At 41.6% G+C, this 265,452-nt stretch overlaps 2 protein-coding genes and 4 long non-coding RNA genes across 10 annotated transcripts; 3 read left to right on the top strand and 3 right to left on the bottom strand.

Moving 5' to 3' along the window:
• The first annotated feature begins 11,585 nt into the window (after positions 1-11,585).
• On the top strand, positions 11,586-15,511 carry LOC106146304. Its single transcript, XR_001233115.1, has 3 exons — positions 11,586-12,241; positions 15,127-15,317; positions 15,414-15,511. It is a non-coding gene; the product is annotated as an uncharacterized LOC106146304 (long non-coding RNA).
• Positions 15,512-16,210: 699 nt separating this feature from the next.
• On the top strand, positions 16,211-21,463 carry LOC102013817. The gene is made up of 3 exons (XR_001233114.1): positions 16,211-16,297; positions 17,152-17,919; positions 18,003-21,463. It is a non-coding gene; the product is annotated as an uncharacterized LOC102013817 (long non-coding RNA).
• Positions 21,464-36,041: 14,578 nt separating this feature from the next.
• Positions 36,042-73,635, bottom strand: LOC106148017. The gene is made up of 2 exons (XR_001233116.1): positions 73,466-73,635; positions 36,042-36,739 (listed from the first exon to the last, which is right to left on the bottom strand). It is a non-coding gene; the product is annotated as an uncharacterized LOC106148017 (long non-coding RNA).
• Positions 50,139-51,444, bottom strand: LOC106148018. Its single transcript, XR_001233117.1, has 2 exons — positions 51,300-51,444; positions 50,139-50,995 (listed from the first exon to the last, which is right to left on the bottom strand). It is a non-coding gene; the product is annotated as an uncharacterized LOC106148018 (long non-coding RNA).
• Positions 73,636-81,212: 7,577 nt separating the features above from the next.
• Positions 81,213-121,763, top strand: Dkk3 (dickkopf WNT signaling pathway inhibitor 3). Of its 2 annotated transcripts, XM_005380293.2 has the most exons (8): positions 81,213-81,403; positions 81,823-82,058; positions 88,158-88,292; positions 92,431-92,514; positions 117,151-117,243; positions 118,297-118,441; positions 119,266-119,422; positions 120,328-121,763. In XM_005380293.2, the coding sequence occupies exons 2-8, from the start codon at positions 81,846-81,848 to the stop codon at positions 120,548-120,550; spliced, it is 1,050 nt and encodes a 349-aa protein (XP_005380350.1). In that variant the 5' UTR covers positions 81,213-81,403; positions 81,823-81,845; the 3' UTR covers positions 120,551-121,763. The 2 variants fall into 2 exon arrangements, with proteins under 2 accessions (XP_005380350.1, XP_013367507.1); XM_013512053.1 differs by lacking the exon at positions 81,213-81,403 and having other exon boundaries at positions 81,763-82,058.
• Positions 121,764-125,917: 4,154 nt separating this feature from the next.
• On the bottom strand, positions 125,918-230,797 carry Usp47 (ubiquitin specific peptidase 47). 4 transcript variants are annotated; one of them, XM_005380290.2, is made up of 29 exons: positions 230,714-230,797; positions 201,318-201,377; positions 194,750-194,953; positions 190,210-190,323; positions 187,640-187,778; positions 184,061-184,157; positions 179,701-179,846; positions 178,914-178,993; positions 176,622-176,771; positions 162,715-162,810; positions 162,478-162,630; positions 160,031-160,198; positions 154,337-154,468; positions 153,996-154,072; positions 153,373-153,428; positions 150,509-150,621; positions 149,512-149,616; positions 148,473-148,680; positions 146,211-146,326; positions 143,499-143,618; positions 141,378-142,146; positions 136,653-136,828; positions 136,223-136,303; positions 134,931-135,046; positions 134,316-134,434; positions 131,700-131,830; positions 130,010-130,057; positions 129,783-129,913; positions 125,918-128,986 (listed from the first exon to the last, which is right to left on the bottom strand). In XM_005380290.2, the coding sequence occupies exons 1-29, from the start codon at positions 230,750-230,752 to the stop codon at positions 128,812-128,814; spliced, it is 4,119 nt and encodes a 1,372-aa protein (XP_005380347.1). In that variant the 5' UTR covers positions 230,753-230,797; the 3' UTR covers positions 125,918-128,811. The 4 variants fall into 4 exon arrangements, with proteins under 4 accessions (XP_005380347.1, XP_005380348.1, XP_005380349.1 ...); XM_005380291.2 differs by lacking the exon at positions 201,318-201,377 and adding an exon at positions 219,540-219,572 and having other exon boundaries at positions 230,714-230,775; XM_005380292.2 differs by lacking the exon at positions 201,318-201,377 and having other exon boundaries at positions 230,714-230,793.
• Between the last annotated feature and the right edge of the window lie 34,655 nt (positions 230,798-265,452).

Here is a 265,452-nt window from a genome sequence, read left to right as displayed (position 1 = left end):
CCCCGCGCAGGCTTAGGCGGCCCGGCGCTCGCCTCTCTGCCGGGTGCGCTGCCCCCCGGGTTGGGAAACGCCCCCACCAGCCGAGCGACCAATAACAAGCCAGCCAGGGGCAAGACACCGCCCCCGGTCCGAGACACACGGCCAATAGCAGTGCGGCGCGGAGCCCACTCCCGCGTCCGCCCCGCCCCGTGGGGCCGGCTGTCAACGCTGCTGCTGCGGGCGCACGTGGGCTGAAGCCCGGCCCCGAGCGCAGGGAGCGGCCGGGGACTCCCACCCTCACCAGTCCGGAGCAGAGACCAACCGAAGGTTTAAGGGGTGCTGGGCGTGGTGGCGCTGAGAGATGGAAACCCTGGTGTTGGTATTCTGGTGTCCAGGGAGGGGCGAGGGCTGGCCCTCCGCTATCTCCTTGGCCTAGGCAGCTGGAAAGCAAGGCTGAGCGTCCCCTTTTGGACATGAGAGAGCAGCAGAGCACTTCCAGGTCTGACTGCGCGTCCTGTGGACCTACTTTCTTGCTTTGCTTCGTGATGACCCGAAGATTGGCACACTGCCCTGCCAGCTACTAATCCTCACTTGGATTAGCCTTGCTTTGAACACAGCTTGTGCGAAGAGCAGCGGTGGTGCAGACCACCCGCTGGGGCAGGTCACCTGCACACCCACGTTTTTGGATGTCGCCTTAGAGCTGCCCACCTTCCCCTATAGCTTCAGAGAGGGCCATGCGTAGAAAACACAGTGTGAATGACGTGGGGCCCCAGGACGGGTGTTGAGGTACTCCATAGACTGTGAGTACCGTGGAACAGTTTGTGCAGATGACCTGGTAACTTTGATCGTGAAACAAGGATCCCAGGGACGGGTGCCATGGCTGACTCACCTCTCCGGACCAGGGCCCATCATCACAGGGCCTGGCCCGATAGGCATCAATAAACGTTCTTGGAACTGAGCTGCTCCAGAGGCAGGAACACAGGCAGGCTTAAGCCGACAGTACAGTGGCCCCAGGCTGCTGGAATTTCCCAGCACCGCAGCACCAGCTGTCTGCAAGACCACCCTCCCTTGACTGGCTGTTAGAAAGCAGCTTGTCGCTTTCAGTTCTGGGACTTGTTTTTTCTCTACTCCTTCCCATGTGAGCCTATGCCCAGCCTTTTGGACTTTCCTGAGGAACTGACCTATCTGGGAGTTCCCGCAGCATTCCCTCAGAATCCAATCACCTTCCTGCAGATGAGCTTTCCCCCAAAGCTGTTCCTTTTCGGTCTGCAGGGACCCAGCACCACCTTTTGAAGGGACAGTGCTGCTTCTGATGGGATCCTGCCTGTGGTGCCATCCTCTTGTCATCCAAGCCTAGATTCTCTGGCAAGCGCCTTTAGTAGCATCTCCTTTTACAGGTGTGGAAACTGAGATCAGTGAGGTAGAACAGCTTGTCAAAGTCCCAGGATTGGTGTCAGAGCCAGGACCTGAGCCCAGATCCACCTAATTCTGTCGTTGGCGTGTCTGGAGCCTCCACAGCTGTGTCTGTGCCTCTGTGCAGTGGGTAAGTCAGATCTGTCCCTGGAAGAATTGCTCCGGGCTTGGCCAGCTGCCAGTCCAAGCAAGCGTTCTGTTGAGCTCAGCTCTGGAAACATAAAGAAGAGAAGATCCCACGGGTCTGGTCCTGACTTATTTCAGAGTGATACAGGAACCTCAAGACTGACAGTCAAGAAGAGTAGGAAACCCCATTAGGTCTGCCTCAACTTGACTTCACTGGACAAGACCTGTTGATCGTCAGCTGAGGCAGGACGATCACAAGTTTGAGGCCATCCTGGGCAATTTAGTGAGATCTTGTCTCAGAATAGGAAAAGGGCTGAGGATGCAGCTCCTTGTAAAAGCCCTGTATTCAGTCCCTAAGCCCCCTACCAAAACAAAAATCAAAACACAAAATCAACACAAAACAAAAAACCTATGCTACTGGCCTGGGCCTGCAGCACCCATATTAGGGATGAGGATGGAAATAGAGGCAAACTCATTCATTCATTTAACAAACTCTACTAACAATTCTATGTGGTTCCTGTATTCATTCACTTACAAAGCAGCAGATCAGTAATCAGAGTACACAATGCTCTGGAAGCTGTATTATTTATTCCTGTTGGCTTTTATAATTCCTATTGCCTTATCTACAGCATAATGTTCTCCCTTCAGATTAAAGCAAATCTGACACTATTTCAGGAACACTGTGGGCCAACCAAGTTGAATAGCGATAGCATTGCTCTGCCTAGAAGTTCTAGCAGCTCAGAAAATGAGAACCTGCCAATGCCTTCCCCAAACCTCTGCTCTCTCCCCTTCCCTACTCCTAACCTTTCTCTTGGGGGACAAAAGTGAGAAACACCCTTGCTAAGTGGGTCTAGGGCTGAGCTTTTCCTTGGATGTCAGGCAAACTTGGACCTACTGGGGTTAACTGGATAGAAAGAACTATGCCTTGGGACTTCTTGCGTCAGAGCCCCTTTGTCACCTCATACAAGCCTCCCCTGCTGGTGATCTTCATGGGGGATGGAGAAGAATGGGTTCAGCATGTCATAACTCAAAGCGACCACCGTGGATTCCCTGCTGGACTGGGACTGCGTCTGGGAGTTTATACAACTTAGGTCTTTAAAGGAAAGGTTATGCAGCGTGATGGTGGAAATGGTATCTATCCCCTTGGATAATACAATGAATGAATGAGTGCGCAAATGAATGAAGACCCAGAAACAGGGGAGTACTTGTGAGAGTCCCCGAGGAAGCAAGTAGGTTTCAAGTCTCTTCTGCCTTTGCTTGCTCTTTCAACCTCGTGATGCAGCAGCTTCATATTCTATATTTAATAATAACGTCTTCCAAGCCCTCTTTTCTAGGCCGCTGCTCGTGGAGGCTGTCTGTTAGATGCAGATGGCTACTTAGCATCAGAGGGAGGGAGAGAAGGAAGGCCCAGATTCATCCCTAAAAATATCTTCATCTCACACTAAAGCAAGCGGTCTCTGTAGCAGCATGCATGCCTGATGCCTCTGAAGCAGCTCCAGCTGGCAGTCCCTGTCACCATCAGCCTCCACCTGACGGTGTTCCCAGAGGGTTGTGGGGGCCTTGGGTCTGGTTCCTTTCATTTTCAGTGCAGTAATGTGCTTGAAGAAAGGTCAGCACAGAACTGAGTGGATTCCCCATGGGGAGACAGACTGTGGAGAGCCCAGGACGCCTCTTGAGGTGTTTGAATGGCAGGGAAGAGAGTTGAGCATCCTCTGGATCCTCCTCCTCACTTGCTTGCATCCAGAAAGCAGTAAAATAGGGACTGTGGTGCTGCCACCAAAGGCATTTGATCTTTCAGAGAGGAGGAAAGCTGGTATCTGCAGGGAGTCCAACGACCTTGTGAAGTGAGGAGAAGAGGCTGCCTTGGGAGCTATCTTTGGAGAAGGACTTTGTAAGCCAGGAAGTGGAAATACTGGGACTTCCTTCTGGCAGATCCAGGAATGTGTGAGAAGATCACTGGGGCCTCATTCTGACCCCTTATCATCCCAGCAGGCCCCACCGGCACCCATTGTTCATGGATACGGCAAGGAAAAGTTCTCAACGTCACTAGGGACTCATCAGGCCTACCCCATTTTCAATGGATTTTCCACAGGCAGTTAGGGAAGGAATGGTAGCTGACTGGGGCCTGACAAAGTCAGTAATGTCCTGGATGGGACAAGGTCAGGAATCTCCTTCTCTGGAGAAGACTTACATTCTTCTGCACATCCATCCATGCATCCAGGTAGCCCTCCACCATACATGTTAATTCACGGACATGTACAGAGCAATATTCCAGGAGGTGTCTTTGCTAAGAACCTAATAGCACAGACTATGAAGTCAAGATGCCTGGGTTTGAATCCCGTGTGACTTTGGGCAAACAACCAGTTTCTCTCTGTGCAACAGGTTCCTTGCCTGTAATACGGGAAAAATCACGAGATACACACTTAAAACAGATCCAGACCACAGTAAGTGATGTATAAGGGGTTTCTGAGTAAACAAGCACAGCCTTTAAGAGATTGATTCTGTAAGCATCTCTAGGTCATGCTTACTAGACTGACTAGTGCCTAGCTTTAGCCCTGTACATATGTTGTATGCCTCAGCCACATTTTAAGACAGGTACCGTCATCATCCACACCTGAGAGGTGAGAGGATGGCCTCTCAGAGAAGTGGAGTCCGGGAGTCCCCTGTCTCCTGGGAGCCAGCACACAGCAGAGGGAATGCAAGGGGCTGAACTGCTGGCCTGTGCTCTGTGCTTCCCAGCGCTGCCTCCTTCATCTACCCAGGCTGTGTGGGGAGAGAGCAGCTCGTTCTCTGGGGACTAAAGAGCGCATGAGAAGACCTCAGCCCAGCTGTGAGGGATGGATGGCAGGCCATGGGGGGAGTGTGGTGAGCACTGGGAACAGGGGACAAAGGAAGCACAGAATCAGGCAGGAGGCATGGAGCCAGGAGCTGCACACGCTTCCTTCCTCCCGCTGAGCAGCTGCTCACTGAGTGCTGTCAGGTCCCTTGCTCTCTACTGGGTGGAGGGGATGCTGGCAGCAGGGAATAAAACAGGAAAACAGCCTAAAATGAAGGGGAAACCATCCAGGGGACAGTGGTAGCTAACGTTTGTGTGGAGAGAGGGTCTTCCATTTGCCTTTATTCTGGTTGCGTCCCCTGGCTAGCCTCCTGGTCACACGACTGGGCACAACTCCTTGGCTGGACCACCTGTAAGACCTCAGTGATGATCTGACCCACAGGCGTGAAATGGCCTGTGGAGAATTCTTTAGGACCAGTGTATAGGTGCATAGCGGGAGAAGCTCTCTCCATGTTCCATGTGCAGCAGTACAGCCCTGTCTGCAATGGGAGAGAAAGAGACTCCTGTCGCCAAGGGGCCCCAAGGTGATAGCTCAGTGACTTTCTTTGCACTCTTTTTGCCTCTGCCCTCCTGTGCATCTATCTGTAGGCTGGTTCTCTTCCCTGCCAACAGTTCTCCTTGCCACAGACTTCCTTATCTAAAAGAGCAGATTCTGCCCCAGCATTCCAAGCTGTAGGCCTGAGAGCCACTCTGATTGGGTGGGGTCGCAGGCCCACTTGAACCCCAGCCATGCCAGAGGAATGGAATGTGCTGATTGTCTCTGCAGCGGGGAGGGGGCCTGGCTGTAGAGCAGGGTGAGCTCAGCTCCCCTTGACGTACAGGCTGTGTGGGAGGGAGGCGAACACCTGAATGAAAGCCAAAGATAGTTAGGAAGAGAAGAAGGATACATGGGCGTATGTCAGACAGGCATAGCAGATGCATTGGTTTCTACATACGCCAGTGGCTTTCAACTGCAAACACCTGTGACTGATTCTGCCTGAAGGTTTCCTCAGGCCTCTACAGCAAGTTCAGCCAATGCCCAGAGCTGGCTGTGAGCACTGGAGATTTAACATGCCAGTAGCAACCTCCAGCCACAGGTAGGTAAAGATTACCGGGCATGCATACCAATATCTTAGAGATGAGTTTAGGATCTCTATCTCTCCTATTCTAGGTCCCCAGCATGGGGCCTCTGGTGCCCATAGCAGTACCCTGCTCACCAAAGCACCCTGAACTGGCTTCCTTCCCATCACTTCTCTGTCTCACTCCCTGATTCCCTTACTGGTGCTTCCTGGACTCACTTCCCAATAGACTGCATTCTCATCCTTAGCTCAGGATCTGCTTGGGAGCCAACCCACCCTGAGCCAGGAGGGGCAGTGTGTCTGAACTTTTGAGAGGAGCAGCTATGGCATTCGACACTATAACCTCAGTGCCTATCACACATGGCAGGTGACTGTAAATGTTTACTGAAGGATGAAAAGAAAAACTATTTAAAAACCAACATGCAAATAAGCAAGTGGTTTATACCACCCAACCGCTGTTTCTCTTGTGGGCCTGGATCCAGGCCATAGACCTGACCATGTGGACTCTCAGAGGGCTTTATGCTTTTTGCCTTTCAGAAAGTTTTGTGCTCCTCGTCCTCTCTGTTATTCACCCCCTACTCCTACCCTGGCCCAGTAAGCTTTACTCTAAGGTGGGTGCACTTTGGAATGGATAGGTACTTTTTAATTAAAATTACGTACTGACCCTTTTGCTCTTACAATCTTTCTCCTAAGTGCAGTTAGCTATCTAGAGATTGCCTAGGGCAGCCCAACCCCAAAGGGCTCAGGAGGGGCTGTCGTCCTCCTCATCAGTCCGATGGGGACATTAAAAACTTTCCCTGATGGAGCAGAAATCCCAGATATGGAGTTGGGGGTGTAGCTTAGTGGCACAGTGCTTATCTAGGCCCATTCTGGTGAAAAGGTACAGGTTTCCACAGCCGGTTCTGGGTTCCAGCTCTGCTTGTTGATGTAGGAGTTGGATCAAGTCCATTAAGAGAGACAAGACTTTTGTTACATCCAAGTGTAGGCCAGATAAGATGACACAGGTAAAGGCCAGTGACTGGGTCCCAATAAACGTTAGTTGCTGCCCTTCCTGTTTCAGTGTGATGGCTTCATGTGATAGTAACTTACTAATCTAGCACTGTTTGTCAGGATTCCCTTGCTGGGTGGTTCTTGGTTAGGACTGGCTGCAGGGACATTTGCATGACACTTGTAGCCACCTTGTACTGAAGGTCAGTACAGCTGAACTCTTGCAGCCCCTGTGTGTTGGTGTGGAGCACAGCCAGACTTCTGGTTCCTCCAACTCTTGCAGATTCTGCTCCTGAGGCCAGGCCAGATGAAAGGTGTAGCTGCTTCTAAGGATAGCTGCATTGTCAAGGTTAGAGGTGCTGAGAAATAACATGAATTCCACCACCTTAGGGGCTCCAGTTTGAGTTCCAGTTTGCTTTCGATTCACCCCACCGCACATTTGGCTTCTACTTGGCTGCCAGTCCTATAGCTCTGGTGCAGCTAATGACTCAGTCGTGGACACGGAGGCAACAGCCTTCTACAGGACTTTTAGCCAGCCCCATAACTGGGTGAACCCTATATTCTGTCAATGATCAGGCTTCCCGAACTGATACAATAAGTGAATAAAATGCCCCTTCTTGTGACCGTACAACAGACCCATGTATTACCTTATTCATCTTCACAACTCCGCCATACGAGGCCATTTCTAACCCCGTCTAACACTGGGGAAACCAAGACTGAAGAGTTAAATGCTGTCGGTAATTGGTGGAACTAGGATACAAAGCCATCCATCCCTCTGCTGAGCCTAAAGTAGTAGTTACTTTATTTCTCTGAAACTAATCACAAGCACATGTCTCACTGACTATAAAAGTACTGCAAATTCAATAATATATAGTCATAGGAAAGACTCTTAAACATATAAGTTTAAGATGACAAAAACAAAAGGAATGACAAAAACAACAAAAAAGTGTAACCCATCTCCCCAAAGAAGGAAAAACACCAAGAAAGGCGGAAAGAACTATGGACCGGCCAGTCCTCAGGCCAGTGGCTTACTGGGGGAACTGGTTTGGGCAATGTCCACAGCGAAGGCGGCTGACACCGGTATACAGGCAAATCTGAAAAGAAACTTTACTTGGAGTGGAGCGAAATGCAATAGTTGTTTCTCTGCAGTCTACCACGCAGCACCCTCTTGCAAGCCAACAATCCTTGACAGTCCAACCGGTGAAAATCAAAGAAGCGATTGAGTGAGAGCTGCCCTGGGTGAGTGCCCGAGAGTCACAAGATCCCAGAACAAAGCGGGAAGGCATGGGCCCCAGCGGCCTTCGAAGAATGCTGAGAGGCCAGCCCTCGAGGTTTTCTGTTTCCCTGAGGACCGAGAGAACCAGCTTGGAACAAGGCTGTGCTGCCCTGTGGACAACGTGGAGCAAAGCAGGTTCATACCGCATGGTTCACTCTGGGCAGAGAAGGAAGAACTGGACCAAGGGAGGATCAGGAAAGGAAGGGCATGAAGCACAGCTGACTGGGTCCGGCCTGTCTCTCCATCCCTCCTGGGCTCAGCCTTCCTGAGTGGTGCTCTCATTCCCAGGAGCCTCCCTCCTCCTCTCCACCCAGTGGTGACCGGCGCTCCCTTCCCGTCTGTGTTACGGGTCACCACAGGGAGAAGGCTTCCTTATTACAGTGGTTCCTGCTCCTTCCACATTTTGCAAACACACTCACCCATGGCCCTGTATATTTTCACATCCTCTCTGCTTGTTTCTTATGTGCCTATAACATCTTCAGAGAACCACCCTATCTCTAAAATCTTTTTCTTCCTTACATTAAAATAAGCTGTAATATTTTTAATCAAAGCTGTGGCCCATTAAAAAGATAAAAAAAGAATAATATAAAAAATACAATCTGGGCAGGGAGGTATATGCTTGTAATCCCAAGAAGGGTATAAGTTTGAGGCCAGCCTGGGAAATGCACTGAAACCCTGTCTTAAAATAAAAAATAAAAAAGGCGGAGGATGTAGCTCAGTGGTAGAGTACACCTGCGTTTGAGTCACAGTACTGAGGAAGAAAGAAAGAAAGACAGGAAGGAAGGAAGGAAGGAAGGAAAAAAAAGAAGAAAGAAAAAAAGAAAGAAAGAAGGAAGGAAGGAAGGAAGGAAGGAAGGAAGGAAAGAAAGAAAGAAAGAAAGAAAGAAAGAAAGAAAGAAAGAAAGAAAGAAAGAAAGAAAGAAAGAAAGAAGAAAGTCCCGTCATCCCGATATTCACTCCATTAACACAGCAAGCAAGCCCTCTTTTGCTTCCTGGTTGCCACGTAGTGAACAGATTCCTCTAGCACACACTGCTGCCGTGATCTGCTAACTTACCACAGACCTAAAAGCAGTGAGGCTGACCAACCTTGGACCAAAATCTTGAAAACTATGAGTCAAAATGAAACTTTTATCTTTTAAAGTTGATTATCTCAAGTATTTTGTTATAAAAACACAATGCTAATATATCGGCAGGTATGATTCAATTCACATTACCAGTGTATATATCTGTAAAATAATGTAGGGATAGAGGCAGGATGAGAGAGTGGTTAAGAGGTTGGGCTTTGTAGTTAAAGCCACATGAGTTGGAATCACAAACTGGGTCCTACAACCTTAGATTAATGATTCTTTCCAAACCTCAGTCTTGTCTTACATAAAATGAAGGTAGTAAAGCTGTTAAAAGTTACCATAAAGTTATGATGGCTAAATTAAGTGAAACATACAAAACTCAAGATAGCATTTAATAAGATCACTATTTGTGTGTGTGTGTTGAAATACATATTTTAAAATGTTTGTCACTTCAGCCATTTCAAAGTATAAAATGTAGTGGTATTCTATAAATTCATGAGGTAGCTCAGCCATCACCATTATCTCGTTCTAGAACATTTTTATCACTCCAAAGGAAACTCCACCTCTATTACATAGTCACTCCCATTCCCTGTCCTGCTGGCCTCTGACAGCTGTTAATCTGCTTTCTGTCTCTATGGAAAATCATTATCGTTTATCTTTCGCCTTTTTCTCTCTTAGGTTTTCCTGGTAGCTTTACTCATGGTCGGATTTCTCTTATCCAACAAACAGAACCCACCTTTTAAAAGGAAACAAAAACAAAGCTAATACAGAAGCTACAAAACAAACATATAGAAATTACTGGACATATCTCCTTGAGCCACTTCTCTGCCTCGTATTTCAGTGATGATCCACCCGCCCTTTCTCTGCACTCTCAGTCCCAACTCATCCAAAGCCCTAGAATCTGGCTCCCAGTGGTCAAATCCATGTTCACTTTCAGCCTCTATCCTCTTCCCTTTCCTTTCACCATGGGACACTGATGACCACAGCCCCTCCTTTGTCTCCCAAGGCCACTTGTCTGCCCCAGCTTCCCACTGTAGAAGCTCTGCTTGCTACTCCTCTCCCTCTCCATCTCTCCTCGGTGGTCACATCCACCCTTCCCGCCGCACTGTCAGATGGACACCAGTGACTTCCTGCTCTCAACCTGAATTCTAGATTCATTTGTATTGGACCTTGCTTCCTACTTGTTTTCAAGACATCGGCTATGGTTAGGATGAGTCCCCTAAGGTGATGTGTTGGAAGTTGAGTATCCAGTGCAATGGTGTTGAGAGTCAGGACATTTGGAGGCGATTAGGTCATAAGGACTCTGCCCCCATGAACAGATGAATGTCAGTATCACAAGAGTGGGTTTGTTATCCTAGAGCAGGTTGTTATACAAGCGCCTTTGGTCCCCTCTTGCTCTCTCCCACCCTTCACCTTCCACCACAAGATCAAGGCAGGAAAGCCCTCGACAGATACCGTCACCTCGACATTGGACTTTGCAGCTTCTGGAACTATGAAAAATAAATTTGTCCTTATAAATTAGCCAGTATTTGATATTCTGTTACAACTTCTATTGTAACCTGACTTAGGTGCCCAGTATCTCTTCTTTGAATAACTACAATCACTTTTCTTTTTATTCACCTATATCTGTTCTAACATGGTCAGAGTTATGTGTTATATCTTAAAATATAAAAGTGGTTGTGTCATTTTCTTATTTAAATACCTCTACCTACAAGAAAACACAGTTAAGCTCCACCACCTAGCCCTGACCATCTCCTTACCCTCGTCACCCAGAACATGGAGGATCTGTCAGAAGTGCGCCACTCGGCACCATGTGGATTATTGGGTAAGCCACCTCTTTCCTGGGCCCAGAGATGAGGCACATGACCTGTGTTAAGCCAACCAGCCTCTGAGCCCAGGAAATGGTCCAGGCCCATGGAAGACCCAGTGCAAGCAGCCCGGGACTGTGGTTTGAGCTTGGAGGATATCGCACTTCTTTGCACTGGATGTGAAGAAATGAGACACAGAATGAACGCCTGCCTCTTGCAAATAAAGGGATCCTGAGACTGGACTTAGGGGAAAAAGCAAATCCTCACTGCATTCAATGCTACGAAGAGTGATATACTCTTTGCCTATTTTTAAATGTAATCTAATACATGGCACCCCTCCCTCAGCTCTGTTTTGCTCTGCTTTACTCTTTGAGTTTGACTTTGTTTTACTTGCAAGTCAACCTCTCGCATATCAGCCTTAAAGCCAGCATTTCCTAAATTTTGCTGAATACTGGAATGACCTGGGGAATTTAAAAAATCTCCAGTGCCAATAGAATCATAACATCTCCAGATGGGTGCAGGCATCAGTAATTTTTAAAAATCGCAGTTGATTCCAGTGCACAGCAAAAGTTGGAATCTATTGCTAGAAGCAAAGTAAACTGTTTCCTCTGGGTGTCCCTAGCTCCGTGCATCCAATTTCCCAGAGCTCTTCCCACACCATATTACTGTTCCATCTCCTCTTTTGGACCCTGAGCATCTTGATGGCAGATTCATGTCTCTTTTTTCTCTACTTTCAACATGATAGAACCTTAGATAGTATGAACATAATGAACAAATAGAACAAGGAAACGTCATCTTTTTGTGTATTTTTTCCTTCAACAAAGATGCTTCAACAAAGATGCTACAAAAGAGAGGAGGAAACAAAAGAATTTTAACAGAGAGCAGTCTTTTCTCAAGTCCTGGTGGTGAAGGGCAAATACTCCACTGCTCAAAGCCTCACTTCCCACCTCTGCAAAAGGTAAATCCACTAGCACTTACATGACAGCCGGGGATAATAATGTAGAATGCTTTGAACACGCTTGGTCCACAGGAAGCACACACTAAGTGTCAGCTTCTATCTTCACCTATTCTCTTACACCTAGAGGAAGAGGAAATGCAGGCTCTCTGGGCGGGCTGAGAGGTGAACAGGAAGTGAGACCAGCAAGGACAGATGGCTGTTTGCAGAATCTCACAAAGGAGACAGGGAGTGTGGGAAGAAGCTGAACACAGAATGCTTTTTGGCATTTTCCTTTCCGGGCTGCTGGCCTCTCTCAGATACTGGAAGAAAGAGCCACGTGAGGGGAGAAGCTGAAGCACAGAGCAGGTCAACCCCCGAAAGAAGTGAATGCCACAGGAGATGGTAGGCGGCGGATCTAGCCCAGGGGCTGGAGGAGCCTTGGACCACAGCGCTTGTGTCTCTCTGGGAGACGAAAGGAAACACAGAGAGGATGGGTGCCAGGATGCTCACACCTGAGTGCGCTCTGGGGGGTGTTTGGCTTTGTGCGCACTTGGTTAGCTTAGGTGAACTGTGTTCGGGTGGCTGCAAGTTTACCACATTAAGGTAGAGGATCATCAAGTTCACAGTGGCGGAACAAAAGACTTGTAAAGTTCCTCAGCTGCAGCTGGCCTTGCCCTGCCCACAGTGCCAACAGCACGAGATCAGATGCTTTCAGAGCTGCCTGGATAGAGCCTGGTGATTGGAGGGAGGCCAGGTAAAGGACATATTGTTTCGTATTATTCATCACATACAGTTCAGCCTCTTAATACAGAAACTCTTTCTGCCTGAGGGGAGAGGAAAGAACTTCCTCATAGAGAGCAATTTTTATGTATTTATTTTTTGGTGGCGGTACTGAGGACTGAACTCAGGGCCTTCACCCAGAGTGATATCCTCAGCCCTTTTTAAATTCTGTACTTTATATTCTGAGACAGGGCCTTGGCAATTGCTCAGGCTGGGCTGGAGCTTGCCATCCTCCTGCCTCAGGCAACCAGAATGCCAGGATTACAGGCGTGAGCCACAAGAACGTAACTTTATAACAGGTTTTCTTATAACTGGACCCTGCACCAGCAAAGTCTTTGCATGAAAAGTGCGTGCGCTTGCAGATTTGTCAGCTGGAGGTTGGAGGACTCTTGGCTGTTTTGGAGAGACAGCAAGCTTCCTGTGAAAGATGTCCTTGACAACATCACTCCCTCTCCCGCTGCTTTCTTATCTGTAAAAAGAGGGGGTGGGACCCTGAGCTGCTTCCTTCCTCCCTCCCAGAAACTTGTGTTTACTGAGCTCCCACTCTAGGCAGGGAACTCCTATGGGTGCTGTAGGGAGATAAATACAACCTGATTAAACAAAACCCAACAGAGATAAACCAGATTTGATTAAGCCATTGGCCCTCCCTCAGGAATGTGTGGTTTTGCAGGAAAACTATAGTTACCCCTCAGAACTGGTGCCAGGGATCTCTCAGAAACCAAAACTGAGGGTGCTCACGTCCCTTACACAAACAGTGTAATGTTTGCATAGAGCCTAGCCACATGTCCCTGAGCATTTTAAATCATCTCCCGATTACTTACAATGCCTAATACAGAGTAACTGCTCTGTAAATCATAGCAATACTGTATTCTTTAGGAAATTGTGGCCTCCAAAGGTGTACATATTCAGTAGGGACATATCTTTCCCCAAATGTTTCTGACCAAAGTTGGATAGCTGCAGGTGCAAACCCGCAGATACAAAAAGCTGACCAGTAATCAAAATCACTCTGCCTTAGTTGAGGTTTTCATCACCTCTCATGCAAACGTATTCTGCAGCTTCCTGATCGGTCTCCTTGCTTGCAACGATCACTTTTTTCTGCCCTGTACACTGCCAGAAGCTTCTCTCCAAAGTCCATGGCAGTCTGCACACTGTCCTCCAGCCCACAACATGCCACATTTTGTTTCTTTCACACATACTCTCTTCATCCTCTGTGCCTTGCAAACTCCTACACACCCTTCAAAGCCCATGCTTTCCCTGCACCCATACTCTTGGCAGAGCAAATGAGCCTTCCAAACACACCTCAGTTTCAGCATTTATCACTGTATGACCTGTCTGCTGTGATGAAGAAGGGTCAGATCTTCACTGTTTTTGTTTCCAGTGCGTGACACTTAGCTGGAGCTGACTGAATGATTGTGAAGTCACTGGTCATCATACATGAGGAGCACACACACACACCTCTGCCCTTTGCCTCTCAGGCCACCCTCATGCCTTGGGGGAATGCTCTGGACCGAGGACATGGAGATTTTCCTCTCTAATATTTCAAACCCAAGGTGATAAAGTATGCACAGCAAACACTCACATACTCATGCCCAGCTTTGACACATCTATCATTTGTCCTGTTTGCCTCAGAGATTTTTCTTCTTTCTTCTAGGACATTAGAGTTAATACACTTCTGTACTGCAAAGGAATCCATTCCCTTTCCTTCTAAACTGAGCGTTCATCACTCTCATGCATGTTTTTATGTGTTTACCACAAGGGCATATATTTCTAAATGATGTTTTTTACTGTTTTGCATGTTAAGCATCTTAACTTGGTATTGTCTCATCCTATAGATATGAAATTACAATGTGTTTTCCCCTCAGCATTATTCAGATCCATGTCGGCTTCTCTCCAGGCTCGCTGTTCTGTTCCAGTGCCTGCTTGTCTATTCCTACACAAACTCCTTAACGTAAGGGTCCTACTGAGAGTTTGTAAGGGCTGGCGGGGTGAGTCTTTCCTTGTTCTTCAAAATCGCTTCAGCCATTTTTTGGCCTTTTTGCTTTCATATGGTTTTTTGGATCAGTCCTTAAAGGTTTGGCACACACTTGCAATCCCATCTACTTGGGAGGCTGAGGCAGGAGAATTCTGAGTTTAAGGCCAGCCTGGAAAACTTAATGAGATCTCATTCCCAAAGGGAAAAAAATTTTTGGAAATTTCTTACTTAAATTGATACATTAATGTGAAAGAAACTTTGTTTTTCTGGTACTGAGTCCCTTTTTTTTTTAGTACCTGTTTGTGATGCATGATGAATAGGTTTATCATGGTGTGGTACCCGCTCTTGCCATCCGTGGGCCTGGTGCAGTTCTGGAGCTGCTCGGCTCTCCTTCCGGGAGGGATGTGGTGATGAACCAGCGCATCTTCCCTCAGGGGTCCTGGTGGCAGAGCAAGAGCATCTGAGAGCTCTTTCTGGGCCAGGGCAGAGCCCAGCCTACAGGAACAGAGGGAGGCAGACAGGCTGCTCAGAGCCCACCAAGGTCGGCTCACCCAGGGAGAGCAGGAGACTGAAAGCTGCACTGCTTCGGCCCGCTAATGCCACCATGGCAGATGTAGCTATCCGCCACCATGCCTTCCTCTCCCAAGCTGATGATTCTCAGCTCCCTCCCCAATCTGTCACCCTAGGGTGCCCCTACCTCACTCAGAGGTGGAGCCCCATGAGACACCACTCTGCCACCCAGCCCAAAGCTCTCACAGGTGTTTGCTAGGACCCTGTGATGAGCCAATGTGGGTAACTCTGAGTGACTTCCCAGGCCTGCAGGGCCAGAGCCTGCCCTGCTCTGCAGACAGAAGGGTGAGTGTGCCAGACCCGTACTTTCCTCCCAGGGTGAAGATCACTTCCTGGAGAGAAACGGAAGGCTTTGGGCAAACCAATGAGCCTGACAGACTGCATGGAGAAGCCCTTGGCTGCAGGACCTAATTGTGGCTGCTCCTTCCAGCCACCAGCTGACTCTGGGACTTATGTGGGCAGGAGTGCTTAAAATCTGGCCCTTGAGTGCTTGGCAGAGGAACTACTTGTAAGTCCTTCCACTGCTTATGGAAATAAATCATTACCATACGTTATGACACAGATTATAAACAAGATCCCTGTCTTGCTCCCCCTGTGCCAGCAGGTCCGAGTCCCTCACAGTCACTGAGAATCTGCCATGTGTCCCGCCCCGGGTGAAGTGCTTAGAAGACATGACCTCACCCGTCTTCACCACAGTGGCAGGAAAGACCCTCAGTCAAGCTCTGGGAGCTGACAGGACTCCTCCAGAGTCCCACAGCTGGTCCATGGCAGGACTGCGAGCCGAGCTCTACTGACCTGTGACTGTTGAGTCCATGTCCAGCCCGTGTAGTGCTGCTGCCTGCTGTGAGGGGTGGGAAGAAAGGTGCGGGGGAAGGAAGGAAGAGGAGTGTGGAGAGACCGTGGCAGGAAGAAATGGGAAGAAGGGAGCTGAGAGAGGGGGAGAAAGAGGGAGGCTGGTGGTGTGGGAGGCAATAGGCCTGTCCAGGAAAGGACTTCCTTTCCCAAGGCCTGCCTCCTGGGTCCTAGGGTCGCCCATTCCAGGGGATCTTGTATTTCCAGAGTGAACTTTTGTGTCCCTTGGGGGAAGGAAAGGAAAGAAAGTGGGGGAGGAGGAGGACAGACTGTCTCAGCTGAGGGTTCTCTCTGAAGGGAAGTCTGGTTCTTCAAGGCCTGGTGGGTATAGGGAAGAAGCCTGAGGTCAATTCCCTCGGGCGCCCTGCCCTTTGTGATGAGAACAGAGAAGCCACAACAGCCCAGTCGCCCCTGGGTCCTGGCAGAGGGACTCTGCTCTAGACAAAAGGAAGAACCAGAGGGATGACGTGAAGAGCATTCACTTGGTAAAACAGGAATAAAAATCAAGCTTTTCTAGAATATAGAACCTGTTGATCTCTAGGGCTGGCTCTCTGGACATTTTTCTGTGTTCCGGTGCTCCCTCACATGGCTGAATCACAGAGGATAGCACTCGCTTCCTGCTACTGGATCTTCACGGTATTGTTCAAAGGTCTCCTCAGTCCCGGCGAATGGAAGGGACAAGAGGAGGGTGACAAGCGGGGAGCGGACTTGGGGAGGTCACTTCGGGTGGGGCTGCCACTCCCGAGCTGCCCTTACAGAGGGCTCACTGCTAGGCATTACCTCAGTCAGGAAGAAGCCACTCCAGACTTTTGACTTCACTTTCCCTCCTCTCATGTCCCCAGCTGCTCAGCACTTCCTCTTTCTGATAACTACTGAAGGGGTTCTGTGAGGCCGGCTCTCCTCCCAAACTCTCTGGGGTATGGACTTAATTTGCCCCTCCATAGGAAACGGGGCAGACAGGATGTTGATGCCAAAGCAAGCCAAAAACCAAGTCAGTATGGAAGGCATTTGCCAGCTTCCTGTCGAAATTCTCTGGGCTCGGCTACAAGGCCTGCCAGGACAGGAATACTGGGCCCAGGGCCCTCGGGGAGTTAACAGATTGGCTTCAGGCCTGGCAAGGGCTCTAGGGCAGGTGGGTGGGGGCTCTGACAGGAAGAATCTTTGACATTTGCCAAGGATACTTGTCCTTAGGTGGGCAGCAGCATCTCACTTCCTTCTGAAATACCATGATTGAAGATTGAGAAACAAGCTCTGGCCCCTAAGGGGAAAAGATAAGAGAAGTTAGCAAACCCCAAGAATTCCAAGCAAATGGAGTCCAGGAGACTCTCACTCATGGAGAATCCCTTGAGAACCAGAGCAGATGCTCAGGCACCAGGTGGGGCTGGGAAAAGGCAGGAGAGCGGAAACAGAACTGAAGGCCCAAGGCAGGGAGGTCGGGCAGGATGCCCGGGTCGTGAACACTGACCCTTGTGCCCTCTCTCACTGCCCAGGCAGGACAGATGAAGAGCCCCAGCCCTAGCAGATGGGCCTGGATGGAGCAGGCAGAGAATGACACCTTTATCCTCACTGTATAGATAATAAAATGTGAGTCTTCACTTGGTCCCGTTATAGCCTGATTTTTCTCCTGGAGGGTTGGCAAATCGCTTGCTTGGCACTGACTGCATCTGTTCGCTTTTGAAATTAAGCAAGTGCATTTCCTCATGCCCATTCTTAGGAGGCCTTAGAGAAGTGGGGAAAAGGAGGAAACTGAGGCACAGAGAGCTAAAGCGTATAAGTGAACACATACCTGGTGGACCGCTTCCTCCTTCCAGGCCCCTGGCAGGCAATGGTCACTATTCAGTCACTGCACTCCTCCCCGTGACGCCAGAGCTGTGAGCAGCACGCAGCAGGGCCTGCAGGTTTTCCCCTCCAGCTGCTCTGTGCCTGCCGGTCCTTCCCTGGGTGCTTGAGCAAGGAGCCCGAGAGGATGGGCCAAGAGCAGGAAAGAAGGGTCCCTGGAAAATATAATGCCTGCTCCAAGCCTTCCTTGGGACAGCTGTATGCTGCTCAGTGTGACCTCTTGTGCCCCAGCAGGCCAACCTAGAACGGTCTGTCCTCAGAGAGATGGAGAGAAGACGCAAAGCTTAAGGCACAGGTGTAACAGAGTCACGTGGCGGAGGGTGTGGATACTGGAGGAGAAGGAGAATTGTGCGCATTTCTGCACTCAGCCCACCAAAGTAGCCAGTGAAGCTACTAAGAAGTTTACAAGGAGTCGTGAGGTATGACTTCCTCTTCTGTTTTGGCTGACATCTCTAGTTAACTCTCCATTACTCAGTTACTTTTCATTGTTATAACTTTCCAGACTCTTGGAGGAAGGTAAAGGAGAAAAGACACCATGCAGAGGAGTCCTGGGATGGTCATCCCCACTCGTTGAGTGCCCTAGAGCTGTGGTCTCCCAGGAGGGTTCTGTGAAGCCCTGGGGCATGGAGTGGTTTCTTGGGACTACGAAGGAAATGGGTGTGTGTAAGTGTGAGGAACTTTGGCTCCCCGCCCTAACTGGGGTAGCTCTGGTCTCTCTCTCTCTCTCTGGAGGTTTCCTTTGGAGAAAGATCATGCAGCTTTGAAAAAAAATCTGAAGTCTATGGGACCACATCAACCTTTTAACCTCCTAGAAGAGGCAACGGTCTACCCAATGTGGCTCAGCAGTGGAGGGTCCTGGCTGATATTGGAACCCATCCGTTGGCCCACCATTCTATCCAAGGGGAATTCTCCTACCTGACTCTTTCCCTGGGTTCAGGATGGTAGAGAATTTCTACAGTATGATGGATGGGGGAAACTGAGGTAAATCAGAAGGGATGTTTCTGACATATTACTGCTTCAGTTCTCAACCTCGCTAACCAAGACCCTTCAGAGTCCATAAGCCCTAAGCCTTAATAACACGTGCTCCATCCTACACATACACACACACACACACACACACACACACACACACACACACACACAAACGTCCTCACAGGATGGTTCCTATAACTATTGGACTCCAGAACCACAGACAATTCAGGGCATGCTATTGGTCATAGGTAGGGGTGATGAATCACCTTGGGGACAGAGCAGGGCGAGACTGGTAGAGCTGATCCTGTGAGGACAGATGGTGCCCTGTCTCAGAAGAAAGCTCACTCAGAAGAAAGAAGGCCTGGTTTGCTTGGAGGCTGTGATCTCCTTGTTCTCCTCCCAGTGTGTTAATTCCATTTCTTCCCAACAAAGATTTTTTTAGGACAGGGGGTATTTATAGCTCCTCCTAAGCCGTTTTCAGTCTGTTTCCTGTTCAAGTACTGCATTAGTCACCAGAGAGTGTCTCAGGCAATCTCCTCTCCCCGCCTGATCCACAGGGAACATGGGGATGCTGGTCAGAATGAGGGCAGATCCCAGTGGAAGTGGTCAGGGGAGACAGGAGACTGGCTGGGGAGATGAAGGAGAGTACCTCTTGGCCCCCAGCCTCTGTGGCATAAAGCCCCGAGTCTTTATGGCTTCCTAGAGTCTTGATGCTTAGTCCTCAGAGACTCAGAAACTGCAGAGGCACCTCTGTTTGCCCGCATATTTTTCCCATTACTTGATGACCTATTTGCATGCAGCTCCTTGCAGAGAATTTCCTCCTGAGCCATATACGGTGATTTCATTGCACCACAAACGGAGGCGTCTACTGCAGCCAGCAATCAAGGCTCCTTCCTGCTCCCTGCTGCTATCCTCACCTCCCTCCACCCCTTTACTATAGATTTCCCAGACTGCTCTGCCCCCTTCAAGCTCAGTTCTCCCCGCACATAGGTGGTCCTAAAACTTGACCAGCTTCCTCTGATGATCTGAGCTGAGTCCTTGTACCCACAGGTCCAAGGAGCAGTGAGGGAGAAGGAACTTCAGGCCAGGGAATGGTAAAGGAGGCAGAAACTAGCCCACTATGGTCTTTTGCCTTCTCCCCATGCCTTTGCTGATTCTGTTTTTGGCCTGGAATTCATCTCTGGACCATGGTGAATGCACCAAGGAATCCATTGCTGGAAATCTCCAGCGAACACCAACATTTCTTAATGGCCCCTGGCCTCCTTGAGCATGTCGATTAACCTTTACTAATAACTAGTGAAGGAGTTGAGTGCTGGGTTTCTGACCCTGAACTGTCTAGGGACGGCAGAGAAAGATGGAGAGAAGTTGGAAGTTCTGTTTGCATAGTGTCACCAGGTGGCCTACATCCCAGAGATGGAGAGCTTTCCAAACAGAGAGTCTGAGAACCTCAGAGGTGACTGATCCTAGGTTGTCCTTGGTGACAATGGCCTTCTCAGTCCCAACCTCAAGGTTTCCCAATTCAGAGCAAAGAGCATGTAACGCCAGCTGGTCAGGGAACACCTCCGTGCCAGGCTGCCTGCTGCGTACTGTGGAAACAAGCACTCAGAAATAGCCTTGGTGAGAAGGTGCACGAACTAATGCCACCTTTGGTCCTGCTCAGAGCTGGCATGCATACCAGCCCTGAGTGGAGGAAGTGGAGGAAATCAGGCATGAGACACGTATACCAGTGCCAGCCAGGCCCAGGCATCACAGGGCTGCTCCTGAGCTGTGATGCACACCTACAATCTGGCCCAACTATTTCTATTTCCATTCAGTTTCAGTCCTATGAAAGTCATTACAGACTGTCTCCCCACAGAGCACACTCAATTACACCCTTGGGAGGGTGAGAGCCCAGAAGACGCCATTGGGGATGGCTGAGTCAGGTTTAGTCAAGGGTGAGCTTGCTTCAGCTAGAGCTAGAGGCCTTGAGACTCATTTCCAGGGCACGGGGGATATCCAGGAGCAGGGTGGGGATGAGAGCACCAAGCAGAGAACTTCTTTCTTTGAAACCACAGTGGTGGCTTGTGAATCTAAGCAATCTAAGCATCTAAGAATAACATGTTCTCCGATCTCCTCATGAAGAGTCCCTCTCCTACTTCTACTTTTTAATTCTGAAGATCAATGCATATATTTTTAAAAAGTACAGAAAGCATACAGATTCTATAAAGAACTGCAAAGCAAACACCCCTGGGCTACTGTCATGAAATGAAATGCTGCCGGCAGTTGCATGTCCCTTACACATCCCCGTCCGGTTATATGCACTTCCTGTCTCTTAGGCATCTGTGGTGTCAACTTCCTTTTTGTATGGTTGTACCACCTCAGTTTGCATCCTGAAAGAAAACACTTTACTTTAACTGCTTTGGGCTTTAAGTGAATAGAATCATGTTATAGAGTTTCTGGGTATGTTGCTTCTTTGCTCAGTTATGTTTAAGAGATTTACCCATGTCACTGTGTACTGTTGTTCTGCATTAATTCCATCTTTATGACTGCATTGCATTTCAAGTGTTCCAGGTGTACTTATTGGTCCTACTGCTGATGAAGACCTGGGCTGTTTTCAGGTTTGGACTGTTACAAGCAATCCCATGGGAGTGTCCTTGACATATGCATCCTGGTACCAATGTGCACATTTTCTCCAGGGTTGATACCTAAGAGTGGAGTTGTTGGGCTAGCTAGATAATACATGGTTTCCCCAGGGCTTGCACTACTTTTGCCCTCTCTCTCTGTTGGTCCTGCAGCTGACACTTGAGAGAGGAAGCCCTGAGGTCAGAGCTGCTGAACCTACACAGAAGCTTTAGGAAGAACAACTCCTGCTGAGAAGCCCATCCGTGTGTGCTTTTGCCCCTTTTCCTGCACCATTGTTCAGGCCTCTGCTATTGCATCTCCCACCACTAAGTTCAGTGTATGCTTTCTCTAGGGCTCAGCTCACTGTGGTTCCCAGGCTCACCTGATCAAGGACATGGTAGGCAGTCATCATCTGAAGGTCAATCCAAAGGCAGTGGGACTCTGGCCCTCAGGCAGGAATTCAGAGATTACTCAGGACGCAGGTTTGATCAGGGCTGATCGCTGGTTTGCATTACTGTCTGGAGCCGGAGGGATAACGGGTCCTCCTGGCTACCTAAGTCAAGCAGGGGGAGGAGATTTTAGGACTACTGCTGGTCTCAGAGGTCTGGAACAGACTGAACAGCTCTGAATAGCACCCAACTTAAATAGTTTTAAACCAAAAAAGAAAAATAATGAACTTGTGACAAATTATAATGGTAGCCCTGGCTCCAGGAGAAACTTCGTCCAGAAGCTCCAACAATAACTTCACGCTCGGGCTTATGGACTCTCTCATTTCTGCTTTAGGAGGTCAGTAGTTGCTAAGAAGGGATAAGAGGAAGCTACATGGAAATGCTCAGATTCTGGAACAGGAATGGAAGCTGGCTGTCCAGGCTGAGGCCATAGTCAGGGACAACTCAGAGAGAGATCCCCTGTGCCTGGACAGTAGGTGCCCCAGAGTGTTCCTAGGATCTAGTGAACCACTGCGTCAAGCTTGGGAATTGGTAGCTTCACAGAGCCCTACAAAGACATGTTTACATCCTCAGATTCCTAAAAACATTAGTCTAGTGTTATTCTAGAAGAGAGCCTCAGAGAGGAAAGGAAAAAAATGCTCTTACTAGACTCAAACTATTTGAATGTGTTTTCTATACTATAAGCTAGGAGCCAGAAGGTCTGATTTAAGGTTGAGCACCACTTCCAGGTAGGTGTTGCTGGAATTCCTGGCACATTTCTGTGATATATGAGACCAGAGGGACAGAACATTTGAATTCAAGGCTACCTTGACAATTCCTACAGCTATAGTAGCTGCAAAGGTTTTAAAGAACACGTATGAGGCATCTTGTGTTGTGCTAGGGATGAACCTGGGCCCCTGCACATGGCGTGCCAGGCAAACATTCTACTACTGACCTACACCCCTGAGGGTTCTGTTTGTGTGTTTGTTCAATGCAGCAAAGACTGAAAAACCCAAGTGGCCCAAAAGTGGTAAATGACCTCCTTGGCATTTTCAAAATCACACCTCTGCATGTTGTTTACACAAAACAGTGTAAAATGGAAGAGCTAATACCTCTCTCTCAGTCACCTTTCCCAGAGCGACCCACTAGTCAGGTTCTTGTGAATTTCCCAGACATGATTCTTCAGCAGCCAGGCCCAGAGCTATGGGAAGGGGAGGTGCTCATACCTGAATGGAAAGAGCCCCAGTGAATGAATGGGGGCACCCCGGGTCCCAGGGACCCCTCCCCAGCAGGTGAGACCTCCCAATTGGCCTGGGCTTCCCCCCAGCCCTGCTGCTGCAGGCTAAAGCTTGCGCTTCAGGAGAGCTCACAGCAGGGGAATGGTTACAGAGTGAGATGCCTCCAGGGAAGGATTTTCGCACTGATTACATGTCTGGTGCTTTAGAACATCTCCACTCTATTCTTTCCAGCAGTGATTCATCCAGGAATCAGCAGAGACAGCCTGATGGGGACTGTGCCTGTGCTCCTCAACCAGCTTTGATCAGGATTATATAACCTGGTGCTGATTTGTGCTTAGAAGCTTTGTTTTCCTTTTGCCATTCATCCCTGAAAGGTTAGGGAGAAGATTAGATAGTGCCAGGGTTTACATTAGTTTGAAATCTTTTTCCTTCATTATCAGTTGCATAGATCCACAAGCATGCATGATATCAGACCTGGAGTAAAAGTGAGAGACTTCCAAAAATTCTCACTCATCATCTACCCACTCATGATGATTCGCTGATGACGTATTTTGAGAACTTACCAACTCCCAGACCCTCTGCTATCCAGCAGCACTTTTGCTTGAGGCTTTAGAAGAGACGCATGGAGAGAGGAAGAGAGATACAGACTCAAGAAACAATGTGTAGAAGTGCAGGTAACTGGGAGCAACTGCAAATGACTCACTGGTCAGGGGCAGAATCAGGCTGTGTGACAAGGGACCTCGCATCCCACAATCCTCAACCTGGACTTTACTTTAAAGGTCAGTGGGAACCACTGAGGGTTTTGAGGAGGAGAACTGAATCCTTGGGGAACCCAGCACAAAAAGAAGCCTCATTCAGATAGGATAACTGGAGGAGTGTTAAATGAGGGACTGTTTCCTAAGGTTAGGCAGCACAACCACTGCGAATAGCACGATGTGCAGAGCAAGTAATGCAAAGACTCTCAGACAGAAAGCCTAAGAAGGTGCAGTTGCTGAATCACGTGAAGGTCACCTTGAGAGGAGCTGTGGCCGTTACTTGTGGTAACTCCACAGTGAGGAAGCCAGGCAGATACCAGACCTCTCTCTCCCCACCCCTGAGCTCCCGCCGGTGCTGCCCATTCGCCAATCCCAGCCAGAGGCCCAGGAGGCCATCGCCACAGCCCACAGGGGCAGGCAGCCTCCTGGCAAGAGCAGGCTAGCGAGCGTGGAACAAGGCCCTGCACAAAAATGGCGCCAGACATCAGCAAGGCCTCTGGGAGGGTGGAGCATGAGCTGGAGACAGAGAAAGCCAGGTGGGAGGAGAGCACACGGGTCAGAAGGGAGTGCTGGCCATGGAGGCGGGAGGAAAAGAAGGTCTCTGCCCACGTTAAGGAAGTAAAATAGGCATGACCCAATGACAGGCATGAAGGACAGGGCGGGTAGACGGTGACACAATGGACTAGGAGAAGGAGCAAGTCCAAGAGAAGGCGCTGCTACTGGACACATACAAATGACTTTGTCCAGCCGGCAAAGCTAACCACGGGTGGAAGGACAGTTGGCTTCCCATGTCCCTGCTCTGGGCAGAGTTACAGAGGTGTCTGGTGTTTCCCTGCTTCCAAGCCTGTGTCATTTCCTCTATGACTTAGCAGCCCCTACAGCCCCCCACTTCAGTGTGAGTCTGCGCTCCCCCCTCAAAGAACCCAGGCTGCAAAATGATTTCTGTTTCTGCTTCTCTCCCCTATTGACTGCTCTTAACACCTGTCCTTAAATATAAAGTGACTGACTGCTAGCTCTCTGTGGAGAGAACTGATCTGCTGGAATGAATCTGCAATTAAGAGACTAAAGAGTTTTTTTTGCTTTTTGTTTTTATTTTTGTTTTTGTTTTGTCTTTTTGAGACAGGGTCTCAGTTCAGGCTGGCCTTGAGCTCACTTTGTGGCCCATCCTGGTCTCAAACTTGCAATGATCCTCCTGCCTCAGCCTCCAAGTGCTGGGATTCTAGGCGTGTGCCACCACGCCTGGCTAAGTGGTTTATTTTTGACTCTGGAGCTTCCCAGGGGGACTCTGAAGCCTCCACTCTACTCCACCCTCCACCTCCTCAAAAGGACTCGGGTGTAGGGCTGGGTATATGGCTCAGTAACAGAGCATTTGCATGCACAAAGCCTGGGTCCCATTCCCAGCACTGCAAAACAAATAAAAACAAAGGGCCTAAGTTAGCAATTTAGTGCCTGCTGTATGGCATGGAGACCTGAATCTGAAAGGACTTTCAGTATTGGTGCAAATTTTAATGCTGGCTGCTAAGAAGAGTGCAGTACATTTAGGGGCAGAGTAAACATAAACAGATTCTGGAACAATAAGACACCAGCACGGTCAGAGAACAGAACCCCATGAGAATTCTCTTCCTCCTCCAAATGAATTCCCATTGTCCCACCTACAGATCTGCCTTGGAGGGGAGTAGGCATTCAAAGGCCCCACAGGTCAGAAGGAAAGAGGACAGTAGGGGAAGCAGGGCCATGTTGCTAGGTAGCCAGTTCTGTCCTGCAGTTGCCAGGGTGATAATGATTTTTGTGTGCCAGCGGGGTACGGTGGCTTCTTGCTGAGTGTCTATCTAAGCAGGCTGGACTTTTTCACCACAGTGCCCTCCCTGCAACCATGTCATAACACAAACCATCAGAATTTCCCAGAGGAACAGCATTTGTTCTCCCTGAGGGGTTGTGTTCCTGACCAAAGACTCAGCTGGAGATAAATCATAACTGTGATCAACAATCTGTCAGAAGCAGAAGGCACAAGTGCCCAAATATTCTCTGTAAGTTCCAGGGCTAAAATTACTCCCCAGCCCCACCGCAGAGCTAGCACTGGGCTCTGTATGAGGCCCATGTACTGTGTTCATTCACTCACGCACCCATCCATCCATCCATCCATCCATCCACCCATCCATGCACCCGTTCATTCATCCGAGGACCGAGGGAAGCAGTATGCCTCTCTCCTCTGCTCCCCTCAGATTAGTGTTCTGAGCAAGGGTTATGTGCTGAATAAAAGATATGTCAACATCCTAACTTCTAGTACTTTGAATCGTCACCTTATTTGGAAATAAGGATTTTAAAAAGGTAATCAAGTTGAAATGAGGTCATTAAGGTGGGATTTAACCTATGGGATGGACGTCCTTATAAAAAGGGGGAAGTTGGGCATAGACAGACAAGCCCACTGGGAAGATGGTGTGAAGACAGAGGGAGGGTGCTGTTTGGTGACAGAGGACTGGAATAATGCACCCAGGAGTCAGGGAGTGCTGGAACAGACGCCATGGAGCCGAGAAGAGGTAAGGAAGGAGTCCCCCCAGAGTTTTGGGAACCATGGCCCTGCAGGCCCTTCACTTTGGGCTTCTAACCTCCTGAGGTGTGAGGAAATACATTTCTGCTTCTTTCAGCTTTCCAGTGGACGGCACTTTATTATAGCAGCCCTAGGAAGTGAATAAGCCAACCACTGTGGCCCCATGCCCTGGCCCATCATAGCCAAGGAGCTGTGAGAGGACGGCTGGGCAGAGAACGGCTTCTGCTTGTCGCTGCATAGGATTCTGGGAACCGCTGCCTTCATCTCATGAGAGCCTAAGAGTGAAGCCCTCATCAAGGATAGCCGAGTAGATGGAAAGAGTCTGGTCCTAGGTGACCTGATTGAGCTACTGTTCTAGCCAAGCTACCCCTGGCTCCTCTTGGTGCATCCTGATATGTGAAATAACACACTTCCCTGTCGTTTAACCAGAAGTTGTGGGAAAGAGCTCTAACTGGCACATGCCCTTCGTGTGTAGGTTGTCTGTCCCATGGGCTTGGTGCTTCCCCTGCCACACTCTCTCCCGCCAACTGAGTCTCCAGCTCCTCCCAACCTCTCTCCCCCATCCCAGTTACTGACCATCAGATTGTTGCAGATGGCTGCATTGCCGGCTGCAATGATCCCTCCTGGCCCTGAATGAATTTTCATCCCCACGACCTGTCTCCTCCTGTCCCTTTCCCCCTCCCACGGATCCTGTTCTCTGTCTCTAAAAGTCTACCTTGCTTCCCGTCATCTTTCCTTTATTTCATCTACTTATTTTTAAATTGCTCGTGTAAGAGAAAATACACAATTTTTAAATTTCTGAGACTGATGTATTTCACTTAACATGATGGCCTCCAGGTCCATCCACTTTCCTACAAATGACCTGATTTCATTCTTTTCAGGTGAATCATAATCCACTGTGTATGCACATTACCTTTTCTTTATTTATTCACTGCTTGCTGGGCATCATTCTAGGCCATTTCCACAGCTTAGCTATTGCGACTTGCACTGCTACAAGTATGGATATGCATGCCAATAATTCTTCCCAGAAGATAGCAAGAAATTGCATAACTGGATCAAATGGTATATCTATTTCTAGTTTGGGGGGAATCTGCATACGGATATACTTAGTGGTTGTTCTAGTTTATATTCTCACCAACAACTTTTTTTTTTTTTTTTTTTGAGGCAGGGTCTTGCTATGTAGTTCAGGCTGGACTTCAACTCACTCTATAGCCTAGGTTGGCCTTGAACTCGCAGCAGTCCTCCTGCCTCTGCCTCCCAAGGGCTGGAATTACAAGTGTGTGCCACCACACCTGGCTCATTCTTACCAACAGTGTAGAAGGGTTTCTTTTTATTCACAGGTTCACCCGCATTCATTGTCTTTGTATTCTTGATAACAGTCATTCTGACTGGAGTAAGATGGAATTTCAATGTAGTGTTGAGTTGCATTTCCCTAATGGCTAAAGATGTTGAACATTTTCCCCACATACTTACAGGCCATTTATACTTCTTGTGAGAATTTTCTGTCCAATTCATTTGCCCATTTATTGATTGAGATAGTTGGGGGGTTGGCGTTAAGTTTTTGGGATATCTATATAACTATATATGTAGATATAGGTATGGATATAGCTATTCTATACATTAATCCTCCATAGGAGAGTAGCTAGCAAAGATTTTCTCCTATGTTGCAGGCTGTCTCTTTACTATGTTGAATATTTCCTTTGCTGTGTAGAAGTTTTAACTTGATGTAGTCCCCTTTGTTGAGTCTTGATATTATTTTCTGTGTTATTTGGGCCCAATTCAGTAAAACTTTCCCTATGAAGTGTCTTAAATGACTGCATTTTGGGATGGTTGTTACATGGCAATAGCTAACTGATACACTGACAATGGTGTGAGGCAAACAAAGCAAGAGTAGACATAGTCTGTCTGCTGTGTAAGGATCATTTATGTTTTCATCATGTGCCAGATGCTAGGCCACAGGTTTCTGAGGCATTAACCCAGATGAGAGAGTTAAAATTATCATATCTACCTGCCTGTGAGGAAACCAGTTTTCAGAGAAAGTAGAGAAATTGTCAGATGTGACAGATCATATTCCCCAAGACGGCTGAGATAGTATCTGCCATCTGATGTGCTCTTCTAGGAGGGAGAATTCAATTTCCTTCTTGACGATGTGGGCTTTGATGGTAAGCTAACAGGATGGAACAGAAGTGATGGGGCATGGCTTCTGAGGTAAATCATATAGGGAGATACAGGTTCTACTTTACCAGCCAGGCACTTTTCTTTGAAGCCCCAACTTCCGTGTGAGATGTCTGAACACCAGAGGTTGCCATGCTGTCGGGTTGCTAGGACACGCAGAGGCCCCATGTGGGTGTTCCCACTGATAACTCCGGCTGAGCGCCTAGCTGACAGCTTGCATGGAATTCCTGATGTGCAGTCACCCCAGACTTCAAGCCTGGTCCCTCAGCCTACATAGCACAGATAAGGGAAACAGTCCCCTCTCTGCCCTGCCCATCCCACAATGCATGAGCATAACATAACAGCTGCTTCCCACCAAGTTTGGATGGCTAGTTACTGCCATAGGCATGGCAGTGGTGCAGCTGGATAACAGGAAGTGGAGTGAGGTCAGACCTTAACCCTGGCATTTTTACTCAGAATCTGAGCCCTTGACCATTTCTCATTTCTCCATCCTTCTCACATCCCCTAGAAGGGAAGCTTCATCTCGCCTAACACCAGCACATCTTCCTTGGAAGCCACTCCATTCCCCATGCACGGGGCTCAGAAAGCCAGAAAGAGAGGAACTAAATGCTTCCAACTCTGCCACCTCCGGGCTGCCACCCTCCCTTGCTCCTCTTTTCTGCAAGCTTACATCTCCTCCCAGCGAAATTAGGATGTATAAATATTTTGGTTTTCACCCATGGTTCCTGGCTCATAACTGCAATAGCCTACCCTTGTTATTTCCTAAATTCCTAGAACAATAAGCCTATCTTTTGTTTAAATATTTGGCTTTTTGTCCTGGGTTCCTGAAGCCACTTCAGAACAACTTCAGAGCCAGGAAAGTGAAAGACACTTCTGTTAGATGGCTGCCCCCCTCCTGGTCTCCCTTCACCCTATCCTTTTTCTCCCCAAGGCAGGTCATACCAAATAAAATTATAGCCTAATCTTCCCCTGCATTTCTGTCTTGGATCTGGCCGTAAAGAAATTCTCAGCCCTACCTGTCTGGTGGTAGATCCTCAGGTCTCCATCTCAGAAGGGCCCAGGCCCATACCTGGGGGAAGGAATGCTGGTGCCAAGACGCCAACAAGGAGGTAAACAGAGGGCCCTGCTGGGTTTCCCCATGCAGTCTGTTAGCACTGCATTGTACCCTTCTACCCACAGACACAAAAGGACAGGGCTCGGGAGCGTCTGGGCAGCTGGACACACAGAGACTGCAGGAAGGTGAACAAGTGCTCATCCATGTGCCAGGAGGGGAGCACCCCAACTCCATGGGGATGAAGATCCTGGACTCAGGAGCCTTCTGGTCCTCACTCTAAGTACCTCTCCATCTGCATGTTTATTTGCATACTTCAAACATCCTTTCCAATAAAAAAGTAAATACTTTCTCTCAGTTCTGTGAGCAGTTCTAGCAGATTTACCAAGCCTAAGGATGGGATCATGGGAACACCACCTTCTAGGATGTAGGTCATAAATTCTAGAGGCCAGACTTGTGACTGGTGTCTGAAGTAGGGATAGACTTAGGTACCAAGTCCTGTACCTGTAGGACTTGACAAAGCTTCCAGGTAGACAATGCCAGAATTTAATTGGTTAGAGGATGCCTAGCTGGAGTCTGCTGCAAAACTGATTGCATGCTTGCTGTTAGGGAGAAATCCCATGTCTTGGCATCACAGAAGCAGTCTGTGTTGTGCATGGCTAATAGGAGAAACTAAGTTTGTTTTCCATTTCCATCATCAGGCTCCCTTACCTTAGCTCTATGACACCCCCCCCAAACATTAGGACACAGCCCGTCCTCCTTGATGGTTCTGGTTCCTGCTTCACTAGAGATTTGCTCCCTGCTGAAGTCCAGGTGAAAACTATGCATACAGTGTGAACTACCTATGGTCAGGCACACAGTAGGTGTATGTTTTGGCCAATTTCTTTGTTGCTGGGACACAATACCCTAAACCCACAACTTAGAGGAGGACATTTTTGGCTCCCAGTTATGGTCCATCAGCGGCTGGCTCCAAGGCAGAAAGGGATGGTGGAAGGGCCTGGGTGGAGGACGGCTCATGCAGTCAGGAAGCAGAGAGTGAAGGGAGGAGCCAGGGAGGGAGATCCACTCTCCCAGGTCACGCCCCCTGTGACCTGCCTCCAACCGGACCCCGCCTCCTAACAGCACATTTGGCTATGGGTTCATCAGTGGATTAATCCATCGACTAGAGTGCCGCTTCCCCCCAGTTCCAATCACCTTCCAAAAGCCCCACGTCTGAACACATGAGTCTTTTGAGAGACATTCCAGATACAAACCATAGCAAGATATAAGGAAGAGTGAGCTCTGTATCAGTTTCTTGCTGCTGCTTAAAAAAAAAAATAAACCACAAACACAGGGACTTAAAACAATATAGATTTATTTCTTATAGACTTTAAAGCCAGAGGTCCAAAATCAAGGTGTCAGCAGCGCTACATTCATTCTGGAGGCCTGGGAAAAGTCATTCCCTTGCTTTTCCACCTTCGAGGGACTTCCTGTTTTCCTTGTCTCATGGCCCCATCCTCTGCCTTTAAAGTTACCAGCACAGCATCTTCAAATCTCACTGCCTCTCCATATTCCCTCATCTGCTCATAAGGACCTGTGTGGTTACCTGTGGCCTGCCCAGAATATCTCAAGAGTCTTCGTCCCATCTGCAGAGTGCCTTTTGCTGTAAGGTAACATTCATGGGTTGTGGGAATTAGGATGTAGATGACCACCAGACAATTCAAACACCCTCATGTGGGCTCTTCAAGGTGCGTGTCATGAGAGCTGGGTGAAGAAGACCCTGAGGACATGGCGGAAGGCAGGCCAGAGTAGAAAAAGCCAGAAATCTTGAATGGCACTGAAACTTTCTCCCTATTGACTCTCATTCTATTTTGACCTGAATGGGAAATAAAGAATTGCAGCCAGCAGGCTACTGGTAACAGAGGTTAGTCTACACCAGTGGTGGCTGTTTGTTATCATTGAAACCTCTAAAAAGTTCACCATCACTGGCCTATACTGACAATGAAATTTTCCCAACTATGAACATGGACTTTAAAAGAACATGTGGAAATGCCTTTCATAAGTTTTATATCGCCTTACATTTTACAAGTAAATTTAGCATTTACTTCCTATAATAGAAGTTGGTCTTTGATCTAACTATGTCAACAAGGTTACCTAATACACACTAAAAACTGAAATCAGAGATTATGCTACTGAGCTGCAACTATCCCTCTACATCTGACCTGCTTCTGAGTTTTCTATTGACTCATTGCACAATACTCAGCGAGTCCTGATAAACACAAATAAGTAACTGCAAATGGTAACTATGGTATTTTAACCTGTTGCGAATTTCAAAAACTCTTCCACAGACGGAGGTCCCCATCCAACCTTGATTCTGAAGTCAACACAAAAGTTAGGAAAGGAGGCAACATAAGTTGATGTTTCAGGAGCTTCTGTATAAATTTGTTTTCTCATCATTAACTTTCAAAAAGATCAAAGATGATTTACCCCAAGACCTGCAGGAAAAATGAAACCAAAACCAGGCAAACAAGAATAACAAGATACAAGCTACCAGTGGCCAGGCACCTGGAGTTAGGAATTTCACTTGCCCAGAAGCGTGTGTGTGTGTGTGTGTGTGTGTGTGTGTGTGTGTGTGTGTCTGTGTGTCTGTGTAGTGGATAAGACTTGGGAGAGGATAGGCCCCTACAGATGCTGTGCTCTTGGAAATATGTGACCTACTTTCTAAAAGGGTCCTTGTAAGCAAATGACCAAAGGACCCTGTATCTAGATGACCATGCACCTGGCTAGGACAGGAGCCAGGAGTTCCTGCAATTGTGCTACAGAGAGCAAAGCCTGGGAGACTCACACTGGTACCTGTGAACACCAAGCGACAGGCTGGGAAGAAAGTAAAATTCCACAGTAGTTACTTCCAGACAGGAATCAGGATTAGGTAGAAGAGCAGTTCTGAGAAGCCCCTATTCCCTCCGGCACCAGAAGTCGTAGAAGACTCTAAAGCCTTGCCAACAAGCAGAGGAATGCCAGTCTAAGCAGGGGCCCCACTGCGGAGCTGAGGACTGCAGGCAAAGCAGCTTCTCCCACCCCTGCCAGGTGTCCGCCTCTCCAGGAAGGAGCTCAGTGCAGCAGGAGAGAAAATGGATTAACCAAGTACCTGTCTTGCACCAAGCTCCGTGCTGTGTGTACTGTGCACACAGTTTAAATAGCAAGCTTGTGGCGGGGGGGGGGGGGTATAGGTACTTTTCTCCCCAATTTTGAGATGGGGGAATTGAGTCTTAGCAACTTTAGGAAAGGGCCCTAAGCGTAGGTGGGCATAAGTGGCGGAGTTGGAGTTTGGGCCCAGGCTTCCCAGACCCAACGTCCCTGTGCTCAGACACCTGCGAGGGCTCTCAGGGCACTCTTGGGGCTGCACATGCACAGCGACAGTCACATCACCTGCTCTCAACTCGGCTCGGACAGAAATAGACCAGAGCAGGGAGGCTCTGTGGTCCTGGGTGCCACAGTTAAAGCTATAAATGTTACCGGGGTAAAAGCACCAGCGTTAGCGAGGAAGGAGTGCAGTGTCTCAGGGAGCTGCAAAGCCAGCGTACAGGGTATGTGCCAGGGTGGCAAAGAACAAGGTGCTCCGTCTTCCTCTGCCCTTTGGTCCTCAGGTTTCATAGGCCAATGACACACAGCTTCTGGAACAGCAGGAGGGCCTTCAGAACACTCTGAACCTCTCATTGTTTACACAACAGTGGCTGTTACGAGCCTCCAGGGTTAATCCTAGTGCAACCACCATGTTAGAAGGGAGGCCAAGGCACCAAGAGGTTGAGCCTAAATGGGGATTCACAGCCTGGCGAGGGCTGGGGAACTAGTGCACTGGGGCCTCCAAGTATGTCCATTCAGTGTCTAATGCTCTGAGTATGACATCCAATTATTATTATTAATAGTAATAGTAGTAAAACTCTATGAATGAAACTTTGACTTCACCTCCATTGGGCCAGTGAACAGAGTTGATGTCTATGGTCAAAGTTCTGGACACCTGTGGTGGATGGGGTAGAGATGGCTGGCATTCACTTCCCAGATCTGGGAGTTCCCCTGGCAGACTAGATACTAGCTGCCTGGCCACACCCATAGGCCAGGTTCCTCTCACCACTAGGACAAGTATAGGCCTCCAGAAACCCCCAACCAGCCTCTTAAAGTTGTTATTTGTCTCATGATGATGTGTGATTCCAAGTGACACTGACAGTTACCTGAATCTTAGACATACCCAGGGTTCCAAGGGGTGAAAAACTTCATTTTTTAAAACTAAAGTTGTCATCTACCTTCTTCTCAACTCTCCATTATAAAATGTGCCAAGCCACGATTATTTTCTGAATGATCCCAAAATACACAGGTGACTTTCAACAAGACATGACTTCGGGGCACTTTATTAGACTAGAAATAAGTGGAAATGTGGACACATCTACCAAAATCTACTTCTGGTACTTTCGCTTTCAAACATGTTTCACAGACACCGAGCAATATCCAAACACGATTGAATTTTCTTAGGCATAGGTCAGATGAGTAAGTGGACAGACACTGGAATGGATGAAATGATTGTCACACAGGGGATCTAAGCGGTCCTTGCTCTTCGCTGCCCTCCCTGTCGTCTGCAAAATAATATTCACAAACTTTATGTTTCCCTCAACATGCACCTGCTCAGGCCCATCTTGAGGAGTTGAAGCTGGCTGGGACCAGGCCAAGGCAGTGGCTGACATGCACCACCTGCCGGTGGCAGAAACCAGCCCACCTCTACCTAGCCACCTGCTGGCCAATCAAACGCCTCCAAGGGGCTCTCTCCCAGCATCCTCAGAGCACGCCTCAAGAAGGCAGGGTAGGGATAAATCACCCCTGTACCTAGAGCTAAAAGAAGCACCACGCCCAGCTGAAGTCGGGGGAGGTCAGGTTCTTCATGTTCAAGTGGACACCAGGTGCTAAGGCCACCTTTAAGTGTAGACTCGAGCAGATGCAGGTCCAGGCAACTACCCAGCCTTTAAAAACTTGTGCACTTCATTTTCTGTCCCCACCAGGCAAGAAAGTTGCGTTGCATTTATAGATCATGAGAATGGCATGCACATGTGCACGTGGTGCACCCTCTTCCTCTCAGTACTGCTATCATGCCGTAGCACCTACATCTTCCTCCTGCCCCAGACAAGCACTGCCCTGGCCTAGGAAGGGCTGGGGCCCTCTCCTCTGTCAGGTGGGACCACCACATAGGGCACTCTGCCTTCTGTTCCATATCCTCCCCCTGCTCTAAGAGGCATAAAGGGACAGAGTGGGGCTATTCAGCACCTAACATCTGGAGACCCATCTTTCAGGCACTGTAGACTAGAAAATTGGGGCAAAGAAGTAGAGCAAGGACTCGTTAAAAGTGTCAGCCCTCAGTCAAATCTACTGACTCCTTTATGAAGGAAAAATATGAGTGTGAAAAGTGACTGAAATGTTTGTTGGGGGGGTGGTGTCTCAAAATCAGCAAACTGCCAAGACTCGCAAGGAGTCTCCAAGACTCAACGAGCTCACTGAGGCACAGTGACTCACTAGAAGCCTTCTGAGGAAGGTGACTAGGATGGGGATGACACATGACTCAGCTAGGAAAACATGTGTGGCACTGCTTCCAATTCTCTGGAGGTTTGGAGGGGAAGAAGAGTGGGCTTAAGCGAGTGGCTTAAGAGTGGCTCCCCTGAGAGGACAAGGAAGGAGGGTCGTGAGGAAGAGTCAAGAGCACGACTATCGGACATAGGCTGCCTGGCTGGTGGGGAAACCAGAAGTGTATAGACCGGAAGTGTGCAAACATCCCTGCATTCATTGAATCGACATATCAAGTGGGACTTCAGCACGGTGAGGCCACCGCTAAGCTTAGGTGACCAGAGCGGGTATAGGGCTTGAATGGTTGACTGACTGAATGAATGTTTAGGTATTCCCAGAAGCAGGAGCTGAGGATCATCTACACTGGGTCAGTCATGGGTGGATATGAAACAGTGACAGGTAGGGGGCTCTTGCTTTTGGGGAACCTACATTCTGGTGGAGGAGATAAACCATAAAAAAATTAAAAATTAAAAAAATATCTGCAGTAGAGATGGGGTTAGGCAAAACAGTTAAATACAGTGCAGAAGAGGAAGAGCTGGCATGTCCTTTGAAGCAGGTGGTGGGGTAATTGTCACGCAGGAGCGGAGAGGCCCTTAGCAAGGGAGTTCCAGTGTTGGAAGCAGGGGAGCCCCCCATTGTGATCCCTCCTTTCTGGGGCCCACCAGATCACAGCCCGCACCCTGCCCACTGGCTCACTACCGCCTGCTGCATGAGCGCCCCCAGAGGTGGACATGGCACAAGGGAGCCTCCCCTGTGGGTGTGGGGATGGGCCTGGGCCCTGGGCGCGGTGGGCAATGGCTTCCCCTCCCTTCACCTGCAGCCCCCTCACGTGCCACCAGCCGCACAGCTTGATTGCATAACTGCTTGGCCTGTGATCACAGCCCAGCTCAGCAAAAAGCTTGTAAATCTTCTCTCACATCATGAAATGCCAGCTATTTCACAGCCAGGGATTCCTGTTCTCATAAAGTCCCCACACCAGCAGACTTGCATCTAAAAGTGGCTTCTGGGCTGACGGATTAATGTCAGAGCTGCCCTCGAGCCAAAGCCTGAGCAGGCAGCCTCAAGGTTGCTCAGAACCGAGGGTTGCACAGCCGCCCCCAGGAGTAAGGCATGGTGGCCAGCCTGGCTGCAGGAGCCCTGCCTAAGGAGACCCCCAAGCCTGGCTCCCTAAAGAGCAGCTGCACCTTGGGGACCTAGGAACTGGGACACATTTATTTTTGATATTATTTGAAGGAAAAAAAAACAAACTTGTAAGCAGTATTTGCAGCTGTCATTCATACAGGGAAATACCCACCTACCTAGTGATTCCTGACACGGCCCGCACTAGGAAGACCCATGGGGTCCCAGAAAGAGAGGAATACACAGAGGTGCACTGCTACCCACAGAGATCCTGACCCAAGGAGATCGAGAACCTGAGAATGGGACCCCTGCATCTGCATCAAGTTTCACAAGTAAAGACTCACCGCCTAATACCTGAGAAAAGCAGCAGATGACCAACTGGAAGGGTACCGTGGCAGCCTTCTGACATGGCCCCAGTGATCTCCGGCCCCTGCTACTCGCACAGCTGTGTGATCTCCTCCCCTTGAAAGTGGGCAGGGTCTTGTGACCAACTCCTTCTAATAAGAACACAAATTGCAGGAATGTCACTGCAAGGCAGGTTACAAAAAGGCTGCAGCTTCTCTTTTTGGCGTCCTCTAGCCTTTGGTCTGCTCTCAGGGAGGCGTGGGATGTGCCGTGGAGAGACCCATGTCGCAAAGAGCTGAGGCGTCCAGCTAGTAGCCGTGTGGTGTGGAGGGGGTGCTGCCGGGGGTGTGAAGCCAGTGGCAGCCTCATACCTCAGCTGGAGGGGATGCGACATGGTGCGACTACTTTGGAACACAGATTCTTCCTGAAAAAGTTAAATATTAACTTACCATTTGACAAAAGAAATTGAGAACATATCCACATGAAGATTTACATGTAAATATAACAGCAGCATTATTCGTAGTTAGGCAAAAACTGGAAATAACCCAAGTTTCCAGCAACAGGTGAGTGACTAAACAAAACCTGGTGTCCATGCAAGAAGATGCTACTCTGCAGGACACACAACAAAGAACCGATTCATCCCACATCATGAATGGGCCACAGACACAATGTGCGAAGTGAAAGGATCCACCCATTAAAAAAATACATAGTGTTTGATTCTGCTGATACAACATGTTCTAAAAAAAGCAAACCTACAGTGACAGAACGTAGATGTGTGTTGCCCAGGATTAGAATCAAGTGAATTCAATTACAAATAACACAAGAGAATATTTAGGGGTCAATAAAAAAAAATTCTAAAAGTGGGTTGTGGGTATGGTTGCATAGGTATACAAACTTATTAAAAGCATTGAATTGTATACTTACATGGGGTGAATCTTATGCTATGCAAATTATACCTCATTAAAGCTATAAAAAGTTATACTTATAACCTTAAACTCAGTAATTTATATTAAGGGCATCATTGGACATGTATACAAAAATTTATATCACTATACTTATAAGAGTGGGTTTTTTTCAGTACAGGGGACTGAGTCTACCTAAGGTCTTGTATGTGCTAAATAACAGTGCTTTTTAAGTGAATAAAAAACTAGAATCTGAATACTTATTAATAGAGTAATAAATGATTAAGGAGTGGTAAGTCTCTTGATAAAATAGTATATATAATTTAAAAATGATTTTTACAAAGAACTTCTAAGGATTGGGTTAATGTTTAGGAGAAAGTACATAATTGTTTTTACGACCAGATTTCTCCAACAGCAAAGTGTGTTTATACACAAATGCTCATTTTTAAACGTAGTTGAATTTGTGGTGCGAGTATATGGGTCTATATATATAGTATCGCTAGATGCTTACGTGAATATAGTGGGTTTTTTTTCTAGATATTTGTAAATAGTAAGCTACTGATGGCTGTATAAGTAATTTGTGTTTGTTCTTTGCCCCTCATCATCCTTTCTGATTTTTTTCAAAAACATGTATGCATTTTTAAATCAGAAAAAAACAATCTGGGGCAGGGAAAGTGATAACAGGTCCCCCTGGCTCAGTGAAATGACCTGCAGGACCTATCAGCAGCTGCAGGGAGCAGCCGTGGAAACAGCTGCCCTAGGCCATTCACCCCAGTGTGGACTCATCAGTCTGTCGGGAATGCAGGGACAGGGCAGGGCCCGAGGCCAGGACATCTCTATTGGCCAAGAGGAAAGGGGGCTCCTGCCATGGGGAGGTCTCCAGAGCTGGCTTCTCTGTCACTGCAGGGTTCCAGGCAGGAAAGCAGCAGTGACTGTGAAAGCAGACACGTGAATAGAGCAGAAACTGCTATAATCCCAGGTCTCGGGTGCAGCTGTGGCCTCCTGGGGAGAGTTACACACTGGGGACAGAAGGACCTGGGTCTGAACTCAGACTCTGTTATGAAGCCACATTCTATGCGGCCTGGGCCAAGCTACCAATCCGCATAAAAATCTCAGTTTTTCCCCAAAGCGGGGGCAATTGCACTGCCTATGTCCCAGGAGGCCGCCTATATCCCTGGCTAACGCGATCTGAGGAATGAGAGGATTGTGTTAGGTGTTAGTTCCTGGGGCTGCAGTCACAAACCACACTCAACTATTGTTGCCGCCGTTCTGGAGGCTGGTTGGCCAAAGCTGTCTTCAGGCCATTCTTCCTCTGCAAGCTGGCGGAAGACACCCTCTTTGCTTCCTCCCAGCCTTTGGAGGTTGCCAACAACTCCTGTTACTCTCGGCTGGTTGAATTCTGCATCTGTCACCACGTGGCCTTCCTCGCTATGTGCAATTGTCTGCTGCCTCTTACACAGACACCAATGTAGGGGAACCAGTCCAGGGTGGCCTCATCCGGACTAATCATATCTGCCAAGACCCTACTTCCAGAGAAGGTTGGAGGCTCTGGGTAGGTTTGAACTCTGGGGGATGTTTAGTCCACCGTGTGCTGCTATAACAGACCACCACAGGCTTGGGTAACACAAACAATAGAAGTTCAGCTCACTTGCAGTTCTGGGGGCTGGGAAGTCTGAGAGGGTGGACCAGTATCTGGCAAGCCAGTGTGCTGTGCTGTGACGTGGACTTGGGCCCTCTTGAGAAAGAGCAAAAGAAAGAGGCCATTTTACAAAATGAAAGCAAATTAGCAATGGTGCATTGGGAATTAAGTTTCCAACACAAGAACTTGTGGGAGACACATTCAACCCATAGCAGGAGATACTACTTAGCCCCACACAGGGTTATTGGGTGGCATAAATAGGGGGAAACCAATTATTGTCGCTGTCCCCTTTGGGTTTCCCAGTGCAGAGCAGGCTGACTAAGGCACTGAGCAGAGAGCTACAGTAGTCCCCAAACTTAAGCAGAGAACCCATCAGTATCTGAAAAAACACTGTATATCCAGCCTGGAAAAAGACCAAAATTCAAAGTACAGTGTCTAGCAAATGCATATCACTTTCACACCATCATAAAGTCAAACAATGTCACCTAAGCCATCACATTGCATTGGGTTACAATTTATGAATTGGGAGGGTGAACATTCATTCCACTGCAGAGGTAGTTTGTTTTTGGTCTAACAATAACCTCATTGCTCCTGAAATAAGCAACACACATCCACTTTATAAAATGCCCAAAGCACACACAAGCACAAGAAACACGGAAATGTGCCGGAATCACATCTTTCACAGATAAACTACTGCTATTTTTGCATACAGTCATCAATATTTATATATTCATGTTTTTAAAAGCAACATCCTGCTGTGACCTGTTTTTGATGTTTATCATCTTATGAATATCTTTCTGAATGATTGAATATTTTTCAGGTCTCTCTCCCTTTTGGTTGCGTAGTGGAATGGAATATACTTAGGGATATCTGTCTCTTCTGAATTTCCTTTTCGTTAGGGCTCAACTCAACCCAGCAGCTGCTGAATGGAGCCATTGCCTTAGGAAAGGAATGACAGAAGGAAAACACAGGTAGCTTTTGAGCTTTGAAGTATTAAAATTTCATTCTGTCCAGTGACCATGATCAAGTAGAGATGACCTTATGCTCTCTGTCCATTAGCAGATGGGGTCTAGTTTGGAGTGGTGGTGCATGCCTGCAATCGCAACTACATGGGAGGCTGAGGCAGGAGAATCTCAAGTTTGAGGCTGGTCTGGGCAACTTAGTAAGACCCTGTCTCAAAATAAAAATTTAAAAGGGCTGAGGGTGTCCCTCAGGGGTAGAGCACTTACCTAGCATGTGTGTGAGATCCTGGGTTAAATGTATAGTACTACAAAAAAAAAAAAAAAGAGAGAAAGAGGTGCAGCCTGTGTTCCATCCTGCTGAAGCCCCATGGGCTGTGTGATAGCTTGAATGATAGAAAAAGGTAGCAGTGATGCTGGCCCCATTACTAGGTCCCAGACTTCAAAGACTGACAGTTTCGATCCCTGCTCCAGAAGGTAGGCTCCCGATCTGCCATGCAGGAAGTCTCAGTACCCTGAAATAGCCACACTATGAGACCCTGGAGGGTGACACTTGATGTAAAAGACAGTGTACATCCACAGAGCACTCAGGCACCACATATGGACTTGAGGAAGCACCTTGGAAGTGGGTCACGTCGCTTGACAGCCCCCAGGTAAAATATCTGCACTATTTTATCTGGCAACCCTAGATGAAAATAAAATAGATGTGTTACAGGAGCTCAGCGTGTTTGCTTAGGCCCATAATTCTAGCTACTTGGAAGGCTGAGACAGGAAGATTTCAAATTTGAGGCTACCTGGGCAACTTAGCAAGACCTTGTCTCAAAACAAAATACACAGGCCTGGGGACATAGCTCAGTGGTAGAGCACTTGCCTAGCATATGTGAGGTCAACCCCTAATACCAAAAAGTAAAATTAAACAAAATGGACATGTTATACCACTAAGATTCAGGATACAGTTAGTCAGGGAATACTATATAGCCAGAGCAGTGGCAACAGAAAGGAATTTAGGATTGATGATAAACCACATTCGGACTTAGGGCTCTGCACTTAATGCCTGTGTATCCTTGAGCAAAGCACTTATCCTCCCTGGGCGTGCATGTGTTTACCTGTAAAACAGCAAGAGCAGTGATGCTCCCTTTCCCCGGAAGTAAGACCTAGCCAAAAAGTAATCAGCCTTGAACCCTAGCGATCAAAAATGCCAGAGCCATAGTCCTTTCCTTGCCATATTGAACATCATTGTCTTCTTGCTCGGTGGCTACTCTGTAAGGCCAGTAAGGCAAGCATAGGCTGATTGGGGCTGGCATGCTTTGATCTCTAGTGTCCAAGGCTGATTATTTTCCAGCCAGGTCTTATTTTCAGGGAAGCACAGTAATACACATCCATAGCCTTGCTGCTAGGATGAAGTAAGCACAGCCTGGAGTGTATATTCGTAATCATAGCCACTGTTGTTTTTCTCTGAGCGCTTATTTGGAGGCTTCATTCAGCACTTGCTATTTTATGCAAATGAATAAAATGGAAATGTGGAAATGTGTGCCTGTGATTGTTAAAGCGTGACTAAAACTGAAGTCATGCAGACTAGAGGTAGAGGATCTTCATCCTCCAATGAATGACGGTCCAGATTCGTCTGCCACCTGCAGGTGCAACAGAGAGGAGAAAAACCAGGATAAGAGAAACATGGAGAGGTCCCCCTCTAACAGCCATCAGCGCCACCCTGTCACCTCTGCTCGGACCACATCCCTGAAGTTCAGCCTCTGGGCTTCCTCTGGGCGCTGGAGTCTGTTCTACAGGACAGACAGGAAGCACTGGGACACCAGTGCCCTCGGGAGCAGCCTGCGATGCTCACAGGTGCTGGAGGTGGGTCAATGCCGCAGCGCCCTCACCCTCAGGCCAGGTAAGTTGGACACCAGATCCCAGAGCTCCCACTGCCCAAGGTGTCACGTCGCCTGACAGTCATCTTCTGTTAGTGCTCCTTCCTCATTTCTCCATCTCTACTTTACTGCAAGGACATTTCTTGGGATCGACCCAAAAGTAAACCTTTAGCATTCAAATTTTTGCCTAAAATGTTAATTTTGAGCAAACATAGATGGAAACATGTATTACTTTATGAAAGACCATCTGAAAGGTTTGGTACGGTTGGTTTATTTCATCTCTTCATCTGCAACAGCATACATAACCTGAAGGACATTATAATAAGTGAACCAAGCCAGGCACAGAAAGACAGACACTACCCGACCTCACTTTCTCTGGAAATCTAGAAAAGTCAGCCTCAGAGAAGCAGAAGATAGCATGATAATTGCCAGGGCCCTGGATGGGGAGGTGGAAATGGCATCAAATGGTACAAGATTTGTTTGGCAGAATGAAGAAGCTCTGGAGCTCTAAGCATGGCAACTACACTTAATAACACTGAATTGAATATCTGATATGTGTTAAGAGAATAGATCTTAAATGTTATCCACATACACACAAAAAACATAACTTATGCAAGCTGATAGATATGTTAATTAGCTTGATTGTAGTAATCATTACACAATGTATCTGAAAGCATCATGCTATACAATTTTATTTATAAAATAAATATGTTTATCTGAGTATATACCATTCTGATTCACTGACTATATGTCAATAAAGGTGGAAGAAAACAATTAGTGTTTTGATAACATTTTTATGCCTGAAGGGGGATGTGGACATCTGATGATGATTTTAAAAGCTATTGTCAGTTTTTAAGAATAAACTACTGTCCAATTTTCCAACACGTGGCTTTGAGGCAGATTTCCAGGAAATCTTTTGTGTGAGAGCAGAAGGCTGCCTGGAACTCAGTCACCCCTCTCTTCTGGGACACACAGCTGACTTTCACCTGTCCCTAGCACAAGAAGTGCTGTGACAAACAGCTTTCTGGCAAAATTGGAGTGCAGGTTCCCTTAGGCTCAAATTTTACAGGGGAAAGTCACTGTGTCAGAGGACGTGCATTGATCTCACCAAACTGCACCCCGGAAAGGCTGTACTTCCCACACTCCTTCTTCCCCTGCAGGGCCCCGAGGACAGGAGGCTGCAGGCAGTTGTCCAGGTCAGAGTGGACACCAGCGGTGGCACAGGTCTGTGTCCAGCCCAGAGGTAAGAGGCTGAGATGAGGAGGGGTCAGGGGTGGATCCAGGCTGGCCCTGGGCAGGCCTCCAGGTATGGAGAATGGAGACATTGCCCAGGGAAATGGAGGAGAGCCTTCCCCACATGAGTGGCAGCTTCCCGGGCTGCATCTTGGTGATGCCTAGCTGCCACAGGGCATTAGTCACTTTCCCATCACTGGAACAAAATACCTGACACCTGCAACTTAAAGGAGAAGACGTTTTTGGATCAGAGGTTCCAGTGAGTTCATTTCCAAGTCAGCTGGCTCCAAGGAAGACACACATGATGGAAAGACGTCGGAGAGGAAAACTGCTCAGGTCATGGCAGTGGGGAGCAGAGAAGGGAGGATCTGGACAGGAACACACCCTCCTGGGATACAGCCCCAGTGACCGCCTCCTCCAGCCAGGCCCCACCTCCTGACAGTGCCTTCAGCTATGAAGTCAAGAGATGGGTCCATGGATAAGTGGAGCTCCCATGAGCCGATCAACTTCCCTACACGTGGGACTTCTGGGGGACATGTTAGATCTGAACCCTAACTGGCACCTTCCTGGAAATTAGGAAAAGATGTCCCTCCTCAAGTTCAACAAGGAGGGTCAAGTTAGTAAAACCAGTCCTGGCCCCACAGACACACACACACACACACACACACACACACACACACACAGCAATGCACACCCATAGGCAGCAGCAGACACTCTCCTAGGACAACCTCCTCTCCTGCCAGCCCTCCAGGCAAGCAACTGTGTCAGGGTCAAAGTCTTACAGGCTTGGGAAGCAAAGGGTATCAGGCAACTGGAGTGCAGGAAGGACACTGTACACACGTGTGTGCCTGAGTTTGTGCACAGCCCTGACCCATTGTGAATTTAGGTCAAGCGAGCCCTGCCAAGCTCTCTGCCCTCCCTCCATGAGAGCCCAGAGTGTCCCTGCCATCCAGTGAGCACTCAATAAATCAGTATGTTTACCATGGAGAAGATGATGCCCCTTGGAGGTCGTGCCCTTGAGCCGGCCACAGCCCAGGTTCCTGAAGTGGGCTGCAAGGCATCGTCCTTTCCACAGGCCCTGTCTGCTGATGCTCTGGGCTCCTGAAGACCTCGCTTGGTGAAGGCCCTGCTCAGCTTCAGCCCGGAAGAGGAGCAGAGACTCCAGTGAGCCCAACAGGGAAGGGCTGGGGAGGCAGAATCTAATCCAGGCCTCAGCGCTTTCCTAAGGCGGCTCCCTGGGCTCAGACCTGCTAATTAAAGGCCTAGAAGATGAAAGAGGGGGCTTCTGGAGCAGCCCAGCAGCCTGGCCAGATGAAAGTCGAGTCCAAGTGCTGTTTAGGGCCTCCCGATGGGAGGATTCAAGGTGTCCTTCGTTATGCCCAATCAAGTGATTGTAAGTACGGTAACCCAGAGCCTCTCAGAGCGCTGCCTCCCGGCCTGCTCAGCAGACCGGCCTTCCCAAATCAGTGTCTCACGTCCCTGCCCACAGGAATCTGGGAACACGCTCACTGCCCCGCTTGGCCGGAGCTTTGCGACACAGCAGCCTGGACTTCAGCCCCGTGGAGACAGCGGGAAAGAGGTGCTGGCCGCACTTGGAGGACACAGGCTCGCAGGGTCCGCCCAGCCTGCCTAACCCTTGACCCCAGCTGCAGGCACCTGTGCTCAGCACACCAGGCCTTTATTTCCTCATTGCCTTTCTCCTTGCAAGCGTGTCAGCGCCATGGGGGAGGCCGTGTGTTAGTTCCCTATGGTTGCTATGACAACTCACCACGATCTTGGTGGCTTTGAACAACACAAATTCGTTATCTTACAGTTCAGAAGGTCAAGTCTCACCAGGCTACCATGAAGGGCAGCTCCAGGGAGGCTCTGTCTCCTTGCCCTCTCCGTGGCCCTCTCAGCCACCAGTCACACCTCCAGAGCCCCGCTCCCTTCCCACCCGGCCAGCTCGGGCTCTCCCGCCCCTCGTTTGTACTTACAAAAACCATAGTGATTATTCCTGGCCTCCTCCCTCTGCCCAGCTGCCTTGCAACTTTCATGCCATCCTCAGGCTCACCTCCCCCACATCCTGCCAGCTCCAGGAATCAGGACTCAGCCTATGTGGGGGTGCTCCCCACCGTCCTCCCTACCACAAAAGTCCTGTTCACTGCCGCACCCCCAGTGCCTCGAATTGTGCCTGCCCTGTGGCAACTCTCAGTAAAGATGTGTGGAACGCTTATGTGAATAAATACATGGCGACACTATCAAGAATAATGTTTAAGGCCGGGCGTGGTGGTGCATGCCTGTAATCCCAGCACTCGGGAGGCTGAAGCAGGAGGATTGTTATGAGTTTGAAGCCAGCCTGGGCTACAAAGTGAGCTCAAGTCCAGCCTGAACTGCATAGCCAGACCCTGCCTCAAAAAGACCAAAAAAAAAAAGAGAGAGAGAGAGAATAATGTTTAACATCAGTTATCAAGTTTATCCAGTGCGGGTGCTGTTTAAAGTACTTTGTGTGAATTAACTCTTTGCATCCACAACAGTGGATGCAAATGAGCTTCAGTGAAGCTCATTTTGTTATGATCTGTTTTGTTCTACAGATGAGGAAATTAAGGAACACCCAGGCTATTCAGCCACTGAGTGGGGAAGCTGGGATTTGCTCTCCAATTTATTAACACTTGCTGCGTGGGCCGCCCCTGGCTGGGCACTTTACATTTCTCATCTCCTTTTGTCCTCGTGAGAGGCCGTGACGGAGGCAGGCGCAGTAGGAGCCCTGGTCTAAACAGGCACTGAATTAAGTCGCTGGCCCAGCCCGGGGATTTTAGGAGCTACTGTGGGTGCGGCTGTCTGAGTCTCCTTGGTCGCCAATGCAGCCAGGACCCTGTGGCCCCCAGGAAAAGGCCTGTGACCTTGCTGCAGAGCAGGGCTCCAGTCTGCCCCACCCCTCGCACCGCATCCCCTGGCTTCCGGTTAGCTCGAAGCAGGCCGAGAACTTCACCAGCATCTGGAGCCAGCAGCTCTGCCTCCTACAGGCTTGTCCTTCAAGAGACAAGTGCCAGCTTCAGACCTCACCCAGGGCTCGTGCCACACTGCCCATCTCCCTGGTGACAAGAGTGGGGATCCTGTAGTTGGGGCTTATCCATGTTTTTCACATCCTGGGGCTTCTCCTGACCTCGTCTGCAGGCCTAGAGACCAGATGTTCCTCCAGAGCCTCCCTGCCTCCAGTCACTCTGACTGCCTCTCCCAACGTGCCCTTCGAGGCTGGGGCACACAGGCTGCGGAGCCCCCACTGGAGCCTCCGCTTCCTGCAGCTCCATGGAGAGGGTACTGCTCCGCCCCTCTCACTTACATCTTAACCTTTGCAGTCAAAGCCAAGAGCAGGGAGACTCGCTTGTGCCAGGAGCACAGTGGGGCAGTGCATTTTCTGTTCCTGCCAGCACATTTTTCTAGGTCGGTGTCAGATCAGGGAAATCCAATACTGCATGTCCCAACGTTTTATTTGAAAACAGAGAAGTGGCTTTCCAAAATAAATAGTGTTTACAAGCAAAGTCTGGAGAAGCCTCTCCCAGATGGACTGAAGGCCCTGGGAGGATGGATGCTTCTTGGCTTGGTTGTTGTGAGCTCAGTGCCAGCCCCAGCTCCAGGAGGAGGAGGGAGGCTGGCTTGAGGGAGAACGTGCGCATATAAATGTGTGTACTTTATTAGGGGGTGTTGAGACACGGTCTCGCTATGCACTTCAGGTTGGCCTTGAACTCACTAATGTAGCCCAGGTTGGCCTCAAACTCATGGCGATCCTCTTGCCTCAGCCTCCTGAGTGCTGAAATACAGGCATGTGCCATCACGCCTGGCTATAAGTATGTACTGATATGTGTTTCCACAAGAGGGTGCACATATCTATGAGGGTCTCAGGATGTGATTGGCATAAGCACATAAACTGGAGAGATTAGGCATGCGCATTTGTATTTGTATGAGTGTGCATGCCTTGTGAATGTGTATGTGATTTGACACCCAGCCTGTCTCTGGACACTCCCCACACCCCCTCTGTCCATCTCAGAGCTCATGCTGTCCTTTGTCTTAACCCACGGAGAGTCAGGAGCGCAGGTCTTGATATACTGGTGCATGCATTTCCTCTTATGCCCACCCTCTACCCCTTCTCAATCCTGCATGGATCTGTCATATGGGCCAATTGAGTGCATTCTGGGTTAGCGTGCTGGGACCAGGAATTAGAGCTCAGGGTGTGTGAACAGCTCTCGGAGTGGTACCATGTGCTGCCCAGGAAAGCCTCTGGGGTGGGTCGATGATAGCCACCTACACCCAAGTGTCTCTCATAGGCCCTCCTACCTTTGCTGCCAGCACAATCTGCCCCAAGCTCGCCTCCTCCAAGCGCCAGCCCCCACGTGCTTGGCAACCACCTCACTCCTCAAACCCCAGCGTCTCAGCCTGCTCTGAGACCTGAGTGATTTCCCAACCAACTTTCCTCTCGGTTTCTGCCTTCCGTGAGTCCTGGGCTGGGCTGCCTCTCCTGCCCCGCCTTGAAATCTTTCACTGACCCCTGCCGCTACTGTTCTCCCATGAGTGCTTTGGCTCAAGCCCTGTGCTGCCTCAGGACATGCTCTGTTCCCACCCTGTGAAACCTTCTCAGATCAACCTTCTTGTAAACCCGGTGCCTGTCCGGGTCACGTGTCTCTGGAGGATACCTTGGCCTGTGCATCACCGAGGAGTGGTTTCAGGTTGCTTGGAGCACTAATCTCACCTTCCCACCTGCACTGTGATCTCCAGCCAGTTAAGAATCCTCCCTGTGCTCCCTTTGAGCGAGCTGTGGAGCCTGAACACAGGTAGATCATTGATCAGAATGACAAGCCAGGGTGGGGAGCAGTAAGGCCATAAAACCAGCCGGCACTGCCTTCCGTGACTCACCTCCCGCGCCTCATTTAATGGCGACTGTGGGAGCTGGGCAACGTTATTCCCGCTCCATATGTGAGAAAGCAGAGGCTGAGTGAAGTTAAGTGACTTGGAGGCCACACATACATTAAACGGCAAAGTCAGGGTTTAATTCTAGCTCTGTCAGAAACTCTCACATCCTTGCCATAACCCTACCCTTGGAAGGGAGGGTACCACAGGGCCAGAACACGGCGAAATCCTAAAGCACACCCCATGCAGAGGCCAACAGAGCCAGCCCTGGATGCAGGCGGCCCAGACCTTTCAGGGCTGGAAATGCTCATTGCTGGGCTGTCTCATGTGGTAGTCATCGGCCACAGGTGACCACTGAGTGTCTGAAATGTGGCTAGTGGAACTAAAGGACTGGGTTTTACATTCTATTTCATCTTAATGAACATATTTACGTAGTCCCAAGGAACCAGTGGCTACCGTATTTGACAGTGCCTCCCTACAGCACTGAGGTTAAGCCAGTGCGGGAAATAGTAGTAACTGCAGAATAATGAGGCCACTTGCTCCCTGTGTCACGGGGAGAGGACTCCCCGCTTGTATGTCAGATGTGCCAGGCTTGTGTCTCCTAAGAATGGACATAAGGACCAAGGAGGTTAAGAGTAGGAGACGTTTATGAGAAGAAAGTTTCTGAAAGACACGAAGGGTCATAAGTGAGCTGTCACTAAGATTCTTTGTCAAGAGCATTTTATACAGCAAATCGCAAGCTGGATAACTATGAGTCAAACCACAACCAACCTATTGGATTACACGTATCAGCTAACACTGATCCAATAGGGAAGCGAGGCACTTGGCAAAGGTCTATGGTATCACCAACTTCAGCTTGTCTGTATGGTCTAACGCAGAAAGAACAAAGGCATTCTTGGACAGAGATGGGAGTATGGGTCAGGGCGTCCTGGTTACCCACCAGGTGCCTGAGGTTTAATCTGGGCTCAGTGGACCAGGTGGTGCTAATTACAGTACAATCTCCAGCTGCTGCCTGTCCCTGCGGAGGCCTTCAGCCACAATCTTGGTGTGTCTCTTCTGCACTGACTCGTTCAAGGGCCTGGTCCTTCTCTGATTGTTCATTTCTATCTAACTTAACTGTCTGCAATACCTGGAGGGCTCCCACCTTCCTGGAGCACCCTCAAGGGGAGAAGATCAACGTCTCCAAGACCTATAATCCATTTCAGGCACACAAGCTCTTAGTGATGGCCAAGTTTCCCACGGCTCCCGGCCTCTGCACCTGGAACATCCACATCTGTGTGATCGTGAGAATCCCAGCTCAGGAAGTGCACGGGGCCCTGCCAGTCCTAGTATAGCATCCTTCTCTCACTCTCCACACAATGCCTGGTGCTGGGCAGGGCTGGGGTCTAAAGGGAGACCCAGAGACCAGCAAAGGAAAACAGTGATGAACAGAGCCTCCCTGACTTTCAACTTCAAGGAGCCTACTACCTGATCTTTGTCAAAGACCCTCGTCAAAGCGGGAGAACCGATGGAAGACCAACATGGCTCTGGCCCTGTGCGAAGAGACCCTCTGCCACAGAGCATCTGATTGACTCCCAGGAAGCTATTCTTCTGGGCAGCACTTTGGCGCCACCGCCTGGTCACCTTGCAGAATGCCGGTGCATGCAAATAGCCAGGAGACAGCGGGACCGGGCACTGCAGACTGCTGGAGCGTACTCCCCGGCCTCGTGGCTAGGCCCACCTGTCACTCCCTCTGCTGCAAAGAAAGGGCATTTTGCCGGAAGAGCTGGGGAAGGGGCAGGGGAGGCAGCTGTACTGATTGCAATGGGAACATCCCCGAGCCCAGGCTCCCTGGCTAGCGGTCCCTCTCACACATACTGTGCCAAGCTCTGCATTCACAGTGGGAAGTCGGGCATGGTCCTTAGTGGCAGCTGCTACAGAGGTGGCTGTGGGGAGCTGGCAGAGGGTGTGGTGTGCAAGCTGGTCTCGTGGCAAGGAGAGCTGGCTGTCTGTGGGGCAGAAGGAAGTCCAGTGCGTGCAGGCAGGAGTCCCTCTCCTGGAGGCGAAGCCCTGGGTGAGCAGCAGAGTGGTGTGCTGGGGTACAGTGCCCAGGGTGGCTGGAGAATGTGTCGGGGGAAAGGGTTGGAGTGAGGCATCTGGGATGAGGCTGGAGAGGTTGCCGAGTCCAGATCAGCAGGGCTTTGCTTTCTGCAAACCCCATACACCTAGCAGCGCCTCAGGGTCAAGCCCACAGAGCTTCTGACCCCAAGTCGTTTGTGCACGGCTGCCTGTGGCAGTGAGAGATCTGGAGCAGCCGACAGACGCAGCAGGTGGGCACGGAAGGGATGTGGCAACGTCCTTTCTCTCCCTGGGCCTTTATTTCCCCATGGTGAAACCGATAGACTGAGGGTCACCATCAACGCAACTTAACCAGCCGGGCCCTGGTGGCCAGGAAGAAAGTGGGGTGTGGGGGCGTTTGTGCTCGGGGAGCGGTCCCCGTGCCCTCCCATGCCCAGGAGGTGTGTGGACGAGTGGCTCCACTGACAGGCTCTCATCAACGGGGCTTCTCAGCGGGTGGAGTCTGGGGTTCATTCCGCTGGAGAGTGGACTGTTTTGAGGTCCTTGTGGGGGTCGGGCCTATGGCTGGACCACAGGGACCACCGCTGGGGTGGGGGCCCCTGGATCCGACTTCGGCTTTGCTCCCTCCATGGCACGGAAGGGAAGTGTGTTCCAAGAGATCTTCACTTCTGCACACGGCGATTTCAGTATCCTATATCTTTCAGGTGTCAAGAAATAGTCTTCTTTTGATTTTTTAAAAATGTAAAGACTGTTCTTAGCTCTTAGATCACAGAGATGCAGATGGCAGGCGGGCTTTGGCTTGAGAGCCAGGCTGACTTACCCACCCCCGTCCTGCTGGCTCCTGTGTGAACGCACCCAGCCTCTTCCACCCGCAACTCCCCTCGTCTCTTCACTTTTCACGTCTCGTGTAACCACCAAGGCCCGCTAGAAATGCCACCCCCCCCCCAGGAAACCTTTCCTGACATGGCCAATCTAAGTCAGTCTCTCCCACCACGGAACTTTGTACCTTTTGTGACGTGTGCGCGCGCGCGCGCGTACGTGCGCGCTCCCTTCCCCGCACCAGACCTGTGCCGTCCTGCACAGCAGCCATTGGTCACACGTGCCAGTCGAGCACTGTCATCACCTATGTCCAATCCACTGAGTAGGAGAGGGAGCGTCAGACACGGGAGCCTCTGAGGACCTGGGGTTCCTGCCTGCACTGTCTCTGACATCTTATTTCATCTTCCCCTCAACCAAGCCTTGCTCTCTCTTTCCGGATCCAGATATGTCCCACTGGTGACGGCCACACAACCCTACAACCGTACACCAAGAGCCTGTGGCCTCCTGGGCCCCAGTAGTATGGTGGTTCTCAGGAAGGCTCCAAGGCAGGTGGCTGAGCCAGCTCGTTCTCAGCGGGTCTCCAGTCCCCTCCCAGCCCCAGAAGCCACCCACACACACGCACCTGGCCTCCCCTTCCAGGAGCGCAGCCACGTAGGGACCCACCCTTAGCTCTGGGCTGGTCCGTCTCTGCTCTGGATAGTGATCCTAGGACCACATGGTGGCGCTGCTCTCACAGCCTTCCACCCTCCACCCCCACCAAACACACCCATCCCACCCAGCTCGAGACCTCAAGCCAGGTCTGGGTCCAACAAAATTTTTTCAGCATTTGGAAGAAGTGCTTGTTGAATTTCTGCCTCAGCCCGCAAATGCCAAAGGTTCAGACAAAAGAATTCTGCTATGAAAAATGGCCATCTGTGTGTGTGCGCGCACCTAGAAGTCAAGCAGGTTAGAGCCTCGTGGCCAAATCCCCCTCTAGACAGTTGTGTGCCTGAGGCCTCCGCAGCCTGGCGCGCACAAGAGGCTGGCGCACGCTCGGAGCAAACGGAACATGGGAGCGCGTGTGCAGACAAAGGAAGGAGCAGGCGGCCCTGCACATTGCTGATCAGCGTTTTGTTTTTCCTTCATGTTTTAGCTGCGGGATTTTTTATTTAAAAAATTTAAATCTAACATAGATGCCAACTACATAAAATGGGGTGGAGGGCATAAAAGATTATGGCTGCTCTGGTTGCAGGCATAGGGACAGAAGGATCTCCTCCCAGCTCATAGAGTTTTCTGCAGCATGGTTTGAAAATTACTGACTGGTAATTGGCTCATTCCAAAGGAGAAAAAAGCAGGATTCAGAGAGGCGAAAGGCCCGTATGCAATGTTTTTATTTCTCTAACATATGTCCGGACTCCCCTTAGACTGTGGCAGTTACACAGGATGCGGGTATCTAGCTCTGTTTGTTCCACACGCTCAGCATCCGCAGGCCCATCGGACCCTCCCAGTACCCCGGAGAGTTTACAGAGTGGGCAGATACTCCAGTTAGAGAAACCAAGGCACAGAGCGAGACCCAGACTCATTTCAGAGCACACACTGTGTGTGTCCCTGATGAGTGAAATAAAAGACCAGCATGAAACCTGTGATAATTCAGTGCAAAGACCCAGAGTTGAGTCCGTGCTAGGCTTCATGGAAGAAAAGACAGGATGCTATTTGGTGCTGGGGCACAAACAACAAAAATGAAATCAGAGACTCCTTGAGAGTAGGACCCTGCCTTCTTCATCTGTATAGCTCTCGGGCCAACCATAATCATGCAAGCCCACGGCAAGCTTCTAAGCATTCCTTGCATGAGTGAACACTGTGACAGAGTAGAAGTATCTTTGGCTCCTGAGACAAGCAATTAAAATGCTGCCCAAGATAACGCCATTTCTATAACCCACACAGACAAGAGTCTTGAGAGACGTCTTGTGGGGAGGAGAGGCTCACAGGGCACAGGGATGTGTTGGTCTTTGCTGCCTGTCTTTCTGAACAATAACCTGCAGGGAAAAGGTGAGCTTTAAATAGTGCTGGCTTCCTGCAGCGTTTTTACTATTTGAATCTTTTATTTAGGTATTCTTTTGCTTCCTGCTAAGGATTACTGTGATTTATGTCATAAGGAACGTACCATGGAAAAGTCAGCATATTTAATAATATAATATTTTAAGATTTAGACTTAAAATTGTAAAGTGGCTGCATGTAGCCAAGCATGGTGGGGCATACCTTTAATCTCAGCACTCTGGGAGCCTGAGGCAGGTGGATCACAAGTGGCTCAAAATAAAAAAATTTTTTAAAGGGCTGGGAATGTAACCCAGGGTGAAGGCCCAGGGTTCAAGCTCCGGTACAATCAATCAATTAATCAGTCAATCAGTAAGTGGCTGCATGAAGTTAACCATGTGCAGTTCAAGTGCAGTGGTAACTAGGTAAGCAATGATCAGCAGTCCGGTGCCGTGACAATATTAAACCCAGCATGGCCAAGAATAAGTGCTGGGTAAGCGAGTGCTGTGGATGAGGTATGGGTTAAAGTGTCTCCTGTGAGTTCACGTGTTGGAAGCTTGTGCCCCAGTGCGGCAGTGTTGAGGTGGCAGGTCCTTCAAGAGGTGGGAAGGAATTGGTCATGGAGACACCACCTTGGAAGGGACAGTGTGGTGTCATGGGGTGAGTTCACTCTCGTGGGAATGGGCTATTATAAAGTGAGGTACCAATGTGCTTGGCCCCTCCTGAACACAGCTTGTTCCCTTTCTAGATCTTTACTGTGTTGTGATACAGCCTAGGTGCCCTTGCAAGACGCCAGTGTCATGCTGTTCAGATCCTCCAGCCACCAACATCATGAGCTGAGTAAACCTCTACTTCATAAAGCACCCAGCCTCAGGTATTTTGTGATAGCAACACAAAGTAGAGCAAAGCAGTGGGGAAGCAAGAATGAATAAGACAATCCCACTGAAGTTTTCCAGGTAGAGAAGCACATAAATAACCACAGTACAAGGTGGTTGGCAATTAAAAAGAAATATTCCACTGAAAACCATTAATGGTTTGGTCTGCCTCTCATCTTTCACTTATGTGGTTACATAATGAAATCCATCCCCTTTATCCATGAGGTGCATCTTTTGCCCCTACAGAAATAGAATTATGAATTCAACACAAGAACACAACATTAAAAGCAGCTAGAAAAAAGAAACAAATCATCTATAAAGGAAAGCCCATCAGAATCACAGCAGACTTCTCAATATAAACCCTCAAATCAAACAGAGCCCGGAGTGAGGTATTTCAAGGCCTAAAAGCAAACAGTCCTCAACCCAAATTGATGTACCCTGCAACACTATCTCTCAACAGTTTTGCCATGCAAAACTATCTTTCAACTTCCATGACAAAGAATCGAATTTCTTCAGTTGAAAAAGTTCATGACCACCAAACCAGCTCTACAAAATGCTCCGAAGGATATATTAGAAAGAGATAACAAAGGCTACAAACACACAAATACCAATAGAAAGAAGCTGCCAAGAGGGCAAGCAATCAAACAGAGGAGAAAGATAGGGAATCAACAACAGAAAAATAACATGAAAAAGAAACCAACACATATGAATTATAACCATCAATGTAAATGGTCTCAACTCACCAGTCAAAAGAAACAGACTGGCAGAATGGATCAAGAAACAAGATCCAACAATATGCTGCATTCAAGAAACACATTTAACCCCAAAAGAAATTTATAGACTGAAAGTCAAAGGATGGAAAACAATTCTCAATGCCACAGAAACCCAGAAAAAAGCAAGGGTCACTGTTCTATTTGCAGACAATGTAAACTTTAAGCCAAAACTGATCAAAAGAGTAAAGGAAGATCACTACCTACTTGGTAAGGGAATACACTAAGAAGAAAAGATAACAAGCACAAATATATATGCACCAAATATTGGTGCACCCAACTACATAAAACAAATATTAACAGACATGGAAAACCAAATAAGCACTAGCACAATTGTAGTGGAGGACCTTAATACCCCACTCTCACAAATAGATTCAAGTAGACAAAAAATCAACAAAGAAATATTAGGATTAAACAAAGCCTATGAACAAATGGACTTAGTAGATGTCTACAGAATGTTCCACCCCAGAACATCAAAATACATATTCTTCTCAGTTGCACATGGGACATTCTTCAAAACAGATCAAATATTAGCACACAAAACATGTTTAAGTAAATATAGATGAATTGAAATCATTCCATGCATACTATCTGACCATAGCACAATGAAACTGGAAATCAACAACTAAAGAAATCACAAAAACTACATAAATACATAGAAATTAAACAACATCCTTCTTAACAACTAGTGGGTCGCAGAGGAAATTAAGCATGAAATTAAACAGTATATACAATTTAATGATAATGCTCATACAGTGTACCGAAACTTATGGGATGCAATGAAAGCAGTCCTAAGAGGGAAATTTGTAGCAATAAACTCCCACATCAGGAAAACAGAATGAGCTCAAATAACCTATTACTAAACATCAAAATTCTAGAAAAAAGATTAAATCAAACCCAAAGCCCAGATGAGGGAGGAAATTATAAAGAGGAGAAATTAATGCAATTGAGACTAAGAAAACAATACAAAGAATCAATGAATTGAAAACTGACTCTTTGAAAGAATTAATAAAATTGATAAACCATTAGCCAACCTTATCAAAAAGAGGAAAGAAAAAATACAAATTCAAACAATTAGGATGAAAGGAGAAATAACAACAGATCCTACAGAAATTCAGATCATCAATACCTACTAGGAGAACCTATATTCTAATAAGATAGAAAACACAGAAGAAATGGATAGATTCCTACACATAATCAAATTGCCAACACTAAATTGAGAAGATATAAAAATTCTAAATAATCCAATATCAGCCACTGAAATTGAAAATGTAATTAAAAATTTACCAGGTCCTGACAGATTCGCTGTTGAATTCTAAAAGGAATTTAGAGAACAACAAATGCCACTAGTACTGAAACTCTTTAATGAAATTTAAAGGGAAGCAACACTTGCAAAATCATCTCTGGAGGCAAGAATTACCCTGATTCCAAAACCAGAGAAAAACCCAACCAAAACCAAAAACTACAGGCCAATCTCCTTATTGAAGATAGGTGCAAAACAAAAAGAATGCAAAAAATCATTAAGAATATTATACATCATGGCCAAGTAGGATTCATCCCAGGCATTTAGGAATGGTTTAACATATGCAAATCAATAAATGTAATATACCGTATTAACAGAACCAAAGACAAAAGTCACATGATCATCTCAATCGATGCAGAAAAAACACTTGACATAGTCCAACACCCATTCTTGATAAAAACCATACAGAAAATTGAAATAAAAGGTCTTTTTCTTAATCTAATGAAAGCTCTATATGGCAAACTAACAACTAACATCATATTAAATGGTAAAAAATTGAAAGCTTTCATTCTAAAATCAAGAACAAGAGAAGGTTGTACACTATTACCTCTCCCACTCAATATAGTTCTGGAAACATTAGCCAGAGCAATAAGACAAGGGAAAAATAAAAGGAATAAGGATAAGAAAGGAAGATATAAAATTATCATTATTTGCAGATGACATGATACTCTACACAGAAGACCCCAAAAGCACCAAGAGAACTGTAGATTTAATAACCAAATTCAGTAGTGTGCTGGATACAAAATCAACACTCAAAAATCAATAACATTCCTGTACACAAGCAACAAACTCACACAGAGAGAAATTAGGGAAACCACACCCTTTACAAGAGCAACCAAATAAAATGAAATACTTGGGAATCAATCTAATAAAAGAAGAAAAAGATCTATACATTGAAAACTACGGTACTCTGGAAAAGGAGATCAAAGAAGATATCAGAAAATGGAAAGATATCACTTGCTCAAGGATAGGAAGAACCAACATAGTGAAAATGGTCATACTTCCAAAACTGCTATACAGATTGAATGCAATCCCAATCAAAATACCATTAGCATACTTCACAGAACTAGAGAAAACATTCCTAAAATTCATTTGGAACCAGAAGAGATCTAGAATAGCAAAAGCAATACTGGGCAACAAAGGCAAGGCACGGGGCATCACAATCTCCGACTTGAAATCATACTACAACGCTACTGTGATAAAATCAACATGGTATAGTCAAAAAAAAGAACAGTGCAGAGGATCAGTGGAACAGAATAGAAGATGCAGACAAAAGTCCAAACACTAAACCGCCTTATATTCAACAAATGAGCCAAACATATTCACTGGAAGAAAGATAGTTTCTTTAACAAATGGTGCTAGAAAAACTGGCTTTCCAATTGCCAGAGACTAAAACTAGACCCATGTCTATCACCATGCAATAAACTAAAGTCAAAATGGATCAAAGATCTAAATATTAAAACAAGCATTAAATATATGAAAATAAGTAGAAATCTTGAAGATATATATTTAGGCAGAGACTTCATGAACAAAATGCAGACTGCACAAGAAATACCACAAAGAATCAAAAAATGGGATCTCACTTTATTAAAATGCTCTGCACAACAAAAGATATCATCAACAAAGTGAAAAGACAATCCACAGAGTTGGAAAAAATTATAGCCACTTTTCCCTCAGACAAAAGACTTATATCTAGGACATATAAAGAACTGAAAAAAAATCAGGTCCCCAAAATTCAAAGGCCCCATCCAAACATGGGCATCTGAGATGATATACACTTCTTAGATGAAGAAATACAAACAGGAAATAAATATATGAAAAAATGTTCAACTTCATTGGTCTTTCAAGAGATGCACATTAAAACAGCACTGAAATTCCATCTCACCCCAGAAAGAACAGCTATCATCAAGAAATCAGCCAATAACAAATGCTGGTGGGACTTTAGGGGAAAAGGAACCCTTTGCCACTGTTGGTGGGAGTTTAGACTGGTATAGCCATTGTGGAAATCAGTGTGGAGATTCCTCGAAAAACTAGGATTGGAGCTCCCATTTGACCCATCTATTCCTCCTCTTGCTGTCTTCCCAAAAGAACTGAGAACACCATACCACAGAGATATATGTGCACCCACCCATGTTTATAGCAGCACAATCTGTAATAGCTAAATCTTGGAGACAATCCAAAGGCCCATCAACTGAGGAATGGATTAAAATATGTGATTTTTAAAAATATAATAGAGTACTACTCAGCCATAGAGAAAAATAAACTTGAGACTTTTATAGGTAAATGGATGCAACTTGGGACCATACTCATAAATGAAATAAATCAGACCCACATGTGTAAACATTGTGTTATCTCAGTGTGAAAACTGAAAGAGTAAAGAAGATCCAAAATGTACAATAGATATTGTGAATAGGGAAGAAACTATTTAAAAGAAAAAAAATTGTGATGGGAGAAAGGGGAAAGGAAGGAAGGGAAAAGAAAATATATATATATATATGCACATACAAGATAGTTAAGGTAGTTATATGGCTAGCTTCTCTTAGTTCATTGAAAAGAAAGTTTTGTGCTAATCTTTTTTTGGACATATTTCATGCCTGTATCTTGTACGCTGAACAACTACTATGAATATAATAATACACTATGTATTAATTATTGTTACTCTCCTACTAGCCTGTTTTGAAACTGTTTTACTGTTATTTTTACTTCTTTCTGTTTAAAATAAAGAAATGGAATTATGCTGCATATATTTTTCTACAATCTTTCCATATTAACACATTGTGAGCAGCTTCATTCATTTGAAAGACTTTCTATACTGTTCATCCTTTAAATACTTCCCAAGTATATAACCAGTACTGTGTGCAGTGCCAGGTGTCATGTAATATGAAACAAAACACAGTCCTTCCTCTCAGGTAGTCTAGCCATCTGAAAGTTCCATAATTCAGGAAATCATTTTCCTATTGAGGGGCATTTCCATGGTGCCCACTCTTCTTCTTTGTGGGTGATGATAATGAGAACTGAGATTTACTGAACATTTACTATAAGCCAGGAACAGTGAGAAGTAGGTCTATTATTTCATTTAGTCTTTGCAAACAGCCCACTGTTGCAGGTCTGCAATAGATAAGGAAATGGAAGATAAGGGTTTAATAATTTGCTCAAGATCATGCAACTATTAAAGTTCCTGAGCTGGGCATCAAACTTGAGCGTTTCAGTTCCTGGCCCAGACTCTTCCACTCGTATGCAGCAGTGCTGCAATGAAAGTAGCACACAATTGTAACCCCAGCTACCTGGAGGTTTAGGCAGAAGGATTGGGAGCTTGAGGCCAACCCGGGCAACTTAGCAATGCCTATCTCCAAAAAACCTTGCAATAAATACATTTGCTCGTATACCTTTTACATTCATGGGACTATTTCTGAAGAATAGCTTCTTGGAATTGGAATTTGTGTGCCAAAGGAGATACAAAGTTTTTAAAAATATTTTGAGACAAAAATGAAAAGATAACACTTTTGCATCATTAAAAAATCATTCTTATGAGTGTTAGGTGCATAGCCACCAGTCCTGCATCAAGCACTTGAAATGTGGAAAGTCCAAATTGAGGTGCGGCATATCTATACAATAGACATTGGATTTTGAAAAGTTACTATGAGAAAGAGAAAGAAAGAGAGGCGAGAAATGGAAAAGGAAAGAAAGAGAGAGAGAGAGAGGGAAGGAAGGAAGAAGAAAGAAAGAGAGAAAGAAAGAGAGAAAGGAAGAAAGAAAAGAAGGAAGGAAATATAGAAAAAAGAAAGAAAAACAAGCAATGCTAGTTTACACTATAGGTGCTGGAATCCGTTGCAGCAGAATTTCTGGGCGTCAGGACCATGAATTGATATTCAAAAGCTTTCAGAGAATTCCAATGTGGGGCTGGGGTATAGCTCATGGGCACATCACCTGCCTGGCAAGTGCAAGGTCCTGAGTTTGATTGCCAGTACAAAAAAAAAAAAAAAAAAAAAAAAAAAGGAAAGAAAAGAAAAGAAAAGAAAATCCCACTGTGCAACCAGTGTTGAGAAATTAACATCAATAACTATGGCCACTACCTATTACCAGAGTTGTTCATACAACCTCTTATAAATAAATATTTTAAAAGGGGTTTCACATGAAAACTCAGTTTCTGTTGCACCCGCGACTTCTTGAGTGCCTAACCTATACCTGTGTAATGAAGATTGAGAAATGAAATTGCCTTTTATTTCTCTTTCTTCAGGAAAAAAAAATGTCCTTTCTCTCTTAGAACTAGTATGTTTCATATTTGTTTCTGATGTATCATTTTGACCTAGAAGATAATTAAAACTATAGTACAGATGAGTTTACATATAGAGAAAGTAGGAAGCCATTCAAAAATAGCATCATATTATGCTCTTGCTCTTTTCAAATTCGTTGCACAAGTGCATCGAGTGTGATTTCAGCTCTATGAACTCTTTGGAATCTACATAAGCTGTATTTGCTGGGTCTGCATTTGCCCCTCTGTGGGGTGGCTATGTGGTCCTTTGACAAGGCCTTTGTGTCCATCAGGGACCAGACAAGACATGGGCAACAAGGAGGTGCCAACCACACACCTTGCTGCTGTCTAACAGTGCTGGCACCTCGAGATGGGAGAGTGAGGAAAGAATCCTGAAATCTAGCCGGTTTGAAGAGTTACAGATGGTTTGTTCACCTGGTGTGAAGGATCGAAGGGAAGAGCACCACACGGTCTTTAGAGGTAGCCAAAAGATGTTCAAACACTTTGGGAACCAGAAAGGCACATTTAAAGGGCCACTTTTCATTGTGGGGGTGGTCCGTGCATTGCAGCATGATCAGCTTCCCCAGCTGATGGCCACTCCCGGTCACCCCCACACCCAAGTCCCATCTCCAGTGCTTAGGGGTAGCATCAGAAGCAGCAAAGACCATCTGCTGCCACCTTCGTGGCAAGCTTCCAGCTTCCATGAGCAGACCCCTGGGAGCCACAGAGCAATAAAACCAGGGAAGCCGTTAAAGAGGCTATATTCTCACTTTGAATGAGACTGGGAAAAGATCAATTGCCTAAGAGCTAGTTTCGGCTTGGGAAAAGGGATTAGGGGATATTAAAGAAAAAATTATTAATGACACCTGAAAAAGGCCAGTGAGGCAGACCTTATGCAGGGACACTATTGGAATAAGTACAGGAATCACTGCAATAGGGTTTTGGACACAATTCTGAATACAGCATGGGCAAGTGGGAATTTATAGCCAAGGAGCAGAGTGGGGATTCACCCCATCTCTAGAGACCTGCAAGGAAGCTGCACAGGGCCTTCTTGGAGATAAAATTCACAAATCATACAATTTACCCATTTAATATATTCAGTTCAATAGTGTTATAGTTTATATCCTCCAAACCTTACACACTCACACGTGGGGCTTTGGGGAGTGCCTCAATCATGGGGGTGTGTCATTGGATTAGTGCAATGATTGGTTGGGCATAGTTCTGGGTGTGGATGATGGATGGACTTACTGATGAGGGAAGGCCCACCCTGGGTGTGGGTGGCAGCAGCCAATAGCCTTGGGGCCTGGATGGATTAAAAAGGAAAAACAGAAGGAGCCTGGCAGCTTCCTGCATGTCATGCCATGGACTGTTTCTCTTCTGGAAAGCCTTTATAATGCTTCTCTGCCTTGGAACCCTGAGCCTCCATAAACTGTGAGTTAAAATAAGTCTTTCCTCCTTTAACTTATGGGTGCTGGGTATTTTGTCTCAGCAATGAGAAAGTAACTAATACAAGTAGCCTTTAGTATGAGCACACATGGAGATATATAACAACCGTAACAATTTAGAACATTTTCATCACCTCAAAAGGAAACCCCATATGCATCAGCAGTCACATCTCATTTCCCGCCAAACCCTGCCCACAGCCCTAGGTGACCACTGGCTTACCTCCTGCTCCCTATGGATGTGGACATTTCATGTGTGGTCCTTTCTTATGGGCTTCTTTCACTAAGTAATGTTTCCCTTAGCACAGATGAAAGCATAATAAAACTTTCTCAGCATAATGTTTATTTACACTGCAACATGTATCATTTCCTTTTCTCATTCAGTGACATCCCATTGTATAGGTGTACCATATTTCCACTTTAATTTAGTGGGGGTGGACATTTGGGTTGTGCCAGATTTTGACTATTATGAGCAACACTAGTTAAAGTCCATCTCCAAGCTTTGGTATTGATGTTTTCATTTCCCTTGGGTAGATAGCTAGGAGTGGAATTGCTGGGTCAGATGGTAATTCTTTGTTTAACTATTTGAATAACTGCCAGAATTTTCCAAAGCACCAGTACCACCTATAACACTTGTCATTAGCTGATATGTAATTGATCCCAGAAGCCTTTTGTTTTTGTTTTTGTTGTTTTTGTTTTTGTTTTTGTTTTTTTCCTCCGGTACCGGGAACAGAACTCATGACCTTGCGCTTGCCAGGCAGGTGCTTTTGCTGCTGAGCTAAATCCCCAGCCCCCCAGAAGCCTTTTGGAGAGAGCTCTGGTCAAGAGATTTTTTTCTCCTGACTTCTATTGGGCTGGACTCAGAAGAGGAGCTGCTAACTATCAGGGAAAGATGTGGCTCCCAAGAGGGAGTACTCAGTGTTAGATTGGTCCTGGATCCTGTGGGCAGGGCTGGGTCTGGGCTGCAGTCCATGGCTGGTCAGAGACTCACCTCATCTGTGAGTTACATGAACCTGAAGTGGGTCTCCTACTATGTGCCTGCAGCATGCTGCCTGCCTATTGCAAGGAACAGATATGCAGTTGATAGAGATCCCAAGAGATGGGAGGAGGCCAGGTTCTAGAATACAACGCCAAGTGTCTTAGTTGCTTTCCCATCACTAGGACAAAATACCTGGCACCTGCAATTTAAAGGAAGAGAAGTTTATTTTGGCTCACAATTTCAGTGGGTTCAGTCAGTGGTCAACTGACTCCAAAGTACAAACAGCACGGCAGAGGAAAATGACCAAAGAAAGATGCTCAACCTATGGCAGCCAGGAAGCAGCAAGAAAAGGAAGGAGGTAGGGACAAGAATGCACTCTTTGTGGTCACACCCCCAGTGACATACCTCCTACAAAGCCCCACCTCCCAACAGCATATTCAGCCACTGAACACGTGAATAGATCAACCCACTGATGTGTATAGCACCCTCATGATACAATGACCTTACACATAACAATTTTGAGGGGCATTTTAGACCTACATCATAACATTCAACATGGAACAATCTGGCATTTATTATGTGTCTGCTGTGTGCCATAGGCATGAGGTTGAATATATCCATTTAATGGTCCCAAAAGACCAAGACAAGGGCACCATGATTGTTCCTGGGGTTGTTGCAGGCAACTAAGTTAGATAAAATATTATAGCCAGTCAGATAGGGCTAGGCCCTTGAAGGAGCCAGTGCAGAAGATGAGACGCCTTGCCACCGTGCGAGAGATAGGCACCACCACTATGAGCCTAAAAAAGATAAACAAAGGCACCCACATACCTCTCCAGGGATGGACATTAGGAATTGATATTCTAAATAGGTATCTATCACCTTGATAAAGCCAGGAAGAGCCACTAACCCAACCCCCTATAGGAAAAGCCCATGTTGTGTATTCATACCCACTTGCCTTGTGACTTGCTTCCCCATTTGATCCTGATTAAATCAATTTTACCTGAGCTATTATACTTGCAATCTTATTGGTTGACCGTAGCTTTCTCCCACTTCATGCCCACCTTGCAATTTCCCATTTTTCCCACCTTGGACCCACTTCATGTCATGGATTTGCCCTATAAAAATCCCTAGAGAAGGCAGCATCTTGGGCAACCTATGTGGGACCTCTTCTGTCTCTCTCAGGCAGAAGCTTTCTTAACCCCAATAAATATATTCTGCTCTTAACCTCCACTGGTCCTAAAATTCATTCTTGAATTTTAGGGAACATGAACTCATACTGGACATCTAGCAGGTTGGGAGTTTCTTTCCCCTATATCGGGGAGAACCTGGTGCTATATCTGTTCCAGTGTGAGGCATCTGTTCTCATGAAGCTCAGGTCCACTGAGGGGACAAAATGAGCCACAAACCAAAGCTAGAAATGCTGGGGACTTCCATGTAAACAGCAGGACGACACTGATTGCAGCAAGAGGCAGCAGGAAATGAGGCAAGTGGATTCAGTGCACCCTTTCTCCTTCCTTCCAGTTCCCCAAAGCTGCTGTGAAGAGAGTTCCACCTTTTCAAGTGACTCCTGGGAACCTGATTTTAGAGCACAGTAGGAAGTGCAGGTGGTGGGGGAGTCATGGGTGCATCTCATGTTGAAGTCGTGGGCTGCTGAGGAGGGAGGATGTGCTTCTGTCCAGAAAACCCTAATCCTAACCTAGTAGAGGCAAACCTACGGCACACATGTTAATGGTTTGCTTGTAAGCAAAAGGTGGTAAGGTATGAGTTGTTCCTTCTGAACTAAAACCATGATATTAGGATGTATGGAGTGTTTGCGCTTTGAGATAAATAAGTGAGTTTTGGGAAGGAATATGGGCACTCATCTCTAAAAGGTTCAACATTGCTGACCTAAACCTAACCCCAGCCCTAACCTATACCCTAGTCTATGCCTTAGCTATAACCATAGCACTAACCCTAACCCTAAAACTAAACCTAACCTTAACCCTAATATTAGACATAGGCCTAGCACTAGCCCTACCCCTAGCCCTAACTAGAACCCTAACACTAACTCTAGCCCTAGCCCTAGCTCTGGACCTACACCAAACTCTAACATTAACCTAACACTAACACTAATCTTTAAATCTAATTCAGCCCTAGCATTAACCCTAAGATTACATCTCGTCTTAGCCCTAGCCCTAAACCTATCTTTAATGTAATCCTAATCCTAACTGTAATCTTCATGTAAAACAGCAGAAAAAACTATCATATCAGTTAGATTTTCAATCTACAGGTCATGTTACTGAGGCATTCTAACCCTAATTTGAATCATGGCCATAATACGATCTGTAGCCTAGCCAAAGACTTAGCTCAAATCCTAGCCCTAGCTGTAACCCTAATAAAAACCTGAACCTAGACCTAGCCTAGCCCTAGCCCTAGCCCTAGCCCTAGCCCTAGCCCTAGCCATAGCCATAGCCATAGCCATAGCCTTAGCCCTAGCCCTAGCCCTAGCCTTAGACCTAGACCTAGACCTAGACCTAGATGTAGACATAGACCTAGACCTAGACCTAACCCTAATCTTAAGGCCAACCCAAACCTAACCCTAACCCTAACCCTAAATTTAAACCTAGCCCTAGTCTTAGCTGTAACACTAGCCCTAGCTCTAAACCTAACCCCTAACCTTAACCCTAACCTCAAGTCCAACCCTAACAACAACCTTCAGCAGAATATATTTGTGATCCCAATTAGACTTCTAATCTAGAGTTCATGCTAGTGAGACATTCAGAACTCTTCTGCCTCCTGCTTTTCAACAGAGCTTTAACAGCACTTTTTATGTCAAACTGCTAATCATTAGAGGCCAGATATACATGAACTCTAGAAATCATTACTGCAGATTGGCAGACACTCCAGAGGATACACTGAAATTCCAATCTTTATATCTAGTCTATTCCAAAACCCTGAAAGGTCTAGCTGTTTGCAGTTACAAATTGCACTTTATGAACCATTCTTTTATTCACTCCCAAGCATTCAGGATTGCCAACAAAATCCAAGTAGGCAACCTTCATTTAAAATAGCAAAACAAATCTGATATCAGTTAGTCTTCTGATCTAGAGTTGAAGCTGGTGAGACATTCAGAACTCTGCCGCCTCCTGCTTTTCAACAGAGCTGAATAGCACTTTTGAGGCTAAATTGCTATTCGCTGTACAGGACTGATATACACGGCCTCTGAAAATCAGCATTGCAGATAGGCAGACCTTCCAGAGAGCACAGCCAGACTCCATTCTCAGTATTTCATCTGTACCCAGACGCTGAGAGCTTTAGCTGTCTGCAGTTACGAACTGCACTTTATGGACTATCTGTCCATTCATTTCTATGGGAGTAAGCATGCCAAGGAAAATCCCAGTCTGCAACTTTCATTTAAAAGAGCAGAGCTGCCAGGCTGGGCAGCAATGAAGGACATGCCCTTTAAACTCTAGTTGATTTTATAGCTACATTGGTGGCCTCTCTTCGTCTCTCCTAAAATTAATTTGGTGTCCACCTGGCTATGTTTGGCCTTTGTCCAGCATATACTGACAGCACAGGGCCAGTGAAGGCCATCTCCATTGGCCTCTGAGTGCATCTTTGGGCATCTCTGAGGCAGGGCCTTGCCTTCACCTTCTGTAAGCAACACCTCAAGGCTTTCCCACCATCACAAGTGAAATAGCATGCTGGATTTAGGGAGCAGGATTTCCATGCTGTTTTTCTTCTCTTCCTTCTTTTTAATCACATGCAACTGTATTTTATTGTATTTTAATTTTACTTTATTTGAAGTGCTAAAATCAAAGCAGGCGTCTTGTGCATGTTAGGCAAGGGCTCTATTCCTGAGTTACACCCTCAATTTTTGCAGAGTGATTTTCTTCATCTTTCTTTTCTCCTTCTTCTTTTAAGGATCTGGCTTATAACAACATGGGGCACTATGGGAAGTATATATTTGGTGTTTGACCCCATTTTCCCTGGCACATGACTCCTGACAGCTTTGGAATAAAGAGCGATAAGAGTTTCATTTGTGTACTTATGAGATTATCACTGACCAGGGCCACAAAAGAACTTCATATCTAGTCACCAAAAAAGCCAAGGATGATTAGAAAACTGGAACTGCCTGCCCCAACTCTGGCTAACATGGGGTTAATCACCATAAGCAGTGGTTAAATTAATCTCATCTATGTAGTAGAACCTTCATCAAGACCCCAAACAATAGAGATTGGAGAGTTTCCAAGTTGGTGTGTTAGTGAGCTTTCTGTTGCTATGATAAAATACCTGAGATGGTCAGTTTATAAGGCAGAAGGTTTAATTCTGACTCATGGTTTCAAAGTCTGTGGCTGGTGGACTCTGTTGCTTTTGGACCTGTGATGAAGCAGCATACCATGGTGGAAGGATGTGGCAGAGTAAGGGGTCAGAGTGTCAGTCTTCTCCTCATGGGCACAATTCCAATGATCTTTCTGCTTTCCAATATACCCTGCCTCTTAAAGGGTCCGCCACCTCCCTACAGGCTGGTGATCAAGCCTTTGATTTAAGATGCAAACCCTAACAGATGGTGAGCACAGTGAGGTTCTGGAAGCCTGGCACACCCAGAGAGAACATACAAGCTCCATACAACTCTCTCCTCTGCATCTTTTTTGTTCTTGAGTTTTATCCTTTAAAGTAAACTGGTAATGGTAAATAAAGTGTTTGCCTGGAGCTATAAGTATAACAAATGGGTAATAGGGAAATGTTTTTTTCCCACATGCTGTTCTGACAAATTATCAAACCAGACAAGCAAATTGTCAAACCAGCTTGATTATAGCTGGTGGGCACAGGTGATATCCTGGGACTTTTCACTGGCTCTGCAGTGGGGGTGATCTTGTGGGACTGAGCCCTGAACATTTGGGGCCTGTATGGATTCTGATAATTAGCAGCAGAATAGAGTTGAACTGTAGGACACCCTGCTGGTGTCAGAAAAGTTAGAAAACTGGGTGTTGCTGTGACAAACCCCACACACTTGTATCAGAACTATTGTGAGTGAAAACTGCTCTCAGAGTTTGCCCAGCGTCCATCAAACCCAAGCCCTGTGCCCTTCACCAGCTCTATCTTGCTGACGGTGTGCCAGCCCTGGAGGACAGGCAAGTTATCACCCCTACCTTCCAGATGTGCAACCCCAGGCAAATAGAAGTGAAGCAGCACCACACCACCAGCCAGAGTGCCCCAGCTGGGATTTCAGCTCCAGATTCACTCTGCAGTATGTGCTGATTCTAAAAAATGATCTATGAACTGACTTCTATGTTTTGCGTAGGTAATGTGTACACATTTTACAAATGTCATCGGGTACAGGAAAGCAAATAAGAGATATTGATATCCAGTCATGTACTAAGCATGTTGTTTTGCACCCTTTTAATTTTTTTTTTTTTTGCTTTTGCAATTTATCTTGGGCAACAGCCTTCATTGTCTCTTTTTTACCCTAATAATTTATGAGATGAAATTTACTCGCCATAAACCAACCACTTTGAAGTGAACAGTTTCATAGCACATAGTCATTTGCAATATTGTAAGCCACCACCTCTATCCAATTCCAAAATATTTCCATCATTTCAAAGTCTATCCCACAGCTATTAATCAGTTCCCCCTCTTTGTCTCTCCTCCCCCAGCCCCTGGCCATCATGATGGGTTTGTAGGTATTTCATATAAATGGAATCATATAATGTGTGTCTTTTTACTTGTGTATGTGGGTCCACCCATGTTGTAGCATATTTCAGTAATTTATTTTTTATGAAAGACTAATATTTCTGTTACCCATTTGGTTACCCATTTGTATGGATATCTGAGCTGTTTCTACCTTTGGCTTTTATGAGTAGAGCCACTATGAGCATGTTGTCCTATATATGTACTCGTTTGAGCACTTATTTTCAATTCTAGGAGAACTACTAGGTCCTTTGGTGATTCTATATTTAACTTTTTGAGGGACTGCCAAACTACTTTCCACAGCGATGGAGCCATATTACACTTCCACCAACACTGTTCAAGGCTTTCAATGCCCCTACATCCTCAACAGTATGTGTTATGAATGCGATCGCTGCTGAATGATGTCAAGTGGTATCGCATGATGGTTGTGGTGAGCATTTTCCCTCCCTAATGCTGTTGAGTATCTCTTCCTGATGAAGCTGAAGATGAACTGTTCGTCACGTGTTTGTATTCTCTGGAGAACGGTCTCTCTGTCCTTTGCCCACTGTCTTGGTTACTTTTCTCTCACTGGGACAAAATACCTGATGCCCAAAATTAAGGAAGGAAAGGTTTATTTCACTTACAGTTTGTGGAGGTTTCAGTCCATACTTGGCAGGTTACAAGGCAGAGTGACGCATGGCAGAGGGCTACAGCTCATGGCGGCAGAACACAGCAAAAGCAACAAACACACGAGGGAGGAATGGCTGCAAGCAGCCTCTTCCTCTCCCTGACATATGCAAACTATCCACCCCAGGGCAGGTGTAGCTCTCACACCCATAATCAATCAAACTCTAAAAGCCTGCCCCATGACCGCTTGAGGGTTTGGGGGGACACACAGACACAAACCATAACACCCACTTTTTAATGGGGCTCTTTGTCTATGTGTTGTTGGTTTGTAGGTGTTTTTTGCCTCTGGCTGTGAGACCCTCATCACATTCCAGCCTGACTTTCTTCCTGACCTTGCTCAAATGTCACCTTATCAGGAAAGCTTCTCCAGTGGGCATCAGCAAAAGAGCAGCTCACTCCATCCTTCTCATGCCCTCTGCTTCGTTTTTGTAGCACTGATGACCGCCTAGAACACTATGCATTTCTCCTGCAGTGTCGCTGTGGGTGTACAGTGAGGACGGTTTGCAGGTCTCTTTTCACCCCACAGAGTGCAAACTCTACAAAAACAGGAACTTTGTTCTTTCATTCATCTGTACTCCAACACCTAGAACAGAACCTAGCACGTATCATCCCCCAATAAATATTTGCAGCATGAATGATTGAGGATAAAATCGCTCCATTCTTTTCAGAGGTGAAAATAATTCCTTGAGGTTTTATAAAATAGGAATCCTAAACCCCAGTTTCTCAAACCTAATTTCTCTGCTCATCGAACTTTTTGTTTTCACGCTGGGAATCGAACCCCGAGCCCTCACACTGAACTATAACTCCAGTCCTTTCATTTTTTTTTTTTTTTCTTAAACAGGATCTTGCTAAGTTGCTAAATTTCCAGGCTGGATTTGAAATTTTAACCCTCCTGCCTCAGCCTCCCAGAGTGCTGGGATTACAGTTAAATTATAGGAGATATTCAGTTCCATTTGAACGCTTGCCCCATCAGCTTACTCTAGGATGTATTTTGCCATCAGCTCACAAAGGCAGCTGCCCCTATCTGTATACCCTTTGCACTCTTGGGTCTGAACTGCTTATTCTACCTGCACAGGAGCCATTACCAAACCAGTCTCTAGTCTACTGGCTTTTCATGGTCTCCTTGTTCCTGACCTCACCTTCCCTTGGATGTGACACTCAGCACCGTTTTTCCAGCTCTGCCCCTCAAATACCCATCATATTCTGTAAACTTTGCTCTTTATCCACTTATTCTTGGAGCCCTGTACATTCATCCATTTTCCTGAGCCAACATTCACCAATTCCTCCTCTGTTGGTCCTGTACTGTGAAACCAATAAAGAATGGTTCATGGTACATTACATATTGTTATCCTCAAAGAAGTTGCTCAGATTACTAGATGTAAGAATACAAGATTGATCAGACAATTAAAGAGAATAAAAATAATTTAAAAAAACATTAGGAATGGTACAGAGTTTCACTAATCAAGATGGTAGGAATTTAACAATGGTTATTATATTGCATACTGTTGTCTTCAAATATCTGGTAATCTGAGCAACTTCATTCATGATAACAATATGTAATATAACAACCCTTGTTAATTTCCTGTCTTGTTTTGAAATTCTATATCATTTTTATTGTCTTTGTGTTATCTTGTTTTTATTTTTGTTGTTGTTTTGTTTTCCTTTCTCTTTGAAATAAAAAAGAATGGTTCATGATAACTGTTGGTTGAAAACAGTTGAAAATGTAAAACTTGGAAAACACTTGAGGATTTTGTTCCATTTTAATAGTCACAGTCTGTTTTTATTTGGGTTGGGCTGCTAACAGCAATGCCATCTCTCTTCTCACTACTAGGTAAGGCTTGTAATCTCCTCAACAATTACTTTTTGGGGGTGCCAGAACTATACCCATGGCCCCTCCTCAACAGTTAAGAACAGAGCCAGACATTGTAGCACATGGTTGTAACCCCAGCACTTGGAAGGCTGAGGCAGGAGGATTTCAAGTTTGAGGCCAACCTGGGGTACTTAGTGAGAAGCTAGAGAGAGAGAGAGAGAGAGAGAATTATCACCTGGGAACATGGCTCTGCCAGGTCTAGGGTCCCATCCAAAAGCCTGTCCAATACCCATTGCCCCCTTGAGTCTGATGCTAGCTGAAGTGTGAGAACCTCTAGCCCAGAACATGATGGATGTTGGGATGTGCTCCTGGCAGTGTCACTCAGCTGCAGGACCAGTGGGTGAATTTTCAAAACAACCCAGCCAGATAAGCAAGGGGCTGTCACTTTGCAGAAGTATAAAGCACATAGACCCACAGTTAGGATCTGCCTCAGATCCAGAAGGAATAGAGAGAGCGAGACCCCTGTGGGGATCGCTTGTTAGTAACAAAAGGATTGAGACTCATCGGCAGAACTCTTCCAGGGCCACAATCCTTCCCAGTGTTTACTGAGTGATCATAAAGCAATATAGTAACATGGACCCAAAACTACCAAAGATGAAAGCAAATCTGCGATGTAAGACCCATTGATTCCTCCCAACGAGTCTAAAAGTTAACATGTAGATCTTCTTGTGTAAAGCAAAAAGTACTTCTGCAAGGCTGGAGGAATGGTCTTGTCAAACTGCAACTTTAAACATACAATTTGAGACACAATGCAGGAGTTCCCAGGAGATCTACAAGGAGGAAGATGATTAAAAAGAGACATTCTTGAGATAACTACACTTGCTGCCTATTTTCTCACATCTTCAAACCCTCATAAAAAGCCCAATCTGTCACCCTGACGGAACAGTTCCTTTCCTGGAACTCATGCACCATAGTCCTCCTTAACAGTGAACCCTGACCTAAATAAATTTACACTGGGGTACATTCTTTTACCATCCGTGTCCCTGACCTTCCGTACGCTGTCTTGCAGGGCAACAATGATAGAGGAATCAAAATGAAAAGATGGGCTAGGGACCTCGAGGCGTCCTTTGCTAAAAAGCCCTGACACTTCACTTAGTCCTGCAGGGGTCCGGTGAGTAACTAAAAGCAAGATAAAATCTTAGCATCTCTGGTCATTTTGTATCTGTCTTCTTTACTACCTTACACTTTGGGTCAGATTCCTACTCCACTCTGCATGTAATCGTATTAATCACTTAAGCAGTGCTTGTCTAAAAACTGGTAATGCAAGGTTGATTAGTCCTAAATGTACCCAAGTCCTCTTGTCCCCTCTCAAGACCAAAGGTGCCAAGATAAAAATAGCTAAGTTATTTTCGAGATTCAAAAAAAAGCAAGGCTTAGGACTACCTCCTAAGCAGAAGCAATCATCTGCTCATAGGAATGAAAATGTCCCCTCAAGGGACAACTCCTCGAAGAACCAGACCTGAGATAAAGATTAACCACACCCCAGTTTTACCAAGATTCTTAACTGTGCATGTCTATTGCCCCTGCCACAATCCTTCCCCTACATAATCCCGGGACCCTTGTCAGTATCCCAAAGACAGGGTTTAGGACAATTTTCCCCTACTTTTCAGTATAGCTAATAAAGCTCCCTCTCCAGCTTCACAACTGCTTGTCTCTTCTATTGGATTTTTGGGACTGGCGACCAAAACCAGTCCACTGGGGCCTCCCCAAACCAGGGCTTTCACCCTAAACCTCCGGTAAGAAGGACACAGTTTGAGCAATCTTTTTCCAAACTGCTCTAATCATAGGAAGTCTTCCCTGTGTTTATTGTGGAGATTGGACAAATCCCTGCATTTAAAGCTTGCTCACTTTTCATTGGAGAACCAGTGCCAGTTCCAAAGCAGGAGAGGATGTGGAGATCCTGCAATTCTGAGAGAAGTAAAGCAGTCTAAAATGCGAGCGTCCCAGCAACAGACCTAGGAGTGGATGGGAATGTGTCCTGTGTACAGAACTTGTTTATTAGGTGAACTTGTGACCCGGCCGTCCTGGCAGCTCTGCGCGGGACGGGAGGCAGATAAAAGGTTTGCCTGCGCAAACAGAGCTGTCTGCAGCAGACCCTCTGGGGCCCTTTGTGGTCTCAGCACTTTTGCGGGAGACACTCCCTCACTCTGCCTCCCTGGAGCCCCAGCTGAGCATACACAAAGCAGCTCTGTTCCCTGCCCACTTGGCAAAGCTCTGTTGGCCCAGCCTGGTAATAATGTCAATGACGATGATAACAAATAATAGTCACCACTCCCTGGTGCTCACTGCATGCCAGGCACTTTGCTTGAAGGAGCTTTTTCTCCTCAGACTTACAAAAGTCCCATGAGATAGATACTGTTCCTGGCCTCCTTTTATAGAGGAGGAAAAATGGAGCTCAGAGAAGTGGAGAAACGTGTCCAAGTCCCCAGGAGAGTAAGTAACAGAGCTGGCATTGCCCAGAGCTCTCAGTTTTACAGTTAAATTGCAGCAGCACCTTCCAATAAGGACTTTTTAAAAGGTAGGCTTTTGTTACTCTTTGAGCAAAGGGGCAACTATATAAACATGAGAAAAGTTTCAAGAGGTACACTAGCTTATCCAGATTATAAATCCAGAAGGCAGCAAACATGCTTCTGTTCCCACTCTGTGATTCACTCCCCCTTTGCTTCTTTGTCTGGCACACCTAGCATCAGACAACACCCCTTTCCTGAGAACAGACCCCTCTCATCTGTGGAGCTGACTGAGGTTTTGAGGGCCAATTTGTGCCGCAGTTAAACATCCAGACTCAGGAGTTCCGCACACCTGTTAGAATCCCTGGCTCTGATCACAAACAAACAACTTTATGTCTATCTCCTCCCCTCTTTCTTTTACTTTGGATATAACTTATGTGCATTAAATTCAGTCTTTCAAATTTCAGCTTCAACAAATACACACCAGTATCATGTACCTACCACAATGATCAAGGCAGAGCGGCCTCCAAATGTTCCAGCTCCTTAAATTGTCAACCTCTCCCCCTCTGCAGGCCCAATGGTGGTTTTTTTCCTAGAATATTATTAAATGCAGTGAGTGGGGAACCTTTTGAATCTAGCGTCTTCTCAACGCACTATGAGTCTAAGATGCGTCTGTGATCCGTCTGTATAGTTGTGTAGACTGGCAGTTCCTTCCTTGTTACTGTTGGCCAGCAAGAGTCTTAAAGTAGTAACGGTCAACATGAGCTGTATATCATGGGAAACACCTGTTGGGCTATTGGAGCAGCACCTGTTAGGTCTCGGCTCACTAGTTTCAGGAGGGCACAGCTGGAAGCCAGGATAGACTCCTAGGTGCTGAAACACATGCCCCAGAGACGGCCTAGATGATCTGAGTGGTGGCTGCTGATACAGGATGCCTGTGGGAACTTGCTTCGGTGATAACGGAAGTCAAAACTGAGACAACGAGCAATTACAGGTAAAAGTTTTAATTGAGAAAGAAGAAAAATAGGAAAGAACTTCAGCTTGAAGAGAAGAAAAGCTGAAGGGGGCACCCCTCTGACAGAGAAAATCAGACTGGCCTGTTAACACAAGCAAGAGACTGGCCTTTACAGGTGTAGTCATGGTGGGCTAGGTCTGGTAGCCTAGGCTGGGTCACGAGTGTAGCACTGTTTTGAGGGTTTTTTGTTGTGTTTTAGGGAATCTGCTCCCTGCATAGGATGTGGCTTAGTGGTCATTCTCACCCTCGCAGATGTCGTGCTGCCTCTTGCTGTCCTAGCACATCTGGTCCTCGCAATAACAGTCGGAAGATCAGGGGAGGGTGTGTTTCATATACTGTTGGCAAGGAAGGATCGGAAAAGAGATTTGTCTTTCTTCTCCTTTAGTGGATAAGAGGTTGTGGACTAAGGACTGAGAATCTCTTGTCCCCATGAGGGTGCCAGTCCTATTTCAGTGGCGACTAGGAACCCTTGGGCATCAACACGCCCATGGGCTGGGGAACCCTGAGAGACTTAGGTCATGGATGATAGGGGTCAGGGTCAGGACACAAATTCAGTATTGTCTAGCTCTAGTCCAGCTTTCTCCCTACTTCTCCACTAGCTTCCAGCCACATCCTTAGGGAGGCAAGCACTGCGGGGCCAGGCCATGCTATTCCAAAGGTCAGAGGGGAGGCTGATAGGGAGGGAGGCTGATAGGTCAGAGAGGAGGCTGATAGCTTTGTGGTGAGGCCTGGTGACATCCAAATCCTTACCAAGGATGTTTCCTGGTGGTCTGCAGAACTGGGTCACAGCGTTAAGATACCCTATCACACCTACTAAATCAGCATCTCGAAGTACAACACGCAGGTCTGTAATTTTCAGTAAACTTCTGTAAGGGTGCTTTCACTATGTAGCCAACATCAAAAACTGCTCTAGAGGGCTGAGGTTGTGGCTCAGTGGTAGAGTTCACAGAGCCCTGGGTCCAATCCCTACTACTACAAAGGACTGGTCCCCTCCCCACAAAACCAACCAGCCAACTGACCCAACAAGCAAAATACCCTGCCCCAAAGAAGAAATAAACATATCATTCTGTCCCCAAGCAGTGGAGAGAATTGGACAGACACACATTTCTAGATACCCTTCCCACACAGTTGCCTAATTAACATAAATCTTTACTTTTCCTCTTTTTGGTGTTTGTTCTACCAAAATTCTCTTGCTCCTTAACATCTGCCAATTCTGGCGCATGAAAGAGCACACAGAGCACATGGATTCACCTGCTAAATAAAAAACCAAGAGAGCCCGGCTCTAGGCTTGGCCCTCTCCTGCTGCATTCCAAGGGAGATGGCCAGGAGTAAGGTCCTCTGGGTATCTTTTGCACCCACCCATGGAAACTTGGCAAATTCAGTGTGCGTTTTGGATATCCAGCGCCTGTTACTCATGGAAACCCTGAGTCCACGTGGACACTCTTTCCAAAGGCAAATGGAGTTTCCATTCAGAAAAATCTTGGCACCAATTTCCTCAGAACAATAGCAAGTTACAGGCAGAACCAGGGAAGGCTCTGTGAAGCTAGTGGCTGGCACAGTGCGTCAAGACTTGGCTGACAAAGGGGAGGTGTCCCTAGTGATCTGTCTGCTCAGCGGAAGCAGGTGGAATCTCTGTGTCCTAGAGCTCGCAAAGGAGATGATGTCTTCTAACACAGCCCTTCCTTGGAGAGACTTGCTTTATTAAAATATAGAAGTCCCACCCTCCAAACATCTGCAAGAACCATCAGTGTGTAAGTGTTAGGCATGTAGTTAGACGTTAGAGACACAGCAAGGTCCAGAATAGCATGCTTTGCCAGTTACAGTTAAGTAAAGAAACAAAGACCTCAAGGTATAATATATTTAAAAATCATGTTTAGGTCTCAGACTCTCTCTGTCTAGAACAAGGTGTACAGCATTCCTGGTTGCCATAACCTTAGACCTAATGATATTAGCAAACAAAATGGTCTGTAAAGACTCTCCAGCTTTGAGCTGGGCCCTGGTCTAGCATAAGAACTTACCTTTTACAAAATTTCTTTTGTAGGTTTCTTGCATGATTAAGGCCTCTGAGATAACAAAAGACATTTGAAAAGGACAGAAAGATATTTTCCCAGCCCAAAGTAACTTCTAAGTTAAATGTCAATAAGTGTCATAATTACCCTAGTTCCCTGTACTCCAGGAGTAACTTTGGGGTGCATAAAAAGGGATCCAAATTTGCACTTCGTGCAGATGCTATCGGGCACATTTGCCTTCTTACTTGAAAGCATAACTGTGTACACCTGCTTTACAATGCATCCCATGATACTTCTGTACAGCTGTCTATGTTTCGTGACTGAAATCTTTTGCCAAGGGCACAAAAGGACTGACCCAGCTTTTCAGTGACACAAGGGTAATCTGATAGACAGTAATAGAAAGCCACCAAACCTAGCTCATGCAAAAAGGAAGCCCTCCATATCTGTGGTTCTACATAAATGAATTTAACCAACCATGGAACAAAACTTACATTTATACTGAACACACACTTTTTTTCTTGTCATTCCTTAAACAATACAGTATAACAACAATTTCCATAGCATTTCCATTATGATAAGTATTATCAGTAATACAGAGATGATTTCATGTATGCATGGAGGGCCAATGGGTAGAGCTCAGTGCTAACTCATGTACTTAGTGAGTATGATACCCTGGTTTTAACCCTGGCACCACAAAAAAAGAAAAAGAAACGGAGGAGAAAAGAATACAGAATGATGTGCATGGCGCACATGCAAAGGTTATGCCATTTAATATAAGATTTTAGTATCTTTGAGAGTCCTGGACCCAAATCCCCAAGGACTCAGAGCGATGACTTAGATGAAAACAATGCAGGGCTGTGGATATAGCCTGATGGGAGAGTATTTGCTTAAATATAAAAAAATGAACCCTTGTTTTCTAAAAAATACAAAGTTCTTATGGGGTCTAACGGCAGGTGGTGTAGCTGGGTCTCAGAAAGACTCATAAAAACCTAGCACCAAAAGCCACGGCGGCAGCATGGAGTGGAATAGCTCCCACCTTCCTGTCACTCTCCTGTCCCCAGCCTCAGGCCCACGGGCTGTTCTCTGTTTTTCTCTTTCTCGGTTGAATAGTTTCTGCAGCCCCAAATACAAGCAAGAATCTGTTGAGTCCAGCTTCAGTCTGATCTCCCTTGGTCTAATCAAGTGGGGTGGTCACCCATGCTGATACTACCTGACCCCAAACTCCCACCATAGTTCACAGGGCCAGCGAGGATGTCCTTCCAGGACATTCTGTGAGGGCCAACTTGACTGTGGTTGTCACCCTCCCTTCTGCAACTGTCGGTGTCCCCCTGCCATCATGCATTTCCCTCTCTAGCCACTTAGCAGATTGCGTTGACCCAGCACGTCCTGAGGAAGCCCTGGGGGGTACTGGTGAGGGCTGCAGGAACAAGTCTCATATGCAGTTTCCTATGACTTGCACTGTAGCGGAGAAAACAAACCCTGAGGAGCTGGCAGACAAATGATCTCTGATCATGACTCTTCTCATCTTTGTTCCAAGTTATATTCAGGCTGGTCCATTTCGGATGGAAGGAAGAGGAAAAAAAAGAGAACGAATTGTGTAATGCACTCTCCCCTTCTCTAACTATGGGCAATGATTAATATTTAAAAACAGCAGTGAGTAATAGTCACGCACCCAATGTTTCCAAGCGCTCCAGCTATCTGAGGTTTCCTGGTGGGAGGATTGTTCTCTCTCCTATGGGGAGGAGGTGGAAATCCTCTGATAAGTGCATCTGCTGGAGCTCCAACTCCCACCCCACTACAGCAGCAAGGCACCTACCTCTCTGTTACCACAGACAGAAGAGACCTTTGTGCACAGAACGTGCCACCCCGCACCTCACAGCAATGGAGGAGACCGTTGGCCTCGGGAGGGTTGGCATCTCCATCAAGAACGGAGCTAAGAAAAGTCTGTGTGGCTACAAGAAGGCTTTTTGGTGGTGTGTGCATGTGTGATTTGTTTTGTTTGTTGAGAGAGGTTGCATTGCTTTTTTCTTTCACTAATTTATTCACAAAAATATTTCAAATATACTGAAAATAATAAGACACACCCTAGCTGTATACTTACTGTAGTTAATCAACGCTGATGATTAAACAGAGGTGAATATTTTTACATTTTTGCTCTGCATTCCTCCATGCGGATACGCTCTTTTTCTTTAAAAGGTCACAAGTGCAAGTGTCCCTCCTGGCTGCCCCTGCCTCTCACACAGAGGCTGGCTACACAAGTCCATGTTTTCACTGCATGTGTGGCAACCATAAATAATATCTGCTATTGCTTTGTGTCTTAGCTATGCACACGGCATACTATAAATCTCATTTAGAAAATTGCCTTTCCTGCTGCACATTATGTGTTCCAGATCGGGTGACACTGTGGCCTAGAGATACAGTTCATTACTCTTCCTGTCTCATGGTATCGTGTTGTTTGTATGAACCCCATTTTATCCATTCTCCTACCGAGAAGCACTGTACACAGTTTTCACATTTCTGCCATTGCAAATGCTGCTCCAGCATATCTTTATACAAATCTTCTCAGGCACGGTTGGGAGTTTTGGAAGGGTGGACAGCTAGCTGTGAGATTGCTGTGTGGCCACTAACTTTCTAGGCCATTTCCAGCAAATGACAAGAACTCTGCTGTCACTCCCTCAACCATGAGGTAGGCCCCTGGTTTATGACTTGGTAAGTCCCTCACAGAGAAAAAGACTATTAGAAGTTTTCCAGTAATTCTGCAAAGTGTATTTAATACCCTACAAGAAAAAAATGAAAACAAAACAAAAATGTGCCTAGTGGATTCAGAGCTAAAGAAGTGATCTAACTGAAACTGAGATTTTACAATGTTCTTTAGAGATGACGGACCTAGACATCTCTGGCCGCTCCTTGCTCTGCACCCCGGAGCTCCTCACCTCCCAATGGTCATGCAGACTGGAACCTTTCCTTTCTCCCCCTGCCCCAAGCTCTTTGGAGCCACCTCTGCAGCTGGGCTAGCACCTTCCTAACAGTCTGGTAGCACCTCAGGCTGGTGGTAGGACTGGCAAGAGCAGGGCAGGAAAAGCACTTAAATTTGAGGCTTATAGATTTTGTCTTCCTTCTTTATTTTCTTTCTTCCTAACTTCCTTCCCTCCCTTTTCTCCTCCCTCCCTCCCTCGAGGTAATTCTACTTTACTTGCTCCATTTGGGAGTACAAAATTTAGATCCTACACGAGGACACACACGGCCCTTCAGCTGACACTTTGGCTCACCGGTGCCTCTGTAAGTTCAGCCAGGACCTCACAACAAAATGCTTCTCTGTGGCAGAGGCAAGGCTTATCTAGGGAAATCCCAGGTCTTTTTAGCCAGCAACATAGGGGACCAGAGGAACACGCTGTGCTCTGTAAATCTGTGCTGCTCAGGCCCATACCTGGCCCTGAGTTCGCCCCGGCTGTACCCTGTAGTTCAGCTGCCTTCGTGTGCACCCTGTGATGAGGCTGCCCTCTGGAGATTCAGCCCTTGGTCTCATGCAAGGGCTCCATGCCCCAAGAAGGCTAATAAATGGCCAGGCCAAGGCAGACGAGCACCCAAGGGATACAGTAGGGGATGCTGGATGGCTGAGAGGACTTTCCTTGCATGCAGATGGTCCCTGCTGTGAGGCCCAAAAGTTGAAGAGGGTGACTGGAAGCTGTAACCAGGTGAAAAGCAAGTTCGGATAGTTCTGCCAAAAGCAGCGGTTGGAGGCGCAAAGCCTGTGAGAACTAGCTTTAGTGGCTGCTGGGCTGGTGGCCACACTTACTTCTCCGAGTCTCCCTGCCCTCACCTATGAAGTGGATAACCTCTATCACACAGGGGGCAAACACCATGCCCTAGGCCAAGAAGGCCCTGGCTGTGCTCTCCCCCAACTGGACACTCCGCTGTGGACTCAGCTGTATGGATGCAGTGAATTGGCCATGGTCCCCAAGCAGGTGTGCTATGAGGTCGCCTTTGGACATCACTCATATACTCCCAAGCCCCCTCAGCTGCCTTCCAGCTGGATGCGGTGCAGAAGTGCAGCCAATGATGGGGGTTGTGGAGTCAGATTTCTGGGTTCAAATCCCAGCTCAACCACTTGTAGATGCAGGAGTTTAGGGAAGTTTTTCCTTTGTAAGGTGGGAATCAGAGTAGCAGCACCCCCCTCAGGGGGCTGAGAATTCCATGAGCTGGTTTCTGTGCCTGGCACATAGCCAGCACTCAGTACTGATGCTGATATTCTGAATGATCAGACAGCCACTGATGTAATGATCAGCCCATTCACTTCTCAGGGACCCAGTGTGTGTGGCTGAGGCCCTGGTGACACATAAGTGAGTCAGTCCCTGTCTCAAGGATGGAAACGGCCAGCGAACAGATGGGCGACGGAAAGTCAGGTTGTGATGGTGTGAGAAGAGAGAGAGAAGAAGGGAAAGCGCAGAAGGCTCTGAGGTGAGAGCTTGGAATCAGCAAGGAGGAGGGGAGGAGCTAGGAGTGTCCCGACAGAAAGAATAACCAGGAAGTGAGGGAAGTTTGAAAAAACACTCATTTAGGTAAGATTTGAAAAAACACTCATTTAGGTAAGAAATGTCTGAGCACCCCGTCCTAGGCACTGGGAAGACACTGCTGTGAAGAAGACGCCGACCCACCCTCATCAGGTGAGCTGGCACTTTCTCCCATGACGGGCGTCCCACCTTCTCTGCTTGCAGCGCGCACTTAGCAGATACACCCGCTACCCTGCCTTCCATTTTAGTTTTCGATAGGGCAGGCAGATCTTCCGTGACCTCCGGGGAAAGGCAGGAAGGCGCAGAGCTGGTTCCAGGTGTCTGGTGCCCCCTACTCTACCAAGCCGCCCTGTAGGAGCCTGCAGTCACTCTGATGCCCCATCCGCGAGCTATAAGTGGGCTATCCCGGCTGGAGCAGGCGTCCACCGCAGCGGACAGACCAAGGCCAGCCTGGGGGGGCCGAGGGCCTGGGATCTCACCCTGCAGGACTGCGCGCTGGGAGGAGGTTGGTTTGGAGACAGCAAGGTGCGACTCACAAAGAGGGTTGCAAGACCCCGCGCCTGTGAGGACAGCGGCTGCAGAGAAGGAGATGGCTTCCTCCAAAGTGGGTCTCGAGGCAGAACCGGAGGCGGTCTAGCCAGTGGCTGGGGCGCGGGATCGCCGGGTACCAGTGTTGCCGCATCCCCGCTGCGCTCCCTCGCACTCCAGCGGCTCAGCGGCGGCAGCGCAGCCCGGCACCCGCCAATCCAGCCCGCGGCGCAGCTCTAGGCAGTCGGGGTGGGTGAGGGGCGACGGCGGGGCGGGGAGCGCCCAGCTCAGCCTCGCTGGGTGGGTGCGGGGCAGGGTCGTGCACTAGTTTTCCACCGCGAGGAGCGGAGGCTGACCTGTGCCCTGCATACTCCAGGTGGGTGCTGGGAGAGGCTGGGGGGTCCCGGCACTAGAGTAGCGCTCTGATCCAGTCTAGGAGGGGGCCGGGCTCGAACCAGGGATCAATCTGGGGTGAGCCGGAGATGGATGCGGGGCAGCTGTTAGCGCAGGAGACCCAGGTTCTTTCGCTCGGGAGAGCGGGGTAGCACCCCGGCGGCAAGCAGAGCTCAGCTTAGGTATCCAGGGTGCGGAGGCGATCCGGCTTGGGGCGCACGCAGTGTGGAGGGGGCAGGGGGCGCCAGTGTCCGGGAGGAACTGCGTCCCGACCCGCTCTGGATCCTGCCCGGTCGCCGGACGGGTGTGGGGAAGAGGGGCCGGGAGGGGGCCGGGGCGGGCCGCGGGGCGGGGCTGGGAGGGGTGGTCTGTGCGCCTCGGACCCGCTCGGGACTCACGCAGGCGGCGGCTGGCGCGGAGCGGAGATGCAGCGGCTCGGACGCACCCTGCTGTGCCTGCTGCTGGCGGTCGCGGTCCCCACGGCCCCCGCGCCGGCTCCGACAGCGACGTCGGCTCCCGCGGAGCCAGGCCCGGCTCTCAGCTACCCGCAGGAGGAAGCCACCCTCAACGAGATGTTCCGCGAGGTTGAGGAGCTGATGGAGGACACGCAGTACAAGCTGCGCAGCGCGGTGGAGGAGGTGGGTGCCCGGGCTCTGGAAGTGTGCGGCTGGGGGAGCGGGCCTGTGCTCCGAGCTCGCCAGCGCGCTGGGAAGGGCCAGGGCAGTCACCGAGGGACCTGAGGGAGGCGCGGGGTGAGTTGGTCGTTCTGTTCTGCCGGCAAGCCAGAAGGTTTGGACTCAGGCTGTCCCGCAGAGTCTCGGCTGGACTTTGCCCCGCCCCGGGAGTCAGGGTCTCTGTCTGCCTGCAGGCTGTCTGCCACCCGCTTGCAATTGTCTTAGAGTGCGGGTTGGACTTCCCGTGCTGGCAGCGAAGTTTGCAAGCCCCCTGGCGTTCCGGAGCTGTGGTTTTTGCAGAGAAACTCGGGTAGTTCCAGGCAGCTCCAAGTTCCAGCCTGGCCGCTCCAAGTTCTAGCTTATGTATTGAGCTTTGAGTTTGTGGCATCTCTCCAAAAAATAGTTAGGACATCGCACGCCTGTAAGCCCAGCACCCAGGAGGCTGAGGCTGGAGGATCGCTGTGAATTCCAGGCCAGCCTGGGCTACAAAATGAGTTCAAGACCAGCCTAAACTACGCCGCGAGATCTTGTCTCAAAAAACTAAAACAAAAAAAGTCAACCAATTCAGATGGCATAGGGCTCTGCTGTCAGTCTGTCTGGGCCGACTTGACTCCTTTAATGCATTGTGGGGTAAAAATGGAAGGTGGAGATCCTAAATCCCAGCTACTTAAGTCAGAAGGTGGTGGGCGAGGATGTGAGAGGCGACCCCACCTCCGCCCATGAGTGCTTTGCAGCTAGGCCTCAGCCTCTAGGCTCTGCCTTCCTCGCTCACTAGCAGGTGGCCCTGAGCGAATCATGTAACATCCAGAAAGAACCTGTTTCCTGTAAGAATTAAATGACTTAATGTAAGTGTGGGCACCCTTCAAGTAATAGGTGTGCACTGTATCATAGCTAATATTATTAGATACCAGATACCATTGTCTGGCTTCTCCTTTCCATTACTTCCCTGGGCTAATGGATGACGTTCTACTCTGTCCCCCACCATGGACCCCAAGCATGGAGAAGGCTGCCTAGGTCCTCCTGATCTGGCGTAGGGAGCTGTCCCTGGTGCCCGGTGTGTGCAGGCATGGTCCCTCTCTGGCCCAGGTATAACCTATCTTTGGAGAGGAGCCAGCCATCCCAGTGAAGGAGTGAGTGAGAGACCATATGTCCAAGCTTGTGAATCAGGCTTCTCCACATTCCAGCTGTCTCCAGCTTGGTAGCAAAGTCTTAAATGAAGCTTTTGCCTACTGGGAGAGGTCACTTCCACCCCCTCCCTCCTTGACGTTGTGTAGCTTGGAGTTTGCAGTGAAGGGACATTGGGTTGGCAGGCAGCGACATGGACGGCTGCACTTGAATATCCACAGGTCAGGCCCAGATCCCAAGACCTATGGGTTCTATTTACTGACCAGTCATGACATGGAACAATGCAAGAGTGAGAGGCATCAGGTAGGCCCCAGTGACTCTTGACTCTGCAGCTTCAAGTTAAATTGAGCTTGTGATCCTTCTCCTTTCAAGGCCAGCCACTTGATTTCCTTATCTGGATTATAGGACTTTCCTACTGCACATGGATGCCCATTAGGACTGAGTAGGTTGCCGTGTCTTTATTCAGTGGGAGAATGACCATCGCCATTTGGAAAGTTTGCAGTGTGGTCTCTGGGATTAGTTCCTGACTAGTGGTGGATGTCTTCACCAGTCTCTTTTCTGATCAGAGCACTGTAGGCCCCAGTGGGACCTTCGTGGCTGTGTCTTCTGCATGGGAATATCCACACTGGGTTTCTTCAGAGCTCCATCCCTCCTCCCTCCAGACATGGCTAGGCTTGTGTCATCCTATACATCCTTGCAGACTGAGGATAGAATGAAGAAAATTGAACACTTTCATGCCAGGAGAGTGGGCAGGAGGGGACTAATCTTCCTTCATCCTGTCCCCACTCTACCACTTACTAGTGGTGGGGTCCAGGGTCTGAAAGGGGGGAAATATCTGTCTACCCCAGGAGTAAAGGAAGGTTAAAAGAGGATTCAAGTAAATCGAGTTATCTGACCATTTAAAATGGAAATAAGTACAATAGATCCGATGCAAGCATCTTTCTCATGAAGTCAGGCTTATTATGGGTGATTGTTATTTCTCAGTAAATAACAGCTGCTTTTATCACCATATTAACAGTACCATTGTGACTAATAGCCAAGCACTGCCAGCATGGGATAGACTCAGTAGAATCTATCTTTAAGTTATCTTTTTAGATGTCTTAAAGTATTAAAACCTAATGTTAAAACACTAAAAATATATTTTAAGAATATCTTCAAAACTAGAATAGAATACAATAGGGGCTGGGCATTTAGCTCAGCAGCACAGCACCTGCCTGGCAAACACAAGGTCATGAGTTCGATTTCCGGTACTGGAAGAAAAACAAACAAACAAAAAAAACAAACAAGAATAGAATACAATATTATTAGGTTAGGGCCATTATTATTTTTCTTAAAGGAGCTTTCAGAATGCCTTTTAACTCTGATAAACACAAAATAGTTGTTAGTTGTCTTAGAGAAGGAGCAAAAAAGGCCTGGGCCAGATGCTTTGACTGTTTACATAGTTGTATCATGACTCTGCTTTCAAGTAACTTCCTGGTATTTTATATATTCCAGCTGCTTCAAGCTGTTGCTGTGTCTTAAGAGAAAAAGACAAAGTAGCTCTACTTGTAAGATCATTATTGGGAGAAGCACTTTTTAAATGGCTTCAGTCTGGGGTATTCCTGTCTTCCTGTCTTATTATTCTGAATGTTACTAATACATGTATTTGGAGAACAAAGCCACTCCCTCTGTACCACCCACACTGCCACATCTGGAACTGACACGTTATAGCGCGTTCTTGTTGCCCTACCTGGTCCCAGGAAGAACCCCAACTACCAAGCCTGAATTTATCTGTCCCGTGGTCCTGCTGTGCCCTTTTAACAGACAAGGAGTCAACCAGCTCTCCATGCCATTTTTAGCAGCATTCACATTCCTCCTCCATGAAACAACTGTTGCTTCAGGCTAAAGTTTCTCCTGCTAGTGGTAGAAATAGTTGTGGCTGAAATTTCCATTGTAAACTATACTTTGGGTTAACGGTGCCATTAAGGAACTGTTAGCTCATTCTGCGGACAGCCTGAGCACTGGCTGAGGCAGGGAATGCTTTTACGGAAAGGCTGTCAGCTCAGCCGGCAGCAAGCCTGTCAATTATTTGGAAGCCATACAGATGATGCAGAGTCCAGTGGGAATTTCTTATTCTGGATGCATCCTCTCTGGCGTCTTCATTCTACTCTTTTCTAGCTCTCCTCTCTTCCATCACTAAATACGCCAGTGTCTCTTGCTTTAAAAAGAAAAAGTCATTTTCTTGCCCACCCTAGCTCCCATCCTGCTTGCCTTATATTTATTCTCCTTTCTAATGGGACAATGTTATGAAGGTAGTGACATATTACATATTGTGCATGTGGCAGGTACTGTACCAATACTGAGAGCTCATAATCCTTGATTCTTTCGTCCTTTTAACAATATAGAATTGTTGCTCATTTTAAAGACTGGCAAGTTGGGGTTCAGAGGGATTTGGTATCTTACCCAAGGTCACGTGGCCACTTTCTGGCAGAGCTTAGACTTGAACCCACTTTATCTGACTCCAGAGCTCTGGAACTTCTTGCCATGCTGCCCTCTGTTGATACTAGAGGCAACTGCTTGTGTAATCCAGTGGCGGTCTCTTAAGGACTTAGTCCTTCTGTTTTGGAGCCTTTGTCACCTAGAGGACCCCTCCCCAGATATGGCTCCTTTCTAGACGTGAGTCTAGCTAGTGCCCTGGCTCTGCTGTTTTCCTTCTCTAGTTGCTATATTCTTTCCCAACTACTCTAATACTTGCTGAAACTCCCCATTGCCTGGAACAGAGGTTCTTACCTGGCACCGGTGGAGCAGAGGGACTCCTTGGAATCATTGAAGAAACTCATTGATATCAAGGGGTCCCATCTCCAGAAATGCTAATTTTGCAAGACAGAGAAGGAATCCAGGTGTGTTTGTTTTGAAAGTTTTGGGTGTGACCCTGACATATGAATTTGGCTGAGAAGCAGCCAGTGTGGTCTGCATTAGAGGTCCCTTGTACTTCTGCCTGTTGACCCCTCTGTGCTTCATCTGCTGGCCATTATTTTTCCTGTGCCCATCAGGGACCCTCTGCTCTAGCTCACGGCCCACACCATACTGGTCTGGGCTGATACTTTGCAACTTGTCTTATTTGCACCACTCTACACTCCTCTCAGTCGCAATCTGGTCATCCTCTGTGACCAGTCCAGTCCAGTCCCCTCCTCCTCCTGGAAGCCTGGCTTCTCCTGTGACTTGCTTGCAGAGACGGTCACACAGGACAGCTCATCATTGCCCTCAGCTGGGTTGTCTTCTAGTAAAAAGCATAAGCTACTTGTGTGGAGTAAAGTCCTATATAGAGAAAGACAGACAATTTAGAGTCAACCAGACTTGGGTTCTGGTTAGAACCAAGCTTTGCCACTTATTAACCAATATGATGATCTCTCTCAACTGTGTTTCCCTTCCCCTGCAATATGGGAGGAAATAGCACCTTTTCATTGTCAGGTTGCTATGAATATTCAAGGAACCTGGTGCAATGCTCAGAGTAGCCAGTGCCTCAGTCGAGGGGCTGTGATTATGACGATTGCTGTAACAAAGCCAGTGACATTGTGTCAGACATCTCAGCATCATCTGGTGTTATTCCAGCACTGTGTTCACAGTAGGCTTGACCAAGCTTGTCTGATGAGTTGGACCTTTGTTTCCTGCAGACTTCTTCGCATGTCTAGCTCAGTGTGTGTGTGCTGCATTGAGATGCAAGGGTTCTTTGCCCCATCCTCCCCAGCTTGGCAAATGTGGTCAGGGGAAGTGGGAAAAAGAGGCTCATCTAGTACTGAAGGGGAGAGAGGGCAGTGATTTTTTTCAGTAGGAAGGTACTTTTTGAGGATTAAAAATAGCTCAGAGTTGTGAATAGCAATGTCAGAAAACTGCCAACCATCAGCTAGAACTTCTCATTGTGCCTCTCCTTTGAAATTCCCAGAGAGAGTATCTGATTGGCTCAAGCAGTCCATGACACGGTCTTGAATGAGTCACGCTGTCAACTTGCACTCATCCAGGCTAAGATGAGTGTGATAAATCTGGAAGGCAAAGTTGGGCATGGGCATGTGTTGACTGCTATATATCTGATACAGATATCATGGAAGCTTATGAGCCTGGAGGATTTGAGAACATGACCTCAGAAACCTGACACCAGAGAATGACAACTAAAGAGCTGTCAAGAAGAGCCAGAGGGAGTGAGGATTTCCAGGAACTAATTCACTTAATCTCCCCAGAGGTCTCTCTGCCAGGACACCATACATGGGTACCCAAGAGATGGGGTAGAGAAAGACATAGCTGTGGCTTCGGGGGATTTGGGAGGCTCTTAGAAAATGCTAACAGGAAGAGAGAGAGGGTGAGGTGGAAAGGAAGAAAAATATGAGCAGATTAGTGTTGTGGGCATTTGGGGTTCAACCCCACTGAGCGTCATCAAAGAGAGACTGTCAATTCTGTTTGCCACGGGAGAAAAGTCTGGAACATTTACCCCATACCACATCCCTCATTGCTCCCATTCATGATCTATGCAGACCGAGCACACTGCTGAGGCTAGAGACAGAGTTGACTGTTGGCCCATGTGAGAGCCGAATGCAGGTGACCTCCAGATTGGGCCACCAGGATATGGCCAAGGCACCAAGAGCATTTACATGGGGGCCAGGACCTTTCCATGAAAACATGTTCCAACTCCACCTTTTGCCAGGACTCTTGGGAATTCATCTAGCCTCCCTGTGCTAAAGTTTCCCCATGTGGAAAATAGACACATTAATACCTCTTTGGGAAGATGTAAGATTTTAGGGTTATAGTACCTGGAAAACATTTGGTATAATGCCTGATCCTAGTGGATTCTCAGTCTTTGTCACTATACTTTGTAGTTACAAACGAGGGAAAGAGAGGTGGTTCTTTTTTTTCTATTGCACCCTCATTTGACACCAGTTTTGCTCATTATTTTCGTTGTTTTAACAGATGGAGGCAGAAGAAGCTGCTGCTAAAACATCAGAAGTGAACTTGGCAAGCTTACCTGCCATCTATCACAATGAGACCAACACAGATGCCAAAGTGGAAAATAATACCATCCACGTGCACCGAGAAATTCACAAGGTAAGGGCAGTCACGGCCACACTTCTTCCTTTCTGCAGCACCCCCGACGTCTGTTTAGCATATTTGATAAGTAAGCCAAACATGCAAATGAGGATGGTAAGACACAGCTTAAAAAGGAGAGGAAGTAAGAGTATTGTTTAAAGGGGAGAAATTTGTATCAGAAACTTAAATTGCTTTTGCATTTAAACAATAATTTTTAACTCTAGGCTTCCTGCCAGCCTAGGAGGAATCTGTCTCAGGTTTTTACGTATGTCTCAGTGGTGAGATGAAACAGAAACCAGTTCTGATGCATAGATGGATCCTCACTGCTTCCTTTAGAGGAACTCAGGTGATGCATCCGATCCCCGGAACAGAAACCCTTTGTTTCTGTGAGGTGAAATATTCGTTCATTTGCTGCTTGTCCCTCCAGAATTCTGTAGCAGATTTTTTCCCTCAACCTACCATCTGTCGAGTATCTGTTGGTCTAGCATCTTGCATGAGGAGCAAGCAGATTCTTTCTTGGCCTGGCCTGTTGAAGACAATTTTGCCAAGCTAGAGGAACATGGTAGTATCCTGGTAGGTGGTCCCTCCAGTGTGGTTTTGGCAGGACTCAGAGAACAAACTGCATCGGTCTGAGTTTTCTTGAAGAGGGTGTGCCGTACAGATATTCAAGGTCCCTGTTGGAGGCTATATAGTGGACACTCTGTTGTGTTTATCAAGGAACTTGACCTCTAATCTCATCTGAACTCCTATGGGCAAGGCCAGGATGGCTTTCTAGAAAGAGCCTTGTGCTTGTTCAAGCACCCAGGTAATTACTTGGTTGAAACAACTGTGATTCTGTGCCCTAGAATGCAAGGGGGTTAACTTTTGTGGGTCATCGCTTTGCTTATAAAGTAACTTTTGTGTGACTCTTGTCCCTGCATGGTGATGGGCCCAGATAGCTGGACCAGCTGAACAGGAGCCCTAGGCACTGCTCATCCAAAGGCTGGAGAATGAATCTGAACATGATTATTGGATTCTTCTCAAAGCCAGTATTAACCATCATTTCTGACAGAAATTAGCCAACTGGTTCAGCTGCATCTTGAAGTTGCTCCTTGTAGATGTCAGAATATCTGTGTGTGAGTCCTACCAGTAACTTGTGTAACTTTGAAAAGTTATTTAAAATTCCTGGCCCTCACTAACAGTGCTATATAATATGGATATCAACATTTATGTTATAGAATCTTAAGGGTCAAATGATGTAAGGTATGTGAAAGCTCATTGTAAATGATAAAGCGCTATGCAAATGCGAATTGGTCTTATTCTTACTGTTGTTATAGCAAAGTTATATTACCAGCACAGTGACGTAATTCTCAAGTGGGTTCCATGAGTCACCCATTCTGTGCAGTGCTTTATGAAAGAGGACCTCAGTGCTGAGGAACTTTATTTGGAAAACAGTGTATATATTTTCCTCCAAGAGATGGAAAAAATTCAAGTGGGCATAATAAAGGCTCTGAGAAGTTCTGCCACTCATTCACATAAAAATGTAGAATTTTAAAAAGATATGGCATTTGTTAATCCTGGAAAAGTTGCCATGAAGAAAGGTAGACATCATCCCTTTTCTGGGAAGAGGACTTATTTGAGTGAACATTTTAAAGCATGGTGATAAAGATATGGTCCTTCCCTCTTCAGAACTGGAATTTGATCCTTGAGTGCAAATAAGGCTGTTTCCACTTTGTTCTGGCTGTAGACTCTTGTGATATTGCAGGGACTTTAAAGATAAAGTAGAAATGAGAAGACTAAATCAGAGAAGAAAAGAGAACTTACTTGTTCCAGGTGATGCAGGGTTGTGGGCAGTAGAGGCAGGTTTCAAAGAACATAGACCTCCTAGCTCCTGGGCCAGGCCAGCCATTCATCCTGGCTTTGAATGAGGCAGGAGTGGCCTGGGTTTTCTGTTGGGCTTAGCTTTGAGGTGCCTGCATTTGGGTACAGAACCAGAGGCAGACAACAGACAGAAGCATATGGGCAAGTCTCCTGTTGTATGCAAGAGCTTTCTTGACGGAATAAAGTCATTCCCCAGAATCAGGAGTGGGAGTGCTATGGCCAAAACCTTACTTATCATGCAAGATGTTCAAGTAGCCTCACAGACCTGAAACCTATCAAAAAGAAAGTTGGTACATTAAGAAAAAAATCAGGAAAACCATCCTCTTTATGGTAGAGCAAAACAAACAAACAAAACTTACTAACCAACCCACCCAAGGAGGTAAAAGACTTCTATAACAAAAACTAGGAATTAGGAAATGGAAAGTCATCTCCTCTATCTGGATAGGCAGAATCAATATTGTCAAAATGACCATATTATCAAAAATGACATACAGATTTAATGCACTTCTTTTCAAAATACCAACAACAGAACTAGAAGAAGTAATGCTAAGGTTTATGTAGAAGCAGAAGAGACCCAGAATAGCCAGAGAAATCCTGAGCAAAAACAGCAAAGCAGGAGGCATCAAACCCTAACTATGAAGCTGTAGTAATAAAAAACAGCGTGGTACCAGCACAAAAATAGATATGTAGACCAGGGGAGTAGAATGGAAGATACAGAACCCCATAACCTTTAGCCATCTGCTCTTTGACAAAGAAGCTAAAAATATACACTGAAAAAAGATAGCTCCTTCAACAAATGGTGCTAAATATCCTAGTTATCCATGGCAGAAGAATGGGATGAGACCCATCTCTCTCAGCCTGTCCTAGAATCAAACCAAAATGGGTCAGTGACCTAGTTATAGGAACAAGAACACTGAATCTGCTGGAAGATAAAATAGGGAAAACACTTGAAGACATAGGTACAGGCAAGGATTTCCTGAGCACAACTCCAATAGTGTAAGAAACAATACCAAGAATCAGCAGATGGGATTGTATTAAATTAAAAAGCTTCTGCTTAGCAAAGGAACCAAGAATGTAAAATGACAACCTACAAAAGGGGAAAATACTTCTGCCAGCTACTCTTCCAATAGAGAACTGATATGTAATATATACAAATATATAAAGTACTAAAAAAATTTAGACCCCTCCAACAAATGATCCAGTCCAAAAAATGGGCAAAGGAAATGAATAGACATTTCTCAAAAGACAAAATACAAATGGCTAGTAAGTACATAAAAATGTGTTTAGCATCTTTAGCCATTAGGGATGTGCAAATCAAAACAACACTGAGATTCTGTCCTACTCCAGTAAAAATGGTTGTCATCAAGGACTCAAAAGCAATAAATGCTGGCAGGGTTGTAGGGGATAAATGAGCCCTTCTACATGGTTGGTGGAAATTTAAATTAGGATAATCACTGTAGAAATCATTTTTCTCAAAAATACACTATAAATAGAAATTGTGTTTGACCCAGCTACACCTCTCCTAGGTTCTTTCCCAAAAGGGTTAAATTCATTATATTACAATAGTACTTACATACCCATGTTTATAGCAACATAAATCACACTACCTAAACTATGGAAACTGTCTAGATGCCCATCAATAGATGAATGAAGAAAATGTGGCATATGTACACAATGATGCATGATTCAGTCATAAAGGATGAATTTGAGTCACTCTGTAGGAAAATAGATGGATCTTAAAACCATAATATTAAGTGAAATCAATCAGATGCAGGAGGTTAAGTATTGTGTGGTTTTTCTTATTTGAGGAAGCCAAAATATGAATGAATGTAAGAGTAAAATAAAGGAGAGATGGTAAGAAACTTTTTGGAGATGGGGAAGGGGATTGGAGGAAGAGGGAGGGAGGGTGGTGGGATATATATATCCCAAAATTGTAATTATTATGTATCAAAAACATATACTAAAAATAAAAAGTTGACATCACATTTCAAATGACGAGCCCCAAGAATGATGAGGATAGCTCCCACTGCTGAGCACCTGCTAAGTATCAGGCACCATTGCCCATGGCCACCTCCTTACCTTCTCCTAGCAACCCAAGGAGGCAGACTCTTCTGGTCTCCTGGTTCAAAGCTGAGGGTCACTGTCCATCCCACAGCTGCTGGTGGACTCTGAAGCAGGTGTGGGCATCCTGGCTACTTTACTTGATGTTCTTATTTCAGAAAAGGCAAAAGAAAACATCTTGTGGGGTTTCCCAAGTCCCTTTGATTTCACTTTCACTGTACCTGTTCTACTGCAGATAACCAACAACCAGACTGGACAGACGGTCTTTTCAGAGATGGTTATTATGTCTGTAGGAGATGAAGAAAGCCGAAGGAAGCACGTAAGTTGCCGTCTCCTGTGCCTTTGTGTGGCCCGCCCTGGAAGCTCACATTGCGGGCCATGGGCAGAGGAGCTGACTCTGCCCTGCTTCTGCCTCATTTCTGCCAGGATCCCGCAGTTCCTACTTTCTAACCAGACCTCACAGTCTGGTAGCACCCTATGCACGATATCACAAACAACAGAGAACTTAAATCCAGTTGTCATTTGCATCTCAGATGTGAAAGGGGAGCCAGCAGGTACCAAGTATACTGGCTGGGGGCCCTGATAAAGAACCCCCGAGCCTTTGGCATGGCCCACATTGTGCATAATGCTAGCCCTGGCCAGGTAGCTTGACGGCAAGATGTGGTAAGTGGCCTGAAGGGACAAAGGCTGTCCATTGTTCCAGGCTTTGGGCTCTGGTCCCTCTGTGACTTCTCCCCCTGTGTTTTCTCTTGCGTAGTCCAAAGGTGGAATGGATTTTGTCAAATTCTAAAGTCCTAATGTTAAAAGGGTAAGAAGGAAAACCTTCTGGGGACGACCCAGTGGGAGCCCCTGGTCTGATCTCCAGGCCAGAGGAGGCTCAGTGGCGCTTTGTCCTCTCAAAGGGATGGCTGGCTGTGACATGGACATGCTCAGCAGTAACAGCATTCCTCCTTTATGGGGACTTCCGGGACCCAGTTTCTCTGTCCCTGGATGCCTTACACAACCCTCTGGCTTTCCAAGTGCATCAGATTTGTGCCTTCCTCTTTTGGCCTTTTAGCTGGAAGAAAACTAGTGTACTGCTCTTCGTTAAGAAGGTGGTGTCATCTTGGTTGGAAGTTGGAAATGCTTTTGCTTGTTTTGGCATGGTGCTTCAACATTGGGCACTGGAGAACGTGTACTGCAGGCTGGTAGTCTTGTGGGCTGTGTGAGGGTGGACCGTTCAGGGGGGTCTAGTGGGTGTGGGCACAATGCAACGAACAGGAAAGGGTACTGGGTCTGGAGAATGGAAGCAATTTATTACCTACAGGCAGGGGCCATCTTGGTTTCTTCATCTTCGTGTGAAGGAACTATAAAGTAACAATGTCGCTACTTCCTAGCCATGGAAGAACGGAGGTCTATGAGACAGGGAAGGGGTTAATTGAGGTGAGAAACAGGAAACTAGCTGGCCAAGGATGCAGTCCCCATAGAAGCTGGAGTGTTCCCAGAGGGAAAGCTTGCAGAGTACCCCTGAGGGAAGTCTGTACGGGGGCCTGATGAGGGACAGGTTTGGCACCTACCCCATGATCTTATGTTCACTGGGTAGTGGGGGACACCCCTCTGTGTGACACCCCAGGAAAGGAGGAGGCTGGACGGGATGGGTAGATGCAGGACACCCAGAGGCAGACACTCAAAGTTTTACTTGATTTCTACTCAGGCCCTGAGGACATCGGGTCAGTGCGCTTCCCTGTGGGAATAGATGTCCATTTGACTCACTGGAAGGCAGATCTGGGAAGCTGATGGAGGACCAGCCAGTGTCCGGCAAATGCCCCAGGCTTTAGGGAAGACTGGAGACTTGTCAAGCTTCCTGTGAGAGGATGGCAGGTGGTGAGATGGTGTTAGGACTTCAGGGCAGACCTTACTCTTTGTAGAGGGGCCGATCTAGAGTCAGGGGAAAAAGACCTAGTTTCCAGTGTGCCCAGCAATCTCCATTCGACCTCCCTGCCCTAACACAACTGACCCAGGGCTCAAGTGCTGTCTTCACTGAGACGTGGCTCTCTCTCTCTGAGCAAGACTCTTATGAAAACCAGATTGCTTTTAGAGAAACGCAGAGGACCATGCATTGTCACTATGGACTGATTGCTTGGTTTTGCAATTTAATGATTTTTACAGTTGGATCTGAACTGCACTTCATATTACAGAAGCCATCTCTTAAGGAAAAAGGCAGATTTGTCATTGCAAAGGACAAAATTGTATGCCGTTCAAACCTTCAGCTACCTTGAACGGGGGCTCAATGTTCAGGATTTAAAATTCCCAGGTGAATTTGATTAAAAATAATCACCAAGCACCTCATGTTTTTCTTTCTTTAAATGCCAGAATGTGTGCTAACATGTATGGTAACTTGATCAGGCTCTCGGAAAGTTACAGGCAGTAACTCTAGATGCCTGTCTAGGAGTTTGCAGACTGCAAAGCCCCGTCTGTTTGTGCACTCAAGTGTAAAGGGGAAAGGGCGGGCGGGCTCGTTATTTCACCTGAGCGCATCGGCAACAGTGATGTGGGTGGACGTCCTCGCGGGGGGCTTTTGTGCTGCGTCCTCATTCGGCTGCTTCACGGGCCGGTGGGTAAGCTGGCCAGCGTTGTGCTATTTTTGTGCAGGGGATTAGGAGGAAAGCGGCATGTTGAAAGCTAGAGCAGCCGAGCCATTGTGCCCGGACATGCTTTTATTGATAGAAGAGTCTGGCCCATTTAGCCAAGGCACCATTTTGAAAGGATGCACCCTCTAGCTAAAACGCAGCTCGCAGCTGCAAGGCTCAGCATGCCTTCATCTGTTGCCTTTCTAGTTTCACTTTCTAAAATGATTAAACAGAACGAGTGTGTTTGCTTTTCCACCCAGACACACCTAGTTTGAACTGCAGGTTCACTCTTGTACCACCAATTGCAAAATACTGGTCAGTTTCTGAGGCCACGGATAGACAAATTTCAGTACCAGAAACACCCAGACAGCAGAGTTGGAGCAACAGTGACTTCCCAGCTCCAGAGAGTGACCGCCGCCAACCCCCCCAGTCCTTTTTTGCCTAGAGACAGTGAGCGAAGAGTGATGACTTCTTCCTCTCTTGTGCCTCAAGTTCTTCTCTGCCCCAGTTTGTTCCTGCAGCCAGAGGAAAAGCAGGTGCTGTTTCCTCCCGGGGCCCTATTGAATTCGCAGAATATCCCAGGACACCATGTTGTCCAAGCCCTGGGGTAATTTTCTAGGGAGACTGAGTGCAAAGAGGACAAAGGTCCCAGGAAAGGCAGCCCTTGGGGCAGAATGGAGAAGTGTGGACAAGGTGTGAGATGTGCCTGGTTTGAGCCAGGCCTCAGCCCTTATAAGCTCTGCCCTTGGTGACCCTGTTTCTTTATGGGTCGTTTGGGGCTGATAATCTCCCTTTCACAAGACTGAGGATCCAGTGTGGTGAGGTTTATAAAAGCTCTTTGTCTGAAGCTCATTATTATTGCAAAGTAATTAAAACTGGGCTCTAATTGGCCTTTCCCCTGCATCCCAGCAAATTACTGCAAAAACAATGGACTGAGTCTAGAAGCAGAGGAGATGTGGGAGGCCTTTCCCTTGATGGTGTAGCCCTGGGCTAGTTTCCTTCTGCCTCTGGGATTTGGGTCCTCTGAGTTCTCAGGAGAATTTTGCTGGGGCTGCAGCTGCGTGCTCTGAGCCACAGGGCTGGTTCACCCCAGTGCTGCCCCTCCTCTGAGGGTGCCCTGTGCACCTGGGGTGGGTGTTGGGGACGAAGGAAGGGCAAAGAGTGAAAGGCTGATAGGCAAGTGCTGCAGAGTCGTGAGCTGAGGACTCAGGCTGGCAGTGTGGGTACCGGTTCCTGTAGAAGAACGCAAATACATTGTTCTAAGGGTGACAGTGTCCCATGAATATCCAGTTCCATGCTCGTACAACCACGCAGGAATGTGGCTGTGTGTGTGTTTTTACATTCAGATTTTGAATTAACTTTGTGATTTCTAGTCATGTATAAAGTCCTCATGCTTTATCCAGTAGAAAGATGTAGTGACAGGGAAAATTAAGTAATTGCATCATTGCTAGATATGAGTAAACAATCAATCCTCCAGTAAATAGTTAATTGGGCAAGCAGATTTATGGGGTAGGGATTTCTTCTTGAGCTGTTACCTGGGATATTAAGTTGTATTCTCCTGTAGTGAGATACCCTTTGAAAAGGAGTTCATTACATATAAATAAGTCCACATCCAAAATCATACTATGGAGCTCATATATGAGTTTCATAAAAGTTGGTATAAAAGGTTGTCTTTGATCAAATGTTCACTTAGAAAAGGAAACCCAGAGCAGTATATATAATATATACATTATATAAAAATATATATAAAACAAAATATCTCATTTTTAGAAAAAGATGCATTGAAAGTGTAATTATATATGTTAAAGTGTTAATGGTAGAAATCTCTGGAGGAATTCAAATTTGGTGGGGCTTTTCCTTTATAGATTTTTATTCTTAAAAAATATTTTTAAAAGACCTTGTAAATTATTTATAATGTTGGCAGAACTACTGGTCTGTGTTTTTGGATTTTGTAAGTATTTTCATTGTGTCCGTGTTAGAAATAAATTTGCTGAGTCAGAGGGTGAGGCAACGTAGAATTGGAGAGATCCTGCTGAATTTCCCTCTAGACGATTGCACTCATTTTCCTCCTCACAGCCACTTCTGTGGCTTCTATCACCACGTCTCACCTACAGTGGGTGTCACAATGACTGATTGCTTGGAAGGCAAGGAAAGAGGACAGCTTCTTTGTGCTTTTGCATTGTTGATGATGAATAAGTCAAAGGATGGCTGTTTGAAAATTGTAAGTTGTAGCAAATATAGAGGACTCCTCAAATTGATCTCAACCCTTTCTTTGTCTCAGAGAAAGGTCACGTTGCATTCCAGCCTATTCCCAGGGCCAACTACTATTGCTCCAGGGAGGGGAAGATAGGGAGGTGGGAAGACCTAGGAGACCGTGGGCTGACAGCTGAGTCACACAGGTGACTTACATGCTATGTAAGTGATGGTGACTTACATGCTATTGCCTCTGCCCCTGAAAATTAAAGTAAGCAGACACTCCCACCTTCCTTCCTTCTTCTCTTCTTTCTACAGACACCCCAAACTGGTGTGTGCATGCCTTTGGCAGAAAGAGCACTTCAGTGAGGTAGTAAAGAGCTGGGTACAGGCATATCAGTTCAAATGGCATCCCTGCTGCTTATTAGCTGTGAGATTTGGGTTACATTTCTGTGTAGTCAGCTTTGCATCACTGTAACAAAATGCTTGTGAAAAATCAGCTTAAAGGACAAGAGATTTATGGTGGTATATGGTTTCAGAGGTTTCAGTCCATAGCCGGCTGGCCCCATTGCTATGGGCCTGTGGTGAGGCAGGGCATCATGGCGGCAGGAACTTGTGGCAGAGCAAAGCTGCTGACTTCATGGTGGCCAGGAAGAGGAGAAGGTAAGAGAGAGAGAAGGACTGAGGATAACATTTATTCTTCAAGGCCACACCCCCAGTGACCTGCTTTCTCCAACCAGACCCCAACTCCTAAAGTTTCTTCCACCTCCCAGCAATGCCATCAAATTATGAATCCATCATGGTGCACCCATTGATGAGGCCAGAACCCTCATGATCCACTCTCTTCCCACAGGCCCACCTGTGAACACTACTGCATTGGAGGCTAAGCCTTCAACACCTGAACTTTAGGAAACACTCCAGACCCAAACTATAATAGTTCCTTAGCTGCTCTATACTTCCTTCATATGAAAAATGAGATTAATAAAACTTCCTTCCATATGATATTGTTATGAGGATAGAGTGAAATAAAATAATCAGGTCAAAACCACCATATGGTGCCTGGAACACATGAATAAGAAGTCAGTAAATGTCAGCCTTTTTTGTTATTATTTGATTAACCCTAATCTCCATGCCTATTACAATTTCCAGTATTAATTACTCCTTTATTTATTTGCATGTTCTTTTGAGTACCTACTATGTTTTTGGCAGGTAACCATAAAAGGTAGTTTCTAACATCAAAGGGCACCCAGGCTAGTAGAGAACCAAAAAGATAAACAGGTTATTACAGTATGGTTGTACAATTTCTAAGGCAGAAGTTGGGCAGGGCATGGTGGGAGCATGGTGCAGGGGCCAGGTCAGGTAGTCAGGGAAGACTTTTGGGAGACAGTTCTTTGTGGGCCTCTCACATTTCTGCTCATTTTGTTGCAGTCTTTTACAGTATGTGTATAGCCAACAGTCTTGGGAGACAGAAAGATCCCTTTCCATCTATGGCAGAAGGCAGGTGGGCTTGCAGTCCACTGGAAAAGGTTTGAGTTCTCTAAGCCACAAATTCCTTAGGTATCACACAAACCTGCTGCATGTGTGGCATCTACCAGGGCCCCTCCACATGCATGTGTGGAACTTGAGGAGCTGGTGTAGATGGGAATCTCATGCCGCTTCTGTGCTGTTGGAATAAAGTCCTTTGTCTGACCCAGGAGTCTCCTGTTTTCTGCTAGTGCTGCAAACCTGGCAGACTCACTTGTCCCTTTGCAAGCAGAAGAATCCCAGACCCTTCACACTTGTTGATAGGTTTCTTGGAAGAGGTGGCAGTTAAACTGTATTTTCAGTGGTGTCTAGGAATTCTCAGTTGTGGGGGGAAGAAGTATTCTTCATTCAGAGTCAAGGAGGTATATGGAAATAAGAGCATGCTTGAGGAATATTAACTAGTTTAAAATGCCAGATCTGGACGTGTGCTTGGAGAGCAGCAGCTGAAGCTGGAGAGGATAGGACTTGGATCAGGCAGGGTTTGGAAAGTCCAGGCAAGAAGTGAGGGTACGTGCTGTGGTTAGGACTGTGTCCTACATCTGCAGTGCTTTACTGTGCCTGGGCTGTATAGTGGAATGAATTGCCACATCAGCCCCAGAGGAGAGAGCCAGGAAAATGTGGCCCGAATGGCAGAGACATCCCTGGGGACAGGGCTTTGCCTAATCTCCCTGGAGCTTCAGGCTTAGTCCCCTTTGGGCTTTCAGCCTGTGCCCTGCAAAAAGCCTGGCTTCAGGCCTGGAAATCTGGAAACTTTTACTTAGAAATGGAGCACTCTCTTTTTGCTCCATGCCAGTAGACAGGCTGGATAAGTGACAGTGATTTGACTTGAAATCTCATTAGGCTGAAGGCATCAGCCGCAGAACATGTGGATTTCTGTGGTTTCTGAGTAGCCCGAGCTTGGCAGGGGCTGCACAGCTCCTCCATGTAGGTATGTGGCTGTCCACCACCACCAGGACCTGGGGTGGGGGGGTCCCTCCAGACCAGCCTGTATAATGTCTTCCAAGGGGCCTTTGGCTCCTGGCTGTCAAAGCCCTGTGCAGTGCCCTGCCCTTCCTTGCACATGTCATCATTTTAAAAATTGTATTTTCTTTTGCTTTTGAAATAAAGTCAAGGGCCCCAACATTCCCTAATATTCCCTTATTTAGGTACAGTGACTCAGGTTGCTGTTGCTTCGAATACAGTAACTGAGAAAGTTTCTGAAAGGTGACAGTGGTCAAGACTGGCTTCACCAAAGATAAAATGGTATTTCACAGTGTCATGGAATTACAAATGGCAGAATTCACAGGGTCTGTCAAGATCCTGTAGGCCAGGAATGAATACATGTGGCACCTATGCTGCCATCCCCCATCTCCAGCCCATGGCAGACATTACTAATCAATCACAGTTACTTCCTTATGAACCCAGATAGAGCCTCAGCTATGGAGGCAGCACAGCACCGTAAGCAGCCAGCACTGATATCAGGTGGGAAAGGCCTGTACTTGAAGTCCATTTCCCACCCCTGTTCTGTGCCAGACTTCCCATTTATAGATCAGAAAACAGACATAGGTGGCATATAATGTCTCCAGATATGCAACAATCAGAGCTGGAACCTCAGCTTTTAATAGACTGTGGACCTTGAGTCTCCCATTCCAGGAAGCAGGGCAGAGATGCCCCTGTGTTGTCAGAGTGCAGAGGATTAGTAGCAGGAGAGATGGGCTGCCTCATACTGTGGAAGCCGGTGAAGAGTGATGAGCAGCAGGTTTTGTCAGGTCCCAGGGGAGAGAGCAGAAGTTCATAACATAACAAGAGAATTTTCTAGAATACTTTGAGTTCCAGAAAGGTTGAGGTTTCATCTATCCCATGTCACCTTTGTCTTTCCATGTCTTGCTTGGCATAGTGTAGGCACCCTGAATGAACACATGTCGTAGTCAAAAGCTATATGGCCATGAGTAAATGGGGAAACTCAAACAGAAGTATAAATCCTCAAAAGTGAGATCCACTAACAAACTGCATGTATGTAAATGAGTTTTATTTGTTTGAAACATGACTATCTCCTGGTTGACTGCTGGCTTGCCTGCATTCATTTGTCTGTGTTCATGAATACCCACCATTTTGGACTCTGCAACAGGTTTTATTTTCTAATCTACAGAACGCTGGATGTGGCTATATTTTGTGAGGTGAGGACACTGGAGTTAAGAGAAGTTAAATATCCAAAGTCATGGTAAATGGTTAAATGGTAGCACTGGAATAGACCCCCCAATATAAATTTTGGCTACTTCATGGAAGAGATAGATTTCCGATAGAAAAGGTCGCGCACAAGTGTGCAGCCATAATTCTGGGTGGTTTTCAAGCAGTGTCACAATCCTTCTACCACCTGATCACAGTTTGTCACTTGTCCAAGCATCACTGACCATTGCCACCTTTCACATCCAAAATACAAAAGCAGAGTCATGCAAGGGCAACCCGTGGCAAGGCACAGAAAGGGTGCTCCCTTCTGGTGACAGCACAGCCCCTCGGGGCCCCAGGAGGGGACACCAGAAGACAGTGGTCAGGAAACTGGGATCTTTCCTTCCCTCTCTTCTGTTCTTGCCCTGGACTTGCTGCAGCTGCGGAGGAACATTCTTAGCTGCCACTGAGAAGCGCTTGAAGTGGGGGGCATTTGTCTCTGTCTGAAGACATTTCAGTGATATGATGTGGAAAGGCAGCCACAAGGAAAGTGGCCAGAGCTTTCCACGTCTCATCGATCCAGGCCTCTCCACAGAGAAAGTGGGTACAAGAGGCAGAGGGAATAGGGCGGAAGACATGGTCCCCTGGTGTCTAGCACACAGTAGTTGCTCAGAGTAAGAGTCCTATCTCCTCCTTCTCACCCTCTGCAAAGCAGGCGTGTGGCATGGGGACCTGCTCTGCATGAGGCAGCACTGATCTGGTCTTGGGCCTTTGACTTGGTCTCCCTGCTGCAGGATGCCTGTTGTGCAGGGGGAAGGATATCCCCAGAGACATCCTTGGAGACAGGACTCTGGAGGCAATGGGAAAAGCAGAGCTGCTGGGTGGGGCCTTGCACAAGCGGAGCTGAGCCTGAGTCTACTGACCTTTGCCCAACTTAGCCCCACGGGCTCTGGCCTGGGCAGTAGTCTTTCTCCATCTTTGAGCCTCTGAGAAAGTGAGGCCTTCTGCTGCAGGCCAGCCACCTTTCCTTCCGCTCAAGGCATCTCCTTTCTCCCTTCTGTTCTTTGGCCTGTTCCACAGCTACCCAGCTCAAGGATGCAGCTCAAGGAAACAGCTGTGACATGCAGGGGGAATCACTGATGATGTGTCAAGGGATCACCTGACACAGCCACTAGAATCTTGTTCCTCTGCAGAGCAGACCTCTTCGGCCTGTGGAGAGCTCTAACTCCGAACCTCTTGGGTGGATGAGGAAGATGGGAAAGGTGGTCTAGTCTTTGTTTTCTCCTTGGATTGCCAACATTTTGGGTTGTCTGAGCCACGTTGAGTGGAGGAATTGCCTTGGGTGCTGTATTAGTCACCTTTCCATTGCTGGGACAAAATACCCGACACACACAATTAGAGGAGAAAAGGTTTATTTTGACTCAGAGTTTTAGAGGTTTCCATCTGTGCTTGGCTGGCTCCAAGGCAGGAACACCATGGCCAAGGGGTCTGATGGACGAAAGCTGCTCACTTCAGGGCAGCCCAGAAGCAGAGCAAAAGGGAAAAAAGGGCCAGAGGGGAAGAGGGCAGGGACCAGATACAGTCCCCAAGGACACACCCCATGGCCCACCCAGAGATACAGAAGTGTGCCGTACTGAAGTTCTAGGCATCTCTGGAGCCAGTCAAGGTGACAAGATTAATCATCACAGCCACATATGAAATATATAATATAGTTAATGTACATCAGTAAAAAAGAACTTCCTCTTTAATATATATTATCACTGGGGCTATGGATTTAGCTCAGCAGCACAGTGCCTGCTTGGCAAGCACAAGGTCATGAGTTCGATTCCTGGTACCGGAAAAAAACAAAACAAAACAAAACAAAAATGTATATGTATATATATATAATCATTGTTGTTACATAAGAGAGAGGTGGCTCATAAGAGAGAACAAGCGGCTGCAGGCTGGACATGCCTGGAAAGGGAAAGGGTCTGAGAAACTGGACAGTGAAGATTTATTACTTTCTTCCCAAGGCAAGGGAAAAACAGTTTTAAGGGCCTGGGTTAGGCACTGTCAGCTCCCTGACTCATATAAAAAGAACAAACAGGAAACCAACTGAGTAATGATGGAGAAATCCTACCCACTGCCGTGGTGGAGAGTTGGGAAGGCAACCACAGTGAGTGAGCAGCAAGAGCCGCTGGAACTCAGCTGGTGCTGTGCAACTGCTGAGCGGCCTGAGCAGATGCCTTCATCCCTGTCAGCCCTTCCCTGAGCACACAAAGGAATTGCACAGCCATGCAACTCCAGGCCTAGCTGGAGATCAGTAATATGAATGTCGCTAAGCTTCACCCCACTAAGCGCTGTGTTTAAAGGAAGGTGATCTCAGGAGGACCTGCATGTGGAGTGTTGGGAGCAGGGAGACTCTCAGCTGTAGCTGCCCCAGGAGGCCCTGACTGGAGCGTCATCTGCCTTGTCCCCTGAGCACTAACCCTGGTCTTCCCGTGCCCATGAGAATGCGAGGCCCAGGACATCACTGCCGTGACAGTGGCTCTGCTGCCTCCCAGGGCTGGGCAGTGTTTGTCTGGGCAGATGCCAGCACTGGGGAACTCAAAACTGTGGGTGTGAGAGCTGCACAGAGTGGCAGAGCCTGCAAACCGGAGACGAAGCAGGTACAGCTGTGAGCCAGCTGCTGTTTTCCACCCTGCAGCGGAACAGAAGGTGATGGAGAGCACCCCGAGAGTCCCATTGTGTGGGTGAGAGGTCGAGGTCAAGCAGTGCAGCCCTCAGACCAGAGCCGCACAGAGGCTTGCAGGAGATATTCCTGCTGTCACTTCCGGAGCTTACTCCTACAAGGGCTAGCGTGATACCACAGACTGACCTTCCCTGGAAGCTCCATCATCCCCACCATGAAGGCTGGTCACAATTCCCTGGATGTGACACCTCCTGCATCTCCTTCTGGGAGGGCTTCCTCGCATCCCTAAGACACTGTGGTCAAGAAGCGCTGTGACTCTTTAGACATGTGACAACCTCCTTAATGTGGCTACCGAGATGCAGTTGCTCAGAACGTTTATTCTCAGAGTGAAAGGACAAAGACCCTCATCCTGAACTTCCGGCATTGAGAAAGTCAAGGTTGGACTTGGTCAGGCGGTGCTCTGTGTCTGAGACCAAGCAGGGCCACGGGAGCACCTCCAGCAGCTGTTGTAGTGACCCAGCCCTTGCCGAGGCCCGAGGCCCTATGGAACTCACGGGGTTCACGGAACTCAAGCCCCGCCTGGCCCTTGCCTGGGGATGGAAGTGGCCCAGCCAAGGAAAGCAGCATTTTCACCGGTTTTACTTGGAGAGCAGCCATGAAGGGCAAGGAGGTGGAAAGCTTATGAAGTCCATAAAGTGACTAAGCAGAGTATGAAGATGGACCTCCACACTTTGAGTGACTGCCTGAGATTGCCGGGGGCACAAAACCTGCCATGGTCATGTTCTAGCTGCTTCTAGGTAGCCTGCTTGCGGGGGGAGCCACCCTGCCCAGAGGCAGTGGCAGGACATGCTGAGCCCGGTCCCCACCCTCAGAGCACCGAGCAGGGTCTGGGCAAGCAGAGGGCGAGGTGAGACACGCTGCGTTCCTGTTCCCCATCAGCCCGAACTTGGTGTAGAACAGTCATTTGTTATGCTCCCGGCTTCTGATAGGTACCACAGGTGACTTGTTTCTGATCCAGAGTGTCTGGGAGCTCACACCTGAGGCCAGAGGTGACAGTCAGCTAAGGCAGGACTCTCCTAATGGCTCTCTTCATGTGGACTTCTGCTGCTGCTTCTGGGATCAGTGCCAGTGCCACGATGTCTCCTTGAAGGCTGGATTTTCTCAAATTATGGTGGCTTGGTCCAGAGGGCAGATATCTGATGAGTTAGAGAGCCAGGCAGAAGCTGGATAGCCTCATGGCCTGGCCTTGGAAGTCATGCAGGGTCACTTCCTCCATATGCAGTTCATTAGGAATGAGTTACGTGTGCCCTGGAGCCCTCTCGTCCTCCTGGGATGGGATGGGATGGGATGGGATGGGATGGGATGGGATGGGATGGGGTGGGATGGGGTGGGATGGGATGATGTGTATGCTGTTCTTCCTGTCCCCAGAAACCATCACAGGGTCCAAAGAGGCACCAAGTGCTCTAGGTGAAGTAGAGACTGGTGGTCCCATTGAAGGTCCAGGGCTTTGGGGATTGAGTAATGTTCTCCTCCACCTTCGGTTGCCTTGAGATGCCAGTGACCAACCAGCCATGGGTCATTGCTGGATGGGTCAGTCCTCAGAGAACGAAGCCTCTTGGAGTCACTGCCAGTCCTCCCAACCTGGATCTTGGCTTTCCCAGGGTGAGTCTTGATGTCTTACATCTGGACCCCTCTCTTTCTTCTCTTCCCCCAACTTGCCCTGGAGTTTTCCCTGAGGGCCAGTCAGCTGCCCAGTGGGGAGCCAGGGAAGGCTTCAGCCGGAGGAGTCATTTGTGCTGCTTCTTGAAGATGAACCAGCAGATAAGGGGTTGGAGGAGTGTTATGGTTTGAATCTGTGTGTCCCCCCAAAGCCTCAAGCGGCCAGGCTTGAGGGGCAGGCTATTAGAGTTCGAATATGGGTGTGAGAGCTGCACCCGCCTGGGAGTGGATAGTTTGCATATGTAAGGGAGAGGAAAAGAGTGCTTGGGGCATTCCTCCCCCATTCCGCCCTGGTGTGTGGTTGTTCCTTAGCTGTGTTCTGCCGTCCTGAGCTGCAGCTCTTTGCCGTGTGCCACTGTGCCTTATAATTTGCCAAGTACAGACTGAAACTTCCACAAACTGTAAGTGAAATAAACATTTCCCTCCTTAATTTTGGGCATCAGGTATTTTGTCCCAGCAGCGAGAAAAAAAGTAACCAAGACAAGGAGCATGGGCTGAAATCTGGACTGAGTGAGCTCAGAAAGTCAGGTTGGGAACTGACCTACGAAACTCTGAGGACCGCACAGAGTTTGGACTTCAGGTTAGAGAGGGTGGAGGAGGTAGAAGGATGTCCTCAGGATGAAGGTTTACAGGCACTCACAGCCACAGTTAATTTGCTGCAGTTCAGGACTCTTGAGCACTAAAGACCCAGAGACTGGGCATTCTCAGCCTTTTTCCTGATTAAATTCAGACCTCTCTCGTATGTAACCAAACAGCAGAGGTGAGGAGCTTGTCTTTCAGGCACAGGAATATTCAAATGCCATCCAGGATGTCCTCCATCTGACATCAAGATCCTGAGGAACCAAGCTTGGTTTTCTGGGGGTTGCTGAGTAAGCGAGAATGAACACCGGGCGGTGGGGGTAGGGACTGGAAATGCTGGGACCTACGAGGCACAGTCAGGGTAGACAGCTCCCCAGCAACAGAACTCCAGGCCCCTGTCTTCTAGGTCACTGGTTTTTCCATTGTCCCTTCCTTGTCACATTATTTTATTATGCCAGTATCAGAGATGCAGGCAGACTGTTCCCAGGGCCCGGAAGGCAGGCTGTCTCCTCCAATTTTGCAGATTGAATTAGTCCAACCCTCCACCTTTTGAGGGCCCCGCCTGGCACAGCTTTGCGAACAATTATGATCAGAGATATGCATAATCAGATTTGTGCTTCAGGGAGATAACTGGGCTGTGGTGTGGAGCCTGGTGGCTGGAAAGCAGCTCTCGGCTGCCGCGCGCTATGTGAGACTGAGCTGTGACCTGAGACATCTGTGGGAGCAGCAAAGCTCTCCACCGCCTGTGAGAAAACCCCATGCTTATGTCTGAGCCTGGGAGAACCCCACCAGAGCCCCTGAGGAGGGTGGAGGGGCAAAGGTTGAAGCAGTGTGGTTTCTCTCTAGCACTCAGCGCCTTCCCCAGCGACCCAGTCCGCCATTCCATTCCTGGGAACCTGGCGAGAACGTGCTGTCTACCCACTGCTGGAAGCATTGCTCGTGCATGAGGCTTGAGACCCACCTGGGCTTGGGGTCGCGTGCTGCACAGGAGACACTGTGGCACATACAGCCTGCAGCCTGCAGCACCCATGGCCGTTGGTCCTGAGAAGAGCTGCCATAGCTGAGGGGGCCGCACTTAGTGAGGCCCTGCTGGCCTTCTGTCACTTTACTGAGTGCAGCGGAGAAGATGGAGCTCTGGTGGGTGGGAGCACAGCAGAGGTGGGTGGACCCCGATGGATAGGAGATGATGGAGCCAGCTGGGGAGGCCCAGGGTTCTCCCTTTATTGATTTGTGCCTTTCGCTAGGGGTTGTCAGCTTTCTGTTGCTGCCAAAATCAGTGTAAAAAGAGGAAGGGTTTATTTTGGGCTCATGGTTTCAGAACTGCAATCCAAGGTTGGCTGGCTCTGTTGTTTTGGGGCTGTGGGAAGAATAGCACAGTGGGGCTTACACAGTGGGGCAAGGTGCTCACCTCCTGGGAGAGAGAGGAGGAGCTGGAGTCCCGTACCATCCCCTTCCAGGCCATACCCCAGTGACCTCACTTCCTGCCACTAAGCACCGCCTCCTGCAGGTTCCGCACCTTCCAGCAGCAACAGAGGCTGGTGACCAGGCCTTTAGTACACGGGCCTTGGGGGACATTCTAGGCACAACTTTAGCACCCGTATGGAGTGCTGTCCACTTCTGCTGCTGCTTTTACCCCACAGGGAAAGGCTTGTGGGTAGAGGGTCTGGCTGGGAAGGGGCCTTTGACCTGGGCATTTGGCTGGCTGGTCCCTCGCTGCTGTTCGATCAAGTGTTAAGGGCCCAGTTCCACCTCTCCCTTGCTGTTTGACTTTGGACAGGTTGCTTAGCCTTTCTGTGCCTCCGTTTTCTCATCTATGAAACAGAAAGGAATAATAACCAGAAGGATCAATTGTATCCCTGCGATCAGTCCAGCATCGGTTGAAAGGTGACCTGAATAAATGCTCAGGGTGTTGGGCACCCCTGCACATGGGAGCTGTGATGGGAATGTTGGCTGCCATGACTGCGGTTGTTTCCTTACAGTCATTGTCATCATGCAGAATCAGAGGACTTTTCTCCAAGGACAGCAGCTGCACCTCCAACAGAACCCTGATGTCCAGGCCAGAATATGGAGTGCAGAGGAGTGGGGCACCCGTATTCTACCTCCTTCTGGGGGATGATGGGGCTTATGTGTATAGCTGAGGGTCTCTAGGGTTTATGTGTATAGCTGAGGGTCTCCAGGGTTTGGGAAGGTTGTCCCCAAAGTGTTTGTGGGCTGCCTTTGTGGCTTTGAGGCTACCACCCCTCCTCCTGTGGCCCCAAGCCCCTCCCCTTGTCCTCCTGCATGAGTCCCACCCTGACTCCAAGCAACATAGCTTCCTTCCTTCCAAGGAACGTAACTGTAGAACCTTCCCCCTTAGATTGGCAGGTAAAATACTGTGTGGTGCTAAAACGATTTTTCGTATGTCTGTCCCACACAAATATTGGGGCATCCTATACTAAAATGATATTAATTGTTTATCTGAAATTCAGATTTCACCAGGTGTCTTTTATTTTTGTAAAATCTGGTGATCTTACTCTGAGACCCCAGACGGAGGACCCTGCAACATGGAATGAGGAGACGCTGAAGTAGGGAGGACTGAGGCCTTCGTGCGGGAGACCCAGAAGCGCTTCAGGATGGGTACTGTCCCCCCATTTGGCCTGGAGTCCTGTCGGCATCCTGGCCTGCAGCACATGGAGTGCCAGCTGTGTGCTAGGTGTGGTTGGGAAACACAGACCCAGGCCACCTTGTGCCTTGGGAATGGGAGCTGGGACTGAGCAAACCAAAGACCGGAAAAGCACTGACAGAGCTGGCTGGGAGGGCTCCCTCCGCCGCTGCAAGCAGGCGGGGTGACAGGCACGTGGCAGATTAGATTTGGGCCCGTGAAGAATTTTCCTTTGGAATGAAGTCTGGATGTCAGTTCTCCGGAGGAGGTGCAGAGCACTCAGGCACAGAGAATGTGCTGGAAGGAGCACGGGGCTGGTGCTGTGGCCTGGCAGCGGGACAAGGTCTCCGAGGAGGCAGCAGACTGCTCTGTGCAACCGCCTCTCTGTACCCAAGAGGGGTGCAGAGGTCTCCCCAGGCTGATAGACAGGTGCCCTGGAACTGGGGCTGTGTTATACTGGGGGCAAGGGCAGTGGAGGTGGGGGAGAGAACTTCTGGCACAGAGGGTTTGGGAGTAGGGCACACTCCGCACCTCAACGTGCAGCACCCGGCTGGGGCTGGAGGCACCTCCTCTTCCCTGGGCTGGGTGACTCAGAGAAGAAAGAATTGTCAGGAGTATCCCCAAGTGACCCAGGTTTTTGCAGATGCTGGCATTTTAAGATAATGATAGCTGGCATCGCTCCTGCCCAGGTTTTTCCACAGGGCTGCCTCTGCCAGAGCCTTTGGCAAGGTTGCCACCACCCTGAGCTGACAGAATGTCCAGTGCCATGTCCAGGAAAGACTGGAGGTGCTCAGTTGTGTTTGAAACGTGAGCACTTTACAGGCTCCAGGGACTGGTCTTGTCTGCAGGTCAGAAAAGGACTCCCAGGAATGGAGAAAGTCTGACTTGGAAGTTCCTAAAATAGAGGGATGGAATGCCCTGCTTCCCTTTCTAACCCTCCAGTCACCTGGCACCAGGGCTGGCCAGGTGGACCCTGTCCTCCTGCAGGTACCTTCTCTCTGAGAGCTCTGGAGCTCCTGCCTGTCTCACACTGTGACCCCAGAGTTTGCCCTTAACTCCATATAGCCTTAGGTCATGGTCTAGTACAGCCCTGACACTTACCCACGACTTGACAAGCAACTTTATCTCATTGCCTCAGCTTCTTTGTCTGTACAATGGGGCTCCTCTTGCTCACTTTGGAAGATAAGCTAGAGGTGAAGATGAGCTAGAGGTGACAAATAGGACCTCATCTCCAGAACTGAGTTGTGTTGATATTTTCATGCCCTCTGCCCCTTTGCTTACCCTCCTTGGTCAGTTGCTGCCATTCTGTGCATCTGTCCTTCCCTCTTTTCTTCACCCTGTAACAGTGGGCTCTGGAGAAGCAGGAGGTTGTGTTGTGATGGGCAGAGCTCCCGATCAAGCCTGACATTCTGGGCTTTTCAATGAAAAAAAATTCATCATGAGGATGCAATCATTGGCCTGAACTGAAGCTCTGTAAGTTGCAGGGTCCTCCCTGGAGCTATCCTTGAGCTCCTGCCTGCCCCAGTTTGGCCCTGCAGGTAGAGATGTGCTCTAGGACTTAAGTGACTTGGGGTACTGTGCACAGATCTTTCAATACATCCAGAAACCTGATAGGTCCTCATTTTATAGATACAGAAACCAAGGGGCAGAGAAGCGCCCTAATTTGCCCAGGAACAACTGGTCAACCTGTATTTGAACCCAGGCATGGTCCCAAGAGCCCGAGTCTCACCCCCACTACCCTGCACCAGGCTTGAGTTGCCCAGCAGTGTGGCAAGTGCACCGTCAGGACCTGCGGGAGGACATGTGGGGGACAGTGAAGGACAGAGGTGTCCAGACGCTTGTGATATGGCTCTGCAAGCCACCACCCCGCAGCAGGCCCCCAGTCCTGGGAGAACTGGGAACTTGGCCACTCCACCTGACATCCCAGCTTCTTTCTAATCCTGGGAGCATTTATGGCCCAGCATGACTGAAGGGTTAAGGATGACTGACCCCTAACTGTGTCTCCAGCCAGGTCCTGAGTAGCCAGAGCTTTTGCAGGGCTGGGGTGGTGAAGCCGAGGGCTCTCTGGTTGACCGTGATCTCTGCCAGGGAGCCCTGCTCTGGTTCCCGCATCCTTCAGGGTGTGCTTGTGTCTCCCTTCTGGCCTCCCCTCTGTCCGCTGGCAGCAGGGAGATCCAGAACAGAGATGTGGGTGCCGGGCTCCTGTGGAGGGAAGAGGCGTGGCAAGTGCCAGTGCCACTGTGATCAAGTAACGCTCACTGGCCACCTGACAGAAGAGTATCTTGTCACAGTTCTGGAGACCAGAAGTCCAAAATCAAGGTGTCGGCAGCTTTGTTTCCTTCTGGGGGTCAGGAGCGCAGGATGTGCTCAAACCTCTCTCTCTTTGGCTTGTAGATGGTGTCATCTCCCCAGTATCTTTATGTCACCTTTCCTCTGTGCATCTGTGTCCAAATTTCCCCCTTTCATGAGGAGAGCAGTCATTGGATTGGGGCCACTCTTCTTCACTAAGTGCATCTGTAGTGGCCCTCTCTCCGAAGAAGAGCACATGCTGACAGATTTGGCGTTAGGACTTCAGTGTAAGAACTTGGGAGGGGGGACTGGAGGCCATAGTGGGGCATTTTGAGGCAACACAGTGCAGTGAAAAGGGTAAGTACTTGGGATCTCATGGACTTGGTTAAAACCTCAGCTTTCCCTCCAGGAAGGATGACCTTGGGCTCTAGGCTGTTGCCTCATCCGAAAGCAGAGGCTGAATCACAACCACAGGCAGGCCTTGGAAACCCTTGCATGGACTTGGTTGTTGTCTCCTCACCCCACGGCTTTTTGCTTCAGCTTCCGGGGAGCATCTCCCCCACTGATAAACTCTGAACTAGAAAATCAAAGAGGTGGAACAGCTCTGCCATTTGCCACTATTTCAGGGTAGTGGTAAAAGTCCTGGGCAGTTTCACTATTTTAGGATACTGTTGAAGACTGAGGCAGTTTCCAGGCCAGCGCCCCTGCTAGATCTCATGCCATGTTCCCAGGCTACTTCCCTACAGGCTTCTGGGCTTTCTAAATATAGCTGCCTTCCTGTGACAACAAGAAAACCATGTGGTAGTCCTCATGACCAGCTTCGAAGCTGGCACTCCGGGTGGGAGGGGGAAGCAAGAATAGACAGGGGATGGCAGCGACTGCAGAGGAACCCTGAAACCCATGTGGCTGGCTTTTGTCATCCAGCTGTAGGGACATTTAGGCCTAGATGCCCAGGGGATGTGGCCTTGGCCTGTGCCTGCTGATTTGTTGTGTGGGCAGGCCCTGCTAAGCCGTGACTGAGCAGGAGGAGACATTTGGTCTGGGGAGAACAAAAGGATGATCTGACTCCTTGGGAGATGGGAAGAGCTGGTGTTTAGCGTGCCTGGTGTCACCTCTGACAAGGTGACTCTGGGCAGATCTTTCACCTGAAGCCTCAGTTTCCACACCTATGAGGTGAGGGTAGTAACCATGCTGAGAGGATTAGAAAGAATTTGTGCCACTTGGTGGTCACTCTTGGCCCTGGGAAGCCCGTCCTTGTGTTGGGATACAATAGATGGGATTTTGGGCCCCAGAATGCCAGGTGCGGTGCTCAGCATGGTGCCTCGTCCCTCACGCTGGGCAGCTCCAGTAAGGCCTTGTGCTCTGCCCTTGGTGGTCTTCAGTGTGGGCTGCATGGCTTGTGAAGTCCTCCCTGAAGTCCCAGGGCCTAAGACAGAGGGGCCTTGTAAAGGACTCACCCTCCAGAAGTCAGAGGGAACCAAACCCAGAACCTCCATGGTTTTAGATGGGCAAGCTACTGAGACTCATGTGCCTCAGGTTTCAGCTGTTCAGCCAGCCTGGGCCCAGTTGGGTACTGAGAACCCTGCATATATTGGCCCCAGTGTGGACAGAACTCTTGAGCACGGCTGACAGAAACTCGAATTATTGAAAATGGTAAAACCTGGCTATCTCACTTCTGGGCCTGCCTGTGCTTAGGGGCCACCAACCATGTCCTTTCATCCCATCTGTTCACTTCTGCTGAGGTTGGAGGACCTGACCTCTTACTTAGGGTAGTGACACAGAATGATGGAGCTCCTCCCTACTGCCGAGGGGTCCTTGGGAGATACTTAGTATGAGCAGTCTTACCATAGGGAGAGCCTGGTCTTTCTCTAATAAGAGGCCACTCTGCCCCAGGACTTCCTTCATAGGCCACTTCCCATCTCCGTGATATCCTTGGATGCCAGTCCTCAGTGTGCACAGGGACAGAAATGCAGACTTGTTGGAAGATGCAGCCCTACTGCTTTAGTCTTGCCTTTCTGCTGACAAGCTGGCCACTGGCCAGGATGTATGGGGAATCAGGCATTAGAGATGTGAGCGGGGAGGGGAGCACATGCCTCGTTCTCTGTTGCTATGGCCATCAGACACCCCGAATTCACTCCATACCACAGCTCCTGCTGTCCTCTTTGCCTTTTAACAGAGGTCAGATCTGTACCCCAACATCACATAGCTCTTAATCAATATTCCAAGTTTGTGCATCAGGCAGTTCCAAGGTTTCTAATATGACAGTTCTAACAAAGGATTTCTGGGGGCTGCTGGGAATGACCCTGCACCACCACAGCAAGCAAGCTGGAGGGCTCTATCATAACAGACACTGAGCTTTCTCATGAAATTCATGTCACATTAACCTGCTGGAGGTCTTGGAAGTAGCCAAGACCTGTCAGCAAAAGAAAACAGTAGCTGTAGTGTACTTGAAGTTTTCAGAGGTCTTTGGCAAGCTTCTACGACCACGAACTTTTCCTTTCTTTGAAAAGATGGAATTGCTTCACTGTGGCTTGGCAGGGCTTGGACACTTTGTTACACACAAGAGTCCACAGGAAGAGGAAGCAGTTCTTGGCCATGGACATGTACTTTTCTTGATGGAGAATTGTGAACAGCAGAGTCTTGTGGGGATGGGGCCCATGTCCAGCATAGCTCTTGAAATTCTGGAGGGAGGATGGTGGAGGATGAAGAAATGAAGACAAGAGTCAGAAGCTGAGGTCAGGTGGAGCCCCTCTCCTGATGGGAGAACGGACAGCCCAACAACTGCAGCGTGTTTACTTATACAATCAGCATAAGAGGCTGTTTACAAAGAATTGTAAGGGGAGGGAAAGAGCTGGAACAGAAAGAACATCTAATCTTCAACAAATCATGTCTTGGTGGTTACACAGGGAACAAGAGGGAAGTTGTCCATATTTTCTCAGGGGAAGGCCAAGTCACTTCATGTCAGCTCCCTGAGCTGTGTGCACTTCTCATGGGGCCCTGCCAAACTCATGAGAAGCAGTGACCTTGTCCTAGATACATGAGGTACAGACAGCTTTGCTTCCAACAGATGGCTCACGTCCTTTTAATGAAAGGTCTGGAAAAGGAAATGTGTAGTGAAAATTCCAAATCTATGAAGACTTCTGGGGAATGGGAAGCCCAGTTAATGGCAAGTTCTTCACTTGCGATCCCAGTCATTGCTAACAATCAACACTTGGTAGCTGGTTTGCCAGAGTAACACACAGAGGTTTCATCTGTTGACCATATGGCCACTGTGTGTCCATTGTGTAGCTGGACACAGTCACATGTGTGTTGTTATTCTGCTTTTAGACATGGGGTTATAATTCTGGCATAGGTTTGCTTTACTTACTGGTGCATTATGGAAATCACTGTGCAAAGAACTACTTCATTCTTTTTAATGAGACATTTCTACACACAGTGTCTGGGTAATAATCAGGGCCCTCTAGTTGGGTATTTCTGCTATTTTTGGATTACAAATAATATAATAGTATAATCTTAAGCATCCTCATATTCAAATATCTGCACTTAGGGCAAGTGTTTCTAAGGATGGTCACCTGGAAGGAAAATTGCTGTGTCAAAGGACAGATGCATTAAGCTTTTGATCAATGGGCTTCCTGTAATGAGAGGATTAACTGCCTACAAAAAACAAAATATCTAGTCCAGTTTAAATTACCCCCAAAGCACCTGGCAATGCCCATTTCCTCAGACTGGATATTAGTTTCCTATTGGTGCTGTAACAAACTGCCACAACCTTGGTGGTTTAAGATCTGTCATCCTATGTTTCTAGAAGTCAGAAGTCTAACTCAGGTCACACTGGGCTAAAATCACAGTGTGGAGAGGGCTGCATTCTTTTTGTTTGTTTGTTTGTTTTTTGTTGTTTTTTTCTAGTACCGAGAATCGACCTCGTGCTTGCCAGGCAGGTGCTGTGCTGCTGAGCTAAATCCCCAGCCCCCAAGAGGGCTGCATTCCATTTGGGAGGCTTAGGGGAGTATCTGTTCCTTGGACCTCTTTCTCTTTTATCTGTAAACCCAGTGATAACCAGTGGAGCCTTTGTGGCATCTCACACAAAGTCATTCCAACTCTGACTCTTCTCCTATCTCCCTTCCCTTTTTAAAGCCCTGGTGATTACACGAGGCATGCTGGGTAATCCAGGATAATCTCCCAGTCTTCAGGTCAGCTGAGTATCAGTCTAATTCCATCTTTTCCCTTTGAGGTAACAGTACAGGCTCCTGGGTGCATGTGGACATTTTAGGGAGGGGGTATGATTCTGCAGAACTATGATGATCAGCCTTCTACATTTTTTTCCATTCTGACATTCTGCTCTTTTAAGCTGCATTTTCTTGACTACTGGTGAAGTTGAACATCTTCTTCTATGTCTTGAAGAGGCAAAACGTCCTTGTAATTTACTTGTACCCTCTGTCTCCTTTTCTACCAGGTTGCCCTTTTGCCTTTTCTATTCCCAAGTGCATTATGAATTCCTTAAGATCAGGGACCTCCTCATAGTAAATTTTGTGTCCCACCCAGAGCCTCAAAATGCACTGGGATTCAGAGAAAGGATTTAGCCTGTTGGTCTTTCCTCCCTCCCAGCGTCATCTCTCCCACTCTGCTCTCTTTGGAAGGAATGTCAGAAAGCTTCCAGGCAAGCTGCCGGGTTGAGCCTGTATATGGGAAGGTGTGATGGGCTGAGACAGAGTGTCTTGTGACTCCCCTTCGGAGCTCTATATTCACTGGTTTCTTATCCAGATTCCACCAGCCTCACATTGAAAAAGTTTTTAAAAACTGCTTCATGCTGAGGTGTATGCATGTAGGAGGCGTTGTAAGTAATCTACAGATGATTTCAACTGTGCGGGAGGATGTTCCTAGGGGCTTCTCTTGCTATCGTGGGATCCCAGTCTAGCGGACCAAGTGTCCAGACCCTGGCTGTGCCTTTTAACCCTCAGAACCTGTTTTCTCACCTGTAAAAACAGTAGCAGTGATTCCTCACATGTTAAAGTGGCCGAGAAAGTAATAGGAGTAATCAGCCGCTCCATCTCCGGCACCTTGTGCTGTTGATCTCAAGGTAGAGCTGCAGAGAGGACCCTGGCGGCAGCAGCTGGGCTAAAATGAATGAGACTCTGGGGGAGGCACAGGGAAGAGTAATTTTAGGTCATTTTTAGGGTGTCAGGCAATGTGGCCTCTTTTGGCGTTTGTTTGACAGATCACGGTGAGAGTTAAATTGCTGCTCTGTTAATATAGGGGTCCGTAAGGAGCCCCGGTGAGCCCACAGCCTGGTGTGTGGCGGTGACTTGTACGGGCCCAGAAGTCAGGCACCTATGCCGGCCTCCGTGCTGTGTCCTTCAGGGCTGTGTGGAGGTGATGTCCAGAGGCATTGATGGGCTTCTTGGCTGGGTGAGCTCTGCTTGGTGAGCAGAGTACGGCGGCCCACGCTCCAGGTGTGCCACAGTGCTGGGCCTGCCGCTCAACTGCCTGCAGCTGCTGTGGGCCAGGCTCCATCTTCTCAGACCCCGCAGGGTTGGCTGGGGCCCCCACATCAATGATAGTGATTGATTCCCTGGCCCCGGGTCAGGGCCTCTGCCGGCTGCCAGCCTCCACATGCTCAGGGTCCTAGCTTCTAGAAACCCTGTCCATACCCACTGGACTGTGGCCTCAGCTCCCACAACAGGACATTGGGGGACCAGCCCTGGGCCCTTAGGTCCAGGCCTGGCCACCCATCATGGCTTTTCTCATTACAACTCCATAGCTGCATTCAGAGTGGAGAGCACCCCCAAGACAGAGGGAGGCAGGTCTCACTGTCTGCCAACACCCTTCTGGATGGTTTGCCGGGACCCCAGAATACCAAGCCTCAGGACAGCCTTCCTTACCCCCGGCTGCGAGCGCTGGGAGAGGTCCTGTGTGACACCAGGACCTCTGGAGTGTCAAGCTTGGCACAATGCTGGCCCTGCAAAGGGATCGACGAATGGTTGTTCTTGTTGTCCTGCCCTCCTCTTCCGGCTCCAAAGCTGCCAGTTCCTAAGCCTGAGCCTCAGGGACAGGCAGAAACATGGCTTCCCCCTCCACTGAGTGGAGCTGGCAACTCTGGGGAGAAGGCTCCTGGGCTGGCTCGAAGATAGTGCTGCCTTTGCCTCTTTGTCAAGGCCCCAGTCCTCCAAGAAGGGTTCCCAAGGGCACAGCTGCAGCCTCAAGGGCAGATGGCCATTGGCGCAGCCCCTGTCTTCTCCAGGCAGGAGGGCCCCGCCAGGTCTAGCTTCCAGCGCTCCCTGGAACTCATTAGCGCTTATTAAACCCATCTGCTCCATGTGCAGGACCAGCCCTGAGTCTCCAGTCCCGGCCCTGGGTGTGGGAGAGACTGCACATAGACGGTGATTGTGTGACACGAGCGTGGGGTCCTTGAGGCTCCGGAGAGCTTGTGAGGGCCAGTGCTGACAGTGGCCAGGCGGACTGGGCTCAGGAGTGGCCGAGGTCTCACTTTCAGAGCGTCTGGCCCTGCACGGGTTTCACCTCCCTGGGCACTGTGGGTCTGCTGCCCTGCATCTCACTGACGAAGCTGCCCTTTCTGCTTGCCCCCAGGAGTGCATCATTGATGAGGACTGCGGCCCCTCCAGTTACTGCCAGTTCACCAGCTCCCAGAACACCTGCCAGCCGTGTCTGAACCAGCAGACGGTGAGGGTGCCCGGGGTCTCCAGGGCTATGGGACCAGGCTCATGGGGACGTGGGGGAGTTCGGAGCTGAGCCGTTGGAAAAGCCTACAGTGCTGGGGGGTGGGGCTGACTCCTGGAGCGAGCCGGAAGTCATCCCAGACTGAATTCTCAGAAGCCAGCTGTAGAGCTGCCGCCACCTCTGCCCCACCCCATGATCTCTGCTCACGTGGTCGTCTGCCTCCTGGATGGCAGAGACGGGAGGGCAGGAGGGGAGAGAAGGAGGCCCCATGCCTGGCCCTCCCCATGGGATCCTATCCTAGAGATACAAAGCGGCACATCTGCAGCCCCAGGGGGGGAAAGGGCAGCTCTCTTCTCCTTCCAGGCCTGCAGCTCAGCCCAGGTCTTTCTCCCAGTCTGCTCTGTATGGGGCAGATTGAGGAGGCAGGAAGAGGCTGGAGCTTTGCTGTAGGGTTTCACTGAGAAGGGTGAGGCCAGGGCAAAGGGCTGCTTCTCCATCCCCACAACAGACCCTGGGGACAAAGTCATGGGTGCTCAGATTTCTTGTCATTTTTTTCTTTATTATGACAACACAGCCTGATAATAAATTTCAAAAGTAAAGGGGGTCTTCTTACCTGGCTTGGCTTCATCTGTGGTGAGGCAGTTGCTGTTGCACCTCCCAGCCCACCCTGCACTGCCACAGCTGTGGGGACCCCACACCATGCCCCGTGTGGGGCAGCTCACAGCACCCACTGCCTTCTGGTCCAGGGCTGACCCGCCAGGTTACTGGAATCATGTTTCCTCGTGCACAGATGGGCCTTGAGCCCTCCCTTTCTGACTAGGGGACCAATGATGAGAGGACCCTAAGGATACCCAGCTATCCTTTGCAAAGTCTTGAGCTTTGTCAAAGAAAGATACCCGCCTCCCCAAGTGGCATTTGACCCCTCACATCTTCACAATGCACTCGTCTTGAGCCCCTTGACCTTCCAGAGAGCCCTACCCCTTCCCACAGCCACCATCTCCTCCCCACAGTGGAGACCCACGAGCCAAACCCTCGAGTTTCTTCCCGCCTCTGCAGCTCTGCACCCAGGACAGAGAGTGCTGTGGAGACCAGCTGTGCGTCTGGGGTCGCTGCACCAAACAGGCCACCAGAGGTGGCAACGGGACCATCTGTGAGAGCCAGAGGGACTGCCAGCCTGGGCTGTGCTGCACCTTAGAGAGAGGTGGGTGGGCTCCCCTCTGGGGGAAGGGGAGGCCATCGCAAGCTGTACCCAGCCTGCTGGGGCTGCAGCAGGCCATCCATACCTTTGCAGACTCGGAATGCTCACAGTGTGTGTCCCGGCCCCACAGGCTGGCCTGGAGTGGGAAGAGCATGGTGTTTTGTTTTCCCTATTGATGCCTGGCTGAATTAAATCCCTGGCATGAGCCCAGGGGATTCCAGCACCCACTCCCTGTGCCACTCACCCCATCCTTCTCTCTGTGCATTGCCCCTCCCGCTCCCAGTTTCCGTCCACACTACCTCCCCCAGGTGAGGTCTGCGCATGCTTACTCTGCCCCCAGCAGCGTGTCCCCAAAGCTCTCCTTAGCCACCTCCCAGCCCCTCAACCCCTACTGCTTCTCCCAGTGCCGGCAGCTGGGGTGTCCCTGAAGCCCTTCCTGGGAGTGCTGCTCCAGGGTGCCCTTAGCACCACCATCTCCCTCTCCTGCAGCCACCCACCTCCCATGGCCTCCTGTCCCTCCACTCTTTGGCCCGGCTTTCCCCATGGGGCCTTCCTGGCCCCAGGCTTTTGTCAGCACAGTGCCCCGCTCTTGAATGCCTCGGTTCCACTCTTAATCTCTCCAGGCTTTTCGGCTCTCCAGACCTAGCTGTCCTCTTCCAGACAGACCTCCCTGACTGCTCCAGGCCTCCTCCCCAGCCATCCCCTCCTGAGCTCAGACTACCATTCTCCTTTCCTTTCATTCCACTTCCTCAACCTTAACTTCACTTGCGGGGGTGGGGGTGCGCCTCTATTGCTGCCCCTCTGTGGTGACTGTTAGCTGGTTCCAGGCCTGCTGTTCCCCGTGTGTAGTCGGCTGGCCCTGGAGGGTGAGCTCTGCCGTGACCTTGATGCTCGGGTAGTGGACATCATCACCTGGGAGCTGGAGCCCAGCGGGCCTTTGGACCGGTGCCCGTGTGTTAGCGGCCTCTTCTGCCAGCCCCACAGGTGAGTCACCTCTGCTTCCTGCTGTGGGGAGGGGAGGTGGTGGGCTGTGGGCAGCAGGGGTGGGGTGCAGGGTCAGGACAGGAGCCTGGGGAGCTGTGGACGCAGTTGAGGGTTGGTTTGCCTGGAGGTGGCCTTGGGTCATCCAGAGGGGAGGGTCCTGGTGGTGTCAGATCCATGTCAAACGTTGAGCGGGTTCAGATTTGGGGCTCATCCTGATGGCAGTTTCAGCTTCCCAGGGGATGACCCATGGAGAGGGCATGGAGGGACAAAAGCTGAAGGCTGAGGAGACGCTCAGGCCATCATGGTGACGGATAAGAAGAGAAGGCACTGGCAGAAGCAGGGGGGTAGTCAGGAATGGGCCCCCAAGGTGGAGTGCGCCAGCACCTTGGAGGCAGCCAGGAAAGGGCTCAGGCATGGCCGGCATCTCCACACAGCTTTCTGTCCCAGCAGAGCTTTCCAGCACAGCTGGACAGACAGACGGGAGTCCCTTCCTCCCCCACAGAGGCCCTGAGCTCCCCCTTGTGCTGCAGTTTGGGGTTAGACTGTGACTGCACCCCACTGTCAGGCTGCCTGCTGCCCAGGTGGGCAGGGGGCTGAGAGGCACCATGTGGCCTTGAACTCCCAAATCCAAAGTCCACAGGGCCTACCCCTGGGCTGCTGAGCCATGGGTCGGTCTAGGAACACAGGACATTGTCTCATTTGACCTTTCTTCCGACCCCTCCTTTAAGAGGAGATGTTAAGATGTTAACGGGAACTGTGAGAGGAAGTGCGAGTGTGCAGGGGAGGCCAGAAGCCCGGCGTGCAGCAGCCTAGGGCCTCACACATGGGCCCCCACCCTAGAGTCTGGCTTTGTCCCCATGGGGGAACTTTGGCCAGGCCACAGCCACAGCCACATCTTCCCACAGCCACAACCACATCCCGGTGTACACATGCAAGCCGGCCTTCGACAGCAGCCGCGACCCCAACGGGGACAGCCTGTTGTCCAGGGAGGCTCCCACTGAGGACGAAGACGGCGGCTTCATGGAGGGGGTGCGCCAGGAGCTGGAGGACCTGGAGCAGAGCCTGACCCAGGAGATGGTGCTTGGGGAGCCTGCTGCCACCGAGCTGCTGGGCGGAGAGGAGATGTAGATCCAGACCAGGGCCATGGGTAGACGTGCAGTAGAAGTAGCTAATTTATTTCCCCAGGTGTGGGCTGGCCAGGCTTTCCCCGTGTCCCCTTCCCAGTAAGTTTCCCCTTTGGGTTGACGAAACTAGGTGCTGTGCATTTGTCCAGTTGCTCCAACCACACTCCAGGTGTCCTCATTCTGGGCAAGGTGGGGTGGGCAGACTGGGGGTAGAACCCAGCTGCCCCAAATCATTGGCCCCTCTGCCCCTACAGGTTGACATCAATTTGAGAGTTGTTTGAGGGTGGGGGATGGAAAATGAGGTAGTGTCTGCCTAGGACAGGTTTGGGGAAATGTGGAGAGGGGGCCCTGCTTTGCAAACATCAACCTGGCAAAAATGCAGTGCAATTCTGTTTGTGCAGTTCTTCCCCTGGGCACAGGTGTCCGGTGCTTGCTCTGCTTTATGCATGCTCCTTTGTCAGCTGTTTTATTCAGTTCCTACCTCGTGTTAGGATAGAATTTTCACACCCACCATTGAGTCACTCTCAGCTGGGCATGGGAGAGTGTGGAGGCTCAGAGACCACAAGCTACTTGCCCAAGTCACATGGCAAGTGAAGACCAGACTGAGTTTCCCCCCTTGTGACTCCAAGCCCAGCATTTTCCCAGTTAACCCACACCAGTGTCAGTGCCACCAACACAACCCCCCAGAGAGATAATAATAAGATCTGTGCCTAGAAAGAAGGTCAAAGTAGTTTCCACAACTCTGTTAGAAAGAGTGTAGGGTGGCCATCATTTTAGTGGAGACCAGTGGTACGGACACTGTCTCCCCTTGGTGTCTGCATTAGTAACTTAGAAGGTACATGATTAGAGCGTAGAATCTAAGCTAACCCGCTGAAGACATACATAGGTAATTGAAAGGCCTAGATTAGTAATGAGATTTGCAGAATCACTTAGCAGCAACTGAAGACCATTATCAAGCACAGAGAGAAAATCAAACCAGGCCAGACTCTATGAAATATGGTTGTAATATCCAAACCGAGAACATTGAACATGAATGTCATCCCCAAATGATATTTTCAGTTGCCAAGAACTGTTGCCATCATGTATTTGTCCAGAGTTACTAAACTTTAAAGTCGTACATGATTGTCTCAGCATGCTTTCTTTGGTTTTAAATTATGTATAAACACATATGTTGCATTTTGAAATCAAGCATAAATCACTTTGACTACTCTTCTGTAGTTCTTGGACTTCTTTTCTTCTGACTTTGAATAAATATAAAACTTTCAGCCAGAAAAAAATAGAAATGATCTATATTATAAACAGACAAACAAAAGATGTTCTTCGATGGAAGAAGCACATTTCCCAGACATCTGCAGTATGCCTCTTGTAGCATCAAAGTATTTTAGAAATCTTAACCATTTTTGGATGGAAGTTTATCTTAAGGTTGTAAATATTTTCCTATCTCCTGGAAGAACAAACGGAATATAGATGCATCTTTTCCTAAAAGCCTCTGTAACAGTCAAGTGCATTTTGGGGCCTGTGTTAGCCTTCTCTGGCTGTAAAAAAATACCTAAGAAGTTAACTTGCGAGGGAAATGGTTTATCTTGGCTGACAGTTCTGGAGGTTTTAGTCTCTGCTTTGGATCCGGATTGGGGCGGCTCATCGCGGTGGGAGGTGTGGGGGAGCCAAACTGCTCACCTCAGGGCTGGAAAGCAAAAGAGAGAGGACAAGAATGGAACCCCACAGTCCTTTCTCAGGGCATGGCCCCAGTGTCCCAGGGTCCTTCCAGCCCTCCATCCTGGGGACCAAGCCTCTAACACGTGGCATTTGGGGGGACACTGACTTAATTGATCTGAGGATCATAGCACAATAGGATCTTCAAGGACTATAAGAATGAAGCTGTTAAAAGCTGAGGTCAGCTGGGTTTCAGGCACCAGGCTGGGCATTCCACCTCCCTACACGAACTTGTTTCACCTGCACTGAACTGCATGTATATTTTCATTGAACAGATGAAGAAATGCAGGCACAAAAAGTTGATAGAGCTAGAAGTCTGACCAAAATGGCATCTAGTTTAGTCTGCCCAGGATATACTGATTATTTTATGATCAGGTAGGGAGGTGGTCTCCCTTGGGTGCCGAAACTCACTGGGACCACTCTGCAGCCTCTGTGTCACCCAGCAGTGTGTACAGAGAGCTGCTCAGAAGCAGGTGCTGTGTTGTGTATTGGGGCGCCCTGTTGGCCTGGGTAGAGTCCATACCCTGAGGCATCAGCTAAACCAAACAAATACACAACAGAAAAGGGTTACCCACGATCGGTATGTTCGAGCCTGAGTGTGGCACATGGCTTGGAGAACCGGCATGGGAACTGGCTCATGGGGATGATAACCTTTTATGAGGATGCCAGAGGGAACAAGAAAAGCTTTCTGTGCCATGGCAGAGGGAGGGCAGCCAGAGGGGTTGGTGTTGTGTAGAGGAAACCGTTATTTGCAATGGCTGGAAGGCAGGGAAAGCTTGAGGATGTGTTTGGAGAAGATGCTGAAAATTGTTTCATCCAACAAAAAATGTATTTAGCACCTGCATGTGTCAGGCCCTATGTTAGGTGCCAGAGACAGTGGTGAATGAGACACAATTAGGTCCCCGTCTCCTGGAGCTTATATGCTGGCAGTGACCCTACTCCACTTTGTTACTCTAGCAACTGAAATATAAGAACATGAGCAGCTCTGCAACATACTTGGCCAAATGCACATATAGCATAGATGTGGTGCTTTCTCAACTCTGAAGTGTGCAAGGGTTAAGTGGAGTGTGGTTCTTGAATCTTGTTGCTCTTCTTCTGGTTTGATTTCTCACCATGGAAGCCATGGCAGATACTGGAAGACTGGCTACTGAGCAGCTCTTCCCAGCTTGGGATGGTCACAGGACTCACTTCTGGTTGAGAAAATGTAAGGGCAAAGCTGTCAAAGGGCTTCTAGGAAGGACTTTTCCTTCAATTGGCAAGAGAAAGTGACAAGAAGAGAGTCCCTGCCTGAGTCCCTCCACCCCATTCTCTTGTTCCCTGCCTGGGACTACAGCTGTAGGATGAAGTATTTGTCTAGGGGTCAGCTGTCTGGGGTCCTGGGATCAGGGATGCTCTGAGGGCATCTATTTCCTCACCTCTTCCAGTCTTTCTGGGTGGCTCACATTCCTGGGCTCATGGCCCCTTCTTCAAGCCTGCAGAAGGTCTATCCTCTTTGACTGCCTTCGTTCTGATTCTCTGCAGCAGAAGTTTTCTACTTTTAAGGATTCATAAAATTAGTCTGAGCCCACCTGGACGTGCAGAATAATTTTCCCAGGCCAAGGCCCATAACCTCAATTGCACCTGCAGTCTCTTGCCATGTAAGGCAAATATCCAGAGTGTAGGCTGTGGGCATCTTTAGGCTACTGTTACTCTGCTTACCACAGAAGGCTGAGTCTCAGTCCTTGATGTTGAAGAGGAAACCAATTCTGGTCTCACCTTCCCCAGGCACCTTTTCAGGTAAAACATGAACTAAAGCTGCTGTTTGAAGCCCAAAGCATTCCTGATGCAGAAACTAGTCTCCTAAACACTAGGCAAAGGCCCCTTGGCCAGGTCCTCTGAGTTCTGCACACAGCCAGGTGGGAGAAGGGATGTGGGGGCAGAATGGGTTTCTAAAGCTCAAGGGCCAAGATCTGGGGAGCGAGGACCCACACACAGCTGGTTGGGTGCTGCCTCCACGGTGTTCGTGGCACTACCCATTATAAATGCCCTTTTGGAAAGGTGCAGTGTTCGGGAGACAGACCCCCATTTCCCGTGAAGGAGGAAAAAACTAGACTTATTCCTTTAGCCAAAAACTGAGGGGAACTTTGAGGGAAACGGAAACTTTGTATAGGAGCAACTGACAGCTAAGGGCGGGAGCCAAGACATGTGGACTTGCATCCATCTATGACAGGGACGGATGAAGCATCAGCCAGAACGGTAGCCAAATACAGCTCTAGGGCAAGGGATCACCTCTTTTGGTCCTCAGTAGCTCTCCAGAGGCAAACCAGATGGATCCTCAAAGCATCCACATCCCAAAATAGGACAGGAAGATGAAAGTATTGGCCGACCAGTGCAGCGTGTGATAGTGGTGCATGCATCAGAAGAACGTCTATTGCCAGGAAGAGCGAGTTTTCAGGTTTCATGAGGGACCACCAATGCTGTTTGGAGGTGAGTCCTTCACAGACAGAACCTGTAGAGCATCCACCTTCAAGCCTACAAGCATAATGACCAGATGAAAGAGATCAGTGACCTCACCGCCACCAACTAGGCTGCTCATGTAGGCAAAGGTCTTTTCCTTCCTCCTTACCTTGCCCATCAGCAGGGTGGTGCAGGAAGAGGGGTGCTTCCACAGTGCCCTTCTGCCCAGTTACAGCAGGGGAAGCACAGCTAGTGTCCATATGGCACAGGGAGCTCTGATCAGATTGTCCTAATATAAAGTATTAAGACTTAAAAATGACAGGATTGCACTGAGGGCTTGATAAGCACTCTTTTCTCCGTGGGAAATTAGATAGAACATAGTTGGCAGTTACTGGAAAAGCAGCCACTGCTATTATACCTCCACAAGCTGATACTCTTTAAACAGGCATTACAGAAGCAGCTGTGAACAGTGCGCCCTTCGTTTGCTGGGAAGTGGGGGAGTTGGGAGCACAGAAAGCAGATGCAAGATGGTGCCTGGTCTGCACCTTTAACGCTATGCTACAGGGTCCAACAGTAATTTAGAGCTGGTGAATTCTTGGGGTCTAAATCAATCAAGATCAACTCCTCTTGTGGAGGTGAGGGTGGAAAGACAGCATTCTTCCTGATGCCTTCTGGCATCCTAGCTTGGCCCCCACTGATAGGTACATGCTTTTCCAAGTGGTCACGTACGCTTCAACTCATTCTGGAGTCTGTCCAGCTGTCTTCTCAAAGCTGAGCTATGAAAATTAACACGTGACCAGATAATCACAGCCTTCTTTCCTTTGTGATCTATATTAAAGGAGCATCTCTTATTTCATGCACACTAAATCTATGGGGCTATAAGCCTCCTTGTGGCCACGAACTGCTTTGGTATCTGATAAAAACCATCTACTGGTCCTCTAGAAAATGACTTTGCATTTGAGGATTCATAGCCTTCTTACAAGGGTTTAGACTGTCAGTGACCAAAATACTGTTTTTTCAAAGATTACACAGAACTGTTTGGATGGAACAGTTTTATTTAGCAAACAAAAAACTTGCTGATTCAAAGTTATCTCCTACTCCATGGACTGCACTCTAGGCTACAATCTGTATGTTGCAAGCGCAAGAGAGGTGGTCGGAGCCTGATGCTCAACAAAAGAGCAAAATCCAGAGGGAGAACTATGACATCCAATCGGAAAGGAAATAGTAGCAGATGAACCATAAGATTTTATTGTATGCCATACATTCACAGGTCACTTCCAGATTCAGTAACAACACAACACGATGACGGTGATGCCCAGACCACGTTGAGCCATAGCTCGCCCACTCATGGCCTCAGGTGAACCACGATACCATGCCTAACAGTGTGGCTGGCAACCAGTGGCTCTTTCGCTTTTTTTTTCCCCCCCTAACTGGACCATAGGTTCTATCTTCTCAGAGTTGTGAAGTTATTTCCATTACAAGAAATCAACACAGTTCTTTAGTTTGAGAAGCACACCCATAACTGGTTTTTGTACTGAGCAGATGCACAGGGCGTGACCCTGAAACTGCAGCTCTGCTCTGTAGCCAGACTGCACCTCTTACCTCAGCACCTGCCTCAGCAATGCAGTCTCAGTTCTTACAGGGTGTGCGTGGTTGACGTGAACTCCTCTGAACTCCTCTGCTCACAGAACAGCTCCCCAAAGCTTCTGTATGACCTCACAACACCGTGTGTGGTCTGCCTCAGCCTCAGGAGCTGAGTGATCACCAGGCTCCATGGCCTGAGCTTACCTGACACTTCAGCCACTCAGGGGTTATAGACGCTCCCTTAATTCTCCGAGGCCTGGGGAGGTAACCTCAGAGAAGCTACTCTTCCTACCCCTACAAAGTTACTCTGAAGAACTTACCACCTCTTTGTATTAAAGTGTGATGTTGTGTTTCCATTTCTTCTACCAGGCACTGAAAAGCAAGAAACTTTTAACTTTTTGTTTATATAATGAAATATAGTCTCCTACTCTTGGTAGTTAAAATATGCCTGCAATTCAGAAGCAGCAGTACAACACAAAACAATAAAACCAGAGCAAAAGGCACAGAGCAAGGGCAGAAGGACTTTACCACTGACTCTTGGAGAATATCAAGTGAAACCCACCCCAAACCCCACTCTACCTACAAGTCTGCCTTTTCTGCTTCCCAGGAAGCCAGTCCTGGAAGGCACAAATCCTATTTATTAAGCCCCATGTTCCCAGTCAGCAGGCCTGGGTCAGAATTGATTTGCTATCTCCTTACATCACAAAATTGAAGTGACTCTAAAGATACTTCATCACAAATGCTTTACATTTTCTTCAGAGAACATCCTAAGCTCACTAATGCAAACTCAGAAAATTACTTCAAATTTACCTGAACACAGTACAGGTTACATGGAATAAAAATTCGCAAGAAAGATATCATAGAAAATATTTTTTCCCTTGTGGATTAAAGAGACTTTCAAGACATTATGGAATTCTCAGTGATTATATTCATGTAGAGCCAACATCTGCTAATACTCTTTTCTAATTATATCTTTTGTAAAAGGGAAAAAAAAGGTAAAAATATGATACTGAAACACTGGCAGGATCCCCCAAAGTTAGTTATTAACATTTTTTCACTTCTTTCGTGAGAACTTTCGTGAGAACTGTAAATAGCTTTAGAAATGAGAAAATTATTCAATACATGTTATAAAGTGTTACATTTAAAATGACAAATCTATTCTTAACCCAGATTCTCCAGCCACAGAAGTTTAATGACTAAAATAACACAACAGAATGAACAAATGTTTTATTGGCATGTTCATTGTTGTAAACAGCATCTGGTATGATAAAGTTTTACCAAAACCTTTTTATTGATTTTTATAAATTAGATGGTATTTCAAAATCGTGTAGAATTGTGTTCATTATATAGTTTTATTTAGCAAAGCAAAAACTTGCTGATTCTAATAGACTGCACTGAAATCATGTTGACTACATCAGTCTGTACCAATACCTGACCTCACTAGCAAGTTTATTCAATATGATGTTAAGACGTTTCCCCAAAGTTAAACTACATGTAAGTACAAATTGACTCTAAAATTAAAGTAGGACTTACAAATTCTAGAAGATTCCAACTGGAAGTAAATCTTCAAAAATAAATGTACATAGAGAAAAAAAAGTGAAGCCACTGAACAGAAAACCTTATTAACAAGGGCAAATACAGTCCTATGTGACTCAGCACTGAGGAACCTCACTGAGAATACAGTTACATAGTTTGCTAAACTGCTCAATGTACCCAAATGTACATAGATATGAGAAAAGAATAACCATGGAAAACAGCTGAACTGCAACTATGGTAACTCAGTAGGATGATTTTATTTACATGCTAAATGAACGAGCGAAACATACTCTCTACACCCATAACTTAAGTACAACCAGTTATCATTACAAAACCAAAGCAATCTGAGCTGCCACCTGCTGGGAGTGGTCAAAGGGAAATGTTTTGATGTTTCAGGATTATGCTCTTAATTCCTTGCATAAAATCAAAACAAAATAAAAACACAACTTCACAATTCATTCTGGGTTACAGCTGCTTCTAAGAATTTCTTTCTTCAGCTCCTATTTTTGCTGCTTTCCAAGAGTCAATATACACTGCATTTACTTCTGAATTGTCAATGAGGTAATGTGTGTATCAGTGAAATAAACAGAAAATTCATTCATTCATGGCCTTTGCACAGCTTTTATTATTAAGCTATGAGCATCCTGTTTGAGGCTAGTTTTACTAGCGGCTATGTGCACATTTGTCTGCAATAAAGGAAGCTTACTCATTCCCCTTCCCCTTTTCTAGTAGCAGGCTTTGCTTTGTGTTTTTGTTTTTTTATTTTCTTTTGCACATCCCTTTTTCACTTACAGTACATTTGACTATAGTGCACAACATGATTCCAAGTCACAACAGTGGCCCACTGGGCACTGAGCTTCTGATTGGCGGAGGGCAGTCCAATCAGTGCTGGTGTCACTGGTTACCCCAACCATGTCCGACCTCCATGGCACTACACAGCAGTAGTGAACCATCTATTAAAAACCACAACACCCCAGGGAAATGCTACATCAGCGGTCAGTCCTGCGTCGGGTCTTTATTTGGGGCTCCGTCCAGGTATATTTTCAGTGCTTTCTCTTTACGAGGTGAGTACGTTACACGATGCCCAGTTTTCTGGAGTCGGCTGCTTTCTTTTTTCATCAGTTCGTTTCTTTGCTCATCTGTCAACTCCATTACTTCTTCTGTTTTATCCCTTCATTTAAAATACGAATTACATATTAGACAAGTAAGCTAATGCTTGCCCTTTAGACTTCAGTACTCTGATGACTCTCAGCAAGATAACAAAATCTGATTGGCACTGATGACATCATATATAATCTAAGATACTAGGGTATCCTAGATTGCTAATGCGTTAATCCTATTAGCACACAGTTTACTTCTCCAAGTGGCAAAGAATAATTTCCATGTTACTAAAAGTAATAATAGCGATTATTATTAAACTTTTCTAACAGGCACTTCGCAATAGCTCTAAATCTCACAAAATCCTGCAAGGAAGCTACCACTGTCACCATTTTACCACATGAGTGGAACTAGATAAATAAGAAAGCCAGATTTGAACCCACACTTGCCAGGCTCCAAAAACGATTACTTTTCCTCTGTATCTGTGTTGTCCACTAAGGTAGTCACTGGACACATGTGGCTATCGAGCGCTTACATGTGTCTAGTCCACACTGAGATGGGCTGAAAGTGTAACACACAACACTTCTAAGATCTAGTACAATAACCTGTCCCATAAATGATGTTTTATATTGATGATGTGTTTTAACGATAACATTTTGGCTGTATTGGATTAAAAATATTTTCTGAAAATCTTGCCTGTTTCTTTTTACTATTTTTGAAGTGGCTACTAGAAACTTCAAATAATAATATGTGGTTCTCACTGTATTTTTACTGGTTAGTACTGTTCTATATCAAAGCAATAGTAAAGTTACTTTATGTGCACCAAAAATGTTTTCTCACTTGAAGCAACAAAAATATTAGAATGTTACCTATAAAATATGACCGCCCCGTCATCACAGATATAAAGAGGCCAGACATTCAGGGTAGAAACTTTAGGATTCCAGTCCAAATCCTGATGAATATCAAGCACAGAAATATCACAGGGAAAAGTTCCTCTACCCTAAAAAGAAAAGAATGAAGGAAAAAAGCATGCCTTTAACCACGCTTATTGTGTACGAATATGCAAAAACAAATGTAAACATTCTCAGCACTTTACCTTGGCAAATTCAATATCTTCCAGAGGAATCCCACTGATTTCACTAAGCTGTAAAAGAAAAAAGTCTTATATAAACTGAAAATAGAGTAAATTTGCTTAAGAAAGTTATTTGCCTTTTATCCTACAAGCAGAAATAGCTTGATTTTTCTTTTTCCAAAAAAAAATATGTGTGGTAAAAAAATAAAACGCAGAAAGTAAAATTCTCTCATTTGCCACCACGCAAATACCAAGCTTCCAACACATCAAATTAATATATTCCTTCTAGATCTTTCTTATAATAAGCACATTCACATATTTCTAAGATATGGGAATTATAAGGCACCTCTACTAATTTTATATAGCTTAATAGAAAAACAGGATAAACAGTAACTTCATAAATCACATTTCCTAGATGTAGAATTGTAAATGTGAAATGCTGACAATGCCAAATTGAACCCTGAAAAATACTATATTAATTTAAACACTCCTCAAAAATGTGTGATATTGCCTATTTCTCCCAAATATTGACACTGTATTTCTTCATTTTGTGAATCTTCACCAACAGGTAAGAAAAAATGTTGTTCTTTTAATTTGTTTTCTTCTATGAATTGTCTGTTCATCTATTCATATTCCTTGCCTTTTTTACAAAATTAGGTTGTTCACCCTTTTCTTCTTAAGGTCGTAACTCCTTATAAATGACACAAGTCATGTTTTATGTAGGTTGCTTTATCTATAGGTTTTATAAGATACTTTTTTTTCCCATTTTGGCTGTGCAGATGATTTAAGCTTTCATGTAGTATATCTTTTTTTTTATTCTGGTATTATGCTTACAGATATTTTTCCTCTATGATTATGGACATATTTTCAAAATTCAATATTAATATTTTTATATATTTTCATCCAGTATGTTTATTATTTTCTTTTTAAAAAACTTTATTGAAGAAAAGTAAAACAGAAATTCATAACAAAATAATAGGACAATAACAACAGTTAATACATTACCTTATTGTCATCTTCAAAGCAGTTACTCAGAGTATAAGATATGGGCATAAAAAATTCTTCAATCGGTATTAGTACAAACATTTCTTTTCATTAACTAAGAGCTACTAATAGTATAGCTAATTTGCACTTTTCTCCCTTTTCCCTTCCTTCCTTTCACCTATCCCAGTTCCTTTTTTTTAAAACAATTTCTTCTCATTTCATAATACCTATTATACATTTTAGATCTTATTTACTTTTTTATTTTAATTTCTTATGTAAGTTTAACATGCTTTTATTTTTGTATCTGGTATGAAGTACGGAAATGAATCTTTCTATAGAGGCCAACTGCATTAGTACCACAAGTGGAACACTTCACCCTTCCCCTAAGATCCTTAGTTCCTACCTTAACACGCAAAATAAATCTTCATCTGGATTCTCTATTCAATTCTACTTCACTTGATTTTTTAAGAAATACAGCAATTTACTAACTTCTAATTAATCCTATCTGTTTAGATCACAGTTGGTCCAAGTAACATAAAGATCCACTTCCAGATAATGAGGAAACAAAGTAATCCCAAGGCATCAGAGCCCCAAGTGATGACCAGAGACTGGCAGAAGGTGTGCAGACCGAGAAAGGCTGCCAGCAGCAACAGTGCCTGATACTTCCAGGCCCTCTCGCACGTAATGCAAGAAAAATGGAAGTAGTTCATTTTGTTTAAAATCGACTCACCTTCTCTCGCAACTCATCAACACTACTGCTCTCCAATACAACCTCCTGGAAGGGATCCAACTTCATCTCCGAGGGCCTCCACCGCCGTGATAAAACAGCAAGCTGTGACATGGACTTCATCTTCTCCACGCCTAAGAACATGCAACATAACACCTGTCATTCCATTTTCTTCAAAGCTTCATAACTCTGTAGTTCCTGGCTAAACACAAAGATTTTCTTCAAGTGTTATTCTTTAAAATTGGGCACAGAAGAAACCAATCATCATGAGAATTTTAAGCATGAAATAGAGTCTGCAAAAAAAAATGTAGATGCACTACTTCAGGAAAAGAAACATAGTGTGTTTTCCACATATGGTGTTGCCCTTGCATGGGAGACCCTAGAGGATGTTGTACATTGCAGAAAACCCACTACACTGCCAGCCCTTAGAGAAGAAAATGAAAATGCATGTGTATCTCAATGGCCACGGTTACCCAAGCAGGGGTTCACCATACTAATAAATGTCTAATGGCCACCACTGTGTGCATTTTTTTGTATTTGTGGAGGCCAAAGCTAACTTGCATTAATCTCATGATGTCTCAATAAATTTACCATTAAAATGTTTATACGTTTTTCTTTTCCTTAAGTACTGTATGCATTTATTTTTTCAGACTCTGTGTTTACTTTCTTTCCTCCAGTCTCAATAGATAACTGCTTTTTTGGAAGCCAACTTCAGCTACTCCCTCCTCACCCTTCCGGGACACTGCTTGACCATTTATGCTCTTCTCTGCTTCAATCTGCTTCTCTTGTGGCTACTATACCAATCTAATATCATAATCATGTATCTTCACTTTATCTTCTTTTTTCACTCAAGCTATCATTTATTTTTCTCTTTGCATCTACTCTCAAATTTAGTGATTCTTCAAAATTCAGCCAAACTATTGCTTGTCCATCTTCCATTGTCATTTTCTACTGACTGGTCCCTTAGCACCTGTCATCTCAGGATGACGGGTGTGCAGTTTTGTTTCTCCCGTGGACTAGATGTGTATAGCAGATATCTCTGGTGCTTATTTTTGTAGCACCAGGGCTTAGTAGTGTCTGCCAAATCATAGCTTAATAGAAGTTTTTGTACTTAGCTACATGATTCACTTCTTACTCAATGACTTTAATGCTAAAGTATATACTGAAATGATACTGATGCTCATACCCACCCTCCAACAGCAGGACCACTTTCTGGTTACTCCATCTCTTCTTGTACATCATATGCAATCCCTCTCTTCTACATCCTGCATGATACCTTCCTAGCCTAGTCAGACCCAGTGGTTGTTCACTAAGCACCCAGACACTCAGAGAAGGGAATCATAGTCTGGAGCATACACCATGGCAGATGGTGCCCCACTAGTTCTTTGCCTCAACTTACTGGTCAAATAATCAGAATTTCAATTATTTAAATTTAAACCAAATTAGACCTGAACTAGCCTGTAAAAGGTGAGGTGTTAGTATTATGAGTGCTCTAGAAACTATTATAATCTTATTCGGAACCCAAAATGAAATCTTCCCGAGCAACAGCAATCACAAAAGAATATAGAACTCATTATTTACCTTGATGTGATTGCCCAAAAGCCGACTTTCCTCTCATTACCTCTTCTAAAAATACAATACTCAAATGTTCCAACATTGAAAGTAAAATCAAAAGCAATGACAAATACAAATGCTCTTAGAGTGCAGTGCTATGGATTGAATTGTTTTCCCACGAAAGACATGAAGTCCAAACCCCTAAGTAATTCATAATGTGACGTTATTTGGAAATCGATTCTTTGCAGTGGTAATCAAATGAAAAGGAGGCTATCAGGGTGTACTCTAACCCCCAAATGACTAGAGTTTTCTAAACATGGGAAATCTGGGTACAGGCAAGCCCACTAGAAAGAAACTTGGGAAGACGAAGGCAGAAATACATCCATAAACCAAGGAAAGTCAAAGATGGCCACGACCTCTCCAGAAGCGAGGGAGAGAAGCACTAGCAAGATACTTCCTTAGGGAGGAAATGCCTTAGAAGGAAATGCCCTTGATCTCACCCCCACAACTGGGACATACTGCATTTCTGTTGTTTAAGGTACCCAATTTGTGGGGCTTTGTAATGGAAGCCTAAGTAATGAAACGGTTGTCACTCTCAAAATCTATAAGTTACCAGTAAGAGTCTCAGTACAAAATTAGCCCTAATGAAAAATGAAAATAACAAACATAGCCAAGAAAACATTAGCAGAATTTTCTGCAAAACGTACTATGAAAATCTAATTATAATTTCCTGTAAGAGGGAATTCATCTCAAAATTAAGAAAAATATTTTGAAGGCAACAGGGATCCAGTGAAAGGTGAAAGGTAAAAGGTAAAAGGCATTGATGTTCTGTAAAAATAAAGTAGGCAGTTATATTAGGACCCTGGAAGAAAACCAATCTCTCAGGGATGGGGGCGTGTAGGCATTACATCAGCCCACAATAATGTATCTTTATGTTTAATGACACAGAAATACTACACTGTATATCAGATTCCTGGTAATTCATAATTTGACTAAACACGATAGGCTCCTTTTAGTTTTAGAGCATTTCTAACTCATATTTCCCCAGAAGAATATTGATAATACCATCAAGAACTTCAAGGAAAACTTCCCAGTTGCTGGAAATATTAATATCTTCTTCATAAATATGATAATCCAAGAAGACAGTGCCAGGATTCTTCCATGTTTTTTTCCTTAGACGAAACCTACAAACATGATAACAATTTTATTTTTTTTTTGGTTGTCTTTTTGAGACAGGGCCTCCTATGCAGTTCAGGCTGGCCTTGAGCTCACTTTGTAGCCCAAGCTGGTCTCTCACTCACAAGGATCCTCCTGGCTTAGCCTCCCAAGTGCTGGGATTACAGGTGTGCGCCACCACGCCCGGCCATGATAACAATTTTAAAACTACTATAATTTGAAATTTCTAAATTAAAAAATTGACATTAACCTATAGTTTCAAATACAGAAGTGAAACAGTTATTCATTAAAATTTGAGGAAAATGTAAAGAAATGCTCCCAGAAATTAAAATTTAGTATCCTCCACAGGAAATTCAAATAAAGTTCCAGTATTTTTTTTAATCTTACTAATCTGCAGAACTAAAACTCTGACTAGTATAGGAATTTTCATAGGAAAATCACATCAGTCTATATCAACTGACTACATAATCTTTTGTTAAGTGGCTAAAGATACTGCAACTTTACCTGTCAATACTGAGCTCTAAGCCACACTGCTCCCTGAGTTGAGGAATTAATTCCTCTTTTGATTGCCGTACAGTCATTCCTTTAGCGAACACAGCATCGAGCAGAAACTTGCATGGCTACAAATACAAACATAAACAATCAGAGTTTGAATTACACATTAAAGGATTATAAAGACATTTTGTTTGCACTTTACAGTTTAACAATGAAGGGACCGAATTTTAGGGGTCTAACTTCCTAGTCTCAAATCTTAGCTCCTCACTAACTTACTAGCTCAGCTATCTTGGGCAAGCTTACTTACTGTCTGCCTCAATTTTCTTATCTATAAACTGGGGACACTACTTTCCTCACTGACTCACTATGAGGACTAGGATAATGCATGCATACTTTGCATCTTGTAATAAAATGGTCACAATTTTCAAAGTAAAAGGAAACACTTTTATGGACTAACATGAGAGAAACATACACTAAATTTCTAACAAATTAACTGTCTGAAGAGAGACACAGTATCCACAAACCTGAAACTCCTAAGAAGCATTTAAGTCAAAATGACTGTAACAGGTCACAAGTAAGATTTATGATAGGTGCTTGATACAATATTTGTTACATGAATAAAGGCATTTTATGAAAAATTTAGGTTTTTAAACTTATCTAGGTCCCCAATAAGAAGTTACAAACATCTTTAAAATAGGATCCTTTTATTCTTTAGAGTATCATCCACAAATTTTGTACATCAGAGCAACTAAAACACTTTATTGATTTTTCCCTAAAAAAGAAGGCTATTTATATCCTTCATCCACCATGTAAGGTCATATATGACCTTAACTGAAATACTAAACTTCTCTTTACCAGAGTCTCTTCATCTATGGGTGGGGAATTGTAAGTGTATCAGGGACTTAACAGAGAATTAAATGAGTCTTTCTTTGCAGGCACTTACAATACACAGTAACCACTGTGTCAATAGTTGTTAAATACTAACATGACTCTGGACACAAAAATACCCATTGACTACAGGTCAGGCGCTATCCATAGTACTGTATGATCATTTCCAGAAGGCAAGCACAAACAAATCTCCTTTTAAAAGCGGACAATTTTTGCCTCACTCCAGTACAGTAGCACCACTTTAGCGAAGGGGGACGACAAACAGCCTGTGGGTCAAATTCACTGAATTGGGTAGCTGTATGACTGCAAAACTTAAAAAGAAACAACCAGTTTTAAAAAAAAAAAATGTATGCACTGTTATGTTTTTAGTAAGTACGAAACGTGAACTTAAATTGCTGAGACTCATGACTTACCTCTTGTTCGTTGACCAACAGCTGGTACACTTTAACTCTGTATTCTCCTTTTTTAAGTGCTCTCCCCAGTCTAATTGTAATCTACAAATCAAAAACGTTGTTTTCAGGTGTAGTATTCTCAACAGAATAAGCAAAGCATCCTCACCCCATTGCTTAGTTTTGTTTTCCAAACCTCCCGAGACTGTGGGCTATTTGAGAACAAGAGTTTCACTTCTGAACCCCCAACACCTAGGACAGTAACTGTACACAGTTAACATTTAACAACTGTTTGGCAGATGAAGACAACAACGAACACTGTAAATAACCACTCAGGGTCAAACTGAAAACCCTCTTTTAGGATATCTACTTCATCTGACATGCAAGTAGTACAACATGTTCAAAGCTATCATTTAAATCAGACTCTAGCTAGTCACAGATAATTTTAATCAACCTTATTGTCATCGGAAAATGATGAAAGTGTCTCATTCAGTCGGACGCTCTCAAACTCTTGATTGCTGGCATACACTCGAAAGACCTTAAAGTGAGAGGACAGAACTCCAACAAAGGGCTCTAAGTGTTGTTTGAAAGCTGCCAGAGTAATTCTTTTATCAACATGCACCATCAACCCTAAGCACAAAAAACAAAAAGAAAACCAAAACAGAGACAAAATGTAAAAGAAACCTTTTGAGTATAAACAAGACTATTTATTTTTTATTATACTGTAAAAAGTACTTGTTTTTTGTTAGGCCTTTAGCTAATACGCAATACTGAAGGGACAAAAACATGGAGATTGAGTATACATATATGATAGGTATAACCTGATAGCTTTAAATGTTTTGAGGTATTTAAGTGCTTATTTATGTTGCTGATTTCAAAAACAAACCTCCATCCATTCTTTTAAAATACATACATTTCTAATTCTACCCAGTAAATGTATAAGTTCTGGCTGGGTTCCACTCCTGCCCCCTTGGTGTACTGACTGGCTGTGGGACATGTTCTAAGTTACCGGTCTGTTTTTTCAAAAGGCAAACAGAGACTAAATAGTACCTACCTAAATAGTAGTGCAGTGTGAATTCAATGAACTCGTGGATTTATCATGTGTTTAGCATGAAACATCTTAAAAATAGATACACACATAGCAAGTGCCCTAAAACTGTTAGTAATATTATCTACTTCTGGGATTTCTACTAGAAAAAAAATTCAAGAGTAGCATATGAAGATGTATATTTCATGATGTGGTTGGACTGTTAACAAGAACTGTATCTAACAGAACTATATGTAAATGGACAAGAAATTCCTATCCTCCCTGTGCTTAAACTTAAGCTCTTCTGGCATTGTAATAGGATTATCTTTGATAAATATATTTTTCTAAAACTATCATTTCAATCTTTTGTCCCTAATTTTGAAAGCTACTCAACTGACTGCTTTTATTTCCTCTGTTTCTCACACTCTCACAAAACATTTAACTTCGCTGTGTCTTTTTCTGGTAACAAGGTCCTGCTGAATGGGGGCTGCTCCTCTGCAGCCCCATGGGCTCTAGGTCTCCTCCAAAATGTACAAAGGTGAAGGGCGCAGTTCCAAAGCAGTACTAGTTCACATCCTCAGATCATTCCAACTCTTGGGCTGCTGAACTTTTAGAGATTTTTCAAATGAATTAATGTTCACTGACTATTTAAAATATCCTGGTTATAAAATTCAGATTCAGTGTCAAGTTCAAACAAAATATGAACACGAATTAGAAAAAAATATACAGGAGCAATTACTTTTACTTACTATGTACCTCCTGAGTGTGCATTTATTGTAATTTGCTTAAAATATCAATTTTTAACATTTAGGGAATGCCCCTAAATGTTAATAATCTACCTTGGGGCAAACAAGCTTCTATTTATGTGATATAGCAAGGTATTACATTTCCTAAATGAGCTGGGGATATAGCTCAGTGGCACAGTGCCTGTCTGGGAAGTGCAAGGTTTGATTCCCAAATTTAAAGAAAAATTCCTGAATGAAGAGAGAAAAATTATTTGAGTAGAAATCACAAGCCTATGGCTAGACTTCAGTTATACCACTTAATTTGGTAAAAGGCCAAAGGCAGGGCACTCAATCTCTCAATAGCCTCAGTTTTCCCATGGGATCATAACACCAGTCTGAAAGGCTGTGGTTATGATAGTACAGCAAATTCTAAAGCATTACTCAAATGTAAGGTGTCACTGCCACTTTGGTTTCTCTCCTAACCTCTAGTATCAGATCTATTACTGACTTCGTAACTTCTCTGAATTCAAGTAAACTCCTTCACTGTAAAATGCAGATAACAGTATTTATACCTCATAGTGTGTTTCTGGGTCAATACACATAAAACGCATACCACAGCCGTGGCAAAGGCACAGTGTGTCACCCATCAACCATCAAATTCGTTTACCCACTGTGTGTACCTGGTCATTTCCTCACTGTGCAGAGCCTGTGGTATTACTCCTCAACTATGTTTTCCCAGGTACCCACTTTTGGATCACTATGATCAAGCAGTGTTACTAGGGAGGCCCCTGAAACCTGGCTATCGTTCCTCCTTGTCTAGCTCCACCAGTTTCTAAACATGAAGAGGCACTTAACAGGGTTTTCTTTTCAGAGAAGGCTTCTGTACTGTTTCTAAAAACCTACGAAAATGATAGCAAATGGCTTGTACTTACCACTATGTTTACTACTTGAATAAACATTAGTAAATTGGCCTAGTACAGATTTCAAAAAAGTTAAAATGACCAGCAATCTTCCTTTTAAAGACTTTATTAACTATCTTAAGATGGAAATAAAACTTCTCAAACTATAATTCTAAGTATCCCCATTGAATTCTTCCTAAAGCTGAGACTCATCACCCAAATTTTTCGTATATCATTCTAAAACAAACGACTTAAAAAAATTTTCCTACGAGGAGCTATGCTTAATTTTTCCAATGCTTTTGCTGGGTCGACTACAATGAGAAAGCACAGTAACTACAGGCTACTTCCCTTTGTGATGATGTGAGGAAAGTAATAATGGTAGCAGCCATGGGAGTGGTGTCTTACAATCTAACACCAGAGTCTGACCTTAGCAGTGCGACCGCTTAAGATAGCTGTGTGATGTCAGCTAAACTATTTAATGTGTTTGAGACAGTAATTTCATCAGTGAAAACACCATCAATTTCACACAGCTGTTCTGAGAACAGAATGAAATAATAAGTTAATGAGCCTATGAATAAAAGCTCTACAGAAACTTATTATAATAACATTTCTCTCTCCACTTTGGCCCACCAGCCCACGTTTTCACCCTCAAGTTTCTATAAGATAAATGTATGATGTCATATGATTCCAGGGTTATTTCAAGCTAGTCAGTTAGAACACCAATTTATATACTTATATTACTGATTTTATAATTTCTACTTCCTGTCCCTTTTGTGATACTGAAGGTCAAACTCAAGGGTAAGCTACCACTAAACTACATTCCCCAGACCTTTTTAATTCTTATTTTGAGACAGGATCTTGACAAGTTGCCCACAGAGGACTCAAACTTGCAATTCTCCTGCCTAGGCTGACCTCAGTGCCAGAATTACAGGTGTGTGGCACTGGGACCATCTTACTTTGTTTTAAAAAGAATTTTGAGACTACATGGACCACAGCACTACTGTTTTCCATAGTGTTTGCTTATACACCTCCTCCCCATTATATGAAGCAGATGGTTACAACTTAGGCATCTCTCCTTCTAACAGCTTTCTATTAAAAGCCTTAACACAGTCACAATGGGACTATAATTTGTATGCCTTGCTGCTGGGTCGCTTGAATCACTGGTGGTACATGGTTTTTTATTAATTTTATTTAACCAGTGGGTGGTTTTTTATTAATTTTATTAGTAAAAATAATAATAGGAGTAATTAGATCCATATGCACCAGCAGTGGTACAAGCCACCAATTGGGACAGTCATGCATATACCAACACCCTGGCAAGAATATGTTAAATTATAGTACCGGTCATACTATTCACTACCTATATATGTACTTTTGGCCAAGTCATCCATCCTCTATGAACTTAACTCTTTTTATCTGTCAAATGAAGATCTCAATGTGTGCTTAATTTCAGGGAATCATTAAGTGAGAAATTACAAATACTTTGAAAACTTTAATTGTAACATAATGTCTGTTTTGTTAAGCAGAAATACAAACTAATTTTTAACTAGTTCCCTTCTGCATTTGAAGAAAATGGTTGGGTCTTTTTTTTTTTCATCTTTTTGAGACAGGGTCTTGCTATGCAGTTCAGGCTGGCCTCAAACTTACAACAATCCTCCTGCCTCAGCCTCCCAAGTGCTGGCAATACAGGCGTGCACCGCCACGCCCGGTGTTGGGTCTTAAATCTGGTCATCTTGTTAATTCTCTGGCTAGTTTTAGTCCCATGTTTAAATCCTTTCAAAAGTCTCATACAGGGCTGGGCATTTAGCTAAGTGGTAAGCACTTGGCCTACTATGCAGGCCCTGGGTTTGCTCTCCAGTACTTCAAAAATGAGAGACTCTTTTTTTAAAAAGCAGAGTCTCCCACAATGTTACTATGCTGATATGTTGTTATATTACCAAATGCCCACACTAAAAAATAGCTTCACCTTGAGATTTATGCAGTTAAAAACTTCTGATTTGTACCTTGCCTAGAATTACTTTAAAGTAACAAAAACAAAGCTTTTTAAAGACCTTTCCTTTCTCTGATTTTCCCAGTGAATTATGAACTTTTTAGGGATGGAAAAGGAGTTGTTTACATTGTGGAAATGGAGAGAAAGGAGAGGATGCACAAGTAAAACACACTCCTGGGTACTGAGTATTTACTTTTCTAAAGCATACAGGCGGTTGGGAGAGGTAATATTATTTACTTTTTAAACTATTCCTTATTTCTTTTACTTAGTGCATTTATAGTAATTCCTTCTTACGTCTGAATACTACTTTCTTATTTCACCAGAGTTTCAACATAATTGCCATTTAATGCAATGAGTAGGTCTAAGAATACTGTTCACTGTATTGGCATTAAAAATGAAAGAAGAGTCAATTATCTTACAGTCAAGAAGTTAACAGGTAGTCTTAGAACTAACTACCTAACTCTTAACTAAAAATTTAAAGTAAGTGAGAAGAAAGCGGATGCTGTTTGAAGGAGCCGTCTCCTTCTGAAGTACATACATTTATGTCCTTCCCCAGAGCCTTCATCTGCAGCATAGGGCTCGGCTTTGAAATACATGTACTGCATTTCTCCCCTACTCTTGCCACTCTCGTCATATTCACTGTCAGTGCCCGAGTCTTCTTCTGCCGTATCCCACGTCTCCTTTTTCCCTTCATTTGCTTTAGTTCTTCTACTACTTGTGATGCTGTGAGACTCAAGTCCATTAGCCAAAGGGATGTGAGCATTATCTGCATTGCACAGAGTGTCACTGCTGTGACTAGAGCTAAGAATATCACTGTCCACTGAACTTGTACTCCTGTCATTATTCACATCTGAGTCTGATCGCTCTTCAGACTGAAAATTTTCTGGGTCAGAAGTCTGAATGTGCTGTTCAAGTTCTCTATTATCCACCGATGCTGAAGAGTCCCTCTCATTGAGAGGTGATTCAATGTTTTCAAAGTCACTTGTCTCTGTGCTTTTGCTGCTGTCCCCATTATCACCATCCTGCCGTTGCTGCAGTGACAAGCTTTTGAGTTTTTCAGTGCTTTCTTCTAGAATAGCTTCCACAGACTTTAGGTTCCCTTTCTCTCTTTCACAATCATCTTCCACATTACCAGAATCACCTCCTGCTTTCTGGTATGCCGTCCTTTTGGAATAAGATCCTGGGGATTGTTCAGGTAGCAAAACAAATAACCTGATTGTATTTGCATGTCGATCCAGGAGTTTCCATAAATGAGAATCTGTAAAGGCCATCTGGTAATCCAAAGTCTCAGAACTTTCAACAAACACCTAAATAGTAAGTCAAAGAGTTACTATGCAATATTGTCACTAACATCCTTGTTTGTCGTAAGAATAACACCACACTAATGCTGTGTAAGACAGTGCAGTTAGTTACAAAATTTGTGATGATAAAGTTTGCAAAGGAGACTGCATTATTTTAGAGATTAAATATTTACTTAGCTTATATGTCTTTGTAAATAGCCACAAAACTATACGTAAGAGTAGATGGGTGGACATGGCCAGACAGATGCACACATTTGACTGCAGGGACTGCCTATTTTCAGAAAGTTTTGTATTACACATGCTGCCTTTTAGGAAATCAAAGTTTAGGGTAAATACAGAGGAACATACAGAAAGACACCTTGGGATACAAAACACAAATCTAAATTACATAGAAAATTAATGGGCAGATGATCTAGTTTTGTAACAAACAAACAGCAATAGAGCAAACGAATACAACTACACAGAATTTATAGTTTAAAATAGATATGGGAAGTGAATTATTATAGGCTTTGTTTGGCTCCCGATTTAACAAATCATACTGGAATAGTTTTATAAGATAAAAAAAGAATTTGAACAATGATGTGAAATTGGTTATTGGAGCATTTTAAATGTTTTAGGTATAAAATGTAACTATAGTTAAATTTTTACAGTTCCCATCTTCACAAGATTTATATTCACATTATCTGCGTATACATGAAATACGATGCAGAGAAAGTTTTTAAATAACCTAGGGGGAAGTGGGTGATCAAATACAGATAAAACATGAGCTGATAGAAGATGGATGAACAGAAGCTCATTGCACTACTCTCTACTTCTGTAAGGTTGACATTTTCTATAAAATATTAAAAGAAATTAGGTGAATAAAAATTACATAGGATTAATAAAACAAGACTATAAAGGTTAAATGAGACAAAGACTAAACTGACTAAAATGAATGAAAACAAAAAAAGTGATAACAGGCATGTCTCATTCTGAGTTCTGTCTTATGGGAGCAGTTCAAGGATGAATAAAGTTCAGAAGACATAATCACTATGTCTCCCCATGAAGGCTTCACCAACAAAGCAGGGCTCATGAGGGCTCTAAATAAATGGAGTGGTGAATTAATGCTCCAAGTGGGGTACATATGAACAAAGTTAAAGAAGAGGAGGAACAACGATAAAGCAGAGGAAAAAGAAGCCTGATTTGGCCTGACTCCAAAGGAAGGCAATTACTGGGAGACTGGGTAATTTAAAAGGTCAGTTCCAGACAGACAGTGCAGTGCGCTAAGGGATAGGCTTCTAAAGTGGTTTTTAAGACATTCTGAGCTTGACTGCATTTATTATGAACACAGAAAATTACAATAAAAAAATAAGACATACCTTGTTACTTCTAAAAAAACCTTCAGCTTTCAGAGTTTTAGTGGGCATACCGAGGAGACGCAAATCATTATAGCAGCGTTCCAGCACTATTCTCATTGTTTCAGCAGGTAAATGGATGGCCTACAATGAAAGGAATTTAATTAAGAAAGTACTCTTTCAAAAGTAATTCTGCTTCTTTAGAAATATGGAGGAAACATAAAGACAGTGTCGCGAGCTTTTTAAAAGTATAGGAAGAAAATTAAGAGAATAATTTTAGTAGAGCTTTCAAAATTTTTAGAGAAACTAAAGCAAAAATTATCAGTAACATCAAGTTACACCCAACAACAGTAACATCCAAGCATCACTTGCACACATAAGCTCAGAAACTATTTTAAAAGTTAGAATTTTTCACTGAGGATTTTATATGTTTCAAAATTGCCTCTTATATGAAGTGTCATGATTCCAAAGGAACTGAGTATCTGACTCTTTGAGAGGAGACGCCAAACCAACATGGTTAAACTTGGATTATGATAAGCTCCGTTACAATCTATGAACAGTTGTTAATACTTTCAATTAAATTAATGAGATCAAATTTGTAGTAAGTTATTCTGAAATTCTATAGCTTTAATTCTTGGACTCATGAGTTTCATATAGAATCAACAGATAAAAATTATTTACATTTTAAAAAGCAATTCATTTTCAATACAACTAATAGTAGTAGTTATTAAGACTAAATTACTAGGCAGTCTCGTTATACATTAAAATACTGTATTTGTTGACACAATTTTTGGTAACTGCATTTATTCTCTAAACATATTTTTCCCCAGTAAGAGTGTTAGCTTCATTAGGGAAGGGGCTAACAAACATGTGTGCTTGTGTTTCTGATTTGTTATGGCTTGTGTCTAGATGTCCTTCCAAGGCCTCATGCAGTCATAGGTGGGGCTTTTTGGAGGTGGCTGGATCTAGGGTGTGTGCTACTGAGATCAAGGATGTGATGCTGGGATTGATTCATGATTCGATGCTAGGATTAAGGGTGTTGAATGCTACCTGCCCTAATGGTGGGTGGCCTGGATAAAATAATAAGGGACAGAAAGAGGGATGCTGTTGTCGCTGCTTGTTGCTTGTCCCTTGCTGCTTGCTACTTCACTGCTGGCTGCCTTCTGCCTACCCTGGTTTGCCATGGACTGTTTCTCCTCTGTGATGTCCCTCTCCCATGCCGCCCTACTTTGGAGACAGCCAATTATGGACTAACACCTCTACAAACTGTGAGCGATAATAAACCTTTTCTCCTAAACTACGGGTGTCAGGTATTTTGTTTCAGCCATGAGAAAAGTAACTAAGACATGTACTTATCTCAGTACTTATACTCCAGACAGAACTGAGGGTTTTTTTACCTTTTGGACTCATATTTTTTAAATGTACAGAGCAATCACATCAACATAGCATGAGCAATTTAATCATAAAATGACTTCACAACATGATTTGTTTCCTGGATATTACTTTGACAAAAGTAGAAGTGATAGTTGTTTTTAAAAGCATAGTAATAACCACAAACACTTGTATGTTACCTTACACCTTTTTCATACATCACTTATTTATTAATGTTCACAACAAACCTGTTTTGCAAGTGGTAAGACGCCCAGATGAGATAAATACAAGACCATCGTAAGGCCTAAGGCTGAGTATGGGATTCAACTTCTTGACTTAAAATTACTGAACAATTTTCACCACACCAAGGGTTCTTAATCTGAACTTCAGAAACTTTGCAAAGTTTTAGCTGTTTGTGTGGTTCAAGGTTCTATAAACTATATGACCTTGGAAAGGATAATAATCATTTGTCTGAAGTGGATTTGCCTCCTGGCCCAACGAAATGTGAATGTTTTTAACCATGCTTTTTCCAGCTCAAAATTTCAGAATGACCAGCCTTCTTTATCACTAAGTGATACAATATAGCCACTATTTAATTCATCACTTTGTTAGATCTGCTTCCCCACCTCACTTCTCTACTAATACCTCACTACGAATACTTTGGATAACTTTCTAGCCCATGCCTTCTCTCATTTCCACCCCTTATCTTCCTCTGAATTATTTTAACGGCTTCTCATCTACATTCCGGATTCTTTCTCAATCTACCTGGATCACTAGTCTAGTGCAGTGGTGGCAAACCTATGGCACACATGTTTTTCTTTTAAGACAAAAGATGTTAAAGTTTGAGTTGTTTTTTCTAAACTAAAACTTCAAGATTCAGGTGTAACTGCAGTGTTGGCACTTTGTGATAAACAAGTGGGTTTTAGGTTACAGTTTGGGCACTCAGTCTCTAAAAGGTTCACTATCACTGGTCTAATGTCACCAGACTTAAAAGCACAGGTCTGATCACACCACTGGTGTACTTGAAAATAAAAAAACCTACCTCTTACTTCCTGTGCCAAAGACAGCCCAAACTTTTGTTTACTATGTAGAGCCCTCCATGAAACAAACTGAATTTAGCTCTAGGCCTGTATTTCCCAATGATCCAGCCAACGTTTACAAGTCACTGCCATAGGCACTTGCTTCATGCTTTCTTACCTCCATATTTTGCTCTACCCGTTTCTTCTATTTGGAATGTCTTCTTTCTGATTATGTTGCATTCTAACCATAAACACTGCCTCCTTAGAGTATACATCTTGCTCGTAACTATACTACTTGGTAGATAGCAGCATTCAAAAATATTCACTGATCCATTTTAAAACTTACCTTTGAAATCAATTGTTTGAATTCTGTAACTGTTTGATTTAAGTAAGCACGAACGGTTATAGGAGCAGCTACAGTTTCTGCCTTTAGATCAACAACATGAACTTTCACCATCACTTCTGTCACATTTGAAGATATAAAAACATAATTGGAGGTTATCTTTTAAGACTATTTCACATTGTATTCTTAAAGTGCTTCTAAATAAAAGGCAAAGATAACATTTTCTAATGATCAACATAGTGTACATCATATATAATACATGTTAAGAGCTTACAACTGATCACAATATACATGCAACATTACATACAAACATGGCAATGAGGCCACTAAGTTCTCCTAGATTGGTTTTAAAATGTTAAATAGTAATTTTCATTATAAAGTATCATTTTGGATTCATGCACTATATATTACCTACAAAAGTTGAGGTGTGATTTTTAAAAATATATGCTTTGTTTTCTTTTAAAATATTAGATCAGCGCCAATTTTACCAAGTGCACTAAAAATGTAAATCCGAAGTTTCAAATACAGACTAAAACCACAACATTAAATACACAACTAGAGAATGTAAAACAAATGCTAACAGCAATACACAGAACCTCAACTGCTTTTAAACAGGCTTAATTAAACCATTCATGACCTCCTTCATAATCAAAGATTTCCTCTCCTCAAAATAATATTCTCTACATCCTATAGAAAATTCTACACGAAAAGTGGTCTGGTGTATGTTTGTCACTTAAATCTTTCATATTACAATTTAATCATGCTTTCTCTTCTGTTTTTAGGAGACGTTTATAACTACATTTGTACTCTCTTGAAAAATAAATGATCTTCAAGCATTGTATCTAATAAATACGTTGCTTTAACCTCCTGTGTATGTCAATCCTCAGTTTTTCCATGTTGTTGATGTACATGACAAAATATTCTAAGATCCTGGTAACTGATGAACAATGGGTAAGTCTTCCAATCTATAGATTCATTCAGAGTTTTTAGGAAAAAATTGGCTTTAACACTTACATATGTTACCTTTTAATCATTATATGTATTTTTTCTACCTAGTTCAAAAGTCCCTCAAAGGGACTCAATATAAAAAGCAGAGTCCAACTGAAGCAGGCACAACCTAGTTCTCACAAACTTTCCCACTCCCTGGAAGGAGGCAGGGACCCTGGAAGAGTATTACACATAATGTATTTTGGAAAGAGCAGCCTTCATAAAATAAGGAGATATACAGGATCCATAAAGGACCACAATTTGAAAGGGCATGATAAGGTTCAACTTTCAGGAATATAAAGTACAGAGAGTGTAAGACTGAATTCTGATTTATCATTGACACAAAGGAGTTAAGATCAAGATACAAGAGTAAGAATTTTTTTTTTTTTTAAGATAGGCTCTCATTATGTAGGCCAAGCTGGCCTTGAACTTGTGGAGACTCAAGTCCTAGGATTACAGGCATGTGCCACCATGCCTGGTCATAGCAGTTAAAAATTTAATTGTTTAAATATTTGAATTTTTCTTTTTTCTTTTTTATGGTTTACAGATAGTGGTAAATGGAAAATTCCAGATGAGAAAGTCCAAGTTGCGGGGCTGGGGATTTAGCTCAGCGGCAAAAGTGCCTGCCTGGCAAGCGCAAGGTCGTGAGTTTGGTTCCCGGTACCGGAGAAAAACCACAAAAAAAAAAAAAAAAAAAAAAGCAAGTCCAAGTTGCTTTTAGTTGCTCTGGAGAAACTAGGGGCATGGTACTTCACTTTTCAAGTCAGTCTCAATGGAAAAAAAAACTTCAAATGTACTGAATAAGTGTGACAGATAATAAAGAGTGAAAATAACCCCTGAGACCTGTAGAAGTAGAAAAGATAGTGAAAAATTAAAATGTTGGTAGTGATAGGCTTGACTCTGCTTTTGAGACTATGGAAATATACATTTTTTGGTTCAAGGGGGTGGAAGGAGAGGGGAAGAGACTGATTTATAGCATATAGGATCATTCAGTACCAACAATTCAGTACTACATACTAGAGAAGAAAAACCCCACTGAAGATTGTAAGTTAGAAGTTTTCTTCTTGCACTTTTCATTTAAAAAGTTAAAAATTTTAGATGTAGCTCTTTGCAAGTATTTAGAACTTAATTTCAAGCTAAATGTTGCTGGGTACTTCCCAACCTATCAAAATTATTCTACATTTTAAGAACATATAAAATATTTATATGCTCATTTCAAAAACTTTGTCATGAAAATTTTAAATCCAGTACAATTCAACCCATTATAAAATCACCTACCTCCTGGTTTATAAGACTGGAAAACTTGATCAGGCTTTCTTGTCTCTAACAGAAGATCAAACATGTACGTTGATTTGACCCCACCTAGAAGAAGTCCCATTGGGGTATCTTCTTCCCCTTCATATGATCGTTCTAGGTAATCATGAAACTCATCATATTTAACAAGACGACAGCAATCTAGAGGTATTACCTCTTCTAAATCCATCATCTAAAAGAAAAACAACCCAATAGCAAAAGAAAAAAAAATATATAGTGTTTTAGTCTGGTGTATAATATCCCTACCAATAGGTCCTAACAAACAGTAACACCTATGTATGTATGATTTACACCAAAGACATTGAAGTTAAAGACATGTTATTTTATTAAAATGTAAATGTTATTTTTAAATGATCATGTCTCATTATTCTTCAAATCATACAACCTAAGCATTAAACATATTTTAAAGATATTTTTACTTTAAAAAAGATATTCTAAACTTTAGATGGACTCAAAATTAAAACATGATAATCTACTGCTTTGTAATTACTAAGCTAGAAACATAAGGGAAAAATTAACCACAGAGAACATGTATCTTGTTTTTTAATGTAATTTGGAATAGAACTGGTAATTCATGTACATACTAATAGTTCACTGGTTACAGGAGGATCGTATATCTCTTATAGCCACTACAAAGACTATAGCTTCCATGCCTGCCAAAGATCGCCTCATTCTTCTATGAACATGTGTTTTTCTCTGGTATTTCTAATGCCTCACACAGAAGGCACTAGATAAATACCTGCGAAATGAGTAAGATGAACAAGTAAATATTTTGTTTCTGACTTTTCATTTTGGTATACAGAAAACCTAACTAGATTTCATAGTGAAGAAATTCTTAAAAAATGAGTATGCCCCCAAGGGAAGTAAGAGGTATGAATTTAATAGGCTTTCAAATTCATTGTAAGTGCTTATGTTACTACTAAATATAATAAAAACAGAAAATTATGACACTGCTAAATGAGCTATATCAATAATGAAATACCAACAATCCAATTGAACATACCTTATAAGCCATTTCTACTGCTTCCTTTAATGTCTTATCCTTATGAACTTCCAATTTATTTTCCATCATTACTTGTTTCACAGGATGCAAACAAAATAATTTTATCTAGAAAATGTAAAATATTATTACCAAGTCAGCAGACCAAAAGTCAAAGCTTAATTCTTTTGTAGATAGCTTTTTTCCTAATAGTCTAAATACTGTAATTTAAAAAAACAATTAGGATCATTCTATGTCTTTATTTCTCATTTAATGATAGTGCCTATGTTCATGTCTTAAAAAATTTAAAAACATTAATTTTAACAATGTTGTCTCTTTGTAAGCATATATCATAATTTATGTGGTCATTTCCCTCTTGATATCCATTCAAGCTGTTTGCAATTTTTCCCTAGTTTAGAAAATACTGTAGGAATGTTTGTGGTCAGGATTTTTGCAGTATCTGTGATAATTTCATTAGGTAATATTTGTGTAAGAGAAATTATATAAAAGAACGTGAATTTGCTTAAGGTTTTTGATAAGCATTACTGAATTTCTGTCCAGAAAGGCTTCAGTGATTTATTCTTTATTTTCTTGCACATTCTAGGCAAGCACCCTGACCACAAAGCTTCAGTTCTGAGCCTTTTTTATTTTGAGACAGGGTCTTGCTAAGTTGCCCGGCCTGGTCTCTAACTTAGGATTCTCCTGCTTTAGTCTCCCAAGGACCTGCGACTGCAGGTGTCCGCCATCATCCCTGGCTGATTTATTCTTCTTCAGGCAGATGTAAGAATGCCTTTCTCACTGCAGCTTCACCATCACTGAATATTGTTGCTCCATGTTACGAGGTATTTTACATCAAATCGAATCAAAATTTATCTTTGAAGTCTACTTAGTTATGCTAATTAATGGTCCTGATAGTGTAACTATCTACAGAATCAACTAAATAGTTATGAAAATCATAGTTAACTTAAACAACAATCTTAAATGGCACTTTTCAATTAAAAATATAATTATGCAATCTAACCTTGCATGTATTACGCTCAATTTCTCGTTGCCTCTTTTCTTGTTCTTCCAGTTCTCTCTCTCTCTGCACCAAGTTTTTAATATGTTCAGGGTATTCATCCACTTCTAGAAATTCTATTAATAATGAAAACAGGAGAAGACAGTGTCATTGAAATTGGGCCTCCTTTATTCATTCTGCGCTACTACTATGTTTCTATGGTATACCCTAGTACTACAGTGCTCATGGATAGGCAAAGGTGAAGAGATATTAATAACACCATGCTCACGTGTCATATTTTTAAAAGCCACATATTTATCCAAAATGTGTCCTGACTCCAGAACTCAAATACGTAGACTAAGATTTTAGAATTAAGAAGACCCCCTTTAAGCTTGAAACAAAAATCATTTTCAAATTTTGCCACCACCACTGAACTGTGTACATCACCTTGGACAAGTTTACTTCTCCATGCCTAGGCTTTTAGCTTCCTAATAGCATCTACCACATAAAGTTATTGCCTGGGATACAGAATAATGTAATAAACTCAACTGCTACTGTTACTTTTATAAATCCTACTTATTTGTTAGTATTCTCTAATAGAATTATCTTTTAGCTGCTTTCTAACCAAAGAAGGCCAGGTCACAAAACTGGTAACTTCAGCTATTAACATTTCTCTGTGCTGTCAAGATTCAGTTGAACACAAAAAGTGATGATCATTTCTGATGTTACTTTTAAACAATCAGCTAAAAGAAAATAGTTTATAAGAACATAATGTTAAGTGAAGTAACACACACACAGCTTAAATACCACAAGGTTTCTCTTATATGAAAAACTCAATATATCTGTATATAAGGTACAAAATGAAAGACAGATAATAGGAAAAAAAGGAAAGAACAAAAAAAGTATTGTAATCCAGTACAGACAATGTATCTAAAAAGTGTATCTGGATTTAGTGCACTTGTCTTATATGTTTTTAGTCTTTGGCCTACTGGTCTGGTTTGTATATATGATAATTATCTGTATATATGACAATTAACTTTGTAAGGTCTTATAAATAAATGAAAGTGTTACGGGAAAATTAAAAGGGGGGTGTAGAAGGAGAGGGAAAAAAGTTGGGAATTGAAATGTGTTATATACATGTATCAATTGCCTACAGTGAATGTAAATATGTACTGCAAACATGTACTAATAAAAGTGAAAGAAAATTACCAATACCTACATATGAATTATTTTAAGAAAGTTTTTCTTACATGTACACTAAAATGCAAGTAAAAATATAAGGCCATGACACTGTTTAATAAATTCAATTATTCTTTCACATTAAATGAGAACAAAGATAGCAACAGGATCATTTCTCTGAGGGAAGTAATAATTCACTGTTTCTGGAAATGAACTTGAATTTAAAAAATATTCCTTATCATGCCATACAGCGCCCTCTGGTGCTTCATCACAAAACTAGAGTTACGGAAATAAAGACTGAATTTTGCACTACTGGAAGGCTGGGCCACTCAGTGCACATAAATTACAATCCTGGCTCTGTCGACATATCAGCAGATAGTTTCTTTATGATACAGTAAGAATGATCACTTGTGTTCTTAAATCTCAGTTCGAAATGAATTCTTGTTATAATTTCCATCTATTTTTTTCAGTAAGTCTACAGTAAATTACTAAACGACTATGTGGCAGAGCCTAGAATTATAGCTTTGATGAAAAGATGAATAGGTTGGAAGCCTTGCAGCAACTGAATCCACACTGACAATTCACAAAAATATCAACAAAAATATAACCCTTAAAACAGATTTACTTTCCCAGTATTGGAAAAAAACAAACAAACAAAAAAAACCCAAACCAAACCAAACCAAAACAAAACAGATTTACTAATAGTATGGTAGCTTCTAAACAAAAGAAAAATAATGATTATTTAATTATGAAAGGAATGAGCAAATAAATATACCATCTGTGTATGGGTCTACTGTACATGTATACAGATACGCATACGTCTGTTTATACTACTTTGAATCAGTCAGAATTAGCAAAAACAAGAACTGTCATTTTTTGAAGCAATAATTATCCTCCCTCAAAAAAAGGAAAAAGAAAAGAAAAAAGACAAGCAAACATGCATTTTATGCTCAGGATTATTTCTGGGATTCTTAATAAAATTATAAAACATAATTAAGGATTTGTACTTGATTCATAAAAATGTCCCTGCTTCTTAAATACACAGAAATACTTTACTCCCTAAAAATACTTGTAGAGTATTTCAGGTCTTCTGGGGTCCCCACTCAGGGTATTTAGATACTGATATAACCAAAAAGCTTGAAAATGAAAAAGTAAAAGCTAAACTGGAGATAGTCTACTAAATGCTTAAAATATTATCTCATTTTTAAAAATAACCCTATAAAACACGATTACTATTCCTATTTTACAGATGTGGAAAGAAAAATTAAATAACTTGATCTAGGACACACAGCTGTTATAGCCACATAGGTCTAAGTTTATCACTGCAGAAAACTTCACATAGTACCATTTTACTACAAATAAATATATTCAGTTTATTTAAAGACTTTCCACTTGTTTCTTTGTGTATTAAAAAAAATTTTGACAATATTTTTCAAGTATTTTTAGTGCTATTATTTTATAGCAGTCTTTATAATGAATTCTTCCACACATTCAAAAATCCAAATTAGTTTATCATTTAATTTTTTTTCTCTTTTCAGGTATCGGGAATCAACCTCAGGATCTTGCACTTCCCAGGCAGGTGCTTGTGCCACTAAGCTATACCCCTGGCATAGTCTATCATTTAAAAGTAGTTATCTGGGTTTGCCACATTTCCAAAAGAAATTAATTTACAAAAGAAATTAAAATCAATGAACTGTAAATTAACATACTTGCATTTCTTGTTGGATCCTTCAGCCTATATATCAGCATATATGCATTTGTTGAGCTAGTAGAAATATAAAAAGGTTAATAGAGACAAAAACTAGATTCCATTTCCAAGTATCAAATATGTATTTAAAACTATGAGGTTTATTCCTTCAAACAACCAGAAAGTCATGCCACTGTTCAGACACACATTACAATTTAGAACACTCCAGAAAGAAATGAAAATCTTTGTTTTTGATGACCCACTTAGGAAACAATTCCTTATATCCACTTGGTAACAAAATAGTTTTCAACAAAACTGTGTACCACAATTACAGTAACAGTTAAGTCAGGAGTCAGCAAACTTTTTTCCGAAAGGGAGCAGACAGAAAAAAAAAATCTTAGGCTTTGCAGACCAGAGGGTTCGTGTTGCAACTACTCCATCTATGTTGTTAAGAGCATTAACATAAACTATAAAAACAAGTAACTATGAAAGTGTTCCAATAAAACTTTATTTACTAGAATGTGCAGATGGACTGGATTTGGCCTATGGGGCAGTATGATGATTGTTAAATCTTTGGTGATAAAAAACACAGAGACTATAATTCATTCTAACTTATAAACACTAAAAATTAGGAAATTAACTTACCTTGCAAAAGCACTGGAATAATATCCTCTGCTTCCTGAGGATCCACCATGTGTTTTCTTAATGTCTTCTTGTGTTATCTAAAAAGTTGTTAATTTTTTTGTAAAATCTGTGACACTATTACATTAACATCAACATGTAATCTAACCTGTTAACTTTAGAGTTAAATGCTATGTAAGGTCTTTAAGATAGATTATACACTGAATCACAAAATTTAATCACAGTCAGTGGCTACCTCCCAGACAGTCAATTCTAACGTTCCTGAGCTCACAGGAAGCACAGGTGATTTAGAAACAGTCCTACTAGTGTCTTTCCAAGTAATCATTTAAACGACACCTCCTTACCCTGCTGACGTGCTGATCATTGAAGCTGTACCACTGCTCATCGCTGAAAGACTTTATGCAAGCATAATAATGACCACCAGCAGCGCTTCCCGAATGAACCATGACAGAGAAGAGTTCATACATCAAGGAATTCTAAGGGAAAAAAATGAAAGTAATTCAGGAATCTATACAATTCTTATTTGCCTACTTCCTATTCTCTATTAACAGATATGATAAAATTAAAATGACAAGTCACCAAAAAAAAAGAAATCAAGTTTCTTCCAGTCTATTCTTTCATATTTTTATTATGGTATACCCTTTTTTAGAAATATATGTATCTCTAAACTTACTTAAATAATATATAAAATGTTACAAGCAGGGGCCAAATACGAGGCTGTTAGAATATGCATGGTCAAGGTCAAGAAATTCCACATTTAAAAAAAATGTATTTTGTGTATTTCCTATACAAAAAAGCCAAACAACATAATTGCTTAGAACATCTTCTAATGTATTTGTGCAATATCTGTGATACAGTAACCTGTCAATTTGCTATTTCATTTATATTAAGAATGAATACTGAAATATATAATAAATTAATATGTCAGCAATACACTGGAACAAAAGACTATTTTAAGCAAAGCAAGTATTTCTGGAAAAAATAGGAATGAAGAGATTTATTTTAAAAAGAGGTGATTTACAAGAGACTTGTTTTTATATTTAGTCTGGAAGCCTAGGTACTTCACAGCTCCTAGGAGTCTGAGATACTAGAGACCTTGCAGACCAGTAATTCTGTCATAGAGGGGACAGAGGAAAATAAAAGAGTAAGAAAGTTAAAAAAGAATTGACCTAAAAAGCTCCCCTAGTTGGTGACAAGCAAGACTATTTCAGTCATTTTTCTACAAGAACAGAGTTTCTCTTCTTTATTCCCAACTCCCCATGCTGGAGATCAAACCCAGAAACACGCGTGTGCATGCACACACATACACATACGCATGCACGCACACGCCCTCTACCATTAGGCAGTTTCCACTCCTCTTGCTCCCCCCCCCCCCCTAAGATCAGCCAGCCCTCTGTGCTTTCGTTCTTGCTTCAAAGCATTTGAGCTTTCAAGTCTCACGGTACTTCAGTTTATTTTAAATTGAAAATTATAATCAAATGGTGAAATTTCTAGTACAAATTCTGAAAAATTCCTCATGATGTTCACTTCATCCCTAAAACTAAAAGTAAATAGTGATAGGAGGTTTTAGAATCACCTGCAATCCTTTAAAGCACTGAACAACTCATGAAGCATGGAACCCCACAATATTAAAATGTTTTGGGGCTGGGGATTTAGCTCAGCGGCAAAAGTGCCTGCCTGGCATGCGCAAGGTTGTGAGTTCGGTTCCCAGTACCGGAGAAAAACCAAAAAAAAAAAAAATTTAAAATGTTTTGAGTATAGTAAATATAGTAAATGTTTTGAGTATAGTAAATATAGTTTCACAATTAGCAAAGCCAGAAAAAAAGTATTTCTCCGGAAAATTCTTAAGATAGCAACTTCTAGATAACAAAAGTGGTAGATTCACAGGATTGAATCACCTTCTAAATTATAACTATGTATGTCGTAAGTAAAAGATAATATTCTACACAAAAGAGTAAGGGCTATCAGATGCAACAATTTTAGTTTCAAATAATAAAGTAATTGCTAAGAGGTAGAAAGAAATGTAGTGGTAACTTCATCCAAATTTACAAGGGATAATTTATTAATATAATTACATAAAAACATTCTACCTGGGTACAGTGCCACATGCCCGTAATCCTAGCTATGTAGGAAGCCGTGACAGATAGATTCCAAGTTCAAGATCAGCCCTAGCAAGATCCAGTCTCAAAATAAAAGAAAAAATTGCTGGGCATATAACTTAGTGGTAGAGTGACTCTGAGTTCAATCCCCAGTACTGCAAACAAGCAAAATTCCACCATACAGTACTCTTACGATTTTCTTCTATTTTAATATGGCTAAGAAAGTAATATATTACTCTTAAATGAAAGGGGTATAAATCTTCAAACACAGTAGTAGCAAACAACTACAAATTTCTAGATCTGAGTAGAACAGAAAGAATGTAGCTCAAATTCCTCCAAAAGGTAGTAAATGACAGGCACATAAATTAAATGACCTGCCCAAAGTGATACAGTTTTTTAATGATAAAGTCAGAATTAAAATAAATTATTTTACCCTTACTCACAAGAATAAAAATGAAAACACTGGGCTTTGTGGACGATGTAATTTCTGTCACAATTACTCAACTCTGTCACAGCACTAAACCAGCCACAGACAACAGGTAAAAAACAAAGAGCATGGTGGGTTCCACCAACAACAGACCTGGCAGCTCAGAACAGCAAATGAGATGAATACTACTCTTCCCTCTCCAAAAAAAGTCTGTGACACACACACAAAAAAAACTCCAACAATTACATTTAGGCATATCTTACCCAAATTGCACAAAAACAGAAAAATATTCAAGAGATCTAGAAGAGAATAATTTCTACGGAATAACGAAGTTTTCATTATGGAGTGCAGTGATATATTTAAAATGTTGAAAGAAAAGTTACAGGTGACCTAGAGTTCTATATTTAGTGAAATAATTCTTCAAAAGTGATGGAAAGAAATCAATTGTAAAAGGAAAACTGGAAAGCTCATAAATATGGAAATAAAACAACATATGCAAATAGTAGGTCAAAGAAAACACAAGAGTAATTAGAAACTATCTTGACATAAATGGAAACATCAAATGTAGTTTACAGGAGAATTAAAATAGAAGTTCATACCAGTAAAAAGCTACATTAAAAAAGAAAAAGGATTTCATATAAAAAACCTAATTTTATACCTCAGAGAACTAGAAAAATAACAAACCAAACTAAAAGTTAGCAATAGAAAGGATCCAATAAATACTAGAGCAGGAATAAATTAAATAGCAAATAAATCAATAAAACTAAGAGCTGCTGTCTTGAAATGATCCACAAAAATTAACAACCCCTTACCAAGAGTAAGAAAAAGAGTGTGTGTGTGTGAAAGATAGTGTGTGTGTGTGTGTGTGTGTGTGCGCGCGCGCGCGTATGGCTAAGTAAAAGAAATGAAAGCAGATATTGCTACTGATACTATATAAACAAAAAGAATTTAAGTGACTATCATGAACAACTATACACCAAAAAGTGGATAGCTCAGAAGAGGTGGATAAATTTCTCACACATACAATTTATTCAGACTGATTCCTGAAGAAATAAAAAAATCTGAATGATCTATAACTAGTAAAGAGACAATTAATAATCAAAAACCTCCCAACAAAGAAAAGCTCAGGATCGAATTCTACCAAATATTTACAGAAGAATTAGCACTAATTCCTCTCCAAATCTCTGAAAAACTGAAGAGAAGGAAATACTACCCAATTCATTTTCTAAGGCCATTTACTTTGATGCCAAATTAGATAAAGACACTACAAGTAAACTAACTGCAGGTAAGTACCATTAGACAAATATTGGTGCCAAAAAACCTAAACAAAATAACGCCAAACTGAATTCAACAATACAGTAGGAAGGTTATACATAAAAACCATGTGGAATTTATTTCTGGAGTGCAAGCATGATTAAAATATCAGTCAGTGCGATATACCACATTAACAGAACGAAGAAACAAAACCCACGATTGTCTCAACTGATACAGAAATAGCATCTGACAAAATGCAGCCTCCGACAAAATGCAGCATCGTCTCACAATAAAAACTTAGCGAACTAGGAAAAGGAAACTTTTTCAACCCATGAAAAGTCAACAGCCAGCACCATACACAATGGTAAAAAATCATGAAAGCTTTTTAAGCCTAAAAATAAGGCAAGGTTGTCCACTCTTAACCACTTCTATTCATAGCCAGAGCAGTGAGGCAAGAAATTAAAGGCATCCAAGTTGGTACCAAACAAGTGAAATTATTTCCATTCACAGATGACAAGTACTTCTAGGTAGAAAATCCCAAAGGTTAAGCAAACCAGAACAACAACCCACTGTTAGAAAGAATAAACAAATTTAGCACTGGGATCAGCTGATTTCACTGGTAAATTCTATCAAACATTTTTTCTTCCTTTTTTTATTAGTACATATTTACACTACATGATCACATTCCTAATGGGGAGTTGGTACCTGTACATAACACATCTTAATTCTTTTTATATCCCCTTCCCTTCCCCTCCTTCTGAATCTTGAATGTAGAAATAGTTTCACTTACCCAAAAATAGAAGCAGAAAGAGCACTCTTGCTATCGTTTATACCCAGGTGTGCTACCAAAGCCTCATTTGCACTCATAGGCAAGGCTTATGAAAGGTGATCAGACTATGGGGCATCACAGCTGGCTAGCTGTTAAAGGTGCGGTCTGGCTGGAAGAGGTGGGTCACTGCATACATGACCTGGAAGGGTGCATCCCCCTCCCAACTCCTCCCTTAGCTCTCCCTGCCTCCTGTCTTCCATGGCATGAGCAGCTTTTCTCTGCCCAGGCCCTTCCACCATGCTGCCTACCATGCAAGGACTGAAACTTTGAAATGTGAGCCAAAATAAACCTCTCCTCATTTCAGTTGTGAGTGTCAGGTATTGTCTCAACAACAAGAAAGTAAGACAACTTCCTAACTCATCATATGGGTACAGGATTACCAAAACCAAATAATATGATACAAGAATGAAAAACTACAGACCAATACTTCTCAAGTGTAGTGATCCAAAGATACTGTGCAAAATACTAACTAATCAAATTCAACTCCTGAACAAAGCAGAATACATTAATGTGAAAGAAATGTTTGGGTACAACCTTAAAATCACTGATACAGGAATAAAGAAAATCCCATCCAGAAATTATCCAGTTCTATAGTTTTCAAATTACAATCCATGAAACTATTTCACTTTTCAAAGGTGCCTAAAAATGCTATGGGAGCAAAGACTGAGGGCTTTGGCTTTCCTCTATCTCAAAAAGATCAGCTATGTTGCTGCTTCAAAAGTGCTCCTTGGGCAGAATTTTTAAAGTCAAGAACTAGTATTTTCATTTTTCCATATAGGAAAATTAGGATGAAATATAAGATTTAGAGACTTGCTGCAATGTTAAAGGCAGAGTTGATACTAGACACTTGGTTTCCTGACTAGGAGGCACCCTTTGTATAAAACCATGTAGTTTGCACCAATGTTACAGTTCAGTCCTCCAGAAATTAATGTAAGTAGTTTTTTTCTAAAGTTTAATTATCATCACATATGTGCATATACCTATAAATAAGCAGTATCTTCAAGAAGTCTTAATTTTCAAAGATGAACCTTCTTGCTAAGACATATTTATCAGTCACAACACTTACAAGAGTATGCAGAAGCTCAGAGATTAGATTCTCTTTCAATTAAAAACATGAGGAAGCCAGGCCTGGTGCTGCACATCTGTAATCCCAGCACTCTGGGTCACTGAGGCAGGAAGATCACAAGCTTGAGCCCAGTCTGGACAATTTAGCGACTTAGCAAGACCCTGCCTCAAAATAAAAAATAAACAAAGGACTGGGCAATGGTACAGTATGAAGGCCTGAGGATCTCTGCCCCCAACCAAAACCAAAACAGAACACAGGGTGGGCAGTGTTGCTTAGCAGTAAAGCGCTTGTTTAACACGTGTGAAGCCCTGGGTTCAATCCCCAGCACTGAAAGCAAAAACAAAGGGCAGAAGGTATAAGTACCTTTTCAAGTCCAGGTTTTAAAATCTTTTCGGTTCCACTGTTGTTCTCAAGGCAGATTCCTTCATCAACCCCATCATCATTGGAGAAGTCATTGCTCATCTGGTCACTGTGACAGCTACCTTCATTTTCTGCTCCACTGTCAGTGCAACTTTCAGTCTGAGGAGATTTCTTAATTAAACATAATTATCTTAAGTCATAAGCCAAACAGAGGAAAAATATACTCACCCACACTTTTACCTATATACGCTAACACTTTCACACAATTTAACATATTCTTATTAATAAAATAATTTTAAGTAAATTTATTTTCTCGTACAGTCAGATCTGAAGTGAAGTTAAACAAGCAAAAAAGTATTTTAATAGCATTTTTATTATGTCTTTAGAATTTTAATACAACGAATTAGTGATTCACAATTCATTAAGCTCCATTTATTTTTACTGTTACAAATAATAATATAAAATTACCGCTTCTTTCAGCAAATCTGTAAGAGAACCTAGACTCTAAAATGCTTTCCTTTTGTTCTCAAGTCCCAATAGAATAACTATCTCTTTTCTTGAACACAAAGAATAATTCAGTTGATCACTGCTCTATGTACAGATAATTAGGAAAAAACGACACTGTATCCTCAAGAAAACGACACTGTATCCTTAGCATCTTGGAGGTAGAAATGTAACTTTTCCATGCTTTTCAGTTTTAAAATCACATTCCACAAATTTAATTTTTAAAAATTTTCCCACAAATTTAATTTGAAGAACTCTACTTCTTAGAAATCCCCAAACAACTTTCTCCTGCTTCCCTTCCACTTTTACAGGCATACCTAAAGATGTTTTTATGTAAACAGTTGAGAATTCTCTAAGATTCAGGTTCTTGATGTGCCTAAGGCACTGCACAGAAGCTCTTGAATTAACTAAACAATATATAGCAAGCATGAACATTTTCTGGTCAAAACTCTCTTGCAGGTATTGTATCCTCAAGAAACTCTGATTCAAGGAAAAGTAAGAGGTGAAAATCAACCTTAGAAGTCTAAGTTGAAAGAGATCATGCCTCATGTTTCTTCAACTAAGTCAAAATATCCTTCCCTCAAGTACTAGATCTAGAACAGTTGTGGTAAACATATGGCACATGTGCTACAGTGGGCTGTCTGTTATCACTGGAAGCTCTAAAAGGTTTGCCATCACTGACCTAGAACCTGTGAAACACTAGGTTTCCTCCCTGTTACAAAAATACATTAAACATACACAGAAGACTGATCTAACTCTCATTTATAATGGAGTAGAAATTGTACAAAGATTTATCTCCTTTGAAAGTGGCACACTTTGGATATACTTCCTTACTTAAATGTCTGAGATAACACTTTAAACCTTTTAAAATTTTATCTGCTCATAGATTCAACAGGTATCTACTTCATCGAAGATACCTTTTTACAATAAAAAAACCCAGTAATTATTTTTACTTTACAGATAAGGACAATGAACCTGAGAAAGCTTACACAAATTGTCCAAGTTCAAGAAGATAGCAAATATCAAGACAAGGATCTGAACCAACATCTAGCTAGGGTCCAAACATTACCTCACACTGCCTTTTTATTTAACAGTATTAAATACAATTTGATGAATTTTAAGATTATTTTTAACCTCCTGGGAAAAGGCTGTTTTTATAACTGTAGTAATCAGTTTTAATCACAAAAAACTGGTAATTTTTAGAAGAGTATCACTCTGTAGTAACTACGATAAATGATAGTAAATATTTTATACAATAGAATCAGAAAAGTCTCTCAAACAATAGAGTACAATATCATAAATCTGTCACTGAATAAGGCTAGAGGAACCAGAGAGTCCAGGGAGGTCAATAAGCTGGAAGAAACTGATGTGCACGTCTGGTGTATGTCAAAAATCTCAAGCTCAAACTATTTAAAGAATGTTTCAAATTAAAAAAAAACTAATTATAAAAGGAAAATAGACACAATATCTTGTGTTTTCCATATTTCTAACTTAGACAAGAGCTAACCAACCTTAATGGGAATAACTCATATACTTTAATTCACAAAAAGATTCTAAAACAAATACTGGAAATTAAGTCCACCCTACTGTTTGTTCATTCACTCATTCACGTGTATTTATTCTATGTTGAGTATGTACCAGAAACACAGGCACAGCTTACCAGTACACTAGTTCCAAAAACTAAGAAATTATGAAAATCTTTCCAAAATGTATCTAAGATATAAGGTCAAATAAGAATATCTGAGATATAATTTATGGTCAGGAAAAACTTATACAAAGGCAAGTTTTGTTTTTGTTTTTAATAGAGCTCACTATTAGAAAAAAACTTTCATCAAAAATGCCAAGGTAAACAGCATCTGTCTAAATTTATTTCAAACAGCTCCTGTAGAAACATGCAAACTAAAGTGGATTATAATTTCATAATAAAAAATATAATAGATATTTACCTCATCTTCAACATCAATAAATATACTCATATCTAGCTCCTCTGGAAACGTCATTCGATCATTCAGTTTAATCCTATGCATGGTTGTATAATCAAAATCAAACCTTTTCAACTGTAAGGTCAGCAGATAAGGAAAATGCAAAAACCGGAGGCCCTAAAGAGAAATAAAGGAGGGAAAACTATTGAATAGTGAATATTATCTCAGGTAATTAAGTGTTTAATTCTATATGACACTCACCTTTCTAGCATCACACTTCTTTTTACAACGTTCACAAAAGTACTGATTTGGGCCATCCAAGATCTCTGGCTGAATAAATGCATGTAGTGCTTCTTCCTAATTAGAAAAAAAATTGTTTTGTAATTACTTAAAATAACTGTTAATGACAATTATTTTGTCATATAAATAACAATGTCGTGTTAATGACAACGCCCTACATGTAAAAACAATGCAATTACCAAAACAGTTTTAAGTAGAATGGTTGGAAAATTAGGACTTAAAATACAACAAACAAAAATGACCAACAGCAAAGTATGAAAACGGAATTTAAAAAATTACTTCATTTTAATTAATTTTATCCTCCATAGTATTGTACATTAGTATTTCACTTTTTCCTAGTTTTTATTGGCCTTACATTGTGGTGTTTAAGCTAAAAGCAAGGATCCTGGTCTTCACATTAAAAAGTTATTCCATACTTTGTAGAAATGTAATTATGTGTATTACTTAATCTTCTTGTAGAAGGCAATTTTGTACTGTACAATAATACATAACTGTATTTTACTGTGAACAATTTACACTACCCATATGCTTGTAACCATATAAAGTCATCCTTATATCACTATAGTCAGGGTGAGTCAGCAATCCAGCACTACGTTAGTTACAAAGACAGAAAACCATTGTGCAACCTTCTCACTGCATGTGAGATACTGCTTTATGGGAAAAGGTTAACCTAAGTACAGCCATGTGATTTTCTCTTCTCTGTTCAGCCTTCAAATAGAAGCAAGAAACTCAATATAAATATTTGCAGAATTGGTGAATATAAAATTAATTTTTGATAACTACCAATTCACAACTGAAAAAACTAGTACACCATGTTAAGATTGGATGCATAATCTCAAATTTCATTCAATTTTCTCTTTTTTCCACACACAGTCCAAGCAGAACTACTAATGAAATTTATCACATATGAAGAAAAGGAAATTGAATCATTAACACAAAGTATCTTCAAATATTTTTTCTGTTGATAAAGAACACACTGTTCCTCAAAAGATAAATAAAGAACTTGATCTGGCAAAATGGACTTTGTTGCAAAATAATTGGCAAGGCTTATAAAACTATTCTCCACACACTGTTTGACAGAGTTCACTTTGGAACAAGATAAAAATATGAAAAGATACCCAATGGCTTTTAAACGTGTCTCATCTCTTTTTTTTTTTCCTCTCATACCACAAGGAAGCAATGGTGGTGGGGAGCAAATAGCAGGGCTTTTCCATATGACTATGCATTTTACTGATGGTTACAAGAAAGGAGACACTTAGGAAATAATTCCGCTTCCTCTTTAAAGCACATTTTAAGAATGAAAAAAAGGGCAAATTCTACAAAAACGTAACAGAGAAAAACTTTGAAAGAAATCACACTTACAGCTTAACAAAGGCTGAAAGCAAATCTTCCAGGCTTTTAGAAAAGAAGTAATTTCAACTCATGAAACACTTAAGTGTCCTAGAAATGGGGAATGGGGTAAAAAATTATATAACTCAAATGCTATTTTACTAAACTGAGGTATATATGGGTTTCTGGCTTATATTTCATGACTATATCTTTGCAAAAAGCTTGAAGAACTCTTGACATTTAACTCAAATGCATCAACTTCTAAACATTCTGATGATACCTCTGCATCATTCTCTCCACGCCAACACTATCGTGGTTTTTTGTTCTGAGTCATTTGAGAGTAAGTCCACACACCAGGTTTACCTCTTAGTACTTTGGTGTGACTTACATAAATAGTAGTTCCAAACTGAGGGAAATTTCATATCAAATTGTGCTTCTGTCACTCCGTATTTCAATCCTGTCAATTACCCTAATATTTATGCCCTTTGTAGCATTTCGCTCCATCCAGTGCAGAATCTAACCCAGGGTCACAGACTGCCATTGGGTTGCATATGTCCTAAGAGTTCTTTACTCTCCAACAGTTGCAAAGCCTTTCTTCCTTCCACAACACTGACACCTTCTGAAGAACAGAGACCAGTTATTTTATAGTCTTCTGAACTTTGGGTTTGCCTGACGCTTTTCAATTTCACATTCATTTTGCACAGTCCTTGCTTGATTACTACTGTTAGTGATGATGTGCCCGAGAGTATCAGACCATTAGGTCCCTTAACTTCTTAGGTAATGTGAACTTTAGTCACTTGGTTAAGGTGCCGTCCACTTTCTCCATCATAAAGTTCTTATTTTTCCTCTTGTGGCTAACACGCAATCTGTAAGGAGATAGTGGAGGTCATGCGATAATCTTGAAAAAGCCTTATCAAATGTGCCACCCTGGACTTTAGCATCCATTAACAGATTCTTGCCTACATCAAATTTTAATAGATGTTTGTTTTTCTGATCCAACTTGGAAATCTCTTTCAACAACTTAGGCCCATTCATATTTTATGACTAGTATATTTAGTTCCATATCAGCCACTATTGTACATTTACCATATGTTCTTTACATGATTTTTTTTTACGTTTTCTTTGTTAGCAAGGTTAATAATTTTGTTGTAGTAGTTAACTTCTCATATTTATATTTTTCTTAATGCTCTTAATTCCTTATTCCCTCCTTTTAATCTGAGGCTTTGAGTCTGATCTGCCAGTTTGTTTCCTATACACATAAGTCTGTGATCTTATTCTGCTTTCACTTTCTTTTCTTCTGCTCCTTTCTAAAGGTGTTAGTTTTTGTACTTTGCCTAACTACATATGATATTTCACACTATTAATCTACCCATGTCTCCACACAAAAAAACAAGTCTAATTTTACAAGCATTTAAGGTAGTAACAGTTTTTGTGATGCTTCCATGGCAATCTCTTAGTTGGATTAAGCTCTCTAACTTCATGAGCTCTTAATAAACTCAAAAGCTCAGGTTCGAATGTGTTGTTTTATTGCTGCCATAACTGAAAAAAAACCAACTGGTTGGATAGCAAGTCCTTAGCTTGTAGTTTCATTCCTTGTGAAACTGCTAATGTTACCAAGATTTACTCTTCAGAAGTATGATGAGAGTCCAATTTGCCTTTTTTTTTTTTCCTTTAATAACTCAGTGAAATTTACATTTCACACAACAATGTTCTAGGTCAGTTCTTCCAGGTACATGAGAAATTCTTCAAGAGGTACATTCTTCAAGAGCGGGTAACATTTCTGTTATCCCCAGAAAGGTTTCTGGATTAGAATTTAACCATTATTTCTGTCCCATGTTTTTCCTTCCACCAAACTCCAATTACACCAGAGCTCCTTTGCTGGTCTTCTCATTTTTTCTCAGATTCTTTTTACTTCTTTATCTCATTTTCATTTGATATCCCTCAGATTTTCATTCCTTCTACTCTTTCTCAAGAATTCTGCAATTTGTTCATTTGTAAGACAGGTTTGTCTTTTCTCTAGCTTCCTTCTTGAATCTGACAAGCATTCATTGCATTTTCTCCTGTTTATTTTTGACACTAGTGTATGCTTGCAGTACAAAATGATTACATTCATAACCGAGTTGACACATGTACATATCCATCCTTCATCTAAAGTTTTGGATACCAGCTTTTGTTTTACAAGTCTGAAAACTGCTATGGTTTGTTCCCTCCAAAACTCATACTGATGTTCAATCCTCATTATTAGGAAATTAACTGCCTAACAGACAGTGTCTTTAGAAGGTGATCAGGCTCAGACAGAGTTATAAGGGTGAAGCCCCCATGACCATATACTGATGGCTTTATGAGAGAGACCAGACATGCAGGTTTCCTGTCCCTTGCCATGTGATGTCCTTGTACCATCTCAGAACTCTGCTAGCAAGAAGGCCATCATGTTTGCTATAAAACCCTTTCCCTACAGCTAGTCCTACAAACCACAAAGTCCCAGTCCTCAGTCTAAGAGTGATTCTGTACCTATCTTGTTTAAATTCTTCAGTTCCCTCTCCTCTTTATTTAATAGTCTCTTAAACATCCCACTCTATACTCTCCACATATACACAGCTGCAGCAGCAGTGGAAGCTCTCTTGGAATTAGATATATACTTAGCTACTTTTTAATAGGTAATCTGAAGTTCAGGGTATTCTGTCTCTTAGTAATGTGAAAGGTCTGGGTTGAATGGATGTCATTTATCTTCCTTTACTGTATCATTTTTCAGGAGATGTGTACAGATAATCATATTTAGACAGTTGCCATTATCCTTCAGACCCAGAAACCAGTTAAAACTGCATTAATGTACTCTATTTTTAGCTTTTAATGAGCTGTGAACAAGATAAATAAGATCAGCCAATTAGAAAAATTAGCTTTAATTTATCCAACAAATAAATTATATAAATGAACTAATGTGGTTATATATACTGATCTGTACTTAATGGGATGTACCTAATTAAAAATCATGCCAAACTACATTTCCAGTATCAAAAAAGTAGGTCATGAATCATATAAATGGAACAAAATACTATAAATACTGTACTGTTAGTAATGTATACAAACAAAAACAGAACTGCTCACCAAAAACTGTCCTCTATGGTGTGCTAAATTATTCATAAATCACGCTTCCAAAACTACTTTTGGGTTGACTATGATTTCTGTTATCATTCCAAAGTGAAAATAACTGTTTCCTAGAGCTTATTCCCTCCCTTTGCACATCTTTTAGCCTGTACCTTCCAGGGTTCAAGACAGAACATAGAGAATTATTTTTACTATTAATCTGTATTTTCTGTACATTAACTCACTCAATGTTTAGCAATATAATATCTTCTAAATTGATACATTCAACTATCAGGACATGCATTTTTTTTTTAACTAAGAAGAGAACTATAGATATTTTCCTCAAAGCCATCCACTCTTCAATTTTGAGATAACTTTAAATTCAAATATACCCCATTACTTAGAGATCTTAGGTACATTTTGCTCAGTCTCCTAAAGTAACATTTTGCAAGCTCTAGTACAATGTCACAGCCATGACATAGATATGATCCACCTATCTTACTCAGATCTTCCCAGTTTCAGTTACTCACTTGTCCATGTATGTATGTGTATTAAGTGCTATACAAATTTATCACTTTTTGGGTCATGTATCCACCACTACAGTACAGAGATTAAACAGTTCTTATACAAGGATACCTCATACTTTCCTTTTGTAGCCACAGCTCCATCTATTCATCCTTTCCATGCCCCCCATGAAATCCATGAACCCTACAAACGATTCACCTGTCCCCTAGTTCTAAAATGTTGTCATATACAAGTGGAATATAAATGGAATCATACAGCATGTGACTTTTTGGGACCAGCTCTTTTCACTTAGCATATTTCCCTGCATAGCATTCTATTCCAATTCAGGTAGACTGGTCCCTCCCACTTTATTCTTTTAAAAAATTATTTTAGCTATTAAATATTTTAGTTCATTTTCCTTCCATATAAATTACAGAATGAGCTTTTATATGTCCTCAAAAATATTGCTGGATCTTAGTAAGAACTATTAAAATTAATTTGGGGAAGAACTGACATCTTTATATGTTTAGTCTTCCAATCAATCAGTATGTCTTTATTTACATAAATACTCTTTTCAGAGTTTTCCTGTTTTCAGTACATGAATTAATTTCACTTCTCACATGTTCATTACTAGTTTCTTAAAAATCAACTGTACATTTATCTTATATCCCACTACCCTGCTAAATTCATTTGTTAGTCTGAGTTTTTACAATATAGATGCTTAGGATATAACACATAACCACCATGTTACTTAAAAATAAGAGCAATTTTACTCCTTTAATTGGTATGGCTTTTCTTTACTCTTCTTTTGTTATTATGCTGACTACAACTTCGAGCACTACACTGAATAAGAGTGGTAAGAGCAGACATCCTCAACTAGACAATGCTGACATCCCCTAGAGGGAAAGCATTCAGTCTTTTACCATGAAGAATGACGCGAGCTGGAGATGTTCCAAATTGAGGAAACTATCCTCTAATTGCTTGTTTTCTGAGTTATGAACCCAAGTGAATATTGAATGTTATCAAGCGCTTTTTCTGAATCAATTAATATGACCATGTGAATTTTCTTCTTTTGCCCATTAAATGGAAAATTATACTCATTTGATTTTTGAATATTGACCAGGTTTCAATCCCTGACATCAACCTCCTTTAATCATGACGATTCATTTACATATTACTTAGTTCCATTTGCTAATATTTTGGTAAGAATTATACGCATAAGGGATAGTGGTCTTTTAAAAAAAAACTCTTTGGTTTGGTATCAATGTAAGAACAGCTTTATAAAATAAATTGGAAAGGATCCCTTCTTTTTACTTGAAATAGATTGTGTAGAACTGTTCACCATTCTTTAACATGTTTGGTACATGTATTCAGTGAAACAATCCAGACTTGGAGATGTTCAAGAGGTTTTAATTACTGAATTAAAACTTTTCCTCTTTTTAAATAAAGCATTCAATGCTGTAAGTATCCCTTAAAAGCCTCAATTTGATGTTATACGTTCATTTTCCTTTAGCTCAGTCATTTTTAAAATTCCTTTTGAGAGACTTTCTGTTTGACCTATGGATATTTATAAGTGTATTGCTTATTTTCCAAGAGTTTGGTGACTTTCCCGTTTTCTTTCTGTTATGAATATGTATTCTGATTCCACTGTGGCTTGAAATCATATACTCCATGATTTTCTTTTAAATTTGTGGAGTTTTCTCTGGCACAGAGTATGGCCTATCTTGGTATTTATTTCACAGGAAGTTGAAATGTTTCATTTGGTATTGCTGGATGGAGAATGTAATTTTATAAGAACCTACTGGATGGTGTTAAGTTCTTCTGTGTGTTATTTCTGTGTAGTTGTTCTATATACTGGTAAGAGAGGGGCCTTGAAGTCTCCAAGCATAATTATAGATTTGTCTATTTCTCTTTTCAGTTCTGTAAGTTTCTGGTTCACATACTTTGCACCTCTGTTACTTGGTACATATACATTTAGTATGATTATCATCCTGGTGAACTGATCTTTTTATCATTATACAATGCCCCTCTGTTTGTAGTAATTTTCTTTGTTCTGAAGTCCTTGGTATCAATATATCCATTCCTAATGGCCTCTGATTAATATTTGCAGATACTTTCCTTCCTTATACTTTTAATCTGCCTATACCATGATGGAGGTAATCTTTTTTAACCTACTATGCTAATTTCTGTCTTTTAGTTGGTATATTTAAGACTATATGTAACAAAGTCTGTCACATTATTTTTCAGTTTTTTATTCTTTTCTTATAATTCTCTTTTACTTTCTTCTGCCTTCTCACAGGTTACCTGAATATTTTTCTAAAATTCTATTTTGATCCATTTATTGTATTTTTGAATGTATCTCTTTCAATGGTTTCTAGTTATAAACATTATATGCATCGGTATCTCTGTATATAGACAGATATGAAAAGTATCAGTCTATCAGTACCATTCTTTAACCAGTTCAAGTACAGAAATCTTACCTCCCCTCGGTCTTTATACCCTCCCCCATGTACAATATAATTGTCTTAAATATTTTTTCTAGCTGTACTGAGAATCACACCAGTGTTGTAATTCTGGTCCCACCATCAAATATAATTTAGAAAACTCAGCAAGGGAAGAGGAAACTATTATACTTATCCATACTTTTGTTTACCTTGTTTTTTCTTCCTTCCTGATGTTCCAAGATGTCTTTCCTTATAATTTCCTCTCTGTTTAGAGAACTTTCTAGTCATTTTTAAAGGATAGGTCTGCTGGTAACAAAATCATTTAGTCCCCTCATCTGAGAATGCCTTGATTTCTTCATTCCTGAAGAGGATTTTCACTAGTATAAGTCTCTGTTTGATAGCTCTTTTCTTTCAGTACTTGAAAAAAATGTGCCACTTCCTTCTGGCTTCCATAGTTTTTAATGAGAAATCTGCTTATGAGAAATTACAGTGCCTTCCCTCTATAAGAAAGATGTTTTTACTCTTTTGCTACTTTCAAGATACTTTGACATCAGAATATCTGATGTCAATACTTACTTAGGGAAAATATCTATTTTTCAAAAGCTGTCTACTGTTGGACTTGGTGCAGACATCTCTTGCTTATCCTGTCTGGGATTTGCCAAACTCAGGAAGTTTTCAGGCACTTTTTCTTTGAGTACTCTTTAAGCTCTATTTTCTCTTTCCTCCCATTCCACTACTCCAGGGCCACAACTGTTGTATCTTTTGTTACTATCCCAGAGGTTCTGAAGAATCTGCCCCACCCACTCAGTTCTTCTTTTGCTCTATCTAAGAGTAGTATCAACTGCTCTATCTTTACAGTCACTGATTTTCTTCTACTATTTCTTTCATACTGCTGCTGAAACTATCCACTGAGTTTTTAAATTTTGGTAATTGCAGTTTTTAGTTCTAAATTTCCATTCTTTCCCATCCACTATTTCTTCACTGAGACTTTCTATTTGTTTTAAGTGCATTTGGAATTTCTCACTGAAGTATTTCTATGTCAGCTATTTCTTTTTTTGGGGGGGGGGTATCGGGGATCGAACTCATGACCTCACGCTTGCCAGGCAGCAGTTTATGCCACTGAGCTATATCCCCAGCCTCTATGTCAGCTATTTTAAATTATTTGTCAAATAATCAGAACATCTGTCATTTTAGTATTTCTATCTATTAACTTTCTTTTATAATTCAAATTAAGGCTTTCCTGTTCTTAGTACTTAAGAGTGATTTTTAAAAATTGAAATCTGGGTATTTCACTACTGTGTTTGGTATGAGATCATGGACACTATTTAAATCTGGTTTTGCTGGTTTCCTTTCACATTGCTCAGGTAGGGAAGAGACCCTTGCCTCATGAGATGGGAAGTCCAGGATTCTCCCTCAAGTGTGGCTTCTTATCACTACTGAGCAGGGGTAGGAATTCTGACTGCTCAGTAGGCCTCTGCTGATATCTTCCCGGCTGTACCGGCAGGAGTATCTCACCACTAGAACACTCCTTCTAGTTTTAGTCCCTAGAACTAAAGTTTAGGGACATGAAATAAATGTTTACTTAGGGAACTAAAGTTTACTTAGGGAACAATGTTCACTTAGGGAACTAAAGTCTAGGGACATGAAATAAATATGTGGTATGACAAAAGAAATCCATGAAAAGATAATGTTGAAGATTTGATTATCAAAAAGAGAAAGACTTCCCTAGTGAATGTAAAACATATGAGGCTATACGTCACTTATGAAATATACTTTAACTTAATTCCTTCACTGGGACCACAGATGGGAAGAGGATGGCCACATTATCCCTGGAAGGTGGCCAAGTCTTAATTCTCCATTAGTCCCCCTCTAACATCAGTCTGCTGGGCAGAAGAAGCAGCACTGCTTAGTGCAGATAGAAGTCCAACCTTCTCCTATGGTCCCTTACTGATCATGAATAGGGAAACGGGAGGTCCTGCTAGGATGGAGGTCTTGACTCCCTACTCAGCCATCTCTGATACCACCCCAGTAGGAGGTCAAGGAGCCTTATGACAATGTTTTAAGGGTTAAAGTCCAAGCTCCCCACCTAAATGGCATGAGTTAAGACCACAGTTTTTCTGTGGTACTTGGCTAGAGTGATTACTGCCTAAAAGTTTCTGACTTGCTATGCTGCCTTTTCCCTACTATTTTAACTAAAGAGTGTAGGATATTTTAGTATGTGTTCATTTTTGTTTTCAGATTGCCAGCATCTTCGGTTCCAAGTCTGCGATATATGAGGCAAACAGAAAACCCAGGGAACTCACCAGCGTGTTATTCCTTAGGTGCTGAGGTCCCTAGTCTTATGCCTTCTCTCCACCTTTCAGTCTTCTTATATTTGTTTTATATAAAATATTCAAGGCTTCCTGTTGTTTTAGTGGAACAGAGAAATGTATACATCTTTTCCATCTTCCTGAAAGCAGAAGCCCCCACTTTTTAAACAGGTTCCCACTATGTCCAACTACATAAATTCCTGGAAAAATGAGGGTAGAGTATGTGGAAGAGAATTTTTACGTGATGCTTATATATTTGGACAAATTTAGACCATTCCTTAATTCAAATAAGTTATATAGCTGAGCCAGCCATATAAGAATGTCCAAATCACCTCTTAGGACAGGACTTACATAAGCTTGAATAAACTCAATATTTAAAATGCTTTTCATTTTACAAATACTTATTAATTTAACATTTTCTATTCAAACCTTTAAGTCAAACTTACTACACAATGTTTACTTAGAGAACTAAAGTCTTCACATCATCTGATCTCTCTAAGGGCACTACATGGAACTATGCAGCTAAATCCAGTTTCAGACTTTTGAATACATATTGTCATAAAGAAAATGGCCTAGAACAGTATCTGTCAGAATGGACATGAAATAAATATGTGCTATGACAAAAGAAATCCATGAAAAGATAATGTCTAAGATTTGATTATCAAAAAGAAAAAGACTTCCCTAGGGAATGTAAAACATTATGAGGCTATATGTCACTTATGAAATATACTTCCATAATTAACCAACAAATATACTTCTGATTTCTATATATCACTAGAATGTATTTAGAACTATATCCTTATAAGGATACATTCTCAAATGTGCTTGGCAACAAGCAAATTAAAGGTCACTTTGATTAAGCAATTCAGAAAATTTAGAAGGTTCTAACTAATAATTCATTAAGAACAAAATTCTATTTAACTACTAATACATTTCTTCAGCTATCAATGATTTTTCTGGATTAATAAAATATGTGAAACAGGAAATTATAACACATACTATTCTTACTTCCCTGCAAGACATACATGTTAATTTAACAAAGTAGAGATATTCCTTAAATCACCTTAATCTAATGCAGAACTTCCACAACATGTTCTTAAGTCCCTCAAGAAATTAACAGATGTCCATCCCACAGAGAAAGAAAATGCTAGGCTAAACATATTTAATAAACAGATTTGTCTACTACAGGAATTACTGGAGCATTCAAAATAAAATGACTATGATCTCCCACAAGAGAACTATAGTTACAATTTGCTAAATTTATTTAATTGAAGTAGATGTCCTGAGAAGATCTATTAAATTCTGTTAGAAAATAGTGTTGAACAAAACTCAATTTGAAAGATACAGAATCATAAAAGAGCCCTTAATTATTGATTCTCTACTTGGCTAGGTAAAATGAAGATCAGAAAGTTAATTAACATCATTTATAATAATTAAAAATAATTCATGAAGAAAATATGACTTTTTGAATTGTAGGAGACTTCTAACATTAATTATAAAAATAATCTGCTATCATGATGAAAATCATAAAAGTTGACCATAGATAATAAAATGATGAATTGAGTATTAATTACATTTATATTATTAATCCTACATATTATTCTCAAATTAAGCATGGAAATACAACTATAGATACTATACATTTAAGATTAAAGTTTTTAAATAAAACTAATTTTTAACATAACCTCATATTTAATTGCCTGAAATTAAACATCAGATTAACTTGACTCCATATACATATTCATAATATGCTGGGTTACTGAACAGACCATATAGTAAATACAACATATAACCATCAATGTCATACGTGCATGTGTGTATGTGTGCATACTAGTGTGTTTATGTAAGCCTAAGACAAAAATACCAGAATCTACCAATATAGTTAGGAGGTTGCTTAAAATTAAGGCCAAGTTTTATGAGTCTGAATGAGGAACGTTACAATGCTTTTTTTAACTAGATTTTTATAATCCATATTTACACCAAATTATTTTAGAACACATAAAATTAACAAAATACACAATGGCAAGCAGTGATATAAAATTAATTTTAGATGCTATATGATGTTTGGACTAAAAAGTGTAGACTACAGGTTCTGAATTCAAAAAGCAATGAGAATCACTTACCTCTAACTACAGTTCTCTGAAGGTAGTATCCTCCTCAGAACCCCTATCTTGGGTAGTTTCACCTGCTGTGATTTCCCGTAAGAGAGTCCAGCAAAGTCTATGAAGTTTAAGTTCCCTTCCACAAGTCCTATTAGCGCATGTGTGTTACAAACTTGCTCACATACTGCTTCATAGCTGTAACTTTCAATTTATGCTGAGCCATCAACCACTACGACCCATACAGCATTGGAGGATACTACCTTTGGTGAATTTAATTTAGAAATGTAATACTATTTATTTCTCCAAAAGTATCCTCCAAATCTTTTGATTGCTGTGTCCATTATATATTCAAGACAGTGGAAGCAAATCAGCAGGTAAATAAATGACATAAAGATTTATTTGCTAAATAGTCAAATGTAAGACCTCAATATAACAGTACATATAAAATGAACTCCCTCAACATTTAATATATTAAAAAGTAAACTGAAATGAAAAATTTTTCTTAAAGTATTTTCATAGGTGAGGTAGGAAAAAGTCTCTATCACTTGGAACTATCAAGTATCTCCCTACTATATTTTGTCAGAAAAATGCCAATATTTAAAAATTTGTTCAGAAATTAGTCATTAAGAGGCAAATGTTAAAAATTTTCAGTGATTTTTCAGGATGTCATTTTTACCTCAAAGATGTAAAATAAAGTTTAAAAATTACTAAATAAAATAAAAATGAAAATCATATCTAGTACCCAAATCAAGGCCAGTTTTAATGATACCTAGAATGGCAACTCACAAATGGTACTACTAAGCTTTTAACAAAAATTGTAAATATATTCAGGAAGCAGACTGTGAAAGACTGCAGAGAAAAGGAAACTTGATCTTACATGGTCCAGAAAAGGCCTTTTACTCAAAACTTCCTGCAAGTTATTTCTTGACAGCCATATATGAGCAGGGAAAAAAAAGCCAAAGAAAGCAACTGTCCTGCATGCTACAGGGCAGAGGACTAAACCACACTTATAGTACTATTTTAGAAAATCAGGTATGGAATAGCATTAATAACAGTGACTTGGGGCTGGGGATTTAGCTCAGTGGCAAAAGCGCCTGCCTGGTATGCGCAAGGTCGTGAGTTCGGTTCCCGGTACCAGAGAAAAACCAAAAAAAAAAGAGCCCTTTTTGGGGCTGGGGATTTAGCTCAGTGGCAAAAGCGCCTGCCTGGCAAGCGCAAGGTCGTGAGTTTGGTTCCCGGTACCGGAGAAAAACCAAAAAAAAAAAAAAAAAAACAAAAAAACCAAAAAACAAAACAGTGACTTTTAGTTAAGAGCCACTAACAGTTTGTTAATAATAAGCATAAAAATAACAAACTGATGGATTCTGCTTTTGAAATATATTTTATTTAGATATAATTTTCCTGGATATATAATAGGTTCAAATAAATGTTTCGGAATACTAACTTTACGTATCAACTTAATTCCTTCCATGTTCTCCTTTTTCCTGGGTAAACAAATATAGATAAGAAAATAAAGCAAGAAAAGTATGCCAAGAGGAGGAATAAAAAGACCCTAGATAATACCCAATTATATACTCTTCATATGAATAATTACAATGATTATAGTTTTCATTCTTCAAATTATCTGTGCTTACAGAATGTATTCTTAACCAAATATTTAGAACAGGGATGCATCTTTAAGCTATGAAAACCCTATAATTTTTGTCACAAAAATCAGAGGTTATTTTAATTTTAAAAGTGTATAGAACAAGACAATCTCCCCACCAAAAAAGTACTTTCCAATGCAAAAAATGACTACAAAGACAGCATCTATAAAAGATTGTTTAGACAGTTCAAAAAGCTATAACCTATCAAAAAGAATAAAATAGCAAGCCATGAGGCAGTACATTTGCATTCAGTTTCCCTCTTAATACATGCACTATTAGGACTTGCTGAAGGGTCAAAAATCTTCTAGATCTTGCTAGGTTAAATGCAGGAATGACCAACAACCCAAGAAGGTGTATCTAGGACGATACTTACCATATAAGAGCTTATACCACTGTGCTATTATGTATTCTGTGTAAGGATACACAAGCAGTCAGCTGAAAGGTACACACCACACTAGCAAATGCTTGGCTGGACCCATAAGGTCGGATGACCAATGGAATATCAAGATATGTGTCGATTCTCCAGCCCTCATAACCACATTCCAGACACCTCACGTAGTCTTTCAGCTTGCCTTGGTATAGTTCATTTATAAGATCAGCCTAAAAATAAAAAAAATTTGCATTTAAAAAGTGTTCCTTAAAAATAATTTTTAAGATATGGGAGAATACAACAATTCACGCTTTTTTAGAATGGGTTATGAAAGGGTATTGATTTTTACTGTTAAAGTCTTGAAAAGTGTTAATATGGTTTATCTAAAATTTTATTGAAAAAAATAAAACTTGACAAGTTACTTATTTATTGAAAAATAAAATTAGATTAACATAAATTTATGAGTTAATGTGCAAAAACTATTTCAATATTCCAAATCACTAAAAACCTCAACTATTAAAATATTAAGTTTCAATGAAATCAGTCACAATGTATCTCTTCATTAGGATGAAAACACACCCTAATCTATCACTCTAGGCATGATAAAACTGATATAGTTAAATGGTTGTGTTTTTGTAGCTTTACATATGCATATTACCGTTTTCTCAAAATATACTGATTTATAAAACTGTATCTTCTAGCTTAAGACACAAAACTTTTAACATTCAATAATATACATAGAACAATTTAAAAAAGAAATATTATTCTGTAACTTTTTAAATGTACAGAAATTCAAAAAGTATCTTAAAACATCTCCCTCAAATTATCCTCACCGAAGAATGGACTTCTCACTTAGTCCTCAGTTAGCCAGCTGAGGCTCTTCTTGCTCAAAGTAGGCAGGTAACTCCCTAAGTAAGGCTTCTCCATGTAACTGTCTTGCCTCAAGCTTCCTCTATCAAAACTTGGGAACGCAGTAGGAATGCCCAAGCTGATCTTAAAGGAAGTGCTGACCCATGGATAAGGTTGTAATGAGGAAGAAGGATAACTTCACACCTTTGAAGAAGAAACAGCCCCAAATACTATCTATATAAAGTTACTAAAATAAAGCCTCACAGGACTAAGTAGTGAAATTAAATCTCTAAATAAACCTAAGTTTTTCATTATTTCTTAAGTGGATAGGACAGAGGGAAAGTGTACTACAGCTTACTTCTCAAATTTGTTTCTCTTAAAATGTCTAGGATCCTTAAGTCCTCACACTGGATTGACCATTGTTATCTACTTTAATACTATTTATTTAATAAAAGCTTCTTTATTCATTGCCTCAAACATGACTGTCTTCTGCATACAGGTGAGTACGCCAAAATGGTCAAACCAGTAATTTTTAAATATCTGATATCAAAACACCATAAGAAAACAATTTCCATCACAAGCCAGCACATATAATAGTAACTAAAGTTTCAAAACCAAGACTTACCTATACTTATGTGATGCTTTCTTATACTTTTCTATTTAATTCCATTTTTTAAAGTACTAGTATAGATTCCCCAAACTGATTTCATAACCCTTGGAAGAATCACAACCTACTGTTTGAACAACTCTGGTCCAAGCCATCACAACAGTTCCAATCAGCTCTCAGACCCTCCAAACTACCTTATAGAGTAGGAGTCCTACTCTATAGAGTCCTCCCCTTTCATCCCTGTGACACTCGATTACACACTGAGCTTGAACTAGCTCAGCCTCAGTCCTCATCCCAATTATACATCAAACAATACACAATATTATAACACTATATAATTATAGTATAAATATAGCAATTATAATTAACAATTATATATTAGTATTATAATTAGAGTATACATTATATAATAATATACATTATTAGATTACTCCTAATCTGCTCCTATTTCCATTGTGTAACAATAGGGTCAGACTACTAAGAATTCTAAATATCAAAAGAGTATGTTTATATTTCAATAGTCAAAATGAAGGTAATGCTTGATGAATGTATTTTTAAGTGTGTTACGGAGTATCAGACATAATTTACTTCATAAATATCTGGAAATATTGTTCAAAAATCATCCCTCCAAAATCATATATATGTTATATAAGTTTAAGAGTCAAAAAGTACCTTCTTGATCAGATAGCCCAACTTCCTTAGTTTAAAGACAGGAACTGAGGCCTGGGCTGGTTTAATAAAGATGTTTATGACTCAGTTAATAGTCGAATGTGAACCTAGTAATTTTAATTCCCCACTCAATGCTTTAACTACTAGACTAATATACAAATTTTAAAACATGCCAATAGAATAAAAGACATTTTAGTGTAATAATTTATCAGAAAAAAGTCCCCTGAACTTGAAAAACAGGAATTACCTGCTCTGTTTGCTTCCATTTCTGTTCCAGAGCATCAAACATGACTCGGCATAGTTCCTGCACATCATGCTGTTGCCAAGCTATTTTAAGACAAAATTTAATTAAAAATAGCAACACACAGCATCATGAAACAGTAATTAGTTGTTCAGAAACAAACAAGCAGACACAGAAAAGCCTCCTTTAAATAACGCTAAATTCTACGTAACACAAAAATATACATTATAGTCAGGAAAAGACAATCACAAGGAAAAGAATTGAAAGCTCTGTGTTTTGTTTTATTTTTTTTTTTGTCTTTTTGAGACAAGGTCTTGCTATGCAGTTCAGGCTGGTTTTGAGCTCACTTTGTAGCCCAGGATGGCCTTGAACTCACAAGGATCCTCCTGCCTCAGCCTCCCAAGTGCTAGGATTACAGGTGTGCGCCTCCACACCCAGCATGCTTCCTCTTCACTGTTTTATAAATACTACAAGCTTCCTGATGCAACAGTATTTGTCAATTTTCATCAAAGAGTCAAAAATGTGTTGGAAAAAAAATTTAAGACAAAATTTTTAAATTTTTAGTTTAAGTTCAAACAAATAGGATATAATGAAACATTTTAATTGGTTAAATATTTACCCCTCAGACCTTAAATAGTGAAAAACAAGTTACTTTAAAATCATAGCAAAAAGCAAGGAGAAGGCTTAAGGTAAAGGTAATTAAGCTGTCAACATGTGTAATGTGTTTAACATTACTGTCTTTCAGAATTCCTTTAAATGTGAGAAATACTTATCATTAGAAGAGAATTAGTACCCTCACTACTATCCCATCCAAAGCTCCTTGTAACATCTGTGGTTTCGATTGCTCTCTTTTTGCTGGTTTGCAACAAAACAAAAAGCCTTTGAAGTTGGTATGGAATACTTGTCACTGGATCTTCTTCAGATTCTTCAAATTCCCACCTTTTAAAATGAAATATTTGATAATTATTTAAAAAATAATTTCATTCTTTAAAGCATAACATCAAAAATCATCATAATGTAAGATCTTATTCTGGGAGATACACAGAGTTTGGATACTAACTGAAACTAATATCTAAGGAAACAGGCTTACTTTATAAGCTCAGAAGAATCTTAGACTTTACCTAGAAGTGTAAAAGTGCAACTATTCTCAAGAATGAAAGGCAAAGATCACTTAAAAGTAACTAAAAGCTGAAAAACTCTTGTCCTAATTATTAATTCACAAAGGTATAGAATAACATTAAACAATACCAAGGCATTCACCCATCAAAACCCAAATTCTGGAAAAAATATAAAACAAAAAAATCAGTTTCCAACATACAAATTTTCAAAAATTACAGGGAAGATGGGCAGGGATTAAGAGTAGATTAAATAGATCAAGACTCTTATCAATGAATTGTAACATATAAATTGTGTTTGAATCTTGATTTGAACAAATAGTTTAAAAAACAACTATGAGGCAATTAGAGAAATCATTTTTTTTTAATTAGAGACATGGTAACACTACCCCATGATATAATTTACAGGTGAAATTAAAGGGATATGTCTTCTAAGTAATCAGGGTGAAAGGTTATAGATTAAGAAGACTGACCACAATCTGATGATGTTCAAAGATGTGTAATGATTAAAGAGGAATTAATTATTCAATTTCTCTATTTTTGAACGTTTAAAATTTTCCATAATGAATAGTTCTTAAGAGAGAATACTGTGGAAGTAATGAAATAACTGAAAATTATAGTCGTCTAGCCCAAAGTGCAGCGACTGTCTCAGCAATAGGTGCATTCCCAATGGAAGAACTTAAAGAATTTATCTCATGGTAGAAATAAAGACTGGGAGACTGACGTTGAACATTGGTTAATGTACCCATAAAAGCTTTTAAGATGATTCTGTATTCAATAAAATAAAACACTGAAAACAACACACTAAGAATGATATTAATGGTATTCTGTATCTTAAGTTAGCAATATGATTAATACTTTCCACTTCCTTACTTTTCACTTTCAAAAAAGTGTTGAACATTACTTTTTCTCTGCTCTACTTTACAAACTTTTTTAGTTCTTTGAGCCTTCCATGAAAGTGCTCAATATTTCTCCATAGACTGAAAGTCACAGCTCTGTGATCCTGCCCACTTTTTACACACTGGAGTGCCCTTGCATCTCAAATGTCAATTGAATACATTTTGTTTTTTTTCTCAAGGCTTCCTGCAAACACTTTTACACCTAATGTCACACCTTCTCTGCCTTAACCTTCCCCTTTTCTACATGCAGTCCCCTGCTCTCTTCTATTCCAGATGTCCTCAATTGAAGGTATTTAAAATTGACATTACAGAGTAAAATTCTCTCACTACCTCTGAGAGAATAATGATGTTAAAACAGAAAAGGCTCACTTTTCTTGCAAGGGAAATTCACGAGTGGAGAATTACTGTTTTGCCTGTTCTTTATTCTTGGTAGGAATTCCTTAAACCTTTTAAAATCTTGCCAGTACTTGGTATTAATTCACTTGGGTATCATATTTGATTCTTCCTTCTCCTTTAACTAAAAAAAGGGAGTTGTATCAGTTTTGACTAATTATTATATAACCACTGCTGCCATCATCATTTTGACACTCATGCATCCATGTCTGGTGCAATGACAGATTCCTTCAGGGCATCCTATCTTTCAAATCAATCTTGCACATTGAAAAATGTAAACTTTGCTAAAACAATGTATTTACCTCATTACTTATAAGCCTCCTAGGCAAAGTGGATCTCTGCTGGCCCATATACAAGCAAACAAACAAGCAAATCCCATTCTTTCCTGCTACAGCTACCGCACATGGTACAGCAAGGTTACTCGTCAGTGAAGTACATTAAGAAACATCACAAGTGCTCCCAGGCTGTTTTGCCACCTACTATAAACTTCACTCTGTCCTCTCAGTCTCCAGAGCATGTGGCCTTCCGTGTGGGCCAATGTCTGACCCCAACTTCTCACTCCCTGAGCTCCCTCACAAAGGATTTCTTTGGCTCCTCACAGGCCTCTGCACTTGCGGCTCTCATGCCTTGTATGCTCTTCCCAGGACCTTCAGTATTCCCATCCTGACTACCTACCTAAAGTTACTCCTCTTCACAGTTACTTCGTCCACATTACTCTGCTTTATCTTCTTCTTGGGTACATATTATGGTTTATATCTAAATGCCCCCAAAGAGTCTCCTACACTTATAGGCAGTGCTCTGATGGTGACTGAATTATAGCAGCATCAGAGTTCACTTGCTATCAGGAGGTAGAACCTGGTCACAAGAACAGGTCACTATGGGCAGGACCCAGAAGGTTATATCTCCCTTCTTCGCTCCTTCCTGGATTCTTTGCTTAATGTCCACCATCACACCATGAGAAACTCTCCTCTGCCATGCCCTCATGCCATGCCATCCTGCCTTGGAGCCGGCTGGCCATGCAAGGACTAAGACCACTGAACCATGAGCCAAAATAAACCTTTCCTCCTTTAAATGTTGGGCAAGTATTTTGGCCCAGCAAAGAAAAAGTCACTACTGTATAAAATAAACTTATTTGTATAGATTTATCTAAGGAAACATTGAATAAGGGACTTTATCTTATTCATCACTGTAAACTCTGCCAAACAGAAAACATACTCCAAATGCCCAATACCTGTACGGTGAATGATTAACCCTGGTATGCTCTTAATTTTTTCCACAGTGCTATAAATTCATAGACTACTTTCAGGTATTAGAATTCTTAGTCAAGCAACCTCCTGGAATTCTCTTCCTATGCAATATTTGCCAGAGCAGACACATCACCCTGGACTATCTATTAACCTCACTTCCCAGTACTCTAACAAAACTGGTTATGCTAATACGCAGGCCCCTGTGCCACACGGTAGTATTGGTATCATTTACAGTATAGGAACAACAGGGTAATGGATTCTGACACCTACCGGGTGTCACTTCTAAAAGTATGGCCTTGGACAAAGTACTTAACCTTCTTGTGCTTTCAGTTACTTCCTTTGTAAAATGGGAATAATAACAGCATGTAATTCATGTAGTCACTGTGAGAATTAAGTGAAGTTTATGAAGTCCTAGGAAGAGACATGATACATTTAGGGAGCACTTATATTACTCACTCTGGCTTTTGAAAGTCTTTCTGTCTGAGCCACTTTTCCCAGTTTCATCAGTTTCCCTACTCTCTACATTTCCATAGCATTTAACTGTCTTTAAATGTTTATTTAAACTATTTCACACACACACACACTCCCAAGAAAATGTACACACTTCAGAAAAAGAAAAATAGTACAATGTTATTTCAACAGATGGTATTAACCTTATATGGGGGACCCTAGAAGATGTCATATATCACAGAAAACTCACTGCACTGCAGGCCCTCAGAGAAGAAACTGAAAATGCATGTGACCAATGACCAAGGTTACCAAAGCAGCACTTCATTGTACTAATAAATGTCTGGAAGCTAATGGCCACCACTCGGAGCACCTCTTGTAATTATGGAGGCCAAAGGTAACTTGCATTAATCTCATGATGTCTCAATAAATTTACTATTAAAATATTTATACAGACTTTTCTTCTCCTGATGTGTGTATACATTTTCTTGGCAGACTGTGTATACATACTGCTATTGTGACGAGATCTGAATATTACTCAACATTAAAGATGTTATTTCTAAACACTCTATCTACCAAGTGTTTAGCATATAAATACTACTGGGCAGCAGATATTTACTGAATAAAATATCAACTTTTATAAGTAAAGTCAAATCACAAGCTTGCAGGTGAAAATAATATACATATGATGTTGAACAATACAACCAACAATATTAACTTTCAAAAATAGTTCAAATTTTTTACATAATTTAGAAAGTGTTACTTAATACAAAAAGGAAGTATCAGCTTACTCCTACTTCAAAGTATTTAAAATTTATATATATATGTATTAAAATATGTAAAGCAAAGGTATACTAAATGAATTATAGTAGGATAGGAATAAAAATGAATTGCTGATTTTAGAGTTTATTTAAACAGAGACTTCCTAACATTTAAAGTATCTAATGTAAATAGTCTTTTAGAAACACATATATACATAAACAAAATATATATTAATTAAAAACAAGATCTGCAAGCTAAATCAATGTTATAAAATTTTCAAAAATACTCACTTATATAATGCATTCCTAAATTCAGGAGTCATAAAAAGTGTTTGCAGAAGGCTATTCAAATAGCAAGTCATTGCCTGGTTTACTAGTCCCACATATCCTTTAAAGAGAAAATGCAAATATACATAAATTAGCATATGGATATAAAAAAGAAAACTACATGAATTTAATACATAATTGAGATTCAGAGGTTAAGTTTACTCTTGGGAATTTCCTTTCCCTTCAATAGCACCTAAGGAAGATCTCTTCTCCAATATGTATACCATATGAACCTTTTTTTTTTTTCCAGAAACAGTCACAATATCTTGTTATAGACATGTCCAGAGATATATATGGCTATTATATGGCATTTAATGAAATTTTAAAAGTAATGTGTTTAATATAGTATGTTTTATTAGCACAGAAATAAACTTCCAGAAATTTAACAGTTGTAGATTTAAACAGAAAAGTATAAACACACTCACTTTAAGTAACATATATCCCCAACACAGGAAGACTGAATATAACCAATCATCCTTGTCATCAGCCCTATACAGCAATTTCTAACAAGAATTAGTAACAGGAGATGTGATCCAAGTGTACACTGAACATGTAAATGAAAAAAAATTATTATAGTAAAAGACATATTGCCATTAATCCCTCTCAAAAATTCTTCCCCCTCATTTCGAACACACTTATCCCATCATTACTGCTACCTTCTGAAGCAGTTCTGAAGGTCACAATTTCATGAGTGTTTTTACAAGGTGTGATCAAAAATATGCTGCCAGGGCCATCCAGTGGAAAGCCAGATTCACAAAAATATTACAGTATGTCCTCATCCACCTATTCATCAGATCTGGCGCCTCAAGACTTTTGGTTCTTCCCCAAAGTCAAAATGACCATGAAAGGTAAATGTTTTCAATTGACTCAGGACATTAAAGCCAGGACAGCATAAAAGACACTACTAAAAATGACTTCTAGAATAGTTTCAGAAAGCAGCAACAACAATGAAATAAGTGTTTGAAGCCAGAAAGAGCATTCTGAGGGAGATTAATTGCAATGTGTTTGTTGTTGTTTTGTTCTTTTGAGGCACAGCCTTGGTATGCAGTGCAGGCAGGCCTTGAACTTGCTTATGTAGCACAGGCTGGACTCCGCGCACGGTGATCCTTCTGCCTCAGCCACCCAAGTGCTGGGATTATAGGTGTGCACCACCAGGTCCGGCCTAGCAGTAATGTATTTTTAACTGCAAATTTTTTAAAAAATTTAAAAATTTATTTTACTTTTAGATCACACCTCATATGAGATAAATTTATTACATGAAAATTAACAAAAGCTGAGGCCAAGAAATGAAAAGCAACTTCAAATATGAAATTCTACAGGTTAGGTGCTATGCAAAGAGTGATACAGACTCACACTATCTGCACCAATATGATTCCAAGAGAGACCAAGTAACTATCTCATTTTATTCTAAGGCTCAACCTTCAGTGTTTTTTTATGACTTTCATCTTTAAGAACATGTGTACATGTGTTTATGTATTTTACTCTATACTATCACATAATCAAAAACTGCTTCAATTCCTGACCACCCTCACCTCAATTTCTCATACATCCGCTCCTTAATCCATTTAGATTAGACCTTTATCTCACAGTTCTGTAACTACCTACTTATTTCTTCCTCTACCAGACTGTAAGAACAAGGGTCAAATATAATTTCTTTCTTGCTCTACTACTGCCTAGAACAGCAGCAGATGTACATGACGGACTTGTGTATGATTTACGAGTAATGTAAATCTGTATGAAATCCAGTCTAATTATTAATAGTGAAAAGCATCATTCTATTCTTAGTTCATATAAACAGACTCTTCCCCACCAACAACAATAGTGAGGCAAGCTGAGCCTGCCTGGGATTTCCCTTTCCCATCTTCTTCCATTGCCTCAATAGTCAGAGACTACTGATCTATTTGGAACCTTAACAGGTAAATGAATACTGCTACTGCCCTTTGTGTTACTAAAGACCAATCCTGCATCACTTATTTGTGACTCTGTTTCTCTTCTGCGGTCTTCAGGAGTGAAAGGATGAAGGGAAAAGTTAGAGGTGGAAGTAACAGCAATTATTTTTTTCATCACTCTTTATTTTGCCATTAGCAATAGAAATCATACAGAAATCTATGATCCTTTGTACTTGACTTAGTACGATATTTAAGCAGAATGAAGTATCTCATATAAAAGGGACTACTTTTTTTCAAAGTATGAAGATTTTAGTGAGACCAATAAAAGTACTAGTGAATTCATAGAAATGGTCTGTCATTATGTATCATCTAAAACAAACTTCAAGGGACAGCTATGCTCAAGTGGGTTCCATATCTGAAATAGTTGTGAATCACTGTTTTTAGTAAAAGCCTGTAAAAAAGAAGTAAATTTGTGAGACATATGCCTTCCCATAGAAGCCACATGTAGAAAGAAATCCTTTATGTACCAACAACTAAGGAAGGAGAATTCAAACAGGCCAACTCTTGGAACAGATACAAGTAAAACAAAGGTCAGAGAAACTAGCCAAAGACAAGTGTCATAAATTTAGTTTCTAATTACTTAGGAACCACACCAGCCTTCAATCCTCTATTCACCCCTCAAAATTCATCTTCCCACCAATCAGCTGTCAACAGCACTGACTCCCAGAGGGAGGTGGGAGACAAGATGTGAAACAATTTAAGTCTTAAACCCTTTGCACTTCTGAGAAACGTTCTTATAGCACTGAGCTAAACTCATGAGAGCATTTTCCAGTAAAAACATTTCACAGATGGTGCCAAGACTTATAGCATTTTCTTAAGAAAATGCAAATTCAATAGTGCCTAACAAAATAATTTTTGAAGTACAATCCCTTTACATCCTCTTTTATGCTCTGTGGTATGAAACAAAAGGTTCTATTGATATAAATTATCCTAAATACTAATATGGCCAGTTTCTATTGATATTACAAGTCTGCAATATGATTAGCCATGAGGAAATTATTCCAAGGTCTAATTACAAAAGATAGTAAATGGAAGATTATAGATCATATTAAAACAAAACCCACAATGTAACTTATAGAATTAGCCATGCAAAGGCTTCTCTGAATCCATTTCTATTTTTTTAACATAAAAAATACAAAAACTTGAAAATGACATAATTCACTTCAACCATAATAGATACAACAAACCCAATACATGGTCTATCTACTTCAAAATGGAAATAGGTTCTTCATAGTTTGCTGTAAAAAATAAAGTAACAAAGACTTTCTAAAGTTGACTTAAAAAATTTAAGATGAGAAATAAAATAGGAAACCATCAAAAAGCCTTCCTTCAAAATATCCAGTATCTTTAAGGTTAATACTAAATAGAGTCAGTAACAAAATACTAAGAACAACAATGGGTCAAAGGAAAAGGAAACCACACTCTTGTTCTAACTTAGCTGTTGCTAGCTAGTAGTCTCGCTCCAGCCTCAGTTTTCTTAACCATAAAATGAGAGAACTAGACTGGTAATTGCTAAGATTACTCTTGACCAAGCAGAGTACTCATCCCATCATGCCTCATGATTTTATGAAAACACAACACCAACAAATCTTACCAGTTTCTGACTTATTCAAAATAGATGAGTAGGAGTAACTTTGGCTGACATAATCACTGGTGGAGCCCAGAGAACCTTCTCTTGGAAGTGGACCAACAAACCTGTCATGAACAGTGTCATCTACATTACTGGAATCCTCCTGAAATGTACAATAACCAATATTTACTGAATAGGAAACATACTGAAACAATGAAAAAAGACATACTAATTGTTGAGGCAATGAAAAAACAATGTGGAATTACTACTGTTACCAAGGCATTCAAAGGAATATACATCCCCATAATTTCCTGTAGAAAGGTTTGAATAATGTTTTATATAAAATGCTTTGGAAGGGTCCTGATGGTAACCTTCCAAAGTGCTTACTTTTTCAATTTAAGTTCTCTTTCAAATGTTCTGTTTACACAGGAAAAGGAGTTTTTTTTTGTTTTGTTTTTTGTTTTTTGTCCTAATAAATCAAAGCACCACTATGGGTTCCTTGATATCTAACACTCATTTTTACATCCTCAGGGCAGACCTGGCAGGTAGAGAATAGTTAATAGCTGCTGGATGAGTTAAGAGTTACACATAGTATCTAACAAGAAACTTCACATCTACGTGGAAGATATTGAAAAGATCAAGGGACATAAAAACAGCACAAACAATTAAGACAAAGCTGAAGAATAATTACTATGCATTTTAAAACATAAATCCCTGTGACATAGGCATAGAGGGACTACGAAGCTGGAGTTCACCACTTTGTTATCACTGGCTGTCTCGACCATCAGTGCGGTGTCGCCTCCTGTAAGGTGACAAGGGGGCAAGAGAACTAGTAGGCTCTCCATTAGTGCCAGGGACAGTAGGCCAGACAACCTTGGGATGTTGAATTCCGTATCCCCAGGAGCTGGGGTAGCCAGCAGATCAGCATCAAGGGCAAGTGTGGACAGGAGGCATGGCAAGCATCACAGTGCTGCCGCCCATGGCAATGTCAGTGCCAGCTGTGGGCCTCATCATCAGCCTGGCGCTGGGCACCCAGAGGTAAGGAAGGCCGTTCTGCATAGTGGGCTTCTCCAGGACTGTCCATGTCTCCAGCATGCCTCCTTAGAGGCCTTGGTCACCATCTCTGGTTCCTTCAATGCCTTCACTGCTCCCTCCCTGCCCTCTTTCCTGGAGTCCTTCCTCCCTCTGTCCCTGGCCTTGCTGGCCAGTGTCGTACCTTCTAATGTCCCATTAGTCCCCTCACCCACTTCTGTCAATGTCTACCTTCCTCACCACTCTGCCCCTGCACATAACAATGCACCCCTCCCTGTGACCTGGGTCCTTCCAATAAAGGTTGTCGTGTGAAAAAAAAAAAACATCAAAAATATAAACCCCCCAATTATGAATCTAGAGTTTGCCAAATCCATAGTGAATTTATATTGAGTATCACTGACACTAGGCAAAATCTTATGACGAGATTAAGGAAGTTAGAAAGCATATTCTGGTATTGCTTTGGTACAAATGGTGCTTAGTTACTATCCATTGTCCAAAAAATGCATTTGTATTCACAATAGACTTCTAAATTAAAAGTATCAAATTGAACAGTTTTCTCTGAGCAAACTTCATAAACTCTCTGAACCTTAGTTTCCTCAGTCTGTAAAACAGCAAGGTGAATCAGACCAAATTTTCTTAATGTTTTAAAATGTACAACCTGTAATGTATTCTAATGCCATATATTTGTAACCATCAGACAAGTTTACTTCCCATAGTTCTACATGTTTTCTTTTGTGGTACTGGGGATCAAACCCTATGAGTGCTGAGCTACATCCCCTTCCCTTTTTAACTTCATTTTAAGACAGGATCTCACTAAGTTGCTCAGACTGGCCTAAAACTTAAGATCTTCTTGCCTCAGTCTCCCAAGTACCTTGGATTACACACCTGGCCACAGTTTTAAATTTAAGAACAAAAAGTATTTTGAAGAATAGTTTTATAACTTATAGATGCTAACCTTTTCAAAAGTCTTAACTCTCTGGGAAAATGTCCCTCAAATTTGGAGTTGATATTCTCTTAGGCTACTAGACTTGAAAGCCTATTAAAATAAATGTGAACTGCAGTCAGCACTGGAAGGACAAAAAGAAAGCATTTAACTTACACACTAGTTATTCCGAAAAGCGGGTGGTAGAGGTAGGTGGGGTGGGACAGTAGAAGTGGAAATGGTCTTCCACAAAATACCAAAAAAACTGACAAAAATAACAATTTGCATCAACCAAGTACATACTTAACCAAAGGAAAGGCTATTAAAACACAGGAGTCTCTGATGTTTTAACCTTACTTAGACCTACTGCCACCACTGGTACAGCAGTAGCCTAGGAGACAGCAGCCCATATTAACTCCAGTGTGGCAACAGACTGTACACATAGATAATGGTGCTATGGATGGCCACTATATTCATGTTATCACATACACTTTAGCAAACTAACATACAATGAAAAAATAATAATTTATTACACAAATTATAAAACATCTCTCTCCTCCTTCCTTTGGAAAATTGTATTCCCAAATAGTAGGTAAAAGTACACAAAAAATTTTAATATAAGGCTCTCTAACTGGCTCACCAGCAGTATTTGTGGCTGTTCACCATCTTTATCTGTCAAATGCAGAAAGTTCTTCTTTCCTGGCTCAAAATTAGCATCAAGAAGTGTCTTGTCACTGGTATGATCCAGTGGAGCCTATGAACATAGAATATAGTGTTTCAGATTATGAGAAACGTTAATTGTAATAACAAAAAATATCTAATTGGGCACATATCTACATTTAAATAGTTTTTTTTTTTTTCAGTAATGATTCTGGCAAATTTCTGTTCATCTAGGTTAGAATGAACTCCTCTACGCATGAACTGAGATGGCTAAACTCACTCACCAGTGCACCTACACTGACAGAGGCTCACGTTCTCCAACATCCACAAAACCAAAGAGAGAGACAGCAGGGGTTAGGAGACAGCATTAAGTACTATACAAAAAAGAATCTACAAACACTGTATTTACTGATTTCCTAAAATGTATGCAAGATAATATTTAATAATGTTCATGAAAATTACATACAAATAATTTTATAGAACTTAAAATTATAAAATGTTTTGATACATGAATATAGTAAGAATTCCAGATAACCAATACACTTATCCACCAAATCAAAATAACTACATAACTAAAATGTAACTAATGCAATATAGCCTTCAGAAAAAGCCCTTAAGGAGAAGCCTGTCCTAGAAAATGATACCAATTTCAAGTCTACTACCAGGATTTGAAGGATCCCAGGGGGGATGGAAGTGATCATTCCTTGGAAAATTAAATGTCTAACACTCAATAGTCTCCACTAATTCCTTTATGTGACTGTTACTCTGACATGTACCCTCCCACTGGTGCATGAGAAATGGAATTCTGCACCCTAATGACTACTTATCCACACTCCCAACCGTTAAGAAAAATAAGGGACTAAGTATGAGCATCTTCTTGCTGTTTTAAAAAACATTTTGTTACATTAAGCACAGAGATAATGTCTCCGTAAAAAAACTCATTTTATGGAAATACTTTTGTTGGGAAATTATCATTGTATAAAAATACAAGTATGAGGGACCCAAAAAACTCAACTTTAAATTTGGGCAAGGTATTTCACTTTCCTGTGACTCAGTTTCCTCACTTATGAGACCACAACAGCAACTACCTCAGAAGGCAGTTATTAAGACTAAGTATTATCTGTATAGAGTCAAGAAGAATACAAAGAGTAATCAACATATATGATAAATGTTTAAATTTAAAAATTTATTGTAGTAAGAGACACACTGCCATTAATCTCCCTAGCAGGAGGACTTCCAGAACTGCTTCAGAAAGTGACTTGAACAATGGGTTAGGCGTGTTTGAAGCAAGGAGCCTTCTGAGAGGGACTAATGGCAATGTGTCATTTACTATAACAATATTTTTAAAATTCAAATAGTCACTGTGTTTTTCAGTTATACCTTGTACTAAGAATATAATAAGTACAAAATTAAGTGTTGAGTAAATAAACTTTTAGATCTATTGTACTTTTTACTAAGACTACCATAAGTGCAAATAAGTGTTGAGTAAATCACACTTTTAAATCTATCTATTAACTTTACCTCATATTCTGAAATTCATGCAAAAAATAGGACACAGAAAACCTAGCACTCATGTTACCTATTCTAGTTCAGAAACCTCTGAATCTTAAGGAAAGAAGTTATTGCTGAGCTTTTTAAATCCTTCAGCAAGACATTAAAGATCAGATGACAGAGCTGGAATACAGACGTTTTACTTCAATAAACATATCTGTGAGTTTGACGTGACTGGCAGCTAAATGGGTTTGGCTTTCAGAGGAGTGCTAGAGTGGTAATCAAGTAAAAACAAGCATATGTATAGCAATATATGGAAGGCAAATAAGAATGCAGCAACGAAGCCATAGCAAAAAAAGAGAAATGCGTAATCCCAACATAGAACTACTTGAAGTTATTATAAAGGAGTGTTTATGAAGATTATCTATGGAGGACATGAAATTAATATTATGAGATTTCTGCCATCAAAATAGTCTACCAAATCAGAACACACAAATGAATAACAACCATAATAAAAGGAGACTGTGTTAAGTCTCAGGCCAAACAAGAAGTGCACTGAACTTCAAAGAAGAAACTGCTTTTAAAGAGGCACGGGGAAACATTAAGCAAGGCTTCTTAAAGGTAAAAGATGAACAGGATGTGTGAAGACACACCGCAATTTGCAACTATCCTTTAAACTGGAAAAGAAGAGGCAACACCAAAAATTTCATGGTGGTGTGCTAGGAAACATTCAAATTTTAAGATTATTATTTATCTTTCCATATCTTGCTAGAATACCAAATACTGGTCAATATTGAGAGAAAACAACTACTTTAAAACATTAGTTCTGTAGTTTTTAAAAATCCACATACTGTATATATTATGGAATAGAAAACAAAATATGATTTTAAAGGCAAGTCAGGGAACACGAAGCATCTTTGATTCTCTTGTGGAGACAACTTAATTATGCTCTCCATATATGAAGGAGAGATGTGTACCGTTTTGTCTGCCATGAGAGGTATTTTCTTGGAAAACTTAAAGTAGCAATAGCACAGCACAGAAAGGGGCACTATAAACAAAAATATGAAGATGGAAAAATGGGACACTGGTGTTAATTAGTTCAATATCCAGTAGTTAAGATTACAAAGATGTAAAGGACCAATCACAGTTTGTTGTAAATATTAAACAAGGAATGTGATTTTTTAGCAGTACGTAGTGAGCAATGATTGAAGGTTTCTGAACTAGACTAGGTAACTTCAGTGCTAGGATTTAAGGTGATTGAAGAACATAGGGATGTAGCCCAGCGGCATAGCACCTGCCTGGCAAGTATGAAGTCATGAGTTCAATTCCTGGTATCCAAAAAAAAAAAAAAAAGAACATTCCCACAGAAATATGCAGGCTAAAAGTGGACTAAGATAAGAGATAGAAAAAAAACTATTTACTAGTACAGATGAAGTCCAACTCAGCAGTCTCCTTTACCATCTCATGCAAAACTGATCAATGCCCCTGTCACATTTTGAATGCTGGTTTCCTTCCAAAATTATTAAGAGGTAGGGCCTTTAGGAGGCCTTAAAGGTGGAGTCCTCATGAATGAGATTGATTCCTTTATAAAAGAGGCACAAGGAAAGATGTCTATTAAAGGTTCCTGAAATTTTATTTTAGTAGTTGCAATTGTTTATTTTCATATTAAATATTCATACAGGATTGGACTAAATGGTGACCTAAACATATGGTCATACCATATGTCTACCAATAATCCTCCTTCAAACTCTATGAAATGTCTAAAAAAATAGTTTTTTAAAGAAAAATCTGGCAACAATGCAGGAAAACAAAGAACGCCCTTAACAATCCAGAAATACTGAGAAACTAAAAAACAGAAAGTAGGTGGATGGGCTCTATGAACAAACAAAACTAGAAGAAAACTCGGCCCAGAATTCCTAGGAGAAAACTTGTGGAGGTAAAAGAGTAATAGGGAACACTACACTAAGGTCCAGAGGTAGATCTGGGCACCCATGAGAGTGAGCCTGTGGGAAAAGGCATTCTGCAAAATTTGGCTTCTCTTCCTTTCTGCCTTAGACCAAGCAATAGACAGCAGTACCTATTTCCTCCCAGAGGAAAGGAAGGGCTCTGTGGCCAGTGAGGCTGAGTGTGCTGTCTGGCTTGGTACTGATCACCCCCAACCTCACAGTCAGGAACTAGCTGATTCTAGGACAAATTACAAACACACCGTACCCATCCCTTCCTCACAAAAATGAGGAATTCAAGACAATAAATTTAATCAGCATCCACAGAGAAGTTAACAGAGATTCTCAAATACAAAGGTGAGTAGAAAACAAGAATTACTGAACATATGAAGAAATGCTACATTATGAAAGACATAAAAGCAGCAAACGAAGGAAGGTATAGGACTAAGGAAACAAGAATAATTAGAAGACTGAAGAAAGTAAATATATCATCGAAGATATCTGAGAAGACTATAGTCATTAAAAACTATTTTTTGAGCTTGAGAGTAAAAGCTATCCATATTCATATACAGAAAAAGAAAATATACAAAAACCAAAATGTTATCCAGGAATACAGCTAAACACATAAATATAAGTAAGTTACCTAAAGATAATTTTAGTTAATACTGAGATATATATCTATATCTATATTCACTCCCTTTTTATGTCCATTTCTTTTATTTCAAAAATTAGATCACAAAATGTGTGATTTATATACTTTTCATTGAAAAATATAAAAGTAAACACAATATTGTGATTTATACTGAGTAAGCACAATATTATGACAGTCCCCTTTCATACATGAAAAAACTTATGGCGTGACATTATGTAAACTTGTGGACAACAAAAGCCGAATCCAGTATGGCAGCAAAGGGAAGAGGGATCCAGTTACTGAGATGAACACTGGTTCTTACTGTAGTTGTTATGATATTGCAGACACCAAGACAGCCAGGATTTAATATAATCATTAGTGACAGCAACAATAACAATGGCTATAATAACATTACTAGCAGCTTAAGAGAAGATGCTTTAAACCTGGGGTTTTACCATATCAGCAGTATTGATTCCATTTCCCCACACCAAATCAAAGGTTCCATTTATGTAGCCTACTTTGTTGGCTACATCTTCAAAGAGCTTTCTGACTGGAGTAGATGCTGGTAAATTTAAAGCGATCCGTTCGTTCACTGTCTTTGAATTAGTAGTATCTTGTATTATACATAAGACTCTAGGTTCTTCAGCAGCATTTTCTATCTGAAATTTAAAAATATACGTTTTAAATATTATTTATCTTTAAAGGAAAACAATGACTATAATTACCATAAAATATAATTAAATGTATTAGAATCCACAAAGAGCCCATTCTGTGCTAATATTTAGTATGTCTGAAACACACTCCAATGGCTACGTCAAACACATAAGCACTATGTATGTTTTGAAAAAACTGGGGCATATTTCAGAATCAATATTGCAAAATCTGATACTTAAAAATGTGTCATTACCATGCTAGCACAGTCAAACCATAGATTTTATGGTCTCCTGAGGAAATAAAGGGAATTCTGCAGAAGTGAGGTAAGGACTAACGATTATAAAATCTTTAACGAAGGGATATAGGTAACCAGGTCTAATCTTTATGCTGCTGTACCCACAGACCAGACGTCCAAAAGCATTCATTTATCAAAGTGTTGGGAAGGGGCCAGGGAGATAGATCAGCAGTATAGCACCTGCCTAGCAAGCACAAGGTTCTGAGTTTGATTCCCAGCAACAACAACAACAAAAAAAAGGGTTGGGAGCTGATGAACTTAGCCAAATAAATCAGCCAGGAGAAGGGAAAAAATAAAACTTTTCAATTGCCAACCTGGAAATGAACCAGGGTCACAAATTCTCTTTTTTCATCTAGTGTATAATTCAGTAACTATCAAGACAAACGTTTTTAAAACATTTGTCTTGTTACTGAATTGTGATAGAATTTCTAAAAAAAAACGCTAAAATTTCTCAAATAAGCTATGCTCCTTCTGAAGCTCTTGAAAAACACCTTTTGGGGTGGGGGGGGGTACTGGGAATTGAACTCATGACCCTGAGCTCGCCAGGCAGGTGCTGTGCTGCTGAGCTATATCCTTGGCTCTCTTTTCCACTTTTCAGAGGGGAGGTGGTTACATCATACTATATCAAATACTTAAATGGAGAAATTCCTTTCCTTTTCTTCCTCTTGTAATGGCCATCTCAATGACCAGCATTATCATCTACTTAGCTTCTAAAACCAGATAGTAGCCAGGTGTGGCGGCGCATGCCTATAATCCCAGCACTCTGGAGGCTGAGGCAGGAAGATCTCTGTGAGTTCGAGGTCAGCCTGGGCTACAAGGTGAGTTCAAAACCAGCCTGAACTGTATAGTGAGACCGTGACTCAAAAAGACCAAAATAAACAAATAAATACCAGACACCTAAGATAAACATCTTCCTATACTACTTCCAATACTACCATAAAGCCTACCAATTCTACTTTCTAGATATCTTTGAATGTCTCTTTACTCCTGCCTGTCAGTCAGAATATCTTACCAAAATAATGGCAATGAGTTTCTGGTAAGTTAAACTTTTTCAATCTTGTAGTCCTTCAATCCAGAGAAGCATTTTTACTATACAAATCTGGTAATGAAAGTCAGATGTGAGAACTCTTACTATCCCTGTAACAGGCAATTCAAAAATAAGAACTGCACACGAGAATTTCTTTCAACAAAATCAACCCCAACCTTTTGTTGCCGCTATAGTATACATTTAAAAATAATTACTACTGATTAGTAGTGAAAACAGGACACCCACTGAGTTTTTTGTTTGTTTGATGAAGTAATCCAATTATACTTTGTTTCTGCAATATAAAATTTTGGGTTTGCAAGGGATCATATAAATTAAGATTAACCCAATTAATTTAGAACACAAATAAATTGCTATAGAAGAATATTTAAAACAGATTGGCTAGCACCATATTTCAGACAAATCAAAATATTTAATTACCAACAATCCATTTGATTTTAAATTACAAAATTAAGTTAAAAATTACAAGAAATCCATTTCTACAAAATAAAAAGTAAAAAAGAACATTACTAATATATTTCTCTAGGAAGAAAAAAAAAGCCTTCACTGTAAATATAAGCTGTGTATTACATATTTAAAACCTAAACTAACAAATATAAAATGGGCCCTTTAAAAAAAAACTGGTGACAGAGTGAACAACTCAAAATAATTTCAAAAACACTGTTATAGTTCCAAATAAATCAAGTGTTCTTGGTATAAAATACTTATCAAGATTTTAAAGCTTTGGACAGGTTAGAGTTGATGGTCCAAGGAAGATGATCCTACCTAAGAATTTGGAAATCAGAAGAGCAGTATAGCTATGTACGTAACAATGGTAATGTGGCAACATTATGTGGCTAGACTTTATCAGTTCCCCGTTCTCTCCCTAAATATGCAAGTGCATAAGCACTCCAGACTCCTTTTCTTCCACAGAATCCTATCTGTAGGATTTGTGCTACAGTAAACACAAAATTTAATTTCATGTGTGCCTTTTATTCCTTTTAATAACAGCATTCTTTTCTGCACATACAATTATACTCTGTTCTTTAAAAAACTAGTAGGACTATAAAAAAAAAATAAGAAAATGACTTCTTAGATGACTATTAACATTTTGGTGTAGCCAGGCATGGTGGTGCACACCTATACTCCCAACACTCTGGAAGGTTGAGGCAAGAGAATCCCAAGTTCCAGCCTGGGAAGTTTAGTGAGATCCTATCTCAAAAAAACGAAAAGGAAAAGTTAAAGGAAAGATGGAGGGAGGGAGGGAGGAAGGAAGGACAGGCAGAGGGAGGGAACAGAGGGAGGAGAGGAGAGGGGAGGGGAGGGGAGGAAGGTAGGAAGGAAGGAAGGAAGGACGGAAGGAAGGAAGGAAGGAAGGAATGAAGGAAGGAAGGAAGGAAAGAAAGAGGGAAGAGAAAAAAGAAAGGAAGGGAGAGAAAGAAAAGAGCAAAGAAATAAAGAGGAAGGAAGGAAGGAAGGAAGGAAGGAAGGAAGGAAGGAAGGAAGGAAGGAAAGAAAAAAAAGAAAAGAAAGAAAGAAAGAAAGAAAGAAAGAGAAAGAAAAGAAAGAAAGAAAGAAAGAAAGGAAAGAAAGAAAGAGAAGAAAGAAAGAAAGAAAAAGAAAAAAGAAAGAAGAAAGAAAGAAAGAAAGAAAGAAAGAAAGAAAGAAAGAGACAAAGAAAAAGAAAGAAAGAAAAAAAAAAAGGAAGGTAGGGCTGGCACATAGCTCAATGATAAGTTTCTACTATTGCAAAAACAAAGAAAATCACTCACTCTGCATATTCTTCCCAAGTATTTTCCTACACACCACAGACACACAGGTTTCTTAGTCAAACAATGAATTAAAATACTTATACTACAGCCTAGGGAGGTAGCTCAACAGTGGAGCACTTGCCTACTCTGCCCAACACTCTTGGGTTCAATTCCTAGCACAGTAAAAGAAAAGAAAAGAAAAGAAAAGAAAAGAAAAGAAAACAAAACAAAACAAAACAAAACAAACAAAAAAACACCCATAAAGAATATACATGCTGTTTTGTAACTTTTTCTTATTTATAAATATATTGTGAAATCTTCTCTTATGCTGTACTAACCTAACTCATCACTTGAACAGCTGAAAAGTATTTTTAATACATGAATTAATAACTTAATTCTATGATACTGAGGATAGGCTTTATTACACTTTAAAAATTATTTCTATGATGTAAACAAAATAGATGTAAAACATAAAATTATAATTTGTTTTACAAACAACTCACAGTACTATCACAGTTCTAAGACTAAGAATAAAGTGAACAGCAGTTACATATAGCACTGTTTATGTTGAACATTCTGCTGGTGTCTAAAACTTTGCACTTTATTTCCTAAAAATATCTAGACCAGTTATATTTTACACTTGAATTCTAGTATAATTTAAACAAATACATAAAATGCTCTTTTTCTTTAAAGCTGTAGGATAGCCACTCATAAATTATTACTTTACATTCAGTATTCTACACCATTCTTTATTTCACCCATAATTTATCTAACATGTGGCTGCCATCCACAGATGTCATCAACCTTTCAAAATCAGTACTGCCAACTAAATTTCCTCTTTCCCCACCTCCAATTTGGGGACTGATAATACTTTTTCCTGCCATCTTAAGATATCATCAATAAATTGTACTAATAATCTTATAACAGCTTTTCAACAGAAAAAGCCCTCTACAATATAAATTAAGTATGCAATTTTCCAAAATACGTCAATGTAAAAGGACATTTCTCAGAACTGGGAAACTAGGGGAGCTATCTTAATATCTTTGAGGTTCTACTCCAGATTTATACCATTTATGCCCAAAGAAAAGAACAGTAGTATCTTTAGGTGGATTTTAGATGGCTAAATACTACTGGTTCTTCTCTTCCTCTTTTTCTTTTCCCTTTTGCCCTGAGTATGGCTGATCATGTGAATACCCAGGACCAAGGGAATCTGACAGAGTGATAATGTATAACTTAAAGCAGGGCCTTGAAAAACCAGCAGCTTCTGCTTTCGTACTTCTCAGAGGCTTCCCTATGACAAACCAGCCAGCATGTAAGAAATCCAATTACCCTGGGATCAACATGCTGAGTGGAAGCCTTAGCCATCCATGCAGAGAAGGTGGTCATTCAGTGGAAGCACTGTGTCTGACATCTGACAAAGCCCTCTTGGACACAGCATGCGAAGTCACCCACCAGCCCACTGGAGCCAGGTAATGATGCCACGTGGAGAAGAAATAAACAGCTAAGCCCTTGTTCAAATTGCACCCTAAAAAAATTATGAGTATACCAACTAAGTGTTCTTTTAAATACCTAAATTTTAGGGCAAGCTGTTATACAACAATAGGTAAAAGCACAGCAAAGAAAGTTAAACAGACAAATTCTATTTGGGAAAGACGTGATGGGAGTGGAAGAAGGCATTTAAGTACTATATCCAATATTAAGGAAAGACATCTGGGGATATATCATAAATCAGGGAAGGGGACAAAATTCACTAGTCAAAAGATCTAGTGAAAGAGAAAACAAATACAAAGGGCTTTTTTTTTTTTAAGCCATGTATTCTATTGAGGAAAACATTTACTATACCTAGATGAGCTCTTAGAAGAGCACAAAGTTTTCTATACAGAAAATCTAGCCATGTACAAAATAGATGTAAATCATAAAATTATAATTTGTTTTACAAACAACTCACAGTACTATCACAGTTTTAAGACTAAGAATAAAGCAAACAGCAGTTACATACAGCACTGTTTATGTTGAACATTCTGCTGGTGTCTAAGCTCACTGCAGAAACAAAGCTGGACTTCCCAGCAAAATCTGAAGAAAGAATCTTAAAATCTTAGACCCTGCTGAAGGCAAATTTGCATTGTCCCCTTATTTTGATATTTGTAATATTTCTAAATTCAAATCTGAGTTCTCTCCTGTTGAAATCACAATTTTTATCTACAAAAATAGTTCCTACATGTTTCTTATTGTAGAACACAAACTAAGGTATAAAACTGATGATATATGCTCAGCATGTGATTAGCATGTAGAAAATAATATTAAAATTTAAAATTATCATTATATCTTTCTGAGAAAAAAAACAACAATTAAAACATTATGAAAGGACTTGTTTTTTACCTCTACATTCATAAGGTAATCTGTCTTTCTCTCAAGGCTGTTTCTCTTTTAAAGACATTAGAAAGAATAACACGGTAGCAAACTCACATATACACATGCACAGTACTTTTCTCTACTTCTTGGGACAAAAGTTAACTTGAACTGAGAAATTCAGACTTTAGAGCATTACCCTTCAGGTATCCACAGTTCATGATTAGTATACTTCCAGAGATTCAACAAAGGAATTGATAGTATGAATTTTTGCTGACTGAAATTTATAAAATTTCATTTTTATTTTAACAGGAGACAATTCCTGTGTTACTTCGGGGCCCTAAATTACACGCAAGAAATATTTTATTTTTAAGATCCTCTAACGCATCCCAAATCTCAGCCAACTTTGATGCTATTTATATTTCCTTTTCCTAAGTAATCTCTTGCCACATTCGGGAACATGGAAAAAATTAACAGAGGATGCTTGAGGAGAAAAACTTAAAGCTAAAGGAACCTAAGGAAACAGTTTTTATTCTATAAAGGAACTTGATGTGAATAATGCACACAAGGCTGTCAAGAAGGTAACAACTTTAATTCTTTAAATAAGGTATCTAGATTACAACTTTGTAAATTATTTAATTTCTAGCACTATTACTATTCCAGAAAATGTCTGCAAAACAAATGTCTGTAAACAATAGACACATACCATAACAAAAATCGAAACAAAAGGTTCCATGATTTTTGTAAGTTTTCCCCCTCATTCACTTGTTACAAATAAAAGATTATCAGAGACAAATTCATTAAGATGACTTTTGTATTAAGAAAAACAAAAACAAAATAGCCAAACAAGCATAAAACTTAAGACATGCTTTGTTATTAAATAAAAATACTAACATGCTGTTATTTGTTCTGCTGATTACCACACTAAAGCAATTACATCAGCAGACTACCTGTAAAAATTTCTTCTTCATTTCATCAAAGATATTTTGTCTGCATCTCCAAAACACATCCTATATATGTAAGAATAAAATGAATTATAAATTATTTCTATAAAAGAAGATAGTGAAATGAGAACAATTAACATAAATACATTTATGTGATAAATATATATTAATCACTCTGGTTACTAAAAACTTATGGTATAGTGATAAAAGAGTAAGATTAACAAGGGAAACAGGCACAAGGAGAGGTAGCTTAAGAATTATGTGTAAATCAAATGTACTAGTAAGACACAAAGTATTTTCAATCTACTAAAGGGAATTCTGCAATTCCTTGCAGTACTGGGAATTAAGAGATTCCTAATTTTGCTAGTTTATAAATTTGGGTTTTTCTACATTAGCTATACTTAAAATAAGATTACTTAACATTGTGCCTTACAACTTTTTCCTTTAATATAAATCTCTTTATTAGATAATATGCTTTTCTTACAAAATAAAGAAACATAAAACAGTAACCCACAATCAAAAGATAATCTCTTGGGAGCCCACATGTGTAAACATCATATTGTCTCCCTAGTGTAAGAACCTGAAAGAGTACATAAAACCCCAAACGTACAATAGATAATATGAAAGGGAAAGAAACTGCTCAAAGGAAGGAACAACTGGGATGAGGGACAGAAGAAAAACAAACGAAGAAGACAGGCAAAAAAGAAAAATATATATATAAATTTATATGTATGTATATAGAACGATAGCTAAGATAACTGTACTGCTGATGTCTGGTGGTTTATTGAAAGGAACAGTTAATGCTTAAAATTTTTTATATTATGACCAATTTTGCATGCTTATATCTGGTAACCTGAGCAACTGATTTGAAGAGAACAATATGCAACACAGCAACCATTGGTGAATTCCTACCATCTTGTCTAGTGAAACTCTGTATCGTCTCTAATGTATTTTTAATAATTTTTTTTATTCTCTTTAATGATATGAACATATAAAAAGAGATCAACACATTGGTTTAAAACGTGATTTTGCTTTTACAACAGATACATAATTCTAATAGCAGTACATAAATTTTAGAAAAGCAACTCTACAATAATGTCTACAGCAATTAATAATTTCATACATATATATTACTACTGCCTTCTCTATTATATAGATATATTTTATAGATTGCTAACTTCTAACCAAATTTTATCCTTCTACACATCATCATTTGAATTGTTTATCTCTCAGTATTTCCTGTGCCAAAACATTTAGTGTAAAAATTGCACTGTTCTATTACAGATAAATCATGATTTATTCAACTAATCTATTAATAGGAGTCTAAGCACCATCACTACAGAATTGCTTATCTGAACGTTTTATTATAATTTCTCAAAGAAAGAACTACTAGATCAAAGATTATGAAGATATTTTTAGAATTTTTGATATAGGGTGCTGACCACTTCTTCAACAAAACAGTACTAACTGCCACCAGCTGTCAAAACTGTTCTAGGCCCTTAGAATAGAGCAGTGAACAAACCCTTGTAAAGGAGGCAACACTGTACAGTGGGAACTACACCATAAATAAAGCTAAACTCTCAGGCATCCACCATGCTCAGGGTCTTCACATTTCTGCACCTAGACACTTTTCTCCTGGACAGCCTTACGTCCTTGGCTCAAATATCACTATGGTGGCTCTGAAACATGTCCATAAATTCTTTGACATGACTCTCAGCAAGAGTCTAATTCAACGCCATTTTTACTACAGACCAGTCTTAGTGATTTCTTGTGCTTCCAAGACTGGTTTAGAAAATGCAACACACCTCCTGGCTGTTGCTCAATACCTGCCTTAGAACTCAGCTACTATGGTGTCAATAAGCCAAGCAGACAAATGGAAATACCAATAGCTGTTCCAATCTCAGCCCAAATGAGACCCCAAACTGCATCAGCCACCACACATTTGATGGAGGATGCTTTCAGATTCTTCTAGCACCTAGCTGACCTCTAGCACAACACAAACAAGCTGCCACAGCCCTGCCTTGCCCAAATTGCTATCTTCGAGCAAAAGTTACTGGATTTGCAGACAGACTATAACACAGTGAAAGGTAACTGGAACTGCCATTTCTCAGTCAGGAGATAACTTCTATTACCATTTTAAAATCACAATTCCCTTGGTACTTACCTCCCTTCCTCACTCAGGTTTCCCCCCATAGTTCTTATAGCACCTGAAACCTGCTAATATTTTATTTATTGTTTATCTCGAAAAACATTTCACTCTTTAGACAAGATGACATAGCACATCAGGCTTAATCTGTTCCACTTAAATACCTAATAACTTATATGAAATATATGAAATGATTTTCATCCATTGAAGAAAAGGCAACATAGGACAATGATTCCTATGAAAGCACAAACAAACAAGGTGAGAAGCTTTCCAAGCTGCAGTGCAGGGAAGGGAATCCTCATCTGGCATCAACCTGAGCTACAAAGAGCAAGCTGAGAGTTAGAAGGGATATGGGGAGGCAGTTCAGCTATGATTCACAGGGCAGATACAGTACAGAAGAAAGCTGCTTAAATAGCAAGCCCTGGAGCTCTGCAGAGGAGTGTCCCTTGAATATTCAGCTGAATACTTAGCAAAAGTATATGAAGAAACTGAGATAAAGGAATGAAGTGCAGAAAAAAATCCCTGGAGATCACACAGGTTCCTAGTAAAGAGAGTTAAACAAAATCTCCTAATTCACAAGGCATCAGAGAAGAAGAGCATTCAGTGGTACCAAATCGAGCATAATCTAAAAGCTATTCCATTCTAACCTTTCCAAAGCATAAAGGCAAATTCAAATAGGACTAAACTGTTAGAAGTAAATTAACTGTATCTAATAAAAAAATCTAGAATAAATACGAGAATAAAAATACCTAATGCCTATCAAGGTTAAGAGTCACCATATCTGGTATCCATTTGAAAATAAGGAGGCATGGAAAGAGGCAGAAAACTATGACCTAGAACAAGAGGAAAAGTCAATTAATAAAAACTAACAGAAATGAGACAGAAGACAGAATTAGCACATAAAAAATTTATAACTATATTCTGTATTTAAAGAATGGAAGATTATATGTTAAAGAAAACCATGACACATTTTTCTTAAAACTAGAGTTTCTAGAAATGAAAAGTATTACCTGAGATGAACATAACATGGATGGGATGGATAGATTAAGCAGTGCTTAAGAAAAGGATTAACAAACTTAGAAGACAAAGCACTAGAAAGTATAAAATTAGAAAGAAAAAAAAGAAAAGAACAGAAAAGTGAGGCAACTTTCTTACCAAAAATCACAGAGGCCAGTAGGAAGTGCCACAATAGTTTTTAGTTGTTGACAGAAAATAACTGCCAACCCAGAAGGCAGTATCTAGCAAAATTATCCTTCAGGAACAGTGCTAGTAAACAAGCAGAACCCATGACTTTTTCACATTAAGGACAATTTTTAAAATGGCTTAAGTGAAACTACCTTATACGAAAAATCACGTAAGTTCTCTAACATAGAAAAAATCTTAGACAACAAGAATAAAGATCACATTAAGCAAAATTATGATAAATACAACTTTCTTCTTCTCTTGAATTTGTAAGTACTTGACAGTTGGAAGTAAAAATTAACAGTCTGACATAGTTATAAATATAGGCAGCAGGACTATTTAGCACAAGTATAGTATAAACAGGGGAGGGTGAAAGATATTTATGTGAAATGAAAACAGTAAAGTAACACTAGTGGACTCATAATGTCCAATGTAGTATCTGAAGAAATTGCTTTAATACTACACAAAAAATATAACAAATGGGGCTGGGGATTTAGCTCAGCGGCAAAAGCGCCTGCCTGGCAAGCGCAAGGTCGTGAGTTCGGTTCCCAGTACCGGAGAAAAAACAACAACAAAAAAACAAACAAACAAACAAAAAAATATAACAAACGCTACAGATTACTCAAAACATAATTTTAAAAAGGGTTAATCCACAGAAAGGTAAGTAAAACACATGAAAAAAAGGAAAAACAAAAAAGGATACACTTAAAACTATATGGTATTAATCATGATATGGAATGTAAATGGTATGAATAGACTGATTAAAAGACAGATTGGCAGAGTAGATTCAAAACAAGATATGCTGCCTTGAAGAAACTCAATATAAACAGGGCATGGTTGCTCACCCTGTAATCCTAGGATGCTGAGGCAGGAAGATCTCTGTGAGTTCAAGGCCAACCTGGGCTACATAGCAAGCTGAAGCCCAGTCTGTACTACATAGCGAGACACTGTCTCAAAAAATAAACTTAAATGTTGAGTATGGCAGTGCACACCCATAACTCCAGCACTGGGGAAGCCGAGGTAGGAGGATTGCCATGATCTTGAAGCCAGTCTGGGCTACACAGTGAGTTCAAAGCCAGCCTAAATTACATAACAAGACCCTGTCTCATAAATAAATAAGAAACTCAACACATATTTATACTAATGTACTACATGTAGAATCATACATATTTGATTCTACATGTACAATGTCTGATGTATGTATCAAACATATATTTATGCAAATTTACATATAGCACATATATTTCATGTAAAACATTTTATATGAAAGGGCTAGAAAATACACCATATCTTTATCAATCACAAGAAAGCAATAGGTTAATTTTTAAAAATAGCAGACAAAGCAGACTTGAGAATGAAAAAAGTTATCAGACATAAAGAGGCCACCCACCCATCAAGAAAATATAGCAATCCTAAATGTGTATGAACCAAATGACAGAGCTGCAAAATGTGTGATGCCAAAACTGATAAAACTGAAAGACAAATCCACAAGTATAGCAGTGAGATTTCAACACCTCCTCTATCAAACACTGCTTCAACAGCTAGACACAAAATCAGTAAGAACACAGAAATTCCCAATGCTACCATCAAACAACAGGATTTTATGAACATTTATAAAACACCACAACAAACAAGAGTAAAAAAAGGCCACATCCTGGGCCATAAAAAAATTTCACCAAACCTAAAAGAAATGAATTCATAAAAGTGTGTTCTCTGATCACAGTCAATTAAGTAAAAAACGGAGTAATCCAAAAATGGAGCCATACAGTGTATTCTTACACTGCAAGGCTCAGCAAAGATGTCAGTTTTTCCTAAATAATTATACAGGTCTGTCTTGATCTGTTTTATGCTGTTACCAAAGAGCACATGAGACTTAGTAATTCAGAGAACAGATTTTTTGGGGGGGTTAAAGGCTAGGAAGTTTAATATCAAGAGAGGAGCATCTGGCAAGGGCCTTTTTACTATAAGATGGCAGTAAGGCAAAAGAGGGCAACAGAGAGAGCAAGACAGGCGTGTGTGTGTGTGTGTATTCGTGTGTGTATGTGAATTCATTCCAAGACAATGAAATCATTCCTGTGATAATGCCATTAGTCCATTCATGAAGGAAGAATTTTCACGACCTAAACATTGTTCAGTAGTCCTACAACACTAACTAAATTTCAACGAGTTTTAGAACACTCAAATCACAGTGAAGTCAAAATCTCAGCAAAAAATTTTGTAACAGAATAGACAAGATTATTCTAAAATTTACAATGAAAAGCAAAGGAACTAGAATACCAAAAAGGATTTAGAAAAAGAATAAAGTGGGAAGACTCAGGATATCTGATTTCAAGATCTATTATTTAGATATAGTGAGAAAAACTGTATGGCGCTAACAGAGGAACAGACACATCCATCAATGTCACAATAGAAACACAAATATGCACAACTGATTTTTAAGTAGGTACAAAGGCAACTCAATCATGGGAAAAACTGGCTACTGCAGCAAGTGGTGCCACAGCAATTAGACACCAACAGGTAAGAAAAAATAATAACCAATTCCCTCACTCCCTCTATATAAAATTCAACTGCAAGTGGATCAAATGGTTTATTTAGCCAACGTACATCCCTTCCAAGAAAATGTACTAAGCAGCAGATGCAATAATTTGGATGAACCTCTAGAGAATTACACTAAGTTTAAACACATGATGGACAAAAGTTGCACGCTGTAATTCCATATATATATAACATTCCTGAAATGTTTAAGTATAGAAATGAAGTACAGTATGGTGTACTATACAGTACAACAGTACAATAAGAAATTGGATTGGTAATTATGCAAACAGAGTAGACAGAGGAGTGAGGGAAGTGAGTATAGTTATAAAAGGTCAGCATAAAGGATCTCTGCAGTGAAGAAAATGCACTGATCTCCATCTTGAGAATCATTTTCACTACCTTGGTTGTGATACTGTATCACAGTTCTTTAAATGTGTCCACTAGGGCACACTGGAAAAAGGGTACATGAGATATGTGTTATTTCTTGCAACAAAAGGTAAACCTACAATTGTCTCCAGTAAGAAGATGAATTTGAAAAATAAAGTCTGCCTCTTCAACTACCCCTACACCTCTCTTTTGCAGAGACTAAACAAAATGTTCTGCTGGAAACCACAGAACTGAGGGGAAGGCAGGACACTTCTGAAAGTGGCTGCCCTCAGGCTGATCTGCAGGTCTAACCAATTCTTTTTTAACAGATTTCAGTTTTTAAAAACCTACCATCTGCCTCTTCTGAACTGTGACTCTTTCCCTTGCCACCACTCTTCTAGAGTGGTTGTTTACTGTTAGTCAAAAACCTTTTTTATTTCTCTTTAGAAACAGAGATACAAAAAGAAATGAACAACCTCAAAAATGAGTTCAAATTAGTTCAAAGACCTAAATGTAACTGTAAAGTGACTCATGGTTTCAGAGGATTCTATCCACAGATGCCTGGCTCCAGGGCAGAAACATCATGCCAGAAGGTGAACCAGAGCTGCTCGTTTCATCCTGGCTGGAAAGCAAAGCAGGGGGACAGCACCGGAGAGGACAGGGGTAAGGGACCAGATATAGTATATGTAAGGTACCCAAGGTCATGGTCATGCCTCCATGACCCAGAGAGACACAGTGAACCCACAGGCATCTGTGGATAGAACCCTCTGAAACCATGAGTGAGTCTCACTCACTATTAGTGTGAATGTAAACTGAAAGACCTAAATGTAAAGACAATACAATAGAAAAAGTCAAAAGACATTCTTCTCAGAAAACAATAAAGAGCTCAAAAAGAAATTCTTAGGTGTACAAAATTATTAATAAGTACCAAAATATTAATAAGTACCAAGGCTATACCACAAAACACAGAAAACAACAAATTAAAAAAAAAGACAATTTGGACTTAATAAAAATTAAGAATGTTGTACATCAAAGGACCCTATCACAGTGGAAAGGCAACCCACAGAAATTGGAGAAAGTATCTGTAAACTACATATCTTATGAGAAACTAATACATGGAATATATAACTTAATACTCTAATATTGCTTTTAATAATAGCTATCAAAGTATAACATTAAATATTTAATAATCTATATACCAACAATAAATAAAAAAGCTATTTATAATAACATCTAAGAATATAAAGTACTCAGAAACAGAGCTAACTATAACTTTGTAAGTTTTTTTTAGTGGAAAAATTATAAAATCTCTTTGTAAAAAATTAATGAAGACCTGGATAAACTGTAAGGCAATGAAAGATATCTCATTCTGATAAGCTGGAAGGCTCAATATTGTAAAGAAGTTAACTCTTCCCAAATTAAGCTATATATTCAGAAATGCAATTCCAATCAAAACTCCAACAAAATTTGTGTACTTTTGTGTTGGTGAAGGAGGAGGAGACAGCCAAAATCTATATAAATGTGCAACGCTAAAAGAACACCCAAACAACTCCTGAAAAAATAAGGTTGGAAGATTTGTTTTACCTGATACCAAGAATTAGTAAGAAAATATAAGAATCAAAATAATGCTTTATTGGTGCATCAAGTTATTTCCACAAAGATATCAAACACACATGGAAATTTTATTAGAGAAATGATGAACTTCTCAGTAAAAGATTCTTGGATAAGTAGGTATACTTAGAAAAACCCTAATCTTGATGTCAAACATTAAAAATAAAATCAATTCCAGATGAATTAAAGATATAAATATGAAAGCTAAAATAATGAATCCTTAAGAATTAATATGAAATAATATTCTTAAAATCCTGGGCTAGGAAAGAAAGATTCTATGTGTGTTACTAACGCACATAAAAAAAGAATTAATACCAATTGAAACTAAAGACTTTTCAAAGAATTCCATTCAGGGTAAAAAGTTAAGTGACCAATTGGGAAAGAATATTTGCAACAAATATAACTAACACAGTACTAGTATTCTGCAATAACAAATTTCATAAATCAATAAAAGAAAATACAAAGAATCAAAAGACATTCTTCTCAGAAAAGAATAAAGAGCTCAAAAAGAAATTCTTAACTGTGCAAAATTATTAATAAACAAAAAAGATATTTTAAAAACCATACTTCAAAGCAAAAATTCTCACTATTAGTGTGAATGTAAACTGAAACAGCCTTTCAGAAAAAGTTTCACAATACCTCTAAGTCAGAAAACATGTTTATTCACAATCCATCAAAATCTCACTACTGAAATATCTACCCATCCATGTGTGGATCCATCTATATTCATCCATCCATCTAGTTAGTATTCTATGGATAAACTATAGTAGATTTATAGAATGGAAGACTGTGTAACAGCAAAATATGAACAAACTACTGATATGTATCTTAATACAGACATATCTCAAAAACAAAAATAAGTGAAAGAATCAAGCCACAGTAGAATGGTGTCTATATCACAAACAAATAACCACAAACTGATTCCATTTTCACAAAGCTTATGACAGCTGGATTGTCAATTTGATTGGCTTGAATGCTGCCTAAAGGATATGCAAGCTACATTTCTCAGTGTGTCTCGCTGGGTCATGGAGGCATGACCATGACCTTGGGTACCTTACATATACTATATCTGGTCCCTTACCCCTGTCCTCTCCGGTGCTGTCCCCCTGCTTTGCTTTCCAGCCAGGATGAAACGAGCAGCTCTGGTTCACCTTCTGGCATGATGTTTCTGCCCTGGAGCCAGGTATCTGTGGACAGAATCCTCTGAAACCGTGAGTCAAGTAAAGCATTTCCTCCTTTAAATTGTGGGTGCCAGGTACATAGTTTCAGCAATAAGAAAGCTGACCAATGCAAAAGCTCAACAGCATTTTTTTTTAAATAACCATTTCAGCTAAATTTGATGGCACATGCCTGTAATCCCAGCTATTCCCAAGGCTGAGGGAAAAAGATAACCTGGGTGGTGTTTGGATATCATGTAATCATTAAAAATAATGGTATGAAGACACTAATTGAGAAGGAAAAATGTTCAATATATGACACTAAGAAATAATGCTAGCCTTAAAACATGACATGTAATAGCATTTCTTAAGTCTATATGGAGAAGAGGGAAGAAAATGTACAGGAAAAAAGAATTACACTAAAATGTTAACACTATCACCTTTGAAGATTTAGAAGTTTTTTTTCCTTTATGCTTTTTTGGGTTTCTGTTTGGCACTGTATTTATATTGGTTTCTAGAGTCTAAGTGTAAACTTAAAATCTAAGAAAGAAATTTGGCAAATTTAAATATTATGTAAAAATTTTGAAGTGTTAGCCCAATTCCTACCCTTCTAAGAGACAAAACAATTAATGATAGGATAAGAAAATGAAAGCAATTAAGGTAGACAGCAGAAACCATGAAAAAGGTCTAGGGAGAGGTGTTAAGAGTGTATTCTTAGTGTGTGCAAACAGTATAATGCGTGTACAGAAAACTAACCAAAAACCTAGCACCATTAACTTCAGGCAACAATAACCATGAATGGACAATCTGCAGGAACTACATCAAGAAAACAAAGGAACTATGTATATCTACACGTAAAACAGGGAAGACTTACGACAATAAGTTTCTAGGATTCTTCTATTTCAAGTAATATATACTTAGAAAAATAACACTCAGGATGCCCTTAAAAGGAAATTAAAAAGAAAGGTAGTGTGGTAGCACACACCAATAACCCCAGCTACTTGGGATGCTAAGGCAAGAGGACTGCAAGTTGAAGGCCAGGTTGGGCAACTTAGCAAGGTCCTATGTTAAAAAGGTTTTTGGGGTCCTGGGGATGTATGTAGCTCCATAGTACAGAACCCTCCATTCCATTTAGATAGTGTTAAACAGTTACTGTCTGGTCTTAGACCCACACACTATATTCTACTCTTGAAAATATTTAATATTCTCAGTTGAGAGACAAGAAATCGATTCCTCCCTATTCCTCCCATTGAGTGCAATTAAAAATGCTGTGCATTAAGCAACAACAACAAAACAGTGAAGGATAGAGAGAAGGCAAAGAGGCTAGGAACCGTAGAACCCAAGGATGATGATGATGTGAATTCTTTGGGAATATCTTTTGCCTAATACATCTTGGTTATACGTGGGTACAAACCAAAAAACCTCTAAGAAAAGACTGTTCTTAACTAATGAGGAACCTGCGATTTTATAGCCACCTCCTAGCAATAATGAGTGAACACCCCTCTCCCCTGCTGGCATGGTACCAGAGGAGGTCTGCCAAAACAGAAGATTAAAATAAGATTCAGTCTTATAATATATAGTGAAAAATCACTTGCCATACCAAGAACTAGGAATATCTCAAACTGAATAAGAAAAAGATGACAACACCAAGGAGACACACGTTAGAATTTTGTGAAAAGAATTTTAAAACAACTATTACAAAGATGTCCTACAAAGCAATTATTAACATGCATGAAACAAATGGAAAAAAGAAATTCTTAATAAAGATCACAAATAAAATAACTAAAATAAAAACTTACTAGGTGGACTCAACAGAAGGATGAAGATCCCAAGAAAGAATCTGTGATGATAAAAGAATCTGAAGAAAGATTGGAATCTGAACACCCCAAGAAAGAATCTGAAGATGAAAATAGAAATTACCCATTTTGAACAATGAAGGAAAAAAGAATTAATTTGGCAAAAGACATAAACCTATATACTCAAGAACCTGAGCAAACCCAAAGTAGAATAAATCTAAAGAAATCTATGTGAAGACATATCGTAAGATTCCTTGGAAACTAAAATAGAATGAATTTTAAAAGTATTGAGAGAAAAAAAAGCTTTTTTGTGAGGGCAAAAACTCACTTGAGAGATTTCATATCAGAAACCACAGAGGCAGAGGGAAGTTACATAATACTTTTAAAGGGCTGAAAAGAAAAGAACTGTCAACCCGGGGTTATACATCTATTGAAAATACCCTTCAGAGATTATAGAGAAATCAAGACCTCAGATGAAGGAAAACTAAAAGATTTCTTGCTAACCTAACCTAAAAGAACCGCCAAAGAAAGCTCTCTAAAAGGAAATAAGAATGCCAAGAAACCACTTTGTATTAAAAATGAAAATATATTCTTTAATAATATGTAAATACTATTTTATGTGGGCAATTAGAATACTGCCCTGATAAACACGGTGCTAAACTGTATGCTGTAAGATGGTGATGGCGAACCTTTTAGAGATCAAGTGCCCAAACTGCAATCCAAAACCTACTTATTTATCACAAAGTGCCAGCACTGCAATTAAACCTGAGTGCTCAGCTGCTGGGGCAATGCTGGGGTGACCTGGCTTGCCTGCTCACGGAGAGAGCTCTGTGTGCCTACTGCAGCACGGATGCCATAGGTCTGCCACCGCTGCTATGGAGTTCACTCAATGTGATGTTTAGGACATTTCCACAAAAAGCTACACAAATTATGAGCTCTCAGCCAAGTGTATTAGGCTTTTATTGGACTGTGACTATCAATGCTGGAAAGCCAAACTCAAATCATTTCAAGTAACACTAAGTTTCAAAAAGTGTAACTTGCTGTGGGGCTAAAAAAAAAAAAAAAAAAACTACTGTATAGATCTGCCAATTCCATTTCCAGGTATAACCAAAAGAACTAAAAGCAGGGACTTGAACAGGTACTTATTCACATCGGCATTATTCACAACAGTCAAAAGCTGGAAGCAATTTAAGTTTCCATCAACTAATTCAAGGATGAATAAACTGAATGAATAAACACTTGCAAATATACAAAAGGGAGTATTATTTGGGGTGGGAGGCTGGGGTAACAAGCTAAAAACCCTGTAATCCCAGCTACTTGGGAGGCTGAGTCAAGAGGATCACAAATTTCAGTATGGCTCAGGCAACTTAGCACAACCCTGTCTCACAAATAAATAAAGGCTAGAAATATAGATCAGGTAGAGTATTTGGGGCTGTTGATCTAGCTCACCAGCACAGCAACTGCCTGGCAAGTGCAAGGTCCTGAATTTAACTCCCGATAAAAAAAAAAAAAAAGAGTATTTGCTTAGCAAGTTTGAGGCCCTGGGTTTAATACCAGAACTGGAAAAAAAAAAAAAGAGGGGAGGTCATGTAGGATGAGCTCAGTATATAACATGCATGAACTCATATTAATTGAAATAAGCCAGTCAAAATGGACAAATACTCCCTGACTCCACCTATATGAAGCCCCCAAAGTGAAATTTATAGACAGAAAGTAGAATGAATGATGGCTAGGGCAAGGGAAAAAGTGGAGCTATTTAACAGGTACAGTCTCAGTTTTGCAAGACAAAGAAAGCTTTCTGATGCATCACAGTGAGGACAGCACAACAATGTGCTAATCCCACTGAACTGTACACTTAAAAATGTTGAAGACTGGTGCTGGAGGAGTAACTGCTCAGTGATATGGTGTCTGCCTACTAGCATGTATGAAGGCCTGGGTTCCATCTGCTAAGAAGGAAAAGAGTGGGGTGTGAAATGTCATGTTATGTATATTTTACCAAAACTTTTAAAAATAAAAAAAACAAAAATTAAACTGTAAATCTGTGGAAGTAGTAAAACTGTGCATCTCCTGAGTTTCTAATAGTTTTGCATTACAAATACATATTATCCATAGTTATACTACAGTATGCATAAATATATAAACATGAAATAAATTTCCATTTCTTTCTTGGAATTCAAAAACTAAAATGTACCTATTTATTAAGAGCTTTCATATAATTTGAGTATATACATATATAAAGAGAGAAACAGACAAAAAGATAAATGTAGATTTCACTCAAATCTTTGTGTACCTGTTTTTTAGCTCCATTCACTAACAAGGACTAGAAGTAATAACATCCTTATAGCAATGAGCACATGAATTATTTATATTTTTAGATTGTAGGCATTATTTTCCATAAAAAAGGGACTCAGAAGTCCTTGTAGAAATGTGTTTCCATTACAAGTGTTCCATCAATTTCAGAAAATCATAAAAATATTAACATTAAAATGAAAGCCATAATAAGCAAATTCTCTTACCTTATGTAAAAATATCTACCCTCTGTTCTAATATTAAGGTTTCTTTCAAGTAACTACCTTCCATTTTCTTCTAAAATAATCATGAAATAAGCTTTCAGAACCCCATAGTATTATAATTAGAAAGTCTACTAAATTAACTTGATCATATACAACTTATTTTTAGCTGTTGCAAGAAACTACACTTAGCACTCAATTATTAGAAAACTAAAAATGTAAAGGTTCAGAACTTTAAGTTAGTTTACAATGTATTTGACTACAATCAACATATTTTGACAGCTAAAAGCCAATCAACTAAATAGCTAATCACATATGACACAAAATTGTATTTAAAGCTGGGTAAGCTTTTTGATATCAGACCAGACTCCTTATTTTACAAATGAAGAAAATGAAATTCAGAAACCTAAAATGAATTGCCCAAAGTTACATCTGAACACAGGTCTTCTACAGTAAGTAATACAGGCTTATAGACGACTTTATATATAATGCTGATCTGTCTGTGGTATTAAAACTGCAAAGGCATTATTTTTCCTCTCACTTCTATATCAATACTCTTCCACTTCTGACTTAATTCTATTTAATAATTGTTCTAGTACTGGGTTATCCACTAAAAATATATTTTAGGTATCTAAATTTAGAAACTAAAACTATTCGCATGAGGCAAAATAATAGATCCTTTACTATTCCTGTAATCTTTACTTTTCAGTACAGCTAAGATTTCCTCTCTGAGTAGGCTACTGTTGACAAGCAGTGACTCAGCTTGGGATGGAACTGAGTTGTTTACAGGTTTTGAATGTTCTACTGCACTATTACCAAATCAGAGCATGTTTATCTGTTACCATGTGTTTTATTTAAAAGCATAGATCATAAGTTTAAAGTAGAATTATTACATTCCTATAACACTCTAAACATGAAAGCATACCATTTTAAAAACGTTAAGGGCATTTAAAGTTATTTAAAGATTTACTTCCTATGGAGTGGCCTATGGTGCAAGAGCACTGCACTGCAGATCCAACTCCAGGCTGGACTCTCAAGTCAGGGTGACTCCTTTCAGGCAGGTAATCCTACACAAACCACTTGTCTCCAACTCTTAAGTGTCCTCAAAGAGATTAATTACATAACTTCTATATTAAAGTTTTTCTGAATACTAAAAGATAATTTCTTGAAAATGTTCTATAACTTATAACAACAATAGCAATAATAATAAAATACAATACAAAGTAAGGTATTATTATAAAACATCAGTTACTAACCTTAAAGTAGATTTAAGGGTAATTATTGTATAGAATAAAAGTAATGCTACAATTTACAATATTTAAAATTTTAGAAGACTATCCTTTGTGGTTAAAGTAAGACAAACTATTAGATGAGGAAAATCTGCAAAGATCTTTTCTTTTTTGACTGCATATTCTTCTCACTAAGTTTAAAAAATAACATAAAAAGCCTATTCCTTGAGGATATTCTTTATTCCTCCTCCCTGTACACACCTAGTGAAACCTTAAACATACACTGCTTGCACAAAATATGTGCTTAATAAGAAACCAAGCACATGAAAAGATGTTTAATATTATTAATCATTAAAGAAATGCAAATTAATACCACAAAGAGATACTACTTGACATTTACAAAAACAAATTATTTTTTGGTACTAGGAATTGAGTTCAGGGCATTTTGCTTGCCAGGCAGCGCAGTGCTAAAATTTTTTTTAAAAAAACAACACTCCCAAGTATCAACAAGGATGCAGATCAACTGAATTCTCACACATTGCTGACTAGAATGCAAACCAGTATATAGCATTTGAGAAATAAACTTATTACAAATTAAATATCCAATATGAATGCACTTGTACACAAATATTTTTTTTTTCTTCTTGAGACAGGGTCTCGCTATGCAGTTCAGGCTAGCCTTGTGCTCACTCTGTAGCCCAGGCTGGTCTTGAACTCGGCAATGATCCTCCTGCCTTAGCCTCCCAAGCGCTGGGATTACAAGCGTGAGCCACCACACCTGGCTGTACACAAATATTTATAAAGCCTTATGCACAATCATGGAAAAACCTGGAAACAACCTAAATATCCCTCAGTTGGTAAATAAATAAATGAATTGTAGCATTCATCAATAAAAAAGGAACAGACTACTAATATAAGCAACAACATCAATGAATCTCAAATGCTTCACACTAGGTAAAAGAAGCCACAGACTCAAAACTGACATACTATCTGATTCCATTTGTATAACATTCTGCAAACAGCAAAATATCACAGAAACAAATCAGTGGTTGCTAGAACCTGAAGGTAGAAAAAGGAGGTTAACTATAAGAACTTTTTTGAAATTATAGAAATATTCCGTATTTGATTACTGTAGTGGCTATACAATTGCATAAAACTATGTGCCTAAAAAAGGCGAACTTTATTATACATGTAAACTATACTTATAAAAGTAAACTGTAAAAGTCAGTAAATCTGACTTTTTAAAAATGACTGCATTCAAGTTCTTCCACTACCTGATATGGCTGGTACAGTGCGTTTCACCCAGAAAATAAACATGGCTATTCATTTTTTTATATCCCTTATCTTTTTTGAAGCCCTTAAAATTGTATTGGTATTATGTTAATGGTAAATAATGTGATGGCAAATAAGTATTTTAAGACACATTAATTTTTTCATGTCTTTAATAAGGAGGTTGGTTTTCCAGTTCCCTTTCATTATTGCAGTCTATAAACAAACATAAATAAATCACCAACCTACTGTAAATTTTAAAATAGTAAGATTAAAATACCAAACATACAACTTTATGATGATAAAATGAAAGAAATGTAAGTTCACAGATAGCTAATTTATTATTTATTAAAACTATGTTACATCTTTTAGGAGATGAGTCACACAAGCATTTTATGTTATTGTAACCTAGAACTGAGATTGCAAACACGCCTCCTCGGTATTACAGTCCTAATTTTACCTGGAACGCTGGGATATTCTTTGCAAGATTTCTGTCGTTTCCTCACTTAAAACATTCCCTTTGATGTGCTCCGCCACTGTGCTGCTACTAGGGCCCAGAAATAAGAGTAGTAAATGAGGGAATTCTCTGTACTACCAAGACAAGTCCCCACAAACAGATCAGTGGTGAGGCACTCAGCAAGGAACAGCTACCAAAGCGGCACACAGGAATGCGCTGTACTAGCACATCATTACAAGCCTTTTGCCTTGGCCCTCAGGGAAAAAGCAGAAGTTATGTCTAGTACACTGAACTTCTCACTTGTAAACTTCCCTTCCAGCAGCAGGTGTGAGAAACTGCTTGGGACTAGAGATTTACACAGTCAAAGAGCAGCTACTGGCACGTTTCTAAGTGCAACAGGTCTTCTAGGTCTTCTTATTTGAAGAATCAACCTTTTCATTATCTATATCAAATAAATAACAATTATGCCAAAGGATACCCTGCCAAAATGAGTCATGTAGAAAATATACTAAAATGTATTATGATGGGAAACATTTCATTCTTTTATCTAATTCTGTAACTTAAGAAGAGATGAGAAAAAGGGCACCAGCAAGTTTTCCTCTCATTTTCATTGGTGTAAATTTTTAGTATTAATGCAATAGACACAAAACATTTATGTAAGTAAAAAACATGTCTGTGAATAAGTTTCAGCAATTAATATTTACAAAAATTATGGACAAATCTGTCAACTTTTTCTGGAGAAAAAAAGAAACCTCACAACATTTCTTGCCCCCTAATGTGTCTACACAATAAAAATCTACACTCTTTCTAGACATACAAAACCTTTAGCATTTCTAGACACAACTTGCCAGAACCATACACTCAACGCACACTTCCTTCAAGCACCTAAACTAGATTTTTGCCATTTAAATGCGCCACAAACGTTTTGAAAGTTATTCCTTTTAACTAAAGGCTCTCACCACCTCCTCTAGCAGTCTTGTCTTCCTTGTGATCTAGTTCAAGTGTTCCACTCTCACAGAATGCCCTAACCAAAATCAGTTGCTCCTTCCTCTATGGCCCCATTTTATTTCCCAATTACACATCTGTCTCATCTTCTGTCTCTTCCACTAGGCTAGACTAGAACCTAGAATTAGGCTAGGTTCCTTTTCTGTCTTTGAAACCTCTGGTTCTTGGAAGCTACCACTAAAAGTGCATTTATTATTAAATAAAAATAGGCATCATTTGAAAAAAGAAAGGTATTTATACTCAAACTACAATGCTTTGGTTATACTAGAAAATTCCACCTAAGTCATAAATGAGGTTCATAGTCTTCCTAAAGGTCAACCTATCATTTTGCCAGAGGTATTAGTCTTTGCACTCACAAAACTGTAAATTCCAGATATTTATCTTAATTACATCACTTAACAGTCCTGACTCTTCTCCATTATAAAGTCCTATATTTAATATAAGCACAATAAATATGTGAAAGAATACAATTCTTATACCAGTCAGCTACAAAACATAAATTTACATAAATAAAGCACAGTAATACAACTGACAGGGACAATCTCTTCCATCCATGTCAATGAATCTATTTCATAATTACAAAAGTTCAGAATTATCAAACCCATGAAAGTTTTCTCAGAAATAAACTATTCTTAAAATGGATCTTTAAAATAACATTTCACACTGAATCCTTACAAACAAGTAATTTGTTAATCTAGTAAGTTATTTTAACAGCTATTTAAATATACTAGACCTAGGACTTCATTAGCTTCGACAACATTTTTAGTATCTGCATTTTGTTAAACGTTCCATTTTTCAAAGCAGTAAGGATAAGTCTTACTTGATCATACAAGAAAACCAGTCATCTAGTTTAGTACTATGGTCATTAAGTTATTTAGCTGACAGGTTGTAATAAGAACTATAATTTCAAATGACTAACATAACTAAAATATGACTTCACTTTCATTTAATCAATAAATACCTACTGTATAATGTACAGCAGCACACTGTCCTGGCCCCTGAGGAAGGACAGAAGGATTAATATAGTAATAGCAGTGAAAGTAGTAACAACAGACAGTAATAGCTAACATTTACTGATGCTTATAATGGGCAAGTCACTCTTCATTTATCTACTCAATTTTATTGACAATGTTAGTGGGTTGTTACTATTATTCTTATAAATTAGGGTACTGGGAGATCAACTAACTGTCTGACATTATATAACTGATATTAAAACCTAGGAACTCTGGTTATGGTGTCTTGACTTTGAGGAAATTCTAATATAATTAAAGCATTAGTATAAATAACAATTTACAGTAGAAGAGTAAAATTTTTCAAATCCCCCCAAATACAAAGCTATGGGATTTCAGAATTAGAAAAATACAATCAGGCTAAGAGAAAACACAGGAAAAATTTCTTGTGTGAAGTAAGAGGAGCTAGAGTTTGTTCACTGGGCAGGATTTTCAAGAACACTTTAAAAAAAATCAAAATTTGAGATAAATACGAGTATATTATTTGTATCTTAGTAATTTTCATAAAAACTGTATTCCCAAAGAGTTACATCAACCACAGCTCTGTATAAATGAAACTGTTTACATTTGCATTATTATTATTAGTTTATTATTAGTTTACATTTGCAAGGTTCAGTTTAGTTCCATTATGTAAAGGATAGGGTAATTATTCCCACACCTAAAAACAAAGCAAACTATAGTATGCAGTAGAGCAAAGAAAAGACATCAGTTTACTTATACACTTGTATCCATCCCACCTTATACTATACCCACTGAAAACCAGGCTCAGGAAAACATAAGCAAGAAAACACGCTCCTTAAGAATCTTGATGTGAAAGATCACATTTTTGTCAACTATCTGCCATCACTGCCAATCACAAAAATTTTGCTGAAAACTTTTTACAAAGGAGAGTATCTATATATTATATTTTAAGACAGCAACAGCTGGAGAAATACTTTAAAATCTATGAATGAACCTTATAAAAGAATATGCATCTATAAATTATGACATCTAAACATGTGGCCTGAACCTTAATGAATTTGTTTTAATACATGTCTTTTGAAACTGCAATTTACAGTAGCTATTTAAACATATATTTAATGTTAAGATTTTTCCAATCCTCTATTTCCAATTTGATACAATCTTTTCTTTCCAACTTGGGCTATCATGGTACTCTACTACTCTGGAAATGTTCGTATCTCCTCCCCTCCCAGTCTGGCAAAAAAATTACACTATCTGGGCACAAGACACAATAAGTTGATGTGACAATGCCTAAAGAGAAAAAAAGAGGCAGGAATCTAAGTACTTAAACAGTAGTTTTCATGTAAAACTCAAATTCATCCATTTAAACTTAAAACTGGATGAAATGAAAAGAAATACTTTATAGTATTCACTCAGGCATAGAAGTGACACATGAATGCAGACAGCTAAAGTAGTGGAATGTGGTTCAAATGAAGACAAAAACATTAAGTTAGGAATTTCTAGGTTAAAGAGAAGAGACTGAATATAAGTATTCAGCTGTCTCTCAAAATATTTTGAAAACAACAAAGAGCACAAACTCATAAAAAACATATGCACATAATTTCAGAAGCTGGAAATAATAAATGGTAATAACTATTTCAACTAAGGAGGTTAACTCTAACATGAGCCTAAAGGAAACCCAGATACCTGAATGATATGGACGTACATGTATACCAGACCTCTGAACTTCTTCAAGAAATGGTTAATTCCAGGATTGGGGCAAGGGAAACGTTAGGTGGGAAGAAGAATTACATGGTGCCCAAAGGCAAAGTATAGAGGTTAACTAGAAAGAACAAGCCTGGCCAAAATTGGAACAGTTCATGCAATAAAATTAAATAACAACAAAGTATGTGATATCATACTGAATGGGGAAAAACTGAAACCATGTTCTCTAAAATCAGGAATGATATAAGAATGTCTACGCTTACCACTCTTATTCAATATAGAACTTGAAATTTTAGTGAAAGCAGTTAGGCCAGAAAGAGAATTAAAGAGAATACAAACAGGAAAGGAAGAATTATCCTTATGTATTGGTAGATGAAGACCCTAAACACTTCACCAAAGACTTTTAGATCTGATAAACAAATTCAGCATGCAGCAAGATATACAATCAACATCATAAAAAAAAAAAAATCAATTGCTTCTCTATATTCCAATAATGAATCAATTGAGAAAGCAATCAGGAGAACAATTCCATTCACAATAGCTTTCAAAAAAAAAATGTCTAGGAATCAACCTAAACAAGGAAGATGAAAAACTTCTACAGTGAAAATTACACAACATTGAGAAAAGAAATGGAAGATACTAGAAGATGAGAAAATCTCCCATGTTCATAGATTGGCAGAATTAATATCATTAAAATGGCCATATCACCAAAAGTGATCTACAGATTCAATGCAATCCCCATCAAAATTCCAATGACAATCTTCACAAAACTAGAAAAAAATCCTAAATTCATATGGAAACACAAAACACCTAGAACAGCCAAAGATAGCTTTAGCAAAAGAGCAACATTTCTGGTATCCCAATACATGATTTCAAATTATACTACAAAATTATAGCAACAAAACAGCATGGTACTGGAACAAAAAGACATGTAGCTCATTGGAACAAAGGACTCAGAAACAAACTCACACAAATACAGCCATCTGATTCTTGACAAAGGGGTCCAAAACAAATAATTAGAGAAAAAATTATTTTTTAACAAATGGTTCCAAGAAAACTATCCATATGTAGAAGAGTAAAGCTAGAGCCCTACCTCTCACTGTGCAGAAAAATCAATTCAAAATGGATTAAAGACCTAGGTATAAATAGACCTAAAACTATGAAATTGCTAGAAGAAAACGGGAAACACTTGAAGTCACTGCTATAGGAAAAGACTTCCTAAATAGGATTCCAATAGGGCAAGAAACAATAACTAGAAAAAAAACCCCTGAAACTACATCAAATAAAAAAAGCTCCTACACAGCAAATGAAACAATCACATAAAGACAGTCTACAAAATGGCAGAAAACCTTTGTCAGCTATTCTTCTGACAGAGGATTACTATATAGCACACATAAATGACTCAAAAAATAAGTAGCCTAATCAATAAAAAGGCAAATGGACTGAACGGATGGAAAAGTATATATGGACAAAGAGTACATGAAAAATGCTCAACACGTTTAGCCATCAGGAAAATGCAAATCAAAACTGCCCTGTGAGACTCTGTCTCACCCCAGACAGTATTACTATCATCAAGAATACAAAAAAACCAATAAATGTTGCCAATGATTGGGGGAAAAAGGAAATTCGTCTACAATGTTGGTGGGAAGTTAAATTAGTACAACTATGAAAATCACAGGTTCTTCAGAAAACTAAAATACAACTACCATATGAACTGGCTATACCACTTGTTATGGTTTATATCCAGATGGTCCCCAAGACCCTCAGGCACTCCGAGGAAGGAGCTTGCGGAAGGTGATTGGATTATGGGGGCTCTACAGTCGGCTTGGTTTTGGGAGGTGGGGCTTAGTTGGAAGAGGCCAGTCACTGGGCTTGTGACCTAGAAGGGGATGTCACCCTCCCTGGTTCCTCCCTTCCCTTTCCGCTTTTTAGATGCCATGACATGAACAGCTTTCCTCTATCCAAGCCCTTCCACCATGCCTTCGTTTCTTGGTGCCAGCCAACTATGGACTAAAAACCTAAGCCCAAAACAAACCTGCTAAGTTGTAGGTTTTGGGTATTGTGTCCCAGAAAGGAGGAAAGTGACTAATACACTACTCGTTGATATCTACCTAGAGGAATTAAAGTCAGCATACCTAGGGACACCTGTATATCCATATTTATTGCAGCACAGTTTTATTTATATATATTATATATATAATATATTATATATTATATATATAATATATATATATGTATATTTCCAAGTATCATTCAGCCATTCTAAAGGATGAAATTCTGTCATCTGCAGGAAAATGGATAGAAATGGAGGTCCCTATGTTAAGTGAAATAAGCCTGAGATAAACAAGTTCAGTATTGCATGTTTTGCCTAATATGAGGAAACTAAAAACAAAACATACATACCCAAGATAACAGATTCCACAACTGTGAGAAGTAAATCACTGTTGTTTATAAGCTACCTAGTTTACAGTATTTTGCTATGGCAGGCCAAACAGACTAAGACATTGGGAATCTATGAGGAAATTACCCAGATATATCACCCTACAGAGAAATTAGTAAGTATCAATTGGCAAAGTTTCCATTCAGCTTTTTAAGGTACCTCTCTCAAACATGTATACACTTCCAAAGATTATTACCCATCTAATTGTCTAATATAAAAGTTAAAGTTCAAAGCAAACAAAAAGAGGTAATCTGGAGGAAAAATAATATGCATAGAAGAAAACTATTTCCTAATATTATACATACTAAAACATGTACAGTTTTTCAGGAAAAGAAGTGTTTGGTTTTATTATAGCAGAAATAAAACAACAGGAGAATTGGAAAACAAAGCTGCAGAAGATGTCTTAGAAAGAAGAATGGAAAAGAGGAATGGAAAGCAGAAGAAAATTAAACCAGCCACTAGGCTCACCTAAATGGAAAAAACTGAAGAGAAAGAATAGAAAAAATGAAGGGAAGAAAATTAAAGAAATTACTTCCGGAAAATTTCCAGAACTGATAAGATAAATTTCAGAATAAATGAAACTACACTGAACCTAGCAGAACAGATAAAAACAGACTTATGCCAAGATACCTAAGACAAGAATTTCAGAACTGTAAAGACAAAGATTTCCAAGCTTGCAGAGAGAACAAAAAGTTTCAAAACAGTGGAAAAGACTCTGATATCTCAACAACAAGTAGACAACAGAGGAATGCCTTCATTATTCTGAGAAAAAAATGTCAGACTAATTTTATGCCCAGCCAAACTATAAAATAATACAGGAGAAAAAACATTTTCAGATACGTAACGGCTTAGGAAAATTATACTCCCTCCAGGAAGCTACTGAAATGAGAAAGCAAACAAAAAAGACAAAGACAAGAACTGGAAAGAAGCATAAAGATATTAGCAAACAGAAGACAACAGGAGCATAGATATTGTAGGTTTAAGAAGTTCAAAACAAGCAGGAAGGCTCTGGGATAGTATTTTTTAGCGTCAAAACTGATAGATTTGAACCCAAAAGATTTATATACCTGACAGACTTAAAGCTAAGTCAGAGCTTCTTAACAGTGGCCTTGTTAACACTGCGGGCTATGTAGCTCTTTTCTGTGGAAGGGTGTCCTGGGCAGTGTAGGATGATGTCCTGCAGCATACTGGGCTTCTACCCAACAGCTGTCATAACCCTTCCCCCTCCATCACCTCTGAACAATCCTAAATGTCTTTAAGGGGGGCCCCGTTGAGAATCATTTGACTAAGTAAGTGTACAGAAAAACAAGTAAAGCAAAATTTATAAAAATAGCTCAGAGAAAATCAAATGTTATACAGAAAAGGGAGATAATCACAGTAAACTATCCGGGTCAACTATGAGTAGTTTATAGTTACAGCAATATAAACCTTGTATATTGATATGTCCAAACAACATGAAAATATTTGAAGGATGGATAGCTTAAACTGAAAAAAATCAAGGAACACTATCAAAATGCTAGTTTAAAATATGGAGCTAAGTATCAAAAGAATGATTTGAAAGTGGTTGTCTTCAGGGAGCTTGAAATAAGGGGGTGGGGGAATTTTCAGAGGTCTATATATTTTGAAAATAGGTATGCACAGCTACGTAAGTTTTATAAATATGTACACGTATAACTTTGATAAAAAATAAATTTTAAAAAATCAACTGAGGCCAGATTATGACAGCCATTCCTAATAGTTAAGGCCACTAAGACTTGGAAGCAAATAGCTATATAACTCTGGGCAAAGTTACTTAACCTTTTAAGCCTCAGTTTCTTCATCTGTAAAATGAATAATGAAGAATAGGTGCCTTAAAGGGCTCTTACGGGGATTAAATGAGAGAAAATATGGAAACTGCTTAGCATAGTAGCTGGCACAAAGTATAGCACCTATTACTTAATTTGCAATCAGAAGGGGCTGGGGTTATAGATCGGTGGCACAGCACCTGCCTGGCAAGCACAAGGTCCTGAGTTCAAGTCCCAGTACCAAAAAAAAAAAAAAAAAAAAAAGAATTTGCAATCAAAGAGTAATAATTAGAAACTTCAAAGCAGGTAAGTCATAATCTTGTTTGTTTTAGAAGTAACCCTGGTAGGTGCAGGGCAAATGGCTAGGAAAGAGGTGAGTTCTACGAAGTTGAAGGCATACAAGTATACGGGATTACTCAAGGCAAATACTGTACACACAGCAAGACAACAGGGAAAAAAATTAACATCATGAGCATAAAAAATGACAATATAGACACTATATAAGTAAGTACCTCAAAAACTATAATCAGATAGTCTAATAATTCATATATCAAGAAATACCAACTGGTTAAATTTTAGTGTATTTGTTCTAATTTTTCAATGTCTCTAACCCTAAATTTTCACTTCTTTCTTGACATTACGTGACTCATATATATAACTCTGCATTTAGCTTTTTTCAATTTATTAAATGAGCATTTCCAATGATAACTGAAATACCTTTATTAAACCTTCCAATTTATTTAAGGCCTTGATGGGTATAATTGGATATGCTTCTTACTGCTACAGGAAGAATAAACACCTCAAATTTGAGGAAAAGGCTCATTTCATAAGAATTACCAAAAACAAGAATAATTACACTAGCACATTTCTAAGTAATTTAATTAGGTCAAACAAAATTAAAGGAATATTCATTTGCTGTGTTCCACAGCAGACACTGATAAAGGAATTTTATAAGAAATCAGATAACAGAGATGAAAAATAAGTTTACTATATGGGGGTTTCTCAAATCTCAATACCCTATGTAGTTCGGAAGTACAACTAAGTTAAAGCTCATATATGTGACATACATTTTATACCTGACATAAATAATACTGAATAACTACTGGTTACTGTGTCATCATCACTGTATGTCAAAAATCAGCTCTAGATGGAAGTAGTAGTTACTGCACGGGGAAAAAAAGAATAAAAATGCACTGAGACAAAGAACTTAAATTTCTCCTCATTTTCATGCATTTGTATGCCCCATGCAGTTAAAAGTTAAATCATTTTTTAAGCTAAATCACTTTAAAAGCGTATGTATCTTATCCTTAATTATACTAAGATACTTGAGAAAAGGATGCATATGTATCTTATCCTTAATTATACTAAGATACTTGAGAAAAGGATACATTTTGCCTATTTTGACTTTTCCCTATATCACAGAGCACAGTGCAATACAGTGAATACTTGAGAAACGTTAATGTCACTAATCCTTATAAGGAAAGAGAATAATAAAACAACAATGAAGCAATAATTAAAATTGGGATACTCTGTTAAAAGCAAGTGATCTCAAAGTCAGTATGAATATACCACAATCCAAAGATACACAGCAAAATGAAACAGTGAGGGGAAAAAAGCTTTGTTGTTCTCATCAATGAACAGACCACACTGTCTTTGTTCTTTCTTGGGCACAAAAATGTAAAAGAAATACTGAAAATGCTGGATAATATCCAAACTAGAGCAACTGAGAAACAGATAAACTAAAGATGTTCAAATTCAACAAGAGATGAGCCCTTCAACTCCCCTTCTCTATCTTCAAAGAGAAAAGACAGTGGCATGGGAAGTACTTAAGATTTCTGTCTCATCCAGAGACAACTATCAAATCACAGAGATCTAGAGATCTCTCAATGCAAAAACTTAAAATAACAGATCTCTTCTAAGAAAAAGATGTTATCAGAGATTAGTCACGAAGTAGGAAAACAGCTTGCCAATTATGCTGTGGAAACTTCCAAGCAGAAGATATCTGGTTAGAATTTTAAGTTTCCTTTCCTTACCACATAAATGAACACTTACTGGCTATCTGCTCCAGGAAAGATACTGTCCTACAGCTATAACGTATACCGAACGAACACTAAAGGAGGAGAAATGCACAAAGATCTCTGCTGTCAAGGAATTCACAACAAATGATATATAAAACGTATATTACAGACCATAAAAATGCTCCAAAGCACTATTAACTGCCAAATGAATTCTATTCATATATAGAGGTCTTCTAAAAAGAAAAGATCCCTAAGGTTAAATAAATGAGATATGAGGTTCTCATGGCAAAAAGATGTATGAAGGTTTGAACAGGTAGAGAGAAATAGGAAAGGGGGGACTAAACAAACAGAAGTGAAAAGCAAGTCAGAGAGAAACCTGTTTGGTTACATTAAAAACTTGTTTCATGGGAAAAGAGATAAGCTGGCAAAAGGCAGCTCTTGGCCACAACCAACTGTAGTGAGCCTTGAATACCATGCCACACAGTTTCAAATTTATCTTGCATATGGTCTCTGCAGCAGCTATTCAACTCTAACGTTGTAGGCACAGAAAACAGAAAATAAATGGCATGGCTGTGTTCGAATAATGAACTTTCAATTTCATATATTTGCATGTGTCACACAATACTTTTTGTTCTTCAACAATTTCAAAATGTAAACATCAGTCTTAACTCATGGGCTATACAAAAATTGGCTGCAAACTTCAGGGACCATAGCTTGCCAACCTCTGTACACTAAAATGCCTTCTTTAGCAGTCCTCCAAGGTACATCTGGCCCTGAGTTCCAGGGACCACAATAATATATTATCCATTTAACAATTACATGCATGCACACATACACACACACCCCTAATGAAGATCTAGATCCAGTAGGGGTCAGAGGTTCCCTAGACAGAGGCTGGGGGGGGCGGGGCAGGGGGCTAGTTCCTACTCTCATTGCCATTTACTTATTATTTGACCCCGAATAAATCACTGAATCCTCTAGCCTACTTCTTTCATCTGCGAGGTAGAGGGGTTTAATTACTAGGTGATCACTACCTTTCTCTTAGCTTTGGCACTGCATGATTCTCCTACTTAAAAGGACTAATAGTCAGGAACAACAAAGAGCAAGCAGAAGTAATAATTAAGAACACAAAAATTAAGAGAAAGGCCTTGACTAAATGAGTGGGCAGATAGGATGCTCAATATTACAAAATCAAGGAATTTTTTTAAAAATATACAGGATATTACAGAAAATCAAGAAAGTGGTGAAAAAGGGAAAAACCCCAATGTGTTCAGTCACTGAAGAGATGCCTGGGATGTTCAGGAACAGTTTCCAGTAATCCAGAAGCAAGCGTGGAAGTGGAGGCAATCACTCAGGTGAAGAATGAGTATGGCCATCAAAGAAGAAAAAATTGGTTGACTAGGTAAAAAAGGGAGGGACCTCACATGACGGCCTTCAGATTTGAAAGCACTATGCATACATGTGCTTCCAACAATCATTTAAAAAAAAACAGGGAAAAAAGATAAAGATGAGACTATGGAATAAATACAAAATAAAGTCATACGATCCAGAAAATAAGCAAAAAGGCAAAAAAAGTTACGATGAACTTGAAGCCTCAGATAAGAAGTTAGTCTTAATGGAGAGGAGTTTAATCTTTAAAGTTTCACAAGGTAAAAAGCAGCACTGCAGTATCAGTTTCTACACACCAGATAAGTTCCTGTGAAGCTGTGTGTTTATATCAGGCCTTCTATACACCAAATTGTTATGGAAATATCTAATCATGGTTTTTCTTAAAGCAGAGTAGAACCTATGTTATATTTTATAACAGTGGAAAAACTAAGAAAGGATTGTTTGTTTTTTGTAAGAATGAAAAGCAGCAATATGTAGGTCTAAAAGGAAATACATGTTTATACCTTTCTCCTGGCACCTATCATTTCCTTCCTTGCATAAGAGTTACTTATGCAATATGAAGTACCTTGCCCCTGGTTGGAGCTCAAGGAATACTAGTTGTTCCCTGCTTAGTCGTTTAGAAAGCTCTCCCAGCAAGATTTTTGATTAACTCATCTGTTTATCTGCTTGGCACCTAGTTAGCAATGCTTGATGAATAAATTCTGACACAACTCTGCCTTAAAAAAACTGCAAAACAACCACCACCGTCCATCTGATAAAGTTGTAAAAATATTCGTACTATACAGGTACGTAACTGCAATATTACTTTCACACTGTATCTCACTTGCTTATGCAGCAACAAATTACTACAAAGAAACAAAAAAGATTAAAAAAAAAAAAACTTTTAAGAATGCGTAATGACCACTCATAAACATCAAGATCCTACACAGCTAAATTCAAGGCAACACTTGTCTCTATTTAAGATACATGAGAAATAAAAACCCAAAGCATTAGCTTGATGATCATCAGTTAAAAATACATGTTTGAATACGCTGGAGATATTTATAAAGCCAACAGAGATACTATTAATATATTGAAATTCACTGGCCGGTGCTAGATTCTGCCCTTAATCTTCTACTACTGTTCAAGGGAAGCCAAAAAGTCATGGTTTCTCCTGTCACTTGCTTTTAAGAATTTAAGAAGTCACCCAAATTGGTATACACAACCCAACGACCAGAAAGAGTTCAGCTCTCCACATGGTCATGAGCTCAACTACTGCACCTTTACATCCAAGACCCATTTACTACTTTTCAACGATCTTTGGCAGGTCCCATTTAGAAGGGCCAACGAGTACTACGACCGCACGAAATAACAGGAGTGGAAAAAAGTCCTTAACAGTAAACTCTGCCCTCCCACAGATCTCAACTTGGGTGTAGATTTCACAAGCCCTGTAAGCTATCCACTGCCACTGTCAAAACCAGAAGCAGCACCGTCACCCCGCCGTGCCCATCGGCAACTGTTCCAGAATGTTTTCTTTGAAATGATCTCTCCCTGGGCTCGACATATTAAATACGGACTTGAAAGGCCACCTCCTCCTCCTCACCCACCACCACCGCCCCGCAGCCAGACCCGATGCCTTCGCGTCCGCTCTTTTCTTCGTCCACCCATGCACAGCGAGGGGGGAGTCTCCGCCCCGGCCCCCGAGACCCAGCGGTCCCCCAGCTGCTCGCTGCGCCCGTCGCACATCGGGCCACACGCCCCCCTTCTTCCCCACGGCCCGGTCGACCGCTCTCCCGGGCCTGGGCGCCTCCAGCTCCCGCAGGCCCGGGCCTAGCCACCCCCGCCGCCCCTCACCTCCTTCGGGACCAGCTGGTTCTCCTCGCCGGGCACCATCGCTCAGACTCCGGCCGCTCCTCTCCGCCCCGCCGGGGGGGGGGGGGAGGAGGGAGGGGAGTGGCGGCGGCGCTCTATCTCAGGAGAGAACGGCAACGGCAGTCATCGTCCCCGCTGCCCGAGCTCCCGCAACCGCGGAGGCCTCGGCTTGGGCCTCAGACACCAACGCGCAGACACCGACCCAGGGCGCCGCCGCCGCCGACGCCGCCGCCGCCGCCGCCTTCGTCGCCAGCCCCTCCCCCAGCCCACTTCAATCAATGGAAAAATGGCGGCCGCTACTCTCGCGAGAATTCGGCCGTCGGGCTCCCAGCCCGACCTCCTGCGTTTGAGGTGCTGGAGCTGCGGTCGCCCGCTTTTCCTCTTCACAGCTCTTACTCAGCCCCCGGGGGTGCAGAATAGGCTCACGCGGGAGGGGGAGATGCGGACGCTTTTCGTCAGGGGAAAGCTCGGCCTTACACGCCGGGACTCCCTCTGCCGGCGGGGAAAGGACCAGGCCCCACAGTCCTCCCTCCATGCCAGGTCGGGCTCCTTCGCTCCCCGCGGGTCTAGGGCCAGGGCAGAAAACCCGGTGCGACTCTACCGCCCCTGCTCTCCGCGCTTCCGGTTAGCGAAGCGCCCGACGCGGGCCCCTTCACACGTCCCTTCTGTTCCGGTTAAAGAAACCGCACCGCGCGCTACCCGCTGGCCTTCGCCCTCGACAAAGCTGAGGACCTGCGAGTCAGAAAGGACGCGCTCAGCCGCCCATCCGCTATCGCCCCGCTATCGCTCCTCTCCGCCCACCCGGCTGGAGCGCCCGCGACGCCCAAGCAGCCCGCGCCCGCTAAGCACCGTTACTGTCGCCCCTCGCAACTGCGTGGGCGGGGCCATGCCATCCCCTGAACTTCCTTTTCTACTGGGCCAGTCTGGGGCGAGAGCCTCTGAGAGCAGGGCTGCAGTAAGCTTCAAGCTGTAATCGTCTTTGAAAATGTGTTTAGAGAACTTTAATCTCTGGCATTAAGCATTGTGCTTTGTGTTACACTAAACAAAGTTTGCAATAGTCATTTTTCCTAATCCTACTTCTTCCATTATGAATAATCATCGAGAAGTCCTTCATAAAGACTTCCGTGGGTACAGTGATCTTACAGCATGCTGAGATAATATAATATAATAATATAATAAAATCCTGCCATGTTCCTAACACCCACAGTATAACTGCCTATATCTGTGTGTTGTGTTCTCCAAACTTTCTTAGATCATATTCCCTTCTTACCAAAAAAAATGTATTTATGTAAGTTATATACACGTTATGACAATATAAAACATTTGTAAAAATCGTAAGATAAATATTTAAAAAGCATTTAAAATAACATTTTTATATTTATGATATTTACATGTAATATATTTCTATATATTTATATATAATAAATTTATATAATATAAATATTATATTTATAATATAAAATGTATTAATCCACTGAAAGTATTAGTGAATTCACTATAGTTGACTAGGTTTCATTAGTTTTGAAAATCTTTAATCCTTGTGAAACAATTATTAATGTCTGATTCAACATTCAGGTTATTTCTGTACTTGGTTTTAATGGCTGTCATAATCTGAAAAAGGTAACAAAGAAAGACGTAGATCCTAACAGAAGTAGTACATCTTTGCTGCTCTTACTAATACAAGTACCTATCAGTTCCATCCGCCAACTATACAAAGGTTTTTGTTGAAGTTCAGCTGGTGATTTTCCACCTTCCTTGATATGATCCAGAAAATTTTTGCATTTTTATATTTTTATTACACTCTAGCCTCTTTAAATACATTGCTCAGAAGATTTCTTAATACACTGAAAATTTCCTCCTTTAAGTTAAAATATGTATACATGAGTTTTGGGGTAAGAGTGATGTTGTCTTTGAAATTTAAATTTAAATATTTTGTTTGTCAATGATTTTTTAAAATTAACTTTGTAAAATATTACATGAAGACTATCTTGACTACTGAAATTTTGGTGTTCCCTTAAATTTTGTACCGGAGATAAGTGACTCAATTGCCTCACCACCATTGTTCCAGCCTTGGGTAGCACACATATACCATTTTTACACAAGATTACGTTCCCCAGTGCCTATTTTTAAACGTCATCCCCGTTATAACCAGTCACTTAATAAATAGACCTTGCTAATCATCCAGTAGTTCTACTGTGAAGGTTTCATTATCAACTACTATTCTCCACTTATATATTACCTCCATGAAAATGATTACACATTTCTATATGAAATTTCCCTCTGAAAACAAATTTAGTTATTAGTAACAAGACTGAAAAAAATGAAGTGATGGATCTTAGCCAAAAAAATAGGTTTTTTGTCTAAGTTTGCCAATGCCTTCTCTGTATGATGGGAATAACATCATTAAAAAGGAAATAACCAATTTGGAAAACGACTTTAGTGACTGCATCCATTTACATTTTTGTTTTTTCTTGGTTTTTCTCCGGTATCAGGAACCGAACTCACAACCTTGCGCTTGCCAGGCAGGCGCTTTTGCCGCTGAGCTAAATCCCCAGCCCTTCCATTTACTTTTAAAAAGTCATCAGTTAAATCGAAAACTCAGTGAACATTGAAAAGATGACTAACTTTTGGTATAAAGGTAAGAATATGTGACATGATGCTCAATAAAATGTAACCCAGAGGAAAACGAGGACCATATATAAATGTTTTCATGAATAAAATGAGGGCATTGGTGTGACCTCAGAGAAAGATGGGTTCAAGGACCTGGAATAGCATTTTTCTGTTGACATAAAATAAAGTCACTGCCACAGAAGTGCTTACCTCTTACTGAGCTGAAGATGTTCATAAAGAAAACTTATAGGTCAGTGTGTTCAGCAGCTTAAAAAAGAAGCTCACATCAACAGAAAATGCCTTGGCAAACATACCCGAGGAGGAGAAATTAATATCAGAGCTTAAGGCAACCAAAGACAAATTGACCATGATTCATCCTAGCTTTCTCTAGGGTTTACAAGCACTTGGATTTCAAGGTGCAAGAAAAAGAGAAAATCTAATAAAAATTGGAGGCATGTTGCTAATCTTTCTGAAATGATCTCATAAGATCTTTGCAATAGAGTAATGTCTATAAATTTAGCATTAGAAGAGTTCTCAATATTTTTGAGAATGTCAAGGGTGAGTTGTAATAATTACTTTATAGCATTGTTAGACCTAGAAATAATGTATATAGAAGTGAATATTTTACAAAAAATGTTGCTGTGGAACAAGAACAAAACCTAGAACTTCAAAGAAAAAGATGGCAATTTAGAATTCTTATACCTAAGAAAATATTAATATAAATAAGATAAAAACCCAAAATATCAGCTGAAAAATATTTGCAACAAATATGGCAAATGGATTATTTCCTCCATATAAAATAACTCTTATACATCAACAAGGAAAAGATGAGCAACCCAGTAAAGAAATGCTTAAAGGAGACACATTGATACTTAATAAAAATGAAATACAATTGCCAATAAACATCCAAAAAGATATTCAATTTTACTCATAATTAAATAATTGCAAATGAAAATAACAAAATGCCATTTTCACTGTCAGATTAACAAAATTTGTGAAAAAACAAGAACTCTTACTTTGGTGGGATATAAAATAGTGTAAACATCTTGAAGGCAATATGACAAGATATATCACAATTCCAAATATTTCTTTTGATCAGCAGTTCTAAGATTATTCTGTAGTACAAGTGCACAGATATGTATGTATTGATATTAATTACAATCTTGTTTGGAATAACCCAAAATTTGGAACAGCATGAAAAACCTTCAATAAGATTTATTTGCCTCCATAATTTATATAATCCCTATATAAATAGTATAGTGATTAAAATGAGATGAAAAAATAAAAACTGATACAAACTAAATGCAACATGGTGTGCTGGATTAGATCCTGCAACGAGTAAAGAACATTTGTGGAAAAACCAGTGAAACCTAAATAACATACAGAGCTTAGTGAATGTTAATGTACCAATATTAAATTCTTGTTTTTGATAAAAATACCTTGATGTTGTAATATGTGACTTTTTTTGTAAATTCAAAATCATACCAAAATGAGCAGTTATTTTTTAAAAGTGATATGGAAAGACAGCCAAGATGGAATAAGTGAAAAAAAAGATCCAGAATGTTGTGAGATAATGTGTATAATATTTTTGTATTAGCGGATGGGGTCATACACAAATGTACTACCGCAGGCGTAGCAATCTCTGGCAGTGCAGGCTCCTCCCCCTTTCTCCTCCTCCAAAGTAAACAGGGGCTAGCTCTGAGTCACTGGAATAGAAGTTTTCAAATTCAATGGAAATAAGGCTTAATTGAAATCTCTCTCTTTCTCTCTCTTTCTCTTTCTCCCTCTCTCTTTCTCTCTCTCCCTCTCTTTCTTTTCCTTTTTTATTTTACTTTCACATTAAATCATTCTGTGTGCTTTCAAATTCTGCAGAGGGGCATGTGCTTCTTACATAATTTTAAAAACAACTAATTAAGAAAATAAAGTATTGGGGCTGGGGATTTAGCTCAGCGGCCCAGCGCCTGGCAAGCGTGAGATAGTAAGTTTGATTCCCTGAACTGGGAAAAACACCAAAAAAAAAAAAAGAAAAGAAAGTATGAAAATTGATGACATAATGACTGACACATTGTGAACGCTCAATAGTTGAGAATTTTTATGATCTTGTACTGCCTGCTATTATTCATGTTTGTTACTATATTTCTAATATTAATCACAAATTTGTTTTGATTACCTACTATGCTCCAGGCCCTCTATTAGGAATTTTACACATAGCACCTCATTATTCCCTCCGGCTACACTCTGAGCAGATATGTATGTTATCCTCATTTTACAGAGGAGGAAACAGGAAGAAAAAAATAACTTGGTAAAACCACAAGGGGAATGAATGGTGGGCCCAGATTGAATCCAAGCAGTCTGACTCCAATGTCTTTCATCACAGATAAAGCTTTCATTACATCAATAGCTATTATTTTTTAATTTTCTGGATGGTTATGTGGTAAGTGTAATCTACCACTAAAGAAAGAATGCAATTATTAATCATTTTTATAGCTTTTTGTTTCTTTTCATTTCTGATGATGTTAGAGATTGAGCCCTAGGGCAATTGCTGTACCACTTAACTATACCCCCACACACCATTTATCACCTTTACTCTTTAATAAGTAAGGCACTGCAAAGCCTCTTGACCTTTCTTTTAAATTTCAGCTAATGAGCCTTATTCTTTGGTTTTTTAATGTTCAAACCAGTCTTTGAGTTATTTGGGGGTTTACATTAAATTAAATGAGCCTACTTTCTCACCATTCTTTTGAGATTTGGTTATTTAATCCGTGTAGCTGGTCTTTCTGAACAACTGTCAATCTTCTTCCTCAAAAGTGAAAAAAAAATTTTTAAAGAATAAAGAAAAAATTTTAAAAGTTGCTATCCTTTTCCTTCTTGTCTCTTCATCTCACAGAATAAGTAGTTTCTTATGCATATTCTTATCTAAATTTGTCAGTCAAAGTCTTTCATAAACCAAGTAAGTAAAGGAATCTCTTCATACCCTTTTAATTTTTCTTCTGGTAGGAAAAAAGTTTAAGATTTAGATGATAGTTGTTCATGGAAGTTTCTACATGCACAGATCATTAGGTCACTACAGGAACTTTATTATCTCATTTTCTAATGTAGTATAGGTATCCCCCTGCTCCCCGCCCTGTACTGAGGAATAAATCCAGGTCCTTCACACTGAGCTGCATCCTCAGATCTTTTGTAATTTTTTTTTTTTAATTTTGAGACAGGATCTCCTTAAATTGCCTGATTGGGCTCAAACTTGCAATCTCCTGCCTCAGCCTCCACAAGTGCTTGGGGTTACAGATGTGGGCCACCATGCCTGAAGAAGTGCTTCACTCCAGTCGTTATCACCATTTTCATCAGTAATCAACATTAATTGGATTCCTTTTGGTAGATTATATGGCACTTTTGTTTACAAGAAATCATAAATTTTACAATTCTATTTGATTTAATGACAAAAACTGTAAAGCATTATGGTTTGTGTCTGCATGACCCCCCAAATCCTCATGCAGTCATGGGGCGGGCTTCTAGGATTTGTGATTGATCCATCATCCAATGCTGGGATTATGGGTATGAGTGCTACACCTGCCCTGGGGTGGGTAGTTTGCATACAATGTAAGGGAGGGAAAGAGGTTGCTTGCCTCCATTCCTCCCTTTTGCTCTTGTTGCTTTTGCTGTCTTCTGCCGCCATGAACGGTTGCCCTCTGCCCTGTGCCACCCTGCCTTGGAGCCAGCCGAATATGGACTGAAACCTCCACAGTGAGCTAAATAAACCTTTCCTTACTTAATTTTGGGCATCAGGTATTTTGTCACAGCAACAAGAGAAAAGTAACCAAGACAAATGTATTATGCAGGTGAGCACTGCTCTCATACAGACTCTTTGGAAGATAGAAAGAATATGAGGAAGGATCATTTGTCATAATAAACTGATCTCCAGTAAATATCCCTAAGGTATTGGATATTCTGATAGATGCCTAAAAGGGTATAAAGTCAAAGTGCTGATGATTTCCTGTGTAATTGAATAAAGAAGATTAAACATGACGGAGTGTGTCAGAATTTTATGTCTGTAAAAGGACTCTGAAATTCAGTTCAACAGATTCTTATTGAGAGCCTTCTCACAGGCGTGTTGCCAGAGACTGTGTCAGAGAGATGACTAAGAATATTTTCTACTCTCAAGGATCTCACACTCCAGTTTGGTGCTGGCTAATGTGTAAATTGGGAAAGGCACTTTAGAACTCATGGCTTGCTGAGCAGAGCTTGAGCTAGACTTGAGCTCCCCTCACCCTTAGCCAGGCATCTGCGTGAATTGCACAACTTGTGTGGTCATACATGGCATTCCTCACCATAACTAAAACAAACAAATATGATAGAAAGATGTAATCATTGATGTGTCTATGAAATCCTGATTGTAGGTAAATGGGTTCTGTCTGGACATGGCCTTTGAGCATGAGATGACTGGTAGAATGTTTTGTGGGGAGAAAATGGGGTCTCTTTATGTATGATTATCTCAGTCTGGGTCACTAGCCAATTGTGCAAAAGCCAAGATTAGATACACAGAAACACAGAAGACATTCCTGGACGCAAAAGCCACTTGGGAGGGATAGTGAAGAGGATCACAGATGTCATGCAAGACCTTAATTGTCACGCCAAGAAGCCAGGCATTCTTTGGTTATTAGTAGAGAGACCAAAAAATTAGATTCTTTAAATTTTCTTTATAACATGTTACATAGTAGTTTGGGACATTCCAACATTATTTAATCTACAAGCAAGAAGCAGCAATTTTATCTTAAAACTATTTCCCCTACTCAATCTCATTTCCCAGAAAGTAACTACAATGAATATCTTGGAGCGTAAGCTTTTGAACCCTCAGAGCAAGTTGCTTAGCCATCTGTTTATCTCTTTGGCAGCAATCTCCAAATTTTTTGACCTGGTACGTATGTAGTAAAGCACCAGTATAAGCTGGTTTAGTTTATTTTCATAAATGTGATGCATGTTGTAATATTACTGACTCATATCACAAGATTTAAGAAACAACTTAGGGTAAAGTTCATCTTTACAGATAATGAATGCAGATCCACATGTCATTATCTTCTTCATAGCTTCACCACAATTTGTTGGACTGGCGAGCTTGTCATACTTGACATCCTCATTGCGGCTTTTAGCTTTCTAAGATGTCTGACTGAAGCAGTAAATCAACAGGAAGAGAAATGCTCACTCGACCATTTTCTTGTTTCCTTCTGTTGTGTTGTGGTTATGGGCTTTCCAAGGAGAGACCACCTGAGTGCTTTGCACTCTGCCACTGACTCACAGCTTACTTCAACTCTCTATGCCTCATGGGAATCCATATGCAGTGCTTGGGAGGGTTAGCTGAGTTAACCAAGAAGGAGCACTTAGCCCAATGCCTAATAGCAAATGCCACATAAGTTTTTGGTATTGTTGGCATTTTATTTAGAATGTTGTGGTTTGGGGTAGGAATCTTTTAAAGTCACTTTTTTATTTGTGATGGCAAATTCGCTAACACCAGATAACATGATCTGTAACCCTACCTTGTTTAACCTTCAGTGATTTCTCTCTGCTTTAAAGTCTCTTCCTTTCTCCCCTTCACCTGACCTAAGCATAGTACATGACAAAGGCCGTCAGACTTGCGATCCAGGTGGCAGTACTGATGGCGATCCACACAGAAAATGTTAGTAAATCTTAATTTCTCTTATTTCTTGATAAAAACTAAATATATGCATGTATACACATGTGCATATACACGTGTGTCCATGTATGTATGTACATGTGTGTATGCATGTATTCATGTGTTAAGCATACATGCACATACAGGTATGCATGCCTGCGCATGTATATGTGTACATATATGCATTTATGTGTGCCCATGTGTGTATCATGCATGTGTGTGTATATATGTGTGGGTATATATATGTATGTGTGTATATGTATGTATATAAATATACTTGTGTATTAAATATATTTGAATATATTCCGATATTTCCTTCTCACACCTCAATGGACTTTCTAGGATATGCCCTATGATGTATCCATCCCACTTAGGAGACCTTGTTCTAGGAGACCCTCTGCTGAGAGTGGATCTACAGCCTGCCATGGGAAAGGGACAGCTGTGGATGCAGGGCTGGAGTGAGGCTAAGCCTGAGGTTAGAGAAAAATGTAGGGGCAGAAAGGAAACTTGGCAAGAGCCCAAGAGTCAGGTGGCTAAAGGCATCATCCTGCCGTAAAGATCTTTCTGCACAAGTCAGTGAGGCCTGGGGTTTGAGATACAACGTATTCTAATAGTGCAGATCTATTTCGTAAGTTTGTATTTACTGGGCATTACTGTTGCCCAACACCATGCTGAAGGAGCTAAAGCTAAGTGGTTACTTGGTCAAGGAGTTTATAGTCTCGCGATAACATAACAAATAACTTCAAGGAATAGTTCTTTATGTGTGTTAATATATAAATATAGCTCACAAATGAGTAATTTTTCTCAAAATTCTATAAAATACATTCAGGGAAAAGGTTTCCTAGATGAAAGAGGTAGTATGGGGAAGAATACTAAAAGAAAAATTATTTCCTTTATTGAATGTTAAACAACAAGCAAAACCTCTTTTTTTAATTTGTTTATTAAAGGTATTATTGATGATCCAGGATTTGCATAAAGCCAATACAGACACTAACATATAAATTCCACAAGGATATTTGTTGTTGTTATTCACTGCTGGGTGCCTGATCCTACAATGATGCCTGGCACAATTGTGGGTACTTGTTTGTTAAAAGGATTAATGAATAATTAAAGAGATTGTGCATGTGAAATGTTACATGAAAGACTTCATATTTTCTCTGTGAATCATAGAATGAGTATTATGTCAATCCTAGGCTTAATCTACTTTAAATTCTGTAGCTGAGAAGTCAAGGCCCAGAGAGGCAGAGTAATTGATTCAAAGTGATCTACAAAGCCAGGCCTAGCTGAAAATATAGCTCAGTGGCTTAAGTGCCTGGCTGGCAAGCACAGGTTCGTGAGTTCAATCCCTGGTACTGTAAAAAAAAAAGCCAGGCCTAGAACTGGAGTTGGATCTCCTATTTCTGACTCCTACCATGATGATATCTTCATGATCCAATGGCACCTTTCCAGAAGTACCAGATGGCCATCGGCCACCTCTCCTGATTCAGATCTTCTCAAGAGCCAGAAACAAATTTGACTCCAGAAGGCTGAAGGAAATGGAGATGGTTAGAGATTTTTCTGCCCAACAGTGTTCTGCGTTTGGCTTTGCTTGTCACCAGTAGTTTCGGTTGCTGTGAATCGGTATGCTCTCGAGAATGAGGAAAAACAGAATGGCATTATATCTGGAAGTGCAGTTTAAATTATGTAATACAAACCTACACTCTAACAAGTTCCATTCTTTCCGCATGCCAGTTAGGTCAAGCAGCCCAGTTTTTGTGGTTCAACATTCAACTGGAGTGGGAACAAAATATCTGAGTCTGTTGTGATTCTTAAAGACATGACTTGAGTAATCATATATTCATATATATAATGAACATGTAATCATATTTTATATAACTTTTATGAAATGCATAGGCAATCTTTAAACTCTTATGTATATTAAAATTGCATGTGTATGTGTGTATGTATTTGTGTGTGTGTTTCCAACAACCCAGAATTTTAGGGTTAGATTTTCAGCATAAATCTGGCCTGGCCATAACACCCCTTTACTGTTAGAATAAAAGCTTCTCTGTCACTCTTACCAAATAGTAAATTCCCTGACTCTTACTAAGTTGTGTTCCTTTTTTAATCTTAAATTCATCTCTAATAGGTTGAATGTTCAGGCCTTAGTCATTGGCAATTTGATCTCTTAAGCACATCTCCAAAGTGCTCACTTTTTTCGCATTTCTGTGACTGGAAGCTAGGTTGTCCCCTAATCATCATCACTCACTAAAACTAATGAAATATCTTTTTATCTCTACTTCCTCCTGCTGATAGTTTCCCCACACAGCATCATCTTTTTTTAAGGAATCCTATAATGTTTTGCTTAACTTTCTATGGCTCATACAGTAACGACCAATGTCACTAGCAAGACCTGCAAGTCCCCTCATGAGCTTGCCTCTACCAGATCGCCACCTTCCTCTTGTGTACTTTTCTCCTTGATACTTATGTTTCAGCCACATTTTTTCAGTTTCTGAAGCCAGGTTTTTCCTTCACCAGGGTCTTTGCAGATACTGTTTCAGCTTTTCTGATCACTTTTATGGCACTTTCCACCACCCCGCATCCCTCCTTTGCCTAGTTTTTCTTTTTTTCTAATTACCCTCAGAATTCATCTCAATGAGCATATCCTCAAGGAACCCTTTCTCCCACTTTGAATGAAGTCAGGCACCTGTCCTATCTCTCTTATCAACCTGTTTTCTTGTTTTTGAGCCTTTAACACAACTGTAATCATATATTTACATTATTAGTTTTTCAATGTTTGTCTGCCCCAACAGAATGTGAGTTCTATAAGACATGTCCTGTTCATCACTCAGCAGCAGGGACAAATACAAGGTGTCATAAAAAATAATATAGTGAATGTTTAAATTTTTAAAGTTTATTACAGTAAAAGACACATTGCCATGAATCTCCTTCAAAATATCGTCCCTTGCTATGAACACACTTGTCCCAGTCTTCTTGGCACTTTCAAAGCAGATCTGGAATTCCTCTTTCTTGTCTTTTAAACTCTTACGTCTATTAAAGCTTAAAGCCCCTGTGCTTTAAGCTAAAGGGGGCGGCAGTATCTGAGCAGTGCTGTCATGGCTGCTTTGATGTCCTGAATCAATTAAACGTGTTTACCTTTCCTGATCGTTTGACTTTGGAGAACATTCAGATGTTACACTGTCAGATCCAGTGAATAAGTTAAATGAAGACACATTACTATGTTTTTATGAGCCTGCTTCCATTGGATGGCACTTGGAAGTAGCATTCACTGTGTTTTTTTAAAATCATATTTGTAGAGACAGCTGTTTTTGTCACTTTCTTGTTACTCAGACAAATCCCCAACACTCACAACTGAAAGGAGGAGAGATTTATTTTGGTTTACAGTTACATATGGTTGACCGGTTCCCAGGCAGAATGGCATGGCAGAGGGCATAGAGGAAAAACTGCTCACATCATGGCTGTCAGGAAGGGAGGAAATGGAGAAGGACATATGTGCTTCCGGGTCACACCCTCAGTGAACTGTCTCTTCTCTACTACCTCCTAACAGCAAGTCAGCCATATTGCCTTCATGATTCAGTCACCTTCCAAAAGCCTTGCCTCTGCAAATGCATGAGGCCTTTGAAGGACATTTTTGACCCAAATCATAACAACACTTAAGAAAGAACACTTGTAGAACTGCTTCAGAAATTGCTGAGAGTGATGGAATGTGTGTGTTCCAAGCAAAGGGGAGTATTTTGAGGGGGATTAGTAGCAGTGTGTCCTTATTGTAATAAATTTTTAAAAATTTAAATATTTACTCCATATTTCAATCACTCTTTTAGCTGTTTGAATAAATAAAATAAGGATACTTTTAAATCAAAGGCTGTGGGTTACAAAAGGGAAAACTCAATTATGAAAGTGAATAAGAACATATAAATAATTGACTCCTAAGAAGTAACAGTAGGCAGTATCTTAAATTAAAGTACATGTGCACACACATACATTCATACTCATGCATACTTTCTGTACTTTTCCACAAAAAATAAAAAAGGCAAGAGAAAAAATGTCCAGCTCCAACAAGGGACATCTTATTGAGAAGGAGGAAGCAGACACTTCATTAGATCAGGTGACTCCCGGGTAGCCAGGAATCTATTCACCATCTGAGGGAGACATGACCTCACTCTCACCAGGTAGTTTGGGGCTCATCTCCTCTGGGAAGTCCTCCACACCACCTGTCAGTGAGAGAAGAGGAAGAAAGAGACTGTGGACGTGACTAAGGCAGCAACAGCTGGGAGGAAGAAAGATGTTCCTGACATGCTCCAGGCTTTTGGGAAAAGGGGAGGCAGAAAGCCTGAGGCCAGGTATGCGAGTCATGCAGGGGTACCTCATGCAGCTGGGCCTCAGCAAAGGTTACATTTTTCCTGCTGTGCCCCTGTGCTTTAGGCTAAAGGGGGCGGCAGTATCTGTGATGGTTGTCAGTCTCCAAGGATAAAGCAAGGAAAGGCTATGAATGCCCCTCCCTGCACTCCTAAAAGTTCTCTAAGAAACTGAGTGGGCTGGAGAGGGAGAAGGTGTAGGTTTGTGGACTGATTCTGTTGAAAATATTTCAGTAAGGTTAATGACTGCTGATTTATTGCTATGATATGAAATATCACCACACATTTACTGATTGTCCAGAGAAAATTAGGTTTTACACAAAAGCATGTGGATAATTATTTATTAGGAGTTCATGTTAGCAAATACCAACTGTCTATCACTTTGTGAGGCTTGAAGTCATTTCTTTCCAGTGTATAGTAGAAGTAGGGTCATCTGGTTGGTAGAATTGGAAATTAGCTTTTGGTTAACAGGGAATACTCACCATGACTATGCAACTACTTGCACAGGTACACAAAAGAAGAGGTGAATGACAGCAAAGATTCTGGACCAAAGATAAATATGTACAGGAATGTGCTATAAGGCTTGAGAACTCATTGTGTACAAAATCAAAGGCTGCTGAAGGATGTCCCACTCAGCTGATTCAGCCCAGAGCCTCCTGTTCCCTCTCTGGACTGTCTCACCTACTTCTGTGCTTGACAGTAACAGCATCTTCCAGCGCTGTGAGCAGCTGGGGGCTGAAGGGTCCTTTCTAGTGGTTCAGTTCAAAAGGGTGTGATGGAACACACTTGTGATTCCAGCACTCTGGGAGGCTGAGGCAGGAGATCACAAGTTCAAGCCCAGCAGGGGCAACTTAGTGACTTACCAAGACCATGTCAACATGAAAAAATGAAATGAAATGAAATGAAATGAAATGAAATGAAATGAAATGAAATGAAATGAAATAGGGCTGAGGATGAAGCTTAGGTCAATGACTTTGAACAGTCCTAGTACCCTTTCCCTCCCCCGCCAAAGAATATATTCACAATAAGAGCTCCTCTCCATTGAACTACATGTTGCATATTATGCTAATTGCTCCATATTTAATTATCATAACTAATTACAGACGAATGTTTTAAAATCCCCTGTGTTACAGAGAACAATTCTGAAGCTTAGAGAGGCAAAGTCACAGACAGTAAATAGCAGAGCCAACAGAAAACCAAGAATTACCCAACTCTACAGGCTGTGTCCCACAATTCCATGCTACCCTAAATTTTTGCATTACTGAATAGACAGAATTAAGGTAATTTTTGAAAATAATGAGATTTTCTGCTGAATTATTTCATATAAATATATATTCTTTACAAATAATATAAACTTCTAGGGTAGAGAGAACTGTCTGATTCCTCTGATTGTCCCCGTTCCTTGGCACAGTTCAAATGCTCTATCTGTAATAACTTAATCCTCACAGCAAGTTTATAAGATACACACTGTGATTGTTAACTGTGATATGTCAATTTGACTTCAGTAAGAGCTACCAAGTGGATTAGAAAAATTCTGGGTGTGTCTGTGGATAATTGACATGTAAGCCAGCATGCTGAGAGGGGAAGACCCACCTTAGATATGGGTGGTACCAACAGACTTATAGCTTGGACGGGAAAGAAGGAAGTGCGCCCCTGTTTTTAGAAGAGCTCCGGTCTTCACCACTGCCTTTGAACATTGGTCTCCAGTTTAGTCAGCCTTCCAACACAGACTCACACCAGCGACTTCACGCTGAGAATCCAGGCCTTTGACCTTTGACTGCTACTCAGTCCTCTGGTTTTCCAGAGCGCAGATGCCCGTTTTTCTCCTCTGAACCTGCAGATGGACAATGTGACTCTTTGCCTCTGTTCCTGTAAGCTTACCTAATATATGTCTTTGTATCATTATACATATATTTTATATTGATTCTGGTCTTCTAGGGAACCCTAACTAAAACACACACTGTTACGATCTTCATTCCAGGTAAGAAGAAATGGAGCCACCAAAAGGATTAAGTAATTTTCCTAATATATCTTAAAGGTGATCATCCTTCCCTGGGTCTCTTTTTTTTCTACCCTTGTGGGGGGACCTTTTTATTATCTTCTTGCAGGTATATGGCCTAGTGTCTAATAATGGTCATTAAGGTTTGAGTAGAACTGCTGTGTGTCACTTCTGTGCTCTAGTCACTTCTCTGCTGGAGTATTTAACTGTTTTTCTAAAACTCTCTAGTGTGCGAAAGAGCTGATGTGTATCTCTAGCTACAAGGTTCTAGAGTGTCCATCACCCTGGATCCTCGAGTGATAATGTGGATCACAACTCCTTCCCCCTCATGTTAGAAATGTAGCATGAATAAGAAATAAACACGTTTCAATGGTGCCATAGCAAACCTAATTCCTCTTAATACACAGGGTCAGAAAACACTAGCAAGTAATGGAGTAGAGGTTTAAAGCCAGGTAATTTGGCCTTAATCACAACCTATAAGTCATTAGTGAACGTGAACTGAGTGAGTGATAAACGGTTCGAGGCCTTTGTTATCCACACATACTTCTCAGTCTGAATCCAGCTTTGGTGAGGATTGAATGTTTTCTTTTTCCTAAGAATACATCTCATTTTCATTTTGAAGTATTAGACAATCTTGATGTTTATAGTAAGATAAATATATCTAATTACACAATATCCATCTTGGATAACAGTCTTTTGAAGGTATTTGGCTAAACTAAACCTTTCAGACCTCACTGCGATTGAAACACTTTGTTGGTTTGATTTAGTCATTTTTGAATGTGTGTTTACAATGACAGTACTATCAATCAAATGAAACTTTAATCACAATTGAAACCTTCAAAAACTAATAAAATATACTAGTAAAAGACGGTTCACAGAACATACCCATGGGTGCTTTTGAATTTATTTTAGACACAGAAAATGACAAAAAAGAGCATCTTCCAACATGTAGAAAATAAAAATATAAGGAAAAAGTGATTCATATTTCAACCATCTATTTGTCATTTTCATTTTTACATTATCCTTAGAATTGTTACATCATTTAAATGTTACTTAATGTTGTAGCACATATATTTTTCAAAATTTCCCAAAGCAACAATTCATGGTTAGATAGTCAGAGCACCGTATTTGTCAGTCTCCTGTTCTAGCACAGCTGTGTACATGCCTCACCTTTTTTATTTTACTAGCTAAAATTAGACTGAAATAAATGGACTCATCATACAGTTTAAGAAAATCTCTAACTGTACTGCATGATATTGAGAAAGATCCATTTGTTTATTTATTGTTTTGCAGTGTATGTCAGGTAAAAATCTTTAATTAGATCTTTTTGTATTTTATATTAATGAGTCATGGAAGGAAATATAGAGCATGGAACAGACCTAGTTTTCTTGACACCAGATTGTGCACTGCTATTGCATGTCTTAAGGGCAGTTCATGTCAAAATATGTATTAGTATGTTGTGGCTTCCATAACAAAATAGCCCACGGTGAGTGGTTTAGACAACAGACATCTATTTTCTCAGAGTTGCGAGGGCTGGAAGTTCAGGATCAGGCTGCAGCATGGCTGAGGTCCAGATGAGTGGTAAGGGCTCTCTTTCTAGCTGCAGGGGCTGCTTTCTGGTTGTGTGCTCATGTAGGGGAGGGAGGAAGGAGAGAAAGAGAGGAAGCAAGAAAAAGCAATGGAGAGAGGGAGAAGCAGAGAATCTTCCTCTGCCTCTATGTTACAGTTTTATCAGTTTAGGACTCTACCCTTGTGTGATAGTTAACTGTTGCATCAGTTTGAGTAAGAAACACTTAACTGAATGGCTTAGCGTAGTTCTGGGTGTGTCCGAATGGATTTACTGATGACAGAAGCCCCATTGCCCCAGGTATGAGTGGCACCAACCAATGGTTTTATACCCTGAATGGGATGAAAGGGGGTTGAAGAAGGAAGTCTCCCTCGGGATTCTGTCTTCTAGTCTTCCCCTTGCCATGGGTTTCCAGCTCTTGGCTTCCAGAGCAGACTCTTCAGCCTTCCATTGCAGGCCCTCTGGTCTCCTGATACAGACTCACAGAGGAACTCTATAGCTAGCTCTAGGCCTTTGACCTTTGACTGGATCCTTCTGCTCTCCAGTGCACTTACAGCCCCTTCTGTGCTCTTCCACACCTGACTCGGTGGGTGGCCATTGTAAGCCTACCGTATAAATCCTTATGTGTTTGTATATCTTATATTAAATCTATTTCTCTAGTGAGCATTGATTGACATATCTTATGACCTCATTTAACTTTATTTCCCCACTAAAGGTCCCATCCCAAGATATAGTCCCACTGGGAACTAGGGCTTTCATATATAAATTTCGGCTGTGCACAATTCAGGCCATAACAAAGAATCACTAAGATGTCCTAGTGTCTTGGCTAAAAAAAAAAAAAAAAAAGGAACAAGAATAAGCTTTAATAGGCTTCTAAATTCAATCAGTGTTCTTGGAAGACCTCACACATTTCTTTCTTTCCAACAAGTTTCCCTCCAAACCCTAGTACCACAGAGCTCAGATCCCTGGTGTCATCCTGGTAATTCTCATTGTTGGGACAATTGCAATCTTTTTTTGTGTGTCTCTTTTATTGTTCTCTTTATCACTGTCTTTACCTCTCTGTGTTAACTTACTCATCTTTCTCTCTCTTCTTCTCCCTCTCCTTCCCTCTTTCCCTCTCTCTCTTTCCCCCACTGAAGAACAGGTGAATCCTAAATTAAGGAAATAAACAGACAATGATTCCAGTAGCCATTAGCTTACGGTTTCCTTTTCCATAGTATAAGTTTTTTTTTTGTTTGTTTGTTTTTGTTTTTCTCCGGTACTGGGAACCGAACTCACGACCTTGCGCTTGCCAGGCAGGCGCTTTTGCCGCTGAGCTAAATCCCCAGCCCTCCATAGTATAAGTTTATAGTGGCACCATATCTGTTTTTCACTGGAACATATTGTACTTAATAAGTATAAAACACTGGTCAACAATGTTGCCCTCCTATAGGGGCTGAATTTTTCCCCAAATAATGTATTTAACTCTCTGTGTGGATTTTGTCATTTCTAACATTTAAATAACCTTAAAGACTAACTGAGTTTTATCAATATTCCTTAACTAAGAGATGAATGCAAAATTAATCAATTCACCAAAGAAGTGTTTTGATCTAAATCACAAGATCTTGAAAATACTGGATTATAATGAAAATATCTCCCTAACGATGGCTGCAGTGGTTAAAATTTAATGCATCATTGATGGTAAAATATGGTTCTGTTAACATTCCCTGCACTTGCTTTGTGAAAGCTAACAGAAGATTTATGCTACAAACAGAATCTATACTCATGAAAATATGCAGCTTAGTTTTTAAATAACTCTAGCACATAAAAAGAGCATTTGCTCTGCTTTATATTATTCCTGTATTTATTGGCTTGTAATAATAACTATGCTGGACATTTGCTGAGAGCTAATGATCTGTCTGGGTTAGAGACCCAGTGTTTCATGCTGAGACCATTAATCAGCACACCAGGCATAAACTTATGGGCAATACTCTCTCCCATCAGTCACTATGACTCAAGTCCTCCAGGCCAGAGCACAAGGTCGGACTGTCTACACTGCAGGCCAGCTTTGCCAAATGCCACAACATACTGTTAATCATAGTATTGTAAACCAGTGTCAGAAACTGCACACCCTTGAAGGCATATCTTGTAGGATTGTCACTCTTGTAAGGCCTTCAGTCTCTATCTTGAAAGATCAGAGTATGGGAAAGATCATAATTAACTCCTTTCCTCAAGCCATTGGTCAAGCAGTGTTAAAAATATTTCAAAATGTTTTCATACAAATAAGTGAACCCTATTAATTAAGCTTTTTTTAATAATTCAAAACTCTAGTGGATTTTGTAAATAATAAGAACCACAATGGAGAACACATTTTTTTTGTGTGTTTTGTTCTATCTTTGTAACAATTACTGTCATTAAGTGAACTCCAGAGCAGGTTATCTGTTGTTAGTACCCATGTCACTCTATCCTTGTCCCTGGAAGTATAGCAACTATTTACCTAACACTTATATTGTATCACATATTATACACAATCTGGACATGACTTAAAGTATACAGGAGGATGTGTGTAGGTCATTTTACATAAAGGCCTTGAGCACTTAAGGATTCTGGGGTCAACCCTCTCCTCCAGCTCATGGATACTGAGGCATGACTGTATGCAAAATGTGTGGCTTTGAAAAGAAGTGAAGACTGAGGAACCCAGGTAGTTCATCTTCTAGCACCTCGGTTTCTCTGCTACCTTGCTGGGGTTCCCCATTCTGTCACCTGGAAAAAGAATGATTGCAGTTCTGTAAGAGGCAGACTGGTAGAGCTGAACAACCCCAGCCTATGTCCGTGACCACAGATGGTGGCTGCAAATCTCCCAATCCTTCAGTAGTAAATAGGTACAGCGGGAATACGAATGAATGCAAGGTACTGGAGATTTCTTTGGTGAACCAAACAAGCTTGTGCCTGGAACTCCCAGTCTGCAGTAAGGTTGGAGAAACCCTTGTGGGTTTTGGAGCCAGAGAGAGGGGATACTAAGTGTGTAGTATCTGGGTATCACAACAAGTGAGGAGAAGGCTTGGGTCTAAGAAGTAGGGAGAACCCTCAGACCGGGAAGAGATGCACAACACTGCCTAGCCAGGCTGCATGGTAGGAATTAATGGGATCAATGATGCTGGAGTATGAAGTACTTCTGTGGTTCTTGAGACTGGATTTTGTCAGCTCTTCTGGGACCAGGTCAAGCTCCTTTTCCCAAGAACATCCTATGCCCTTCCAGGCGGTCTAAAATGGATGACTGCCTCCCTTGTCAAAAGCCCTGTGTGATTGTGAGTCACATAGGGAGAGCCAGGATTAGAGACATGGAAGAGCATAAGGACTAATTCCCAGCCCTATTTTATTCATTTGTTTCTCAAAAAATCCCCAGCAGAGAGCCTTGCATATGACCAATTCTTATTTGTGAGTTTTTACAACTGAATTCCTAAATCACCAAATGAAAAGCATGGTGAATCCCCCAAAGCCAAACTTTCACTCTGATAATAACAATAAAAACCCCACTATTTCCTATTCATATGACCCTTGTTGCTTGGGTTGTTTTAACAGGAAACAAAGGCTTTCATTGCACATTTAGGCCATTTCTGTCATATTGTGTTCCATTCTGGAGGACACTTTTGAAGGAGGATTTTGTTAAAGTGCAACATGTTCAATACACGAAGACCAAGATGGTTAGGAGCCTATCAATCATATCATGAAGAGCAGTTGGGCATGTTTAAAGTGCAGGGACATAGTACTCCATGGGGAGGTGACAGCTGGCTTCAAACAAAGTAAGCGGCTGCCAGGAAGAAGGACTGCTTGTCTGGTATTTCTCACATGGGGAGAAGCTACAGGGGGCTAATATTGGCTAGCATGACCAAGAACTTTTTAATGATTAGAACATTTCAGAAATGGAAGAAGCTGCCCAGGAGGCCTTGATTTACAATCTGGAAGGTGTTGCTTCAGAGTCATCATGCCTTATGCAGGGATTATTATAGAGGAATTTTTGCAGAGGGTAGAAAATTAGGAGAATAGAGAATTCTAGGGTAACTTCCAGGTATCTAATTCTATGCACTCTATTCTGGTCTCAGGGAGTTTGATGGGGGAGGATCACAAGTTCAAACCCAGTCTGAGCAATTTAGTGGTTTGGCAAGACTTGTCTCAAAAAAAAAAAAAAAAAAAAAAAAAAAAAAGGACAGGTAATGTAGCTCAATGTGAAGGCTCTGGGTTCAATCCTCAGTATTGTACTTAAAAACAAAAGAGAAAAAAGAATATTTGACCTCAACCAATTGACAATGAAGATCTTATTATCCAAGCTTGGGAATGGGCATGGTGGAGTGTGAATGTGTGGAGTTGTGGTAAGGAAAGACTAGAGAAAATAGGAAGATAGTAGGCAAATGAGAAAGAGCCCAAGAACGGAGGGATTCCTAAAGGAAGGCTGCTGTCTTAGTCACTTTTCTTGTCCCTGAGACAAAATACAACACCCATAATTTAAAGGAGGAGAGGTTTTAGCTCACACTTCAGTCCATGATCAGCCTACTCCTGAGAAGATACAACATGGCGGAGGGGCACGGAAGAGGAAAAGCTGATCACCTTATGGCAGCCAAGAGGCAGAGGGTCCAAGGAGGAGCCGGGAAGGTCATCCCCACAGTGACCTCTTTCAACTGGGCTCTACCTCCTAACAGCAAGTCATCTGTAACTTTCCATAATCCATTCATTTCCAAACACACGAGGCTTTGGCGGCCATTTTAGATCTAAACCACAACAGCGGCGTTAGCCGTGTCATCCCACAGGTTTGTTCTGTTTGTTGGTTTTCTCGTTTGTTGTTTTCTGGGATCAGTTCTGTCCACCTTTGTGTGGACAGGTTCCTTATGGCTCAGCGAGAATGTTGGGAACATGGGTTTTCTCTCTCTTCTTTGCACTAGGTCCTTTCTGTAAACCACGCTCTGTTTACTTGATGCCAAGCCTGATGCGTTGGAGTGGCAGATTCAAAGATGAAATGATAAGCATTTAAATTAACCAGTGGAATCCAGACTGGTGTTTTATTTTTATTTCTTCCCTTTTTTGTGGAGGCCAGTGGTTGGAAGTTTGATTCAAATACTGCATGTGCTTCTCCTGCCTTGTTCTGTAACGGGTTTTGCCAGCCTTATTTGATTTTGTTTTGATTGGAGCCTTACTTCATAGTCTGGGATTTATCAGCACATAGTGCAATGTGCCAAAGGCAGACCTGTCCTGACTGTAGCCACTACCTCATGGCCCACACATTTTCCCCTCAGTTTATGCTATAACCACATGTGGTGCATGCACAAATTCTTTTGTATTTGTTGGTATGGGATGTGAAAGCATTTTCAAAGTAGAAACAAACTCCATAAAGGCAAATGTTTTATTATGGATAATATACAGTTCTTAGGGAGAGGTATATGTAGATATTTTCTAGTAACTTAGCAGCAGAACATGCTTTTGTTGGATTTATGGTGCATTATTAGATGGATATGTCTATTATGGTGACTGGCACCTTTATTTTTTGGTCACTTGATATTACCTGTCACTTTTTAAATAGCATTTTTCCTAAGCAGATGTTCTTAGATGAAGTTCCACCATGCATTCCTCAGCTTTACTACTCAAAATGTCCCTACCACCTTAATAAACCTTATCAGACAGAAATAGTCTTTAAGCTTCCTGAAGTTGGCAAGTTGGAACCAGTTATCTGCTTAAAAATAAAACTACAGTCCGTACTTTTTGGTGTGGCACATAGTTAAGAAAGTAATCATTTCTAACTAAAGTCATCAAGTCCCTGCTGGTTACAATTCAGATCTTGCACTTGGGTTACTACACATATTCATTAAGTACTACTTGTGTTGCAATCAAATTATTGTACCAAGTATAACCTTACAAAAGAAAATCAGGTTTACTTTTAGACATCAGTATTCTTGTTGGACACCTTTTTATATTTGTTAATATAATGTCTTGATTTTTTTTCTTTCCAAGGAGCTGTATGTCTCCTTTTTCTACTAAATATTTTAAGATCTGACCATAGGTAACATCTAGTGTAGGGCTAGGTGCATGCAGTGACTCTTTATTATATGGCTACATTGATATAAATTTTGTCTAAGTGTTATCAGCTCCAACTAGATGAAAACACTGATGGCTATAAGGGAAAATTAAGAACAAGTTATCTCAAAGAAAATATAAAGCTGGAAAACTACATGGGTCATCAAAATATATCTCAGGTGTATAGGAAAAATGAAGATGTGATTCAGAAAACCCAAAACATTTGAAAAATATCTCGGATACTTCAATGCTCTTGTGTTATAAAAAGGAACTGACACCTGGAAATAAACATTCTGATCATGAGAAAAAGGATCCAGATAAAATCAAAGTCATCACAGATGCCATTTTTCTTGTACATCAGGATTTTTTCTTTCATCTTCATTTTTGCCCATTATTGACAAGAAAGGAAAGAAAAAAACACATTTAAAAAAGCTTTATTACTCTGCCATAAAAATGATAAACGAGTTATTTGTAGGAAAATGGATGCACCTTGATAGCACAATAAATCAGAGGCACAAGTTTAAATATTGCATGATTTCCCTTAAATGAAAAACTTAAAATAAAAATAAATAAAGAGTAAAATAATAGATAAATAAAGGAAGTAGGAAAATAGATTTTTATTAAAGAGAAGAGGACCAAGAGATGGAGGCAGAGGGGAGGGAGGAAGGGATGTGAAAGGAATGAGGTGTTACATACAAGTACCAAGTCCAAGGAATGCAAACATCATGTATTGCAAAGGTGTACTTATAAAAAACTATAAAAAAGGCTTTGTCAAGACTCATTGTCAGATTTAAATTATAAAAGATTTTGCAGAAGATTCATTTTTGCAAGAAAAGTAAAACCAAGTCTAAAAGCGCTGTGTGGGTATTTATGCTTGTCTATCCAGATGAAGACAGGGAACACCAGGTAGCCAGTATTTCCAGAGATGATTGCAATGAAGATCTTAAAACTGCTTCATATTGTTTTGATAATGGGATCCAAGCAGATTCCAAAAGCAGGAAAGGGCACACAAGGAAATCATTGTTGGCCTTGTATTAGGAGTTGCCATCCCTGAAATAAACAGCTGTCCTCACAGCATAGAGTGTCCTTTGTCATCCAGTCCATCTGTGCTAGAATTGAAAACATGTAACTCAGAAGATGAATTTCGGGTGCAGAGCCTGGAAGATAAGAGGGCTTCTCAAACAGGCACCCTGAGCCCTGAAAAAAAAAAAAAAAAATAGGCAGCTAGTTTTGATTACAGCTGAGAGACTTTTCTAACTCCAAAGCCCCTTAACAAAAGCAGGACTTGTCTCCAGTAGCCTTAATCGTAGCTGTGTTTATTTGTCTTTAGCAACTTCCAAACATGTCAGGGTTGGACATGGAAAGCAGTCATCGTTTCAGTGATTCTGCAGAAGGTGGGAGGAGCTCTTCAGTGCAGAAGTAGTTCCAGAGGATAGTTCTCTCCCTCAGAGCAACCTCAAGTCCTCCAAGAAAGACAGAAGCCGGCCAGACACTGGAGAGGCCCGCCAGATGGGAGAGTTCTGCAGTTCTTCAGCTGGAGCTACTTTCCCTGCTCTTCGGAGACCGGTAGAGAGTAGATTTGGAAGAGCGGCCTCTGGGTTTGAGTTTGCCTGGAAAAAGTAGGTCATGGCAAAAAGGGGCTGAGAGCGTGTTTTATAACATGCTGAACGCTGGTAATGAAGTTCATGTGACTCCTAAAAATGTTTTGGAGACTGTGAGCCTTCTGAAAAGCAGTAAGGAAAACTTGGGTGTAATTTCTTCTGTCCTTAGTGACGCCAGCTAGAGGGAAAACGTGTCTGTGTCAAGTGCCAAAACACTAGATGAGACAAAATATATTCACAAAATTGATTTCATCCTTTCTTCTTAAAAGCAGACATGATACTAACATTCCTCAAGAGGCTTTAGAAAATAAAAATGACCACAAAGTGAAGTATTTAAGCATAAGAATTATCCAGGGACATGAAGGAATCCAAATTTCAAAGTAGAGTTTTTCAGTTTTTTATGTTTAAGTTTTATTAAGAAAATTTAAAAGAACCTTGGCATATGTACATATGTACTTTAACTTTTAGCACTTTTTTTTATAGAAGTGGGAGAAAATTGGCTGGGGAAGTGGGGCAGCATCAACTTATTTTTTTACATCTTTTTTCCGGTACCGGGAATGAAACTCAGGACCTTGCGCTTACCAGGCAGGCACTTAGTCTGTTGAGCTATGTTGCCAGTCCAACTTATTTTTTTAAAAGATGCTTTTTAAAGGTAGAATTGACATATAAAAGGCCATATATATTTATTTAATTTTTGGTACTGGAGGTTGGGTGTTGGGAGCTGCTGGAGCTGGTTATTGGTCACATGTTTGAGGGCTGGACAGAGCCAGGGTGCCTCAGTAATGAAAAAGTATCCAGCCTGGACAATTACAGTCATTAGTTGCTAGGCAATATTACCCTCCCCAAGATACTAACCTTGCAAATGTATAAAATAAATGCCCCTATTGTTGAAGTCAGTCCTCTTGCTTATCAGGTAAGAGGAATCTCCACCTGACCCAGTTCTTGTCTCTTGTCTTTATTTTTCTCATACCCACCGCCATTTCTTTCCGGGGTGCAATAAGAGATCAGTGAGGTTCCCTACAGTTGAGCCCATGGCCTTTGCTCTAAGGCCCCAGCCCTTTTTATTTCTTATTTTTAGACAAGATCTCAGTAAGTTGCCTGCCTCAGTGTCCCAAGTTTCTGGGACTTCAAATACATACACCTGGCTCAAGATGTATTTTAGATTCTACATCTAAGTAAAACCACACAGTATTTATCTTTGTGTATTTCACTTGGTATGGTCCTGGTCCACTCATGTTGTTGTACATGGCAGTATTTCCTTTTTTTATTGTACATGTTTGCAGTACATGTGATTTACAATTGTCTTGGAGAGCAGGTACATGTACATAACACAGCTTATCTTTTTTAAAAAATCTACTTCCCCTTCCCTCTTGCCTCCCTCCCTCTTCCTCCAAATCCCCTTTTCCCATTTTCATTCTTGTTGATATTAATTTTATTTCATGTTTATGACATATAATGTTGAGGATTTCATTATTTTTAAAGGCTGAATATTATTCCCCTATATATGTATATTACATTTTCTTTATTTGTCTGTTGATGCACATTTAGATCTTATGTATTAGCTATTATGAAAAATGTGTAATAGCAATTTCTTGAGATGTTAACATTTAATTATCAGCAAATATAGACAACTTAGTTGACTTCTGTGTAAGAGTAGACAATGGAAATGTTAATTTTCTACATTTTCAGGAAAAGAAAAGGTTTTTAAAAAGGTAGCAATCCTCAATATGTGTTTATTTCTAGGAAACAATTGAATCATAAAACATTTGTTTATTGATGGCTTGCAAAGAGATTGTTTTGGCAAACAAAAATGACCATTTTTATTTCTTCTGAGCATTTTCATATCTTTTTTTGCTTCTCCTTTTTTCTTAAATACATTCATTCATTCATCCTAATAAAAATATTTGCTGAGTGCTTATGACATTACATTTGTTAGCTTTCTGGTTAATGAAATACTTGAGATAATTTAAAAAGAAGCTTTCTATTGGCCTAGAGTTTTGGAGCTTTTAGTCTGTAGTCAGAGGCACCATTACTCCTGGGCCTGTGGTGCAGCTGTGCACCATGGTGGGAGCATGTGGGGGCATTCTTCACTGTGTGGTAGGTATGGAAAATGGAAAGAAGGGGCTGGGGTCCCCATCCCTTTTAGGCCACAACCCTAGGGATTAAGGGTATAGCTCAGTGGTTGAGTGCTTGCTAACATGTCTGAGTCAGAAGCTGGGTCAAAACCAAGACTTCCCCTGTGGGATGAAAAGAACATTTCTGAGTGCAGGATTTTCTTGGATTGTTCATGGACTCAAGCTTGAGTCCCTTGGGAACACCAGAAACCCAAAGTGGCATTGTTTTGGGTGAATGTCACAACATACTTTTCTGAAGGTCAGGAAGGTACCCCTTTCACCTCACTAGGCGGGGATGACCTATAAGAGACCCACACATCATTACAAAGCCAGCCCAGGACCCACAGTTAATTCAGCTCACCTGCCATTGTTGGTCTGCATGTGCAGTGGTAAGAATAGGACCACTTGAGGTGGGTGTGTGTATAATCTTGGCAACAAAGTATCTTCGACAACAATTGACCATTCTTACTGTGATTCTAGGACCAATTATCCCGTTAGCTAAGGGCCTCCTCACTTATACTGTAGCACATTCAATCCCACCTTCTGGTCTTCGTCTTATCAGCTGTCTGGTAATCACATTTCTCCAGTGCCTTTTCTTCCACACAGACTCTCCTGCCCCTGGTTTCTCTCTCTCTCTCTTTTTATTCTGAACCCACAAATATGGACCCAGACATTCTTTCTTGTGTATCTATGTGGTCCAATGAATCTCTTCCTTGTCAGAACCTTGGATTACCTCATTACCTTTCCTTTTTCTGGTCTCACTCATCAAAAAACCAACTGTAAAACTATGAAACCTCTGTCTTAGCTCCTGCTGGAAAGAAAAGCCATAAAATCACACAGACTGTGTGCTCTGATTGATAGTCCTCAGCTTCAGCCAAGATGTGCACATGTTCTTCTTTCTCCTTGTCCTGCTTAGCTTCTCCCACAGAACTCTATCTCTGTCTTAGGTTTTTATGACTCTCCTCAAGTCCACTGCCATCCCCGCTACTCATCTTTGTTGGGTGGCTTTTCTTCCTAAGGACCCTGAGGCCAAGGTATAGAGCAGATCTGACATGTTCCCCAATGTCTCATGTGTTGAAGGGTTGGTTGCCAGCTTGTTGTTCTACTGGGATGTGGTGAAAGTATCAGGGAGTGGAGGGACGCTGGATCTTTGGGGATGTACCCTTGAAGGGGATATCAGGGCTCCCATCCTTTATCTCTTCCCCTCTACTTCTCTAACCACCATGAACTGAACAGCTTTCTTCTGCCAAACACTTCTGCCATGATGGATGGATGGCCTGCCACAAGCCCCAAAGCAACAGGACCAAGTGACTCTGGACTGAAACTGCTGAAGCCGTGACCCAAAATAAATCTTTATCCTTTTAAGTTGTTTATCTTGGGCATTTTGTTTATAGTATCAGAAAGCTGACTACCACAGGCCATTTCCCTTACCTCACTTCTCCCTGTGACTTACTCTGACTGAACTTTGGCTCCACTATTGAGATCAAACACCTCAATAGCATTCATGTTGTGAAGTCCAATGGTTAGTTCTCAGTCCTCTTATAATTTGAACAGTCAGCAGTATCAGACATAATTTGTCTCTTGTCCTTTCTTGACCACTTTCTTTACTTGGTTAGGAGGACACGACACTGTCTCTGACTTCTTCCCACTTAGCAGCTGGTCCACCGCCATGTTTCCCAGCTTCTCATCTTTTTTTTTCCCCCAACTTCTTACTGTGTGAGTCTCTCAGAACTCTTTTCTTGGGCTTCTCTCTGTTTTTTCTTATTCACTGAAAGACTGCACCTGGTCCTCTGGTTTTAAGTTTCATCCATAGGTTGATCATTGTGAAATATAAATTTCTATACTCAACATTTTCCCAGAACTTCAGACTTGGATTTCCAACTGCCTACTTGGCATATTCCCCTGGATCTCTGATAGGCGTCTTAAACTAAACAAGTCGAAAATAAAGCTTTCCATTTTTCTCTACCAAACTGCTCTTTTCAGTCTCCCTTATCCCTTGATTCTTTTTTCTTAACCCCCACATTTAAACTATTAAAATAAATCTTTGGGGCTGGGGATTTAGCTCAGGGGCACAGCACCTGCCTGGCAAGCATGAGGTTGTGAGTTCTATTCCTGGTACCAGAAAAAAACCAAAAAAAAAAAAACAAAAAAAACCCCTCTTCATTCCATTCACCTTTCCCCAAGCCAATATTATTTCTTGATGGGACAACTATAAAAAGTAATAGTCTCACACTTGCTCTGCCTACATTTTTCACAGAGAAGCCAGAGTGATCATCTACTAATTTAAATCATGTAATATCACTGCTTGGATTAAAACCTTCCACCAGCATCCCATGACACTTCAAATAAAGTTCAGGTTCTTTAACCTTACTTGCAAAGTTCTATGTGATCCGGCCACTGCCTATCTCTCTCATCTTGCTTTGCTTTCCTTTCTCCTTTGCTTGTTCTAGTCCAGCTGCACTGGCTTGCTTTGGGTTCTTCCAACCCTAGAAGCCTCTTCTTTCTCCGCTTTTCATGTAGCCTTAGCAAACTTACATGGCATCTCCTCAGAGAAGTTTCCCTGACCACTCAGTTCTAAAGGAGTCCAAACCCTGTTCCATCATCTTTTTTTAAATATATAACACCTATCTCTACTGAATATTTTTGTTTAATTGATATTGTTTGTGCAACTAGAAGGTCATCAGAAATGTTGCTTTATTTGTTCCTGCGTTCACCCACAAGACATGTGTGTGAATCTGAGGTATAGGAGAATAGGCTGGAGATGCGATCAGCTGAAGCCATATGCAATACTGTGCAAGACCTGCTGATTTTGTCTGTCATGTATTTCTCTATTAGTACACTTTCCTTCTATCGTCAAAGAGATGGAGAGAGCACAGAGCTGTCGTCATCTCTTTCCATTATAACTTCTATAGTTTCCCAACTGGTCTCCTTACCTTTGATCTTGACAGGTCCACAATCTTTCCACCACAATTTCTAAAACAGAAGCCAGACATGTGTTTCTCTCCTACTTAAAGTGTCTCAAATACTTAAGCATTTGCAAGATAAAGTGAATTGTCTAACATAGCATACAAGGGCAATCCGTTTCTCCACACTCTTCCGGCTTTGTTCTCTAGGAATACCCAACTGTTTGTATCTGTGAATACCTTGTTTTCCCATATCTCTTTGTCTTTTCTCTTGCTTTCTACAGTTGCCTTGGAATGTCCGGCATTTAGAAGCCATGTGACCTGAGGGCATTACTTCTCCTTTTGAACCTTAGTTTTTCTAGTGAATGTAATTTTTCACAGGGGCAGCATGGAGGTCAAATGGTAGCATATTCAGATAGCATATTCAGGTAGCATGCTCCTGTTTTTATTAGCAATGCTAATATTAACAACATAACTAAATAATAATATGGGGGACTAGTATAGGATTTCTGGTAGTTTCTTAACTTGCTTCACTGAGGAGGAGGCAAGCAGATCTGGTTAAAAATTTAAACTTTCAAGGGCTGGAGATATAGCTCAGTGGCATAAGTGCTTGCTGGGCAAGTCTGAGGTCATGAGTTTGATTCCCAGTGCCAAAAAAAGAATTTAAACTTTTAGCTCCCAATTCTCTGTTTTAGCTTCTTCCTTGTGCTACCTAGAAGCCTTGAGACCTGCATAATTCCCACTTCAGGATTCTCCAGTATGCAAGGATGAGACACTTGTTTCGCATTGGGAAACAGTGATCCAGATCTTATTTGATTGTGCTCTGGGTGAGGATCAGTTGAGATTGCCCGGCATTCCCATGATTTGGTTTTGGAAACCAAGACTTTGGAAGATTCCCCTCAATCTTTCCCATGGATTTGCTAAACTTCGAGGCTTAGGAGATTGCTGGAGCCTCCTGGTGGTGGCCTCTGGGCCCAGGAACAACTTTAGAAATAGAATCTCACTTTGACAGGTTTGAAATATTTCAGCACCAGTTTTTTGCTATCACTGTAGCAGTGTTTAGGCATTCACCATGACCTGAGCTATGAAGAAGGATATTGACAACTTCTTACCCTTCAGGATGTGGTGGGCAAGATGAAAAAAGGCCTTTGGTTCCAGCATAATGGGTTAGCTTAGAGTATGCCGCGGGAACAAAAAGCAGGATTGCTGTACATAATAACAACTTTTGACCAGACCATAATGCGACCCAGGTAAGCCAGGTCACCTGGTGATTTTGATTAGAATCTACTTTAAAGGTTTAGAGGCTCTGAGCTCTGGGAATTTTAAGTAGTGTGGTAGTCAGTTTGGCTAATACAGTAAAGTACTTAGTGACTTTAAAAATTAAGCTAATAAATGCCAGCCATAGCTAGATACTGTGTTAGTGCTGTGGTAAATTCTAAGGTGAATCATGGTCCCACACTTCATGAACTCATAGTCTGGAGGCCATAATCTGACAGACAGGTAACTGAGAGAAGTGAAACAAGCAAAATGTAAAGTAAGTTCTGGGGAGGGCAAGACAGCCTACAGCTGGTAAAAGATCAGACCAAGAAGTATTTGAATTGAAACTTCAAAGGATTAGGGACGCGGAGGACATGCTGGGTGCATCTGTGTCAGGAAGGCCTGGGTATGTGTAGGATGGCTGGATGTTTTGCTTGATAATAGAGATTGACTAGAAAGGCAGACAGAGGCTAGATTCTAGCAGTTCTTCACTGCCTGGGCAAACAGTCTGGGTCTTATTCTTTAGGCAAAGAGCATAACTTGATGAGCTAAGTGTTCTAGGAGGAACAGACCATAGGACTGTAGGATGGATGGGAAGAAGGAAAGGATGGAGAGGAGAGAGGTGACTATTAGGAGACTATTAGGACAGTTTAGGCAAGTAGAATGGATAGAAGATGGTAACCTAAATGTTGAGTAGAATTAATGCAACTCGGCCACTGATTATAAGAAGAAGCAAAGGATAGAGATGAATAAAGTACATTACAAAGTTTTCAAGCATGGGTGGCTGGGACAACTGTGGAGTCAATCAAGGGTACAGAAGTAAGACATATTTGAAAGGTAGGGAAACAGTTCTAGTTTGGATAGAGGAGTTTGAGATGATTATGGGGTATTAAGCTCAGACTCCAGGCCTGGAATCTGAAAAGGAAATGACTCAGAAATGTACACTACAGGATTATCTGCACTGAGATAACAAAGTGATGGAGTTTGGTGAAAATTTGGAAGAGGAATGGAAGTTTGTTTTTATGTAGAGAAAGAGTGAGAGGCAGTGTGAAAGGGACCCCATGCTCAGAAACATTTTAAATCTCAGTTCTGTTGCATACTCTTTATGTGACCTTGGTCAAGTTACTGTTTCTAAGCCTCAGTTTTCTCATCTACAAAATGGAGTAGAAAATAGCATTTTGTTCAGAGGGGCTGTGAGTATTAAATCAGATGATATATGAAAAATATTTTGAAGGATGCCTGGCATACAAATGCTAGTTATATATATTCTAGGTATTTAAAATATTACCACTAATAGTGGAAATGATTGTGGACACACATTTGTGAGCACTGACATTTTCAAGGAATGGAGAAACTCAGAGAAGGCCATAGGAAGAAGCACTAGAAGAAAATCTCTGGACTATATAATGTTGTAGCGTCAGGGGAGAGATTGAAGGGTTTGGTAGCTACTATTATCACTTGAGGGGAGAAGCTATATGGGAGAGCACAGAGAAAATACCATTCAATATGGAAGGGGAATATGTTAGTATGCTAACAATCCCCCTTCTTGTCCTACCATATTCCCCTTCATATAGGATTGCTGCAACAAAGTCCAACACTGGGTGACCTACATAACAAAAGTACACTGCCTCATAGTGTGGAGTCTAGAAGTTCAACCATGGTTGGTTTCTTCTGAAGACCAGGCGGGAGGAATCTGTTCCATTCCTTCTTCTAGCTTTTGTGGTTAGTCTTTGGTACTCTTTGGCTTGTAGTTGTGCCAACTCAATCTTGAACTTTATGTTCAATTCACCTTTTCTTTGTGTGTATGTCAAATTTTCTGCTTTATAAAGACACCAGAAACATTGGATTAGGGGCCCATTCTTCTCCAGGATGATCTCATCTTAACTCATTATATCTGCAACTGCTCTGTTTCTAGATGAGGTCACACTCTGAGGAACTAGGGGCTGGAATTTCAACATGTGAAATTCGTGGGGACATAATTCAGCCCCCGACACAGAAGGTGGTCTCTGGGAGAACTGTTTAAGCAGAAGGCAGGGAACACACAGGGGAAGGGAAGTAAGAAACTGGACCTTGGAAACAGAAGGTAAGTAGAAGAGCATGGGATAAATTGAAGGATGTTGACCATAAAAGTGGATAAGATGTTTGTATCCAGGACAAAGCAAAATAGACCAATAAGCACCAATGTGTGTCCTTTTTCTGGACTGTAGCAGATGTACTTTTCTCATCTCCCTGCCAGGCCTCATATTCCTTTTTCTTTTTCTTAATCTGAATTATATGGGGAATTGGTTTATTTTTCCTGTTTTTTCACAAAAAAATATTGTTAAAGAATTGTCACAGAGAGAGATATAGCGAGCACAGCAAGCAACCCTGGTTTATATTACACACTGTGGAAACGTGAGGGGAGGGGAAGGGGAGAGGCCCTTCTTAGGATATAGCTGGAGCATATGTATGTGTGGAATTTCAAGATTTCTTTATTTTTTTTAACTAAGGAAGATATATAGCTTAGAATGAAAAATATTGCCTTTGAGATAAAAGCTTTAAAGATAGTAATAACCTTAATTAAATAGTCTTTCACATTCAGAAGGGAACAAAATTATAAATGTACATACAACTTCTAAGCATGTTCTTTTTAATGATATTAATATATCTCTAGAGATAGTAGTAAAGCTTCTTCCTAATTAGGTAGTATTTTATTAAACCAAATTAAATCTCATGCTACTTTGAACACCATTTTCTAGAATTAAATAACTTTCAGAGTCTAAAAATCAGAAGGTTTTTGCTTTCTTCCACGGAAATTATTGATGCTGGTCAAAAGTTAGTTTTAGGACAAAGGAAAAAAATAAATCTGTTTGTTAAATGAAGACAGTTCAATTTCCCCAGGTTTTTGCCCAACACATTTTATTGCTAATCCTACTTAGGCCAAGATAGTATTTTTAAAAGAAAAAATTGGAGTAATTTTAATTTTGTAAAAAACATAATGTCTTGGGTTGGCTAATTTTTCAATCAATAAGCCAGAATAATTTACATTTACAGATGTAGCTTTAATTACCCTCTAGGTTATGTTATGAAAGTAACAGGAAGACTAGGCTAGACACAGAAAGACTAAAGCTCAAATTCTGATTGTCTTTAAAAAGTAAAAAGTGAAAATCCTGAAAAATTAGAAATCATAGGAACAAAAGTAATTGTAAGGACTATCACATGCACCTCTATGGTAAAACATTTGAATGCAGACAGAACAGTTCATTTCCTAGCAAAATCTAAATTTCCCAAAGGAATAAACTGAAGTGGAAAATGTGAATGCACTGATGACTATTCTGGGTGTTACAAAGGTGATTACAGAAAGGGGCTGGGGATTTAGCTCAGCAGCACAGCACCTGCCTGTCAAGAGCAAGGTCATGAGTTCAGTTCTTGGTACTGGAAAAAAAAACAAAAAAAAAAGGTGATTACAGAGGTATAACTGATGAAGACAATAGGACCAAACAGATTCACTACTGAGTTTTATCTTATTTTTAAATAATAGATAATTTATTTTTTTATAAACTAGGCTGAAGGCAAATAATCTGTGAATATAGATGCAAAACTTTTAGCAAGTGAAATACAATAAGACCTAGCAAAGATTCTAGCAGTGTATTATTAATAAAACATTTTTTTTATTCTAAGAATTCAAATATAGTTTAATGGTAAGAAATCTAGCATCATAATCCATCAATCAAAAAGTTAACGGAGAAAAACAAATCAACATGTCAATTGAAAAGACATTTGATTAAATTTAGCAACTATTTCTAACAAAAAAATCTCAATAAGATAATATTTACCAAAAACATATAGGCAGTGTTATCCTAAATGCTAAAATAGCATAACCATTTCAATTTAAATGAAAACTACACAGTAATGCCTATTTTTGATATTTTTACTTAACATTATATTGGAGGTTCTTGAAAATATAGTTAATAAAATACACTATCTAGTAAAAATACTGGAAAAGAGAGGAAAAATAATTTTTTCTTACCACATGGTCATGTGTATAGAGAATCCAGCAAACTATGGTAAAAACCTCCTTGAGTCAATAAAAGAATTTGGCTAGGTGTCCAGATGCAGGATAAATACTTAAAAATTAGTGACTTTTATCTATTATAAAATAAACAGCTACCAGTCAAATATTAACAAGTATTCAATGAATAACAAGGTAAAATAGGAATAAATTTAATGAGAATGGTATATGACTTATGTAAAGCAGATTATTCATTAGAAGCTATGTGTCATAGAAGCACACACAATAAGAAGATAGATAAATAAAAATACCATCTTTTGGGTGGAGAGATAATACTCTAAGCTGTCGATTATTTCAAAATTAATATATAAATTTAACACAATTCTTACTAGGGTCCCAGTGACTTTGAAGTGAGAGATGGTTTGATAAAATTATCTTAAAATTCAGACAGAAGATAAATGACCAAAGGTGATAACAAAAAAAAAAGACTAATGAGAGAGTGTACAAGCTAGCAAAGCATACTATCAATTAAATACCATGTTGGCATAGGAATAGTCAGATAAGTAATAACCCTGCTAAGGTTTTTCCAATTTGAGGTTTATGTTGTATTGTTTTTT

Source organism: Chinchilla lanigera, unplaced genomic scaffold, assembly GCF_000276665.1.
Source record: "Chinchilla lanigera isolate Chin_1 unplaced genomic scaffold, ChiLan1.0 scaffold00013, whole genome shotgun sequence".
Classification (NCBI taxonomy): domain Eukaryota; kingdom Metazoa; phylum Chordata; class Mammalia; order Rodentia; family Chinchillidae; genus Chinchilla; species Chinchilla lanigera.
This window is presented reverse-complemented; position numbering and strand designations above follow the sequence as displayed.

Bases quoted from the DNA above. Each gene is read 5' to 3' on its own strand.
- Usp47 (XM_005380290.2), bottom strand. From the start codon at position 230,752: ATGGTGCCCGGCGAGGAGAACCAGCTGGTCCCGAAGGAG. The intron at 148,681-149,511 runs GTATGTTCAATT...TTTTTCTTTTAG, and splicing joins CAGTAGAAATGGCTTATAAG to ATGATGGATTTAGAAGAGGT. The intron at 146,327-148,472 runs GTAGGTGATTTT...CAAATGTGACAG, and splicing joins CCAGTCTTATAAACCAGGAG to AAGTGATGGTGAAAGTTCAT.
- Dkk3 (XM_005380293.2), top strand. From the start codon at position 81,846: ATGCAGCGGCTCGGACGCACCCTGCTGTGCCTGCTGCTGGCGGTCGCG. The intron at 92,515-117,150 runs GTAAGTTGCCGT...GCTTGCCCCCAG, and splicing joins AAGAAAGCCGAAGGAAGCAC to GAGTGCATCATTGATGAGGA. The intron at 118,442-119,265 runs GTGGGTGGGCTC...AGCTGGTTCCAG, and splicing joins GTGCTGCACCTTAGAGAGAG to GCCTGCTGTTCCCCGTGTGT.